The sequence below is a fragment of the Nycticebus coucang genome, chromosome 10 (genome assembly GCF_027406575.1).
Source record: "Nycticebus coucang isolate mNycCou1 chromosome 10, mNycCou1.pri, whole genome shotgun sequence".
In the NCBI taxonomy this organism is placed as follows: domain Eukaryota; kingdom Metazoa; phylum Chordata; class Mammalia; order Primates; family Lorisidae; genus Nycticebus; species Nycticebus coucang.
The window spans coordinates 56,908,578-57,159,519 of record NC_069789.1 but is presented as its reverse complement, the minus strand read 5'-3'; the positions used below and the strand labels follow the sequence as shown (position 1 = coordinate 57,159,519).

At 47.0% G+C, this 250,942-nt stretch overlaps 4 protein-coding genes across 10 annotated transcripts; 1 reads left to right on the top strand and 3 right to left on the bottom strand.

The window, feature by feature from the left end:
* Positions 1–13,537: 13,537 nt before the first annotated feature.
* DSTYK (dual serine/threonine and tyrosine protein kinase) lies at positions 13,538–80,592 on the bottom strand. The gene is made up of 13 exons (XM_053607337.1): positions 80,164–80,592; positions 53,072–53,460; positions 40,428–41,094; positions 33,100–33,332; positions 32,451–32,534; positions 31,307–31,483; positions 29,796–29,925; positions 29,027–29,183; positions 28,340–28,472; positions 25,238–25,351; positions 22,748–22,862; positions 18,448–18,582; positions 13,538–18,044 (listed from the first exon to the last, which is right to left on the bottom strand). The coding sequence occupies exons 1-13, from the start codon at positions 80,426–80,428 to the stop codon at positions 17,857–17,859; spliced, it is 2,787 nt and encodes a 928-aa protein (XP_053463312.1). The 5' UTR covers positions 80,429–80,592; the 3' UTR covers positions 13,538–17,856.
* Positions 80,593–95,144: 14,552 nt separating this feature from the next.
* TMCC2 (transmembrane and coiled-coil domain family 2) lies at positions 95,145–142,785 on the top strand. Of its 7 annotated transcripts, none has more exons than XM_053607247.1 (6): positions 95,145–95,160; positions 95,699–96,001; positions 109,467–109,991; positions 137,733–138,673; positions 140,543–140,678; positions 141,216–142,785. In XM_053607247.1, exons 2-6 carry the CDS (start codon positions 95,795–95,797, stop codon positions 141,525–141,527), a joined length of 2,121 nt encoding a protein of 706 aa, XP_053463222.1. In that variant the 5' UTR covers positions 95,145–95,160; positions 95,699–95,794; the 3' UTR covers positions 141,528–142,785. The 7 variants fall into 7 exon arrangements, with proteins under 7 accessions (XP_053463222.1, XP_053463221.1, XP_053463220.1 ...); XM_053607246.1 differs by lacking the exon at positions 95,145–95,160 and adding an exon at positions 95,263–95,562; XM_053607245.1 differs by lacking the exon at positions 95,145–95,160 and having other exon boundaries at positions 95,263–96,001.
* Positions 142,786–170,708: 27,923 nt separating this feature from the next.
* On the bottom strand, positions 170,709–190,758 carry NUAK2 (NUAK family kinase 2). The gene is made up of 7 exons (XM_053607615.1): positions 190,403–190,758; positions 180,068–180,188; positions 176,562–176,713; positions 176,170–176,235; positions 174,195–174,314; positions 173,557–173,689; positions 170,709–172,911 (listed from the first exon to the last, which is right to left on the bottom strand). Exons 1-7 carry the CDS (start codon positions 190,646–190,648, stop codon positions 171,848–171,850), a joined length of 1,902 nt encoding a protein of 633 aa, XP_053463590.1. The 5' UTR covers positions 190,649–190,758; the 3' UTR covers positions 170,709–171,847.
* Positions 190,759–210,374: 19,616 nt separating this feature from the next.
* On the bottom strand, positions 210,375–217,399 carry KLHDC8A (kelch domain containing 8A). The gene is made up of 6 exons (XM_053606367.1): positions 217,081–217,399; positions 216,147–216,734; positions 213,484–213,648; positions 213,040–213,255; positions 212,032–212,133; positions 210,375–211,102 (listed from the first exon to the last, which is right to left on the bottom strand). Exons 2-6 carry the CDS (start codon positions 216,520–216,522, stop codon positions 210,909–210,911), a joined length of 1,053 nt encoding a protein of 350 aa, XP_053462342.1. The 5' UTR covers positions 216,523–216,734; positions 217,081–217,399; the 3' UTR covers positions 210,375–210,908.
* Between the last annotated feature and the right edge of the window lie 33,543 nt (positions 217,400–250,942).

Genomic DNA, 250,942 nt, shown 5'->3' with positions numbered 1-250,942 from the left:
CCCTGCGTTTTTATTTTACAGGGCCCTGCAAAATTTGTAGCTAGTCCAATCTTTCTCTGCTTGTCAACAAATTTGCAGAAAGAGAAGCTTCATTCACACAGTGCTTTCCTTCTCCTGTCCGTAGCTGATTAGTTTGTGGGTAAACCCCTGACCCCAGCTGAACCCAATTAGATTTCTTTCCCAAGAATTTGAAATGGGAATGAAGTGGCCCCACAATCTGACACATCTATTGAAGAGAATAAAAGTGAAATAAGGCACTATTGTCTCCTAATAAATGGAAACCATGGTAGCTGGCTGCCAGTTGAAAAATAAAGCAGAGGTTCAGAACAAGTCAAAGATAAAATGTTCTGCATCCAGTTGGTTCTCCAAACATGCTGATTAATGTCTGCTCTTCAGTTAAGTACCCTTGAACCTTTATAGTCCTTGCTGTGTGCTATCCCAAAACTTTTTAGTTTATTGGAGTCCTAATTAATTCCACTCTCTGACCTGAAGACTATAGAGAGTGCTCAAAATCCAAGTGTTGAAAGGGGGTTAGGAAGGAAGTATCATTTAAAATTGAAAAAACTATTTTTGTGTGTGTGGTTTTTGGCAGGGGCTAGGTTTGAACCCGCTACCTCCGGCATATGGGACCAGCACCCTACTCCTTGAGCCACAGGTGCCACCCTGAAAAAACTGTTTCTAAAACCAAACCCAACAATTCAAAATTGCTTTAAATGAAGAAAACCCAAAATTGCTTCTCTCCAGAAACAAAGGAAAACATTGCATAAAGGTAATAAAGAAAAATATGTGGAAACAACAGGTTAGTTTCCTCTTAATTCTCTGGCTGTCCAATCCAATATAATCATTTTAACATACTGAACATTAATATAGTCAGGTAGTAAAAATTAAAGTCCTTAAAAATAGTGCTACTTGCATTAAAAAAATAGTGTTACAAAACCCTTGATGGGGGTTTCAGTGTATTTTTCTCCCATTTACTTATTTGGCTTTTTCTACCCCCATACCCTACAGGGACTTTGTTTTTGTTGTTGTTGTTAGACAGAGTCTCAGTTTGTTGCCCTGGGTAGAGTGCTGTGGCATCACAGCTCACAGGAACCTCAAACTCTTGGTTTTAAGCAATCTCTTGCCCCAGGTTCCCAAGTAGCTGGGACTATAAGCACCAGCCACAATTCCCTGCTAGTTTTAGAGATGGGGTCTCGCTCTTGCTCAGGCTGGTCTCAAACTATTGAAGTCAAGCAATCCACTCCCCTCAGCCTCCCAGAGTGCTAAGATTACAGGGGAAAGCCACCATGCCCAGCCTTTCTTTTTTAAAGAAAACTTAGACAGCCAGGCAAGGTGGCTCACTCCTGTAATCCTAGCACTCTGGGAGGCCAAGGCGGGTGGATAGCCTGAGCTCACACGTTCGAGACCAGCCTGAGCCAGAGCCAAACCTCGTCTCTTAAAACAGCTGGGTGTTGTGGTGGGTGCCTGTAGTTCAGCTACTTGGGAGGCTGAGGCAAAAGAATCGCTTAAGCCCAAGAGTTTGAGGTTGCTATGAACTGTGACGTGATGGCACTCTACCAAGGGCAACATAATAAGACTTCATCCAGATCACACAAGGATTGTCGGAATGGGAAAAGTGACCTTAGGGCTGACATGCAAAAGTAAGTGTATGAAAATTAAAAAACAATGTGGCACTATGTATACCCACAATAAGTCGTGTCCCTAGGGTGATCCCAGACTCCCTCCACCCCATTAAAATGCTAGCTGGAGAAAGCTAAAGCCAACTAAAGAATTTACTGTTTGTTCTAACCCATGACTGACAGCAGGCTCCGGACATCTCATTTTTAGAGCGTTTACAAAGGACTTACACTTGGGACTCCTCCCTCTGTCTCTTTGAGATGTATGTCTATCTCTTGCACTTGGGACTTAAACACTTGGGACTCCTCCCTCTGTCTCTTTGAGATGTATATGTATCTCATACAACTCTGCAGTGTCTTCTTTAGGACCTGAAAGCCCTTCTTTTGAAACATAATCCTCAGGAAGGACCTAGCTTCCCAGTCTTTGTGGGATTTACTGCCAGCCAGCAGCCTCAGCTGGCCTGGTTGCCTTCACACAGAACACTCCTTCCCAAGTTTTCACTCTCTGGCTTTGAAAACCAGTTCCTCCTTCGCTTATTCTCCCTTTCAGAGCTGGAATCACCCCTGCTTAAGTTGGAACGATGCACACTGCCCTTTCTCCTTCTTGTCAGTAGTTACTGAATAAAACATTTTCACTACTTTAACTGATGTCCTGCTGTGTTTATCTTTGACCACCTGAAAGGTCAGAGGAGACACAGGAGCTGAACTGGATTCTGCTGGCAGGGAGACCATCTCATGTTAATGATGGGATCTAATGCCAATGATATTAATGATTTTTTTTTTTAATTACGGCAAAGTCTCACTTTGTTACCCTCGGTAGGTGCTGTGGTGTCATAGCTCTCACAGCAACCTCACACTCCTGGGCTCAAGCTATTCTCTTGTCTCAGCCTCCCAAGTAGCTGGGACTACAGATGCCCACCACAACGCCTAGCTATTTTTTATTTGTTTTGTTTAGTAGGCCCAGCCTAGTTTGAACCCAACAGTCCTGAAGCATGTGGCCAGTGCCTTGACCCCCAGGATATGGGGCCCCAGTCATTTTTTTTTTAAACATGGTCTCTCTCTGTGACCTGGGCACCATGATAGCTCAAATCTGGGCTTAAACAATCCTTCTGCCTCAGCATTCCAAGCAGCTGGGACTATATGCGCCTGCCACCATATCCAGCTAATTTTTCTATTTTTGTAGAATTGGGGTCTCACTAAATTGCCCAGGCTGGTCTTGAACTCCTGCCCTGAAGTAATCCTCCCAAAATGTTAATTATTTTTATCTATCACACTAACATCTATTTGTCTCATACTTTTATTTTTCTATTTTTCATGTCTGTCACCCAACAGACCTAAGCTTTGTGTTCCCTGTCTCATTCTGTTCCTCTACTAATTAACCCCTACGGCAGTGATGGGTACACCAGGGTACTGTGAGAAAATCTTAAATGTGCCTCGAAAATTTTTAAAGATCATTAAATTATTTTCGAAAGAAGTTCAAAGCACAGTAAGTATATATATATATATATATTTTTTTTTTTTTTATTCTTTTTTTTTTGGATCAACATAATTATGTGTGCCAGGGAAGTTTATAGGTTCAAATGTGCTATAAGATTAAATGTTGAAAACCCTGTCCTAGGATCTATCATGAATAAACACAAATAATTGTCAAATATTCACACTGGCTATAAAGGACTGGATTTGTTTCCCAGGCTCACAGATGAAGAAAGTGAGGCTCAGTGGTTAAGTATCCTGCGTAAAGTCATACAGTTCACAGGTGGCAAAGTAGACTTGGAACAGAGATACGTGAAAATTTAATTTAATGCTAAAAGGGATGGGAAGTGGCATGGGAGGATGTGACCCCTGAGAGGAAACAAGGTTGGAGGGGGAGGGAGCCAGGAGGGAATGTTTCTTGGGATTTCCACAACCCCCCTTAGTTCTCTCCCTCTGGGATCAGCAGAGCAGATTGTAGGGCAGGCAGTGGCTTTCTGGATGGAGTTCACCTTCTCCAGGATTTGTGGAGGAGCAGATGATGTGGGTGGGGCCCAGGTCCCACCCTGTGACCTCCAAACCCTTAGAAGTAAGATGGGTCCTTCGCTGGGCGTTGTGGTGGGCGCCGGTAGTCCCACCTACTTGGGAGACTGAGGCAAGAGAATCGCTTAAGCCCAAGAGTTTGAGGTTGCAGTGAGCTCTGACCCCATGGCACTCTACCAAAGGTGACATAGTGAGACTGTCTCAAAAAAAAAAAAAAAAAAAAGTGGGTCCCGACGGTGTAATGCTTGCCTTAAAGTCTACTTTCTGGTGGATACATCAGCTTTTTGGTCTTTTCCTATTCACCTTCATGTGGGTTGGTGCTGAATTTTTGTTTTTATACAGTCTTGATTATTTTTATCTTTTAACTGAAAGTTTAGTCTCTTGACATTTGAGATTATAGATATATTTAGATTCATTTCTAATACTATTATTAGTATGTCTTTTTCGGGATGGGGGACAAAGTCTCACTCTGTTGCCCTGCATAGAGTGCCATGGCATCATAGCTAACAGCACCTCTAACTCCTGGATTCCAGTGATCCTCTTGCCTCAACCTCCCAAGTAGCTGGGTCTACAGGCACCTGCCACAACACCCCACTAGTTTTTCTTTTTTTAGGAGAGACAAGGTCTCACTCTTAGGTTGATCTTGAACTCCTGAGTTCAGGAGATCCACCTGCCTCAGCTTCCCAGAGTGCTAGGATTACAGGCATAAGCCACCATGACTGGCCCCTCTTTTTTTATTTTTGAGACCAGAGTCTCATTTTGTTGCCCTTTGTGGAGTACTGTGGCATCATAGCTCACAGGGATTCTCTTGTCTCAGCCTCCCAAGTAGCTGGGTCTACAGGCACCTGCCACAACACCCCACTAGTTTTTCTTTTTTTAGGAGAGACAAGGTCTCACTCTTAGGTTGATCTTGAACTCCTGAGTTCAGGAGATCCACCTGCCTCAGCTTCCCAGAGTGCTAGGATTACAGGCATAAGCCACCATGACTGGCCCCTCTTTTTTTATTTTTGAGACCAGAGTCTCATTTTGTTGCCCTTTGTGGAGTACTGTGGCATCATAGCTCACAGGGATTCTCTTGTCTCAGCCTCCCAACTAGTTGGGTCCACAGGTGCCTGCCACAATGCTCAGCTATTTTTAGAGTCAGGGGTCTCACTCTTGTTCAGGCTGGTCTCCAACTCCTGAGTTAAAGCAATCCACCTGCTTTGGCCTCCAGAGTGCTGGGATTACAGGTATGAGCCACCGCGCCTGGCCTTAATTTTTCTTTTTGTGTGTGTGTGTGTGTGTAGATAGGGTCTCATTCTTAATCAAGATGGTCCCCAACTTCTTGGCCTCAAGCAATCCTCCCATCTCAGCCTCCCAGAGTCCTAGGATTATAGGCACGAGCCAGCGTGCCCAACTTGCATGACTCTGTATGTATCTTTCCCCCCTTTTTTGACTTTTTGGATTTTTTTTTGTTTGTTTTATACTAAAGAAATGAAAACTATGTCCACACAAAACGTACATCTGATTGTTTTATTGCGGTTTTATTTGTAATAGCCACAAATGAAACAACAAAAATGTCCTACAGTAGAGTTAAATAAATTTTGATACATCCATACTTCTCAATAAAAGGAATAAACTATAAATAGATAAAACAATTCAGCTGGATCTCAAAGGCATTATGCTGAGTGAAAAAAGAAGCCAACCTCAAAGGGCATGTATATGGCTTCATTTATTTAACATCTACTAAATGACTATTATATAGAGAGAAAAGAATTAGTGGTTATCAGGAATTAGGGATAGTGGAGAGGAGGATGGCTAGTGTGGCTTTATAGGGGTAGAAAAAGCAGATCTTTGGGTGGCGCCTGTGGCTCAGTGAGTAGGGCGCCGGCCCCATATGCCGAGGGTGGCGGGTTCAAACCCAGCCCCGGCCAAACTGCAACAACAACAAAAAAAAAAAATAGCTGGGCGTTGTGGCGGGCGTCTGTAGTCCCAGCTGCTTGGGAGGCTGAGGCAAGAGAATCTCATAAGCCCAAGAGTTAGAGGTTGCCATGAGCCATGTGACACCAGGGCACTCTACCGAGGGCGGTACAGTGAGACTCTGTCTCTACAAAAAAAACCAAACAAACAAACAAAAAAAAAGCAGATCTTTGTGGTGATGGAATAGCTCTGTACCTTGATTGACGGACTGTACACAAATCAGAGATGTGTGGATGGGATAAAATGACGTAGAGCTATACACACATTGTTCCAATGTTTTACCTTTGATACTGTTATGTAACTATTGGAGGAAACTAGGTGAATAGCACATGGGACCTCTTTTCACCTGTATTTGCAACTTCCTGTGAATCTATAATCATTTTTAAAATAAAAAGTTAAAAAAAAACAAAACAGCAGCACAGTGGTTATAGTGCCGACCACATGCAGCGAGGGTGGCAGGTTCGAATCCGGACCTGGCCGGCTAAACAACAATGACAACTGCAACAAAAAAATAGCAGGGTGTTGTGGCAGGCTCCTGTAGTCCCAGCTACTTGGGAGGCTGAGGCAAGAGAATCGCTTAAGCCCAAGAGTTTGAGTTTGCTGTGAGCTATGACACTACAGCACTCTACCAAGGGCGACAAAGGGAGGCTCTGTCACAAAACAAAACAGCAACCCATCCCTACCACTATTCTCTATTACTTTAGCTTGGCACTTACTATGGTTACACGATTTTGTCAATTCTAAGATGCACATTTTTCTCATTTTAACATCTCAGAAATGCTGTGTCGGGCGGCGCCTATGGCTCAGTGGGCAGGGTGCCGGCCCAATATACCGAGGGTGGCGGGTTCAAACCCAGCCCCGGCCAAACTGCAACAACAACAAAAAAATAGCCAGGCGTTGTGGCAGGCGCCTGTAGTCCCAGCTACTCGGGAGGCTGAGGCAGGAGAATCCCCTAAGCCCAGGAGTTGGAGGTTGCTGTGAGCTGTGTGATGCCATGGCACTCTACCGAGGGCAATAAAGTGAAACTCTGTCTCTACAAAAAAAAAAAAAAAAAAAAATGCTGTGTCTTACAATAAATAATAGTTTTGTTAGGAATAATGTTCACTGATGCTGAGCTCTTTGAGGGCATGGAGGGACATGCTTTATCTAATTGCTTGAGCTATAACCGGGTCCATGAATAAATTTCAAGGACCCCCTATGCTTTTTATAATCCTCTTCCTTAACTACTGGACCTTTTGAGTTGTTTCCCAGAAATGATAGGGTTTTTTGTAAAAAAAAAAAGTTGAGATTCCAAAGGCCCCAGGGAAGACTGCATTCTGACACCATGACTCCTCCCCTCCACCCCCACCTGCCCCAAGGCATGTGGTCCCTCCTTTAAAAAGCACATGATGTCCATTAGTCATAAAGATGAATTTGAGGCAGCTTCTCCCTTTCTCCCAGGAGGGTATCTGTCATTAAAAAGTCCTTTCTTCCTTAGTAGTCCTCCTTTTCTCAATAATTGGATCGTTACACGATAAGCAACTGGCCCTATACCAAAACCCCCTTGAGGTTTTCACAACACAATGCCCAGATTTAGGGTCAGTGTGTGGCAGTTAATAAATATGGAAAGTGAAGAGGTGGATAGTGAGGGGGAAATGAAAAAGTTTCTTCTTTTTGATGGTGACAAAAGTGAATCTACCCTGAAGAAATGAGTAAGGAAAGGCACAAAGATGCTGCAGTGTTAGTCACAAGGGCAAAAGCTTGAAATAGCTTCAGTGGTCTATGCTCAGCAGTCTGCTTTTTAACAAATTCTTTATCTGGTTTTTTTCTTTCTTTCTTTTTTAGAGACAGTCTCACTTTATCGCCCTCCATAGAGTGCTCACAGCAACCTCCAACTCCTGGGCTTAAGCGAGTCTCTTGCCTCAGCCTCCCAAGTAGCTGGGACTACAGGCACCCGCCACAACGCCCGGCTATTTTTTTGTTGCAGTTTGGTCTGGGCCGGGTTCGAACCCACCACCCTCGGTATATGGGGCTGGCACCCTACCCACTGAGCCACAGGGCCCACCCTGTTTGTTTTTTCTTTAACTCAGTGATTTTCAACCAGTGTGCTGTGAAAATTCTTAAAGATAATTAATTAAATTATTTTTGAAAGAAGTTCAAAGCACAGTATGTTCTTTTTTCTTACTCTTTTTATTTTTGATCAACATAATTTTAAGTGTACCATGGAATTTTAACTATAGATTCGAGTGTGCTATGAGATAAAAAGGTCGAAAAACACTGCTCTAACCAAAATCTGATGTGTCCCCTGATGACACAGGGGGATTTTTAAAGTAGAGGAGGATTTAATTCTCATATTCCTAAAGTCGAAAGGTATGGTTGGTCTCCCCAGTGCCTCTTACAGACTGTTTCTTTCTTTCTTTTTTTTTTTTCCAAATTGTTTCTTCTTCCTGAAAGAAACTCCTAATCTACTGAAGGCCCTCCTGTTAAACCACAACACCCTCTATTCCTCCTTGTTGCTGTCATCAACAACTCACCCTCTAGTCCCCCCAATTTGCTGCACAGGTTCATGGTCTTCCTCTCTACTTTATTGTTTTCATTATTTTGGTGACCCCCATGCCCAGGCAGTTTCACCCAACACCTTGGCTTCCCAGTTTCTGTGCCCTCTCACCTATGAGGAACTTTTTCCTCACTCCCCTCCAGCCTCTCACTCCCAAGATCATATGTTTGATACTGTCACATCGCTTACTGTACCACCTTTGAAGTCTCAAATTCAAGCATCTCATTTTCTTTTCTTTTTTTTTTTTTTTTTGTAGAGACAGAGTCTCACTTTATGGCCCTCGGTAGAGTGCCGTGGCCTCGCACAGCTCACAGCAACCTCCAACTCCTGGGCTTAAGCGATTCTCTTGTTTCAGCCTCCCAAGTAGCTGGGACTACAGGTGCCCGCCACAACGCCCGGCTATTTTTTGGTTGCAGTTTGGCCGGGGCCGGGTTTGAACCCGCCACCCTTGGTATATGGGGCCAGTGCCTTACCGACTGAGCCACAGGCGCCGCCCTCAAGCATCTCATTTTCTAAATCCCATGTCTTATTTTTGCAGCTCACTTACTCTAATCTCCCAGTCAAAGATTCTTCAATCTCATCAAGATCTCCCAGACCCTCAATCCAGTGTGGCTGTCCACCAGTCCTCCCTGCCCATCTTACCCAGCTTAGACTCCACGGCCCATTGTATAATTCTTCCTTTACAAACACCCTGTCTCCTATGTTTCTTTCTCCTTCCATTACTTTTCTTCTTTTTTCTAACAATTGTGTTAAACATAAAAATGTTTTGTTTTTTTTTGAGACAGAGTCTCACTCTGTTGTCCTCAGTAGAGTGCTGTGGCATCATCATAGCTCACAGCAACCTCATACTCTTGGGCTCAAGTGAACCTCTTGCCTCAGCCTCCCAAATAGCTGGGACCATGAGGCACTTGGCATCATGCCCTGGCTATTATTTCTATTTTTTTTTCTTTAGTAAAAATGGGGTTTCATTCTTGCTCAAGCTGGTCTTAAGTTCCTGAGCTTAAGCAATCCACCCACCTCGGCCTCCCAGAATGCTTGGAATATAGGCATCTGGGTTCCTGATCACACTCAAGAAAGTTCTCCCAAACTGTAGGTGAAGATATTTATGCACATTCTCTGCTAAAAACAGCAAGGTATAGCAAGTTACTTGCAGAAACAGAGAGGTTCTGAAGCTGCATTTCTTTATTTCTTACATTCAAATTCCAGCTCTGGCATTTACTAGTTACTCATTAGTAAAATGGGGTTGTAAAGATTGAGCTAATATGTAAAGCATTTAGAGTAGTGCGCAGCACATAGTAAATATGCAATGAATGTGCTATTATTTAGGTCCTTTAAAGTTTTTGGGTTTTGTTTTTTTTTAAACAGTGGTAAAGGTTTTATTTTATTTTATTTTTTTGGTGTCACATCTCACAGCAATCTCCAACTCCTGAGCTCAGGGAATTCCCTCCTGAGTAGCTGGGACCACAGGTGCCCGCCACGACGCCTGGCTATTTTTTTTTTTTTTTTTTTTTTGGCCAGGGCTGGGTTTGAACCCGCCACCTCCGGCATATGGGACTGGCGCCCTACTCCTTGAGCCACAGGCGCCGCCCTGGCTATTTTTTCTTATGGTTTGGCCAGGGCCGGGTTTGAACCTGCCACCTCTGGTATGTGGGGCCAGTGCCCTACTCACTGAGCCACAGGCACTGCCCCCAAATTTTTTTTTTCTTTTTTTTTTTTTTTGTTGTTGTTGTTTGGGTTTTTTTTTGAGACAGTATCACTATGTCACCCTTGGTAGATAACCATGGTGTCACAGCTCACAACAACCTCCAAGTCTTAAGTGGGCTTAAGTGATTCTCTTGCCTCAGCCTCCCAAGTAGCTGGGACTACTAGCACCCGCCACAAAGCCCAGCTATTTTTTTGTTGAAGTCGTTGTTGTTTAGCTGGCCTGGGCTGGGTTCAGACCTGCCACCCTTGGTGCATGTGGCTGGTGCTGTAACCAGTGTGCTACGGGCGGCGAGCAGAGTTTGGGTTTTTTTTTTTTACATTTATATATTTACTATAACTGGACTTCTTTTCTTTTTTTTTTTTGCCATCATGATTTAAATATTTTTTTCCTCAGAGGATGCTATGAGTTGAATGCATGTGCCCCTCTAAAATTCATATGTTGGAACTTAAACCCCAAGGTGATGGCATTAAGAGGTGGGGTCTTTGGGAGGTGATCAGGCCATGAGGGGTCAGCCCACATGAATGGGATTAATGCCTTTAAAAAAGAAACCCAGAAAGCTGCGTGGCTCTTCTATCTCTTCTGCCTTATATGGACACAGTGTCAGTCTCCTATGGAGGGAGGACCCAGCAATAAGATGCCACGTTGGAAGCAGAGACCAGCCCTCACCACACTGAACCTGCTGATACCTTGATTTTGGGCTTGGAATAAATTTCTGTAATTACAAGTTACAGTCCGTGGTATTTTGTCACAGCTGCAGGGATGTACTAAGACAAGTAGATACAGCTTGGCGCCCGTAGCACAGTGGTTACGGTGCCAGCCACATACACAGAGGGTGGCGGGTTCGAACCCAGCCCAGGACAGCTAAATAACTGCAACAAAAAAATATCCAGGCGTCGTGGCGGACGCCTGTCATCCTAGCCACTTGGGAGGCTGAGGCAAGAGAATCACTGAAGCCCAGGAGTTTGGGGTTGCTGTGGGCTGTGATACCACAGCACTTTACTGAGGGTGACATAGACAGACACTGTCTCAAAAAAAAAAAGTAGGTAACCAATTTTACCATACCTATTTTTTACACTGACATGAAATACTACCTTTAAAAAGAAACAGCTGGGCGGTGCCTGTGGCTCAAAGGAGTAGGGCGCTGGACCCATTTGCCAGAGGTGGCGGGTTCAAACACAGCTCCGGCCAAAAAAAAAAAAAAAAAAAAAAAGAAACAGCCATCCCTAGAAGGGCACTAGAGGCTTCAGTCAGTATATGGCCACATGTGGTACCTACATTCAAAAGGAGACTATTTAGGGTCGGTACCCATAGCACAGTGGTTATGGTGCCAGCCACATACACCAAGGCTGGTGAGTTCGAACCCGGCCTGGACCAGCTAAACAACAATGACAACTGCAACAAAAAATAGTTGAGCTGTGATACTGGGGCGAGTGCCTGTCGTCCAGCTACTTGGGAGGCTTAGGCAAGAGAACTGCTTAAGCCCAAGAGTTTGAGGTTACTGTGAGCTGTAATGCCATAGCACTCTAGTGAGGGTGGCATAGTGGAGACTGTCTCAAAAATAAATAAAATAAAAACAAAAGGAGGCTATTCACTTAGCCGTGGGAATCCTTGGGATTCTGCTAAAGGGAGAATTTTTCAACTTGAATTTAATAATGTTCAGAAACTTGGTGACCTCTCCCCTCTGACTCCTACCCAAACACAGGACCAGGAAGTTCACCCAAACTGTCCTACTCAGGGACAAGTTTACTGAGGGATATGTTCTTAGAAAAGTATGTGCAATCTATAAATGTATATGCCACAGCTCTTTTTTCCAAAGTAATAATGGAAATGGAGGAGGTTGGGCGGCGCCTGTGGCTCAGTCGGTAAGGCGCCAGCCCCATATGCCAAGGGTGACGGGTTCAAGCCCGGCCCCGGCCAAACTGCAACAAAGAAATAGCTGGGCGTTGTGGCAGGCGCCTGTAGTCCCAGCTACTCGGAAGGCTGAGGCAAGAGAATCTCTTAAGCCCAGGAGTTGGAGGTTGCTGTGGGCTGTGTGAGGCCACAGCACTTTACCGAGGGCCATTAAAAAAAAAAAAAAAAAAAGGAAATGGAGGAGGTTAAGAAAACTCAATCACTCTGAACTTTATACTAGGATATAAGGTATATGCATATAAGCTGGAAGATATTTAAACAGTGTATGTTGCCCTCAGTAGAGTGCCATGGAATTACAGCTCACAGCAACCTCCAACTCTAGGGCTTAAGCCATTCTCTTGCCTCAGCTTCCCGAGTAGCTGGGACAACAGGCACCCGCCACAGTGCTCATCTATTTTTTTGTGTAGTTGTCATTGTTGTTTAGCAGGCCAGGGATGGGTTCAAACCCACCTGCCTTGGTGTACGTGGCTGGTGCCCTAACCATAGATACAGGCACCGAGCCATAAGGTGGAATATATAACTGGAAGGGTAGCTGGGGTGTGTGGAGAGTATCACAGACATCGGAGGCTTACCTTCATTAAATGACTACCATGTAGACCAGGCGCCCTCAAACTTTTTAAACAGGGGGCCAGTCACTGTCCCTCAGACCACTGGAGGGCCGAACTATAGTTTAAAATAAAAAACTATGAACAAACTCCTATGCACACTGCACATATCTTATTTTGAAGTAAAAAAACAAATACGATCACAACGCCTCATGTGGCCCACGGGCCGCAGTTTGAGAACCCCTGATGTAGACATAGGCTGAGGCCCACTGACATTCAACTTTAGCCTTTCCCTCAAGAAGTACAAACACCCTAACTGTTTAAGATGTGCTGCCATCTCCTGGCCAACCTTCTGTTGCAGTCAAATCACAAGCAGTTATAACAAAAAATGACTCATCCACACAAGGCTGACATGATATGGTAACCAAGAACAAACAAAAGGAAACACACCCAGGGGGAGAAGAGGCTTGCTGCGTGCTGACCTTCCCTGGTGACCTCAGTCAGTGCTGCTCTCCTGACAGTGTCTGCCAGGCACTGCTGAGCAAGCATATCTCAACAGTGGGAGTGAGCCTGAAGAGAAAATTCAAAACATCTAAATGCAACATATCTTCAGTTCTCTCATACTATAACAAAGAATAGCTAGGCTTGTATGTTTATATGAACTGAGAATACTGCAAGTTCATGAAGGAAGCTGGAGAAAAGGATGTCACCCCAGGATGGGCTCTGGAAAATCACTTGCTCTGTCATCCTACCTTGTACCCTTCTCTGCTATCCTACCTCCCATTCCCTTGCCACACCCTTTAGTAGTGGTAATTAATGTAAAGTATTGGGAGACCAAGAGCTATCACAGCTAGAGAGGACCCCTGGTGGGAGTAACATGGTTCACCAATCCCAGCTAGCAAGCTGAAAGACCTCCGACTGCAGGTCACAATAGAAATGGAATGAAATAGGGACATTATCTTAACATGGATAGTGAGGTGAGGGAAAGCCAAAGCTAAACAGATGTAAACCTAAAATGTTAACGTGATTTTTATTATACAGCACATGGGGCATTTGTGTATCCCAAGTATATAGAATACTCTGTAAAAGTCAACTATTGAAAATTGCACTAAATAAAGACTTTACCCAGAGTTGCATCTCCTAAAAATACACACAATTAACAAGGTCCTGCTGTAACAAAATTATGGGAAGAGCCAGTTGGCACAAGAAAACAATATGAAGACTGAAGTTTGTGCCAAAGTAATTTTTTTTATTATTGCACTTTTATTCTATACACTTAGTCTGTAACACTTTTATTTAACACTGTAATAAACATTAGTCCTTTAAAACAAACAAAAAACATTATATAAAGACAAAAGACAACAAGTTGTCCAGACCAATTTTCTTTTCAACAATCTGGGCAAGGTGGCCTCCCCCATGCCAGGCATTCTCACACAGTCTCTGCAATCACAATTGGACTGGATGTTAACAAAGCAGATGAAGTTAAAACCCTTTTAAGGACAGTAGTGCTACCTGAAACCTCCAGGAGAGTTTGCAATACAAATCTCAAGGCCACTCTCTCCTTACCCACTTTATCACTGAACCAACTCTACCATCTCCATTCCCTTAATTTGGGTAAATCCTCTTTTCTTTTCTTTTAAAAAGTGGGTTATGTGATCCAGCAAATCCAAAAGGCAAGCTTTGAAAACTCAAAGCAACCACTCCTTCAGCAATGGACTCTTAATCCCACTCTGATGGACTATGGACTATGGAGATTTCCTCATTAGCCAAACGGAATACCAAGCATGCTAAGCATGCTGTCTCTCCAAAGTAAGGCCAGAGGGTGCCTTAATTTCCCAAAGTGCTACTGTATTCACCAATTCCCCTGGGCTTCTCAGTGCTAAATCATAAGCCAAAGCCACAATGTAAACTGTCATTCAGTGCAGTTGTCGCTCACAGCCCTGCAACCCTGAGCCACTTCTCCCATCAGGAAAGACACTTAGTGACCCTTCTTTGGCAGCTCAAGCAAAGATATGAAAATGTACTAGTCGAAAGTTCTACTATTCCCCTATTTCTGTGGTAGGAATGTATCCTTTCTTCCACTGCTTCCTTGAATTTTAGTGTTAAAAATGAGAAGTTTCTGCCTAGGCTGTTCCCTTGAAGCTGATGGGAGTCCATAGTGACTCTCTTTGGTCTGAGGACAACCAGCGAGTCCCCCTTTGGAGAGAAGTGAAGGGCTTGCTCAATTAATAAGCTATTCTGCAGAGGATCAAGGAACTAGGACATGCCTGTGGAAACCTTGCTATACTGAGGCTTCCTCAGCCATGCCAGACTGACCTTGCCACTAGCTCTCTAGGTACAAGGTCAGCCATTTCTTCTGACTGCTCTTCAGGATCACCGCTTGCTTAGTACTGAAACAAAATGAGCGACCAGATTTAAAGCTCATTAAAAACAGCCAAGTCATCATTTTTTTGTGCTTGAGTGAAGTGCCCTAATTAAGTCGATTAGAAGGACAAAACACAGTAAGTGCTATTCTTTCATGCCTCCTTCTTCCCCAGCCACAATCTTACCTCACCACTTGGGGACATGGACAATCTGGAGGTGCAATCTTTGAGGACTTTGGCTACACTGAGCCCTCTACAGCCCAAGTGCCACCAGACTTCTTTGAATACCTAGTGTCTTCCCAACTAATATACAATACAGTACATTTTATGGCATTCCATCACTTTAATAAGAATGGGTGCCAAGGATCAAAGAACCCAAAATTAACTGACAATGTTGTAAAACAAAAGCAAAGTATACACATGCTATACACACGTATTCCTGCACTCAGCCTGCTGAGTATTTAAATAATACCTCTAAATATCCATATGTGGATTTTGGATGGCTTGGAGACTTTCAGGAATATTTTGCACCTTTTCTTGCAATACTTATTTTTTTTAATGAACTATAACACAACTACTCATCTCTTTACTTACATTAGTCCCTCCCTTTCTCTCTTTCCACCAAGCAAAAAACTGGGGAATCTGCTAGAAAACTGGAACCTGGTAGCAGACTAAGCCTTGGGGATAAATGAAAAAGGGACTCTGGATAGGCAAATAAACTAACCTCCCACGTGTGAATGGGGGTATGAGCTAAGACTTGCAAAGAATGTTAGGAGTGTGGTCTCCCTAATGGAAGCACAGACTCCTGAATATAGCAGAGTTAAAAGATAGTCTGGAAAAAAAAAAGGGAACTATATAAAACTTTTCTTGAAATTTCACATAGAAATGACTTAAAGTGATTTTTCAGCCATTAGAAACTACTCACCCTTCCTTTTTTGACACCTGGCTTCCTGGAAGCCCCATTATAGTTCCAAGAAGGGCAACGAATGAACACTGAGCAGAACAGAGTATAACTAAATAGGTGTTAAAAATTCTAATATATCAGCTCGGCTCCATAGCTCAGTGGTAAGAGCACTGGCCACATGCACCGAGGCTGGTGGGTTCGAACCCAGCCTGGGCCTGCTAAACTGCAGCAAAAAAAAATAGCTGGGTATTGTGGTGGGCGCCTGTAGTCCCAGCTGCTTGGGAGGCTGAGGCAAGAGAATCGCTTAAGCCCAAGAGTTTGAGTTTGCTGTAAGCTGTGCTGCCACGGCACTCTACTGAAGGTAACAAAATGAGACTCCGTCTCAAAAAAAAAAAAAAAACCTCTAATATATACTGAATATTCTACTAAAACAATGCTGGAATCTATAGAACCCAAAGACACTGGGTCAGTTACTTTATCATTTGCAAACAAAAAAGGTTTTTAGCACTACATGGAATTTCTGAAAAGCCGCAAGTGTGTAGGAGCTACTATGCTCAACTGTATCTATAATGAGAACCCAGGACAGCCAAAGAGTTAAAAATGAACTTCATAAGTTATATGAAAAACTTATTATAGACTCCATTTATACTGTTAATATTAAGGGATGTTGTTTTGTCACACACAATTCTAGAAAATCCCAGCAGCAAATGCACCACTCATTTTATATAGCCACATGGGGGCCTGTTTCACTTGAGGCTGGACACCGGGGCCAGATCACGAACTAGGGAGATAGAGAGAGCTGTTCACCTTCACTGTCTATTCCTTCATCTACTTGTTGTTCTGAACTAATGGATCAAATTGGCAGAGGAAGGCCTGAAGTCAAAGTCTGAGATGCCCCAATATTTAAATTGTTCCCTTCCTCTGCCTGGAATCAGAGTTACTCTCCTCATGTACACTTTATAAGGAACTCTCCGAAATTCCACCATATCACCTCCCAATTTCAAGGGAGGGGAGCTTCCCATATACTAATACACCAGGGTAAAGTTTACATATACAGAACTACCAGAGGAGTGTTTTCCTTTTTCCATTGGTTCCTTTTTTCTTCTTACAGATCATATGTAAAATAAGGTTAAAAGACAGGGATAAATTGCAGAAGAAATCTTGGTTCAAAAGCTCATTGATAATGTTTTAAAAACATCAGTGTGTTAAGATTCAAACACAAAAAGAAGGATTTCTAATTTGTATAAGTTTTAAAAACAAACTGGTATCCTTTCATTAGGTTTGAATGCAGGCCACAGTTTCCAGATAATTCCCACTTCTCAGGTCCCCGCCAAATATTTCACATTGGGCTGGTTTTGCTCAGATTATTTGCTCTGAAGTACCATGTTATCCAGAGTTTTCCCACCTTGAGACAAAAAGAAAGGGAAAAGGGTGGCACCTGTGGCTCACAGGAGTAGGGTGCCGGCCCCATATACCGGAGGTGGTGGGTTCAAACCCAGCCCCCGCCAAAAACTGCAAAAAAAAAAAAAAAAGGGAAAAAAAAAGACCCAAGGGTACAATAGATTCTGTTTGGGGGTTGGCAGTAACTCAAAATCCAACAGCTTATGTGTGTATACCCACACATACATACACACACATTCTTTCCTTTGTTGTTTCTTGGCCTTTGGTGATATAACACCAGAATCAGGGACTGCCTTCTATATGTAAACACAATGGCACTGGGAACAGCACATAGCTTTCTTTCTACCTCCCTCACCGGGCTTCTGACTGTTACAGCCTGATATCCCTGGTTGCAGACAGCAGGAACCAGACATCTCTAAGTTTTTGTTTGTTTGGTTTTTTTCCCCATGTTCTCATAATCCCAGAACTAAGCTCATATCTTCTAAAGGGTCCTGACCAAACTATTCCTAGCTAGAGCCCCCAAATCAGGAAAATGATAGGTTTTAATATTATTGCCACTGCACTCTCCCACTTGTCTTAGAAACATATACAATGTGTAGACAATGGTAACATTTGCCTCCTTTTCAGCTGTGAGGCCAGAACATCGTATTCCTCAGCTTTTGCGTGTCTTAGACACTCTTTTGCTAACGGGATAGCTTGGAGCTTTAGGGAACTGCTGAATATGCTCAGTCATCCAACTCTTCACTGTCCTGGAGTCATCTCTGTCTGGGAAGGTCTCAAGTTGCCCAGCAAGCACCAATTCCCTTCGGAGCGCCCTATAGTGAATAAATGTCAAATTCTCCCCACGGCCAAAATGTGAGGGAAAGGAAAGAAATAGAGGGTGAAAGAAAAATGTCTTTGCTTTCAAGTAGAATCATCTAGTCCTCTGTTTGGCTGCTCAGAATTTGACTTGCATAGCCGGTCCATGATGCCCTGGAGCATGGGCTGGACAATGCCCAAGAGAGGCCTCTTCGAGGGGTCACCATCCCAACAGGCTTCCATCAACTGCCAGCACTCCTCATCAAACACGGGAAGCCGCTCTGGCCGGGCCCCTAGAGAGAGGAGCATGGAAAGATCACAGTAAGAGGGGCCCAATGAAGAGGAATGGCCAGCTTGAAGGCTCATTACTCAGCTGGGGCTCGGGACACTAAAGAATGTAATGAGCTTTAAGTGCATTTTAGAACTGAATAGTGATAAAAATTTGGAACATATTGGCATAGAAGCTTCGAAAATTAGAAGTTTTAAAGAAGCCTTTTTGAGATAGTTCAATAGAGTACTGCTTGGAAGCAAAGGTTTCACTTAAATGTCTTCTCTGGATTCCATGATTATTTAAACCTGCCCGTGTTCCTGCTGTGGCGTAGCCAGAGAGGAGGACATGAGGCCCCCGTGGCAGTGCCTGGGCTCAATCTGCTCTTGCCAAGGGAGTCAGGATAAAGCAGTGCTCATGGCTCTTACCTCTCCGCACATTGTTCCATAGATGGTCTTTGCTGGCACACCTCTCAAATGCCTCAGGGAGCTTGACAGAGCCTGAGCAGATATACCAGAAAAGAATCCCAAAAGCATAGACATCCACGGAATTATCATACTTCCCTATGGCAAGAAAGGATGAAAAGCAGTGAGCCAGGAAGAGGAGGGCAGCAGCAGCACTGCCACTCATACTGCAGAGGTCTTTAAATTATTTTGTCTAAGGCTTTCAACATTCATTATCTTTCATAACAACCCTGTCAGGTAGGTAAGGCACATCTATAATGCTCATTTTACAATACAATAAACTATGGCATTGCGAGGTAAAGGCAGACAGATATTAAGAGAGCCAGGACTAGAATTTGACAAAGGAGGGGAAAAATAATACCTTTCATTTTAATGGGTTATTCAAAAAATTAACCTGATAGGTCACATTAGGAAAATAAAGCTGGAAAACACAGGTGGGTGGACAAATTGAAATATAAAGTTTTTAAAGTTAGAAGAGTCTGGATTCAGTGCACAGCAGGAAGTTATTTATATTTTAGAGCAGGAGGTGACATAGAGATTCCAACATTTTAGAAAGAGGCCAGGCATAGTGCCTCACTCCAAGCACTCTGGGAGACTGAGGCAGGTAGACTGCTTGCGCTCAGAAGTTCAAGACCAGCCTGGGCAAGAGTGAGACCCCATCTCTACTAAAAACAGAAAAATTATCAGGGCGTGGTGGCTCACACATGTAGTCCGAGCTACTCAGAAGGCTGGGGCAAGAAGATTACTTGAACCTAAGAGTTTGAGATTGCTGTGAGCTATGATGCTATTGCACTCTAACAAAAACAACAACCGAAAAAACATTTTAGAGGCTTGGCACCTGTAACTCAGCAGCTAGGGTGCCACCCACATACACCAGAGCTGGCAGGTTTGAATCCAGCTGGGTTCCAATCCAGCCCAGACCTGCCAAACTACAATGACAACTACAACCAAAAAACAGCCATGAGTCTTGGCGGGTGCTTATAGTCTCAGCTACTTGGGAGGATGAGGCAAGAGAATCGCTTGAGCCCAAGAGTTTGAGGTTGCTGTGAGCTATGATGCCATGGCACTCTACCCAGGACGACAGCTTGAAACTCTGTCTCAAAAAAAAAATTAAAAAAAAAATAAATTTTTTTTAGAAACATGGTTCTGGCCAGGTGCAGTGGCTCATACACGCCTGTAATCCTAGCATTTTGGGAGGCTGAGGCAGAAGGATGCCTTGAGCTCAGGAGTTCCAGACTAGCTCAAGAGAGCAAGATCCACTCTCTACTAAAAATACAAAAATTAGCTGGGTGTTGTGACAGGCGCCTGTAGTCCCACCTACTCAGGAGGCTGAGGCAAGAGCACTGCTTGAACCCAGGAGTCTGAGGTTGCTGTGAGCTAGGCTGATGCCATGGCACTCTAGCCTGGGGCAAGAGAGTGACACTCTGTCTCAAAAAAAAAAAAAAGAAAGAAAAGAAAGAAAATGACAGCAGTAGGGTGGGCTGTAATAGAAACAATCAATGGGCTGGGCACGGTGGCTCACACCTGTACTCCTAGCACTTTGGGAAGCCAAAGGTGGGCGGATTGTTGAGCTCAGGAATTTGAGACCAGCCTGAGCAAAGCGAGACCCCATCCCTATAAGAAATTAAAAACAAAACAAAACAAAACAAAAAAACTGCCGGGTGTGGTGGCTCACACCTGTAATCCTAGCACTCTGGGAGGCTGAGGCGGGTGGATCACTGAGCTCAAGAGTTGAGACTAGGCATGGTGCCCATAGCATAGTGGTTACAGCCCCAGCCACATATACGGAGGCTGGGGGGTTGGAACCTAGCCTGGGCCAGCTAAGCAACAATGACAACTTCAACAGAAAAATAGCTGGGCGTTGTGCGGGGGCCTATAGTCTCAGCTACTTGGAAGTCTATGGCAAGAAAATTGCTTAAGCCCGAGAGTTTGAGGTTGCTGTGAGCTGTGATGCCACAGCACTCTACCTAGGGTGACATAATGAGACTTTTGTCTAAAAAAAGAAAAGACTTGAGACTAGCCTGATTAAGAGTGAGACTCTATCTCTACTAAAAATAAAAAACTGAGGCAACTCAGTGAGCAGGGCGCCGGCCCCATATACCGAGGGTGGCAGGTTCAAACCCGGCCCCGGCCAAACTGCAACAAAAAAATAGCCGGGCATTGTGGCAGGCGCCTGTAGTCCCAGCTACTCGGGAGGCTGAGGCAGGAGAATCCCCTAAGCCCAGGAGTTGGAGGTTGCTGTGAGCTGTGTGACGCCACGGCACTCTACCGAGGGCGATAAAGTGAAACTCTGTCTCTACAAAAAAAAAAAAAAAACCGAGGCAAGAGGATCTCTTAAGCCCAAGAGTTTAAGATTGCTGTGAGCTATGACACCACAGCACACTACCAAGGGTGACAAAGTGAGACTGTCTCAAAAACAAAACAAAATAAAAAAATGAAACAACCAATGGAATTTAAGTATGAAGTAGCTAAAATAGAATAATAGCAGTAGGGAACAGACTTTTTTTTTTTTTAAAGTAAATCTGGAGATAAACAAATGACGACTATCTATTTGATTCAGACATGAGTAGGCTATAGCTCTACCTAATACCTAATACTACGCTATCACTCAGTGAAGAGCTGGGGGAAGACCTGTGTACAAAACAAAAGAACTTCATATATACTGCTAATTTTGACTTGACTCTTACCAATACTAATGACTGAGCTGCTCCTACCTTTCCATCTTCCCTTGCAATGGAACAACTATTCCCCATTCACTTGAGCGTAAACCCTTTTTTTTTTTTTTTGCAGTTTTTGGCCCAGGCTGGGTTTGAACCCACCACCTCCAGCATATGGGGCCGGTGCCCTAGTCCTTTGAGCCACAGGCACCACCCAGCTCAAAACTTTTGAGTCATCTTTTAGTCATTCTTTTCTGTTCACCGTACGTATCAAGTTAATAATAAAATCCATAGCCGGGCCTTGTGGTAGGCGCCTGTAGTCCCAGCTACTTGGGAGGCTGAGGCAAGAGAATAGCTTGAGCCCAAGAGTTTGAGGTTGCTGTGAGCTGTGATGCCACAGCACTCTACCCAGGGCAACAGCCTGAAACTCTGTCTCCCCCCCCAAAAAAAAAATCCAGCACATTCTTTCTCTGATTGATCTCAAATCTGTCACTTTTTTTTCTTTTGTTTTGTTTCATCACTATACCAACCTAATCCTGGAGGCAACCACTACCTATCTGGTCTCTTTACTTTGGTTCTTTCTAATCAAATCCTCTCTACCTACTGCTGCTGAGCTCATCTGCTATGAACATTTTCTCTTGATCTCTCTCCTGCTCAAAAGCTCAATAGCTCCTTAAGTTTTGCACAACAAGCCTTAACTCCTCTGTGGGAATTTCAATCTCAATGTATTTTATCTCCAGCCTTATTTATTAATAGTCTCCAAAAGCTTTTCTTTACTGCCATCCTTATTTTTCTATTCTGTGATACTCCTCATTATTTCCCTTTCTCCAGCCTCCAAACTTTTCTGCCTTTCATGACACATAGTTGGACTCTGAGAGACTTAGATTCCAATGCCAACTCCATTACCTTTTAGCTCAGTGTTTTTGGGTGGTTTTCTTCATCAATCTGGTCTCAAGTTTACTCAACTTTATCCATGAAATGGACATACAAATCCATCAATATCATCACAGAATTGTGAGAATTAAATAAAACAAAATATATAAGAAAAATACCCATACTGCCTAGCTCAAAGTATATACTTAATAAATGAATGAGTTCTCTACCAGATCTGATTCAAGTTCTACCCAAAGTCTCACTTCTACCATAAAACCATCAAACATTTCCTCCTTCATTTGTCCTTTTTCTGAACACCAACAATATATTACATCACACTTAATTTAGGACTTCATCACAAGCTATGTTATGCAGCTTCCTAATTATTTTACTTCTCTTAATATATCTCTATGACAATTTTAAGTTCTTTTAATGATAGAGGACAACTCATACCATTCTTCAATGAATATTTCATGATTAAATGATTGACTATAGCACAAATAGAGAGACATCCAAAAGAACAGGTGGTGGTGCAATTTGGACTTTTTTTTCATTCTTTTACCTCTTTACTTTTCCCCCTACTTATCTTAGGTTTCCCCTATTCTGGTTTCTACACTGCCTGTGCCAGACCTGCTTGTGTTACATACTTGTGGATACCACCTAGCCTAAGGAGTAGCACTCAGGGTTAAAGTAATGAGCGCTGTCCAAACCCACTCCCATCCCTCCAGCCTTACCTGTGAAAAGTTCAGGGGCCATGTGGATTGGCGTCCCCACAATGCTGCCTGACATCATGGCCTCTGGTTTGCAGAATCCTAAGTCAGTGATCTTGGCACGGTTCTGCTTGTCCAGCTGCCAACAAAGTGGGGCAAGAGTCACCCTGTCTCTGATCCTGCACACAGCACTGTCCAAGCTCATGTAGGTACCTCAAAGTAGTATAGTAACATACTACTTAATGATGGGGATTTGTACTGAGAAATGAGTCATTAGATGATTTTGTCCTTCTGCAAAAATCATAGCGCATACTTAAACAACATAGGTGGTACAGCCTACTACGCACCTGGCCTATATGGTACAGCCTATTGCTCCAAAGCTATAAACCTGTACAGCATGTTACTGTACTGAATACCATAGGCAGCTGTAGCACAATGGCTAAGTATTTGTGTATCTAAGCATATTTAAGCATAGAAAAGGTACAGTAAAAATACGGTATAAAAGATAAAAATAGTACACTTGTATAGGGCACTTACCATGAGAGGACCTTGCAAGACTAGAAGTTGTTCCAGGTAGATCAGTGAGTGGTGAGTGAATGTGAAGGTCTAGGACGTTACTTTACTCATACACTACTGTAGAATTTATATATAAACACTACACTTAGGCTACAGTAAATTTATAAAAAATTATCTTTCTTTGGCTCAGCACCCATAACTCAGCTGTTAGGGTGCTGGCGACATTCACTAGAGCTGGCAGATTTGAACCCGGTCCAGGCCTGCTAAATAATAATGACAACTACAACAAAAAAACAGCTCGGTGTTGTGGCAGGTGCCTGTAGTCCCAGCTATTTGGGAGGTTGAGGCAAGAGAATCACTTAAACCCAAGAGTTTGAGGTTTGATGAGTAGTAGTTTGTGAGCTGTGATGCCACGGCACTCTCTATCCAGGGTGACAGTGAGACTGTGTCTCCAAAAAAAAAAAAAAAAAATTAGCCAGGTGTGGTGGTGCATATCTGTAGTCCCACCTACTTGGGAGGCTGAGGAAAAAGGATTGCTTAGCACAGCAACTAGAGGCTGCAATGAGCTATGATTGTCCCACTGCACTCCAGCCTGGGAAACAGAGTGAGACCCTGCCTCTTAAAATAATAATAATAACTCAGATTTAGGAGCATCTTGAATTTTGGAGTTTTGAATTAGGGATATTCAACTACTCAACTTGTACTATCTTCTTCCCAATATTGTAGAACAACCTCATAGCAGGGATTGCCTTTTTCTTTTCTTTTCTTTTGGGGGGGAGGGAGGGAATTGCCTTTTTCATCTTTGCATACCCAGTACTTAACACGGTGCTTGGCACATACAGGGATCCTAATTAATCCTGGAAGAATAAGGAAGAGAAGGTCTAAGGAAGAACACTAAGGAAGGACTTCAGTACCTGACTCCCTTCCTGACCCCAGGGCAGAGAGTTGGCAGTAAGAAAGTTGAGGTCCTCTGGTCAGCTGGGGAGAGTTTCCTGAAGTCCCTACAGTTTCCTCTCTTAAAGACTTTTAGGTTTCAGCTGACAATTTTAGGGAGATCTTTCCCTTTTCCCAAACTGCTATCACCTTTATACATCATTTAAGTGTTGTCAGAAATGCTTTAAAGATACGCCAATATACCTTTCCAAGGAGTATGTCAAAAGATTCTTTATAATTTAGATAACAAGACTAGTGAGTTCACTACTATCTTACCTTTTAAGGTGACTTCACACATCTTAGCCCTCATTCACATTTTTAATCAAACAACCCTAAGCAGTAATAAGACCTAGACTACTCAAAAATACCAAGATCATAAATGCAAAATTAAGGCAGAAAGACTATTCAAGATTAATGGAGAACAGAGAAACATGACAACAAAATATACTATATGATCCTTGGATTGGATCCTGGATTAAACAAACAGGCTGACCCTATCAAACAAACAGGCTGACCCTAGGACAACAGAAAAATGTTAATACAGACTGTATACTGAATAACAGTATTATATCAATGTTAAATTTCTTGGGTGTGATAATAACATTTTAATGATGTAGAAGTATGTCCTTTTCCTTAGGAGATACATGCTTAAAGTATTTAGGAATAAAGTGTTACCTGCAACTTACTTTCATATAGTTTAGTAAAAAATGATGAGTGTGTGTAGACATATGTGTACACAGGAGAGCACATTAGGAGAAAAGAGAGAACATGACTTGGGGTGAAGGGTATATGTGTCGTCACTGTACCACTCTTAGCTTTTTGTAAGTTTAAAATTTTTCAAAACAGTGTAAGGAGAAAAACCTTATGTAACATAAGTTAAGTCTATAATGAAACTGCTCCCTGCGCCTTAAGTTCAAGATGCCATCCACATTGAGTGCTACTAACTTTACTACTTTCCCACTGGACTTCTCTCCTAGGTCCAAACTCCCCTTTACATGTACCTTCCAAAAGATCACTCAGCCCACAGAGGTGGGGTAACACCCCGGGGAAAAAGCTCCTACTTACCAGCACATTTTTCAGTTTGATATCACGATGAACCAGTCCCTGGCTGTGCAGGAAGCGGATTCCCTCCACCACATCTAGGGCTAACTGCAGACGTGTCTCCAGGGTCAGCCCAGCCTGCAGGAGATAAAAGACTTGTCGCAAAGGGCAACTCCTCAACTCGCTTGGACCAAATGATGCTTCCTTTTGTGGGGAACTAAAAGACTGACTGCCCTAGGGCACATAGGCCCAGAAAAATAAATGAAAAAAGGGGGAAGTAGAAAACAGCTAAGAGAGAGAAGTAGAAGGAAAAGCAAGCTATAAAGATTAAATCCTTTGCAGGCTGCCGTTAGGCCAAATGTACAACCCCAACTATGACTAGGAAAGGGATAATCAAACAACTGAAACACAACTTATTTCTATCATCTAAACAGACTCTGGAACTGGGCCAGGTGTAGTGCCACACGTCTGTAATCCCACGGCTTTGGGAAGCTAAGGTGGTGGGCTCACTTGAGGCCAGGAGTTTTGAGAGCAGCCTGGACAACACAGTAAAACCCCATCGCTACAAAAAAATAAGAAAAATTAGCCAGGTATGGTGGTGGGCACCAGTAGTCCCACCAACTTGGGAGGCTAAGGCAGATCACTTAAGCCTGGGAGTTTAAGGTTACGGAGAGCTATTATTGCGCCACCGCATTCCAGTACAGAAGACAGAGCAAGATCCTGTTTCGAAACAAACAAACAAACAAACAAACTCTGAAACTGCCTTTGAGGCTCAAAGTATTTCCAAGTCCCTTGGGCAGATTTACTTCTATTGCTTTGCGGGCCCAGTTAGCTAAGGTTTAGTTTGATGGATTCATATACCAAAGTCACTCATATTACTTCAATTTAGGGTCTTTTTGAATTCTGAAAAATGTCACATCATTCACTCAAAAGCTCAATGAGTTTCTCAAGCCCACTTGCAGAAAAGCATCAGACAATGCTGTGCTTAACTCCTCCGAAATGAAGAGGGAAAACCATGTGGAATCATTTTCTTCATCATATTGATGCTTTTGATTCCTCATGACTCCTAAAAGCACTTCTAAAGTTTCCTCTGCCCTACTTCCAGAAGCCTCCGTGTAAACTGGTACAAGAGGCATTTGTGAGAAGGGACCTATCCCATACTCTGAGGTCAGCTTTTCTCTCCTGCTCAGCTCCAGTGTAGGGAATAGACAAAAGAAAACTTGTTAGCTCCCTTTCAGTAGTTGTTTTAAGTAAGGGAAACTCAACAGCCAACTGAGGGTTTCACCTTTACTCAAAATCCTTCAGTAGTTTCTCAATGTCTATAAAAGAATTTAAATTCTATAGAAATCCTTAACATTTTGGGTCCTGTATAATTTGTTCTGAACATCTTCTTGCACATTATCTTCTTCTATTCCCCAAATCTTCTAATGTTCTAGGCATTATGCTCTTTCCTTCCCCTGTATGGTCTGTTCCTTCCCACTACCCAAATTCTACCCATCAAGATACATGTCAAACTCAAACTCCACATCTTCTTGAACTACTCACTAACTACAATTTATTTATTTATTTATTTTTTTGAGACAGAGTCTCACTCTGTCACCCTGGGTTGAGTGCTGTGTCACCATCATAGCTCACAGCAACCTCAAACTCTATGGCTCAAGCAATCTTCTTCCCTCAGTTTTCCAAGTAGCTGCAACTACAGGTGACCACCACAACACCTGCCTAATTTTTCTATTTTTAGTGCAAATGGGGTCTCACTCTTGCCTAGGCTGGCCTCAAACTCCTGAGCTCAGGCAATCTACCCACCTGGGCCTCCCAAAGTGCTAGGATTACAGGTGTGAGTCACTGCACCCAGCCACAATTCTCTTAAAAGCTCCTAACAATTACACTTTCTGATATTATCTAGTGGGTGCTTTTTTTTTGAGACAAGATTCTCAAACTGCCACCTTAGGTAGAGTGCTGTGGCATCATAGTTCACAGTAACCTCAAGCTCAGGCTCAAGCAATCCACTTGCGTCAGTTTTTCTATTTTTAGTAGAGACCGGGTCTCGATTTTGCTCAGGTTGGTCTTGAACTCGTAAGCTCGAGCAATGCACCTGTCTTGACCTCCCAGAGTGCTAGGATTATAGGTGTGAGCCACTGCGCCCAGCCTCCCAATAGTGCTTAATACAGGACTTTGTACAAAGTAGTCAGTAATAAATATTTGCTGACTAAACAACAAAAACTGGCTTTACCCACTGAGAGAAAAAAAAGAGAGAAGAGCAGAGTTGCAGGAAGCTATTCTGTTTTGTAGAGTGTAGATTTTTTTTTTTTTTTTTTTTGAGACAGAATCTCACTTTGTGGCCCCTGGTAGAGTGCCATGGTGTCACAACTCACAGCAACCTTAGACTCCTGGATTCAAGCGATTCTCTCTTCTATACAGTGTAATTTTTTTGTTGTTTTTTTTGAGACAGAATCTTACTTTGTGGCCCCTGGTAGAGTGCCATAGTATCACAGCTCACAGCAACCTTAAACTCCTGGATTCTAGCGATTCTCTTGCCTCAGCCTCCCGAGTAGCTGGGATTACAGGTGCCTACTACAATGCCCAACTATTTTTAGAGGCGGGGTCTCGCTCTAGTTCAGGCTGGTCTTGAACTCTGTGAGCTCAGGAGATCCGGCTGCATTGGCCTCCCAAGTGCTGGGATTACAGGCATGAGCCACCAGGCCTGGCCAGGAGTGTAGATTTTTTTTTTTTTAAAAACAAATCCTGGTTATGTTTATTTATTTATTTATTTATTTTTTGTGGTTTTTGGCCGGGGCTGGGTTTGAACCCGCCACCTCCGGCATATGGGACCGGCACCCTACTCCTTGAGCCACAGGCGCCACCCAGGAGTAGATTTTTTACCACCACCACCACCACAGGGGATCGAAGTGATAAATGATAGTATTCTGGATATATAATGGGGAAAAAAAAATAGGTTCTGAAACATCTTTACAGTTTTGTGGAAGTAAGTGCAATAAGCCTGATTACTCCAACAGTCTCTTATGAAAGCTAGAAGCTCTGAATAAACAGAAAAGGATGAAACACCAGAAAGAATCTGTGAATCTGGCTCCAGCTAGGTGTTGCCCTTTCCTTGCCTAGCCTCACCTTTAGCCCTGTGTAGAGGTCCCGATGCAGCCGCTCCATAATGAGAAGCACAGCGATGCTGGAGCCACCACCGTAGTTGTAGTCAATGACTGAACCATGGAGATCCACCAAGCGCTCATGCTTGGGCAGAGACCTGGAAAGAAGGAAAGAGTTCTGGGCTCCAACACTTGGACTCTAATCCTGCATGACATGCCAAATGTAGGAAGGAATAACCTTAAGACCATGTTTAGGGTGGCACCTGTGGCTCAAAGGAGTAGGGTGCCGGCCCATATGCCAGAGGTGGTGGGTTCATACCCAGCCCCAGCCAAAAACTGCAAAAAAAAGACCATGTTTAATCCAGGTCCTGACACAATGACCCTGGTGCAGACAGAAAGCAAAAAGAATGGCCTCTCCCAAGGACAAAGCATCATGGGATCAAAAACATTGATAGGCCCAATGACTAGGGAAGAAAGTTAAATGGAATGATGAGTCTAAGAAATCAGGATGGTGAGGCAAGAGCAAGCAAAGACAGTAAAGCCTTATGAAGAGCACATGTCTAGGCAAGACACAGAAATACTAGTCTATAACATTTTGAAACCTAGGAATAGACGGACAGGGCATGCTGTAGCTCTTGGTACAAAACTTATACCAGGCTGCTATCTGCTTCTCTAGATCCTTCCCAGAGAGATGAAAAAGACCAGGACCCACCTCATGTAGTGAAATTCCAAGGCCAGATCATTCCAGTGCTTCTCATCTGGAGGGACAACTGATTTGAGGGCACAGGGAAAGTGTCCCCCCCAGTTATCACACAGGTACACCACACCATACTGGCCCCGGCCCAGCTCCTGTCCCAGTTTAGGTTTACCTGTGAGGTACAGAGATAAGAGATAAGGCAAGACGAGAACTTGATGGGCAACTTCTGTAAGTCTCAGAGATGTGGACCTGCCTAGAGGCTAGGAAGCTATAAGCCTGCCAGGAAATGAAATTCTGGTGTCATTCTCAACCAGCAGAAAGTAACCTAACTGGTTTAATTCAAACAAATTTCCGTCATGTTATTTGAACTATATAAATGGCAGGATCAAATAGGAATTCAAAACCACATCAGTAAGTGTTTTGGCAGCTCTACAAGGAAGCAGTTTCAGAAACTGAGACTTTTTTTTTTTTAATCGCCCTTGGTAGAGTGCCATGGCATTACACAGCTCAGAGCAACCTCTAACTCCTGGGCTTAAGCAATTCTCTTGTCTCAGCCTCCCCAGTAGCTGGGACTACAGGCACCCGCCACAATGCCCGGCTATTTTTTTGTTGCAGTTTGGCCAGGGTCAGGTTTGAACCAGCCACCCTCAGTATATGGGGCAGGCGCCCTACCCACTAAGCCACAGGCGCACCTCCAGAAACTGAGATTCTTTAAGGCTAGACATAAAAACGTCAGCTATACTGAGCCCTCCTCCAATTTACTTGGACTAAAACAAGGACTCACGATGTAGCAAGACATCCTGTAAAGAACGGCTCTCCAGAGAAAGGCGGGCCAGGCGTGGGGCATGATCTTTTCGAACCTTCAGCCATAGATCTTCAGTTTTTTCTAACCGGCCAGAGTGGCCAGCTTCCAGCTGGGAGGAAAACAGGAAAAAATGTATAACTTATCAAGTACCTAGCTTCAGCCTCCTCACCTATTAAACAGAGTTAACAATATCTATCTTGTCTGGGAAATTGTGAGAATTAAATGAGAGAGATGTAACATGTTTCGCACAGAGACTGGCATGTAGTGGACGCTCGATAATTTTTCCACTTGGATGCATAATCACACATATTCACTCCCTGCCCTGACACATGCACACACACCCCAAATAGAAAAGCAGATTGCACATAATTATAAAATAATATGGAAGTTGGAAAGTCAGCTCCTTCTGTCATTCATTCCTAAAATACTATATAAGCTTACATAAAATTCCTATTCCTCTATCTTCTTCCCTCACTCAGTGAAATGGGGAGAAATTCACTGAGCTCCCTCCATTCTCCCTACAGTTAGAAAAATGGCCACGTGAAAAAAAAAAAATTTTTTTTTGAGACAGAGTCTCAGTATGTCATCCTCTGAAGAGTGCTGTGGCATCACAGCTCACAGCAACCTCCAACTCTTGGGCTTAAGCAATTCTCTTGCCTCAACCTCCCAAGTAGCTGGGACTACAGGCACCTGCCACTATGCCTGGCTATTTTTTGTTGCAGTTGTCACTGTTGTTTTAGCTGGCCTGGGCCCGGGTTTGAACCTGCCAGCCTGGGTGTATGTGGCTGGCACCCTAGCTATTAAATTTTTGTAATGTAACAGAACAGAAAGAATATATACTGATGATTTTTAAAAAATTATACGGCCAGGCGCAGTAGCTCATGCCTGTAATTCCAGCACTTGGGAGGCTGAGGTGGGTGGATTGCCTGAGCTCAGGAGTTCGAGACCAGCCCGAGCAAAAGCAAGACCTCATCCCTATTAAAGTAGAAAAAACTGAGGCAAGAGGATTGCTTGAGCCCAAGAGTTGGAGATTGCTGTGAGCTATGACGCCACAGCACTCTACCCAGGACAACAGCTTGAGACTCTGTCTCAAAAAAAATAAATAGGCTCGGCACCCGTAGCTCATGGCTCAGCACCAGTAGCTCAGTGGTTAGGGCACTGGCCACATGCACCAGGGCGGTGGATTCATACCCGGCCAGGGCCTGCTAAACAATGACAACAACAACAACAAAAAAAAAATAGCTGGGCATTGTGGCAGGTGCCTATAGGCCCAGGTACTTGGAAGTCTGAGGCAAAAGAATCGCTTGAGCCCAAGAGTTTGAGATTGCTGTGAGCTGTGACACCACAGCATTCTACCAAGGGCAACATAGTGAGACTGTCTAAAAAATAAATAAATAAAAATTATACGGAGAGCTGAGAGCAAAATGTTCCCCTCCAGACGAGGCTATTCTCTGCTTGATCCAGCTGTATCTCCTTTCCTACATACCAACCTGCCGCAAAGAGGCTGCAAAAGCTTCATGAGAACTGTTGAGCCGAGTACGGAACTGGCTGCAAATGCTCTTGGCCAATTTGGAGGCACTGAGGCTCTCGATGGCTTCCTGCGCCACCTTCCTCTTCCATTCCAGAGTGATAGCAGGTGGGCTCACCCATGTGATGCGCTGGATGATCTGTCAGGATAACAGTGGATCCATTGAGGAACAGAAGACAGAAATAACCATAAAGACCCACTGCCCTAGCTTTCTGGGTTACCCAGTCATTACAGGACGTTCTTAACACAGGAGCTCTCTGAAGTCCAAGGTTCTTCTCCAATTCCTTCTACCTTAAAATTAGGCCTTAGCTTGGAGGAAGGTATCACATAATACATTATCTAGGCTTAGTCGATGTGCTCGCAAACTCTCAGCATATTATTATTTTTTTTTTTTGTAGAGACAGGGTCTCACCTTATGGCCCTGGGTAGAGTGCAGTGGCCTCACACAGCTCACAGCAACCTCCAACTCCTGGGCCCAAGCGATTCTCTTGCCTCAGCCTCCCGAGTAGCTGGGACTACAGGCGCCCGCCACAACATCCGGCTATTTTTTTGGTTGCAGTTTGGCCGGGGCCGGGTTTGAACCCGCCACCCTCGGCATATGGGGCCGACGCCCTACCGACTGAGCCACAGGCGCCGCCCTTCTCAGCATATTATATTCAGTGCCAAGGGGTGCCTGATAAATCTTTTTCTAAAGTCAGTAAGTAACTCAACGTAAGAGTCAGATCAAATTCCAGCACAGGAACTACCATCATGTCCTCTGGCAACAATAAAGCCTGGTTCTTAGAAAATGTTTAAACTGGAAAAAAGAAATAAGAAGAAGCTAGGAAGGTAGAGTCTTACCACTCTACCATAAAATATTGGGTTTTTTTCATTGTCTGCAAAGAACACCCAACATAAAATATCATTTAAACTCAACTCTTAGGAGTTAAAGAGTTAATAATTATTTGAGAATAGGCACAAAGCAGAATTCTCCCAGGTAGGCAAAACAGAACAAATGGCCACCCTTACCTTAACAGAAGATCCTAGACATCTGTTCTCTACTGGAGTGACCAGGGTTCGCTTCAATCAACTAGAGCCTGAAAAACTTTTCTCTAAGCAACCCCTACCTGCTTGATTTGCTCCCATAGCATCCTTGTAACTGAGGACCCTGAGTGAAACGTGACTTCAACATGATAGGCAGCATTTAAGATCTGAAAAAGAACACACAAAAGAAAATATGCCATCAGTAGTGTAGCTATTTCAAAAATGCAATAAATGATATTTACTTCAAGAACCTAGTCCAGGCTAAGGGATTCCAAATTTATCCCTCAATAAATATGCAGGGTCAAGTCAAGTTAATCATCTATTCTGTGACTATTATTAATACTTAGGCCCTTCTACCTCACCTTTAAATTCATCAATTTAAATACAATTTTATAGCTCACCAGCACTTTCCACAAGCAATAGTCATGTGATAGGAAAACAAAGTTCAAATTAGATTGACAAAAAGTTGAAAGGGAAATTCTTGGCTAATTTGAAACTGAGCTTGTATATAAATTGCATTATGTGTTATCTATGACATGGTATCTTTTTTTCTTTTTTTTAAGAGACAAAGTCTTGCTCTGTTACCCAGGCTGGAGTACAGTGGTACAATCAGAACTCACAGCAACCTCAGACTCCTGGGCTTAAGCAATCTTCCTGCCTCAACCTTCCAAGTAGAACTACAGGTGTGTGCCACCACATGATGTGGTGCCTTAACAACTACTCTTTGCATACCTGTTTGAGATAATTACTGGTGATATGAACTGAGACATCTTGGGACTTCTCCAGGCTCTGCAAACATCGTTCCAGTGTTCCAACAAAGCTCTCACGTAGGTAATCTACTGAGCTAATTAGCTTGTTAGCCACTGCCTGATTAAGCCGGGAGATGATGAGTTCCTGGATCTGTCGAATGCAGTATTTGATCTCTCTGGTGCCTACTGGCTCTCCGTTCTCAGGGACAATGACATCTACAAAAGCAGAGACATAAGCCAGTTAGCTATGAGCAGACACAGTAAGTAAAGGCACCTCCCAAATCATAGCCTTGGAACAACAATGATGACAGCTACAAAAAGATATGGTTCATTGACAAACTGATTCTCAGCTTGATCAGGGGCCATATAATCCTCAAATACTTAAAGCAGCTAAGCTCCTGAGAAGGAACAATTAATTCTAGAATGAACCTGCTGATTTTCTCAGCTTTTATGTCACATTTATAGGAGGGGAGGAACATTTATTGAGTGTAAACTATTTGATAGACACTATAATAAACATTTTTTTTTCTTTTTTTTTTGTAGAGACAGAGTCTCACTTTATGGCCCTCTGTAGAGTGCCGTGGCCTCACACAGCTCACAGCAACCTCCAACTCCTGGGCTTAAGCGATTCTCTTGCCTCAGCCTCCCGAGCAGCTGGGACTACAGGTGCCCGCCACAACGCCCAGCTATTTTTTGGTTGCAGTTTGGCCGGGGCTGGGTTTGAACCCGCCACCCTCGGTATATGGGGCTGGCACCTTACCGACTGAGCCACAGGCGCCGCCCTATAATAAACATTTTATATATGTAATCTAAATTCATCTTTACAGTAACTTTGTCAGGTGGGTATTATAAATCAGGAAACAGCCTCATAGAGAGGTCACAGCTAACATCTGAATCCAAAGCTGGCTAATTCACACTGCCCAACATATTAGTGAGAAAAAAACTAAGAGTAAGGAGTTTTATATTAATCAGCTACAAGACAAAATAACAAGTAAAACTCAATTTTTGCCACACTACCTTTCAGGACTAGAAAAATCTATTTTACAAAACAAAGAACAGAAGAGAAATTAAATTACCTGCAAAAAGATCTATTCCTAAAAAGGCACTCTTTAGGTGGAAATTTATTATTTATTTATTGAGACAGAGTCTCATTCAGTCACCCTGGGTAAAGTGCCGTGGCATCATAGCTCATAGCAACATCAAACTCACAGGCTTAAGCAATCCTCTTGCCTCAGCCTCCCCAAGTAGCTGGGACATAGTGCTCAGCTAATTTTCTACCCTTTTTTTTTTTCAGTAGAGACAGGTCTTGCTCTTTCTTAGGCCCATCTCAAATTCCTGAACTCAAGCAATCTACTTGCCTCAGCCTCACAGATGTGAGCCACCACGTCTGGCATGGTGGAAATTTAAATTGGTGCCATTGTTCAGAGGAAATTTGGTGATATTTGTCAAAATTTCAAATCAAACAACCAACCAAGAAAATTCACATATGCTTTTGGCTTAACTATGCATCCTCTACGAATTCTTTTTCTTGAAATATACCCTTACAACTCCCAAAGATGTACATGTACAATGATGATCAATGCAGTACAGTTTATACATCCACAGATTCATAATGGAGTTAACAGAGGCAGAAATTTGATCTACTTATTCCAGTTACCGCCGCATCTGTTTAGCTAACTACTGTATCCAGGCACCAAGCACAAGGAAATAACAATCCAGTATTTCATTGTCTGCGAAACCTAGCTGCCCTACCTCTCTTCATCACATGCATTGTGATGCCAGTATTGATGTGCCAGTGCCTTTTTTTTGTTTTTCATTTTTTGGAGACAGAGTCTCACTCACTCTGTTGCCTCAGCTACAGTGCTGTCATCATAGTTCACAGCAACCTCAAATTCTTGGGCTCAAGTGATCCTCTTGCCTCAGCCTCTCAAATTGCTGGGACTATATAGGCATTGGCTACAACACCTGGCTAATTTTTATATTTTTAGGAGAGACAGGATCTTGATCTTGCTCAGGTTAATAATGTCTAATTCCTGAGTTCAAGTGATCCTTCCACCGCAGCCTCCCAGAGTGCTAGGACTGCAGGCATGAGCCACCTTATCTGGCCTATGAACCAGTGTCTTTAATCAAATATTGAGAAGACATCTAAGTATATCCATTGCAAGTGAGCATTTCTCAGTAACTCCTCCGAGCAGTCAAGAATTCTTCTTTGTTCATCTTTAGAAAGACCTACAAGAAATCGGGCATGCTGTGCTTTTAAAGTTAACTATATTTCCTTTGTATTATAAGTGTGACTTAATTAGATACCATCATTCACAAACTTACTCATTCTCCAAAGATGTATTGTATACACGAATCTATGTTATTATTTTTTTTTTTTTAAGAGACAGAGTCTCACTTTATCGCCCTTTGTAGAGTGCCGCGGTGTCACAGCTCAGAGCAACCTCCAACTTCTAGGCTTAGGCGATTCTCTTGCCTCAGCCTCCCGAGTAGCTGGGACTAAAGGTGCCCGCCACAACACCCGGCTATTTTTTGTTGCAGTTTGGCCAGGGCCAGGTTTGAACCCACCACCCTCGGTATATGGGTCTGGTGCCCTACCTACTGAGCCACAGGTTCACTGCCCACACAAATCTACGTTATTTGCTGCAAGGGATATAATGAGTAAGACTCATATCCTATTTTCCTTAAACTCTAGGATTTTATTTATTTATGAGATAGAGTCTCATTCTGTCACCCTGGGTAGAGTACCATGGCATCACAGCTCACAGCAACCTCAAGCAATCCTGAGCAAGGCTGAGGCTTCCAGAGTAGCTGTGACAACAGGAGCCCACCACAACACCTGGCTAGTTGTAGAGACAGGTCTCACTCTTACTCAGGCTGGTCTGGAACTCCTCAGCTCAGGCAATCCACCTGCCTCAGCCTCCCAGAGTGCTAAGATTACAGGTGTGAGCCCCCATGCCCAGTAAACTCTAGGATTTTAGAACTCTAGAAGGTAGAAAGCGAAAGGCTGGAGATAAGCTACAGATGAAATGCTGTGAGTTCTGATGAGCACAATTGTCATTACCAAAGAAATTTAAAGATTTTGTGAAAAATAGCCTTTGGGAGAGGCCTTGGAGGGTGGTAAGATTTGGAAATTCACAAAAAGGTTTAAGGAAGGGCATGATCAAAGAAAAGGTGAAAGGGCTCAATGCCTGTAGCTCAGCAGCTAGGGCGCCAGCCACATACACCAGAGCTGGCGGGTTCGAACCCGGCCCAGGCCTGCCCAACAACAATGGCAACTACTGCAACAAAATAGCCGGGCACTGTAGCAGCCACCTGTAGTCCCAGCTACTTGGGAGGCTGAGACAAGAGAATCGTTAAGCCCAAAGTTGGAGGTTGCTGTGAGCTGTGACACTACAGCACTCTACTGAGGGCGACATAGTGAGACTCTGTCTCAAAAAAAAAAAAAAAAAAGAAAAGGTAAAAGGAATGTATGGAGGACCACAAGCAATTAGGACCAACCAAAATAGAAGTTATAGGAAGGTGCACAGTGGGAAGGAAATAAGACTGGAAAAGTTGGTCATGGCTAGGCTCTGGAAGTCTTTTTTTTTTTTTTTTTTGCAGTTTTTGGCCAGGGCTGGGTTTGAACCCGCCACCTCTGGCATATGGGGCCAGCGCCCTACCCCTTTGAGCCACAGGTGCCACCCTTTTTTCTTTTTTTTTTTAATTAAATCATAGCTGTGTACATTAACGCGATCATGGGGCACCATACACTGGTTTTATAGACCATTTGACATATTTTCATCACACTGGTTAACATAGCCTTCCTGACATTTTCTTAGTTATTGTGTTAAGACATTTATATTCTACATTTACTAAGTTTCACATGTACCCTTATAAGATGCCTTATAAGGGTAATTGCTTGTGGTCCTCCATACATTCCTTTTACCTTTTCTTTTTTTTTTTTTTTTGAGACAGAGTCTCACTATGTCGCCCTCAGTAGAGTGCTGTAGTGTCACAGCTCACAGCAACCTCCAACTTTGGGCTTAACGATTCTCTTGTCTCAGCCTCCCAAGTAGCTGGGACTACAGGTGGCTGCTACAGTGCCCGGCTATTTTGTTGCAGTAGTTGCCATTGTTGTTGGGCAGGCCTGGGCCGGGTTCGAATTACCTTCCCTCCGCCCATCCTCCCCACTCCTCTCTCCTCCCTTCCCCTTATTCTTAGGTTATAACTGGGTTACAGCTTTACTATGAAAGCCATAAATTAGTTTCATAGTAGGGCTGAGTACATTGGATACTTTTTCTTCCATTCTTGAGATACTTTACTAAGAAGAATATGTTCCAGCTCCATCCATGTAAACATGAAAGAGGTAATGGAAGTCTTTAACACTAGGCACAGCAGTTTAAACTTAATTTGTAATTGACCGCCACAATGGCTCACACACAGTAATCCTAGCACTCTGGGAGGCTGAGGTGGAGACTGACTGCTTGAGCTCAGGAGATCAGCCTGAGCAAGAGAGAGACCCCTTCTCTGACAAAAACACAAAAAATTAACCAGGCATGTGGCAGGCACCTATAGTCCCAGCTACTTAGAGGAGGATTAAGCAAAAGAATCACTTGATCCCAAGAGTATGAAGTTGCTATGAGCCTGGCTAATGTCACAGCACTCTAGCCTGGGCCACAGAATAAAACTGTCTCAAAAAAAAGAGGGCAGCGCCTGTGGCTCAGTGGGTAGGGCACCAGCCCCATATACCCAGGGTGGCAGGTTTGAACCCGGCCCCAGCCAAACTGCAACAAACAATAGACGGGCATTGTGGCAGACGCCTGTAGTCCCAGCTACTCAGGAGGCTGAGGCAAGAGAATCGCCTAAGCCTAGGAGTTTGAGGTTGCTGTGAGCGGTGACTCCACGGCACACTCGGGGCGAGAAAGTGAGACTCTGTCTCTACAAAAAAAAACAAAAAAAAAACCAACTTTAAGGAATAGATAACCAAAAAAGATAAATTGGAGAAAGAAGAAAAAGAAGTCAGGGAGTTTGATTAAGGAACAATCAATTAGACTAAAGAAGAGAGAATAAAAAAGGGGAGGTATAAAACATGAAAGAAAACTTATCAGTACTTGCCAACTGATTAGACAAGAGAAAGAAGACAGTTAAAGACCATGCTGAGGTTTTGAAGCTGAGGAACAACATGGCATCAGTAATCTAGAACAGATTAAGAAACAATAAAGCACAGAAATTAACAGCATGGGCTCAGGAATTAGACTGTCTAGACTCAAATACTACCTCTATTATTTACTATGAGTCCATCATTGGGCAAATTACTTAACCTTCTCCAAGGGTCCTCAAACTGCGGCCCGCGGGCCACATGAGGCAGTGTGATTGTATTTTGTTTTTTTACTTCAAAATAAGATACGTGCAGTGCGCATAGGTATTTGTTCAGTTTTTTTTTTTTTAAACTATAGTCCAGCCCTCCAATGGTCTGAGGGACAGTGAATTGGCCCCCTTAAAAAGTTTAAAAAGTTTGAGGATACCTATTAAGCCTTACTCACTCACCTAGAAAAAGGAAATAAACAGGTTTTTTTTTTTTTTGGAGACAGAGTCTTACTTTGTCACCCTTGGTAGAGTGCCATGGAGTCACATCTCACAGAAACCTCAAACTCTTGGGCTTAAGCATTTCTCTTGCCTCAGCCTCCCAAGTAGCTGGGACTACAGGCACCTGCCACAATACCCAGCTATTTTTATAGAGAAGAGGTCTCATTCTGGCTCAGGCTGGTCTTGAAATTGTGAGCTCAGGCAATCCACCCACTTTGGCCTCCCAGAGTTATGGGACTACACGGGTGAGCCACCGCACTCAGCTAGAGAGGTTATTTTTGAAAAACACTGATGCTGGGTCTCATGTCAGAAACCCTGATTAAGTCTGGAGTGGTCTCTGGTGGTCTTGAGCATCTGTATTTTCAGAAACCCTTCTAGGTGACTTGGATGTATACCCATGATTGAGAATCTAAAGCAGCAGTTCTCAACCTGTGGGTTGCGACCCCTTTGTAACAATGAAAATACATCGCAGCATTAGGAAGATTGAGAACCATTGATCTAAAGGGTAACTTGCAACGTATGTCATTTTAATTAACAGGTAGTAGAGCTGATGTTCTTGTATGGAGATTTATGCAGAAGTGTATATACAAAGCCTAAATCTCAGGCACCGAAAGTTAATTGGGTATTAACTTTTACCCAATCTCATTAACATTCATATGTAAGAATGGCCATATGTAAGAATTGGCTGGGCACAGTGGCTCATGCCTGTAATCCTAGCACTTTGGGAGGCTGAAGAGGGTGAATCTCTTGAGCTCAGGAGTTTGAGACCAGCCTGAGTGAGAGTGAGAATCTGTCTCTACTAAAAATAAAAAACTAGCCAGGTGTGGTGGCCAGCACCTATAGTCCCAGCTACTCAGGAGGCTGAGGCCACAGGATCACTCGAACCCAGGACTTTGAGGTTGCTGTGAGTTAGGACACCACAGCACTCTACCCAGGATGACAGAGTGAGATTCTGTCACAAAACAAAACAAAACAAACAAAAAACCCAATGGCACTGCCAGAAAAGCTAAAAACATTACTTTGGGAAATCTTCCTGAGTTGGGTTTCAGGAGCAGCCTAAAAAGAAAATAAGACTATGAAACAGAAAGGAGAAGAAATAAAGAAGCAAGAGCCATGCTGAAGGAGCAAAGGCTAATGCATGATTCACCAACCTTCGTCCAGCTGCTCTTCTTCAGCTTCATTGGGGACAAGAGCATACAGATAGAAAGTGGAAGTCAGAGAGTTATTAGGATGAATTGCAAAAAACTGGACTAATGTTCTTGAGAAGGAATGACAGAGGAATCTTTCAGAAAGGTCTCTGAGAGCAAGAGAGGCCACCTGGCTAAATGCTTTAAGGTGGGCTTTTGCCGGTAACATGGGGTGGTTTAAATTTCCCTGAACCTCCTTTAACCTTAAGAATGAATGTAGGGCGGTGCCTGTGGCTCAGTGAGTAGGGCGCCGGCCCCATATGCCGAGGGTGGCGGGTTCAAACCCAGCCCCGGCCAAACTGCAACAAAAAAATAGCCGGGCGTTGTGGCGGGCACCTGTAGTCCCAGCTGCTTGGGAGTCTGAGGCAAGAGAATCGCGTAAGCACAAAAGTTAGAGGTTGCTGTGAGCCGTGTGACGCCACGGCACTCTACCCGAGGGCGGTACAGTGACACTGTCTCTACAAAAAAAAAAAAAATGAATGTACTCAATTTCCAGCTAGAAAAGCTTTAGAGGCTCCTGTAGTCCCAGCACCCCAACAAGCTCTCTGAGACCTACCTTTAAACTCCATGTTGGTAGCATCATCTAGAAGTTCCTCCTTCATGGTATTAAGTGTCTCGACAATCATATCCTTCATTTCCTCCTGCTTTCGATTGGCAATATTCATCAACGACTCATACAACTCATTCTCCTTTTTTCGAGTATATTCCAGACGCTTGGGAGTAATCTGCAGGTCCCGCTGCATGTCAAAGGCCTGGTTAATGAAGATGTCAAGGCTGTGGCAGTGTACCAGGTTCAGGGCCTTGGCTGCATCCACCAGGCGAGTCTGTAGCACGTGGTGAGAAAATGTGCTCAAGTGTCTCAGTTTCTCACTTTGTTCCACCAACATACTCTGAGCTTTCGTGTCCTGGCTGGGAGCCCCACAGTTCCAGTGACTGCTGCTTAGGTAGCCCAGGTCAATCAGTTGGTGATAAAGTGGCGATCTTTCGCTCTCTGTTCTCCTGGTAGAGTCTATTATCTCCGAACCCAGCTTCGGCACTTTGAAAAAGAATACAGGAAAGGAGAAATACTTTCGAATTTCCTGAAGCTCTTGCTCATCCTTCTCAGAGAGTTCATCTTTGTGGAGTGCATAAGTTATCACAGGTAAGAAATCATTCGCCAAGTCACCCAGAACATCCACTGTGGGCCGGAGGCCTTGGCACGGTGCTACCACGACGTCCACTTCCTGGAAGGGGAAGGGAGTCACATCAGCACCTCAAGGTCAGAAACAATCCTTGCCTTGCCAAAGTCCTACACTGAGACGAAATCCAGATCTATGATGGAACAATTAGACTTCAATGTGCCCCAATCATTTGTCCACCTCTTTCCCCGTTACCAACATACCCTGGTGCAGCCTATGAAGGCAGGTACTCATCAAAAAAGAGTGGAAAAAAAAAAGTAAGTAGAAAGGATGGCAGTCCCTTTAGCCATTTCAGATTAAAAAAAAAAATTGGTCCCTTCTTTTTTTTTTTTTTGAGACCGAGGCTGGCTTTGTTGCCCTTGGTAGAGTGCCATGGCGTCATAGCTCACAGCAAACTCCTGGGCTTAAGCCTCTTGCCTCAACCTCCCGAGTAACTACAAGCACCCACCACAATGCCTGGCTATTTTTAGAGATGAGGCCTCACTCTGGCTTAGGCTGGTCTTGAACCTGTGAGCTCAGGCAATCTACCCACCTCAGACTCCCAGTGTCCCTAAGAAGTTTTGAAGCACATACAAGCACGTATGTCCATCCACTTCATAGGATGCTCCTCTGTTGCTTTGAAACTGTCCACTTTGCCTGGCATCGCAGATGTAAAGGGTTGATTAGGACTCATGCCTGTATCACCATCATAGATACACAAACTACTGAGATCTTCAGGGGCCTGCAAACTCAGAATCAATCCTCCACAGAACTCTACAGAGTTACAAAACAACTCAACACAAATTTGCTCAAGTTTATGTCCTTAACAGTTATCAGATGTTGAATATTTTATTAGAAATATAATAAAAGATAAGCAATTTTGTTTCTTTCAGACTAAAATTCTGATTTTATTCCTTATTTGAGCATTTTTGCATTTTTGATAAAATATTTAAAAAAATCAAAACCTGGGACCTTTTCCCTTTTTGATCTCCTTCTTTAGATAAGTAAGAAAGGATTGGAAAACGCCAGCCTATTATTATGTCTAGAATCTCTTTTCCGTAGACGCTGACACTTGGTACGTGTTTTATTTCTTAAAGTCTTTTACAACGTCAACAAAACACAAAGTTCTCACCTGCTTTGCTAAAAAAGAACTAAGCTTTATTCTCAGGTAGGTCATATAACTTTCCTTTGCCTAGCCATTTTGAACTCCCTAAAGCTCAAAGTGTTTTTAGCATCTTACCATTGGTAATCTGAGCAAAGACTACACAAATCTACCTACTCTCCACCTAAGCTTAGGCCAAGAAAAAATTTACTCTCTCATCTGTGCCTCAGATTCCTTGGAATGATTTCTGGTTGAAAGACTAGTCTGACTTTCATCTTGCTATTCAAAGCAAACCCCCTTTAATACCCCGAGTCACACATTCTACAGCATGAATTACTTCAGTGAGGAATACCGAAAAGTTGGCAAGTAAGAAATTTGAAGGATTAGAATAAAACATACAATGGCATAAATGCCAACAACATAGTAACATAATTAGATAAAAATTAAAAAGAATTCATGGAAATGAAAACAGTTCTATCATAGTAGAGAATTATAGGGGGAAATATTTTTTATATAGGAAAGCTGCCCTAAATATACACGTTTTAAGGATATAAATCAATCATTCAAACTTACTATAGGAAGAAAGGCGATACCAAAACCAAAGTAAGTATACAAATTCCTGAAGTCTTTGGGGGGTCTGAAAACTCAGTATTTTTTTTTTTTTTTTTTTTTTGTAGAGACAGAGTCTCACCTTATCGCCCTCGGTAGAGTGCCGTGGCATCACACAGCTCACAGCAACCTCCAAATCCTTGGGCTTAGGCGATTCTCTTGACTCAGCCTCCCAAGTAGCTGGGACTACAGGCGCCGGCCACAACGCCTGGCTATATTTTTGTTGCAGTTTGGCCGGGGCTGGGTTCGAACCCGCCACCCTCGGCATATGGGGCTGGCGCCCTACCTGCTGAGCCACAGGCGCTGCCCTGAAAACTCAGTATTATTTAGAAAATTATCGGGATGAATTTTGTTTGCTTATTATTTATTTATTTTGAGACAGAGTCTCACTGAGGGCTGTGCTGTCACAGCTCACAGCAACCTCCAACTCTTGGGCTTAAGTGATTCTCTTGTCTCAGCCTCCCAAGTAGCTGGGACTACAAGCGCCCGCCACAACGTCTGGCTATGTTTGCTTATTTTTCTGATGGATTTTCTTAAAATTCTAAAATAAAATTTCAGGTTTTCCTCCAAAGACCATTTTGTGTAGGCAACAGAACCATCAGCCAAAGCTGCCAAGTGCATTTGTAAAATCAATACCGTTCTTAAGAGACCAGCTGATCTTATTTACCCATAGGTGCAAATTCAGTTAAAAAAAAAAAATGGATTTAGGGCTTTCTAATGGTAGGGTATGGCCTGATATATTGGCACCTAGAAAGAAGATGTCAACTCCTAAATCTGTCTTGTACCCAACAAAAATGGGTAGAAAGCGGGGACCGTGCTCTCTCTTCTCCCTTTTCCAGCTGATTAACTCGTGGATTGATCTCACGCCTCTATCGTGATTGTCAGAAGACAAGCAAAGAGCTGCTGACTGAGAGAGCCTGGCAGCAGTGCAGATTAGTTTGGAATGTGACATGCAATTCTGCAATACTCACGGTTAAAGGATGAGTCATGCCTGACGGTTATAAACAAAAAGGGAAGCCAGCACTGTCTCCTGGAGACAGGGAGTAAAAAAATAATAATTAATGTAAAGAGGATGAGCCAAAGCTATTCTGCGCCCTATTAGGGCCACCTGAAAGGGAAGTCTGAGCTCAGACTGCCAGTTTCACGGAAGAGCATATCCCTTCCTAGCACCCAGAACTGTGACTGGAAGGAAGTAAGCATCCAATAAATAAATATGGAACAAACTAATGAATGATGTAAGTAATGATGACTTTACTACTTGCTCAAGACCACTTTCTTTATATATATATATATATACACTTTTTTTTTTTCAGTTTTTGGCCAGGGCTAGGTTTAAACCCGCCACCTCCGACATATGGGGCTGGCACCCTATTCCTTTGAACCACAGGTGCCAGCTCAAAACCACTTTCAATCAGCATATGTAAAGTTTTCTATCTTTCAACCTGTATCCCACACATTTTATCCCACACATTTATATGGAATTGCCGTTTGTCTCTATTCTAAGAATAAGGCAGTGAGTAAGCATTTTGCTCCTAACTCAATCAAGAAAAAAAGAATCTCAGGGAATCACAACAGTATTCAATAATTTCCATTTGGAATCACAGTGAATTTCTAAAGAGATTTCTCTTGTGGAATGAATTCTGTACAAATCCATGGAATTTACAGAAGCTAATCTGTTATCAATTTTGGAGGCAGGATTAAGAAAAAGGAATAAAAAGGAGCATGCGACTCGGCAAACACCAGAACACACCTCTTTGGTATTGTTTTGATATAAAATAACACTATTCTGACACCTCAGGTTTAAATCACATAGAAAAGTGAACAACTACATAATTGTCCTGCCCTTGCTCAGACATTTACACAGCGTTGACCTCAAACCCTGTTCCCAAATTCTAGCCACCTTTACTCTAATTCTCCTCCCCTGCCATTCTCACAGTGCACTTGAAAGGTTTTTCCTATTTGTTTTTAGACAAGGTGGATTCTTTTCCATGTTTAAATAGTTCCCTCAATTTTTAAATATTTATTATATGTTAAGTAAAATATCCCTATTCTTATTATAGTTTATAAAATACCTTCTTCTGGGCACATATATTCTTCAAGGGAGAGCTGCAACCTAACAGGTTTGTAGGCTATAACATGCCTCATAAGACACTGAGAGTGCAACCCAGAACTTTATCCCCACTGTCAACATAGAATGGACACACGCTCATCTCCCTATCTAGTAAAAGCACCAGTGTGGTCACACAGAGGCCAAACAAGACTTGGAAAAAAAACATAATCACAACCATAGCCCTAAGCTAGATACAGAAGCATAAGACAGGTCAGTCCATTCGGGAATTTTCCCCCCTTTCCAGTAAAAATAGTAAATATGTTACCCCCCTTCCCCCACCACTTAACGTAGATTTGGAAAATTATCATGAAGGGGAAAAATCTCACTAACCCAGGGTGTTCTCCACTTGATAAGGTAAATGTCTTCCTTCTCTAGAGTGTACTGTGCTTTAATAAATTTTGACCTTTTGCTCACTTGTAAAAAAAAAAAAAATAGAAAGCATGAGACCACCAAGCTATTAGAAATATATTTACAACCCCAGACACCCAAAAACAAAGGCATTAGTTCTGCATCTCAACACATAAGCATGAAGACTTTAAGGATCTGAATCATCTTCTCTATATTTTATACAGCAATGAATCAGCTAACAGACAAGTTGATCAGAATGCACTGAATGGGCTCAGCACCTGTAGCTCAGTGGCTAGAAGCTAGGGTACCAGCCATATACACTGGAGCTGGTGGGTTCGAATCCAGCCCGGGCCCACCATACAACAATGAAAACTACAACCAAGGGCGGCGCCTGTGGCTCAAAGGGGTAGAGCACCAGTCCCATATGCCGAAGGTGGTGGGTTCAAACCCAGCCCTGGCCAAAAAAAAAAAAAAGAAAACTACAACCAAAAAATAGCCGGGCGTTGTGGCAGGCACCTGTAGTCCCAGCTACGTGGGAGGCTGAGGCAAGAGAATCGCTTAAGCCCAGGAGTTTGAGGTTGCTGTGAGCTGTGAGGCCATGGCACTTTACCCAGGGCGACAGCTTGAGACTCTGTCTCAAAAAAAAGAATGCACTGAATGGTCTCTATACAATCTACCTTGTAGACAGTCAAACATCCACGTATTCACAGATGCAGGGAAAAAAAGTAGAAATCTGAAGCTCTACTGACTTACCACTTACTAGATTCACTGAGAGAAGGAGACAAAGTAGTAGAATAGAGAAGAGGAAAAGAAAAAGGAGAGAAGACTTTACCTTCCAACTTTCATATATTTCTGTATTACTTACCTTTTTATAATATCTTTCTCCTTTCATTATAAAAATAAGTCATAATGAATTATGAAGAACTTTGTTTCTAATAAGAGCAGAACAGTAACAATAAGCTGAATCAAGTCTTAATGTTGACAAAAAGGAAGCATTCCGATGTGGATGGTTGTCAGGAAAGGAATGGGTGAACAGGAGAGCAGGTAATCTTCTCCAGGACACTGATTTACTCAACCAAAGGGAGGAGGAAACTGATTTACTATGTGCCAGACACCATGGTAAGTGCTTTAAACATACTCTCTTATTTTTGCCTCCTACCAATCCTAAAAGACAGGGATGGCTAGCCCCATTTTACAAATGAGGGAACGGGGTCACACAGCTAAGTGACGAAACCAGGATATCAATCTAGGTGCATTTAACTACAAAAACAATGTTAAAACAGTCACTGGAAGTCCACCATGTGACAAACATAGTCTTATCTGGTGTTTGGGAAGTTCTGAAAGAAGAATAAAGGATGGGCAAGATGCTTTCAGGGATCCTGACAATCCTAGCATTCTATGTTAAAAGTATATGCACTTCTACAAAACAAGATCCTCCAAGGACTGGTTGATATAACAGAAGTCAAAAAGAGTCTGGGCCTGGTGGCTCACGCCTATAATCCCAGCACTTTGGGAGGCTGAAGGAGGACTGCTTGAGCTCAGGAGTTTGAGATCAGCCTAATCAAGAGTGAAATGCCTGTCTCTACTAAAAACAGAAAAACTAGCTAGGTGTTGTGGCGGGTGCCTGTATCCCAGCTTCTCAGGAGGCTGAGACAGGAGGATCACTTAAGCCCAGGAGTTTGAGGTTACTGTGAGCGAGGCTAACTCCACAGGACAATAGGATGAGACTCTGGGCAACAGAGTGAGACTCTGTCCCCAAAAAAAAAAAAAAAAAAGGGAAGAAAAGAAGCCAAAAGGAAAATATTTTTAACTGCCCCAAGAACAGTTTCCATGTGTTGATAATACTTTTCAACCTCTGAGTCTCTGAATCAGGGAAGATTCCCTACCCTCACTTCTCTACTCAGAAGGGAACACAATCTTTGCGGTAGTAAAAATATAAAGGAAGCCATTTGGTGCAGAAAAGAGGTAGACAGAATCCTAGCTAAGGGAGAAGACAAAAGAGGATGATTAAAGCTAGAATCTCTGTTTGTCATACTTTCTCCCCAAGAGTTAACCTTGGAAGGCCAAAGATAAATTACTAATAGTGAATTAAGAAAATACAGCTTCTTGGGCAGCGTCCATAGCTCAGGGGAAAGGGCGCCGGCCACATACACCCAGGCTGGCAGGTTCAAACCCAGCCCAGGCCGGCTGGACAACAATGACAGCTGCAACAAAAAATAGCCAGGTGTTGTGGGCCTGTAGTCCCAGCTACTCAGGAGACTGAAACAAGATAATCGCTTAAGCCCAAGAGTCTGAGGTTGCTATGAGCTGTGATGCTATGGCACTGTACCGAGGGTGAGATAGTGAGACTGCCTCAAAAAAAAAAAAAAAAAAGAAAATACAGTCTCTGCTTCAGGTTGGTCTTTTAAGATATATAAGGTCATTATAGTGAGCATAGGGCTTAAAAAAATTCTTGTCTCTAAATCACACAAACCATTAATAAGCATATTTGTCCTGTAACAGGTATTCTTGGAGTTTTTTAGCAAAGAGCAATGTAAACAGGATGGTTACCTTCCTGATCCTCCTGCCTCAGCCTCCTGAGCAGCTGGGACTACAGGCACCTGCCACAACACCTAGCTAATTTTTCTATTTTTAGTAGGGACAGGGTCTGTCTCTTGTACAGTCTAGTTGTACTTCTGTATCTAGGCTGGGCACAGTTGCTCACGCCTGTAATCCCAGCACTCTGGGAGGCCAAGGTTGAATGGATAGCCTGAGCTCAGGAGTTCAAGATCAGCCTGAGCAAGAGCAAGACCCCATCACTAAAAACTAAATAAATAAGGCTGAGCGCAATGGCTCTCGACCTCTGGGAGGCCGAAGCAGTGGACTGCCCTGAGCTCTCAGGTTTGAGACCAGCCTGACAACAGTGAGACCCCATCTCCAAAAATAGCTGGGCATTGTGACGGGCACCGATAGTATAGCCACTCGGGAGGACGAGGCAAAAGAATCGCTTGAGCCCAAGAGTTTGAGGTTGCTGTGAGCTATGATGCCACGGCACCCTCCCAAGGGCGAGGAAGTGAGACTGCCTCAAAAAGAATTTTTTTTTATTTTAAATAAATAAATTAATAAATACATAAATACCAATTATCTGTGATATTAAAAACAGATAATTTGGTGGCGCCTGCGGCTCAGTGAGTAGGGTGCCGGCCCCATATGCCGAGGGTGGCGGGTTCAAACCCAGCCCCGGCCAAACTGCAACAAAAAAATAGCCGGGCGTTGTGGCGGGCGCCTGTAATCCCAGCTGCTCTGGAGGCTGAGGCAAGAGAATCGCGTAAGCCCAGGAGTTGGAGGTTGCTGTGAGCCGTGTGACGCCACGGCACTCTACCGAGGGCAGTACAGTGAGACTCTGTCTCTACAAAAAAAAAAAAAAAAAAACAGATAATTTGCACTGAAAGCTATTAATAAGGGTCATTAAAAAAAAAAAACTTTACTATTCCAACTTGTTAAGAGTTTAAAATAGTAAAAAATAAATAAGTTTACTTGCAAGTTAATAACCTTGCCTGGAAATATCAGTCTACCTCAGTTCCCTGAAACACACCCCACTGGACATCTCCATGAGCCAATAACCATGTCAATGTGTGGCAGTCTGGCTGCCAAGAGGACATGTACATTTATCCAAAGGGCCAAAAGCAGGCTACTGATGAGAGGACAACTGAAGCTATGTAACTACCACAGCAACTGTAACACTGCTGCCAGGCTGCAGGAATCCCATCTCAGATTGGACAAGTTTAATTACCTCTGCTGCTTTTTATTCCGTTTCTTGACAGATGTTCACAAGGAAAAAAATACGTACACATTTATATCAGATCGAGCAACTCTGAGGCAAATAAGTTTTCTACCAGATTCTTTTTTTTTTTTTTTTTTTTTTTTTGTGGTTTTTGGCCAGGGCTAGGTTTGAACCCGCCACCTCTGGCATATGGGACTGGCGCCCTACTCCTTGAGCCACAGGTGCCGCCCTTCTACCAGATTCTTAAAAATCTTTCTTAAGAAGAAAGAAAACAGAAAAGGAGATGGTAGATGTACGTGCTAGAAAGAGGGGTTGAGAGTGGGGAAGGGGAAGTACTTTTATGTGTAAAGATAGAACTAGTGAACACAGTGAATGGTGAAATACACTGGCAATTGAAAAATGACTATGTTTTAACGCCAAATGAGGTTTCGGATACTAATGGCTTGACAGTGTTCATCTATTATTGAATTATGAACTGAGAATCTCAGGGCATCCAGAACTAAAAAGCCAGGAATACCAAGCTGTGTAGGTCCATGTGAGTTGGCCTATTCTAGAACAAACTGAAAACGGTTAATTTATGAGGACTTACATAACATTAGAAGAATGACCATTGTATAAGAGGGCAGGGGGAAATTCTGCTTTGATTATTTGACAGTTCAAAATGAACACTGCACTTCCCCTAATTCAATCTTGATTTCCCTTAGCTAAATGTTTCCTTTCTTTATTACCCCCTTAATAAATTAAACAGAAGGGCTGTTGAGAGCTAACTCACTGATCCTAAATATAACTGGAGCTAAACAAAAAGATCTTTCTTGCTGCCATGAACCATCTTCCAGGTATCTGTGCAACGCTCCCCACAGTGCACTGGGCATCAGAGATGTACTTAATGTACTTAAGCCTGACTGTGGTGAGAGGGCAGTGCCTGGATTCCACAAAGTCCGCATGGCCCTCTGAGAGTCAGGATCAAAGGATTCTAAACTTAGAACCATGAGGGTCTGTTCCTAGTTCTACATCAAAATCACTGGAGAATAAAGCGGATCCTGAGAAATGTCGGCCAACCCAAGAAAGCCTCATAAGCCACATGAAAAAAAACATGAGAGGCAAGAGAATCCCTCAAAGAATGAAGGGGAAAAAAAAGATATATACACATACATATGTATATCTTTTTTATTTTATTTTTTCCGTGCTGAGAGAAAGCCGATTTGGTATTTCAATGTCCCTCACAAGTAGCCTCCTCAATTGTTCCCTCAGTTTGCATGCTTAGCTGCTTAGCACCTATCAGGGACAGGCACTGGGAGGTCTTAGTGACAAGGTATGTACCACTTGCACTTGGGGAACAACTTGCACTTTTCTTCCTGTGACTTTCTTGTATAACCTCAACTCATGGAACAAAGGAAATGAACATTAGAAATTTAAACCAAGGCCAGCGCCTGTGGCTCAAGGAGTAGGGCGCTGGTTCCATATGCTGGAGGTGGAGGGTTCAAACCCAGCCCCGGCCAAAAAAAAAAAAAAAAAAAAAAAAACAGAAATTTAAACCAATAAAATGAAGGGACAGAAAAACAGCTGACACATTCCAAGATTCTTTTTTTTTTTTGTAGAGACAGAGCCTCACTTTACTGCCCTCGGTAGAGTGCCGTGGCGTCACACGGCTCACAGCAACCTCCAGCTCTTGGGCTTATGTGATTCTCTTGCCTCAGCCTCCCGAGCAGCCAAGATTGTTTTTTTAAAGGCAAGAACGGGGCTCGGCACCTGTAGCACAGGGGTTACGGCGCCAGCCATATACACTGAGGGTGGCAGGTTCGAACCTGGCCCGGGCCAGCTAGACAACAATGACAACTACAACAAAAAATAGGTGGGCATTGTGGTGGGCGCCGGTAGTCCCAGCTACTCAGGAGGCTGAGGCAAGAGAATCGCTTAAGCCCAAGAGTTTGAGCTGTGATGCCACAGCACACTACCAAGGGTGACATAGTGAGACTCTGTCTCTAAATAAATAAATAAAGGCAAGAATGAGAAAAATCACCAATTTAACAGTGCTTTCTAAACGACAGATCCTTATCAGTTCAAACCACTAAAGTGTTAGCGGGTTGCTACCATCATTTTCAAAAATTAAAGTGAGGGCTAGGTGCAGAGGTTCACTCCTGTATGAGACCAAGGCAGTGGATTGCCCTGAGCTCTCAGGTTCGAGACCAGCCTGAGCAAGAGCAAGACATCTCTAAAAAAATAGCCAGGCATTGTGGCGGGTCCCTTTAGTTCCAGCTACTCGGGAGGCTGAGGCAAGAGGATCACTCGAGCCCAAGACTTTGAGGTTGCTGTGAGCTATGATAGGACAGCACTCTACCAAGGGCAACAAATTAAAACTCTGCCTCAAAAAGAAAACAAAACAAAAAAGATTAATAGAGGAAAAAAAAATCAGTATTTTTTACCAGAAAACAAATCAGTATTGTACTACAGAAAGAAAAGAATTATATCATGAAACTTGATTATTTCAAATGTATACATTTATATATTGACTTAGTACTGAAAGAAAATGTATTTCTTACAGTGAAATAAAATCTAAAAAAGTTTGAAAAGCATTGAGCTATCTGAAGCTTTAAGGAACTAGACCAGGACAGTATTCTACATAGAGACTGTGTATGGATCAAGTACCTATGAATTGTGAAGACGTCCATGGGTCAACTAACCAGGCCTCAGTCAATAAACAAGGATTATTGCTAGACTACTGTCAGAGCTATCCAGGAATTCTCACATTACCCTGGAGCTCTAAAAGCACAGGAAACTCACAGCTGAAACTGAGCTCACAGAGAATGGGGGCTTGTTACATAGCCCCCTCTAGCATTTGTTAAGATAAAAGAAATAGGGATTGTGGAAGGAAATAAGACGAGTTTTTACTTCTAGAGTTTCACAGGCCATGGTCACAACCAAAGGACTCATTCACCGACTGAGGGACCACGCCTCTGAGAAGAGGGGTAGATGAGGAGGACAAAAGAAAGAAGAAAACACTCTCCTAGGTCCTACCAAACTAGCCTGTCCTTCCTGGCACAGCTAATTAAGGTAATGAGCTCTCTCCTCTGAGCTTATCAGCATTCTTTCCCACCCATTCCTGACCCCTGACACAGTCACATCCCCAGTTGGTCTAATCAAATAGCCCAGTCCTAGCTACGCAGGAGAGGAAGCCCAGAAAAGTTGTCCTTCCTAAGTGGATGTATGAATACCAGATAAACAATGTGGTCTCTTAGGAGATGCCAAAAGATCTGTGCTCTCTCTAAGAGTTTACTTCATGAGAAAAGTTTAAATTGTCTTCAAATGATGGGGTCTTCGTGTCTCCTTACATCAAGCCAGATCTGTACTCATGTCCCCAGTTCCTTACAGAGTACGAGAAATGATCTGTCCCACTTAGTAAATTAATAGTTTAATCTAAGGAAAAACACACAAAATTCTTCAGCTGGTCTCAATTCTAATAAGAACATTAATTATCCATCACCTTATTGTTCCTTTTAGAAAGAAGTGACTAGAAACAATTCTAGTGGTATCTTTCTGCTAAGAAATGAAAAAGAATTTCTAACTCTGATTATAATTATCCTATAGGCTCAGCGCCCACAGCACAGTGTTTAGGGCACCAGCCACATACACTGAGACTGGCAGGTTCAAACCCGGCCCGGGCCAGCTAAATGACAATGACAACTGCAACAAAAAAAGAGCCAGGCCTTGTGACTGGTGCCTGTAGTCCCAGCTACTTGGGAGGCTGAGGCAAGAGAATTACTTAAGCCCAAGAGTTTGAGGTTGCTGTGAGCTGTGAAGCCACAGCACTCTACCAAGGGACATAGTGAGACTCTGTCTCAAAAAAAAAAAAAAAAAAGAAAAAAAGGAGGATAAGGAGGCAAGAAGAAAAGCCTTACTGTTTACTCAGGGCCTTGCAGCATGGTAAGCTGAAGCGAGGATGGGTATTTCTACAGCTCTGTCTGTTGGTCAACTTCCTAGACTGTTTCTCTGACTCATCAGCTGCTCCTCAGAGACCAGAGCATATATCACCAAATCGCTTTTTGAGAAAGTAAAAATAAAATAAAAGTTGGTATATATGTGTACAATTGGTATATAAGCGTGAGATTGGTACCTGTAAGAGAGCATGGCGCATCGTCACCTCCAATTCAGCTAAAACATGGGCAGCATCCTCACTGTCCTCTTGAACCTCCAGATCCTCCTCAGGGATGGTCTCCCAGTTGCCTTCGTGAGCAACCAGTGTGTGCACTAGTTCATACTTTCCAGGGAGTGCCAGGCTGACCCGAGTCTGAGTCCCATGGGTGAAGCGGAGGCGCCGGAGCTTACAGCTTTCCTCACTGCCCAGCTTGGTGGCGGGAAGCACCTGCACCCCCAATAGCAGGTTCAACAGCTGACATTTGACATTACAGTCCTGGCCGAGGATCAATATGCAAGGGAGGCAGTCCACAATCTGCTGGAGGTACTTTTCTTCGTTAGGTGGAAAGGAAATGCAGCTCAGGTGGCCTGGTTGGGGAAGGAGAGAATGGAGGAGAAAGGAGCAGAGAGAGAAGTGTGAGGAGGGGTAGAGAGAGACTCTCACGGAGACCCCATTAGGATGTCAGGGTCCTAGAGAAGAAATTGTAAGGAAACTATCAGTTAAAGGAGAAACCAAAGGAAAAAATCCCAGCCAGAGAAGGTTCTTCAAATATCAAACAGAATTCCTCTCCCTAGCTCCCCCTAGGGACAAGCTGTTATTTCTACTTCAACAGGATAGCAGTAGGCGATCTTCCCTCCCCTCCCCTCCTTTTTCAGTCAGTGGAGGGACAGCCTAAGGAGTTTACAAGGACTCCTGTCACAAACACGCGATCATTAAGATGACAAAGCCAAAAAAGACTACACTGAGATATGAGTCCAAGGAGAAATATCCCTGAATGTGTAAAAGTAAACCCTTCTTTCTGACAGAAGACCTAAAACTTAAACACATACACACAGTCACATATCACTTAGCAGCTGGCATACAGTCTGAGATAAGCATCATCCAGCAATTTCATCATTGTGCGAAGGGTATAGCCTGTTTCTCCTGGGCTACAAACCTGTACAGCATGTTACTGTACTGCATGCTATAGGCAACTGTAACACAATGGTAGTGTCTATGTATCTAAATGTACCTAAACAAAGAAAAGGTACAGTAAAAATACTATACCTTCATTGACTAAAATGTTATTATATGCCCTCTCCCTAGCTCCTCCCCAGGAAAAACTGTCCAGTCCTTTTAAATTTCTCTACCATGAGCCAGGCAGCAGCCTATTCCCGTAATCCCACCACTTGGGAACCCGAGGCAGGTGGATTGCCTGAGCTCACAGTTTTGAGACCAGCCTGAGCCAGAACAAGACCCCAATCTGTAAAAATAGCTGGGCATTGCGGCAGGGACCTGTAGCCCCAGCTACTTAGGAGACTGAGGCATGAGAATCGCTTAAGCCCAGGGTGGTGCCTGTGGCTCAACAGAGTAGGGCACCAGCTCCATATGCTGGAGGTGGCGGGTTCAAACCTATCTCCGGCCAAAAACTGCAAAAAAAAAAAAAAAAAAAAAAGAATCGCTTAAGCCCAGGAGTTTGAGGTTGCTGTGAGCTACGCCTCCATGGCACTCTATCAAGGGTGACAAAGTGAGACTCTGTCTCAAAAATAAATAAATAAATTTCTCTACCATATACAGTTTTAGCTTATTTTCCTCATTTATGACATACTTTATGGCTCAATGTATGAGGTAATCTGTAAATATACATATGTAGAAATGAAGTGTTATTCAAGTTTGCGTAAGTTCTAGAATTTTTTCCAGGTCATTTCTTTGACAGTAGGTGACAACATCCTAGCTGACAAGTCATCTGTTTTTTTAAAACATCCAGTGCTGGCTCGGTGCCTGTGGCTCAAGCAGCTAAGGCGCCAGCCACATACACCTGAGATGGCAGGTTCGAATACAGCCCAGCCCGCCAAACAACAATGATGGCTACAACCAAAAAATAGCCAGGCATTGTGGCGGGTGCCTGTAGTCCCAGCTACTTGGAGGCGGAGGCAGGAGAATCACTTGAGCCTAGGAGTTGAAGGTTGCTGTGAGCTGTGTTGCCACAGCACTCTACCCAGGGCGACAGCTTGAGGCTCTGTCTCAAAAAAAAAAAAAAATCCAGTGCTTATTAAGATTAATACCTCCTAATCAAATCATATTCCTTCCATTTAGGGATGACAAGATGCTAACAGAAAAGGAAAAGAACTTTAGCAGGATAAAATCCAGGAAGAGATGTGATCGATCTCAAAAACATTCTGCTTGATAGCTATCCTAAATACCCTAATTTGATCATTATACATTGAGCACATGTACTGAAATAACACAATTTAATAAACACGTACCTTTTTTTTTTTTTTTGTAGAGACAGAGTCTCACTTTATGGCCCTCGGTAGAGTGCCATGGCATCACACAGCTCACAGCAACCTTCAACTCCTGGGCTTAAGCGGCGATTCTCTTGCCTCAGCCTTCCGAGTAGCTGGGACTACAGGCGCCCGCCACAACGCCCAGCTATTTTTTTGTTGTTGTTGTTGTTGCAGTTCGGCCGGGGCCGGGTTTGAACCCGCCACCCTTGGTATATGGGGCCGGCGCCTTACCGACTGAGCCACAGGCGCCGCCCGTACCTTTTTTTTTTTGAGACGGAATCTCAGTCACCCTCAGTAGAGCGCTGTGGCATCACAGCTCACAGCAACCTCAAACTCTTGGGCTCATGTGATCCTTTTGCCTCAGTTTTTCATTTTTAGTAGATATGGGATCTCACTGTTACTCAGGCTGGTCTCGAACCCCTGAGCTCTAGCAATCCAATTGCCTTGGCCTCCCAGAATATCACAATTACAGGCATGAGCCACCACACCCAGTCTAACATGTACAATTATTAACTATCAACTTAAAAAAATAAACAAATTCTCCTTTTAGGAGAACTACCAAACCACCACTAAATGGCTAGCTTCTCCCAACAAGTTGAAGTACAGTATTATTTAAGAGAGAACAAAAAGCTTCCTAAAGTGTGAGACCTTCTACTTGGGGATTAAAAAATCAGTTCACCAAAACTCGCAGTCTGAACTACATTACTTCCTTACTTCTTCAGTATCAGTGCTGTCTCAGTGTATGATTCAGGCAACACTTGCATTTGTTCAGAAAGGCATAGACACACAGTTCTCAAGCTGTAAGAAAGGCCAATCTTTGAGCCAAACACATACATCATAATCAAAAATATGGATAGAACTAAATGAAATAGTATTCTCTTTAGGCTCAGCGCCCGTAGCTCAGTGGCTGGGATGCCGGCCACACATACTGGGGCTGGCGCGTCTGAACCCAATCTGGGCCTGCTAAACAACAATGACAACTACAACAAAAAAATAGTCGGGCATTGTGGCAGGTGCCTGTAGTCCCAGCTACCTGGGAGGCTGAGGCCAGAGAATTGCTTAAGCCCAAGAGTTTGAGGTTGCTGTGAGCTATGACACCACAGCACTCTACTGAGGGCGACATAGTGAAGACTCTGGCTCAAAAAAAAAAAAGTATTCTCTTTTTTTATAGTCACTTAACTATAAGTTTCATTAAACTATCTGCAGGCTGTTTATTTTGTTGGTGGAATCGAGGCCTGATTCATTTAAGAGATGATGCTACTTCAGAGTGAACCTACCCTACTGTTTCAAATCCTCAAGCCTCTTTTTCTTCCACAAATGGTACCACCAATGGTACCATCAAGGCCCTTCCTTTCATGTAATCTCTAAGTACATCACCTGGGCCTGCACATACACATCAGCAACAACAGACACAAACACAAGGAAATCTATTTCCTGGGAAAGAGATGGGTTCCTTTGAAAAATCAAAAAGTTGGGGGGGGGGGGGAGGTTGGGTGGAGGGAGGGTGATTGGTGGGATTATACCTGCGGTGCATCTTACAAGGGTATATGTGAAACTTAGTAAATGTAGAATGTAAATGTCTTAACACAATAACCAAGAAAATGCCAGGAAGGCTATGTTAACCAGTATGATGAAAATGTGTCAAACGGTCTATAAAACCAGTGTATGGTGCCCCATGATCGCATTAATGTACACAGCTATGGTTTAATAATAAAATAAATAAATAAAAATTAAAGAAGAAAAAAAAGAGAAGAAAAATCAAAAAGCATTAACTGAGTGCCTAATTCTGCTAATTCTGTGCAAGGCACTCACAATGCACAAGGGAGAAACAGCAGACTGATCTTTGATCTACAATCTAAAAGGAAGGAGACGTAGCCCATTGCTTGTGTGGCCACTTCACAAGTAGCAATAGGCCAGTCCGGAGTCTGATCATAATAGATTCACAATGATACAACACTTACCACTGTTTATTCTAATTATCTGTCTATAACTATCAAAAGCAAGAAGAACCATCCAGTTTCTCTCTGTATTCTCAATACCCAATACGACAACTGACACACATTAAGGCTTAATGTTATGTATTTGTTTATTTAAGGATCCATAGTGAATGATGCCCCATGATATATCAATGTACACAGCTATGATTTAATAAAAAAAAACAAAAAAGGATCCATTTATTTTGGAGAATTGTCTACAGAAAGCTACAAGCAAATCTAAGTACTTCAAAAAGTCCAATATCATGATAAATAGCTTAAGAGCAAACATCATTCCTAAAAACTGCCTTCTTTTATGGATGAATAGTAAGTATTCCATGGTATTGTACATTCCATGAATGGGGCTGAAACACATTCTTCTTTGTTTTTGTTTTTGTTTTTTGAGACAGAGACTCACTATGTCGCCCTGGGTAGAGTGCTGTGGCGTCACAGCTCATAGCAACACCTCAAACTCTTGGCTGAAGCTATTCTCTTGCCTCAGCCTCCCAAGTAGCTGGGACTACAGGCGCCGGCCACAACACCTGGCTTTTTTTTTTTGTCGTTGTTGTTGCAGTTGCCATTGTTTTTTAGCAGGCCCAGGCTGGCTTTCAACCCGTCAGCCTCGGTGTATGTCGCTGGCCACCCTACCCACTGAGCTACAGATGCCGCCCATATTCTTCTTTGTAAAGTATCACAAGAATGTAAAAATAAGTATCCAATGTATTCAATACTAATACGCAGCCAGTAGAAGATCTAATGCACATAAGAGAAAAACTCAATTCAATTCAAGAGGAGGGGAGGGGAAATGAGGGAGCGAGGAGAGGAGAGGAAGGAGAGGGATTGGGGTGCTCCCACTTAATGGGCACAATATAAGGGGATATGGCACAGCTCTTGGGTGCAGGACAGAACTACAAGAGGGATGCGAGCTAACAAATGCAAAGATTGTAACCTAGTGTATATCCTCACATTAACTTGAAATAAAAAAAAAAAAAACTTCCTTCAACTCATCATGGAGAGTAAATATGGTCAAAAGAACAGGACTTCCTCCATTCACTTTGTAAAATTTAACTACCATAGTCTCAGCTTGAGCAGTGACAGTCCAGCTAAACCATCTTCACTCTCTACATTTCCTAGCTTTCCTCTTTTCCAATCTTCCCCAGATTCTCACATTAAGTGTCTAAGTGTAGTTTCCTATTGACAACCTTGCACTGTGGGAGGCTGAGGAGGGAGGATTGCTTGAGCTCAGGAGTTCAAGGCTTGTCTGAGCGAGAGTGAGACCCCGACTCATGGAAAAAAATGGAAAAACCCAGCCGGGCACCGCGGTGAGCGCCTATAAGCCCAGCGGCTTCGGGGGCTGAGGCAGCAGGATGCCCACAGCCGGAGTCTGAGGTTGCAGTGAGCTACGATGCCATTGCCCTCTGCTCAGGACATAAGGTAGAACTCTGTCTCGACAAAAAAAAAAAAAAAACAACAAGACAACCTTTACATTCCTGTAATAAAAAATGTTTCATAATAAAAAACCAACAAACCTAAATGAGCTCTGTTACTACTACTACTACTATTAGGAGAGTTGATAATAGACAAGAAAAACAACCTAAACCATTTTTCAGGACCAGAGGGAAAGGCCTCAACACCTCTGAAACAAAGTATCAACTATAAGACAGCCAATAAAACACTCTGCATCAGCCAAAACCACAGCAGACACACCCCATTATTCATCTGACCCAAATTAACACCTCCCCCTCATCTCTCCTACAAAAACAATCCCACTACAAAACAACCAAAGACCAGTATAATGGGAAAGGGGGTTGAAGTTGAGCCCAGTGTACCCTACTAGGGTTCTATGTGAGACCCACTAGACTAAAGAAAGTTCTTTTTTTTTTGGAGACAGAGTTTCAATATGTCGCCCTCAGTAGAGCGCTATGGCGTCACAGCTCACAGCAACCTCAAACTCCTAGGCTTAAGCGATTCTCTTGCCTCAGCCTCCCAAGTAATTGGGACTATAGGGGCGCACCACAATGCCCAGCTATTTTTTGGTTATAGTTGTCATTGTTGTTTGGCAGGCCTGGGCTGGGTTTAAACCTGCTAGCTCCAGTGTATGTGGCTGGCGCCCTAACCACTGAGCAGAGGCAGTGAGCCTGAAGAAAGGTCTTTAATATGGACATCGTGATCTCTGTTTTTCAATGTATTTCTATTCAGGCCCTTTGCTCTCCCACTAATTTTTAGCCTTTTCATTGATCTCCAACATGTCTACAAGATAGAACAAGGGCACTGAGAGAAATGAAGCCAAAAGTAGGTGGCTTTACTCCTTGATTCTCTGGATGCACTGCTCAGTAATGTGAGCAGCATGGAAGGCAGATTTTCTGACCTCAGCTTTGCTACTGACTAGCTCTGTGACCTTGACAATCCACTTGATCTGAGTCTTGAATTTCTCATCTATAAACTGAGGGAGTTGCATTAGATCACTTTCCAGTTCTAAAATTACCATCAGGTTTTTGTTTTTTTTTTTTTTTTTTGGTAGAGACAGAGTCTCACTTTATGGCCCTCGGTAGAGTGCCATGGCATCACATGGCTCACAGCAACCTCCAACTCCTGGGCTTAAGCGATTCTCTTGCCTCAGCCTCCCGAGTAGCTGGGACTACAGGCGCCCCCCACAACGCCCAGCTATTTTTTGGTTGCAGTTCAGCCGGGGCCGGGGCCGGGTTTGAACCCGCCACCCTCGGTATATGGGGCCGGTGCCTTACCGACTGAGCCACAGGCGCCGCCCAAGGTTTTAACTGTTGAAAAAAATAATGATGTGAGGGAGAATAAGTGGTTGAGTTGGTTGTTTTTATTTTGTTTTAAATTCTATGTGAATTTAATTATGCAAGCTCCTCTGGACTACCATAACTGCAGATCAGAAAGTTGACTGAACTCGCCGGGGACTCTGACGACCCACAGGGCAGTCCTCCCGGTTCTCTACAGAACAGATTAAAAGCCACAGACTGACAGTAGGAGCGAAGAACAAAACCAAAGCAGGAGCAGCTGCCTCACTGACAGTTAAAGGACTTCCGAATTAATCGGGTTTTCTTTTGTAATTAATACAACAGTATCTGCATATGGGCTGCCAGAAGGTAACAGCAAGGCTTCTCAGCTGCTGCCCATTAACCCTGCCAGCTCCGGCTGGAAGAAATCTCATATCAAATTGTCTTTAAGTGCAAACCAAGGCTTTTTCTTTTTCTCTTGGTAGTTGTTCTTAAATACAGATTGGTTTACTTGGTGTTACTTTTAAAGAAAGGTTTTTAAGCTAAGAAGGAAGAGAAGAGCAACTAAAGTTATCAACCCATTTTTGTTTGTTTTAGATAACACTTAACTGACCCCTTTCTATGTATTGATCAGTTTATTTGCCTCACAGGGCACGATGGTTCACACCTGGAATCCTAGCATTCTGGGAGGCTGAGACAGGTGGAGTGCTTTGAGCTCATAAGTTCGAGACCAGCCTGAGCAAAAGTGAGACCCTGTCTCTACTAAAATAGAAAGAAAAAAAAAAAACCTGAGGCAAGAGAACACTTAAGCCCAAGAGTTGGAGGTTGCTGTGAGCTATGACACCAAGCCACTCCACCCAGGGCAACAGCTTGAGATTCTGTCTCAAAAAAACCCCAGAACTTTATTTGCCTCATCTCATTTAATGCTCAAATTCTACCAGACAAGGACCATTATTATCTCCATTTATAGATGAGGAACTGGGGCTAGGCATGGTGGTTCATGCCTGTAATCTCAGCACTTTGGGAGACGGAGGCAGGAGGATCACTTGAGACCAGGAGTTTGAGATCACCTGGGCAAATAGCAACATCCTGTCTCTACAAAAAAATGATAATAAATAAATGATAATATTCAGATAGATAGGAAATGAAGCTCATAAAACCACATCAAACCAAGAAATAGCCCAGGTTTCTCCATTTATCTAAACAGCCAAAATGTGAACCACCGGGCTGTGCAGGAGCTGTATCTAGTTCTCAGGGGGTCAGGTTAATACTCGGTAGCAGACAATGCCCCCTAGACCACACTGTTTCCCAACCTGGGGCCAAATACAATTTAGTAATTGTAAACCAGACTGATGTAGTCTCTATGAAAGTTGCCCCAAACCATGAGGGAAAAAAAAGCCTGGAGAGAAAAATACAGTATTACTATTAGCAGGTGCACACTGTCGAAAAATGTTATGGTTATTCTACCAACTACCTACTTTTTTTTTTTTTGCAGTTTTTGGCCGGGGCCGGGTTTGAACCAGCTACCTCCGGTATATGGGGCCAGCACCCTACTCCTTTGAGCCACCCCTTTAAAGTCTCTTTTCTAAAACAGTAAGTGCTTTTCAGAGATTTCTTAATGCTTCACTTAATAGTCAGTGTGTATTGTCCTTTGGGTTTGAAGTTAAAACTATTCTAAAGAGGGACGATGGGAAGGAAGAAATGCCAATGACCTGTTTATGTGGCTAGTGACCCTTCAGGATGGAAACTTTATTTAAGTTGTTTCTGAAGTAATGGTAATGGATTTGAATCAATACATTTCTCTTGCTTGTTTTCCATCCCAATTTTGAAGCTCAGAAAATGACACCTCAAAGTATGGCACTTTGGCATGCTGAGTACTTTGAACTAAAGGAAATTGGAAGGCCTCAGAAGCAAGGTCTCTCTCTGACCTTCTCTTGCCCTCCTGTCCCTCTCCTCTTTCTCCCCCTTAGCAAGATGCTGAAATCAGAATTGTTCTCCCCTAAGGCAACAGATACCAGAATTTCTCTTCCCCAAAGCTAGCTGTAAAACATAGAAAAGTAACTTGAAGACTCTCGTTCCCTGGGGCCAGAAATAACTTGAGCTGGGTTTCTCAGTCTACTAACAGTAGATCATACCCTTCTGTCCAGTATGTCTATTCTTCATCAAACCTAAGCATAAAAACAGACCGGTTCCCCTGGGTCTTCAGGTCTTCCTTTCTAAAGGCTCCTGTATCACCTAAAACTTTGATTAAATAAATTTGGTATGCTTTTCTCTTGTTAACCTGTCTTATAGGAAGTCTCACCTGTGACCCTTCCAGTGAGTGAGAAAAGCTATCACACTTTTCTGCCCCCACAACAATATATCTACTGAGAGGTGAGTGAAGGCCACAGTAAGGAGCAGTCTATGGCCAGCGTAAGGAAGGCACTACCTGGAGTAAGTGAAATGCAATGTCGTACCTTTGCTTTATTTTACTACCGCAACTCTTAAGGTTGACAAGGGCTTCAAAGTTAATTCAGGTCTCAACAGAGTTACTACTGCAATACTAGTTCCTGGTACCCAAGTATCTCCTTCCTTCATTCAGTATTTTTTAAAATCTTGCTTTTAACATTGAACTTCCCTATATGTAATATATGCTTTATTTCCTTTTTTTTTTTTTGTCGGTGGCCTGGGCTAGAGTGCACTGGTGTCATCATAACTCACTGCAACCTCAAATTCCTGGGCTCAAGCAATCCTCCTGTCTTAGCTTTCTGAGTAGCTAGAAGTATAGGCACACATCACCATGCCTATTTTTTATAGAAACCAAGTCTCACTCTAGGCTCAGACTGATCTTGAACTCCTGGCCTCAAGGGATCCTCACACCTCAGCCTCCTAGAGTGCTAGGATTATAGGCATGAGCCACCATGCCCAGCCATAATATGTGCTTTTATGGCAAGCCTCCTTACGTTTTCTCTAAAAGCAAATGAAATACAAAGGATCTAACAGTTAAGTGAAGCAACCAGCGACACAAATATGCATTTCCACAAATAAGTAATGATGTTTTGTTTCTTATTAACTATATATGCCAAAAGAGAGAAAAGGACAAATCCCAAATTGAAAAAGTAACGTTCCACATCTTCCTACTGCAAGCTTTAATGTACTGAACTACAAAAACCCCAGGAGCTGACAGAAAGAATTCTAGCCAAGAAATATTTCTTTTATTCCCAAACAAGCTCCAACCTTTAGCTAAATTTAAAACACTCTGAATAACACAGGAGGCACCCTCATTTTAAGGAAAACATATGTTTGATGAGTCTGGGTTTCAGAATCTTCAGGACCAAGTGGTATAAGGTATTTTGGTTGAAGGGGATGTTTTCTGGCGATTAGAGTGGGAAACGCACTTATATAGCTAAAGCTCTCGTTAGAACCTAGGAAGTTAAGCTGGCAGAAGTATCTCTAAGTTTTTTTTTTTTGTTTGTTTTTTGCGGTCTTTGGCTGGGGCTGGGTTTGAACTGGCCACCTCTAGCATATGGGGCCAGTGCCCTACTCCTTTGAGCCACGGACACTGCCCTTTTTTTTTTTTTTAATTTTGCTTTCAACTGGCCCTCCAACGGTCTGAGGGACAGTGAACTGGCCCCCTGTTTAAAAAGTTTGAGGACGCCTGCTCTAAGTTATTCTATCTTGTGGCCATATTAAGATCTCTATAACAGTTTTTAAGAATCTGTTAGTACCAGCACCTGAAATGAGGCAGAAAGCCTCCCTTGAGCAGTGTTTTTCAAACTTTTTTTATCTCACAGCACACTTGAACCTATAGTTAAGCTTCTGTGGCACAAATTATGTTGATCAAAAGAAAAAGTAAAAAGAAGAATATAGCTGGGTACAGTGACTCATGCCTATAATCCTAGCACTCTGGAAGGCCAAGGTGGGTAGATTGTCCACACTCAGGAGTTCAAGACCAGCCTAGGCAAGAGTGAGACTCTGTCTCTAAAAATAGCCAGGAATTGTGGTAGGCACCTGTAGTATCAGCTACTTGGGAGGCTGAGACAAGAGAATCACTTGAGCCCAAGAGTTTGAGGTTGCTGTGAGTTATGACGCCACAGCACTCTACTGGGGGTGACAAAGTGAGACTATCTCAAAAAAAAAAAAATATATATATATATATACACTTACTGTGTTTTGAACTTCTTTCAAAAATAATTTTCCAGGGCAGCGCCTGTGGCTCAAAGGAGTAGGGCGCTGGCCCCATATGCCAGAGGTGGCGGGTTCAAACCCAGCCCTGGCCAAAAACTGAAAAAAAATAAAATAAAATAATTTTCCAGGCTTGGTGGCTCATGCCTATAATCCTAGCTCTCTGGCAGGCCAAGGTGGGTGGCCTGCCCAAGCTCAGGAGTTCAAGACCAGCATGTGAAAGAGTGGGATCCCATCTCTAAAGCCAGCCAGGTTTTATGGTGCCTATAATTCTAGCTACTGGGGAGGCTGAGGCAAAAAAACCACTTCAGCCCAAGGGTTTGAGGTTGTTATGAGCTACAACACCACAGCAATATACTGAGGCTGACAAAATAAGATGCTGTCTCAAAAAAAAAATAGTAATAACAATTTAATTAATGATCTTTAAAATTTTTCTTGACACACCTATGATCCTCTCACAGCAACACTGGTTGAAAATTCCTGCCCTAGAGGTTTATACCCCTTGGGGGCCATGTGAAATGAGGGGAACACATCCAGCAGCCTGCTGACAAGTTCCTTTCTGGATGAAAGTGCTCCTGAGACTGGTCGTGCTGCGTTTCTGTTGAGGCTGTAACATATGGAATACGAAGATGCAAGTGGTTCCTTGAAGCCCTGTGCTTCACAGAGGGCTTAGTCTCCATCATTTGGAAGGCAGTACACAATAGTTTATAAGAATTAAGAATGATCCAAAGACAGGAATGTGTTGAAAGGACACAGGAACCAGCTTGAAGGGTGACTCACTGACAAAACTGAGGACAATTTAAGCATAAAAATAAAAAATGATAGCAAGAGAGTCTAATCCATTGAAAAAATTCACAAGTCCACACTGATATAAATAAACAAGCAAAAAGGAAAGCTCTTCTTTACAGCAGAATACCAACTAACAAATACAGAAGGAACAATAGATAAAGAAAACCCAAGGCAGGAGGAATTATTAATGAATGCTAGTTGTATCTAGTGGAAGCAAGTTTTCTTTGAGGGTATCACTGAAATCTCAGAATACCTCCCCACAAAAGACTAATCAATTGCAAACAGAAAAATTGTGAACTTGGGTGGAAAAAACATCTCTAGGGATGGGCTGACATCACATATCCCGTGATAAAAGAAAAAGAAAAAGAGACATTGTTGGGGGCAGTTGGCAAAACTTGAATGGGGTCTGTGGACTAGATGGTAGAATCAATGTTAATTTCCTAATTTGGAGAACTGTATGCTTGAAATGTAGAAGCATAGCCTTGTATGGAAGAAATGTGCACTGGAGTATTTAGAGGAGATGAGAGATGAGACAATCATTTTGCATTCTGCTCTCCAAAGGTTTAGGAGAACTCTAGACATAATACACATGGGGTGGGAGACTGGGTGATAGATCAAATGCATCAAAACATTTTAACAACAGGGATATCTGCATGAAGCAGGTTTGAGATATCTTTGTACTGCTGTGGCAACATGTATGTTTCTTGTATTTCAAACAAAAATTTTTTAATGATCCAAAGGGACACCTAGCAAAACATAACTGACTCTTGATCTCAGAGGAGAGGTCAAGAGCAAGAATTTTACTTGATAAGAAAATACAGCAAGGAAAAAAAAAATACACCAACTACAAGGATAAAAGGATTTGAACAATAACGGTCTCTTCATCGTCCTCATACATGCTCTTCAAATTAGCTACTATCTCATCAGTTTTCCTGTGTTGGTTTTACTGTTGCCCATTCAGAGTCTAAAGAGTTCAAGGCACTAATCTAAGTAAGTAGTTTAGGATGAGATTTATAATCCAAATCTACCAGGCTAAGCAGTATAGACCAACATAAGGGTCCAGTGCAGGACACTCTGATGAAGTTACCTATAACCATCAAGTTCACTAACAAGAAACCACAAGAGGAAGCCTGACTTTACATTGCCCATGTGGCCCCTTCTGTTTGATCAGCAGGGAGAGGTAGACAACGCCCTGCTGTTATCACACACTAACCACATTTATCCTCTACCAGCAAACCACTTTTCCCAAGCTGAGCAGAACTTCTCCATTCCTCTCCATGGAACAAGAACCAGCCCTGAACAGGCCAGTTGTTCAATGAGGGAAAACTGAAATGGGTTTCCCCAGTGGGGTTCTTTTCTGCTAAAAATAAAAATGACTTTTCTCTTACTAGCTGTTCCCGCCACATTCCACTGGCATCTACATATCTCTATAATACTAAAAGCTAAGGCTAGAGTATACTGTATGGAATAGTCCTAAAAGGTAAATTTCATATTGGTTCTGTCACTGTCCCTCTAGAATAGAGAGACCTTTTTTAAAAAAATTTTTTTAGAGACCGCGTCTCACTCTGTCACCCTTGGTAGAGTGCCGTGGCATCACAGGTTACAGCAACCTCCAGCTCTAGGGCTTAGGCGATTCTCTTGCCTCAGCTTCTCGAGTAGCAAGGGACTACAGACGCATGCCACAACACCTGGCTATTTTTTGTTGCAGTTCAAACCCGCCACCCTCGGTATATAGGGCTGGGGCCCTACTAACTGAGCTGCCCTGAATAGAGAGAACTTTTATTCAAACTAGTCTTCCAGCTGCATTTGAGACAGAGCCTTAATCATTGCTCTGGTAAGTTTGGCTTGATTAAAAAAAAAAAAATCCTGGGAAATTCTCACCCCATCATAGAAACTGAAAAAGATTTAAAAAAAAAAAATTGGGGTGGCGCCTATGGCTCAAAGTGGTAGAGCGCCAGTCCCATATGCCAGAGGTGGTGGGTTCAAATCCAGCCCTGGCCAAAAACCCACAAAAAAACCAAAAACAAACAAACAAACAAAATTACATAAAAATAAAAATAAAAAATAAAACAAAAAAAGATTTAAAAAAAATTAAACTGAAATTTGTTCAGCATAAATAAAGCACTTAAAGCTCTTAAACTGATAAGGTTAAATCTATACACTTTAGGAGTAAAGTGCTTTATAAAAAGAAGTATGTATTTTAAAAATCAAAGGCTTTTATTAATACATTACATAACCTAGACATCATTCTTTGTGACAATTCTGATGCATCATTAGACAAGCAAAACAATCCTCAAGTCCTACTTCCCATCTTCCTGCCCAGAGAATACCACTCCAGGGAACGGAAACACGTTATAAAGCCCAATTCCAAAGAAAGTGGTGGTCAAAAGGTTCCCACAGCCATGTGGCACATAGCTGGGGAATACATCCAAACCGGTCACACAGCCTGATAAAAGAAAACAGAAAAATTGCACACATGTGATAGACACTTCAAACCAGGGCCCACAGGGGATACTAGTGACTCCCCATGCTCTGACCAACTTCCCTTCAGAGTTTTGGTTTGGACCTTGGAGAAACATTATGCATAAGGGGCCTTTCTCAGTGAGCCTGATTTATACCTCGAAACAATAAGACACCTATCTCCAACACCGCTGCATCTGTTCTCTGTTCAGGTATCAAGGTTCAGAATCCCACAATTACAAAACATGTAATCTGGCAAGGATCTGAATCAATCACCAAGGATCGGAATCAATCACCAATCAATCACCACTTGGAATGGCCTATACTGAGACTAGACATCCAGGGTACTCTACTCAAGACCTCTGGGAGGTGAGAAAGAAAACCTGTACCTTCCACAAGGACTCACCCTCTGTACTGTTCGTTATGAAGGACACCACTCAGATTCCCCTAGACCACATACAAAGCAAAACCCACCATCCTTAGAGGTTGACTAGTTTCCTATAAGAAGGAGCAAATTAACCCTAGGTCTTACAACTGTTACCAAAAAAAACACATCTGCCCACACCTCTCATACTTTTCCTACTGGTTTCTCTGTGAGGAACTTCTAAGAATGACACGGAAATGAAAGAAGCTCTAACAATATTTATGAATGCATTCTTCATTTGAACCATACAAACAAGATTATAGTAATTCCATCAAAGAGAGAAATAGGCGCACCGCCTGTGGCTCAAAGGAGTAGGGTGCCAGCCCCATATACCAGAGGTGGTGGGTTCAAACCCAGCCCCAGCCAAAAAAAAAAAAAACTGCAAAAAAAAAAGAGAGAGAGAAATAGGACTAATTTTCCTGTACCATGTCACAAAGTAAGCAGTGCATCTCAACTCCTACTTTAACAATGCCATTTAATTTTTTTTTTTTTTTGAGACAGAGTCTCACTTCATCACCCTCAGTAGAGTGCCATGGCATCATAGTTCACAGCAACCTCAAACTCTTGGGCTCAAGTGATGCTCTCGCCTCAGCTTCCTGAGTAGCTAGAACTATAGGTGCCTGGCTGTTTTTAGAACCAGGGGTCTCACTCTCACAATCCACCTGCTTCAGCCTCCCAGAATGCTAGGATTATGGGTGCCACTGTACCCGGCCAATGCCATTTAATCTTACAACTTCCCGGCCAGGCATGCTGGCTCATTCCTGGGAGGCTGAGGTGGGTGGATTGTTGTGCTCAGGAGTTCGAGACCGGCCTAAGCAAGACTGGCCTGAGCAAGAGCCATCCCTACTAGAAATAGAAAAAATTAGCCAGGTGTTGTGGCGGGCACCTGTAGTCCCAGCTACTTGGAAAGCTGAGGTAGGAAGATCACTTGAGCCAGGAGTTGGAGGTTACTATGATCTAGGCTGAAGCCCTAGAACTCTACCCAGGATGACAGAGTGAGACTCTGTCTGAAAAAAAAAAAAAGATCTTACAACTTCCTTTATGTCCTCTCCCTACCCTCTCAAAGAAATGGTTAAGTAGGTAACCAATTTGTAGTAAATCCCCTAGAGGGGACATGATAAAACACTAATCCTTTTTTCCTTCAAAAAATCAATTTGGAATCAATACTCTTCAGTTAGTTGGACAGAATAGTTTATCACTATTCTGTGTCCTGTGCCCAGCATAGTCAGGCATTAAATAAAGATTTGTTAAGTAAAAGAATATTAAGAATTTACTTTCCATATCATGGTGAAGCTCTAGTCTGCTGCTTTGTATGCAACTCATTCAACTACAGCCTAACTCCAGCAGATGTACATCATTCTTCTTTTTCAGGGGCTCAGACAGTAAAATGCGTGTAAATCTATAAAAGTCCTTACCTTCTAGAGGGGAAAAATATTCTTCTGAAGAAAGAATTAAATTTCATTTACTTTCTTTTTTTTTGCAGTTTTTGGCCAGGGCTGGGTTTGAACCCGCCACCTCCGGCATGTGGGGCTGGCGCCCTACTCCTTTGAACCACAGGCGCCACCCTAAATTTCATTTACTTTATAAACATCGTCCCAATATCTACCAGCCATAAAATAATTTAACAGATATTTATTTTGCCATTCATTACATACAAAGCAATACGGCAGGCAATGCAAAGGATACAAAGATGAGTAAAATACAGTCTTTTTTTTTTTCTTGAGACGGAGTCTTACTATGTCCCCCTTGGTAGAGTGCCGTGGCATCACAGCTCACAGCAACCTCAAACTCTTGGGCTTAAGCCATTCTCTTGTCTCAGCCTCCCAAGTAGCTGGGACTACAGGCGCCACCACAACACCTGGCTATTTTTTTTTTTTTGTAGAGACAGAGTCTCACTTTATGGCCCTCGGTAGAGTGCCGTGGCCTCACACAGCTCACAGCAACCTCCAACTCCTGGGCTCAAGCGATTCTCTTGCCTCAGCCTCCCAAGTAGCTGGGACTACAGGCGCCCGCCGCAACGCCCAGCTATTCTTTGGTTGCAGTTCAGCCGGGGCCGGGTTTAAACCCACCACCCTCGGTATATGGGGCCGGCGCCCTACCAACTGAGCCACAGGTGCTGCCCCCTGGCTATTTTTTTTGTTGCAGTTGTCATTGTTGTTTAGCAGGCCCAGGCCAGTTTTGAACCCACCAGCCTCGGTGCATGTGGCCGGCGCTGTATATGGGCGCTGAGCCTAAAATACAGTCTTTACCCTTAGGCATTCATAATCCTTTCAGCATGACAAGAAAAACATACCCATAGCTATAATATAAAAAAGAAAGAAAAAGAAAATAAAAGAAAAAAGGTAAACAAACAAACAAAAAGCATAGGCTTGGCACTCGTAGTACAGTGGTTACGGCACCGGCCACGTACACCAAGGCTGGCAAGTTCGAACCCACCCTGGGCCAGCTAAAAAACAACAATGGCAACTGCAACAACAAAAAAAATAACCAGGCGTTGTGGCAGGTGCCTGTAGTCCCAGCTACTTGGTTGGCTGAGGCAAGAATTGCTTGAGCCCAAGAGTTTAAGGTTGCTGTCAGCTGTGATGCCACGGCTCTCTACCAAGGGTGACATAGTGAGACTCTATCTCAAAAAAGAAAAGCATAATCTGTATGACCAGAGTCTATGGGAACTGGGCAACAAGAATAAGGCAAAATTCATATTCCCCTTTATTTTAATAACATGTTTATGTTTTACCTTCAAAAGATTGTTTTTGAGAAGTACATTTATTGTAGGAAGAGTCCCTGTTCTCTTCATCTAGGAAAACAGAACAGACACAATAAAAAATAAAAAAGTAGAGAAAGCAAAACAAAATTTAAAAATCAGATTGGTTGGGAGGCTGAGGCAGAAGGATGCTGAGTAAAAGAATTGCATGAACCCAGGAGTTTATTTATTTATTTATTTTTGAGAGTCTCAGGCTGTCGCCCTGGGTCGAGTGCCGTGATGTCCCAGCTCACAGCAACCTCAAACTCTTGGGTTCAAGCGATTCTCTTGCCTCAGCCTCCCGAGTAGCTGGGACTACAGGTGCCTGCTACAATGCCCAGCTATGCTTCTGTTGCAGTTGTCATTATTGTCTAGCTACCCTGGGCCAGGTCAAAACTGCCAGCCTTGGTGTATGTGGTTGGCGCCCTACCCACTGAGCCACAGGAGCTACAGGCGCTGCCTGAACCCAGGAGTTTGAGGGTTGTTCTGAGCTAGGCTGATCCCATGGTACTCCAGCCTGGAAAAACAGAGTAAGACTCTGTCTCAAAAAAAAAAAAAAAAAAAAACAGGTTCGAGTTTTACTTAAAGCCATGGTTTCTTTAAAAACTATCTGCAAAGGTGACAAACTAGTTATACTAAAATCAGTAATGACTTTAAACATATTTCAAATGATAATAAGCTTAAAGGCAGTATATTTTTCTTTTAAGAGCAGGCAAAATTTTCCAACTCTTTTTAATACATGTAGCAGGCTACATTGTGACATGAGAAACAGATTATCCCAGGAAAGAAATATTAGGAAAGGGAAAGGCTAAAAAGAGAAAGGGTGGAAAGAGCCCCTATGCTTGAGAAGGTCATTTCCTCCCAGGTGCCTCCCAGGGAGCCTTAGGTTGCAAGCTCAGCAAAGAGGGGCCTGATGCCCTAAACTTCAGGGAGCAGGTACTAGAGTGAGAAGCCTGCGTAGGTAGTGTCCTGTTACAGTCATTTAATTGGATGAAGTCTCCCACTAAAATAAATTTTGGTTCCATGGCAAGCTATGGAGCTATGACTCATTTATAACAAAGTCTCTCTGCTACAGAAGTGCATCTTGTATTTCCATGCCCAGGTCAGAAAAGAACAAAGGAGAGCCAACAGAAGCAGAACTGGACGAGGAGCCTGAAGACCTCAGTCTAAATCCGGCTCAAAACTGTGCTGTCCCACATTCCATCTTTCTGCTCCTCTTATTCTTCCCTCAATCCAGTGTTCCAAGTTTCGAATGCAATGTTCAACCAACTACATACACACACACACACACACACACACACACACTCTCACACTCAAACACCCACATATAGCTAACACTAACTTTATACCTGTGCTTTAATGCTGTAGTCCCTAACGCCTGGGGCAGTGACAGGGTGGGGTGGGGTGGGGTGTACAGCAGAAGATGAGCAGTGGATGAGGGAGCTGAAGCTTCATCTATATTTACAACTGCTCCCCATTAATCACTCCCCAGTTCCCACTGATCATTGACATCACTGCCTGAACTCTGGCTCCGGTCAGATTCCTGCCCCCCCACCCTTCTGTGGAAAAACTGTCTTCCACGAAATTGGTTCCTCGTGCCAAAAATGTGGGGGACTGCTGCTTTAACATATATTGTCTCTAAATGTCACAACTTTGTAAAGTTAGGCATTATCGCTCTCATTCTATGTATTTATTGAGACATAATTCACCCCTTTTAAGTGTCTAATTCAGTGGTTTTTAGTACATTCATGAAGTCATACAACTAACCTCATTATCTAATTCCACAGCATTTTCATCCCCCCAAAAGAAAACACCACACTAACAGTCACTCCTCATTTTCTTCTTCCCATACCCCTAGAAACTACTAATCTACTTGGTATCTCTATAAATGTGCCTATTCTGGATATTTCATATAAATGGAATCATACAATATGTGGCATTATGTATCACTTCCATTTTATATGTGAAGAACCTAAGACTCAAACTGACCAAATAACTTGCCCCAAGTCACACAGTTAATAAGAGGATACAGTAAAATAGGAACCCAGGTCTGATTCAAATGTTTATGCTTACTTTTGAACACTGTATGTTGCTTCCATGTGGGAAGAAAACAGATAGTTTTAGACATTCTTTTTTTTTTTTTGTAGACAGAATCTCACTTTATCACCCTCGGTAGAATGCTGTGGCATCACACAGCTCACAGCAACCTCCGACTCCTGGGCTCAGGCGATTCTCTTGCCTCAGCCTCCCAAGTAGCTGGGACTACACGCACCCACCACAATGCCTGGCTATTTTTTTGTTGCAGTTTGGCCGGGGCCAGGTTTGAACCCACCACCCTTGGTATGTGGGACTGGCACCCTACTCACTGAGCCACAGGCGCCGCCCAGTTTTAGATATTCTTGAAAAACCGTATCTATAGCACACCATCTCTACTAAGCTTATGTTGAAATGCATAGGTAGCTCTTCTAAACAGCTGATGGCAAACCACTAGAAAGCACAGCCATCCCAGTCAACATCCATTGTCACTGTTTGACCCATATACCAAGGGTGGCGGTTCAAACCCGGCCCCCGCCAGACTGCAACAAAAAATAGCCGGGCGTTGTGGTGGGTGCCTGTAGTCCCAGCTACTTGGGAGGCTGAGGCAAGAGAATCGCTTAAGCCCAGGAGTTGGAAGTTGCTGTGAGCTATGATAGTACAGCACTCTACGGAGGGCCATAGAGTGAGACTGTCTCAAAAAAAAAAAAAAAGTCTATTTTAAGTAAGTATAGTAGTACTCTTCCCCTTCTTTTAAATTCTGGTAACCATTTTATACTAGATGTGGAAAAAGGGGAGGGGTAAAGAATGTTGAAGAAACATAGCTCAACAAGCAAAGAGCTATTAAAAACTGAAGAATTAGCTGGGTGTAGTAGCTCACGCCTGTAATCCTAGCACTCTGGGAAGGTGAGGCAGGAGGATTGCTTGAAGTCAGGAGTTTGAGACCAGCCTAAGCAAGAGTAAGACCCCATCACTACTAAAAATAGAAAAATCAGCCAGACATCTTGAGGCACATCCCTGTGGTCTCAGCTAATCCAGAGGCTGAGTGTAGGAGTGTGAGATTGGTAGTGAGCTATGAAGATGCCATGGCGGGCAGCGCCTGTGGCTCAAAGGGGTAGGGCGCTGGCCCCATATGCCAGAGGTGCCAGGTTCAAACCCAGGCCTGGCCAAAAACCGCAAAAAAAAAAAAAAAAGAGAGAGAGAGAGAGAGAAGATGCCATGGCACTCTACCTAGGGCAATAAACTAAGAGTCTGTCTCAAAAAAAAAAAAAGGAAAAGAAAAACTTAAGAATTACTCACATGCAATGCCTTATAACCTAGCCACACTTTACCTTTCTGCTTTGTGTGAGTGTTGCATATATTATATAAATGGAAATGGTTTAGATTAGATTATACCTTTCTAGAGGACTGAGTTCAGGTCTTCCTAGTCTTTTTATCTATCATCCCACATAAACAAATAAGTGCACATTATCAATAATGTTGATAATTATTATTTTTCTTTTATTTTAGATTAGTATGAGGGTACAGACAATTAGGTTACATTGTTTCTATCTGTTAGGTAAAGTCCAAGTTGTAGTTGTGCCCTCCCCCAGGAGGGTGTGCCATGTACCCTTACAATGTACCTGGTAGGTGAGAGCACACTAACCCCCCTCCCACCTCCACTCTCCCCTTTCCCCTATTTATTCTGTCTTAGGAGAAAAGCCTGAATTCCCCCTTTTAGAAGAAAATCAATAGATAGAGGGGCTCTCATCCCCTATAGCTAACTGGAAAAAAAGGCTAATGATTTGGGCAGCCGAGGAAAATTGAATCAAAGAAATTTCACTTTTTTCTTTTTTTTGGAGACACAGTCTCAATATGGGTAGAGTGCCGTAGCATCACAGCTCACAGCAACCTCAAACTCTTAGGCTTAAGCGATTCTCTTGCCTCAGCCTCCCAAGTAGCTGGGACTACAGACACCAGCCACAACACCTGGCTATTTTTGTTGTTTATTTAGCAGGCCTGGGCTGGGTTCGAACCCACCAGCCCTGGTACATGTATCCAGTACCCTAACCACTGTGCTAGAGATGCCTCGCCAAAAAACTTCACTTGGTTTTGGTTTTCTTTGTACAAGGTAAGCTACTCGGAAAAAAAAAAAGAGAGAGAGAGGTCATTTTACAGTTCTATTCCACCTACTTTTAAACCTCTAAAATATCATGTATAGGCTCAGCGGCTAGGGTGCCAGCCACATACAATGAGGCTGGCAGGTTCGAACCCAGGCCAGGCCTGCTAAACAACAATGACAACAACAACAACAAAATAGCCAGGCCTTGAAGCCGGTGCCTGTAGTCCCAGCTACTTGGGAGGCTGAGGCAAGAGAATCGCTTAAATCCAAGAATTTGAGGTTGCTGTGAGCTCAACCCTCACAGCAACCTCAAGATGCCACGGCATTCTACCAAGGGCGACAGTGAGACTCTGTCTAAAAAAATAATAATAAAATAAAATATCATGTATATTATGTATTCTCTGCACTGACTGACCCCAGTGAATACTAAACTATCAAAATCAAAAGAGAAACATTATTTGGGGGTTTCGAACACTTTCTTTTGTGGTTGGAAGTGAAATAAACTTTTTTGGTATTGTGACATTATAAATGGTACAAAAAGAGACAGGAAAATTGTTTAACAATTGTTATCCTTATAGTCCAATAATTTCTTTTTTTTTATTAAATCATAGCTATGTACATTAATGCAATCATGGGGTACCATGTGCTGGTTTTATATACAATTTAAAATATTTTCATCAAACTGGTTAACATAGTCTTCACGGCATTTTCTTAGTTATTGTGTTAAGACATTTATATTCTACATTTAGAAAATTTCACATGTAAGATGCACTGTAGGTGTAGTCCCACCAATAGTCCAATAATTTCTAATGCAGAGTTCCTGATTCCAATTCCTCAAATTCCATACTACATCCAACCTAGAGGCATACTTCTACTCTAAAATGACACCTCCATTCTGAAATGATTAAAAACTCCTAGAGAGGCCTAGAGGACCAGTGGCTCATGGTCAAGGTGAGTAGATTGCTTGAGCTCAGGAGTTTAAGACTAGCTTGAGCAAGAGCAAGACCCTGTCTGTATTAAAAATAGAAAAAGAACTAGTCTGGCATGGTGCCACATGCCTGTAGTCCCAAAGACTTAGGAGGCTGTGGCAAGAGAATTGACTGCTCAAGCCTAAGAATTTGAGTTTGCTGTAAGATATGATGCCATGACACTCTACCAGGGCATCAGAGTGAGACTCCATCTCAACAAACAAACAAACAAACAAATCCTGCTAGAGGTTTGTTCAGGTTAAGAATGGATGGCCAGCCTCAGTGCCCGTAGCACAGTGGTTAAGGTGCCAGCCACATACACAGAGGGTGGCAGGGTCAAACCCAGCCCGGGCCAGCTAATCGACCGCAACAAAAAAAGAGCCAGGTGTTGGGGCGGCGCCTGTGGCTCAGTGAGTAGGGCGCCGGCCCCATATGCTGAGGGTGGCGGGTTCAAACCCAGCCCCAGCCAAACTGCAACAAAAAAATAGCTGGGTGTTGTGGCGGGTGCCTGTAGTCCCAGCTGCTTGGGAGGCTGAGGCAGGAGAATCGCGTAAGCCCAAGAGTTAGAGGTTGCTGTGAGCCGTGTGACGCCACGGCACTCTACCCGAGGGCGGTACAGTGAGACTCTGTCTCTACAAAAAAAAAAAAAAAAAAAGAGCCAGGTGTTGTGGCAGGCAGCTGTAGTCCCAGCTACTTGGGAGGCTGAGACAAGAGAATCACTTAAGCCCAAGAGTTTGGGGTTGCTGTGAGCTGTGACGCCACAGCATTCCACCAAGGGCAACATAGTGAGACTCTGTCTCACAAAAAAAAAAAAAAAAAAAAAAGAATGGATGGCCAGGCATAGTGGCCTGTGCCTATGATCTCAGCTATTTGGGAGGCTGAAGCAGGAATATCGCTTAAAGCCAGGAGTATGAAACCAGGACAACGTAACGAGACCCCCATCTCTAAAGAAAGTAGTTTTAAAATTTTTTTATATGAGGGTGGCGCCTGTGGCTCAAAGGAGTAGGGTGTCAGCCCCATATACGGGAGGTGGCAGGTTCAAACCTGGCCCCGGCCAAAAACTGCAAAAAATAAAAAATATTTCAATGAGATAACATTAAAAAGAAAATAAAATGTTTCTTCCCTTGACATTCCACATTCCTATTAATCAGAAACCCAACATTCAGGCTCGGTGCCTGTAGCTCAGCAGCTAGAGCGCTGTCCACATACACCAGGGCTGGTGGGTAGAACCTGGCCAGGGCCTGCCAAACAATAGTAACAACTACAACAAAAAAATAGCTGGGCGTTGTGGCAGGTGCCTCTAGTCCCAGCCACTTGGGAGGCTGAGGCAAAAGAATCGCTTAAGCCCAAGAGTTTGAGGTTGCTGTGAGCTGTGACGCCACAATACTCTTGTCGAGGGTGACATAGTGAGACTCTGTCTCAAAAAAAGAAAAAAAAAAAACATCAAATCGCTCTAAATCCCACCATCTGCACCAGGTTTTTATTTCGGATAGGCAGACTCCAGAGGGTGAAGAGAGTTAAATACCTACCAATTAGTTCATGATGCTGTCAACTAGAAAAGCCAGAGGCAAAATACAAAGGTATAATTTATATTTCTTAGGTTGGCTTTTAAAGAATAAAAGCAAGAGACAACTAAAATGCCTTGAAAACCTCCACCTCCATTCTCTAATTTTGTTTTTTAGTAGTCATTCTAAAACAGGTTATTTTGAAATCAGGAGAGCAACAGAGGGCCTTTTAAGATAAGCTTCCCCTTCCAAGCAGGGGAAGACACTGGAAAGCACTGTTAAGGGAGAGGGTGAAAGTCCACATTCTGGGGATCATCTCTGAAAATATTAGCCTTTCTCACCAGGTCTTTTCTGATAGCCTCACAGAAATTAGTTCCTTCTATGAATCAATTCCAGAACAGCAAATCTCTGGACATATGATGTCCAAACAACTTCAAAAAAGCTAGTCATGGTGGTGCCTGTGGCTCAGTGAGTAGGGTGTTGGCCCCATATGCCGAGGGCGGTGGGTTCAAACCCGGCCCCAGCCAAACTGCAACAAAAAATAGCCCAGTGTTGTGGCAGACACCTGTGGTCCCAGCTACTCAGGAGGCTGAGGCAAGAGAATTGCCTAAGCCTAGGTGTTGGAGGTTGCTATGTATGAGCTGTGATGCCATGGCACTCTACCGAGGGCCACAAAATGAGACTCTGTCTCTAAAAAAAAAAAAAAAAAAAAGCTAGTCATCCTTCTCCTCCCATTTATCACCTGAGGTAAAATAAAAGTTTTTATTGATATCCAGGCCAACTATCATTTAGGATCCTATTAGAATCTTAGTATCCCATTTTTATTTATTTATTTTTTTTGAGACTTAGTTTCACTATGTCACCCTCAGTAGAGTGCCATTGAGTAACAGCTCACAGCAACCTCTAACTCTTGGGCTTAGGAGATTCTCTTGCCTTAGCTTTCCAAGTAGCTGGGACTGTAGGCGCCCACCACAAGGCCCGGATATTTGTTGTTGTTGTAGTTGTTGTTTAGCTAGGCCTGGGTCGGGTTCAAAACCACTTGCCTGGTGTATGTGGCTGGTACCCTAACCACTGAGCTAAGGGCGCTGAGCCAGTATCCTATTTTTAAACACCTTTTCTGGAGTCTTAGTCAAATTTAGGATATGAAACATAAAACTGAGAATACGGTAAGCCAAGCAAGTTAAAATGTGCACCAGTGTATCAGAAAGGACACTGTTGACTGTTTCTGTTTTCCTGCCTCAGCCTCCAGAGTAGCTGGGACTAGGCGCCCGACACAACGCCCGGCTATTTTTTGGTTGCAGTTCAGCCGGGGCTGGGTTTCAACCCTCCACCCTCGGTATATGGGGCCGGCACCCTACTCACTGAGCCACAGGCGCCACCGACTGTTTCTGTTTTCATAAGTGAAATAATGGACCAAAACACTGTCTGCCTCAAAATTTTTATAGTGACCTATGTACCACACAAACTCAGAACAATTCATTCAGTTCAGAGCCTCATATTCAAATTTGCTATCAGCACCTCAATTTGTGGTTCTGAAAGTACATTAGCAAACCACCTGCATCAGAATCTCCTGGGTTTTTTCATGTTTAGAGTCTTAGGACCTATCCCACACACTCCTACTAAATCTGAATCTAGGGGATACAGTCTGAATGTGGCATTTTTAATATGCCCCTTTAGTCTGACTTTAACACACACTTTAGTCTGAGAATACTAAATTAAACCCACTGACATCTTTGCTATTTTGTTCCCAAGATATGTATCTACATGGGATGTCAATCCCTTCTCCCTTCCAACCTATTTCTTAATTAGATGCAGTAGTTAACAAACCCTCCAGTTCCCTACAAACAGCTCTATAAAAGAAAGCAAGAAAATAAGAAACATTAAAGACCATGCATGATTTTTAGGGTTGGGCGTCCGGAGCTTAGTGTTTTAGGGCACCGGGCAAATGCGCTGGGGCTGGTGGGTTCGAACCTGCCGGCCTGCTAAACAAAAAAATAGTCGGGCGTTGTGGTGGGAGCCTGTAGTCCCAGCTACTAGGGAGGCTGAGGCAAGAGAATCGTTTGAGTCCAAGAGTTTAAGGTTACTGCGAGCTATGACGCTATGGCACCCTATCAAGGGTGACAAAGTGAGACTTTGTCCAAATTAAAAAAAAAAAAAAAAAAAAAAAGACCATGCACGATTGTAAGTGATTTGGGTCTCTGGTACATCCCCAAAATAATCATGTCAAGAAGGGCAGGAGTAGCCAGTTCTCCAATGGCTCAAGAGCAAAAGGACCCCTTTCCTCTCTAACTTCTTCACCACAAACACAGCAATACCTCTGGCAATTCCCTGACACCAACCAGATACGATTTCCTTTGGCGACCCCTAACTCTATTTAGAGTACTTTCCTTACTTCTTCACAGAGCTGCCTCATGATTGTTGTAAAAACGTTTCACAAACATAATCAAATACACACACACAGTCCCACGGTCTCCTTGGAATCCTGAGACATCCTTCCCACTGCCTCTCAATCTCTGAACTCGGGTTCTGACCCACAAATGCCCCCTCCCAACTCAGAGCAACTTTCCCCGCCCTTCGGATAAACCCAAGCCCTCTGCAAACAGAGGCCCTCCCCAGTTCCCGCCGCGCACAGCCTGGTCCCCTGGGTCCTGCTCCTGTAACTGCAGCCCTTGGGCGCCCCTTGCCCCCAGATCCCCTGCCCGAGGCTTCTGCAGCCCCTCTCCTCCTCCCATCAAGACGGATGCCCTCCCAAAGCATCCCAGATTCGAGAGGCCCAGGCCCGGGGTCCCGGAGGTGCAGCCCAACTCCCACTTTTCGCCCGGGTTGTTTTGCAGGGCAGGGGTGCAGTCCACCCTCCAGTTTGCTTCTCTTGCCCTCTCTCCCTCGGAGCTGCCTTTCTTACCCGCCTGCAGCCGGGTTTCGGCGACATCTTCAGCAGGGCTGGGCTCAGTGCAGCCGCCGCCCGTGGGGGAGGAGGGATAACTGTGGTTGTGGGAGCATTTGATGTCGCGGAAGAACTTCTGGGTCTCGCGCAGGTTCTGCCTCAGCCGACCCAGGTAGCGGCGGTAGCGACCGAAGCCCCGGCACAGCTCGCGGATCATTCCGCCTCCTCCGGGGCCGGGACCCGAGACCGGCTCGCTGCCCCACGGCACCCCGTCGCCGTCCATATCTGCTGCTAGCTCTGTCTTTTCGCGGCTCGGTCCCCGGCCGCAGGCCCGGCCTCCCTCCTCCCCGCCCCCCAATGCTTAAGGGAGGAGGAATCCGCCTCCTGACGCCCCCGCCCGCAAGTGGCCTGGCTCCCAAACTCCGTCACTACCGAAGCAAACAAACCAACCCGCAGTGCGCCGCCAACGGAACCTTTCTCTCCACTATCCTCCAGAGTGAGGGAAGAAACGCTGGAGGACGCGGTCACTGCGGAGTCTCCTGGGATTTGTAGTCTGAGCTGGGGCGGAGCGCCAATACCTGAAGGCTGAAGGAGGGGCGGCTGTGGATGGGGCTGCTCCCCTTTTGGTAAAACGCTAATCTGTTCTTGTTCTTACACGCTTTCCTCATTTAAAACTATGTTCCCAAACCCTACATGAGTGCCCCTGAGGAGTGGGAGGAGCTGCAGAATCTGAACTCCAGCAGAAGTGGAGTGCTTTACTGAAATCAGAGGCAAAGATTTTAGAAGCAGAGAAAAGGAAGGAAACATGACCGAGGACAGTAATATCTCCATGCTTACCCTAAATGGCTCACTTTGCGGATACAGCAGATACCGGCGAATTGGCTGAAACGGCTCTGGAAATAGGGAAATCTCTTAGGTTTGTATCCTCCATTTCCGGCTTTCCTTCTCCAGATGTGTGGAAAGGAGGGGTGTGTAAGGTTGATAAGAGCTATTAATAAGCTAAAGTGCAATGAGTTTCTTTTTGTGTGTGGTTTTTTTTTTTTGGCCGGGGCTGAGTTTGAACCCGCCACCTCCGGCATATGGGACTGGCGCCCTACTCCTTGAGCCATAGGCACCGCCCTGCAATGAGTTTCTTAAAGTAGGGCTGATAAGGGGAAGTTGAGGTGTGTAGCCTTCCAAACCATTTCTGATTATCTTAACTCGGCTTCTGCTAATATGCAAAGACTTATATTGGAACAGACTGTCACAGACCCTTGGACACAATTCTAAAGAGTACAAAACTTGACATCACCTCTTTTCCACTTCCTACTTTCTCCTCTGCACCAGGCACAGAGTCCACCTGTGTCTTTTTTTGCGTGGAAAAGCTCCATCTCTATATATCTATCTCTTTTTCAGGTTAATGGGAGGGTACAAACAACTAGTTTACGATGTTTGCATCTGTTAGGTAGAGTCCCTCTTGTAGTTGAGTCCTACACCCAAGAGTGTGCCATGTACCCTTACATTAATGCCCGTATCTTTTTCTCAGTTCAGACCTCCTCTGTGATAGGTTGGATGGTATGGTGTGGTAGTACCTTAACTGAACTTAAGAGATTGGAGTTTGGGTCTGTACCCCAGTGTCTTGGCTTGTGACCTCAAGCAGGACCGACCTTGTTTCATCTATGAAATAAGGGTTTAATATTTCTATTTATTTACTTAGAGACAGGGTCTCAGAACACACATACCTATCCTTTTGTTCCCTCCTAGAACGTCATTAAGGTGACAGTAAGGGAATTTTTAAAAGCATAAAGCCATAGTAATCAAAGGAGCTAGTAGCAAAAGGTAAAGTAGAAGATGGAAAGCCAATGGACAAATGTTAACTAAGTTACCAGTCTGGGGAAATCTGAATCCTAAACCCTAAAAGTTGCCTTTTCCAATGTGCACATTAATCATGTGAGGATCTTTTTTTTCTGGTAAACTTCCATGGAGCCAAGGGACCTGTATAAATTCGGGTGCTGGCCCCATATGCCAGAGGTGGCGGGTTCAAACCCAGCCCTGGCAAAAAAAAAAAAAACTGCAAAAAAATAAAATAAAATAAATACATGTCTAAAAAAAATATACATCTGATTCAGTAAGTCTGGGGTGGTGCTTGAGATTCTACATTTATAACAGGTTCTCAGGTGGTATCATTGCTTCTGGTCCATGGACCACAATTCAGGGAGCAAGGATGTTAGGAGACAGTATAGGAGTCAGCAAAACCTCATGGTTAAGAAAATAGGTCTTGGAGACAGATCCCAGTTCTATCCCTTCCTGTTTGTATGCGCTTGGAAACATTTCTTATTTTCTCTCAGTTGTAGTCCCTCACCTATAAAATGGGGATAATAGTACTTTCTTCAAAGGGTTATTGTGACTATTAAAAGGCCAGTGCCAACATAATCTCAAATTATGTCAAAATAAGCCTTTAAAAAAAAAAAGCAGCATCTGACATATAAGCATTTGATAAATGGCAGCTACTTTTATCATTGTGTTATTATTATAAACCTGAGTTCTACTACTTACTTGCTACTGTATGTATAATCTTGGACATATCATTGGCCCTCCTGAGTCTTGGTTTTCTCTTACATCAAATGGGATCATAATAGTGGCCACTTCTAGGGTATTATGAACATTAAAATGGAAAAAAAAATATTTAAAAAGGTTTAGCATTTGCCAGGTGCAGTGGCCTCTGAGAGGCCGAAGCAGGTGGATTGCTTGAGCTCAGGAGTGCAAAACCAGCCTAAGCAGGAACCAGACCTCATCTCCACTAAAAACAAAAATTAGATGGATGTCGTGGTGCATGCCGGTAGTCCTGGCTACTCAGGAGGCTGAAGTAAGAAGATTGCTCAAGCCCGAGTTCGAAGTTGCTGTGAGCTATGATGCCATAGCACACTACCCAGGAGGACAGAGGCTTAGCACAGATCCTGCACATAGAAGGCACTTAATAAAAGGTAACTAGGCTGATGATAATTATAAACCTAGAGTCTAATCCTGGCTCTGTAACTTCTGTTAAAAAAGACTCCTGGGCGGCGCCTGTGGCTCAGTGAGTAGGGCGCCGGCCCCCTATGCTGAGGGTGGCGGGTTCAAACCCAGCCCCGGCCAAACTGCAACCAAAAAATAGCCGGGCGTTGTGGTGGGCGCCTGTAGTCCCAGCTGCTCGGGAGGCTGAGGCAAGAGAATCGCGTAAGCCCAAGAGTTAGAGGTTGCTGTGAGCCGTGTGACGCCACAGCACTCTACCCCAGGGCCGTACAGTGAGACTCTGTCTCTACAAAAAAAAAAAAAAAAGAGACTCCTGGCCGGGCGAGGTGGCTCACACCTGTAATCCCAGCACTCTGGGAGGCCAAGGCAGGCAGATCGCCTAGCTCACGAGTTCAAGACCAGCCTGAGCAAGAGAGAGATCCTGTCTCTAAAAATAGCCTGGTGTTGTGGCAAGCACCTGTAGTCCTAGCCATGTGGGAGGCTGAGGCTAGAGAATCACTTGAGCCCAAGAGTTTGAGGTTGCTGTGAGCTATGATGCCACAGCACTCAACCCCAGGGTGACTGAGTGAGAGTCTGTCTCAAAAAAAGAAAAACAAGAGACTCCTTCCTGAAATTCCATTACTAGGCATTTAGCCAGAAGAAAAAAAAATCATTTTATCATAAGGACATTTGCACTAGATTGTTTAGTGTGAACCTTTTATTAATCCATTCATGTGTTAGCCATAAATCCATGAATGCATTAATAAACTGTGGCATATGGAATATGTGGCATGGAATACTATTCAGCCATAAAAAGATGGAGACTTTACATCTTTTTATTAACCTGAACAGAATTGAGACACATTCTTCTTTGCAAAGTATCACAAGAATGGAAAAGCAAGTATCCAGTGTACTCAATACTAATATGAAGCCTGCAGATAAACTAACATACATGCACAAAAAAGAAAAACTCAATTCAAGTTGGGGAGGAAGGCGGAGGGATAGGAGCAGAGGGAGGGGGATTGGTGTGCTTTCACCTAATGGGCACAATGTGATGGTATGTGGCACACCTCCTGGATGCAGGACACGACTACAACAGGGACCTTACCTAACAAATGTAAACATTGTAACCTAATCATTTGGACCCTCAATCTGAAATTTTAAAGAAATAACAGTGTAGTTAAAAAAAAGTGAGAATCAGCTTGGCACCTATGGCTCAAGTGGCTAAGGTGCCAGCCACATACACCTGAGCTGGCGGGTTTGAATCCAGCCTGGGCCAAACAACAATGACGGCTGCAACCAAAAAATAGCCAGGTGTTGTGACAGGCGCCTGTAGTCCCAGCTGCTTGGGAAGCTGAGGCAGGAGAATTGCTTGAGCCCAGGAGTTTGAGGTTGCTGTGAGCTGTGATGCCTCAGCACTCTATCCAGGGTGACAGCTTGAGGCTCTGTCTCAAAAAAAAAAAAGAGTGAGAATCTTATGATTATGCTCATCATCAGTGGGTTATTAGGCGGATTCAATGAGCCATAGTAAGTGAAAATACTCTGAAATAGAAATCCTGTAAAAGTTTAGGGAAAAGCAAAGGAATCAGAATTTCACCTGAGTTCCAGTCCTAGCACTGGTGCTTATTCATAATTTTAAGCAAATCATTTAACTTTTTGGAGCCTCTCAAACCCCATCTGTATAGGGGAACTAATAACACCTGCCTCTCAGGGTTTTGAAGATTAAATAATATAATGTATAAAGTACTTATATTTACCCAGCACATAGACATACTTAACAAATGTTTTCTTTCTGTAGTAACTGTTCACATTTAGTCTTATGTATTTTTCTAAGGAGGATGGTATCTCTAAGAATATTTGGTTTTCAAGTTTCTCTACGTGAAGTTTTATTAACTTGAAGATTAAAGGTCTATAAAATTGAACTGCTAAATATATCCTGTTTAATTATACATCAAGTATCATTCCAATGCTGAATATTTCATCAGTGGCATCCCTGGCTGTTAGGATGCAGAGCATGGGGAGGAAAAACAATCAATTAAGGGGAATTTGGTATAACCCCAAACCGAGATCATAGGTGGCGCCTGTAGCTCAAGCAGCCAAGGCACCAGCCACATACACCAGAGCTGGCGGGTTCAAATCTGGCCTGGGCCTGCCAAACAATGACAACTACAACCAAAAAGTAGCTGGGTGTTGTGGCAGGCACCTATAGTCCCAACTACTTGGGAGGCTGAAGCAAGAGAATTGCTTAAGCCCAGGAGTTTGAGGTTGCTGTGAGCTGTGATGCTATGGCACTCTACCCAGGGCGACAGCTTGCGGCTCTATCTCAAAAAAAAAAAACAAAAAACCAAAAAACCAAGATCATCTTTGCTTTTCTGCCAACTAGTGAAAAAAAATAATTTTTTTTTTTGTAACAGTCTCACTCTGTGGCCCTGGGTAGAGTGCATGGCGTCATCATAGCTCATAGCAACCTCCGATTTCTATGTTCTAGTGATCCTCTTGCCTCAGCCTCTTGGGTAGCTGGGACTACAGGCGCCTGCCACAAACTGCATAGATAGTTTTTCTATTTTTAGTAAAGATCGGGTCTTGCTCTTGCTCAGGCTGGTCTTGAGCTTAGGCGATCCACACAGCTCGGCCTCCCAAAGTGCTAGGATGACAGCAGGCACCACTGCACCAGCCCACCAGAAATTTTTTAGAGTAACTCATCCAAAGCTTTTCAGAGCCTTAAACATAGTTTTGCCAATTAATTTTTCATCAGTAACATTAGTCGATTGGTGTTGCTTTTCAAAGCCTAAATGGTTGTGATCTTTTCTCTGTTATGTCACCTGACATAATGGAACCCATTTTTTGTTTATTTCCTTACCTACTAAGAATAAAACCTTATATTTGTAGCCGGGCGTTGTGGCGGGCGCCTGTAGTCCCAGCTACTCGGGAGGCTGAGGCAAGAGAATCGCTTAAGCTCAGGAGTTGGAGGTTGCTGTGAGCTGTGTGAGGCCACGGCACTCTACCAAGGGCCATAAAGTGAGACTCTGTCTCTACAAAACAAACAAACAAACAAAAAAAACCTTATATTTGGGGGCTGATTCTGGATGAAGAGGGATAGATGAAAACTTACCAGTATGCTTTTCCAGGTCAACATTATCTTGATAGAAGATTTCTAGAATATGGGGTAAAGCCTGTGGCTCAGTGAGTAGGGTGCTGGCCCCATATACTGAGGGTGGCGGGTTCAAACCCAGGCCCCGCGAAATGCAACAACAACAACAAAAAGAAGTTTTCTAGAATATTCTGAAGCTTGATTTCACAGATTCCAACTGCCTTAGTCTATTTAAATTCATATGTACCAAACCCCATGCCTGACACAAAAAGCATGCTCTGTATATACTAGCTGAAAGAAAATACTTCATTTTATTCCCCTGCCTGCCCTTCTTTCTCATAAATCAAGCTCTGTAGGGAAGAGGGTTGACAAAGGTGAGGGTTAGGTTTCTGAAGCAAAAGTGGATGAAAAGCATACTGGTTGTGTGGACGTTCTCTATTCCCAGATTTCAAAGGAGAGTGGGACCTAAGAAACTTCACATGCACCGCCAACTGCTTAGAAGACGGTCCCTGGCCCTTAGCTTCTCGCGTGTCTTGCTGAGGAGAAGGGTATCATCATTGTCCTGGAGCTGATTCCAGAAACACTGATCTAAGACCCTTCTTTTTTTTTTTTTTTTTTTTTTTCTTTTTTTTGCAGAGACAGTCTCACTGTACCGCCCTCGGGTAGAGTGCCATGGCATCACACAGCTCACAGCAACCTCCAACTCCTGGGCTTACGCGATTCTCTTGCCTCAGCCTCCGGAGCAGCTGGGACTACAGGCGCCCGCCACAAGCCCGGCTATTGTTTTTTTGTTGCAGTTTGGCCGGGGCTGGGCTTGAACCCGCCACCCTCAGCATATGGGGCCGGTGCCCTGCTCACTGAGCCACAGGCGCCGCCCCTAAGACCCTTCTTAAAATAGGGCATAGTGATTCATTTAAGCAGGTTTCCGGATTACATGCACACACATTTCTTACACAAATATGAAAATGCCTAAGGATATGAAAGAATAAGAAGAAAGAGAAAATATTGAATTAAAAACAACATAAAAATAGATTCATTCAAAGGGAATTTTCAACAGTTCCATATCCTAGCATCAAATTATGAATACTTTTTAGTAGTACTCCCTCTCATAATTTTTTTTCCACATCCAACATATTTGTTTAATTTTTTACTTGTTTGTAGAGACAGAGGTCTCACTATGTTGCCCAGGCTTGTCTTGAACTCCTAGACTCAAGTGATCCTCTCACCTCAGACTACCAAAGTGTTGAGTTTATAGGCATGAGCCACTATGCCCAGCTTTTCCCATCTTTATCCATTATTTATCCTAATTTTATCCAAATAGTTTATATCATCTTTAATTCTTATAACGACCCTGGGTATTTTTATCCCTGTTTGACAGATGAGGAAATTAAGACTAAAGTTAAGTGATTTGTCTAATTCTATATAGCTAATAATGCCAATTTGTTTGACTCTGAAATCCTTCTGTCTCTACAGAATTTTGCATTCTTTTTTTTTTTTTTTTTTGAGAGTCTCAGTATGTCGCCCTCAATAGAGTGTTGTGGCATCACAGTTCACAGCAACCTCAAACTCTTGGGCTTAAGTGATTCTCCTGCCTCAGCCTCCCAAGTAGCTGGGACTACACTCGCCCGCCACAACACCCAGCTATTTTTTGTTGTTGTTGCAGTTGTCTCTGTTGTTTAGCTGGCCCTGGCTGGGTTCAAACCCACCAGCCTTGGTGTATATGGCCAGCGCCATAACCACTGTGCTACGGGCGCCGAGCCTACAATTTTGCATTCTAATCCTTTCATTTTATATTGTTTAAAGCAGGCTTTCAATGTTTCTATATACCTAGATACTTATTTCTTTCAATAGCAGTATAACATTCCGTTTTATTGTGATGTCGTTGTCACCCATTCCCTATTCTTGAGACATTAGGTTGTTTCAGGTTTTTCATTATTTCAAACAATGCTGATACAGACATTTTTTGTAGTTTATGTAGTTTGTTTTCTTCTTTTGAATTATTTCCTGGAGAGAGATTCCCACGAGGGTATTACATATCTACATGTCTGTAGCTATATATTACTAAACTGCCCTCTGATGGAATTATACCATATCATTGCATCTTGAAAGAGAGTACTATCTTCTTTCACCAGCACCCTGTGAGAGATATAAGGCAAGCCTGGGTAAATTCACTAATAAAAACAGCCCTTTGTCTCTGTGTCTACTTGGGTATGCCCCAGGGCCATATAAGACTCCCCCAAAATGATTTATGACATAAATATGCTTATTCTATAATATGATCTCACATGGGATGGTGTAATTCCCCTGCTCACGAGCGGCTTCCTTGATTAAATTGTCTTTTTATCTTTGAAGTCACAAGATCAGCAGAAGGTTTTTCAAGCAACTGACATTTTCTTCTTGATTCAGAGCAGATCTCCATTCCTGTATTGGAAAAAATGTGGTGCCTATTAGGAACGAAGGCTAGAATTTAGTGCATGGCTTGCCATTCCAGACTCGGTGCAAAGGATTGGATAAATTACACCTGGGAAAAGAAGTCCTGACAGAACTGAAAGAGGTTTGGGGAACTGTCAGGAAGAAGTAGAAGTGAGGAAAAGTTGGAACAATAATGTTCCACCTGGTGGAAGATGGAAGGCGATTTTGAGATTATATATCTGTATCTTTCCATCTTAGTTATCATACATGGCAAGACTACTACTTGAGGTGATGGAAAGGTTCCAGGGGTGTTCAGCCAGCAACCTATAGGCCACATATGAAAGACATGAGGATTTTTTTACTTGTCTGCAGTGGCGGATATCATGAAAATTATGTATGGACCTTTTTTTTTTGCTCATCAGCTTTCATTAGTGTTTGTGTATTTAATGTGTGGCTCAAGACAATTCTTCTTCTTCCACTGTGGCTCAGAGAAGCCAAAAAGTTGGATATCCTTTAAACTTATATTATATGGCACATTAATAGGAACTCAAATGATAGCTGTTATTATTAATAAACATGGTATCCATGGAGTAGTCTAGGCAACAGGGCAGTATGCATTGTGGAAAAATATGGGCATTGAAAGCAAGCAGAATTGGTTTGGCTATTTCTTTTTTTTTTTCGCAGTTTTTTTTTTTGTTTGTTTCATCTTTTTTTTTTTTTTTTTTGCAGTTTTGGCCGGGGCTGGGTTTGAACCCGCCACCTCCGGCATATGGAGCTAGCGCCCTATTCCTTTGAGCCACAGGCGCCACCCTGGTTTGGCTATTTCTTTCTAACCAGGTTACCCTGGGCAAGTTTTTAAATTCTCTTTGAGCCTCAATTTCATTATCTGTAAAATAGAAATTATAACACTTACTTACAGAGTTTGTGTTATTGACTAAATGGAAGTATGTATGTGCCAGGCATATAATAAGTGCTCAACTAATTCATAAATCTGTCAATAAATGTTGTCAACCAGGTTTTACCCTACATCAGTAGGTCTTTAACTTCAATATATATCACTTAGGACACTTGTTGAAAGAGCAGATTATTCAGGCTCCACCCCTAGAAATTCTGTTTCTGTCAGTTTAGAATGGAGCCTGGGAATCTGTGTACATGACTAAATTTCAAAGTGATTAGGTTGCTGGTAGTCCATGAGTCACACTTTCAGAAATACTGTTCTACAATTGCAGAAAATAAAATGAGGAAAAAGGCTCAGTGCCCATAGCACAGTGGTTACGGTGCCAGCCACATACGCCAAGGGTGGCAGGTTCGAACCCGGCCCGGGCCAGCTAAACAACAATGACAACTGTAACAAAAAAATAGCCAGGAGTTGTAACTAGTGCCTATAGTCCCAGCTACTTGGGAGGCTGAGGCAAGAGAATCGCTTAAACCGAAGAGTTTGAGGTTGCTGTGAGCTGTGACGCCATGGCACTTGACCAGGGGCAAAAATAATGGGACTGTCTCAAAAAAAAAAGAGGAAAAAAAATTTTTTTGAGAGAGTTTCACGCTCTCCCTAGGCTAGAGCTGTGGCATTACAGCCCTGGTGTATGTGACCAGCTTTGGTGTATGTGTCCGGCACCCTACTCACTGAGCTACGAGCGCCGACCCTCTTCTTCTTTTTCTTTCTTCTTTGAGAGAGAGTCTCACTGGGTCACTCCGGGTAGAGTGTCATGGTGTCAGAATTCACAGCAACTTCAAATTGTGGGGCTCAAGCGATCCTCTTACCTCAGCCTCCCGAGTAGCTGGGACTACAGGTGTGCACCATGATACCTACCTAATTTTTCTATTTTTTAAGTAAAGATGGGGGTCTCACTCTTGCTCAGACTGGTCTTGAACTCCTGAGTTCAGGTGATCCACGAACCTTGGCCTCCCAGAGTGCTAGGATTATAGGTGTGAGCCACTGGGCCTGGCTGATGTTACCATTTCAATCTGGTGTTGAAATTTTACATTTCATTTGTGTCTTATCTCCCCAATTTGACTTTAAGGTGGGAACCAATGTCTTCTATTACTCTGTATCCTCTACAAGCATCTCAAAAGCCTCTGTACCTCGTGTATGTATTTTATAAATATATTTGAATGAATGTGTTATATAAAACTGTAAGCTAATACTAATTGATACATTATTCGTCATTAGAGTTATGCAAAATTAGTTGTGAAAGGGTGAGCTATTAGGCATTTAGGCTTTAGAGTTAGAGTGGAGTGCAGATTTCAGGTCTATGTAAGTGCTGCGACCTCTCTGAGGTGGTTTTCTCATTTATATAGTAGAAATATATTTACCTTGTAGGGTGGCTGTGGGAATTAAGTAAGAGAGTATTGTCTGACACCTGTGGTTCTCGGTAAATGGTAGATGCTTGCGCTTAGTATTATATCTTAAAGTATTGGATGGAATACTAGATAGAAGTGCCATAGACATTTGTCTTCAGATGTAAAATAATAAACAACTGATTCTCTGCAAGCAAACCTAATATTTTTTTCTTTTTAAGGTCTAGAATTTTCAGCTTTAAGTAACAGACTGTGCAGAAGTTTGTATGGATTCCCTATAAAGATGGGAAAGGACACAAAGCAACCATTTTACCAGTCCCAGGCTTTCACACAGAGTAGTACAATCAGGGTTTAAGTTTATGCTTCACAGACCTCCTCTGTTCATGGCCATGTTTATTGTGACTTTTCTGCCATTACTGGTGAAGCAAGAAGCACCCAGAATAAAGAATCTGTATCCTATGTGAAATGAGAAGCAGGAACCTCCAGGTTTTTCATATTACAAATAAATGCTTCCCCAGTCCCAGGGCTAAGACAGACGTTAGGATCTCCCGTGTTAAGTCTTCCAGGTGCTGTGAAAGAAATGATCACAAGGTTGACATTCTGGGTTTGCTTACTCCTTTAAAGCATTGCCAATGTAGTACCAGCGATTCTATGCTTTGAAGGAAACAATGTATACAATTTCTGCATAAATATAATAATTTCAGCTTTATTTCTAAAGGCACAAAATTGAGATAACTAAGTGTCTAAGAATAAAGTGGTTAGTGATTAAACAACCCGTCATATATTCACTTGATAGAATGCTAAGCAATCATTTAAAATGTTTACTGTGACATGGAATAATATGGGAAAATGTAATAACATGGAAAATGCTTCTGAGTACATTTTAAAGTAAAAAAACAGGATAAAATTCAGTATAAGCTCAAGGCTCAGAGCTTTTTCTATTTGGGGAGGTGGGGTGGTGTGCAGACCCTTCCTGGTCCTCCCTGTCTCTTAGAATAGCCAATAAAAAGCCTGCGTTTAGGTGGTGGGTTGTGACATCATCAGTGATCCAGCCAATCTCCCTAAGGAATATTTGCTTAGCTTACTCCTCCTAATACACATAAAACAGAACTCAATTTCAGTTAAGGAGTGCAGTGAGTGGAAGTGGTACTCTGGAACAAAAAGGGAGGAGAATTACATTAATCATATAATATTTTAGTGATATTGGTCTTAAATTATAGTGATCAAAATTATTATATCTAATCCCTCTAGACCATCTTCTAAGCACTCTACTTAGTATGTTAATCGTAAAATAGCTCTCTGACAACCACTTACCCATTTGATGTTTAAATTTTTAAAAAAGTATTTCTACAGAGTAGGAAAGAGAAATTTCTTGAATAATCTGCAAGCCTCTGACTATTGGCAAAAAGAGAAGCCTTTTCTTTCTCAGAACTAACTGCTTTTACAAAAAGAAAAAAACAAAATCCTACTTTACACTTTGTTGATCTTGGCATCTTATAATGAAAGCTTCATCAGTTTATTGAACTAAATGAACGATGCTGACAAGGGAGCAAATTCCATAAGCCTGCTCTTTATCCTCCTTGTTTACATATTTCCCAGTTTAGCAAATTTCATACTAGCTGGAGTGCTCTCTTTCATTAGTTTAACTAGGATTTCTGTTCATGAAAAGCATAAAACTTAGTGGGATCATTCTTCCTTTCTCATATAGCATACAAGGGGCTTGGACAAGTTAATTATTTTTTTACCAAGCACATACCATGGGGTAAACATTTTCACATTTCATATTACCTAGTTTCATCCCCAGAATAACCATGTGAGGATGTATATTAGCATCTACTTACAGATGAGAAAACCAAAGGTGAAAGAGGTTAAGGGATTTGGTTGCCTGTGAACTCACAGGAAGTAACAGAATTACAATCTTATATGGGCCAGGTGCGGTGGCTCACGCCTGTAATCCTAGTACTCTGGGAGGCTGAGGTTGGATCACTTGAGCTCAGGAGTTCGAGACCAGCCTAAGCAAGACCAAGACACCAGTATCTAGGGCCCAGCTCAGTGGCTCACACCTGTAATCCTAGCACTGTGGGAGGCTAAGGCGGATGGAATGCTTGAGCTCACAAGTTCAAGACTAGTCTGAGAAAGAGTGAGACCCCATCTCTAAAACACAGCCCAGCGTTGGGGCGGGCACCCGTAGTCTCAGCTACTCAGGAGGCTGAGGCAAGAAGATTGCTTGAGCCCAAGAGTTTGAGGTTGCCATGAGCTATGATGCCATGGCATTCTACCCAGAGTGATGGAGTAAGACTCTGTCACAAAAGAAAAAAATAAAATGGCCACACCTGTGGCTCAAGGAGTAGGGTGCCGGCCCCATATACTGGAGGTAGCAAGTTCAAACCCGGCCCCGGCCAAAAAAAAAAAAAAGAGTTCTTACATGATTTTTCTGACACCAAGACCAGTGTTTTTTCCACTACCCACTACACCATATTGATTTCTCACCGAATCTTGTTTGGCAGTAGCATGTTTCTTATATAATACGACACTCAGTGAAGTATTAGCTGATTTTACAAAGCACACCGCACACTTTTTTGGTGACCTGCATCACACCTTGCTAGATATGGGCTATAATAGAAAGTTTGGCCAGCATCATGCTGTATGTATATGATACTAAAAAAGTCAAACTTAACTGTAAACATCTATTCAATAAAGAAATGTGACAGAATTCAAAATTATAATGCTCTCTGCTTCCTCGCACTGAATCCCTCTTCTTTTCTTCAGCTTAGAGTCAAAGCTTGAACATGTGTCAAAGTGTGCTCACCATTTGCTGGCTACTGCTTGGTGCCCTAGACCTGCCAGGGGTCTGTGGGTCTTCTCTATTTCTCCGGGCCAAGAAGGCAGGGGGGAGTATATTCCTCTGCCTCATATCTTGCATCATGGGAATCTGCCCCCACTGGTTCTGTCTAGTCCTGCCCACAGTCTACACTGGCATTCTGCCATCCCCTCACCATCAAAAATGCTAAATAAAGGCTTATAGCTTTGTGTTTCCATATTGTGCCTGATACTGTGTAGTGGATGTGGGGGGCGGTTCTACATTCCCAGCCCTTCCTAAATTCCTATCTGCTAAAAATGGAGCTGCTTAGTTTAGAAAGTAGCTGCTTGACTTAAGTAAATTCTTAACAAATTAGTCCCTTCTAGGATACACATTAAAATGAGTGGTTGGAATGGGAAGAAGACAGAACAGAGTCAGGAAACTCACACACTAGTGGGACTGAAGTAAGGCTAGAATGGCATGATGGGTGTGAAAGAGATTGGTAAACTGTCTAATCCTTTAGAGTGCATCACTGTGACTCACAGACTGCTGCGTGGCCCCTGCACTATAATCTAGGCCAATGGTTCTCAAACCTTAATCTGTGTGAGAATTACCTGGAGGACTTGTCAAAGCACAGATTTCTTGGCCCACTACTTCTAATTCTTTAAATCTGGCTGGTGTCCAGGAATTTGCATTTCTATCAAGTTCCCAGGTAACACTCATGCTGCTGATCTGAGGGCCACACTGTGAGAACCACTGTTTGCTGGATGAGCAAAATCCGTTGGTAAGCACAGCAGGCATACAATTGGCATTCACATAGGGGTAATTATTGCTACTTCTCTCCATATCTTAATAACCCCAACATTTGTTCTCCTCTGCCTCCAGATTTACTCTGCGCAGTTTGGCTGAGATTTGTGGCGAGAAAGCACTCTTTTTCTACTATTTTGTATCTATCAACCTCCTGCCACCCCTTCCCCTTAGTGATGGCAGCTGTGAACGGAGGCATAGGTTTGGGACTCAGACAAGCATCCTAGAGGCGATCGGTGTCGCCCTTATGTAAATAATATAATGTGCCAAGTTAGAGCCCAAAAAATCCAGTGGTGATAAGCATCCCTATGGCGCCTCCTTCCTGCCAAATAAGGCGAATAGGTGGGGGAAATCCCCGGAGAGCCTCTCCTGGGAAGGTCCGGACGCTGCCGCTGAAACCGCCTCTCCCACAGCCCACCGCCCCGCCCCTACTCCGCAGCCCGCTCTCCGCAATGCAAAAACACAGCAGCATCGCCCTCCAGCCTTCTCCAGCGGGATGGCACAGTGCAACCAACCCTAAAAAACGTGGCCGCGCGACGCCCCCTCAGTCCCGTGGGCTTCCCATTGGCCGGCTACCGCTGTCACTCCGGCTTTGCCTCGCCTTCCCCCTCCCGGGCGGAGGCAGCCGGGCGGGGTAGGTTGCGCGCTCGCGGCGGGCTCGGGCCGCGGCCGCGGCTTTGCAGCAGGCAGCGCGGCGGGCGGGGAGTGGGGCGCGCGGGCGGGGGAGAGGGCCGGGCGCGCTGCGGGCTCCGCGGCCGGCCCATGCCGGGCTGGGGCCGGCGGCAGGGCCCGGGGCCGCAGCCGGCGCCGAGGGCGGCCGACGAGGATCTGCCCGGCTGGCTGCCCGGTGCCCTGCCTCGCTCAGCATCTCGGCCAGCCGGGAGGGATGCGCTGTGCCGCCCAGCTTTCCTCCGCCCTGCCCATGCCCTGAAGCAGAAAGTTTGGGGGCCGACGGTTGTCCCCCTCCTCCCTCCTCCATTGATGCCCAAGGACTCCCGCTGCTAAGCCTCGACTGTGACCTGCCTTCGCCCTCCAGGTCGTAATGAACTATTCCAAGCTGTAATCAAGGCCCCCCCTCCTCGCCCCTCCCTCATCTTCTTAAAAAAAATTTTTTTTTAACTCAAGAATTTGTGTCTGCCGACTCCCTTTTTTTTTTTTTTTTAATAATTTAGACCCCAAGGCCTCATTTCTGGGTGTAAGAGGGGGTGCGGTCTCCCCCAAGACGGCGCGCTGGAAGGACAGATTCCCCTTGCCGACCCACATACACCATGAAGAGGTGTAAATCGGACGAGCTGCAGCAACAACAGGGCGAGGAGGATGGAGCTGGGCTGGAAGATGCCGCTTGCCACCTGCCGGGCGCGGACCTCCGGCCTGGGGAGGCCACGGGTGCTAACTCCGCTGGAGGGCCAACTTCAGATGCCGGCGCTGCCCTGGCGCCCAACCCAGGTCCCCGAAGCAAGCCTCCTGATTTAAAGGTGAGGGCAGACTATCCCCTGGCAAGCCCAGCCCAGGACTTAGCTTGCACCGCTTGGTGCAGAAGTGATTTAACAGGATAAAAGTGACGGTAGAAGCCAAGCAAAGGTCAGAGAGGATGAGCAGATGTTGGGCTAGAACCCCGGGGTGGGGTTGGAGGGCCGTCGGCTGCCGTTTGTGTCTCTTTCAGCTCTATTCCAGGCCTCTGTGTTTGCTCCCCATTATTCAGCAGACGTTCTAGTGACTCACCCCTCCCAGATTGTTTGAATAATATGTATGGAGTGCTATTCCCAGACAAAGGGCTGGAGAAATCCAAGATGCTAACTAAAAAGTTGACATCACTTTCCCTCCTGTAGGATGGCAGGGGGAGAAAATTGCAGAGTGGGAAGCCTAGCAGGTGACCATTTGCTCATTTAGTCTTCTCCCATTGTGATCCAGATCTGAGCACCTCCCTGTATGAAGCTCAGTTTGTCCATCAGTGAAAGGGGCTGTGGATTTGTTGCCATTAGATGGAGCCAGAGGTTAAGCTAGTGCTTGGAGATCTTTGCTTGATTGCTGAACGAACCCCCAGGGTGGAGAATTGACAGGTGGCTGAGCAGTGTTGGGGCTGGTTTGGGGCCTCGGTTCAAGTTGCACACAAACTGAGCCGGCATAGAACCAGAATGGAGAGGACTGTCCACATGGAGCTGTTTATTTTCCGGCCTGTAGTTGCTGAGACAGTTGGCGAGCTGTATTGGATATATCTCTGTATCAATTAAAACAGCAGCTGGGATAAATAATGCACCTCTGCTGGAGCTGCCCCAGAGACTGTAGGCTCAAGCTTCTGAAGCCAGCTCACAGCCGGACTGAGCGAGATGTCAGCCCTAGGAAGGAACTTAGATGCCTTGGAGATTGATGCCTCAGGTGAATTCTCTCCAGAGAGCCTGCAGGGTCTGGGCTAGGGGAACAGAAAGGACTCCTTTGCGTTAAATAAAGCCTGTATCCTATGGCAGCAGCCACTAAGGAGCTCACCAGAATAAGCCAATGACATTCCTCATTTGGCCTGAGCAGCTCAGAGTCAGGAAGTCAGAGCGCAGGTGAGCGTGTGTGCTCTTAAACCTCTGTATGTTACCTGTCTGTGTTCCTTGGGAAGGGTTAATGGGGGACTTGTGTACCTTTAAAAATTGGTAGTCATCATTTCAAATCTGAGCTCTAGTTCTCTTGCTGTCCTTTTCAGAGGTTCGTGGTTAGCATTATGTCTAAAGAGCAGTAATAGTAGATAGATTCTGGCCAGGAAGCTTGTGTTCTAGTTAGGCCCAAGGAGTCCCTGATGTCTATTAGCTGTCACCCTCAAGTCCACCCCATGTGGTCAGGAGGTGTATGTATGGAGCTCCATGTGGACAGTTCCTGTTTTTAGTGAGATAGTATGGGGAAAGGGGTCCCTTTAATGTTGTTATGAGAGGAGGCAAGCTTTCTGCCACCAAGCTTTCTGCTGCAGACTTCAGCCTCATTCTGAGTCAGTCCAGATGAGCCTGGCCACCAATTCTGACTCTTTGCCCAGATAGGACCCTCACCTGAGTCCATGAGAAGCAGCCTTGGAAACGCCCTCACTTTGTAGCTCAGGCCAGCCGTTGGGACTGCTGGTTGCATTCATTTCTCCCAGTTGCCTTCATAAGGGAAAGTGGGCTGGTTGGGGGGGGTGGGGGCTGCACTGTCTCTGTGTATAAGGCTGCCTTAAGCTCCTTCATTACCACCCTCCTCTGTCATCTTCTCTCCTTTTTGGTAATGCCTTCATTCTGATTGGGCCAGATACAGCACCAACTCTACACTTGATATTCAACTGCTGAACTTCTGAATCAGAATTGAAATCAAGCACAAGACAAGGAGATGCCCCCCCCACAATGTCCCCTAAGAAAACGTACCACTGAGGTCAAACACAGCAATAGGAACCCAGCAAGGAAGAGAAAGCCTAATTGCTGACTACTTGAGGGAGCACAGGAAAAGAAGGAGGGCCTTTTCCTGTTTATCTCTGCTTCATTACAACATGTTTACTATAGAGCAAGGACTTCCTAACCAGACTTGAACTTAGGAGCCAGCATGATATGATTTGCTGTGTGTTCTCAGGCAAATCACTCAACTTTTCTGAGCCTTTTGCTGGAGAAAGGGTTTAGGAATACTGGAGTGTGTCCAGAGTTGTTTTCCTGTGCTGGAAAAGTTGTTTTCCAATGCTTGCCCCATTTTCCAATGATGGAAAAAGTCCATCATGGGCTCTGGTGGTAGAAGCTGACTTGTTTTAGAATGGGTGGTGGTACTAAAAAAGGACAAGTTTAATTTTTAATACCCTCTACTCCAAGACCTGTGTTTGGCCAAGGCCGATAAGGAGTTCTGGCTTGCTTTTGTTTTCATTTTAAACTTTAGAGATAAGAACTTTTGGTCCCTTAGTCCCACTTCTATTTTCTTGTGACAGCTCTAGGCACTGTGATAAATTAAGTGCATTGGAGGAAATCATTTTGAGAAAGGGATAACAATAAGAGACTCTGTCTACACCACCTCCGTAGAGGTTGGGGAGCCAGGGAAGATGAGATGATTTTTGTCTTTGCAGAAGAGATTTGAATGATGCTTAACTAGTGACAGCCAGTGGTTTCAGGGGCTGCTATGGTCTCCCTCTGGTCCTTTAGCACTATGGAGCATCTTACTGTGCACAGTAAATTTCTGCTATGGTGGCCTGGGATCTGTGATTATAGGGTGGGAAGATCCAATGAAAAGAAGAAAAATAGTTAAGCAGAAATTTAAAACCTGTAACTATTACTGGAAAATAACATGAAAATAGACATCGTCCCATCAGAGGCTCATGCAGATACTTTGGGGGGGTCTTCTCAACTGCTCCAAACACCTATATAACCTGCTGGGGGTGATCTCAGCAGACATTTCTGCCACAGGAGTTCAACAGTTCACAGCCACGTTCCCCAGCCATTGTGGCTTGGGTTCCAATTTAACCCCCTGAGTTCATGTCTCTATTCAGTTGTCCTCATTATCCAGTCCTTTGCTCCTACCAGCTTCCCTGCTCATTAGGAGGAGATGCTGAGGTTGCTGGCCACAGTGCTGGCTGACCAAAAGTACACCAGAATTCTCCAGGAGGAAAACCTAGCTCCTGTGAGAATGGAAGGAAAAGGAGCTTAGGGGAAAACTGCAGAAAGAGACATGGAACATACATTCCTTTCAAAAATATAGCATGTGGTAGCATATTTCTGAGGCCCAGGATGAGTGGCCGAGTATAAGAGTGAGCTGATGCTGGCCTGACCTATCGTGGAAGCCTGCAGCAGGGGAGGAAATCACTGACCTCCCCAACATCACTCCCACCCCTTGGGCCTTTCCTGAAAGGAAGGGTCTTGAGATGGGTTGGCCAGGGGCTTTCCCATGAGGTTCTCCTTTGTCTCACAAAATCCCCTGTCAATAATTTCCCTAGATATTTCTATCTTTCCCTGAAGAAAAAGAGCTCCAACTTCCATTATTCCCATCCTGGTTTGAATGAAGCACTTTGGACTCAAGATTCATTTGGATTCCAGCTCATGTTCTTCTTTTCTCACCATACACTGGTCTTCCTGCCCGCTCAGAGGAGTTGGAAAAACAATTAGAAGCCACATATCTGAGAGAAAGTCACCACTGAATCCTATGGTTCTCCCTGCTGGCTCACCACCTTTACTGTCTGTCACAGGTGGTCCAGCCCTCCAGAGTAGCTCGTGTTCCTTCAACACGCCTGTTGACAGCCCACTGGAGAAGGGATCTTGCAGTTAACAGAATACTGCTCACCTTCACAGAATACTGCTCACCTTCAGTGGGAGAGGCGCTGCTGAATTAAATTGTGCAATGTGCATGTGAGAGTGCCTGAAAACCTGTAGGAACAGCTTAAATGACAGTGGCAAAACATACACCTCATCTACCCACTGCCCAAGTCAAGAAAAAGAACGTGACATTACCAGGAAGCCCCTGCTTGTTTTCTGTGCTTTTGTTTGTTTCTAATACTTTTTTAAATAAGGCCCTGATCAAATTTATAGGCCTCTGTTTCTCTATTTAAATAAGGGAGAGGACAAACTACTTGAGGATATGGCTGTGATGAAGGCATGTGTGTACCCTGGGGCCCTGGAGGTGTTCTGATGCAGGATACAGCTATCTGGGGCTTTGCTGTGTTATCACTGGTTCTACTTGAGAAGTGATATGATCAGGCTTAAAGATTACTGCAATCTCGGGTGGGAGCTAGACCCCTGGGATAGCTTTCATCAGAGGAGGTAGACCTTGAAATGAGGAAATGGGAAATTAGTTCTTTGACTATAGACTCAGCCTTCACCTCCAGGGAGAGCTCCCAGGCCAAATAGGATGAAATACTTGCAAGAAAAACTATCTATTAAAGGACACCTAAGTGTAAGGGTGCTTCAAGCATCTTGCAATGGAATCAAACATATGGGGTTAATCAGGAAAGGTGTTCTGGAGGAGATGGGGCAGGGGTCCTCAAACTGCGGCCCACGGGCCACATGAGGCGGTGTGATTGTATTCGTTCCTGTTTTGTTTTTTTACTTCAAAATAAGATGTGTGCAGTGTGCATAGGAATTTGTTCATAGTTTTGTTTTTTTTATGGTTTTTTTTTTGGCCGGGGCTGGGTTTGAACCCGCCACCTCTGGCATATGGGACCGGCGCCCTACTCCTTGAGGAGGCGCCGCCCAATTTTGTTTTTTTTTTTAAACTATAATCCGGCCCTCCAACGGTCTGAGGGATAGTGAACTGGTCCCCTGTTTAAAAAGTTTGAGGACCCCTGGTTTAAAGTGAGTTTTTAAAGAAAGAGTAGAACATCAATTACCAAATAAGCAAAAAGGGCTTTCTAAATGAAGGAAGGGAGCTAGCAAGGGCCTTTTGTAGGCCTTTTGTCCTGTTTGATTGGAATACTCAGGAACAGCAGAGGATGGTGATGAATGCTGAAGTTACTGTTTGCCACTTGCACCTTAAGTGAGGCAGGTGAGCATCCTGAGGCCCAGGATTATCCCCTGCTCCTCAACCTTCAGTAATATTCAGAACAGTTCTCTATATGGGCTCTGGAGGAATTGGTGACTGATGGGAAAGCATGTGGCAAAGGAAGCTCTCTGTTCTCCTGCCACATATTGGTTCTAGATTAATTCCCAGCTGCTCTAGTTGTTCTAGTAGGAACTGTCTTGCAGGCTTAGTATTTACAGAATGTGCTTCTTCTTGTGCATCTAATTGTGTCTTCACCGTCAATCTCATTAACAAGACTCTTCCTCACAAGGAGTTGAAACATCTGATAAGACTGAATTTTGGGTTGAAGTTTTTAAAAGTATGAGGGTCAGGAGCTGGATTAAAAAGACTCACATTTCTCAGTGGTGATCTTAGACGTTAACTCAAAACTCATCTTTGTTTTCATCTCTTCTCTAAGAAACAGCATCTGTCTTTGAACTCCACATAGACTTAGCAAGGTGCATTTTTGGAATGAGGCCATGGCTGGACAGGGTCCACCTTTGTCAGCCAAGCACTTAAGTCTGTCTCCATGTAAGAAGCTAGAACAAAGCTGTTGGGGATAGCAGGTATGTTTTGTGATTGTGTTAGAAAAACAATATTTGACTTTTAAAACCATATGACTAAAGATGTCCTTATTCCAGCCAAGTTAACTTGAGTGATGTCCACTGTGGAAAACAAAGCTATCTGTAAGGACATGAGCCCGCACCCAAGTCCTGCCTAACCATTTGTGAAGACAGCAGACACATTCTGGCTTCTTGGTCTGTGTTCATTTCCTTCCAAGCCTTCCAATCTTGTTACTAAGATAATAGAGTGAGATGAGGGTTCAAACTGCAGCAGGAGGAATCTGAGTTAGACACAGAAAAGGCTGCTTGACAGCATTTTAAATCTTTGGAAATGATGTCTTTGGAAAAGGTAATTATCTAAGGATTAAATCACCTTCATAAGGTGGGTTTGTAGATTTGGATAGTTTCTGCTCAGAAAATAAATGAACAGGGCCAGGTGCATTGGTTCACGCCTATAATCCTAGCCCTCTAGAAGGCCAAGGCACGTGAATTACTTGACCTCAGGAATTCAAGACTAGTCTGTCTGTAGTCTGGAGGCACCAAGACCAGTCTGAGCAAGAGTGGTCAGCAAGAGTGCCTTTATGGCAGGTGCCTATAGTCTGGAGGTTGAGGCAAGAGGATCACTTGAGCCCAAGAATTTGAGGTTTCTGTGAGCTATGATGCCATGGCACTCTATCAAGAGTGACAAAGTGAGACTGTCAAAAAATCTGAGTCAGGGCGGCGCCTGTGGCTCAGTTGGTAAGGCGCCGGCCCCATATACCGAGGGTGGCGGGTTCAAACCTGGCCTCGGCTGAACTGCAACCAAAAAATAGCTGGGTGCTGTGGCGGGCGCCTGTAGTCCAAGCTACTCGGGAGGCTGAGGCAAGAGAATCGCTTAAGCCCAGGAGTTGGAGGTTGCTGTGAGCTGTGTGAGGCCACGGCACTCTACCAAGGGCCATAAAGTGAGACTCTGTCTCTACAAAAAAAAAAAAAATCTGAGTCAGTCTCAAAAAATGAACAAATAATTACGTAGCAGTCACCATGTTTGCATCGAGGTCTCCACCAGGTAATGTTAGGGACACAAAGATGTGCATGATACAGGTCCTCTGTCTACTCATATTCTCATCAAGGTTTCTGTGCATCAGTAGGTGAGAAGTCAGATGACAATTGGAGAGAGCAGTAGAAGCAAGGTCACACGGCAGCGCATAATTAATTACAAAATGAGTGGTGCAGATAATGAGTGCTTATGTGTTCAGAGTGGGGAGAGATCAGTGCAGACTGGTGTGATCCGAGAGGGCTTTATGGAGCAGGGAGGTGGCGAAGGATGGGTAGGATGCAGAGAGGCAGAGAGAGGGCACAACATGCTGAGAACTTTAATAAAAATCTTTTATGCTGGTAGATATTGAGTCAGTTCTGCTTGAAGACCTAGTGGATAAGGTGACCTTTTCCCCCTTGCACTATCTCCAGGCAGAATTCCCTTATGAAGGAGGAATTAAAAAATAGGGATCTCATTTACCCCCAAGTCGAGATATGTTTTTTAATGTCACTTGTGATTTGGGGGAAGAAAAAATGATTCCAAAAGTCTTTCATCACTCTGTTTCCAATAGGAACCCCAAACAGGCCTGCAGCTGCTCAGTCTTGTCTACCATTGTGGTCATCAATCCCAAAGCTGGGGTGATGGGCCCTCTCCTGCTCCTCCCTCAGGCTCCCCATCCAAAGCTGCTGCTTCTTTTTTTTTCCTTAGAGACAGAGTCTTACTTTATTGCTCTTGGTAGAGTGCTGTGGTGTCACAGCTCACAGCAACCTCCAGTTCCTGGGTTTAGGTGATTCTCTTGCCTCAACCTCCCGAGTAGCTGGGACTACAGGGGCCTGGTACAACGCCTGGCTATTTTTTTTTTTTTTTTTGTAGAGACAGAGTCGCACTTTATCGCCCTGGGTAGAGTGCCGTGGCATCACAAAGCTCACAGCAACCTCCAACTCCTAGGGCTTAGGCGATTCTCTTGCCTCAGCCTCCTGAGTAGCTGGGACTACAGGCGCCCGCCACAACGCGTGGCTATATTTTTTTGTTGCAGTTTGGCTGGGGCCGGGCTTGAACCTGCCACCCTTGGTATATGGGGCTGGCGCCCCACTCACTGAGCCACAGGCACTGCCTGCCTAGCTATTTTTTGTTGCAGTTTGACCGGGGCCCAGGTTTGAACCCGCCACCCTTGGTATATGGGGCCTCCCGCCCTACCCACTAAGCCACAGGCACCGCCCCCATCCAAAGCTTCTTTTTTTTTTTTTTTTTTTTTGTAGAGACAGAGTCTCACTTTATCACCCTCAGTAGAGTGCTGTGGCATCACAGCTCACAGCAACCTCCAACTCCTGGGCTTAGGCGATTCTCTTGCCTCAGCCTCCCGAGTAGCTGGGACTACAGGCGCCCGCCACAACACCTGGCTATTTTTTTTGTTGTTGCAGTTTGGCCAGGGCTGGGTTTGAACCCGCCACCCACCATATATGGGGCTGGTGCCCTACCCACTGAGCAACAGGTGCCGCCCCCCCATCCAAAGCTTCTTAAGGGCAATCAGAGACTTCCAAATCCACTTCAGATTCTGAGAGAACTCTGTAGGTTTTTACTGTGATTAGCTCTCTAATGTTGTCCCTGTTTCCATAGAGACCCTATAAATAGAGGAACATTGGCAACCTAGGCTTGCAAAGGCTCAGGGTGACCTGATCACCCCACTGAACCCTCATAACCGTACCTGTGGTGGGGCAGAGGGTGTTTCAGACCCAAGTGGGAGGAAGGACTATGCAGTCAGCTGCCAGGTGGAATCATTAGCCATAGGTTAGTGTGACCTTCTCCGATCCTTTCAGCTTTTCTGGGATTTGTAGAGAACATCAGGACCTGAAGTAATTAGAAACCACGTTTGGCCATTTTTAACCAGATGGTGCCAAAGGCACTGTACCCTGAAGAGTTTGGTTTTGGCTTCATGCAGCTATTTACAGATTTGGGAGCAAACTTCCCCTTTAGGGGACCCACACCCTGGGAGGAAGACAGATGAACTAACTGTCTAGAGACCGCAAACATCTCAGGAAGGATCTTTCGGAAACCATCTAGGCCCCTTTCTTCCTGAAAGGAGGAAGCCTCCTGAGATGGGATCTCCCTTAAAGATAGCTGGGGTGAAGCAGGCCTCCTTTAACCTCCCCAGGTATCAGTCTCATCTGGGGAGCTCACCTCTCTGGCTAACTTCTGGGACAGTGCTTCTTGATCTGTGATTGTGGAGCAGAAGAGTTCTGTTTGTGTCCCAGCTCTAACTCTGAAACATCTCAGCTCTGTTACTAATACATGGCTTCATTTGGCCACCAAAATGGTTCCTGGCAGCGAGGGAAAAGCAAAAGTCAATGTGGAAAAGCAAGTGACATTTAGTAGCTGGAACCTGTTAGTCAGAGCAGGTGGTGCTTTCTGCTGCGTTGGCGGCTAAGTTCCCTTCAGCTAGTCACCATGGTTTTCCTCACTTCTAAAACTTGTAGCTGGTTATGTGTATATGCTGAGTTTTTTTTTTTTTTTTTTTTTTTAAACACTTAGCCTCTCATGTCAAAATTCTTTAACCATCTCCTTCCTGACATTCACATGCAGGTGCAGCCCAGCCCCTGTGTCACCTTGATGTTCTTGCCTGTCACCTTATAAGCGAGGAAAATCCCCTTCACTCAGAACAATCTCCCCCCAATACACACACACAGTTCTTCGACTTCCTTTTTGTTCTTTCCCTCATGCTGACCTTGGACTTTTACACACTCTCCAGTGCTGTTGGGACAAGGTCCTGAGGTCACCTAGTCACCTTCCCCAGCTTTCCTTTACCTGCAGAACAGCTGGGAAGGTGGGAAATGAAGACTTTGGGGTTTAGAGTCTTGCCCAAGTCCTATAATGTGGCATGGGTGGATCAGTGACTATAGTCTGGGGAACCTAATTTGTCCTGACCCAAGCATTTTTGTTTTGTTTTAATCCTGCTTTGGTACTGTTCTGGGACACTTGCAAATATCATCTCTACTTTAGTCTTAGAATCAGTCTTAGGCCTGTGAAGGTAGATTAGTCTGAAATTTGGAGATTTGTATGGCTTGAATGAGCCACTTAGCTGGGCTCTGCCTCAGTTTTTTCATCTGCAAAATGGAGGTGCTGATGCTATCATCCATCACATTCCTAGCTTCTCCTCAGATTAGGCGAGTGTCAGGTTGGAATGAGAGCATAAATCAGAGAGCACTTTGAAAAATGCTTTTGTGGCTTTTGTGGCCACCTATAGCTCAGCGGCTAGGGCGCCAGCTACATACACCAGAGCTGGTGGGTTCGAACCCAGCCTAGGCCTGCCAAACAACAATGACAACTACGACCAAAAAAATAATAATAATAATTAAAAAATAAAATAAAAAAGAAAAGAAAAATGTTGTTGTGTAATTTTTATTTATTTATTTAAGACAGAGTCTCATAATGTTGGCCTTGGTAGAGTGCTGTGGCATCACAGCTCACAGCAACCACAAACTGTTGGGCTTAAGTGATTCTGTTGCCTCAGTCTTCCAAGTAGCTGGGACTACAGGTACCCGCCACAAAGCCTGGCTATTTTTTAAAAATGGCAGGAGGCTGAGGCAAGAGAATCGCTTAAGCCCAGGAGTTGGAGGTTGCTGTGAGCTGTGTGAGGCCATGGCACTCTACCGAGGGCCATAAAGTGAGACTCTGTCTCTACTAAAAAAAAAAAAAAAATGGGTTTGACTCTTGCTCAGGCTAGTCTCAAACACGTGATCTTAGGCAATCCACCCACCTTGGCCTCCCAAGTGCTGGGATTACAGGCATGAGCCACTGCACCTGGCCCTTGTGTAATTTTAAAAATAAATTGACCAGGCTTGGCACCTGTAGCACAGTGGTTATGGCACCAGGCTGGCAGGTTTGAACCCGGCCCGGGCCCACTAAACACTGACAACTGCAGCAAAAAAATAGCAGGGCGTTGTGGGGGGTGCCCAGCTACTTGGGAGGCTGAGGCAAGAGAATCGCTTAAGCCCAAGAGTTTCAGATTGCTGTGAGCTGTGATGCCACAGCACTCTACCGGGGGCGACATAGTGAGACTCAGCCTCAAAAAAAATAAATAAATAAAATAAATTGACCAAAGTGTTTGGGACCCAAGGCAGGGCTGAGGGAGATGAAATGCCTTAGAGCTTCAGGTTCTCAGCTGAAGAATTTTGGGGAAACTTTCTACTTGAGTGGATATAGAAGAGGGACCTCAGTGTTGGAGGCGCCTGTTTAGGAATAAGTAGAGCGAAGGAAGGAACCCAAATAGAATGTGAGAAAGACAATTTGTAATATGTAATGTGACCACTTGGCAGAAGCCGCTGGGCAAATGTCAGAGCCAGCTGGCCCTATCCGTGATGCTTGGAGGAAGGTCTCGTATCAGCTTGGGCCTGAGGAAGAGGAAGGTGTCCTGGCTCATCCCTGGTCTGGAGGTCATAAGATCTGGCCTGTTCCAAGTCCATGAGAGAGATAGAGTGCACCCCACCATCCACTGTGCCTTGAACATCTTGGTCTTCCCTAATACAGATTCAGATGGGCCTCGTGGCCCTGCCTTGGGCTGGCCCTGAGGGGTTGGTAACTCCTATGGGAAAACCTGGCTCTGTGTGACTTAACATCTCTAGGGCTGCCCCAGAATTGAGTTCTTGAGAAGAAATAGTTGTAGACTTAATTTCTTCATCTGTAAATGGAAATGCTGCAGTTTTTCCTTCTGGTAGTATCTGGGGAAATCAAATGAGGTAAGACAGAATAAAAAGCTCCTTGAAAACTATAACCATTAGTTTATGACGAGTTGTGATAATGTAACTTATCTGGCCTCTAAAATGATTAATGTAAGGGCCTCACCTACTTTGAGGATTGTGGGGACATTCAAATCAGGTGAAAAATAAAAATCCTAGGGTGGTACCTGTGTCTCAGTGGGTAGGGCACCGGCCCCATATACCGAGGGTGGCAGGTTCGAACCCAGCCCTGGCCAGCTAAAACAGCAGTGACAACTGCAACAAAAAATAGCCGGGTGTTGTGGCGGGCACCTGTAGTCCCAGCTACTCAGGAGGCTGAGGCAAGAGAATCACCTAAGCCCACAAGTTGGAGGTTGCTGTGAGTTGTGACACCATGGCACTCTACCAAAGGCAACTAAGTGAGACTCTGTCTCCAAAAAAAAATAATAATAAATAATAAAAATCCCCAAATTTTACACAAATACACAGTATTTACATCCACGTATAAGTGCTGCTGCCTGCACAAAACCAGTGTGAAGTGTAAAGTAACGTAAGAGCGAGGTCAGCTTATTCTAAACATGTAGGAGTGTTTGTGCTTGGTTTCTGCGTGGTATTAAGTGTTTTTGCTCTGTAAGTTTGTTTCTAGGGGAAAAAAAAAAAGAAAGGAAATCCAGTGTGTGTAATTCTTCGGAATGTTTTCTAGAATGAAGCTGCCTCATGAGATTGTGGGTTGTTCCTCGTATCTGAAAGCCTGCTATGGCTCATTGAGCCCCAAATGGCTGGGTTCTGAGTTTCTCTCTTAGGATTTACAGAGTGTGGGACCTTCCTTGATGCTCCCAAGTTCTACTCTTCCTCTCAGCAACTCCAGATCTCTTGTAGAGGGCTTGGCCTAGCCAGATAAGCTGTCCCCTGACAGAAGCAGCTGTCTGGAATTATCCCACAGCTGCCTCACCCTGGTGGGCCACCCAGCTGCCTCTCTCTGAGCAGTCTTGCCTGAGGAGCAGCTGGAGAACCTCGAGCATAGCTAAGGGAGAAGGCTGGGGCCAAGGCAGTACTGGGCTCCAGGGCCTCTTTGCTTTGTTCCAGTCTGAAGAGAGAGACACTCATTTGGATGGCTGGTTCCAAATGATATGTATATTAAAGAATAGGTCACAGTATTGGCTATGTGGTATGCTCTTACAAGTAAAATTTATTTTATTCCCAACTATGTCAGGAATGAAATTGGCTACAAATGATAAAAAATCATTCTAGAGTCATGTATAGATTTATTTATTTCATGCAATAAGAACCGCAGCATAGGCATTCATGACTGGTATGGTGGCTCCATAGGCCTGTCCGTTGAGCCTTACTATCTGTGTATAGGCCTTTATTATCAACTGTGTCACCTTGTGGGTGCAGAATAGCTGCTACATTTCCAACCATTGCATTTACATTCCAGATGGAAAGAGTCAGGGTCAGTGCCTTTATTAAGAAAACAAAAATGTTCCCAGAAATCGTCCCTTGTTTTTTCTTGCTAAAACTGTGTCATGTGGCTATTCCTAGCTGCAAGGGAGTCTGATGAAGTAGATATTTTTTAGCAAGGCAAATTAAGCCCTTGTAGTTTGATTAGTAAGAAAGGGAAGTGAGTATTGGGTAGGCAATTAGTAGTGTCTGTTACCACAGTACAACCTGCTTGGATAACCTTCATTTTCACAAAGAGCGCCTCAATGAGACATCCTTGGAATGATTGCCGGGTGGTCCAAGGGCAAGTAGAGCTTGAAGGATGGTCTAACTTATAAGGACGGAAGGAGTAGGGGGTTGTAGAGTGGGGGGGTGGGGATTTGCCTAGGTGTATTTAATCCAGTGAGCCAAGTACTGCCTGTATATGCCACTAAGCCCCAGCCTATAGCCCAGAGGGTATCATTCCTAGAAACCCTGAATCTACATTTTGATTTGGAATGTCCTTCAGGGAACCATGGGGGTGCCTTTCTTTGGGAATGAAAGGATAGTTCTGGGTTACCACCTTTTGCAGGGTGACCTTTAGGCATGACGAGCCATCTATAGGGTTCTTGCCGGTTCAGATAGCTGTAGTAGCTATGCTATTCTCCCAGAGACAGACCCTTTACCTTCCCCCTCACCCAACTAGGCACTCAGGAGCTTTCCACTCACCAGCGTTCTTTATCTCTTCCCCCTTAAGAAAATCCAGCAGCTCTCAGAGGGCTCCATGTTTGGCCACGGCCTGAAGCACCTGTTCCACAGCCGCCGCCGGTCGCGGGAGAGGGAGCACCAGACGCCTCAGGATTCCCAGCAGCAGCAACAGCAGCAGGGCATGTCTGACCATGACTCCCCGGATGAGAAGGAGCGCTCTCCAGAGATGCACCGTGTGTCCTACGCTATGTCCCTGCACGACCTGCCCGCCCGGCCCACCGCCTTCAACCGCGTGCTGCAGCAGATCCGCTCCCGGCCCTCTATCAAGCGGGGGGCCAGCCTGCACAGTAGCAGCGGGGGCAGCAGCCGGCGCACCAAGAGCAGCTCTCTGGAGCCCCAGCGTGGCAGCCCCCACCTGCTGCGCAAGGCCCCCCAGGACAGCAGCCTGACGGCCATCCTGCACCAGCACCAGTGCCGCCCGCGATCTTCCTCCACCACCGACACCACCCTTCTGCTGGCTGACGGTGGCAGCGTGTATCTCCTGGCTGAAGAGGCCGAAGGCCTTGGAGACAAGGTGAGGTGGGCCTTTCAGGCAGGAGGGCAACTCAGGGGTCAGAGCCATTTGCTGAGATCTGGGGAGGAGCTGGGGGCCTCCTTCGTGGCCCTGACACCTTGCCACCTGCAGAGTAATCTGTCCTGGTTAAAGGAGTCAGAGGTATAATGAAGCCCAAAACAAGAGATGATCCCCCAAATGGCTAACTTTTGTTTGTTTAGGAGTTTATTTTTCAAAATTACATTTTGCTCAGGGTGATGTTAATTTTTGTCTTGTTTCCCTTAATCGTACCGTCAAAAGGCAGTAAGTATTGTAGTTTAGAGCACAGACTAGAGCTAGCTGTTTCTGCCACTCAGTAGCTGGATTACTCACTTCTTTGTGTCCCAGTTTCACCAGTTAAAAATGGGGATAATCGTAGAGTTGTTGTAGGATTAAGAGAGTTATATTTATAAAAAATACTTGGAGTAGAAACCTGCCATATTATCATTTTTACTACTACTATCAACCAAAGAAGTTGGGTAGGAATCCATGAAGGATTGTTGTTTGGGAAAGAAGGATAAAAACTCATTTGGCAATTGATGAACTTAGTGTCAAAAGAGTGACGAGGCTGAGAAAGGTTATGAGAGCTTTGAGGGAGAGGGGACTGAGGGGGAGGGGAGCTGGCAAGGATCTGCTGGAAGAAACCATTGAGCTGAATTTTGAAAAAGGAGTATCGTGGGTGGCGCCTGTGGCTCAGTGAGCAGGGTGCCGGCCTCATATACCAAGGGTGGCAGGTTCAAACCTGGCCCCGGCCAAACTGCAAAAAAAAAAAAAAGAAAAAGAAAAAGGAGTATGGTTTAGACAGGGAGGGGTCAGAGGAGGGTAAAGCATTTATAAATGATAGCAAACTGGTGCTCAGGGCTACTAGGGGTCATTGTGACCCCCTACTATTCAGCACTTTGGGGACTGACAAGTAGGCTGAGGCCAAATTATAAAAGCTATTGCCAGGTTGAGATACCAAAGGGTGTTAGGCAGGGCCTCAGTGTAGATAGTAGACTGGGAAGGGAACACAGAATTGGAGTCAAGGAAACCATTTTTGGAACTGGTACAGTAGTCTAGGCTGGAGCAGGGGGGTGGAAAGGAGGAGACAAGTTCAAAAGACAAGTTCAAAAGAATCGGTAATACTAGGTGAGAAAGTGAATACGAGACCAAGAAAGGGGAGTAGACGATGATTCTAAGGTTTCTGGCTTAACAACTTCAGGGATGGGGGAATTTTCTCACTGAGGAATCACGGGAAAGGAGCATGTTTTGGAGTGAAGATGATAAGTTCACTTTTGTACCTGTTGAGTTGCAGGCGCCTTGGGGAGCCGTCCAACTAGCGAGGACCAACTGGCAGTTGGGCTAGTGGGGTAGAGGTATAGGCTAGGGCTAATGCAGAGAGGTTGAAATCGTGGGTGTGGATGAGATCCTCAAAGGGGTGTGTGTTGAGTAAGAAGGAGGACAAGGACAGATCCAACTGACATATAAGGGACAGGCCAAGCACCAGGGGCCTGAGAGGGAGTAGCGGAGGAGGAGGAGGAGGAAGTCATCCTCACAGTGAAGTGTGGCAGAAGCAGCAGATCAGGTCAGGTTTGGAAATGTGCAGTGCATAGGCCATGGCAAGCAGTGGGGGTTATTGGTTCGGGTAGATGCTGGAAGTGGAGGCAGCTTGTGTAGCTTGGCTGGGAAGGGTGAGGACAGGAGGACATCAGGTTAAGACATTTGGTTTTTGCTGAGTTTTCCAAGATGAGAAGGTCTTGAGTCCATTCCCATGTGGGCAGGGGAGAGCCCTATCAGGGAGAGATTGAAGACAGTGGTGATTGAAGACAGTGGTGAGGATGGGCATTCCTTTTTTTTTTTTTTTTTTTGGTAGAGACAGAGTCTCACCTTATTGCCCTCAGTAGAGTGCCATGGCATCACACAGCTCACAGCAACCTCCAAATCCTTGGGCTTAGGCAATTCTCTTGACTCAGCCTCCCAAGTAGCTGGGACTACAGGCGCCCACCACAACGCCCAGCTATTTTTTTGTTGCAGTTTGGCTGGGGCTGGGTTTGAACCTGCCACCCTCAGCATATGGGGCTGGCGCCTACTGGCTGAGCCACAGGCGCCGCCCAAGGAGGATGGGCATTCTTGCTGGGGTGAGATCAGTGAGTAGGTGAGAGGGTATCAGCGTTATCCATGGTCATGAAGCACAGTGCCTCTGGGAGCCAGAAATGAATTCTTACTTGACATTCTTCTCTGTGGGGAAAAAGTCCAAAGGTATGACTTACTTATTGAGAGTAGTGGGGGAGGAGGGAGAGCTGGCTTGAGAGGGGCATAGAGAGCAAGGCTCTGAGTAGGAACACGTGGTGACCTGTCTGGTGCTGCAGCAGCTCACACTTTGCGTTGGCAGCACCCCAGGTGTTGTGGTTTATTTTCCCTCTAATGGTCTAAAGCAACCAGGGTTAGAAACAGAGCTGGAGGGTTCTAAGACTGATCTGGGGTTAGTGGTTGCTGGCAGGGCATCTAAAAGATCAGGGCTGACAAAGGAGTTAGGGGGGTTGGGCCAGAGAATGCCCAAAGGATTGAATTTTTGGCAGACAGAGAAGGAGGTGGTGATAGGAGAAGGCTGATGAATGTGGTGAAAAGGATATGGGGGCTCTTAGGGGATCAGGGCACAGGTGCATTGAGAGCAAAGAGGAGTGAGAGAGACAGGAGAGGGCATTGGAGTTTGAGATTTGGGGGTTAGAGAGGAAGACAAGGGTCAGAGTATACTTACAGAGCATGGCAGGCAAGGGATGAATGGGAAGACAATGCTTTTGAGAGAGCAAGAACTAAGAGGTTAGGCTGTGGGAGGGGATGGCACATGAAAATCCCCCAGGGCGGTGGCCAGGAAGGAGGGCAGCAGGTGGCTTTGATGAGTGCAGGGCCGAGTGGGGAGAGTGCAGCAGCAGGGACCTCAGAGGAGACCAGGCTTGTCCTTGAGGATGAGGAGGGTGAGGGGTGATGCTGCAACACTAAGCCCAACAGAATGCTGGTTCTGCCTCTAAAGTGCATGAGTTGTGGGAGAGGGAGGGAGACTCTCCAGATTAACCAGGGCCCCAGGGGATGCAGACCTGCAGTAAGAGCTTACAGGGGGCCAAGTGCCTGGACTGTGGGCAGGAGACAGCCCGTTTGCCACGGAGGGAAGAGTCTGGAAGGTCTAGTGGAAGGGCAGTAAAAGAGAAGACAGCCTGAGCGAAAGGAAGGGAGAGCAGAAGAGATGATGGATGACCAGACAGTCCTACATTTGGGGGATGTGAGACCTAGTGGGGTTTCTAGCATCAGTTTCCAAGGGAAACAATGGTTTGAAATTGTTTTTGCCATAAATAATCACCAGAGCAGATACCTCTCCACATGCAAGATTTAGAATTGTGCTCCCATCAACACAGACTGTTTCTCCAGTTCTTTTGCATCTTGACATTTGAAAACGTTTGGAGGTTTGTTCATTCAACAAACATTTGTGTGTGTGCTACATGCCTGGCACCGCATAGCAGCTCAGGTTTGGTTTTGCACTTTTCCAGTTAGGAAGTGCATTTGTAGACATCATTTTATGAATTCATTAAAGCGATTCTGTGAGGTAGGTAAGCCAGGTGATGATATCCCAGTTTGGGGGATACAACTTGTCCGAGGGCCCGTAGCTTATAAGTGACAGGGCTGGGCTAGAACCTGGGTTTCCTGACCCCAAGGCTAGTGCTCATTCCCCTGTGCCATGTGGCCGCTGCACGTGCCAACTTGCAGCCGTCATCAGTGATGGAACCCACCTTCCAGTATATTCAACACAGCAACTTCAGACCACGCTTTGACCATAATCATCACTCCAGGGCACGATTTTCCAGTAGTTTCTCACCACTAAATGTTGAATTATTTCATAAATTCCACAATGACCTTGGTTCTAGATTTCTTCAAGAAGAAAGGACTTTGCGCAGGTGATTATGGCCCACCTATTGATAGCAGAGCCTTCCCTGGTCAGTGGCTGCCCTCTTCTGTTCAGCAGCAAATATTTGTGGAGCATCGACTGTATGCCAGGCATTATTCTAGGCATCAGAGACATAGCAGTGAATGCAAGCAAAGCCCCTACCCTCATGGAGCTTATATCCTCGTGGGAGGAGACAAGCCATTAAATAAACAACTACAAAATGAATTTGGTGGTGATGAGTGCTAAGAAGCAAAATAAAAGCAGGCTGAGAGGGCAGAGGGGTGTGGGAATAGGCATGCTCTTTTGTTAGGTTGCTCAGAAAAGGCCTCTCTGATAGTGTGGGGAAGTGAATTGTGGATAGCTAGGGAAGGGCATTTCAGGTTAGCAGACCAGTAAGTGCAAAGGTCCTGATGTAGGAATGTGCTCAGGGTATTCAAGGAACCTACAAGAGCGGAGGTCAGTGTGATTGGAGTGGAGTGAACAAGGTGGAGAGTGTAAAAGAGAATCAGGGCCAGGGATGGAGAGTGGGGCGGGAGTGGGTAGACTGCAGCTCACATAGGGCCTAGGAAGCCAGGAAAAGGAGTTTTGATTTTATTTATCTCTGCTAAGATGAGAAGTCATTAGAAGGTTTTGTATTGGTGAATAATACCTTCTAACAAGATCACTGTGGCTTCTGTGTGGATAGACTGTGAGCCAGGGTGTGAGCTCTAGTTCAGAAGCTGTTGCTACACCCTTGGGTGAGGTGATGGTAGGAGGGCTGGAAGTGGGGAGAAGCTGCTGGATTCCGGATTGGCTTTAAAGATTGAGCCACAGAGATTGCTGATGGATTGGATGCAGGCATGACACAAAGGGAGAAGTTAAAGATGGCTTATAGGTTTTTGGCCCAGCACCTGGGAAGAAAAACTTGACATTAACTGAGTTGAGGACGGTAACAAATAGAACAGGTGTCTGGCAAGAGCTGCTGGGGGCATAAATTAGAGCTAGGTTTTAGGCACATTGAGTTTGAGATGGCTATTAAACCTCCATGCGGGAATGCCAAATAAGCAGTCAGATGTACAAGTCTGGAGTCCCGGGGAGAGATCCAAGCTGGAGGCATAAATCTGGGAGTTGTCAGCATATAGATAGTTTTTAAAATGATGGGACTGGACCATTTGCAAGCCTCGCCTCCACTGAGGAGAAGTCTGTTCTAAGAGTGAGCTCCGGATGCGTTGCCTAAAAGGGTAGTGTGGCTTTGTGCAATCCGGAATTGGAGGAGCCCGGCAGAACGAGCCAGGTTGTTCTGCCCTCAAGGAGCAAGCACTCTGCCTGCAGCAGCAGCCAGGCCCACCTCTTACAGGTGAGTCAGTTAGCACATTTTTAATATCAAATTCGAAAAATTCTATCAAGAGAGGGTCTCTGCTCGGCACCTGTTTTATGAGGAGGGGAAATAACTATGTAGCCTCTGGTTGCCTGGGACTCCCCTAAAGACCTCTGGCCGCCTGAGCCAGAGGGGGTGGGCAACCTTGGAAGCTGGCAAAGGGTTGTCAATGTTTACTGGGTGGGAATGCAGGGACTTTGGGTGTGCAGGGCAGGTGCCTCTGCTGGGGAGCGTCTCTGTGGGGCTTTTCTGTGGGGCTTGCATTTGGTCTTCATGCTGTCCCCGAGATATGTGGAAGGGAAAGGGATTCTTGCTGCCTGTGGAAGGCCTGGCCCAGAGTCTCTTGGGTGTTTTGAGTGGGGGACATTTCCTGGGTTCAGGGTGATAATGAGGGAAATGGTTGTTCTTGTGACTGTTTTATATCTTTATTTTGAACTTTCAGCTTTGAAACGTGTTGCCTGGTTAATCTTAATCTTTTTTTTTTTTTTTGGCCGGGGCTAGGTTTGAACTCGCCACCTTCGGCATATGGGACCAGTGCTCTACCCCTTTGAGCCACAGGCACCGCCCGTTAATCTTAATCTTAATAACATACCTGTGAAGCTGGCACAACAGGTATTATTATCTCCATTTTACAGGTGAATAGACTAAGGCCTCACCATAGGGGTGTCCAACCATTTTTCTTTCCTGCTGCACATTGGAAGAAGAAGAATTGTCTTGGGCTGCCATTAAATACACAAACACTTAACAAACATTGATGTGCATAATTTTCCCAATATCCAACACCACAGATAAGCAAAAAGGCTTCTAATAATCTGCATGCAGCCTGCAGGCCACGATTAGACATCCCTAGTAGAGACATCAACAGACTGCTTACGTGGGGCACCCAGCTAGGTAGTCTCCTTTCTCCATCTAAAGAGGAGACTAGATCCTGTGTTTCTAGTCTGTCCCCAAGACCCAAATTGGATATAATGTCACTGAAATAGCTAGGACCATTTTATGCACACCAGTAGGGAGCTGGTGTGCCTCAGCCCAAGGAGGATGACTTTATCTCTTGGTTGCTATTTCCACTTCAGGTGTATGGTTTTTCTGTCCTGGAGCTGCCCCTCCAGGATGGGAGTGGCCCTGGGGGACCTGTGGAGAGAAGTGCTTCCCTGTCCTAGAGGAAAGGGGTCTTCCATCCATCTGTAAACCCTGCTCTAGCAGCTGACTCCCCCAGGCCACTGGCTGTTGTGAGAAGCCATTGTGGTTCCACCCTGGTCTCTGGGCATGAATAGGCGGTATTCTTTTCTCCCGAGTAAACACAGCCTCACATGTTCTCTCCCAGCTCCCTGGTGATTACTAGCATCTATTTTTAATTCACAAGCCTCCCCCACTCCCCACACCCCTTACCATTGTTTAGCAACTCACCAGCTGGCTCTCAGAGCAGAGTGGTCCTGTGTGGTTGAGTTACTGCAATACCCTGGAGGAAGCTAAAGTTCTCAGGTGTCCTGGAGATGCTCACCCCAGCCCTTCCAAAGAAGGTAGGGGACCTTGAAGCCCCAAAGGGAGCAGAGTATGACAGGGACAGATAGGGTCTCACAGTTTCGGGAAGCAGCTCAGCCTTGGTGCTGGTGGTTTGGCCATCATTAATTCCCTACTGCTTGATCCAGTTAGCTATCTTTGAGGCTGTCCCTTCAATCATTTTCCTGTAAATACAACAATTTGTCACCTCAGCCTTGCCAATCTGCTTTCTACTATGTGTGTGACACTGAGAAAAGTAACCACCTTCTCTGTCTTAACATCTGTGAAGTGGGGGGAAAGTGTTGCCATTTGTTGGTGCACCAGGGCACCAGCAGGTGAATATAGAGTGCAGGGGACATCAGGGTCTCCATCTGTGTGTTGCCATAACTTCCAGGAAACACAAGCCTGGGAGGCTGGAGGAGGAACCACTGGTTGTATGCCCAGTGGAGATGGAATTGGGCTGCTTTGCTCCTCAGAAAGCAGATGGGTCCCCTGCCTTTTTTTTTTTTTTTTCTTTTTTTGCTGAACAACACTTCACGGAAAATGTATGGTCAGAGGTTTGTATTCGCTTTTTCTCATGCCTCCCATGTCTGGTTGGACATCAGTGTTCCTCCTTGGCCTTGCTCAGAACCTCTCCCCAGCTGACCCCATGCTCCCTGCCCACCCTGGCCCACCCTGGTTCACCCTGCGTTTGTGTACCCAGCTGGAGAGTGTCAGGAAGGGGATGGTGCAGGGTGCTGGTTTATAGCCAGCAGCTGGGCTGGCCCCTGCCTCTGCCCCATACATTCCTTCCCCTCCTGTGCAGCAGCATGGGGTAGAGTCAGGAGGGCTCCTGGACAGCCTTAGAAGACTGCATGGCAGTGCTGGGGACAGGACTCTTACTGACAGGCCAGCCTTGCTCTGAGGACAGGGAAGGAGGGAGCCAGGATCTCTGCAGTTGAGCTGCGAGTTAAAGTGGCGAGGCTTGGAGAGATCATGTCCTGACCTGTGGGGGTGTTATCTCCAGGCCCCAGACAGGGAAAGCGGTGGAGTCCAGCTCATCACCTAAACCAGAGTAGACTCTGGACTTCCTCCCCTTCAGATTTATCCAACAACAACATTTCTTTTCCACCCTAGTGTAAACAAGCACCCCTGTTTACTCGGAGGGATGATGAGTGTGGGGCCGCCCTTAGCCCCTGGCTCTTGCCAAGAAGACTGAGATCTTGGCAGCTGCCCAGGGCCCTGGTTTGTTTATGTCTGGGAGTCTGCTGGTTCAGGGGTAGGTGGGGCTGGCTGTACTTAGAGGTTCCCAAACAGGGACTGCTCAGCCACACAGGCCCTGATGTGAGAGGCCAAAAGGGTCCTGCTCCAGAGTCCAGCTGGGTCACTTGGCCTGTTCAAACAAAAGGATCCACGTTCTGAGTGACACAGCCGCTCACCTACCACACAAGTCTCTGCCAGCCTGTCTTCACACTTGGAGCAGGGGAGGGCAGCTGTCTCCTGTGGCCCCCTCATGCACCCACTTGGTCTCCTCTTCCCTTCCCTCTCCTCTCTGCATGGAGAGGGCCTTCAGGCAGAGGGAAAGCCAGAGCAGCAGCTCAGTGACCCCAGAGGAGCCTTCTGAGCTGTGCCCGGGCTGCCAGCCACTTGCCGGGCCAAAGCAGGGATTGATTTGCTGGGAACTGTTGCTCCCTCTCTCAGCAATTAAAAGCTCCTGTTCCCCAGAGGCTTGGAAGCTCCTCCACAGCTGTAGTGTCCCTGGAGAGCATGCAATTTCTTCCTTTGAGTCTTACTTGAATTCCTCATGTTCAGGTGAAACCCCTTGCCCTGTCCAGTTAGGAGAGGGGCCAATAAAATGAGAGCTCTGTTCCTTGTTTAAGGTCTGACACCACGGACATAAACAGCAGCATCCTTTTGACTATTACAGAATGGCAACTGGCCTCCAGGATTAGCCTTTATTCATCTTTTCCTGCTGACACACTCTGGCTCTCTTTCTAGATTGAAAGTATCCACTGCTCTCTAGGTTAGCTTTGGCTTCTGGGAGTACAGAATTTCCCAGGACACAGGGGCTGAAATTGGTAATTTTCAAACTACCTAGCCAAAATCTGAGGTCATGCCCTCTTAAACCCCTTGTCCCTAAGCTCAGGCCAAAACCTTATGGGAGACAAGCTCCCTGTCTGTTGCTCTTTGTAGCCCCTGCCCAGGGGCTGAGATGATGCCAGCCCAGACAGGTGAGACGCCAGCCAGGTCTCTGCCCTTCTCCCTCAGACACGCCACAGCACTGGCCAAGAGGAAGATGTGCTCAAAGGTTGGATGTCAGCCCCCTGTGTTAGAGCAGATAACAGCAGCAGAAGTGCCCTGCCATCAGGTTCCAGACGGTGAGGAGCCAGCGCTGGTGATGTGGGCATGGGTCATGGGAGTTGGCTCAGTTCTCCCCAGGTACTGAGCACATTCTTCCCTGGATCCGCCTCATCCCCGAGATGAGAAATGTGACCCCAGCCTCTTCTGGTGCCACATGAGGCAATGGAAATACATAACATTAACCTGATCCCTGCCTCTGCCTCTTCTTTTCATAGGTGAAGCTTGGGTTCGCTCTGTTTCTACCTCACGGGACAGAGAGGCTCTGAAATAGAAGCAGAGTGAATGCACAGACCCCCTTGCATTCCTTCTAGACGTCTAGGGACTCAGTGGTTCTCCTGAGCTGCAATGGGGGCAGGGGAATGATCACAGTTTCTGGGGACATTAGCCTTCCTTTACCTCCTTTCCCTTTCCAGTGACGGGTGCTGGTGTGTTGCAAGCAGCTTGTCTGGCTATTCTTCCCCCCGACCCCAGTCTCTGTTTCCCAAGTCCTCCAGAGGCCAACTCAGAGCCCATGCTGCTCCCTGCTTCGTTTGTCCTCTTTAACCTTTCCCCAAGTCGGATTCTGGGAGTTCTCACTACATCCCTTTCCTCTTCCTTACCGCTCTCCAGACACCCCACCAGTGGAACCCCAAAGCTGGGCCAGTATCCATGGCTGGTGAATAATTGAGCATGCTCAGCAAAAGCTAAATCAGATCCAGGGTGATACTGTGACCAGGAGGCCTCCTTTGGGCAAATGGAAAGGCGAACCCTGCCCTGGAAAGACAAGTGCTCTGTAATATTAACTTCATTATATAAGGTTTCTTCACAGTCTGAGAAGGCAGCTTCAGACCCAAATATGATCTGGGTCCCGTGCCTGTCTACTGACTTCTCAGGGGCTCAGTTCCATTGTGGGCATGCCCCCCAGAATGGTGCCGGTCGTGTCCCTTTGCAAGCCTCCCTGGCATTGGCAGTCAGCTGAACAGCCTGCTACAGTCTGCAGAATGCTTTCACACACATTGCTTGTTTCATCACATCAGCTCATGGCTAAGCGCTGAGCCCTCGAGTCAGCAGGATCACCCAAGAGTCCTGAGTTTCCATCCTCTGCTTTTGGAAAGGAGTCATTCTAAATTATTCTTGGCAAATTGGATGGAGCAGAGAGGGCACTCTGTTTTCCCTAAAAATTGTCCAAAGAGATAGAGATGCCACTTCTTCTCGGTTCACTTTCTTTTGGGCCTATTCCCAGGATACCCTCCTCAAGGGAAATAAAGTGACTGAAAGCATGGAGTCATCCATCTTTTCTACCTGCCTGGTACAAAGTTTAATTTGCCTACAAGTGACCTACGTAAGTAAGTTGTCTCTACCGCCCAGTATCTTGTTTCCTGTTCATGCCCAAGAAAGACTCCCTAATCAGGGGCGGTGCCTGTGGCTCAGTGAGTAGGGCGCCGGCCCCATATGCCGAGGGTGGCGGGTTCAAACCCAGCCCCGGCCAAACTGCAACAAAAAAATAGCCGGGCGTTGTGGCGGGCGCCTGTAGTCCCAGCTACTCGGGAGGCTGAGGCAAGAGAATCGCTTAAGCCCAAGAGTTAGAGGTTGCTGTGAGCCATGTGACGCCACGGCACTCTACCCGAGGGCGGTACAGTGAGACTCTGTCTCTACAAAAAAAAAAAAAAGAAAGAAAGACTCCCTAATCAGATGTGTCTGTGGGATTAGACCAGTAAAGGACTAGCAAGAGAGAAGGCACCCCGTCTTGCCCTGAAGCAGGAAAGGTGGCACGGGGTGCACCTGCTGCTCCTGCTCTGCGCTGGCTCCCCCTGGCCCTTCCGTCTGCTCATAAGGTTATGCCTCTCGTTGTGCTCCCAGGAAACATGCCCACTGCGTGGCTGCTTCCTCTTGCATTTCCCAGAGGGGAAACATGTGTTTCTAAGAAGATGCACTTTCTGGCTGTGTTTGAAAGTGAGTGTTGGGGGCGGGACCTCCGAATAACGACCACTTCCTAAACCGCCATTTCCAGCTGGCATGGTGGGCAGCAGAGAAGCTGACAGCCTTTCAGGAAGAATCCTTGCTGGGAGATTTTCATAGCACATTTGGGGCTTGAGATTTTTTGAGGCCTCATCTTACATTCCAAGGTACTAAATTTAGTCGGTTTTTTTGGTGTTGTTCTTTTCTCCTAAAGCCTATGACTTCTCAGGTTTCCCACCCTTCAAATGTGTGGTTTGTGCATTGAAGTTGGGAGATTTTAAAAAAGGGGGTAGGAAAGAACTGAAGAATAATAACAAGCAAAGAAAGAGGACAAATTTATAATATTAAAGTTATTTCTATTTGAATCTAATCATTTGTACCCTCATATTGATCTGAAATAAAAAATAATATTAAAGGAGGAAGGGGCTTGACATAAAAGTTAAGGGAAGAGGAAGAAGGGTGAGCGGACCAAACTAAGGGGAACCCAGTAAAAGAGAAGGCTGAGATCTTCTGGACGTGCAGAGAGCAGAGCCTATGTCCAGGAGCTAGGCTTCCTTCCAGTACACCCTTTCAGGGTGACAAGAACCTGTCTGTTGCCAGCAAACTCAGGCTTAACTGGGAAGGGTGGGAAAAGGCTGGAGACCCTCTGCCACAGCTCAGTTGTCTGCCCTGTGCTTTGCCAGTGGTGACTGCCTTCCTCACTGGGATGTGGCCTCATCTCAGCCAGGCCAGAAGGGGGCGGCAGAGAGGGATGGCCAAGATTGATGAGGAAATGCGCATGATGCCGCGTACCCAGTGGCTGCTTTCTTTTGCAGGCCAGTAGCCTCGCAGCCCGTGTCCTTTCAGAGCGCATTGCTTTACTGTCCTTAGCAGCTCTTCTCAGGTGGCCTGCTGCTTTCTCAACTTTGCTCCCTATCGTGGCTACTTTTCTGGCTTTTTCTGTCCCAGGCCAAGCCTTCCGGATACCGTTTGTGTGTGCACGTGCATATACACGTGGTCAGGAAACCTCAAGGCTAGTCACCTATTTTGATAGAACCTAGTGACAGCTATTTGCACTAGGGCCCTGGTCACACATAACCATTTGTAGCCAGGAAAACTGAGGTTCAGCTGCAAAGAATTTCTGAGGCTCGGCCCCATTCAACCTCCCCTCTGTCTCTCAGTGACGCCAGTGTCATTCCCCTGGGCCCCTTCATGTGGGCTGCTGCTTTGCAAGTGCTCCCACCACCTCTTGCAGTTGTGAAGCAGCAATGGCAGGCTAAGGATCTCCACCAGGCGTCCTCAAACTGCGGCCCGCGGGCCACATGAAGCGGTGTGAATTGTATTTGTTCCCGTTTTGTTTTTTACTTCAAAATAAGATATGTGCAGTGTGCATAGGAATTTGTTCATAGTTTTTTTGTTTTTTCTTTTTTGTAGAGACAGAGTCCCACACTATGGCCCTCGGTAGAGTGCCGTGGCCTCACACAGCTCACAGCAACCTCCAACTCATGGGCTTAGGCGATTCTCTTGCCTCAGCCTCCCGAGTAGCTGGGACTACAGGCGCCCACCACAACGCCCGGCTATTTTTTGGTTGCAGTTTGGCCGGGGCTGGGTTTGAACCCGCCACCCTTGGCATATGGGGCCGGCGCCCTACTGACTGAGCCACAGATGCCGCCCCATAGTTTGTTTTTTTTTTAAACTATAGTCCAGCCCTCCAGCGGTCTGAGGGACAGTGAATTGGCCCCCTGTTTAAAAAGTTAAGGATGCCTGATCTAGACCAAGATCTAGCTCTGACTACCCAGCACTCTTTGGGCCACTGCAAGGTTTATCCGGTGCCCTGGGAGCCCAGCTGTGGTGTATCTTCCTGCCAGACACACTCGCCCTCTGTCCCACACTTTTTTTTTTTTTTTTTTTGGCCGGGGCTGGGTTTGAACCCGCTGCCTCTGGTATATGGGGCCAGTGCCCAACTCCTTTGAGCCACAGGCGCCGCCCCCTCTGTCCCACTCTTTACACACTCCTCCCATTGCAACTGTGGAGACAGCCTCAGAGCCTGCAGTGCCTTGACCAAGGCGACAGAACAAGGGTGGACGTGAGTCTCATGCTCAGGGTTCTGTATCACTTTTCCCACATTGCCACTGTGCCTTCAGCTCTCTGTGTCCTTGGCAGATTGGGGAACATGTCTCAAGTATAAAGACAGGAACAGACTAAGAGGAAAAAAAGCTCGCCCTCCCGCTAGCTTCCCTCGCAGACACCCCGCTGGTGATTCCTATTTGTTTCCTTTCTCTTAGCAGACTATTTGCTCATGTCTGAACCCCCCTTTGCCTGCTGTTTAGTTATTGTGCTGATGGGTAAGTTGTTCCTGGTGATGCTTGGGGTTGGGAGCGACTCCTAAGAGTCAGTATGGCCTTGCAGGAACTTCTTTCTCCCACTTCTGAGCCTTCATGATCCCAGAAAGCCTGGGGAGTAAGACCTACTGTGTGTGCACAGGGCCCCTGGGGCTCAGCTCACCCAGGCCCTCTCCACCTACCTCTGCCTTCTGCTGCTACTCTCTTGTCTTTTTTCCTCTTTTTTGCTAATAAGAAAAGGTTAAAAATTTTAGCTTGGGGGTGGCCCCTGTAGCTCAAGCAGCTAAGGCACCAGCCACATACACCAGAGCTGGGGGGTTTGAATCCAACCCGGGCCTGCCAAACAATGACAACTACAACCAAAAAGTAGCCGGGTGTTGTGACGGGCACCTGTGGTCCCAGCTACTCGGGAGACTGAGGCAAGAGAATCACTTAAGCCCAGGAATTGGAGGTTGCTGTGAGCCGTGATGCCATGGCACTCTACCATGGTGATAGCTTGAGGCTCTGTCAACAAAAAAAAAAAAAAAATTTGGTGGGGCCTAGAAAGGAGGGAGCAGAGAAGGGAGGTCTTGAATATGAAAAGACTAAGCTGTCTTTGTTGCTACCTAGGACAGCCCACCAGTGGATGGACTGTCTTTCATTGCAGCTGACTGAGTTAGGTTATTCAGTCATTCTGTAATGTAAATATTGAGGGAAATTCAGTCCTATGCTAGGCACTGTGAAAGGCCCAGATAAATATAAGGGCCCAAATTACAGTTCAATACGACCTATTTACAAATAATTATCATGCATGGTACTGCAGTGTAAAGATTAAGTACCATAGGGGTATAGAAGTGGGGAGCTGCTGAAAGTGTTCTCTGACCCTACAGGTAAGAGCTTGCCCCAGAAATCGGGACCTGTGTCATGTGCCTTTGCCACACTTCTGTCCTCACAAACTCCAAATCATTGGCCCCCACAAATGTTTGTACAGTTTCTATGAGCCCAGGATGTGGGGACTCCTGATCTTGGTGACTTTGGCTGCCAGCCCTGGCACTGGCCCTCAGAGATAGCACTGGGTCCTTATCTCTTCACACCTTCTTGAACTTGGGACTGCCCCATCAGCGTGACCTATGTTGAACCTCAGTATTTAAGCCCTGAGTTCCCTTGCGGACTTAAGCGGGTGCAGAATCCGTATCTTTGAACAGTGTGATTCTGCTGTGGGAAACTGCCATTGGAGAGACCTAGTGGCCCCAGGGCTCTGCCGCCATCGGATCACTCACTGTCCTCAGCTGTGGACCTCTGGCCCCCTCTGCTGGCCACTCACAAGATTTCAAGATTTCCTGCTGGGGCTGTCGAGATGAAGTCCAAGGAGGGAAAGACTGCTGTGAGTTTGTCAGCCGTGTTTTATCCTGGGTGTTTTTGCCTTGCAGTGTTAGGGAGAGAGAGCAGGGAGTGGGAAGTAGAAACTAGTGGAGAATTTGCCACAGTGGTTTCCAGAGCAGATAGTGGATTTCTGGGACAGGACCTTAGGGCTGAGGAATTCCCCGGGTGAGACTGGCTGCGGTCTGCTTCCTCCAGTTGGTTATTCGAGTAGAGAGGCTGCCTTGGAAGTGATGGTGCTTTAAACCAGTGGAGACGGCAGCAGGTGGAAAGGGAGAGGACTCCGAGTAGAGCTGGATATGTTAGGATCTGCTAAGGATTCCTCCTCCAGGCCCTAGTCTTCTTGGCTTTGGACAGGTCCTCCCTATCTTGACTAGGAAGCCTGGCTAGGAGGCCCACTTCCATTGTGAGCTGAAGCAGGGAATTGGTGAGATGGTGCTGTGTGCATGTGACAGGTATTTCTGGACATGTGTGGTGGGAGGGGCAGCGTGAAGCACACGAGTGGGTGAGCAACACGAGTGCACACGTTCTATGTCCCTATATATGCTCCTCCTCTGTTGGTCCGTGTCACACTCGGGCATCCTCATGCATACTGAACTCGCAGTGGCAACAGCTGGACTTGGGCAGGGCACCTCCTCAGAGCTTGGTCCTCCCACTTGGTGATCCTCCCCGTCTCCTGCCAGATGGGAAGGAACAGCCTCTAAGCCCCAGGGGAGGGGGAAATCTCCCAGAGCAATCCACCTCTAATCCCCAGACTGGGGCTCAGGCTGGAGATGGCGGCTGCAGAGCCTGGCAGCTCAGGCACACCTGCTCGCAGGCCCCGGCTTCCTGCAGCCAGCCCAGTGCTGCCCAGGGACTGTGACCCTGGTGGCCTGGCCCAGTCTGCTGACAGCTGGGGGCTTAGAACCCCTGGCACCTCATCGCCAGCACGACTTTGGGAAACTTTGCCGACGCAGGTGAGGCTACCAGTGGGTGGAAGGAAAGAAGTTCACCAGGCAGGGCAGGGTTGGGATTGTGGGATGGGACTGGCCCTTCTTTTCTCTGGTTATAGAGAGCTCTTTGTGGATGGAAGAAGGGGAGAAACTTAGGGTGACAAGTGCTAGGAGAGCACCTGGGGTTGGGTGTGGAGTGCCTGCTGCAAGAGGACAGAGTAATCACCACAGAGACCCCTCCAGAAGCCAGCAGCCATGTGGCACTTCAACTGGGGCCAGGGGAGCTTAACTAGAGGGATGTTTCTGGTATGGAGACACAGATGGAGTGCGAAGGGTGAGGTCTAGTGAACACTGACCTTCAGTGGATCGTGGAGAGTCTAGAGGCAGCAAAGTGTTTGGACACTGAGAGGTGTTGGAGAATTCAGAGGATGGAGAAGGTAGAAGACTCCACGGGGAGAGGGCAGCTCTGGGCCCCGTCCAGGGGTAGCAGGAAGAGAGGGAGAGGACTCTGGGGGGACTGTGGTGTGAGGAGACAAGAGGCCATTTATATGGACAAAAGGGGTTTGTTCTTCACAGGCCAGGGACTGAGGGGAGGGTGCAGCTTTGACCAGAACTAAGGGGAGGCTCAAACAGAAAGGGCCAGAAGCCGAGGGTTAGATGGGAGAATGTCGCTCCATCAGAAGAGAGTTGTCCATAGGGTCAGGGCAGGAGGAAGAACTTGCTGGCTGCTAGAGGGGCAGACTGAAGCCTCTGTGTGGCACCCAGTTGCTGGGACAATGGGCAGCTTAGCTGTACACTACCTCGGGACAAGTAGATCCTGTGTGGAAAGCGGAATGTGTTTCCCCGTTTACCTGTAGTCTGCACCCTGAAATCTCCTTGTAGGAGCGAGAAATGTCTTATAAAGCCACCGAGGGCACGCTCTGCCCCTTGGATCCCCCATATAGTGATTGAGGCCTCGCTGCATAATTCTTTCACCCTACTCAGCCCCAGATGAACCGGCCCAGATGTACGCACTGCTCCTGGTATGCCCCATGGAGTGTCTTAAGCATCTGCTTCCTGCCCTCTGGAGAAAAGCCACTCAGGCTCCCAGGCACCCATGGAACATATTGGTGGGCTGTTCCTCCTCCGCCCCTTTGCCCACCTGGGAGCGCTTGGGTCAGCTGTGATGACACATCCAGAACTACATTGAGCAGCCTGCTGCTGCCCAGATATCCCCTTCAGGAAGGCAGAGAGCCACTGAGAGACTGGGGGCAGCTCCTGACTTCAAGACTGAGAGTTGGAATAATTTCTCCAGCCTGCTCTGGGGAGAATGCCAGGTTCCCTCTCTCCTAGCATCACTGTGGATTTTCCTCTCCATCCTGGTCTAGTTTACCTCCCTTTCCCTCTGGGAACTAGTAGAAAAAGTGACTGTCAGTGTTCTCCATCTAGAGAAGGCCAATGAAGTCAGAGTCACGGGGCAGCAATCAGTAGATTGAAGCATCTCTGCTCAGTCACTGTGGCCTGACAGCCCCACTGGCCTGTGGGGCTCTGACCCACTAGAAGCCCTGACCCTGCTCCCAGGAGCACCAGCCTGCATGGACCTTACCTGCTTGGCCAGGCCCAGAGACGTGTCAGGGCTGACACCTGCTTCTGTTGTTCCCAGGACCACAGGGCTTCCCTAAAGGGAAGCACAGGACCCTAAGCAGCTTTTTCTGTCTTTGTTTTTTCCTTCTAGGAGTGACTTTATGTTGTCTTTCCAACTCCTGAGCAGATGGCTAGGACAGGAAGGTCCCTTCTTTCATGTCAGCCTGCTGTGGGGACTTTTTATAAGTCTGGGAAGGGGCTGTCTGCCTCAGGGTGAGGAGGGCACAATGTGGAGCCTTCTTGTGCACCAGGGACCACAGGAGTGAAGCACACGCTCACTGTAAGTGGTAAATGTTTCCATGGTCCATCTCAGAGAATGTTTAATGCATTTATATTGCTGAAGAAAGAGAACTGTGGTCCACATTTCACAATTTACATAACTAGTACTGCCCAGCCCCTATCCCAGCTTCACTTAAGCCTGGATACTTTGTCCTGACGGTGTCTACTCTGTGCCCCCTGAACGTCAGGGGTCAAGGCTAGTCTAGTGAGCAAGAGGAAGAGCAGGCATCCTTTCCAGGCTGGGTTAATTTGAGGATACCGAGCTCAGGCCCCCGAAGAGGTGGAAGCCCTGGGAAGGCCATGGGAGCCAGGGCTGGGGAGCCCTGATCCGGCAGCTCCTGTAACCTGGCAGACAGCCTAATCCAGCTTCCCTTAGTGTTGCTGGAAAGGGGCCGGGGGTGAGCCCATGGTGCCACCAAGGCCATGTGGAGGGGGTGCACTGACCAAAGGTAGGTGTCGTTGGAACAGGGAGAGGAATAGGGAAAGTTGGGTGCTGGACGCTTAGAAATGTCCTGTCTTTGGCTAATCCAGAACATTCCTCAGTACTTCTTGGACTTCAAAAGAATAAAGCCTGGCCCGGTGGGCTCCCTAAGCAGGCACCACCTGGTGGATGAGTTCATGGAAGAAGCATGACTCTCCCTCCCTCCTCAGTTCTCTTCTTGGTGCTTGCCCAGCCTGTTCATAGGGATTGAGCTGGAGAAAGGGACTGGTGGTGTGGCCAGCCCATCTCAGGCAGGACAGTGGGGTGAGGAGGCCATGGCGCGGGGGCCACAACCTCAGTTGCGGTGCTGGCAGCTGGGCATGGACAGAGAGCTGGGAGGGCAGGGTCTGAGTGAGGCTCTGTGACAGTTTGGAGAGGAGCAGTGGTGCTGTAGCCCATCTGCACCCTGCTCCTAGCTGAGGGGCCCTGGGTGTGTCTGACTGCTGGTGATCGGAAGTTGGGTGATCTGTTTTAGCCCTCCTTTTGGTCATCCAGCCCACCATGGTGAGAAGGGGATTGGGCGTGTGTTAGGAAAAGTGGTCCACGTTAGGCAATGAGGTGAAGACCCAGATGTCCCTCCCCCACCCCCGCAGACCCACTCTGTGATGGGACACTAGTTGGAGCTGTGGCCCACGACAGTGAAGGACCTTGGCCCTCCACACCCAGGCTGCGCACCATCACGTCTGTCTAGTTCCAGAACATTTCATCACCCCAGGGAAACCCCAGACCCATGAAGCAGTCACCCCCCTCTTCTTCTCTATTCCCCGTCACCATGGCAACCACTAATCTGCTTTCTGTCTCTGGGGATTGAACTATTCTGGATATTCCATGTAATGGAATCGTTCAGCGTGCAGCCTTCCGTGTCTGGCTTCTTTCGCTGAGCATGTTTTCAAAGTTCATCCATGTTACAGCATTATCAATACTTCATTCCCTCTATGGCCAAATAATACTCCTGCATATGGAATATTATGTTCTGTCGACCCATTCAGCAGTTAACAGGCATCTGAAGTTGTGTCCAGCTTTGGCTGCTGTGAATAGTACTGCCGTGGACATTTGTGTACAAGTGTTTATTGGAATAGCCATTTTCGATGCTTCTGGGTGTATACCTAGGAGTGGGATTGCTGGGTCATATGGTAGTTCTATGTTTAATGTTGAGGACCTGCCAAACTGTTTTCCTCATGGCTGCTTCATTTACATTCCCACCAGCAATGCACAAGGGTTTCAATTTCTGCACATGCTCACCAACACGTAGTTCCTTACAAAAAGTGATTACAGCCATTCTAAGGGGTATGAAGTGTCTCCTGTCTGTGTATGATGGGACACCTGCTGTATGCTCTCTACTCGGTGTTCATTTCATCCTCCTGATAACCCTTTAAAGTAGGTAGAATGACCCCCCCTTTTCCAATGAGAAAAGTGAGGCTCAGGGAGGATAATGACACGTACATGGGCACACAGTTGGTGACAGAAGCAGGATCTAAATTGGTACCAACTTCAAATTTAGGACCCTTTCTATTGCCTTGCATAGGACCATTGCCTGTCTCATTGTTATTCTTTTTTGGAAAATCTCTTTCTCCTCTTCTCATAGTCCATCCTGTTCCATCACTCCGATCCTGTTCCATCACTCTGAACAGCTTTCTCATCAACTCCCTAGCTCTGTTTACTTCAGTTGCCCCACCCGTCTTCAGTCCTGAAAGGGAGCTGTCACCAGGGGTGTATGGAAGGCAGGCCATGGAGAACTCCCCACTTTCCTCAGCCATGCCACCTCCCTTCATAGGGAAAATGAAGTAGGGAGTTCTGTGATTGCAGATGGACCAGAGGGAGGGGCTGGTATCCTGCTTCAGGACTTCCAGGCCCCTCTGCTGCACCATCAGGCCTGGGAATATCTTCCTCTCTTTTGTGGGGAGTTTGTAGCCAGCTTCAAGTCCACTTTTCCATTTGTAATGAGACAGCTCAGCATTTCAAGGACCTGAATGGTCTAGGTTCCCTCCTGGGATGGGGGTCCATACTAAAGACCCTGGAGAGGAGAGGTAGGGGGGTGTAAGCAGGCTGCAGGCAGGGGTGAGCTCAGTCTCTGTGGTCAGTCCCATAAGTTGGCAGGAGGAGTTACTCAAGGGAGTTAATAATTCAAATGTAAGTGGTTCCTGAGGTGTTTCAGCCTTGAGACCAAAAACCACCAACAGGATCTTGGTATTTCCCACGTGGTGTTTCCCCAGATCCACCCCCCTAACCTCACACACAAAACACCTCCCTCCCTCATTTGATGCTTGCACATATGTGCACACCCCGAAGCTTGAGAGGGGGCTGGGGGCTGTAATAGGTGAGTGAAGCCTTTATGGAGAGCACTAGGATTGGGGTGAGCTCCAGTGAGGAAAGCAGATGTCGCAGTAAGGTCTTCAGAGGTGGCTTTAAATCCTGCAACTACTATCTGGATGTTTGTGGAGAGGGAAAGGTACAGCTGGGCAGAACCCCTTTCTTTCTTTCTTTCTTTTTTTTTTTTTTTTTGTAGAGACAGAGTCTCACTTTATGGCCCTCGGTAGAGTGCCGTGGCCTCACACAGCTCACAGCAACCTCCAACTCCTGGGCTTAAGCGATTCTCTTGCCTCAGCCTCCCAAGTAGCTGGGACTACAGGTGCCTGCCACAACGCCCGGCTATTTTTCTGTTGCAGTTTGTCCAGGGCCGGGTTTGAACCCGTCACCCTCAGTATATGGGGCCGGCGCCTTACCGACTGAGCCACAGGTGCCACCCTTTCTTTTTTTTTTTTTTTTTAAGAATTATTTTATTTTTTTAAATTTTCTGTTGCAGTTTTTTTTTTGGCCGTGGCTGGGTTTGAACCTGCCACCTCCGGCATATGGGGCTGACCCATATGCCGGAGGTGGCATATGGGTTTGAACCTGCCACCTCCGGCATATGGGGCTCACCCCACTCCTTTGAGCCACAGGCACCGCCCTTTCTTTTTCTTTGTTCACAGTTCCAGCTATATGAAATTCTTTTTTTTTTTTTAAGGCAGAGTTTCACTTTCAGTATGCCATGATGTCACATCTCACAGCAACCTCAAACTCTTGGGCTCAAGCAATTCTCTTGCCTCAGCCTCCCAAGTAGCTGGGACTATAGGCACCCGCCTCAACACCCAGCTATTTTTAGAGACGGGTGAGCCTGTAGATCTGCAGGTGCTATCCATGATGGAGTTATGTCCTGAGTTTTGAATCAGACATGATTCAAATTTTAGGTTCTTTACTTAACAGTTGTATAGTCCTGGGCAAGTTACCTAATATCTCTGGGCCTTGGTTTCTTCTTCTGTAAAGTGGAAATAATAGTGCTGCCTACTGGCTCAGAGTCTGTAGCTCAGTGAGTAGGGCGCCGGACACATACACCGAAGCTGGAGGGTTCGAGCCTGGCCTGGGCCTGCAAAACGACAATGACAACTGCAACCAAAAAATAGCTGGGTGTAGTGGTGGGTGCCTATAGTCCCAGCTACTCAGGAGGCTGAGGCAAGAGAATCGCTTAAGCTCAAGAGTTTGAGGTTACTGTGAGCTGTGACTTCACAGCACTCTACTGAGGGTGACATAGTGAGACTGTCTCAAAAAAAATAATAATAATAATGCTGCCTACTTCATGAGGTTGTTACTAGGATTAAATGAATTAATGTGTGTAAAACAGTTAGAGCCATGTCTGGCACATGGCAATCAGTGTTAGTGGTGGTACAGTCATTCCTAGGTATCCAAGGAGGATTGGTTCCAGAACCTCCCTGCCCCATACCAAAATCTGCAGATGCTTAAGTTTGTTATATAAAAATGGCTTGGTATTTGCATATAATCTACACACATCCTCCCATATACTTTAAATCATCTCCAGAGGCCAAGTACAGCGGCTCATGCCTGTAATGCTAGTGATCTGGAGTTACAAGGCAGGAAGACTTCATGAGGTCAGGAGTTTGAGACCAGCCTGAACCAAAGCAAGACCCTTTCTTTACAAAAAATAGAAAAACTAGCCGGATGTTGTGGCATGTATCTATAGTCCTAGCTACTTGGGAGGCTGAGGCAGAAGGATCACTTCAGTCTAAGAATAAGGTTTCAATGAGCTGTGATGATGTCAGGGCACTCTAGCCTGGATGACTAAGAGTCTGTCTCAAAAAAACAAAACAAACAAACAAAAAACTCAAGGCTGGACACAGTGGTTCATGTCTCTGGGAGGCCAAGGCCAGTGAATGGCTTAAGCTCAGGAGTTTGAGACCACCCTAAGAAAGAGCAAGACCCTATCTCTACTAAAAACAGAAAAACTAGGTGGTGCCCATAGCTCAGTGAGTAGGGCACTGGCCACATACACCGAGGCTGGCGGGTTCAAATGTGGCCTGGGCCAGCTAAAACAACAATGACAACTGCGATAACAAAATAATAATAAATAAATGAACAAATAAATAAATAAACTAGCCAGGCATTGTGGCACATGCCTATTGTCCCAGTTGCTTGGAAGGCTGAAGCAAGAAGATTGCCAAGAGAGTTTGAGGTTACTGTGAGCTATGATGTCATAGCACTCTACCTAGGGTAACAGAGTAAGACTTGGTCTCAAAAAAAAAATCTAAGGGCGGCGCCTGTGGCTCAGTTGGTAAGGTGCCGGCCCCATATACCAAGGGTGGCGGGTTCAAACCCAGCCCTGGCCTAACTGCAACCAAAAAATAGCCGGGCGTTGTGGCGGGCGCCTGTAGTCCCAGCTACTCGGGAGGCTGAGGCAAGAGAATCACTTAAGCCCAGGAGTTGGAGGTTGCTGTGAGCTGTGTGAGGCCACGGCACTCTACCGAGGGCCATAAAGTGAGACCCTGTCTCTATAAAAAAAAAAAAAAAAAAAAATCTAAAATACCTAATACAATGTAAATGCTATATAAATTGTTACTTTACTGTGTTGTTTTTTGTTTTTTTTTTTTTTTTTGGTTTTTGGCCGGGGCTGGGTTTGAACCCGCCACCTCCGGCATATGGGACCGGCGCCCTACTCCTTGAGCCATAGGCGCCGCCCTACTGTGTTGTTTTTTAATTTGTATTATTTTTATTGTTACTTTATGTTGGTTTATTTTTATTTTTTATTTTTTGAGAGACAGGGTCTCAAGCTGTCACCTTGGGTAGAGTGCCATGGTGTCACAGCTCATAGCAACCTCAAACTCTTAGGCTCAAGAGATTCTCTTGCCTCAGCCTCCCAAGTAGCCGGGACTACAGGCACCTGGCATAACACCGGGCTATTGTTTTGTTTTGTTTTGTTTTTTTGGTTGCAGTTGTCATTATTGTTTTAGCTGGCGTGGGGCGGATTCTAACCCACCAGCCTCCATATACATGGCTGGCACCCTATCCACTGAGCTATGGGCACCATCTTGTTTTTTTAAAAAAGACTTTCGATCAGCTCGGCGCCTGTGGGTCATGCGGCTAAGGCGCCAGCCCCATACACCTGAGCTGGCGGGTTGGAATCCAGCCCGGGCCCGCCAAACAACAATGACGTCTGCAACCAAAAAATAGCTGGGTATTGTGGCAGGCGCCTGTAGTCCCAGCTACTCTGGAGGTGGAGGCAGGAGACTCACTTGAGCCCTGGAGTTGGAGGTTGCTGTGGGCTATAATGCTATGGCACTCTACCCAGGGCGACAGCTTGAGGCTCTGTCTCAAAAAAAAAAAAAAAAAAAAGACTTTTGATCCATAGTTGGTTGTATCTGCTGATGCAGAACCTGTGGATGAAGAGAGCTGACTATAACTGTTACCTTTATCCTTTGCTCAAGGCATTTAGAACAGTAATTTGAGAGCTCCAGTTGCACAATCAGTTAGCACATGGTACTGATGATGAGAGAACAGTAATTTGAGAAGAGCCAAGAGGCCACAGGGAAAAGATGCTGCCTTCCTAGAAGTTGGTGGAGCTGAGTTCTCCCTGGGGAGGAGGACAGATTGGGGATGTTCTGAGACTGGAGATAGACCAGCTTGATCCAGGCATTGTAGACCGTCACATCACCAAGGAGGTCACCAGGCCTCCATGGAGGGACAGGGAGCAGTTGGTGTGCTGCTGCAGGATTCTCAGGCTTGAGTCTGAGTATAGAAGAGGGGTGAGCAAGGGGGCCAAGACCCCGGCCCAAGCCTTTGTACCCTACCATCAGGCCCCGGCTGTTTTTCTTGGGAGTACCTATTCCCCTGTCATTTGTGGGGCTTTCACATCCAGCTTCACCTCTGCTCTCCATGGGTAAGGCAGACAGATGCCTAATCGAGGGAGGAGAGGGCCAAGTCGTCAAAGAGGCTACGGCAGGTGGAGACTTCATGATTTTATACTCTTTTATGGTCCTAAAGCACTTTTCTCTTTTCACAGCATTTTCACATTTCCATGTTGCATTAGGTCCTCCCACTGTCCCCTGAGTAGGTGGTCTCTCCATTACAGAGACAAACAGCAGTGATGCAGCCAGACGCAAACCCTTTTCCTGGATGTTCTTTCCCCTAGGAGGAGAGTAAAAGAGTCCCTGGAAAGGACAGCAGCTTTTTATTTTTTTTCCTTTTTAGGAGATAGGGTCTCTCCCTGTTGCTCCGTTCTTTCTAGGCTGGAGTGCAGGTGGTGTAATCATAGTTCACTGCAGCATCGAGCTCCTGGGCTCAAATGATTCCCCCACCTCAGCCTCCCAAGTAGCTGGAACTAATAGGTGCTCACCACTGCATCTGGTTAATGTTTTTTATTTTTTGTAGAGACGAGGTCTTACTTTGTTGCCCAGGCTAGTGTCAAACTCCTGGCTTCAAGGGATCTTCCCACCACAACCTCCCAAAGTGCTGGGATTACATGCGTGAGGCATTGGACTCAGCCAGAACAGTGGCTTTATAAGAGATCCATGTTCTTTAATATCAAAGGCCATGTGTTACGTATGACACTTAATTTTATATAGTTCTATCAGTGTGGAATAAATGTGTTCGTATAATACCTGAAATAAATTCAGGCCAGCTGGATTGCCGCTCGATTCTTCCTAAAGGAGAAAAAGGGATTGTGCTGCCCAGATCCAGACGGAGAAAAAGGGATTGTGCTGCCCAGATCCAGACTCAGCATTTAATGAGTGCCTTTTGTCTACCTCACACTATGCTAAGTGCTGGCAGGATATCAACTTGTGTGATCCTCACAAGAGACATGACAGTGGGCGGCGCCTGTGGCTCAGTGAGTAGGGCGCCGGCCCCATATGCCGAGGGTGGTGGGTTCAAACCCAGCCCCGGCCAAACTGCAACAAAAAAATAGCCGGGCGTTGTGGCAGGCGCCTGTAGTCCCAGCTGCTCGGGAGGCTGAGGCAAGAGAATCGCGTAAGCCCAAGAGTTAGAGGTTGCTGTGAGCCGTGTGATGCCACGGCACTCTACCCGAGGGCAGTACAGTGAGACTCTGTCTCTACAAAAAAAAAAAAAAAAAGAAAAGAGACATGACAGTAGCTATGATTTTGCCCGTTCTATAGGCAAGGACACTGAGGACCAGGAAAATCTCAAGATGGGCCATTTGCAGTCATTGTAGGGAATGAGGCTTGAGGGGAGTGTTTAATTGAAAGATAGTTTTAAGGGCGGCGCCTGTGGCTCAGTCGGTAAGGCACCGGCCCCATATACCGAGGGTGGCGGGTTCAAACCCAGCCCCGGCCAAACTGCAACCAAAAAAAATAGCCGGGTGTTGTGGCGGGCGCCTGTAGTCCCAGCTGCTTGGGAGGCTGAGGCAGGAGAATCGCTTAAGCCCAGGAGTTGGAGGTTGCTGTGAGCTGTGTGAGGCCATGGCACTCTACCGAGGGCCATAAAGTGAGACTCTGTCTCTACAAAAAAAAAAAAAAAGAAAGATAGTTTTAAGTCAGACTCTTGTGACTGTTAGACCTCCGGCAGATCATTTGAGGGAGACTGTGGAATTGGCTCCTTGGATATAAAACATCAAGGGTTCTGAGGAGCAAAGTTCTGAACATTAGAGCACCTGGTGGGAGGGCAGGGGGACCTGCGGGGAGACCCAGAGCAACGCAAGAGGAAGAGCCTGACATCAGGAGGGCTGGGCAAGGATCGTCCTGGGCCCCAGCATCTCCAGGGGAACGGTGACCTGAAAAAGCCCCAAGAAAGCCCACAGAGGAACTGCCCTCCTCTGCCTCCTGAGTTTGACAGGCATTTGTTTTCAATAGTGTTTTGCAATAACTTTGCACCTTGGCAGAAATTGAGTCAGAGTGACTCCTGCCTGTAATTGGCATAGGCCTTTTCCGGTTCTGGCGTGGGTGAGTAGGCCACTTTCTTTGTGTTTAACCTCTTCCCCCTTGTACGTCTGACCCCACCCCCAGCCCCTCCTATACATACAAAGAGCGAAGGCTCTGACCCGGCCTTACATGATGTGTGTAAAAATACTGGGGTTGAGCCATTTCCTGCTGCTTCCGTTGTTGCATGGTGATAAGACAAAGGGACTCAGCTGTGGACCAAGATCCTCCAACTGGCTGAGGGGCCAGGCTGCTGGAGAGCTGGGCTGCGGGCTTGCCACTTTCATCCGACCTTGCATTTCCCATCTTTCCTATCTTCTGTGACCTTTCTTTCCTTCTCTCCCTCCTCCTCCCTCTTCTCCTGTCCTTGTCTCCCCAAGTTTTGTGCTACCCTGATGTCCTCAGGAAGCCCGACTGCCCTGTGGGGAGTAAAGGGGGCTGTCATTTCCTTCCTGCACATTCACCCCCTTCAAAGCTGGGTGGGTGACACCCTCAAGCCCCCAGACTGGTCCCTGCTTCCCTTGGGGCTTTAGTCCTCAGGGACCTGGCCGCACAGGTGGGTGCGTGTGCGCCTCTCCCAGTTCTGAGAAACTGGGAAGGGCTGTGTGCTCCTGCCGGCATGAAGCGAAAGAGATTGCTGACTCTGGAGGGCTGGAAGGTAATGAGGGACACTGGAGAGGTGTTAGCCGAGAGGAGATGGCCTGGTGGGCCATGTTAGCGAAAGAAGATGGGGTGGGGAGGGCAGGGAGGCATGGTGCCAAAGTGTAGGCTGTGGTAGGTTTCCAGAGAGATAGTTTGTTGCATTGGTGAGAAATCAGACCTTGAGGTTTCAGTGAGGCCTCACACCTGCTTGGTCCGTGTGCTGGAGCAATGAGAGTTCTGGGCTGGAGGTTCTGTCTTTTCCCAGCTGTGTGTCCTTAAGCAAGCTGTTTGACTTCTCTGTGCCAAAGGAGGATCAGGTCTGCCTGGATTGCATTTGAGGGATTCTGTGGGGATTGTGTAGAGAGCAGAGGTAAGACCCCTTTGTAAGAAGCAAATAGTATACAGCCCTAAGGGAATGCTGCTGTGGTGGTGGTTCTATTCTTTTGAACTTTTTTTTTTTTTTTTTTTTTTTGAGACAGTCTCACTCTGGCACTCTGGGTAGAGTGCTTGCTGTGGCATCATAGCTCACAGCAACCTCAAACTCTCAGGCTCAAGCAATCCTCATGCCTCAGCCTCCCGAGCAGCTGGGACTACAGGTGCCTGCCACAACGCCCGGTTAGTTTTTCTATTTTTAGTAGAGATGGAGTCTCACTCTTGCTGAGGCGATCCATCCCCTTCAGCCTCCCAGAGTGCTGGGATTACAGGTGTGAGCTTCCACACCCAGCTGAACACACTTTCCCTGAAGTTTCTTATTCACCCTGCACCCATTTTCCAGGTAGAAAAACAAAGTACACTTGGGCTTATGATTTTGCTTTCTCTGCTCATCTCTTTCCCCAGGTCGACAAGGGAGACCTCGTGGCCCTGAGCCTTCCCTCTGGACCCGGCCATGGTGACACTGATGGTCCCATCAGCCTGGATGTGCCAGATGGGGCACCGGACCCCCAGCGGACCAAGGCCGCCATCGACCACCTGCACCAGAAGATCCTGAAGATCACAGAGCAGATCAAGATCGAGCAGGAGGCGCGTGATGACAACGTGGCAGAATACCTAAAGCTGGCCAACAACGCGGACAAGCAACAGGTGTCACGCATCAAGCAGGTGTTCGAGAAGAAGAACCAGAAGTCGGCCCAGACTATCGCCCAACTACACAAGAAGCTGGAGCACTACCGCCGGCGCCTGAAGGAGATTGAGCAGAATGGGCCCTCACGGCAGCCCAAGGACGTGCTGCGGGACATGCAGCAGGGTCTAAAGGACGTGGGTGCCAACATGCGTGCCGGCATCAGTGGCTTTGGAGGCGGCGTGGTGGAAGGTGTCAAGGGCAGCCTCTCCGGTCTCTCACAGGCCACCCACACTGCCGTGGTGTCCAAGCCCCGGGAGTTTGCCAGCCTCATCCGCAACAAGTTTGGCAGTGCCGACAACATTGCCCACCTGAAGGACCCTCTGGAGGACGGGCCCCCAGAGGAGGCAGCCCGGGTACTGAGCGGCAGCGCCACGCTTGTGTCCAGTCCCAAGTACGGCAGTGATGACGAGTGTTCCAGTGCCAGCGCCAGCTCAGCCGGGGCGGGCAGCAACTCCGGGGCTGGGCCGGGTGGGGCGCTGGGGAGCCCCAAGTCCAACACACTATATGGCGCCTCTGGAAACCTGGACACTCTGCTGGAGGAGCTGCGGGAGATCAAGGAGGGACAGTCACACCTGGAGGACTCCATGGAAGACCTGAAGACTCAGCTGCAGAGGGACTACACCTACATGACCCAATGCCTACAAGAGGAGCGTTACAGGTAGGTGCTGGCTCCGCCCACCACCCAGCCCTGTGGTGAGGTGAGGAGCACCTGGCTTCCCACTCAGGGTTGGGAAGGCAGACAGAGAAGCATCTAGAAGGGTCCTGGGCTGCTGGAGGGGGCTGGGAGGAGGCCCTGAGGAGCCTTTCTCCACATTGGCCAGAGCAGCTGGAAGAGCACTGTGGGACCTGTGGGAGGAACATGCTGCTTTTCTCTAGATCAGCAGTTTCTCAACCTGTGGGTCACGACCCACAGGAACTGTATGAAAGGGCCATGGCATTGGGAAGATTGAGAACCACTGCTCTAGATGCTTTGAACATCAGGCCTAGATTGGTATATGGTTAGTGTACAGAACGGGAAACTGAGGTAGGGACCAGCTACATGGCCTCTCCTCTGGAGAGACTCTGGAGTCTGATTACTTTGGTTCAAATCTCAGCCCTATTATTGACTTTGTACCTTGAGCAAACTAGTTAATACGCTCTGCACCTGGTTTGCTGTCCATGACGTAGGGATAACATTAATCCCTACCTCACAGGGTTATTGTGAAGATTTAATGAGCCAAACCTATAGAGTCAAATACGTAAATATGTAGCATGGGAAGTTGGAACATCCATTTGAAGCTCCTAAGGTCAGTGGAATGGAGCTGGCATGTCTAGCCCCCTGCCTTCCTCCTTCCCTTGGGCCCTGCCCAGTTGTTTGCTCTGGTCCCCTTTTTTTGTTTTTTTTTTTTTTTTAGATTTGTGGGGTTTTTTTGTTTGTTTTTTTTTGGCCGGGGCTGGGTTTGAACCCGCCACCTCCGGCATATGGGACTGGCGCCCTACTCCTTGAGCCACAGGCGCCGCCCACTCTGGTCCCCTTTTAAGGCACTTGGCACTTGCTCCCAGGGATTTGGGGGCATCTTTTCCTTATGATCTCTTTTTCTTTCTTTTGCTTTTTTTTGAGACAGAGTGTCATTCTGTCACTGTGGGTGGAATGCCGTAGTGTCACAACAGCTCACAGCAACCTCAAACTCTCAGGCTCAAGCAATCCTCCTGTTTCAGCCTCTCAAGTAGCTGGGACTACAGGTGCCCACCACAACACCTGGCTGGTTTTTCTATTTTTAGTAGAGATGGGGTCTCGCTCTTGCTCAGGCTGGTCTTGAACTCCTGAGCTCAAGCGATCCACCCACTTCAGCCTCCCTGAGTACTGGGATTACAGGTGTGAGCCACCACACCCAGCCTTTTTCTTCTTTATACATGTGAAGGAGCCTTGGAAAATTGAGGGGGAAACTCTACCTAAAAACTAACCACTCCTGGGTGGTGCCTGTGGCTCAACGCTGGCTCCATATGCTAGAGGTGTGGCGGGTTCAAACCCAGCCCTGGCCAAAAACTGCAAAAAAAAAACAAAAACTAATCACTCCGACATCCCAGTCATCTTGGGATATTTTGTGCCTTCAGAGCAGGGATTGTATCCTCTACATCCATGTGTTCCCCAGGAGAGCATCTCAGTCCAGGGCTTAAGCAGCCTGGTTGAAATCAGTTGATCTTTAACTGATCCATTCATGAGCTGTGTGACCCCAGGCAGGTCCCTTAACCTGTGTTATTCAGTTGCATCCTGGGGTGGGGGTGGGGGAGCACTAGCACTCACCTCATGGGATCGTGAGGTGGATCCTGTGAGGTAATGTGGCTAAAACCCTTAGCACAGCACCTGGTGTAAGAAGTGCTGTGTGTAAATAGTATCTCCTATTGTTGTTGCTGTTAAAATTAGAACAGGGCTGGACACGCAGGGTGAGTTAAGTCATTGTTTGTGGAGAGAATGAATGAATCAGCTCTGGGGGAGAAGGGTAGCTTGGGGAGCCGGGACCGGTGTCATACCTCCTCCCTGTGCCAGGTATGAGAGGCTGGAGGAGCAGCTCAATGACCTGACGGAGCTCCACCAAAATGAGATGACAAACCTGAAGCAGGAGCTGGCCAGCATGGAGGAGAAGGTGGCCTACCAGTCGTACGAGAGGGCTCGGGACATTCAGGTACTGACCTCGGAAGGCCCGGACATGCTGGGTGAGCTGGCAGTGGGTTAGGGTTCTTATCTCATGGGGGATGATGGGCACAGGCTGGTCCACTGGCAGGGGCAGGTAGGCACATGGATGGAGAAGGCGGCGTGGGAGGGAGTGGAGAAAAGGGCAAGGCAGGCCTGGGGCTGAGAGTGCACTATACAAAGGCCAGGGCAAGGGCCACTGTGTCCCCCTCATCTTTGATGGTAGCCTTGCAAATGAATAATTGGAACGGCCAGGCTCTAGCCTACCCCAAGAGGGAGCTGGGATTGGGCCAGATCTTCTCCTCTCCTATTAATCAAGACTCCCATTTCCTAGTATCCTCCTCAGAGTCATCATTAAAGGACTCTACCCCCAGCTACTGCCTATCAACCTACACCTCCTCTCACCCACTCCTGGCCTTTGGAGCAGGGGACCTTGTGTAATGTCACCTTCTTGGAGGGGCAGGTAGGGCTCAGCCTAGGGGTCCTGCCCATCCTGAGCTCCCATGTGCCAACCCTTCTGCCCCTGCAGGAGGCCGTGGAGTCCTGCCTGACCCGGGTCACCAAGTTGGAGCTGCAGCAGCAACAGCAGCAGGTTGTGCAGCTGGAGGGTGTGGAGAATGCCAATGCGCGGGCACTGCTGGGCAAGTTCATCAACGTGATCCTGGCGCTCATGGCCGTGCTGCTGGTGTTTGTGTCCACCATCGCCAACTTCATCACTCCTCTCATGAAGACACGCCTGCGCATCACCAGCACCGCCCTCCTGGTCCTCATTCTGTTCCTCCTCTGGAAACACTGGGACTCCCTCACCTACCTCCTGGAGCACGTGTTGCTGGCCAGCTGAGTGGCCAGCCCACCCTTACCCTGTGCTCTCCGGTCCCCAGTTGGCCACCTTCTCCAGGAGGGACCCTGGGACTTCTTTGTGTATCCAATTTGGCCTCCTGTCCAAGCTGTCCATTCCAGCAGCTCCTACCAGCTCCTACCCCCTTCTCTGTACTTGCTTCTGTCTGATCCCTTCTCCCTATTGGCCTGAAGGGAGCTTAGAGTGCAGCCTTGCCTGGAAACACAGGGGCACCTGTGGCCAAATGGAGCAAAGGAAGACAGCGGGATTGGATTGTTTTGATTATAGTCACACAGACTTCTCCCAGCTGACCTTGGGATGCCCTGGGTCAGGAAGTTCATTGAGACTAGGAGGGGAGGGCTTTGCCTCAACTTACCTAGGAAGAAGTCTACCCAGGAGGAAGCTGTGATTCCCTCTGGTGGAGATGGTCAGGATGAAGGCAAGAGAGTGAGGGAAGAGGCTCTGCTGGCCCCAGAGAGTACAGGGAGGGAGGGTCCCTAGGCTTCAGGTGCCTCCAGGGCTAGTGAGCAGGCTCTGAGCAACTACTAAGGAGCCCAGCCCCCCACCCCTCTTCCCTCTAGAGCTGGTTTGAGGCTGGCTTCTGGGCCTGGGCCCTTCTGTAATCTGAAGGATACTGGCTCTGGAGGCCAAGTGCAATGTGGCTTTGGACTTGCATTTTCCCTGCTGTTCCTTTTGCCTGTTGCTGGATCTGCTGTTTTCAGGGAAACAGTCCTCAGGGGCCACAAGCCTCAGCCTAAGACCTTAGGCCTCTGGGAGTTTGTTGGGTTTTATTTATTTATTTATTTATTTGTCCCTTACCCTGTCCCGTTGTCTTCCCCGATGAGCTTCAAGGAGAGGTCCTCCCCTCTTTTCTCTGAAGCCAGGACCAACTGTTGTCTCATCAGGCACCTCTATGCCGTTTAGCCTCTAGATAATCCTGGCTGGGAGGAGTGGGACCAAGCCACCCAGCCCCATCCTCCTGAGGTAGCCCCTAGTCGGGATGGGAGGAACGTGGCCTCTGTTTTATACGTCTATTTATTTTGTAAGTGTGAATTTGTGTGTATTTGTTTGTTGCTTTATTTTTTTAAGGCTCTGGAGTGTTGTGTATGGTTTCTTTTCACATCCCAGTCTCCCCATGGGCACTTCCAAGAAGAGAGGTGATTTCTCTGGAGAGAAAAGGAGAATCCCCTGGAGTAGGGAAAACAGTACCTGCCGGCTGTCATAACCCTCCCCAGGAATAAATATCCTCTAAATTTTCAAACCATCCTGTCGAATGTTGGTTGATTAGGTTGTCTCCATAGGAAAACCCAAGTGTCCCCCATAGCCAAACTTTCTGGGCAATGCGGGCTGGACCTCACCTGTTGGCCTGAGGCCTTCTTCCAGGATCCGACATTGAACAAGGCATCGTCCACCCTTCCCACCTTGCTTTGTAAGCCAAAACTCTGGTCTAAGTGATGCTGTAGGAAAGGATGACACCCACTGTATCCAGCTGTCCTGCATGACTTCCAGGTAGAGAGAAGTTGGGGGAAAGACACCCGTAGTGTGGCGCAGCCCCAGGCCTGGACGACAGCAGTCATGCCCAAGTGTGGCCACGGGAGGGCAGCAGAGTCCTTACTCTAAGCTCCTCTCGGAGTTCAGTCCAAAGAAGAGCAGCTGTTGGAGTTAGCTCGGCCTTGCCTGTGCCATCCAGCGGGACAGTGGGGCACCATGAGCATAGGGACAAGGCCCTCAGTGTCTGCTCAGAGGCCGTAGCCCCCACCCCTGGAAATTCCCCCAGAAGGCTACCCGTAAAGGATCTGGATTCCCAGCTGGAACCCCATAGGTTGGGAGAGGCCACCTGAGTCTCCCCACTGGGAGAAGAGGCTGACCTCCAGCCTCACAGGGACAGGAGGGAATGTGGGAAAGCACCCAGCCCAGAGCCAGAGCCCTGGGTCCTGGCCCATAATTTGTGTACCTGCAGCCAGTTTGCATCCTATCTCTGGGCCTCAGTCTCCACATCTGTAATATGGGATGGATGCAGTACCTGCTGATTTCAAGGGGCTCTGACATTGCATGGTTCTGACTGGTCAAAAGTTGCAGCTGTATTTGTGGCCTCAGGCTCAAGGAGACTCCCTAGAGTCAGGGACAGTGCCCTAACCAGATTGGAGTGGATGCTATGCTGGTGCCACAGGTACTGTGGCATTGACCCTGTGACATCTTCACCCTTGGTAAGATGTAGAAGTTTCACAGATGACCTTACTGGTGCCTTTCCTGGATCCTGCACACACCTCCCTTGGGAGCTGCAGGGGGCCTGGAGCCCACATTCCTGGGCCCCAGGAGGTAGTGGGTGGCTGCTCTAGGCTGTAGACATTTCCCACATTCTTCTCCAAGGTCAGGTGCCTTCCCTGAATTAAATGTTTCTGCCAGCCACAGTCCACATTGAGGGAGGAGGAAAGAGGGAGGAAGCATGGGGTCATTCTCAGCTGATCCTGAGGCTGCAATTTAAACTGAGGAAGTAGGGGGAGGTCAGCCCCCACTACACAGAGTCACCTGCTAAAAGCATACAATGTCAGCCGGTGGGCACCTCATCATGGCAGTGTGTCTAGTAAATCCCTGGAGCTCCTAAGGTGGGACGTTGAATCATCATTGCCTGTTTTGCCGTGGACCATCTTTCTTCAGACTGCAGGACCCTTCCCCAAGCATGTCTTACAGATCCCAGCCCCGCACCTGGGAGGCCAGAGGGCTTAGCCAGATCAGTGCACTGACCACCTTCTGTTCTAGGCTGGGTCCATACAGGGTGGAGGCAGCTGAGAATTTGTTTCCACCTGGAGTTGGCACTGGTCTGCTCTGGCAGCACGCAGTAGGCAGGTGGCTGGCTTGGGGCGGGCATGTTTACTGTGCCCGTGCAGAGCTGGCATTCCCTGTCAGCCTTGTCGAAACCATGGAGCTGCAGCAGGTGCAGACATAGCAAACAGAAGCCAGCACAGGCCAGAAGGAGGTGACTTTAACCCCTGCCAGCCCGGGTCCAGAGTGGTTCATTTGACCTGAACTCAAATCCCAGCACTGCCAGTCCCTTAGACGAGGTTCTAGCTGCTCTTAAACCAGTCTCCTTATCTGCCAAGAGGAATAGAAATGGCGGCTCACAGGAGACATGGCATCCTGCATATTCCTGGCCCTGTGGAGTGTTAAAATGCAGAAGGACTGCTCAGAGAAGTCTAAGGCCAATCCAGCAGAGCTGTGCAAGTTGAGAGTGACTGAGTCTTGGCCTCTGACCTCTAATGGCCAGGGACAGGCCCTCACAGCCCCTCTTCCTGGAATCCTGGAGCCTGCTTATTCTCAGCTGCCTCTCCCCTGCCTGGCCTGGTAGACAAAGCCAGCCTAGTCCCAAAGGGCCAAGCCCCAGCTTGAGAGAGGACTGGATTAGGCCTGCCTGGCCCTGGCCTGCTGCCACCACCCTGGTCTCGCAAGTGTATCAGTGTGTGGGCCTCTCCCTCCTCCAGACCGTGGTCCCAGGGGTGGAGTTTAGGAAAGTCAGCAGGAATCAGCATCAAGAGGCCTAGTTTTGAGTAGTCAAGACTGTAAGTCCATCAGCCTCAGTTTCCTCACCTGGAACATGACGATACTGATGCCTATGCTGCCCAACAGGACATGGGCGAGGCTCAGAGATGTCAGGAGTGAGTGCCCGCCCCCCACCACCCCCAGATCTCCCCCTATAGGAGCCACTTGTCAGGATGCTGCCAAGCAGTCTGAAACCCCAGGAGGGGGCTCTGATCTGACCAGAGGCAGGGCTGGGCAGGGCTTGGAGAAGTGACCAGCAGTGACCCCTGGCCTGAAAGCTTGCTGCCAACCTTCAGATGCAGATGGTAAGAGGAAGCTCAGCCCCCACTGGGCCTGCTGGGATGATGTGTGGGGACTGAGGGGAGGCTGGGACTTGTCTTAGCACATTCAGATCTACTGGCAGGTCCTGAGTCACCCAGGCAGCCAGAAGGGCAGTCTTGTGGTGACAACAGCACTGCCTCCCACTACAAGGGGCCTTCCAGGCAGCAGCCCCTGCCTTTGGTCCCCCTAACTCCAAAAGGCTGACTGTCCAGATGGAGTATCCCAGGCCCAGCCATGCCAGTCACCTCAAGCCTTGCCCTTGCCTTCAAGCAGCCATTCCCCAACTTGGCTCTGATTCCAAAAGCACCAGAGGGGATTCCCCGAGCTCTGGGTGCCTGGGTTATGCACCCTGCAAGCCCCCAGCCTGAAGGATTTTTTGTTGCCTTACTTTGGTTATTCTTGCAGCGATTTCAGCTCACTGAAGATATGCAAAAGTAAATGCTTTAGAAAGATCTGAGTTGCTGTGCAATCCTAGCACTCTAGGAGCCTGGGGTGGGAGGATCACTTGAGGTCAAGAGTTTGAGACCAGCCTGAAAGGAAGAGAGATCCCATCTCTACTAAAAATAGAAAAATTAGCTGGGCATGGTGCTGGGTGCCTTCGGTCCCAGTTACTAGGGATCCTGAGGCAGAAGGATCACTTGAGCCCCGTGATCCTGGGCTACGAGCTAAGCTGAGGCCATGGCATTCTAGCTCAGTGAGTAGGGCACCAGTCACATACACCAAAGCTGGCAGGTTTGAGCCCGGCCCGGGCCATAGCTGGGCATTGTGGCAGGTGCCTGTAGTCCCAGCTACTCAGGAGGCTGAGGCAAGAGAATCACTGAAGTCCAAGAGTTTGAGTGAGCTGTGGTGCCATGCCACTCTACCAAGGGTGACAGAATGAGACTCTCTCCAAAAAAAAAAAAAAGAAAGAAAAAGAAATATGAGTTTGAGCTCCGGCTCTATCAGGCACTGAAGACACCCGGATCCTATCCTCCTGGAGCTCACAAACTAGTTGGGACACACACATCTACCTCACTGATACAGAAGCAGGCAGAGATCTATGCTGCTGCAGGGCCTGGGGCCCAGGGAAGTCCAGGAAGAAAAAGCTTCATTTTGATGAGGGGTTAGGGGAAGTTTCTCAGGACACTGGTGTGTGTAAGAGGCAGAAAGAGAGCAGGTGTATGTGGCAGGCTGGCTTTGGTCCGGCCCTGGGGCTGAAGGGGGATAGAGGGTTCCCACGGTGTGAGTGGATCTGAAGGTTTTCCTGGCACTGCCTGGCCCACACATCCCTGAGGGCAGGGTTCCTGAGGAAGGGGCTTTGAAGAAGCAGGAATAAGGACTGCTTTCTTTCTTTCTTTTTTTTTTTTATTTTGGCCAAGGCTGAGTTTGAACCCACCACCTCCAGCATATGGGACTGGCGCCCTATCCCTTTGAGCCACAGGCGCCGCCCAAGGACTGCTTTCTGAGAGGGAAGGGCCCCCACCTCAAAAATTCTGGGGTTTGGGATCTTCAGTGCTGTTGTCTGCACTTGAAGGCAAAAGGGAAGGTGAGGGGAGCTTTGGGTGAGAAGAGAGAGAGCAAGCATTTCCCCGCAGGAATTCTAGGGCTGAGGAGGACTGACCAGAGCGGTCATACCACCACTCTGTGCCTAGTCGTCTCCATCTCCACACAAATGGAGAACTTAGGGCAGAAAGGTTGACAGGGCTGATAAGTAACCAGCCCCTGAGGTCTCTGGAAGGACCCAAAAAGAGTCTCTGCATGAGGCCAACTCAAGGGCAGGCTCCCAGCGTGGTGGAGGGTGGCTTGGGTGAAGGCTGTACTGACCGTGGAGTCAGGGCGGTGGGGGGCAATGAGGGCCTGAGTCCTGTGCTCTGAACATCAGAGGGGTCATTGTTCTTGGATGCTTAGGCCCATGAGCAGCAAGAAATGAGGAGAGATAGCCGGGTGTTGTGGCGCGCGCCTGTAGGCCCAGCTGCTCGGAAGGCTGAGGCAAGAGAATCGCATAAGCCCAGGAGTTAGAGGTTGCTGTGAGCTGTGTGACGCCACGGCACTCTACCTGAGGGCGGTACAGTGAGACTCTGTCTCTACAAAAAAAAATAAAAAGAAATGAGGAGAGAAGTGAGATTTGCGCTCCATTAGGCTCCCCTGGCCTCCCTATCACCCTACCTCAGGGGTGGGGCTACAGGTGAAAGAGATACTTAGGTTCCCCTCTCTGCTTGGCAGCTGCAAGATTAAAAAGGAGGTGGCTTCTGTGCATGGCCACCGTCTACTCTGGTATGATTTGAGGGTGTGGGAAGGCCCCACCCCGGCCCAAAGTCATGGCAATATGAATCCTTTTTCTGTCTAGGACCTTACAGCTAACAAATGCTTTTGTGTGCCCTGATTCATTTTATCCTCACAAGAACCCTGGAGAGTGGCCAGAGAGGTGTCATTAGACTCCATTTTACAGATGAGCAAGCCGTGTCTAGGAGGGAAGACAAGAACTCATTCACGGACACACAGCTGGTGAGAGGTAGACCCAGGAAAAATCCATTGTCAACAATGTCATTGCCCATTGAAAACTGACAAGCCACTGTCAGGTTCAGTTTTGCTTCCTTTACCCTCAGAGAAGGTAAAGTCCACACCACTCTCCTCTTAGTATGAATTAGTTTATCCCATTGAACACTTTCCCTGCTCTGCAGGAGAAAGAAAAAGTTGAAGTTTGGAAAGTTAAGAATAAAAACCACTTTCAAAGAGGCAGAAAGGGAAGACAAAACGTCTATAAATTCTTGGTCAGGTGTTGTGGCGGGCACCTGTAGTCCCAGCTACTTGGGAGGCTGAGGCAAGAGAATTGCTTAAGCCCAAGACTTTGAGGTTGCTGTGAGCTGTGATGCCAAGCACTCTACTAGGGGCAAGAAAATAAATTAAAAAAAAAAGTCTACAAATTCCATTGACTTTCTATTTTTCCCCCAATATAGAAAGTTCTTAGGATTAAGGTTTGGATTCTTTAGCCATGGAATTTCAACCTAACCCCAAAGGGTGGAGGGGTGTCCAGAAGAACCATTCATTCTTCTGTTCATCAAACCTGCCTGAATATCTGCCTCATGTGGGAGATGGGAGATCCACAGGCCATCCAAACAAACTCCTTCTCTTTGAACATCTCAACGTCTATCCCAAAAGACAGAGCTAATAAAATTAGGTAAATGGCAACAGAGCTTGTACCTGCTAGAATGGAGTTGAGATCTGAGGAAAAACACAGGGAGACCAAAGCCACATCCATCCTCACACACTTTTTACTCATTCCAGGGCCTCATCCGCCTTCCAGCCAGAAAGTCCTTTTTGTTACTTCAGTTAAGTTTCCCTTGCCCAGCAGTGCCCAGTATACCTGACCATGGCCAATGAGCCACTGTATGATCTCAGCAACTAGAAGACAAAGGGCTGTGGGGCCCTTATGGAACCTTTGGCTGATACTCCCAAAGGGGAGGTGACCTGTCCACGATCACCACAGCAACAGGTGCAAAGCCTGGGTTCTCAACCACAGGAGATGCTTCCACCATCACATACATACACCTGGAGGGGTTTGATGGAGGAAGAGAGAGGGGTCCCTCCACTCGGAACAGAGGACACTGTGAAGCTGGAGAGGAGAGAGAGGGGAGGGGAGAAAGCGGCCATCAGGAGAGCTCAGGGTGACAAGACAGCAGGCTTACTCCAGCCTCATCATTCACAGTCTGTCTTACTGGTTCTTTTTTTTTTTTTTTTGTAGAGACAGAGTCTCACTTTATGGCCCTCGGTAGAGTGCCGTGGCCTCACACAGCTCACAGCAACCTCCAACTCCTGGGCTCAAGCGATTCTCTTGCCTCAGCCTCCCCAGCAGCTGGGACTACAGGCGCCCACCACAACGCCCGGCTATTTTTTGGTTGCAGTTCTGCCGGGGCCGGGTTTGAACCTGCCACCCTCATTATATGGGGCCGGTTACCGACTGAGCCACAGGCGCCGCCCATGTCTTACTGGTTCTTAAAAGGCAGGGCTATTGAAATTTAAATTAGTCAAAGTTAAAGAAAATTAAAAATGCAGTTCCTCAGCTGCAGAAACCACAAGTCAAGTGGTCAGCAGCCACAGCAGCTAGTGACTATAGTCCAGGGCACTGCAGGCAGAGAACATTCCCAACATGGTAGGATGTTCTGTTCCCGTGGTGCTGCTCTAAACCATTTACAAACATAATTTCATTTAAAAAAATATTTTCCTAAGGCTGGGCATGGTGGCTCACACCTGTAATCCTAGCACTCTGGGAGGCCCAGGCAGGAGGATTGCTTGAGCTCAGGCATTCAAGACCAGCCTGAGCAAGAGCAAGACCCTGTCTCTAAAAATAGCCAGGCATAGTGGCAGGCACCTGTAGTCCCAGCTACTTGGGAGGCTGAGGCAAGAGAATCACTTGAGCCCAACAGTTTGAGCTTGTTGTGAGCTATGATAACACAGCACTCTAGCCTAGGCAGCAGAGTGAGACTGTCTAAAAAAATAAATAAATGAATAAATAAGTAAATAAATATATAAATAGAAAACAATCTCTTCATAAAAAAAAAAAAAGAAGAAGGCTCGGTGCCTGTGGCTCAGCGGCTAGGGTGCCAGCCACTTACACCAGAGCTGGTGGGTTCGAAGCCAGCCCTGGCCTGCCCAACAACAATGACAACTACAACCAAAATAAATAAATAAATAAATAGCTGGGCATTGTGGTGGGCGCCTGTAGTCCCAGCTACTTGGGAGGCTGAGGCAAGAGAATCACTTAAGCCAAGAGTTTGAGGTTGCTTTGAGCTGTGACACCACAGCACTCTACCCAGGGCGACATACTGAGACTCTGTCTCAAAAAAAAAAAAGTGGCAAAACCCACATGTTTATTTAATATGTTGAACAAAGAGTAATGATTGTGGAAAAATAGCTAAAGTGTATGGAGAGGCTAAGCAAGATAAGAGTTACTTTAACGGGGATTGGTTGTAAAGATTTTTCTCAGCTTCAACTCCCTGTCTCTGAATGTTTCTTTTCCCTGATCCAGGGAAAAAGGAGGTCAAAGTGTGTCCCTTTCGTATCGACTGTTTTTCAATGCCTTTCACCAAAGCAGCACATTTTGTCCATCTTTGAAGATGAATGAGAGGATATGTGCAAAACATTTTACACGTGAGATGCTTATTACTGTCATTTTACAAATGAGAAAACTGGGACTCAAGGAGATCTAGGCAACCCTCAAGATCCTGCTGGCAGGAGGTTGAGGAAAGCAGGTGCTAACCTATGTGTGTTTGGCTGCAAAGCCCACGCTGCTGCCCACGCAGGGTGATTGATATTTTCTCACCCTCACCCCTTAAGCCCCAGAACGTCTTTCTTCCTTCAGCCTATGTAGAAATGAAGCAGGCAAGCAGCAGGGGAGCTGAAAGGGGGCCCTAAGTCTCAGACTGTTCCCAAGTTGGAAGCCTGCTGGGGCCTGGGAGCTTAGCAGTCTTTTTCCTTGAAGTCCTCCCCCCGCCACCTGCCACTGCAGACTGGGCACCCGGCTGCATGTGTGTGACCTATGTGGACCTCAGTTTCCCCAAATGTATAACCCTGAATGTCTGTCATTCTGTACTTCTCTGACCCTCACCCCAGAAGACATCAGGGACCCAGACTCAGGCTTGATAGAGAGCAAAACGGAGGCTCTGCCACTTGGACCAGCTCAGGCTCTGGTGGGGAGTGGGGTGGTAGCTGTGGGCCCTGACCTGGAGTTACCCTGCTCTCTTGTCTTTCCTGGGGCCCTCAGGGAGGGTGGGGTGCTCGACAGGCCTGCTAGGTGAGAGCAGGTTTGGAAGGAGGTTTAGGAAGGGTGCGGTGGGGAGGGTGCGCCTCTTAGGCTCAGATGTGATCACTAGAGAGGGGCACGCCTGCCTGCTTGTTCTGTGGTGCCAGACAGGGCAGGGCAATTTCTCCCACAGTCCAGGTCTCTAGGCTCCAGACCACCCCAAACCCCTTTGCAAGGTGTGAGCAGAACTGGACACCCTCCCCTCAACACCCATCCAATGCCAGCTTATCAGCCCTGTCTTACTGGGTGGCAGGCAAAGAGGGCAAGGGACCCAAATCCCAATCCCCCAAAACTGTGAGGACAAGGGTGGGGACCCTGCTCTTACACGCCCAGCTGGCCAGAAGCCTTGTCTCCCCTCCCTTCCACCCTTCCCCAGAGGGAGCAAGAGCAGACAATGGCCACAGGTGACTCACCAATGAGCCATCTTCCTACCCTCTGGCCTGGCCCATAACAGCCCAATTTGTCTACCATGGGAGCTGGAGACCGGTCTTCTGGGGCTGCCACCTTCCTCTCTTCTCACCTAGCCCAGTTACCCACCTGCTTGCAAGACCACATCAGGGGCCATGGAGTGTCATCCAGCAGGAAGGGACCACAGCAGACCCAAGCAGTCAGAGCAGACTCCTTTGGAAAGGCAGACAGAGGCCATAGAGGCCCAAATCTGGCCACTTTCCCCTGCTCTGCCCCATCATGCATCACTCACTGTCCTAAACCATAGGGGAGTGGTCATTGTCATTTCTTCATGCTCTTATTGGACAGTACTTGGATCCTGTCTGCGATTTATTCCCTCATGGAGCAGTGGGGAGTCCCATTTCACTCCAGATAGGCCAGGCCTCATTGTTAGAAAGCATTTCCTTTTGCTAAGCTGTTATCTGCCTCCCTGTAGACTCTACCAGGAGGCACTTCAACAATTTAGTGTCTACTCCCAATCCCCATCTCCCTTATATTTTGGTCTGTGAGCCAAAAACACTAATTTCTTTCAGTTGTTCCTCCCAAAATGTGGTTTCAAGGCCTTTTGATATGTCTTCTGGGAACATTTCCATTTATCCATGTTCTTCCTACAACATAGTGTCTTGTACAGAGTACGGCCCTCCAGCCAAGATCAGGTTAGCATAGAGGGGGGTATTGAAATATCACCTAGGCTCTGGCCCTCGTAGATCTCATGAGCTCCGTTACTTTGCTGGCCTCCACTAAACTTAAGGTCAGAGAAATCCTCCTTGGTGTTTTCGGACCCTTGTGGCCAGGCCCATCTTGAGCAGGTCTGCTTAGGTCACCCCAGCCAGCATAACTACTGTCTCCCTCTGCCTACCCCAGGGCATTTTCTGGCAGACGACCTCCCGTCGAGGTCGCCTCAGGGCTCAGACAGTGGCTCTTCACAGGTTTTCAGTTGTGGATTCCATTGAGAATGTGATAAAAGCTCCTCTTACTTAAAATTCATGCATATGACACTCAGGTTAGGAATCTCCATCTGGAAACTGATGCCCCCCAAATAAACTCTGAGACAGTCATCCTGTTCAAACTATGGGATTCAGGGTAAATTCAAAGTCATAACCTCTTTCACCAGCAGTGTGCTGACACCTCACAACATATGTCCACATGCATCACCTGGAACAGACCCTAAGTCTGGATTATAATTGTACCAATAGGAGGTCAAGGCCCAGAGAGGTCTAGCAACTTGCTCCAGGTCACAGAGCCAGTCTAGGCAGAGTCACCCCAGACTCTCCTACCTACTTAGGGCCTCAGAGAAGCCTAACACAGTCTGCCTACCAGTGGGGAAAATACAAGAAAAGGCTGCACTTGGCAGCTGGGGAGACTGGTCTAGGCTGTGTCTAGCTGGCTGCTGCTGCTCCACAGAGGCACACCCACCATGGTTTTAGCAGCCTTCCTCCTGGCAGAGGCAGAGAAGGGGCCAGGCTGCCAGGCTATGTGATGTGAGAGGGGAGGGAAGAAGGAAGAGGGAAGAAACCGGGCCGGAAGCCCAAACCCCAGGAACCCAGGAAATAGAGAAAGTCCCTGGCCCCTGCCTTGTCACAAGAATGCAGACACCTCACTGGGCAGGAGCATATACCTAGGGAATGGGTGGGTGTCAGGATGGAAAGCTATCGTCTGTGTATGAGGTTTGCACACAGGCACCAGACTCAACCACGTGAGGTCAGTTTTCATTTAATTAATTAAGTAATTTTTTTTTGGAGTCTCACTCTGTTATACCATAGCACTAGGTAGAGTGCTAAAGCGTCATCACAGCTCGCAGCAACCTCGAACTTTTGGGCTCAAATAATCCTCTTGCCTCAGCCTCCCAGGTAGCTAGGACTACAGGTGCCCACTGTGACGCTCAGCTTGTTTTTCTATTTTTATTTTTTTTATTTTATTTTTTATTTTTGTAGAGACAGAGTCTCACTTTACAGCCCTCGGGTAGAGTGCTGTGGCATTACACAGCTCACAGCAACCTCTAGCTCTTGGGCTTACGCGATTCTCTTGCCTCAGCCTCCCGAGCAGCTGGGACTACAGGCGCCCGTCACAATGCCCGGCTATTTTTCTGTTGCAGTTTGGCCGGGGCTGGGTCCGAACCCGCCACCCTCGGCATATGGGGCCGGCGCCCTACTCACTGAGCCACATGCGCCACCCTCTATTTTTATTTTTTATATTTATTAATTTTTGAGATAGAGTCTCAAGCTGTCACCCTGGGTAGAGTGCCATGGCATCACAATTCACAGCCACCTCTGACTTGGGTTCAAGAGATCCTCTTGCCTCCGTTTTTCTATTTTTAGTAGAGACGGGGGTCTCATTTTTGTTCAGGCTGTTCTCAAACTCTTTTTTTTTTTTTTTTTAATTTCAGTGTGCTTGTTCATTCTTCTTTGTTTGAAGTCCTCCTTTTTTGTTCATTTTCTTCTTCCTCTAGCGGTGCTGGCTGTTTTTGATGTTGTTAGTAGAGACGGGGTCTCTCTCTGGCTCACTGCTGTTCATACTGGTCTTGAACCTCTGAGCTCAGACAGTCCACCCACCTCGGCCTCCCACAGCACTGGGACTATAGGCATGAGCCACCACGCCCGGCCCTCAAACTCTTGAGCTCAGGCAATCCACCTGCCTTAGCCTCCCAGAGTGCTAGGATTACAGGTGTGAGCCACTGTGCCTGGCCTTGTTTTTCTTTTTCTTTCTTTTTTTTTTTTTTTTGTGGTTTTTGGCCAGGGCTGGGTTTGAACCCGCCACCTCCGGCATATGGGACCAGTGCCCTACTCCTTGAGCCACAGGCGCCGCCCTGTTTTTCTATTTTTAGTAGAGATGGGTCTCAAGTAGAGATGGTGTCTCGCTCTTGCTCAGGCTGGTCTCAAACTCCTGAGCTCAAGTTATCTACCTGCCTCGGCCTCTGGAAGCACTAAAATTAGAGGTGTGAGCCACCATGCTCAGCCAATGAGGTCAGTTTTTAAATTTCTGAGAAATTCTTGCTTCCTAAAAGCCTTTCTACTTGACCCAGAAAACTGTTCAGCATACAAGGCCCAACTACCTCTCTCCACAAAACTCTCCCATGTGTCCAGTGGCTGAAGGGCTTATTGCCTGCTCAAGGCCCTGTGGACCCTGCTCAGGCACTGTCTAGTCACTATTTGAACTCCTCTAAAGACTGCTCCAGTGGCAGGCTGGAGGCCTGGATTTGACATCTCGCCCCTGCCCCTGGGTAATCGAAGGTGTTTGTTCAATAAACTCCAGACACCAGAAAGGATGAACTGTCTTTTGCCTGCACTTGTTCTATGACTTCAGCTGAGTGTAAAACCTCTGTGGTCAAAGGCAGCCAGGCCCCACCAACCCATTCCCTCCTAGGTGGAAGCCAATAATGGCCCTTAAGGAACTTTCCTGTTGACCAGAGAAGTGACCATCACTGGCTCCTCCTCCATAAGTTCTCTTAGCTGGAGGGAAGGGCCCTTCTCCTCTGGGTTGTGCCTGAGGCCACTTCTTTGTTTCTTTTTTTAGTTTCAGCCCCAGATATGCTTCTTAGGTTTTTCTGAAGTTCCAACTACCCCAACACTATCTCTGCTCTGCCTTACCCAAACCTCAAGATTTGCTACCCAGACCTCAGAAGTTGCTTCCCAGCCTCTGACAACCTTCGACCCTACCACAACCACAACTATTTTCTTTAATTAATTAATTAATTAATTTATTATTATTTTTTTAAGGCAGAGGTTCACTTTGTCACCCTCGGTACAGTGCTCTGGCATCATAGCTCATAGCAACCTCAAACTCTTGGGCTTAAGTGATTCTCTTGCCTCAGCCTCCCAAGTAGCTGGAACTACAGGCGCCCACCACAATGCCTGGCTATTTTTAGAGATGGGGTCTCGTTCTTGCTCAGGCTGCTCTCCAACTTCTGAGCTCAGATAATCCACCCGCCTCAGCCTCCCAGTGTGCTAGGACAACAGGTGTGATTCACTCATCATACCACAACTATTTTTAGCACAGCTTGAGTGAGAGGGGATCTGAATGACCTCCTCCGCTAATGCTTTTGACACCCTTTAGAGACCTGGGGTCCCCTGCCCCCACCCCCACCCCGCCCTTCACCCACCCACTCAGTGTTGTCACTTCTCCCTTTTAATAACAATACTGACACCCTGTTTCACTTCCACCACTTCCTGTGGTTTTTTGCTCAGCCTGTAGCTGCTTGAGTTTCTCGAGGATGGGTGTGTCTTTGGCTCAGCTAGGGGAAGATCCTGCCTCTGACTATAAACTCTAACCCTGGGCGGCGCCTGTGGCTCAGTCGGTAAGGCGCCGGCCCCATATGCCGAGGGTGGCGGGTTCAAACCCAGCCCCGGCCAAACTGCAACAAAAAATAAAAAATAGCCGGGCGTTGTGGCGGGCGCCTGTAGTCCCAGCTGCTCGGGAGGCTGAGGCAAGAGAATCGCTTAAGCCCAGGAGTTGGAGGTTGCTGTGAGCTGTGTGAGGCCACGGCACTCTACCAAGGGCCATAAAGTGAGACTCTGTCTCTACAAAAAAAAAAAATAAATAAACTCTAACCCTAACCTTTTTTTTTTTTTTTTTGAGACAGAGTCTCACTCACTTTGCGGCCTTGCGGTTGAGTGCCTTGGCGTCATCATAGCTCATAGCAACCTCAAAAATCCTGGTCTCAAGTTATCCTCCTGCCTCAGCTTCCCAAGGAGCTGGGACTACAGGCACCAACCACATTGCCCGGCTAATTTTTTTTTTTAAGAGGAGCAGCTTTTTTTTTTTTTTTTTTGCAGTTTTTGGCCAGAGCCTGGGTTTGAACCCGCCACCTCTGGCATATGGGGCCGGCGCCCTACTCCTTGAGCCACAGGTGCAGTCCCTCGGCTAATTTTTTGATTTTTTTTTTTTTTTTTTTTGTAGAGACAGAGTCTCACTTTATGGCCCTCGGTAGAGTGCTGTGGCCTCACACAGCTCACAGCAACCTCCAACACCTGGGCTTAGGCGATTCTCTTGCCTCCGCCTCCCGAGTAGCTGGGACTACAGGCGCCCGCCACAACACCCGGCTATTTTTTTGGTTGTAGTTTGGCCAGGGCCGGGTTTGAACCCACCACCCTCGGTATATGGGGCCGGCGCCTTACCAATTGAGCCACAGGCACCGCCCTAATTTTTTTATTTTAATAGAGATAGGTCTCACTCTTGCTCAGGCTGGTCTCAAACTCCTGAGCTCAAGTTAACCACCTGCCTTGGCCTCCCAGAGTGCTAGGATTACAGGTGTGACTCACTATGCCCAGCCTTGACCCTAAGCATTTAATTCTGTAATGCTGTCCAGAATAAGGAATTCAGCATCCTGTTTTGGGTCAGAATCTCAACATCTGACCAAGTTTATCCTATTATTTGACCTAAATCTCTATTGGTTGTGTGGTTGTTAGAGTTAGCAAATAAAAAAGCAGAAAGTTGAGCTCAGGAGTTTGAGACCAGCCTGAGCAACAGTGAGACCTCACATCTCCACTAAAGATAGAAAAACTATCTGGGTGTTGTAGTGGGCACCTGTAGTCCCAGCCACTCTAGAGGCTGAGGCAAGAGGATTGCTTGAGCCCAAGAGTTTGAGGTTGCTGTGAGTTATGATGCCATAACACTGTACCCAGAGGGAGACTCTGTCTCAAACAAATCAAAAAAATTAATTAATTAATGAAAAAGCAGAGCATCCATTTAAATTTGAATTTTATATAAACGCAAATAATTTTTTAGTCAAGTATGTCCCATGCAACATTATGCTATAAAATTATTCACTTCAGGGTGGTGCCTGTGGCTCAGTAGATAGGGCACTGGCCCCACATACCGAGGGTGGCGGGTTCAAACCTGGCCCCAGCCAAACTGCAACAAAAAAATAGCCAGGCGTTCTGATGGGCACCCGTAGTCTCAGCTACTCAGGAGGCTGAGGCAAGAGAATCACTAAGTCCAGGAGTTGGAGGTTGCTGTGAGCTGTGATGCCACAGAACTCTACCGAGGGCAATAAGTGAGACTCTGTCTCTAAAAAAAAGAAAATTATTCACTTCATTTATCTGAAATTCAAATGTAACTGGACATCCTCTTTTTTAACTGGCAACCCTACCTGCTGTATCCCTTCTCATAAGAGTAGCAGTTTGCAAATGTTTTGATCTCAGGATCCCTTTGCACACTTACAAATTACTGAGGTCACTCAAAGAGCTTCTGTTTATGTGGATCAACGATAGCTACTGACATTTACCATAGCGGAAATTAAAACAGAAGGCAGGCAGGGTGGCTCATGCCTGTAATCCTAGCACTCTGGGAGGCTGAGTCGGGTGGATTGCCTGAGCTCAGAAGTTCAGGACCAGCTTGAGTCAGACACAGACCTCATCTCTAAAGATAGCTGGGCATTATGACAGGCACCTGTAGTCCCAGCTACTTGGGAGGCTGAGGCAAGAGGATCACTTAAGCTCAAGAGTTTGAGGTTGCTGTGAGCTATGACTCCAGAGCACTCTACCAAGGGAGACAAAGTGAGACTCTCAAAACAAACAAACAAACAAAAAAAACCCAGAAATTTTAAAAATAGTTATTAATTTATGTTAGGATAATAGTAATATCTTATTACATGTTTATTTAAAAAACTGTGTTTTCAGGGCGGCACCTGTAGCTCAATTGGCAAGGGTGTCAGCCACATACACCTAGGGTGGCAGGTTCGAACCTGACCCGGGTCTGCATTAAAAAAAGCTGGGTGGCTCGGTGCCTGTGGCTCAAGCGGCTAAGGCGCCAGCCACATAACACCTGAACTGGCGGGTTTGAATCCAGCCTGGGTCCACCAAACAAAAATGATGGCTGCACTCAAAAATAGCCAGGCATTGTGGGGGGTGCCTGTAGTCCCAGCTACTTGGGAGGTGGAGGCAGGAGAATCGCTTGAGCCCAGGAGTTGGAGGTTGCTGGGAGCTCTGATGCTATGGCACTCTACCCAGGGCAACAGCTTGAGGCTCTGTCTCAAAAAAAAAAAAAAAAAATAGCTGGGCATGGGTGGCGCCTGTGGCTCAGTGAGTAGGGCGCTGGCCCCATATACCGAGGGTGGCGGGTTCAAACCAAACTGCAACAAAAAATAGCCGGGGGAAAAAAAAAAAAAATAGCCGGGCTTTGTGGCAGGCACTTGTAGTCCCAGCTACTTGGGAGGCTGAGGCAAGAGAATTGCTTAAGCCCAGGAGTTGGAGGTTGCAGTGAGCTGTGATGCCACAGCACTCTACCCAGGGCGACAAGCTTGAGATTCTTTCTCAAAATAAACAAACAAACAAACAAACAAAATTATATTTTCCAAAACAAAAACAAAAAAATAGTGAGAAGAGTGGCGAGTGGCCACTCACATTTTTTTTCTTCACATTTTTTTAAAGTGAATTTTTTTAATTAACAAATTTTTTTTTTTTTTTGTAGAGACAGAGTCTCACTGTCCCGCCCTCGGGTAGAGTGCCGTGGCGTCACACGGCTCACAGCAACCTCTAACTCTTAGGCTTACGCGATTCTCTTGCCTCAGCCTCCCGAGCAGCTGGGACTACAGGCGTCCGCCACAACGCCCGGCTATTTTTTTGTTGCAGTTTGGCCGGGGCTGGGTTTGAACCCACCACCCTCGGCATATGGGGCTGGCGCCCTACTCACTGAGCCACAGGCGCCGCCCTAATTAACAAATTTTTAATTGTGATAAAAACCATAACATAAAATTTGCCATCTTAACCTTTTTTTTTTTTTTTTTTGAGACAGAGCCTCAAGCTGTCACCCTGGATAGAGTGCTGTGCCATCACAGGTCATAGCAACCTTCAACTCCTGGGCTCAAGCGATTCTCCTGCCTCCATCTCCCAACTAGCTGGGACTACAGGCGCTGGCCACAACACCCGGCTATTTTTGGTTGCAGCCATCATTGTTTGGTGGGCCCGGGCTGGATTTGAACCCGCCAGCTCAGGTGTATGTGGCTGGTGCCTTAGCTGCTTGAGCCACAGGCGCTGAGCCATCTTAACCATTTTTAAGTGAACAGTTCAGTAGTGTTAAGTATATTCACACTGTACTATAGTCTTCGATTTTTTTTTTTTTTTGAGACACTGTTGCCTTGGGAAGAGTACTGTGGCGTGATAACTCACAGCAACCTCTAACCCATGGGCTCAAGCGATCCTCTTGCCTCAGTCTCCCGAGTAGCTGGGACTACAGGTGCCCACCACCATGCCCATCTATTTTGGGGTGTGTGTGCGTGTCTCACTTTTGCTCAGGCTGGTTTGGAACTCAAGAGCTCAAGCAATCCACACAACTCAGCCTCCCAGAGTGCTAGGATTACAGGTGTGAGTCATCTCACCTGGCCAGACTTGGATTCTTATGGCCCCTTTTGCATCAATTCTGCTGTAATACCACACACCATGGAATCCCTGGGAAACTCCACTGTATGTTCATGAGAGAACGACACTGAAAAAGGCAAATGTGGGACAGCGCCTGTGGCTCAGTGAGTAGGGCACCGGCCCCATATACCGAGGGTGGCGGGTTCAAACCTGGCCCCGGCAGAACTCTGAATTGCAACAAAAAAATAGCCAGCTGTTGTGGCAGGTGCCTGTAGTCCCAGCTACTTGGGAGGCTGAGGCAAGAGAATCGCCTAAGCCCGGGAGGTTGCTGTGAGCTGTGTGACGCCATTGCACTCTATCAAGGGTGATAAAGTGAGCCTCTGTCTCTACAAAAAAAAAAAAAGGGTGGCACCTGTGGCTCAAAGGGGTAGGGTGCTGGCCCCATATGCTGGAGGTGGTGGGTTCAAAACCCAACTCCAGCCAAAAACTGCAAAAAAGAAAAAAAAAAGAGCGAGACCCCCCTCCCAAAAAAAGAAAAAGGCAAATGATGTCTTCATGCTATGATTGTGTACCCTCTGAAAAGACTTGGGTGACACACAGGGGTTCCTGGACCACAGTTTGAGACTCAGTGCTCTGGAGCAATGCCAGAGGCTTCACCAGTAATCAGTATCTATTCCTTTGTCCCTGAAGTTAATCTGGGGTGGGGATATGTGATACCACACACATAATTAATATTATTCCGAGTTGGTGCTTTTTCCTGAGATAAGCAGTTGGGGTACAGGGAGGCTGAGAACGTATCTTACCCAAGTATTAGATGGGGAAGTGCAGAAGTGGGGACAGGGAGATGGGACTGCCCTAAGGGGCCTGGGCAGGAGACTCAGGCTGCTCGATGGCCCAAGCTGGCTCGGCTGTGGAAGGGAGAGAACTGCAGTTCTGTCTCTATTTGAGGCTTTAAGAGGCCTCTAGAGAACGTCAGTCCCTGCAGGTGAGCCTGGGTGAGCCTGGCAGCAGCTCCAGCTCCTCGGGAACCATGGTCAATGAGGCAGCCACTTGCTGCCCCACCTTGCCCTGACCATTACTGGTGAGGGAGGGTGCTGACCCGTTCCCCCACTCCTACCTGGCCTAAGTCTGCCCAGTCTGCTTCATGGGCATCTCCTGCCGTGGCTAATGGGGAACAAGGCTGATATTGGTTGTGAGGGGGGACCTGGACTCTCAAATGTCCTCAAGAAGCCCCTGCCTCTTGGCAGGGTTTAGGCCCGGCACCCAGAACCTTACGGTCAGGGGGCTTATTCCTTGGCTGACGGAGCCAGGGATGAAAGAGTAGCCACTGGGCGGCGCCTGTGGCTCAGTCGGTAAGGCGCCGGCCCCATATACCGAGGGTGGCGGGTTCAAACCCCGCCCCGGCTGAACTGCAACCAAAAAATAGCCGGGCGTTGTGGCGGGCACCTGTAGTCCCAGCTACTCGGGAGGCTGAGGCAAGAGAATCGCTTAAGCCCAGGAGTTGGAGGTTGCTGTGAGCCGTGTGATGCCACGGCACTCTACCAAGGGCCATAAAGTGAGACTCTATCTCTACAAAAAAAAAAAAAAAAAAAAAAAAAAAAAAAACAGAAAGAGTAGCCACTGACAATAGCCAGTTTCCAATCTAGCCTGTGTCCACCAGCCCCACTGGGACTGCAGTGGCTTACAACGTGTTTTCTGCACCACACACCCTTAGCACACTCATCTCCGTGCTGTTAATGACCATCTTGTAGGCGTTAGTTTATAGCTCCAACTTTATTATATATAAATTCTTGGAGGGAGGGAAACCCTGCCTTAATTGCTTCTGTGTTTTCCATGGCACCGAGAACAATAGTAAGGTCTCCATAAATATAGATGGGTTTATTAGGGAATGGGTTTTCACTGATTTAACTGTCAGATTCCCTTTTATAAGGGGCTGGGCCAGGAAAGCAGGTGGAGCCTCTTTATGAAGCATGTATTGAGTATCTGTCCTCACTCCTCACTCTGTAGGTTTTCTTTGCTGATGTATTGCTTACAAAGCATGTTAATGTGTTTATTGTCTCATTTAATCCTTGCAGCAACATGACGGGTATGAGGAGACTGTGAAAGTGACTCTCTAAGTCACTGCAATGTGCTCTGTGGAAAGAAAGCATGTGCCAGCCCAGCGAGGTTGTCTTTGTGGTGTCAAGCCTGTGTGTGGGGTGCTCTCCACTGTCCTGAACAGGCCGACCAAGTGTGTCCTGGCAGAGGGCTGGCACCACCACAGAAACCATGCAGCTAGCTCTCTCTGCCTAGCTTCCGTGTTCTTTGAGTAAACTTCCCACTGAACTTTGGCTCCCCCTTGTATGAAATGTCCACTGGCAGTGAATGTGCTCACCAGTGAACCCAAGTATCTGGTTGGTTTAATGCAGTTATGGTTTTCATTATCAATCCATTAATTAGTATTCAAATCCATGCCTCTCCTTAAGTGTCATGAGTTTGCCCCTGAGCCTCCTGGGCCTATTGACAAAGTTTCTGAGCAGCAAATGAGGCCCAGACCCTGAATAGTGAAAAAGTCCCCAGGGTAGGCTGTCCCATGTGAGGCCCTTTTGTCTGGCCAGCCAGCTCTCCCAGCCATCACCCTGTCTCTCTGATGGTTTTCCCATTCACAGAGGACTGGCCACTGGACTGGGAGGCAGGGAAACCCAGGGGTCCCCTGGAAGAGAAGGGATTGCTGTAGTGGCTAGCCTGCTGCCAGCATGAAGCTACTACTAACCAGGGACCCTCCTGCTGGACAAAACAACAGTGCTCAGGGATTGCAGCCAGGGGTCACAAAGATTCACACTCCACAGGCCAGACCCAGAGGCTGATTCATAATCCAGCTGGGGTTGCTTTGGAAGGTCACTGCACTTTTACCCAAGCTTTTAGAGCGTGTTGTCAGTCCCGCTACAATAGCTGAGTGCCCAGCTGGCCAGAGCTTGGGTTATTGCAGCCTGGAGCCTACATTCTGATCTTGGGGAGAGTGGTGAAGAGGAGAGAGGAACTGGTACTTGCTGGGCCTAGAATTCCAAAGACATGGCTGAACACTTCAATTAGGAAATGGGGGTTTTGGCCTCTTGGGCTGGGAAAATCCTAGCCGGCAGTGTCTGTTTATCTGGAAAGCTGAGTCAGACTGAAACCTATCTCCTAAAAAGCTTTGCTATTTCTAGAATTCCATCCGGTCAAATCCAGCCCCAGACTCCTTCCTCTGCTCTGGGGAATTCCTTTGGGAGGGGGGAAGGACAGAGGGGAGAGACTGGCCTTTTCCTAGACACTGAGACCTGAAATCTGAGTTTTTGTCCATTTATGGACTAGAAGCCCCCTCCCCCACCTGAGATGACTCATTCCCCCAGTTTGACCTAAATGCCCCTGGGAGAGAGGAAAGGGTGAAATTGAGAAGGTGGGATTAGCTCAGGGCGGGGTGCTGGAGGCTGGAGACAGAAAGGAAGAGACAATCGAAAAGGATGGGGAATTCCTCTGTGCAGAGAAGGCTAGGGGCGGATTTTAGAGCCCAAAGGAAGCAGAATGAGAAAGAGACAAATTTAACCCAGAGAGAAACTCAATGCCCAGCGGCATAGAATTCCTCCAGAGGCAGCAGCTCCTTAGAGGTAGGCTACTGCCTTAAATTCTTCAGCTTTAGTGTAATCACAGCCACTTGCTGTACTTGCAAAGATGCAGATTCCTGTTCCCTCCCAGGGCTATGCTCAGGTTTCCAGACTCCTTCAGAAAGATTCTGAGGCCAGGCAGACACCGTGGCTCACACCTATAATCCTAGCACTATAGGAGGCCAGGGTGGGTGGATCCCTGAGTTCCGAAGTTCAAGACCAACCTGAGCAAAAAAAGAGACCCCATCTCTACCAAAACTAGAAAAACTAGTCAGGCATCATGGCAGTTGCCTGTAATTCCAGCTACTAAGGAGGCTGAGGCAGGAGGATCACTTAAGCCCAAGAATTTGAGGTTTCTATGAAGTATGATGCCATAGTACTCTACCCAGGGCGACACAGTGAGACTCTGTCTTTAAAAAAAAAAAAAGGAAGAAAGAAAGATTTTGAAACACAGGAAGAGGACTGGGATCACTTTTCCAGCCTGAGGCCTCTGCTGTATACAGCAACCCACAACCCCACTGCAAGGGCTGATGTCAGAGGCAGAGCTCTCACCCAAGGGTGACATCTCTAACGTACTTATAAAAGTGAAAGCCTTTGAAAATGTGCAGCCATGAAGTTTCAGAGCTGGAGTGTCTTGACAAGTGTTTTGTTTTTTTTTATTAAATCGTAACTATACATTGATATGATCATGGGGCATCATACACTCTTGACAAGTGTTTTAATACACCCCTCTCATTGTACAGTGAGTACAGATAAAGAAACTGAGTCTTAGGAAGGTTAAACTATATGAAGGATAATGTCCTCTTTCTCTGCCCCTCCTTTTTTTTTTGTTGTGGTTTTTTTTTTTTTTGGCCGGGGCTGGGTTTGAACCCGCCACCTCAGGCATATGGGACTGGCGCCCTACTCACTGAGCCACAGGTGCCGCCCCCCCCCCTTTTTTTTTTTGTGTGTGTGTGTGTGTGTGTGTTTTTTGGCCAGGGCTGGGTTTGAACCCGCCACCTCTGGCATATGGGACCAGCGCCCTACTCCTTGAGCCACAGGCGCTGACCTTTCTCTGCCTCTCCTAAGAGAAAGCCCCTTGGTCTTCATCAGCAGTAAAAGCCAATCCCAACCAGGCAAAACATGCCTCCCCATTTCAGCACTGCACAACTCCCTCCAAAATCATATGACAAGCCTCCATAAGCAATACATCAGCTTTGGAAATAACTGCTTTCCTATCAATACAATCCTACAATCTTTATAGCATGAAGGGACTTCATAGATCATATGGCCTGATTTTCCACCTGAAGCAGAAATTTCTTCTAGCAACCACTCCCAAAGCTCTGTCTCTAACCCAAAACCCTTAAACTCCAGATTCCTTATACCACTTATCTCTGGAGATCTAACTGCCCTAAGCTCCCCCAACACTTTTTCCATCTGTAAGTCTTCCGCATCCCAACCAGTGTATACCCGCTCCACCAAGGTTTTCATACCAAAAACTTGTTCTCAGTTCCCTTCTTTCTTTCAACTCCACATCTAATCCATATCTTTTGGCTCTACCTTCAAAATATCTCTGAAATCTGACAATTCCTTCTTTCACTGCTGTAACTCCATTCCAAATCCCATCATCTCTTTCCAGATTGGCCTTTAGTAGGTCCCTTTGTTTCCAACTTAGACCCTTCCATGCCTATTCTTGACAAGCAACTAGAGAAATAATAATAAAAAAAATTCTAAGTTAAGCCCGTTGTAGTGGTGTACCTGTAGTTCCAGCTACACCAGGCATCTGGATCTGGGCTACATCTGGATCCCTCTCTCCCTTTTCATTCACCATGCCAGAGGAGGACCCAAGGCAGCTATACCAGGCTGAGGCAGGAGGATCTTCTTAGTCTCTAAAATAGTGCAGTGAACAGCCACTGCACTCCAGCCTGGGCAACAAAGAGAGACCTTGTCTCTAAAAAGCAAAACACAACAAAACAAGCAAATTCTAAGTTAGATCACATCATCACATTGTTCCTTTGATCAAAATCTCCCAATGGCTCCCCACTTCACTCTGAACAAAAGCCATAGCCCATATATTGGCTCCCAAGGCACTATATAATGTACTTTACCACCCCGTTCCCTCTTCTGAACATGTCTTTATTCACTTTGCTCCATTTTCACTGGCTGTTCTAGCACTTGCCTGACCTGCTCCTGCCGTGAGGTCTTTGCACTGGTTGTTCCCACCACCAGAAATGCTGTCCCAGATATCCACATGGGTAGTTCCCTCCACTCCAGGTCTTTGTTCAAAGTGAGGTTTCTCAGCAAGGCCTTCTTTGATCTTTAACCCACCCTTATTTAAATTTTTTATTTTTTTTAAGATACAAGATCACTATGTCACCCTCTGTAGAGTGCCAGGGCATCATACCTCACAGCAACCCTGGGTTCAAGAGATCCTCCTGCCTCAGCGTCACAAGTAGCTGGGACTATAGGCACCCACCACCATGCCTGGCTTATTTTTAGTAGAGACGGGGGGGTCTCATTTTTGCTTTGACTGGTCTCAAACTCCTGAACTCAAGCAATCCATCCATCGTGGCCTCTCAGAGTGCTAGGATTACAGGCTTGAGCCACTGCCTGACCCTTATTTAAAAGTGTATTCTCTGTCCCCTGTATCCCTGAACCCCACCCTAATTATTAGCATTTTCCTAATCCTTATGACCTCTTAATATACTATATACATTGCTATACTTATTGTTTTGCCTGTTTTCCTCCAGTGGAACAGAAATTCTATGTGGGTGGAGATTTTGTCAGTTTTGTTCACAAATGTATCCCCAAAGCCTAGAACAGTCTACTCTGCAAGCATTCGGTAAATAAATACTGAATGAGTGAATGAATGAACATTACGTATGTGATTGCCTTATTAAGCTGAACTCCCATCTTAGTTGCCTCCACCCATCTGTCCTGGCTGTGCTTTCTGAGCCATGGCCTATACATCTGTTCTCTTTTCCAGAAGACCACCCAGTCATCTATTATGTGATTCCCACCCATCCCCCTTCCCCTGCTTTAAAAATGCCCAAGCTCTTCAGCTAATCCTTTGTCCTGGGTCACCCTGGTCCTCCAGACCAGCTCAGGGCTGTCAGTCACTCTTCAGATTCTGACAATGCCCACTAGAAGCTCTGTGGGGTGTGTGCATTGTGCCTTGTGGGGGACTGCTGCTTCTCACACATCTGGATCCCTCTCTCTCCTTTCATTTACTGTGCCAGAGGAGGACCCAAGGCAGCTAGTTGGATGAGATGGAGGGAGAAGTGAAGGGGTCATCATGATGGTGGGGACAGGCTGACATGCCATTGGAGTTTTCCTCCCTCCATGCAGAGAAGCTTTGGTGCTATAGTGGGTCGTTTCCCTTCAAGGGCTGTGTGGACTTGTCCCAGGAAAGGGCTGTGAACAGGGACAGGATTCTGACCAAGACATTTCACGTCACTTCAGAAGGCCCCTTCCTGTTTCCGAAAGCTACCTCCCCCCTTGTTGTCTGGGTTGTCTACATTCCGGAAGCACTGATGTGGCACTAAACATTCCCGCAGCTCCAGCCTCCTCCCCCTGGGGCCCAGCGTCATCTCCCTGAGCCTGCTTTCTGGAATGTTTTCGGTATGAAGCATCCAGCAGGTGAGCGGAAGGGCCCTGCAGGATGGGATCCACAGACCCAGGCCTAGATCTTTTGTGGCCAAGATAAGAGATAGTCTCTTCCCACTCAGCTTCTGGTTTCTCATCAGGCTTCCCCTATATGCACCCCCCCACCCTGCCCACCCTCCCACCTCCTGGCTTAGAAGAGTTTTTCTTTTAATTAAAAAATTTTTTTTGAGATAGAGTCTCACTCTGTTGTCCTCAGTAGAGTGCCATGGTGTCACAGCTCACAGCAACCTCCAGCTCTTGGGCTTAAGCGATTCTCTTGCCTCAGCCACCCAAGTAGCTGGGACTACAGGTGCCCACCACAATGCCTGGCTATTTTTTTGATTGTAGTTGTCATTGTTTTAGCAGGCCCAAGCTAGGTTCGAACCTGCCAGCTGCAGTGTATGTGGCCGGCACCCTAACGACTGAGCTACGGACACTGAGCCTGGCTTAGAAGAGGTTAAGCAAATAGTTCACAGGAGGACAAAGGACCCAACATCTTAGGGCCCAATATCTGTGTGTTCCCTCTGGTTTCCTGAAAGTCCAACCACAGCCCCTGCTGAGATAGTGCTGATGGAAAGGGCTGTGTGCTCCCTTCTCTGCTTCCCTCCATCCCACACCTTGGTTTTTGCCTAGTACAGGCCTTCCCTCCACTGTGACCTCCCCTTCCTTTAGTCCCCCACCTACAGCTTCTCCCTGCTCCCTATCAGACTCATACAGAGGAAGGGAGGGCATGTGGGGTGTTGGCATATTCCTTGTGCCTGGAATAAAGCCTGGCACATAATAGATGCTTAATAAATACTATTTGTCATTCTGTTTACCTCCATTCTTTTTTTTTTTGTAGAGACAGAGTCTCAGTGTACCATCCTCGGGTAGAGTGCCATGACTTCACACGGCTCACAGCAACCTCTAACTCTTGGGCTTACGCGATTCTCTTGCCTCAGCCTCCTGAGCGGCTGGGACTACAGGTGCCCGCCACAACACCCGGCTATTTTTTTGTTGCAGTTTGGCCGGGGCTGGGTTTGAACCCGCCACCCTCGGCATATGGGGCTGGCGCCCTACTCACTGAGCCACAGGCACCGCCCTCCCTTCTTTTATCCAATCCTCCAAACCCCATCTGGTTCAAATGAGTCTCCCCCACACCCCAAGATATGGCATCCACACACCTGGGTTTGAAGTCTAGTTTTCCCATTTGCTAGGAAGGCAAGTTACTTTCCCATTTGCTAGGAAGGCAAGTTACTTAAGGTCTTTGAGTCTCCCTTTCTCCTGTGAAATAAGCATGATGAAAAGAGCACCACACATAGCCGGGTGTTGTGGCGGGCACCTGTAGGCCCAGCTACTAGGGAGGCTGAGGCAAGAGAATCGCTTAAGCCCAGGAGTTGGAGGTTGCTATGAACTGTGACACCACGGCACTCTACGAGGGTGACATAGTGACACCCTGTCTCAAGAAAAGAAAGAAAGGAAAGAAAAGAGTACCACACAAAGTCTTTCTTTCTTTTTTTTTTTTTTTGTAGTTTTTGGCCAGAGTTGGGTTTGAATCTGCCACCTCTGGCATATGGGGCCAGTGCCCTACTCCTTTGAGCCACAGGTACCACCCCACAAAGAAGACTTTCCTCAGCATTAAGTAATACACATAGGTGCCCAATATACAAGCACTTAATAAACAGTGACCCCTAAATAATTAGCTCCCAAATTGCAATTCTTTTTTTTTTTTTAATTAAATCATAGCTGTGTACATTAATGCAATCATGGGGTACAATGTGCTGCTGGTTTTATATACAATTTGAAATATTTTTTTTTTCTTTTTTTTTTTTTTTTTGTGGTTTTTGGCCGGGGCTAGGTTTGAACCCACCACCTCTGGCATATGGGACCGGCGCCCTACTCCTTGAGCCACAGGCGCCACCCTACAATTTGAAATATTTTCACCGAACTGGTTAACATAGCCTTCATGGCATTTTGTTAGTTATTGTGTTCAGACATTTATATCCTGCATTTAGTAAGTTTCACCTGTACTCTTCTAAGATGCACCATAGTTGTGGTCCCACCAATTACCCTCCCTCCACTCAGCCTCCCCCTTCCCCTCTCCTAAGTTGCAATTCTTTCCATCATAATTTCTCACTGAACTCAAGTTATGCAAACTACCTTGCGGTCCCCCCCCAACCCTGGGGCTAAGATCTTATTTGTTACATCAGCGATACAGCAATTAGCTCTGTCTTTGCACAGAGTTTAGCACATGATGGGGCTTGATTCTCTGAGTGGAAGGAATAAATGAGCGCTGCTAACTCCACAACTAAACTAAGTTTGTGAGAGCAGAAGACCTAACCCAGTACTTTTCTGGTGTTAACTGGAATCTAGCAGCAGAGGTGTGGCATAAACTATTTGTTTGCTTCCCATCTTTTTTTTTTTTTTTTCCATTGCTGTAGGTAGAGTGCCCTGGCTCATTAGCTCACAGTAACTTCAAACTCTTGGGCTCAAAGATCCTCTCCCCTAAGCCATCCAAGTAGCTGGGACTAGTGGTGCCCCCCACAACGCCTGGCTTGTTTTTCTGTTTTTGGTAAAAATGGGGTTTCGCTTTTGCTCAGGCAAACTGCTCCAACTCCTGAGCAGTCTACCCACGTGGGCCTCCCGGAGTGCTAGGACTACAGGCGTGAGTCTCCGAGCTAAACCTTGCTGTTCTATCTTGCTATCTTGACTCCGCAGTTGCCTTGCCCTGCCCATCTCTTCCCTGGATTCAGTGACTGTCCTCCAGGTGCGGGGAGGGAAGGTCCAGTGCTCCACCGAGCAGGCACTTATAGGTGACAGAGGACAGGTACACTGTGGAGCGGGTAGCTGGACCTTGAGCGGGCACTGGCCAGAGATTGGGGATGTTTGGAGGTGTGCGAATACCAAAGCGGGCCTGGTGGGGGCAGGAGCCTGCTAGAGGCTGGAGCCACCGGCTGCCTGCGGGTACTTTGTCCTCATCCTCCCTTTCATCTTCAGCCCTCAGAGGCCCAGAGTTTCTCAATGGAGCAGGAGCGCGCGGAATGCTCTGCAGGGGGCTGAGGGGGCTGGTCGGGGCGGGGGTGGACATTCCAGGCATTCTTCCCTTCCTCTAGGAGTCAGGCTGCGGGGGCGGGGCGGGGCGGAGCGGGGAGAAGCAGCCCAGCTCCGGAGAAGAGGGGATTTCTCAGGAGAGAGAATGAAGGCTGCAGGGCCGTCTTCAGGCGCGGGGGGTGGGGGCGGCACCCCCCCACCCAAAGCTGATGGGGGAGGGGATGGGAGAAGCCAGAGAGGGAAGGATGGGGGTGGGACTGGATAATCTGCCAAATCCAGTTCTTCCTTTAGAGCCGAAGGCGGGAAAAGCAAACTGGAACCTTGGGTCCAGGGCTTCCCCGCCTGGGTGCTTAACAGGGTCTAGCCAGAACTACAGATGCGGGTGTAATGAGAAGCCTTGAGAAGCTAGGAGTGAAGGCTTATTTTGTTTCACTGATTAAGCAGTTTCTTGATTTCTCACCCTCCATTCCGCAGCACAGGGAGAATGTATAGTAAGAGAAGATGCAAAGACTTTCGCCCCACCCTCTCCCAAAGAGAACTACAGAGGCTGTTTCCCAATCACCATTCTGCTTTTAATGGGGGATTCTTTCCGGCCTCTGAGGAAGGGAGGAGGATCATCAGGTAGACAGTCAGTGGGGGAGTGAGGGGACCCAGAGGCCCATCTTCAGACAGTTTAATAGAACATGTAGGTTTGTAAATAGATGCCCTCCCCATGACCAGTAGAAACCATTGCAAAAATACCTCTGTACACAAAACTTAGATGTCACAGTGGATTTTACCAGAACAAAGCATTCGCATTATTGAAAACAGCAAGATTCACTTTTCACAAAACAGACTTTTGAGAACATAAAAATAAATATGGACATTCTAGGGTCCTGAAGGCCCAGAGAAATAGACAGATTCATAGTCTAGGGTAGACTTCAGGAGCAGCTTAGAGCAGAAGTTCCGAGTCTCTGAGGTCAAAGGTGGGGTCCAGAGGAGTCTGGGCCCCTTGAGATGAAGTTCATACAGCAGCCTGAGCCTTTTCAAGTCTTTTAGATTCATAGCAGCGATTCCAGGAAGCTTGGGCCAGGCTGGGAGGATGGGAAAGGGGAAAGAGCCTTTGAGGAAACAGAACCTTACACCTAGGATAAGTAAGGAAGGGTTACTCCAGACCATTCCCAGGGCACCCAGGCACCTTAGGGGGGGGAGGGGGCACAATCCAGTTGAAGCAGTTGGTGGGGATGGGAACATGTGTGAAGACAGTCCAGCCCACTTTGGCAGGGAATGGGTAGGGCAGGGGCTGCTCTGAAAGGCACCTTGTATGAAACTTATCCATGGCAATAAAGGACATAGGCACTGATGGAGCACACTTTCCAGGTCTCTGCAGCCCCACCATGTGTACAAAAACAGGCAACCCAGGCTCTGCTGCCAGCCTGCCCCTTCCACTGTTTCTCTATTCCTTTCCCCTCTCTTATCTTCCTGGTTCAACAGGGCTGAAGACGCTGAACCCCTGAAGCACTCCACGTGCCTGCTTCCCACATCCAGCCCAGCCAAGGCTCTACTGCACACCACCTCAGCCTTCTGAGCTGGGATGCTGGGTCCTGGGATGCAGGGGAGAAGCATCTCCCATTAGGGTGCAGACAGCTGCATTTTAGAACCTGCCCAAACCGGGGCAATCTGCCTCCCCACTCAGCTGAGCTTTGAGCAGACCCCCAGTGCCTGTCGGTAGGCCTCAGTCACCTCCTGGCAGTCAGTCAGGGAAAAGCAGCTATCCCCCAGGGGGTCCTGCCGCCAGCGCCTCAGGCAGCTTCCAGGGCCCTCTGAGGGGGGCTCCTCAAGGCCCATGAGGTCGTCCACAGACACACAGCCCCGCAGTGGGGGCTCGGGGAGCCGTTCAGGCAAATCCAGTTGGTCAAAGGACTCAGAGGACAGGATGCTGTCCTCACTCACAGCCCCTGTGGGACGGCCTGCCCGGGTAGGGGGGCGAGGTGAGGCCAGTTCATCCAAGGAGCCGAAGGTAGTAGGGGCTGTAAGCTCCAAGGCTGTTCGGGAGAACTTGCCGTTCAGTTTGAGAATGCCCTTGCGATGGAGGAGCAGCCCTGAGGCTTGAGGGGGCTTCTGTTCCACGGGGTCCCCACTCACAAACACGTCCCCTGCATCCAGGAGTTCCCCAGACTCACTGGGCTCAGGAGAGGAGTAGTAGCCAGACTCACGCTGCCGGGACTTCTTGAGGATACCCTTCTTGGGGGCCAGGGGAGCAGCCTGCCCAGGGATTGTGGGGAGTGGGCTGAGCTCCTGGGGGTCCTCCTTTGCTCCCTCTAAAGAGGTTAATGCCTTCTTCTTGAGAATGCCCTTTGGCAGCTTGAGGTTGCCCTTGCCAGTTCGAGTGGAAGTGTCATCAGCTGGGTCACCATGGAAAGACTGGGCCATGTCATTCTCCCTGCGGGACTTCTTGAGTGAATGCTGGCGCTCCACGCCCGGGGCCATGCCTCCACCACCGGGAGTATGCTGCTTGAAGAAGCTGCATACTTTGGCCCCGTTCTCTAGGAGGGGGCGGGAGGAGCGCCGGAGCCAGTCAGCCATGGAAGCCCGGGCAGAGTCACTGCCAGAGTGCCCACCCTCACGCAGAGCTTCCTGCTCCCCTACACGGGTGGCATAGCCCCAGTTGACCCACCAATGACTGGCCACATCCTCCAGAGTGGCCCGGCGGGTGGGGTTCACCATTAACAGCCACCGGATCAGGCCACAGGCATCTGGAAGACAAAAGGCAGGGGCTTTAGTTTGGCAGTTCCAAGAATGGACACCCCACGGGCCCCCTAACTGGCTTACCCCTGATTTGAGCTAAGACGCCGCTCACCCCTGCGTCAGATATAGCCATTCTGACCTAGGGCTCTACATGCCATGGCCCAGCCAGCTCCCCAGACCAGCTTTCCTGGATTGCCTCTCTGTCCCATGACCCCTCAAGACTGTGACCCTTCACGAGCCCTTATCTGTATGTTAGTGTGTATTCTCTTTGCCTCTGCTGAAATTCCATCCTCTGAGGGTAGAGACTGTGCTCAAGGGTAAACTAAGGCTGTCACACACTTCTTCCTGCCTTCTACCTCATAGTGAAAGTACAAAAAGGTTTCTGAGGATGAGAACAAAAACAACAAGAAATGAGACAACTGTAACAAAGCAGATCTAAGTTGGACCTTAGGCAGCACCTCCCAGATATGACCAAGCCTGCCCATGAGGGAAGGAAGAGACATCCCCTCTTTCCTTAGAGGTCTCAGACATTAGAGAGATGACAGTGGAAGGTCCCCTAATCTTCTGCAGGTCACAATGGAATGTGTTCCCTTCACTGCAGTGCCTGTGTTTACTTCTTCCCCTAGATAAGAACCCACACACCTCCCACTCACCAGAGGGTTTGGGTGGCTCCTGGTAGGCCCCGTTGCTGATTTGTTTCACCAGTGTCTTATGGTCCTGCCCATCAAAGGGCATGGTGCCATGCACCAGGATGTAGAGGAGAACACCCAAGGACCAGCTGTCCACCTGAGAGAGAGGGAGAGATCAGCAAGAATGCCCGTATCCAGACCTAGGGGTGCCAGCCTGACCTTCAACAGCAGGTAAGAAAAGGCACGTGCTGGACAACTCAGAGGTCAGCACACCTGAGGACCGGCCCCCTCTGGTACTGAGGGGGACACTGCACAGGGACTGAGGCTCTTAGGAAGAGATGTAATCACAGCACAAGGGCAATAGTTCTTCTGGGCCAGGGTGGGTGGTTGTGGCAGATACCACCTCTATATCAAGGCTGGATTGGGCACCAGGAATGGTAATGAGAGCAGGAAAGGTGAGGGTGTGAAGAACTAGACTGGGGGCCAGGAGACCTGGGTTCTAGTCCCAGTTTTGCTGCTCCTAGCAAGTCACTACTTTAGGGGGGCCCTGAGTTTTGTGGTCTGAAAAAGGGAATAACTAGAAAATCAGCCCATCTATCTCATGGGATCTGAAGTCCTAGGAAGTAACTAAGGCAGGTTGGCAGTGGAGGGCAGCCACTCACCTCTGGGCCGATGTACGGCTTCCCATTGACAATCTCTGGTGAGGCATAGAGAGGGCTCCCACAGAATGTCTGCAGGAATTTGCCTTGGTGGTACAGGTTGGAGAGGCCGAAGTCAGCGATCTGTAGGATTAGGGCAAATGTGGACACAGCTCAGGCCAAGGCGTGGGTTATTCCATAGTTCTTGACACACTCTTCTTCAGACCCTGGGGAACGCCGGGCCACAACCCCTACCCCACACTGGGCACTGTCCACATAGCTCAAGCCCTGGAAGAGCGAGCACTGAGCAGGTGTGCTGCTTAGAGCACCCAGGCAGAGGTATGTGAGGGCTCCAGTATCCTCATGGCTTCCCAGGCACTTTTGCTCATGCTGTATCTCATCCCAGAGATCCTCTCTCCTGCCTACATCCAGCAAGCCCACCTGCCCTGGGAGGCTTTCTGCTGCCTTGAGATCTCCTCTTCCTACAAAGCCCAACAGTGGCGTATGGCTGCCAGGAGTCCCAGCCCCTCAGTGCTGCTGCCTCCCAGCCAGGCTCTGTACTCCCATGCTGCCCTCCTTGCCCCACCCTTCCTGCAGCTCTAGCCTGGGTGAGACCCTGGATGAGGCTCAGTGGACACTTACTGGCTGAAAGGAGGGTCAGCCAGATTGAAGGGGACAGCCAGCTTCTTATGCCAATGCACAGCCCTCAGGACCACCCACGAACAGAGGTGCTCTCCATAGCAAAAGGCTTATTCCTCTGCCCACACCTGAGCAGGAACTTGGTAGCAGGAACCTAGGGGGGAGGAGGGTTTGGCCTAGAGTAGCTAAGAGTAGTTAAGAAGCCATAGTGAGGGCAGAGCAAGTGCCAGGCCTGGAAGGTAACTTTTCATAGGAAGGTTAACACCCCGGAAGGTAACTTTTCATAGGACTGCCTAACACCAAGGGCCTGAAAGGTCCCACCCATCTTCTTGCTCCCCAGAAAGAGCCTTTCCCAGCTATCTGCACTTAGAGACTAAGGCCAATGACCTACTGCTCCCCACCCCATCAGAGGGTTGTATGTGCCCGGGAAGGGGAGGGGCTGTGTATGAAACTCTGGCTCTTTCATTTATGGTTTTATTGACCTCTTATCAAGCAGTTACCAATAAAGCCCACAGTGAGGCCTATGATTGGTACAGATAGAAAGTCCTGTTTATGTGAGTTTATTGGCTCCTCCGGTCAGCATCAAAGAGAGCCCCACCTGCTCTGGGAATTGGCTGGTAAGGGAATGACTTAGCACTGGGACACCTCAGGGCACAGGTCAGAAGCCACAGGAGGAGACTATGCCCTGGGTTCAGGAAGATTCTGAAGAGGATCAGAGGATAGTCACTCTCCAAGGTGTCTATTAGGGGCTAGCCTCTTCCCTGCCTGAGCCAGCCCTTGCCATGGCCTCCTTCCTGTGGTCTGAGTGTTTCCCATAAACCTGAGCTTCTCCTGACTGACCTAAATTTAACTCTTTAGGAATAGAAATCCAGCAGCAGAGAGAGAAAGCTGGTACTGATGTGCTTGGTCAGTGGGGAAGGGCACCACATGGCCAACCGACTGTAGCAGATTAAAGCGTGCCTCTGCTTGTGCATGCAAGTGTGCACACGTGTAGGTGGGGGAAGAACTCTTGGCCTATACCAAGATTGTGAGCACAGATGAGCCTAGATCTAAACTGTCAGCTGTGTAAGGTCAAAAGACCACCAGTCTGGGAGTCAGAAGACCTTGGTTCTAGCTCAGGCTCAACTACTCACTAGCCGCATGACCTTGTGCAAGTCACCCTTCCTCTTGAGGCCTCAGTTCTCCATCCAGCAAGTGAGGTGTTAGAATGGATGAGGTCCCTACTGGTACTAATATGTAAGTCTGATCTCTGCTTACTCCTTCAGGAACCCACTAAGAGCTTAGAGCTCCATGGCTGGGGATGGTGCAGAAAAGCTAAGGTGGGGCAGGGAAGCTTATGGAAAGGAGAAGGGGGGCTCACCTTGATGTTTCCATTGGCATCTAGGAGGATGTTCTCCAGCTTGAGATCCCGGTGAACAATTCCATTCTAACAGAAGGACAGAATAGAGTCAGGGGAAGGTCACTAGGGAAGGGCCTAGTTTGGAAAGTAGGATAAACTCAAAGGGAGCCAACTGGGGTTCAGCACAAGTAGGCTGGGAATGCCCATCTTTATTGGCACATGGTGCAAGAAATCACAGCCCCTTCCATCCCTGGCCAAGAGATTCAGTAGGAGATGCCAGTGTTTCCTCGTCTGAGAGTCCAGAATCCAGTCTTGCCTCTTGTTTCTGCCTCTGTAGTGATCCTGCACACACTGTGGAATCTCTCTGGTCTAAACCACCCCCTCAGAAGATGGCTGGGGCAGATGGTGCTCACCTGGTGGCAGTAATGCACAGCAGAGACGATTTGCCGGAAGAAATGCCGGGCGTCACGCTCACTGAGCCGCTGCCGCTCGCTTATGTAGTCATACAGGTCTCCTCGGCTGGCGTACTCCATGACGATCACGATTTTGCTGCTGTTCTCAAACACTGAACGGGGCAAGGTGGGGAACGTCAGGCCCTCCCAGAATCTGCTCCCCCTGGCCCCAAACCAGACAGGACCTCCCTCTAGAGATGTCTGCTAATCAGGCTACGGTAAAATGGCCTTTGAAGCTCCTTGCACCTTCAAGGAGGAATGAGGTAAGGCCAAGGACGCTACCTAGCCCTCCCCATCCTTAGAAGGATTCTGAAAATTACTCTGGTTCTGTGGTTAGGGCGCCGGCCACATACACTGGGGCTGGCGGGTTCGGACCTGGCCCGGGCCTGCTAAAAACAACAACAATGACAACTACAACAACAACAAAAATAGCCAGGTGTTGTGGCAGGTGCCTGTAATCCCAGCTACTTGGGAGGCTGAGGCAAGAGAATCGGTTAAGCCCAAGAGTTGGAGGTTGCTGTGAGCTGTGACGCTATGGCACTCTACCCAGGGCAACATAGTGAGACTGTCCCAGAAAAAACAAACAAACAAAAAAACTACCCTGCAAATTACTAGGAAGGCAGAAACATCATGGGCTGAGAATGAAAGGGCAGGCTCTTTGGTTCAGAGCCTAGCACTTTTTCACCTTGCGACCTTGGGCAAATCTCTTCTAGATATGTAAGTAAGAACGTAAGTTTGCTGAGTGGCCTTGGATAGATCATTCAACCACTTTGCCTCAGTTTCCTCACCTGATAAGCAGGATAATAATGGCAGCCTCCCAGGGCTGGGGTAAGACACAGATCAAATGTAAGCAATAGCTTCAGGGCTAGTGAGCAAGCTGGCACAGGGTTTGGCACATAAGCAAGCACTCTATAAATGGTACCCACTGTTATTATAATCAGTATCCTCTTTAATGAATTTGAAAAATATGGCTGGGCACGAGGGCTCACATGTGTCTTTAATCTTAGCACTTCAGGAAGCTGAGGTGGGAAAATCCCTTGACATCAGGAGTTTGAGACCAGCCTGAAGAAAAGCAAGACCTCATCTCTGCTAAAAAGAGGAAAAATAGGTGCGGTGCCTGTGGCTCAGTGAGTAGGGCGCCGGCCCCATATGCCGAGGGTGGTGGGTTCAAACCCAGCCCCGGCCAAACTGCAACAACAAAAAAATAGCTGGGCGTTGTGGCGGGCGCCTGTAGTCCCAGCTGCTTGGGAGGCTGAGGCAAGAGAATCACGTAAGCCCAAGAGCTGGAGGTTGCTGTGAACCGTGTGATGCCACGGCACTCTACCAAGGGCGGTACAGTGAGACTCTGTCTCTAAAAAAAAAAAAAAAAAAAAAAAAAGAGGAAAAATAGCCAGGTGTTGTGGCGGGCACCTCTAGTCCCAGCTACTCCAGAGGCTGAGTCAGTAGGATCCCTTGAACCGGGGAGTTTAAAGTTGCTGTAAGCTAGGCTGACATCACAACATTTTAGCCTGGATGACAGAGTGAGACTCTGTTTCAAGAAAACAAAACAAAACAAAATTTTGAAAAATATGACCAATAATAATACCTTCTTGGAAGAGCAAACGAGGGCTAAAAGTATATGAAAGTGGATTGTGAGCTACACTCATCACCCTCCATCTTTGACTTCTGTCCAGGGTATCTAGGCCAGGGCCTCAGGCCTAAGGCCTTATACACAGAAGCAATCAATACATATTTGGTAATTAATTGAGTGGCTGAGTTCCTGGCAGTCAGCCATCCCAGCTGGCTGAGCTCTATGTGTAGGAGGGGCCTTTGCCACCTCAGGCCTTGTCCTGGCTCCAGCCCCCTGGAAGGGTAAGGAGCTGCGCGTTCACCAAACTGGCCCTTCAGCGGGGTGTCAGCACACGCACGTCCATGACATTGCATCTTTGTGTCAGACGGGTCCTGTGAGTTTGGCTTGCTTGGCCAGCCCCAGAGCTGTTGCCCTCTAGCCTCTGAGAAGGAGCAGAGGGAGGAGGATTCTCCCAAGAGGAATCCCAGCTTCCAGGCAACTGGATACATGGCCAGGAGGACTGTGCCTTTTTCCAGGGGAACATGAGTAAATGTCCCTGATCCAAGAATGCCCAGCTGAGACTTCACCCCTATGGTTCTCAATATCTCTGCAGGGGTGCATGTAACCTTTGTGTCATGAAATTGGGAGTCAAGAGCCAGCCAGGGCACTTTCTGGAGAGAAGCTAGGTCAGAAATCAGTTCCCAGGACTGGAGCCTCCCCCCAGCCCATACTCTCTGGAGCAGGAGGGGGATGCATTTGGGGGATCCCTTCTAGACACATGGCCACTGTCACGTTCTGTGTGTGCTGAAGGTGTAAGAGAAGCCACATCCTGAGCTGGGGCTAAGTTCCCAGACTCAGCTGGGGATACAGGTATGGAGGAGAATTCACACACACACACACACACGTGCACACACACACACACACACGCACACATATGCACACTCTGCCCAGTCACCAAGCTCAGTGTGGCTTAACCAGTCCTTTGTCATCTGCCCACTCTTCCCTAAGGGAAGTATACAGAGATACAATTAGTCTTCTCAGCCACTTGCCTGGGCTCCCCATGAGACAGGCTCAGGTCACAGGGCCACGTTGGTGGCTCTGCTCTTAATCTTCCTGTGAACGAGACCCAAAAGTAAAGACTGCTCCATTGTTTTCTCTACCTGGACTACTCACACAGAGGCACCTTCCCCCTCTCCTGCTGCCCCTGCTCTCCCTGGTTTCCCATCTAACTGATATTATGGAAAGGCCCAAAGCAGACAGGTGTGTGTGGGAGGGTGCTCCCCCTCTTTCCTCATCACCCTCTCTTACTCACTCTGTTGTCTGGGTCACAGGGGAAGAGGACAGCTGGAGTGGCGAAGTCAGCACTGATGTCAGAGAAGAGGAGCCAAGAGAGACAAGAAGAGGGTAGGAGCCAACCCCATGGCAGGAATGATTCAGAGCACAGGGCAGATCTAGGAGGTTTGGCTCTTAGGATGTGTGAAGAATGGCACCCACGCGCCTGAGACAGCTGCACCCCAGCATCCCTTGGCTTGTTAAGGATCTAATTGCATCAGGAAGGTGGTGTTCAGGTAGGAAAAACCTAATCATAACAACAACAACAAAAAAAAAGCCCGCAATTCCTTCAGTACCTCCCATGAGCCCAGCGCTTGTTGACATTATCCAATTTGATCTTTGCAACCACCTTGTGATATAAATGGGGCTGTCCGATTTTACAAATGAGGAACTGAGGCCCAGTCTAAATTAAATGTTGCCCAAAGTCATGCAGCTGGGTTTCAAATCTAGTTTTGCCCAACTCTAAACCCTGTATCTTTTTCACTTCTTTGTGTTGTCTGTTCTGACTTCCTGCTAAACACACAAACACACACTCACACTCAACTCCCAGCTTCAAATGCCGCCCACCCACCCCCCACACACATACCTTCATGGATGGCAATAATGTGAGGGTGGTTGAGGGACGACATGATCTCAATCTCCCGCCGTATGTGCATCAAATCTTGCTCATCTTTGATTCTGTCTTTCCGGATTGACTTGATGGCCACCTGGGGACAGAGATGTAAGGAGAATGAGGAGAAAGGTCTGATAGGTAAAGGCATCCCAAGGACACTCTGGGTGCCCTGGCCCTGCTATCCTGGCTCCAGCTGTGACAAGGGCCACAGGGTACACCCTGAGAAGCCACTCCATCCTTCCTGAGGGTGGGCAGCAGAGTGGCCGGAGAGCACCTTCTCTAGACAGGGTTCTCACTGGGTTGGGTACAGACTGTACAGCAGGAAGGAGTGTGGAGCAATGGCCTCCTTTTTCAGAATCTACAGCTGAACAGGAAGATAACAACTTGCATTCATAAGGCTGATGCTTTATGATTTATGAAACCACCAGCGTGCCCGACTGCACCAAGAGGACAAGGACTAGGCCTGTTTTGCTCACCCTGAATCCCTGATACTGAGCAGAGAACCTGGCACACAGTTGGCACTGAACAACTGTTTCATTAATAGATGAACTGGTCCTCACACAACCCTGGGAGAAACCATTTACATCCCCATTTACAGGTGAGGAAACCAGGACCCCAAGAGGTTAAATGGCCTGCTCAGGCATGGTCACTAGCTGGCACCAAGGAGGTTTAGAGTCCTGGCCCTCTCATTCTGACTTGGTACTTTATTTTTTGTCCCAGGACTCTAACCTGCCTTAAACAACTAATCTTTAGCTAAGAAGTGGAAACAACCCAAATGTCTATCAATAGATGAAGAAATAAACAAAATATGGTATATCTACACATTAGAATATTATTATTCAGCCATAAAAAGGAAATTCTGACGCATGCTAGAACGTGGATGAACCTTGAAAACATTATGCCAAGTAAAATAAGCCAATCACACAATCACACTTATATGAGGTACCTAGAACAGGCAAATTCATAAAGATAGAAAATAGAATGGTAGTTGCCAGAGGCTGGGGGAAGGGAAATGGGAGTTGTTGCTTAACGCCTATAGTTTCACTTTTCCAAGATGAAACGAATTCTGGAGATTGGTTTACAACAATGCAAACACACTTAACACTGTTGTATACTTTAAATCGTTTTATATTTTACTACAATGTTTAAAAAATACTATCCCCTGGGCGGCGCCTGTGGCTCAACGGGTAGGGCGCCGGTCCCATATGCCGGAGGTGGCGGGTTCAAGCCCAGCCCCGGCCAAAAAAAAAAAAAAAAAAAATACTATCCCCCACCCCCAAATTATGGGGAAATAAAACCCCAACATGAATCTTTTATGTCCAGGTAAGGAAATGTTCCTCCCCGGCAACAAACAACTAGGCAGTTAAACAGAGTCCTCAGGACCCTGCCATTAATTTGTACAGGTGGAAAACACCATATAAGGTTTAATCCCTGTGGGGCATGTGTTGCACTTAGGAAGGGTGGGGTGAGGCAGTACGACCCGAGATGCAGTTCAAGCCACCTCTTAGAGACTGAGGTGTTTCCACCCACTCAGCAGCAGCTCCTAGACAATGCCAGAGGTGGGAGCAGGGCCTGAGAGTGAGAGACACCGCCTGAGGAACCAAGGATCTGGGCCCCTATTCTGTTGCTGACCCTGTGGGCAAGTCCCACCCTTTCTTTCTTTCTTTTGTTTTTGTAGAGACAGAGTTTCACTTTGTGGCCCTCGGTAGAGTGCCGCGGCATCACACAGCTCACAGCAACCTCCTACTCCTGGGCTTAAGCGATTCTCTTGCCTCAGCCTCCCGAGTAGCTGGGACTACAGGAGCCCGCCACAACACGCTATTTTTTTGTTGCAGTTCGGCCGGGGCGGGTTTGAACCCGCCACCCTCGGTATATGGGGCCGGAGCCTTAGCCTTACAGACTGAGCCACAGGTACCGCCCCCCACCCTTTCTTAGAGCCTCAGTTTTCTTTTATGTGAAACAAACAAGTTGAACTAAGCTGTCGGAGGGGCTTTCCTGCTCTGGTTCTATGTGATGAGTTGTACAAATGCCACACGGGGCCAGGCCATGGGAGGCTGGCTACATGGCTGGCACTGGGGGCAGGGCGGGAGTGGGGTGGAGGTGGAGTCCCAGAGCCAGCTAGTTCCTGGCAAGTCCTGTCCAAGAATACAGATGGTAAATACAAGACTTCCTCTTCATGAGAGATAGGCAAGTTATGAGAAATCTAAAGATGCAGACTGAGGTAAACAGGCCTCATTGCATTTCCCTGGAGGGTTTGCCTCCCCTCAAGATTCAAAGGGAGACAGAAAAAAGGAAACCTCTGCTTGAGGGGAGGGGCCTCTAATCCGCCCTTTCAAAGGGCTCTGGAGGCAGACAATGGCTTCAGGCTGGCAGGGACAGTGGCCCTGCTGGCCTGTGCTCCCCATCAGGACAAGAATGCGGAACAGCGCTAATCCTGTAAGAGAAGCTACTCACAATGCCCGCCAGTCTGGTCACCCCGGCAACGAGGCAGGGATGGCGTGCCCTCCACCCTGCTCCTCCCTAGAGCTGCATCGGTGAAAGAGGGGAGGCCTAGTGTTAGCGTGGGCCCTCCCTGAGCAAGGCCGGGAGGACAATGGCAGGCAGGAGGAATGGTCACCCTGGAGCCTGCTCCCTGAGACCCTGGAGAGGCCCACGCTGCAGCTGGAGGGGATAGGACTGCCCCCTTTCTGCGCCAAACCATCCATGTCTCCCCAATGAACTAAGCCAAAATAAAAAAACAAAAACCCAAAACAAAAAAACCCAAAATCTCTGGGCTTGGAATTGAGCAGGGCATGGGGAGTAGGGAGAAGAGGCACCTCTCTCTCCTGGAATCAGCCTGGAATCACTAGATTCAGTCATTCCCACTCTCCATACCACTTTCCTCTTCCAGAGAGGAGATTTTTTTCTTTTTTTTGGAAACAGTTTTACTTCGTCACTCCTGGTAGAGTGCCGTGGTGTCACAACTCACAGCAACTTCAAACTCTTGGGCTCAAGTGAGTCTCTTGCCTCAGCCTCCCGAGCAGCTGGGATTACAGGCACCCACCACAACGCCCAGCTATTTTTAGAGACCGGGTCTCAGCTCTTGCTCAGGCTGGTCTCAAACTCCTGAGGTCAAGCAATCCTCCCACCTCAGCCCCCAAGAAGGCTGAGATTACAGGTGTGGGCCACTGAGCCTGGCCTCAGAGAAGAGATTTTATGGACTAGTGCTTTTCTCCCTAAAATTCTTCGTTTCTAAAATCAGAGAATGGATAAAGTTCTATGAGCTCTTTAGAGATACAGGTCCCTTAAAAGTATATTAATAGATAGCAAAATCAGTCACATAAACACAAATCATATATCTAGACAATCAAAAAATTTGAGAATTTAAGATGCACATCTATGCAAAAACTAGGCATATCTTGGTTATACAGTTGTATAGTCACAAATGTATATAATAGTGAGATAAATTACCACAGGTCTGGGGGCAGAATTCTGGAGATGCTAAGGCCTAAGAGAAATGAGCTTCCAAAAAGGTATGTGCATGTGTGGGTCCTTTGAGGTGCTAGAAGGAGTCTCTGCATGGGCAGAGGGTACACAAGTCCAACCCTGAGATCCACCTCTTTCAAATCTGGAAGCCAAAGAGTCTAAATCAGCATTTGTTAATCCTCAGTGAATAGCTCCATTCTCCTGTAGGCTCATGCTCTGGCCACAACAGCAGGTATATTGAGGACCCTCCAGTTATTTACATTAGCTTCTAGCTGATCACAGCCTGGCTGGCCCTTCCCAGGAGAGAAACCAGTTATGTCATAAGGCCTCCATCAGACCCCCCCTGGGGGGGCTGGGCACTGCTCCCCAACCAACCCCAGCCCCACAGGAGAGGCTTCTAGCTATCGGTTGGATAGCTTGTCAGAGTACATTAGATCTAGCAATAGTTCAGGCCTAGATACAGCCCAACATACAGAAAGCATTCAACAGTTGTTTACCGGTGAATGTAATTCACAAATAAAATATTTATTGGTTAAGTCATGTGGCTGATCTTTGAATGATGGGACCAGCACCCAGATAAGATTTTTCTCCCCTTCTTCCTAGGCAAGGGTGGAGTCGACTTTGGTTATAAAGATTAATTTTTTTTTTTTTTAGAGACAGAGTTTCACTTTGTTACCCTTGGTAGAATGCCATGGTGTCATAGCTCACAGTCACCTCCAGCTCTTGGGCTTAGGTGATTCTCTTGCCTCAGCCTCCCGAGTAGCTGGGACAACAGGCGCCCGCCACAATGCTTGGCTATTTTTTTGTTGCAGTTTGGCCAGGGCCGGTTACCTGCTACCCATATACCTGCTACCCTTGGTATATGGGGCCCAGCACCCTACTCACTGAGCTACAGGTGCCACCTCTATGAAGATTAATTTTTTTTTTTTTTTTGTAGAGACAGAGTCTTACTTTATGGCCCTCGGTAGAGTGCCATGGCCTTACACAGCTCACAGCAACCTCCAACTCCTGGGCTTAAGCGATTCTCTTGTCTCAGCCTCCCGAGTGGCTGGGACTACAGGCGCCCGCTACAACGCCCAGCTATTTTTTGGTTGCAGTTTGGTCGGGGCTGGGTTTGAACCCGCCACCCTCAGCATATGGGGCCGGCGCCCTACTGACTGAGCCACAGGCGCCACCCATGAAGATTAATTTTTAAGGACCTTTGTTCTCATCTACAAGACAGGTGAGCAACTATTTTCTAGAATAAAAATAAGATGACTAAACCCAAGGAAGAACATAAGAATTGATCAACAAATCACCCAGAGGAAAGAGGGCCATGAGCTCAGAGATAGTCCTGGTATAATTATTAATATGGCCTCCTTTATTCTCCATACTATCCAAGTTTAGACAATGTGTTAGATGAGCACCCTACTCAGAGGGGGAAGGAAAACCAGGCCCGATGATGGTAATGTAAATGTGAACGTGAACGCGTCATGAGCAGAGGGGGTATTAAGAGCCCAGGTATCAAATCCTCATTTCCCCTATCAAGCTATGCAACTCAAGACAAGCCACTTAAATGATCTGGTTAACTGGCTGGCTAGTTTTTTTTTTTTTTTTTTTTTTTGTAGAGACAGAGTCTCACTTTATGGCCCTCGATAGAGTGCCATGGCCTCACACAGCTCACAGCAACCTCCAACTCCTGGGCTTAAGCGACTCTCCTGCCTCAGCCTCCCGAGTAGCTGGGACCACAGGCGCCCGCCACAATGCCCGGCTATTTTTTTTTTTTTTGGTTGCAGTTTGGCCGGGGCCGGGCTTGAACCCGCCACCCTCGGTATATGGGGCCGGTGCCCTACTGACTGAGCCACAGGCGCCGCCCGTGGCTGGCTAGTTTTAATGTTCTCATCTGAAAAATGAAAGGACAATTAATCTCCCAACATCTGCTAAATGCCTACTATGTTGTGCTTGGCACTATAGATTATAATGTTATAGATTCAGACAAAAATTAGATAATCCCTATGCCAAGGCCTTCAGTACAGTGGGAGGACTGGCAATTAAATGAACTCCAGTCTAGTGTGATAAATGTGGCAGCTGAGGTCCCTGCTTGCAGACTGGCTTCAGGAGCACTGGAGAGCTTTGTTCCCTATAGAAGCAACCCCTGCCCCCCCCGCCCCCCCCCCCACACACACTGAGAGAACTGCTTTAGACCTTGAAGGACGAATGAGGTTTGCTAAGCCAAGGGAGATGGGCTAGGAAGGAGTGAGGGGGCATTTATGCAGATGGAGAGGTTGGAGCAAAGGCCAGCAAGGAAGGAGCCACTCCTGAATTTGCATACCAGGATCTCTAAATTCCCTTCCAAACTCCATTTTGTGCTGAGCTTCTTCAGAAATGGGTCACCTTCTCTCTGCCAGGAAGATGCTAGCCAAGGATTGTTACATGGATTGTTCAGAGGCCCCATACTCTGACTGTGTTAACCTGCCTGAGCATAATTCTTACTGATACCATCCCAGCAATTTTCTTGCCTCACCAGCCATGAACATTGGAAAGGAAGCAGGGCTAATTCCCTATCCTATTTTGCAAATGGCACACTCTGGAGTCCAGAAAGGCTTATTGACTTTTCCAAGGTTTCCCAGCACATCAAGACAGAATAAGGATCTGTCTGCCTGGATGGCGGGGTGCTGCCATCTCAGAAGGGCATGCCCCCCATCTTCCCCTGGATCAGGCTGTGCAGTACTACCAGCCACCTCCATCCCACGTACAGATATATAATCATGTTCCCTCCTCCTTTGCCTGTACCCTGTGGAGGCAGGTTCTGGGGCTCAATGGGTAAACACTGCCTCCCTCCCAGAACTCAGATCAGGAGTGATCTGGATTAAGGAAAGAATGGTGCAGAGGTCTTAGAAATAGAAGGTCCAGAGATGCTGGGTGCAGGTGCAGGGAGAGGGGGTGCCAGCTGGACATCTCTGGTCATAGCTGTCACCTGGAGTTGGAGCTAAGCTCCTTGACTCCTCTGGCCTTTCACAGAACAGCTGCTGTCTGGGAGGCAGGGCAAGGAGCTGGAGGATGACCCATTTAGATAACGGAGGAGAAGTTGGGCTGGGCTGGCCCAGGCCAGAGTAAGGATGGGCCTGGGGGTGGCTTGCCATCCCACCAACCTGCCGGAGAACCAGGCAGAGGTTAGGAATGGGCTCTGAAGAGAGCCTGAGCCACATTCTCTAAGCCCCATACTGCGCTGCTCCTCCTTGCCACCCTCTAGCCCCTCTGCTAGGTTGCTGGGTGAGGAGCTTCCCTGCACAGCCCTCTTGTGTGGTTTGGCCAGAGCCCAAGGACAAGAGTCGCCTGCAGCCTCCCTCCCCGCTGCTGAACAGGCAGGTGCAGGAGGAGCTAGGAGGGCAGTGTCCACGGAACAAGCCTTTGGCAACTGGCCAGGCGGGAGTCCTTCTGTGGAGCTGGGGCTAAAGGAGAGACTAGGACTTTGAACAAAGCAGAGATCAAAGTGGTTTGGCTTAAGGAAGCTGGGCACAATCCATGCTTTTTCCTCAGAGCAGGCCAGACCCAGGATGGTGATTGGGGGGGAGGGTGTCCCAGGAAGGGTAGGTAAGGGGCTTAGTTAAAGCCAGCCTTGCTGGAATAATAACAGTATATATGCCAGATGCTATGCTAAGCACTATCCATACAATATCTTATTAGTCCTAGGAGAATCTCACAAGGTAGGGGTTATTATAATCCCTACTTTGCAGATAAGTAAATTGAGGAATACAGAAGTCATACAGCTGGTAAGTAACAAAGCCATGATTTGAAAACCCCTGCAGTCTTGACTTTGAGCTGGGTAGTCTCCCCAACAAGGTTTAAAAACTGGGAATATAGTATATCACACCCATCCAGGATTTCTTAACACAATCAGTGTATGTGGGGGTAAGGGTTGGGTCCCAGTGACTCTTCCTACCCTAAGCACGCCTGGGGCACTGGGAAAGGCAGCCAATGAGAGCTAGCTGTTAGAATGACACAGAACCCAGAGGCAAGCCGGGTCTCATCTCAAGACCAACTCCCAGTCCAAGACTCAGTACTTGGTCACTCAGAGCCTGGGGTGGTCAAGTCAGGAGCCTTTGTTATAGGCAAGTTGCAGGTATGCCACTAACCAGGCACAGGATAAGTCACTTCCCTTTTTGGCTTCAGTTTTCTCATCTGTCAGTGAAGGAATTGGACCATCTCAGTCACTTTCAAACCTTTGGAAATCCCATGTGGCAATCAATATATAAAAGAGACAGAGGCACCCTTGCCTCAGAGGGTTCCCCATATGGACTCCCCTCATTTCCCTCACAGCATGCCTTAAAAGTAAGATTTCCACACAGATCACCCCAAAGACTCTGGTGGACTCCACCATTCCAGGGGCCCCAGCATATGTTTTTCTTAGGGGGAAGTGGTCAGGGGAGCTGGGGGAATCACAGGAGGAAATGTCATTTGGATGCCAAGATCCAGAGCAAATATTTGTTTTTCCTTTGATGCTCTCTTAGAGCAACCATTAGTACCACCCACCTGCCCTTCCCTCTGCCAATCCCATCTGGCCCCTGATAATCTCATCTAGGTATGTTTGGAGTGGGAAGTATGCTAGAAAGGGGAAGGGAAAATTGGGATAGAAGTCACACAGCAGGCTTTCCTCTCAATCTAGCCCCCACTAACAATCTTAATTCAATTGAAGGGAGGTTTTGGGTAGCTTCCACAAGGCACCAGGTCTCTCTTGGCTCAGGGAGGATAGTCAAGGGGCAGGGTTGAGGGTAGTGTGGGGAAGAGAGCAACGCTCAAGCATTGAGAAACCATTAATACAGCAGGCAGCTGCTCTCAGAAGAAGGGAGACCCAGAGCAAGTTCTCAGCAGCAGTACTGGGTGGTCTAGATCAGGGAGGTTCAGAGACAGCCACATGCCTACTGATTTGGCTCCCTACCTATAGCAAGAGGCATGTGGCCAGGGAGTATCTGCAGAATTCTCTCTGTTCTGATGTAATAAGAGCTGGAATTCCTGCCTACAACCACTGAGGTTTGAAAACTAAAAGCTGGTTTATCTCACTCCAGAATCAAATGAGATCTTTCTCTTTGTCTAACACACACACACACACACACACACACACACACACACACAGTGACACAGGTCAGAAGTCTGATGGGATCTCTTAACTTCAATCTCAGTTTCTCAGCTTCTGGGCCACCCTAGTCCTCATAACCCAGTTCCTCCCAGCCAGCCCCCCGCAGGCACAAGGCATAAGGCACAAGCCATGAGGAGCTGTTTTTTTTTTTTTGGCCGGGGCTGGGTTTGAACCCAGCACCTCCGGCATATGGGACCGGTGCCCTATTCCTTGAGCTACAGGCGCCGCCCCCATGAGGAGCTGTTTTCCAGCTAAACTCCTGACAAAGCCTGGGCCCAGCAGTCTCAAGCCTGGGGCCTCACTGGATCCCCACAACTTTATAAAAAGAGAAAGAAAAGGAAAGCCAGGAAGTACATGATTGCCCAATAACTGTAACCTGGCAGCGGGCAACTGGGGACCGTGCCAGGCATTAGCAGGAAAAACATACTTGGTCCTATTGATGGACCCATAATCCACCCCTTTTCCCAACATCCACTCTCCTTCACCAATGAAATGACTTCTTGTATTTCAAACCAGCTACTGGCTGCAAAAGCAAACACAACCTGGGGAGGCAACCACTGCCATAGCCAATAGGGCAAACCACAGAGACAGACAGACAGACAGACAGACACACACACGCATGCGCAAATGCCTTGCAATCAGCACAAAACATAATCCCTAAACCACTGGTTCTAAAAGACTCATTAAAATATAGATTATATGGCCCCATCCTAGACCTTGAGGATAAGTTCTTCTGGGTGTGGAACCAGAGAATTGAGTATTTTAAACAACATTTCAGGTGATTCTAAAGAACATTTAAAGTGAAATTGGTGAACCACATTCAAACTATGTCAACTAACTTTTGGCAAATTTGTCACCCTTTCTGGGCTGGAAAATTTGTAGTCGTAGTAGTTCTCACTGCAAGTTCTATGTATCAGGAACAATTTAAGTTCACATTTGTATCTTATTCAATCCTTTTAGCAGCTTATGAGGCAAGCTGTGTTTTCTCCATTTTTGCAGAAAGGGAAACAGATTACAGAGATGAAGGAAATTGCCCAAGTTCACACAGATTGCTATTACTACAACAACAACAACGACAACACACACACCAAATTAACAGGGCAAGTTCCTGAAAACGCCCCAAAGGTGTCTTGGGGCACTGTGGACCTGGTATCAGAGCCAGGTTTCACATTTTTCAAAATAAAAGGCTCATCATCATGAAATTTCAACTAAATCTTAGAGCTGTTAAGGACCCAAATGTCAAGCACACCCCTGTGCAGACCTCCATAATATGCTGGGATGACAGATCGTTAGGGTTAAGGAACTTCATACCTCATCCATTCATTCAACCACACACATACTTATCAAATTCCTACTAAGGTCAGGTGCCTTCTATATCCACTCTATTGAACAATCTGTTCCAAGCAAAATTCAACTTAAGTCCCATCTTCTCTGGGGAGCCAGCCATCCCAAGATCAGACAATATTCGTCTTCTGTGCACCCCGAATCCATCACATGAGGGCTGTGCTGCCGACGTCCTCAGGTCTATGACCACTCTCTGCAATCCTGGGCAGACACATCTGCCACAGACACCCTTCCGAACACAAACGCACCCTCAGCGTGGTAAAGACTGCGTGCTGCAACTCCACCGAGCAATGCATGGGCCCCTGGCCCGCCCTCCTTCACTCCCCACCAGCCGCCAAGCCCGCGCCCGCTGGGCAGGCGCGGCGATAGGCAGCAGCACTCACCAGGCGCCCGGAGCTCTCCCGCGCCTTCTTCACCTTCCCGTAGGTGCCTTTGCCGAGTGTCTCCAGGAACTCGTAGCGGTGCCGCAGGTTGTGCTTGTGGTGGTGCCGCTTCACGGCCTGTTTCTTCATCAGGGGTTTGGGTGACTTGATAAGCCCGTCGGCCAGCGGTCGGGTGAGCCCCGCAGCCACAGCGGCGACGGCCGAGGCAGCGGGGCCGGGGCGCTGGGGAAAAGCCAATGACTCCATGGCGAGTGGGAGGGCAGCGAAGGCGATTCGCCGCGCGGGGAGAGATAGAGCCCGCGGTGCTCGTCTTGTCTACACACAGCCCGGACCCCACCGCCGCACCGGAGCGCGCCGGGAAGCGCAGCATTCCAAGTTGTTATAAACACTCCGAGCTCCAGGCCTTGGTCACGCCCCCCAACGCCCATTGGCCAGCTAGCCGGCGGCGCGTGACCGCGGTCTCCCGCATTCGCTCTCCGGCTCTCCCGGCCCCGCCTCTCTCCTCGGCGAGGCTGGGAAAGGTGTCAATGCAGCCCGCCCACCTGGGCCCCGGAGGGCCGGGACTGGGGAATAGTGGCTCTTGCAACTGCTCTTGCTTCTGAGTGGCTGTTGGTCCTGGTAAGAGCCCTTGTTTTTCCTCGGTACTATGTTCTCAGTCGGCAAAGGGCAATCTGAGGGCTCTAGAGGTCACCAAAGTATTTCTCCATCCTGAGTAATTTGTTCAGCCAAAGTCTATTAATATAAAGTTGCTTGGCCACTTCTTTTAAGTCCATAAAGGAGAAAAGGGCATGAGATAGAACAGAGGCAGCATCTAGCCAAGTGAGAGCGCTGATAGAGAACTGTTCTGGAGTTCTGAGTTCACTTGTTTTCAGTTAGATCATCCTTAATTAGATCCTGGAATCCAGTGGTCCTCTTCATCAAAGAGGGCTTCTGAGTGTGAGTGGATCTTTCAAGATGTGGTAGAATTATGAAGTGTTGGTAGAAGATGGAAAGAGCCAAAAGGGAAACATATAGTCATTTAAAAATGTGTATATTACACTCCTACTACTTTGTGTGTATTCCTAAATCTGTAAATAGCTGCCCCACCCAAAGTTTTCTTGTCCCTTATTTTGGAGCCAGGACGACAGGTGGTAGGTCATGAGGTGTGGCTTGGGTTTTGAGGCCTAGAACCACTAGGTCTAGACTCTCCATTCTAAGTGCCCATTTAGAGTGCAATGAGAATGTCCACAGGTTTTACACTAAATAGGGTAAAAGAACATTTCCCCTCTTGATAACCTAATCCTGTGAAATGAGTATCATTCTGGCCAAGCCCAAGCTGCAGAACTGGGCACAGACCCTGGTCTGTAGGAAGGAGAATAGAGGACATTAGACCTTGATCTCCTTTCCTGAGAGAAGTCCTCCTGCAAGCAGACTTAGGGCCCTGATAGGATTCCAGCTGTGCTGGGGGGGGACAGCTTTTACCTCCTGCTCCTGAGGATGATACCTCCAGCTGTGTATTCAGGGTATGCTGAGGATCAAGAAGGACTAGATCCCTAATTGCTAAATTTTTTGTTTAGTGTCTATTCACTTTTCTATTTCCACAGATCCTTTGATCCTTTCTAGAATGAGTTGAGGGGGCTGTGCCTGTGGCTCAGTGGGTAGGGCGCTGGCCCTATATACTGAGGGTGGTGGGTTTGAGCCTGGCCTTGGCCAAACTGCAACAACAACAACAACAACAAAAATAGCTGGGCGTTGTGGCGGGTGCCTGTAGTCCCAGATACTCTGGAGGCTGAGGCAAGAGAATCGCTTAAGCCCAGGAGTTGGAGGTTGCTGTGAGCTGTGATGCCCTGGCACTCTACTATGGGTGATAAAGTGAGACTCTGTCTCTAAAAGAAAGAAAGAAAGAAAGAAAGAAACAATAGTGCTCTTTGTGGCTAAAGAACATCCACCTTAGACAGAAAACCAACTTCCCTCCCCTAAATCTGGAGGGCCATGAGAGGTGGAAGCTGGTTTGGCATTCTTTTTTTTTTTTTTGTGGTTTTTTTTTTTTTTTTTTTTGGCCGGGGCTGGGTTTGAACCCGCCACCTCCGGCATATGGGACCGGCGCCCTACTCACTGAGCCACAGGCGCCGCCCAGGTTTGGCATTCTTTCCTCTGCTGGTCTTTCCTTTCTTTTTTCAGAGACAGAGTCTCACTTTATCACCCTTGGTAGAGTGCTATGACATCACAGCTCACAGCAACCTCCAACTCCTGGGCTTAGGCCGGTGGTTCTCAACCTTCTTAATGCCGCAATGTATTTTCATTGTTAAAAAGGGGTCGCAACCCACAGGTTGAGAACCGCTGGCTTAGGTGATTCTCTTGCCTCACCCTCCTGAGTAGCTGGGACTACAGGTGCCCACCACAATGCCCAGCTATTTTTTGCTTGCAGTTTGGCCTGGGCAGGGTTCAAACCCGCCACCCTCCATATATGGGGCCGGTGCCCTACCCACTGAGCCACAGGCACTGCCCCTTTCCTTTTGTCCCATGTTATCTGTGAAAATAGGATGAATTTCCAGGATACAGCTCCTCCTCCCCCAACCTGCTGTTTTCTTTCCCCTCTGAGATCTGCATCCATTCTTGGGGTTCTATCCAGATTAGGATTCTCAAAAGGAAGCATGGGTAACATAAGAGGAAGCACAGGGCTGTGTGTCAAGAGACCTGAGTTCTAGTCCTGACTCTGACACTAACTAGCTCTGTGGTCTTCTGTTCATTACTTCATTCACTCTACAAATACAGGTGCCCACTAGGTGGTACTACACCAGGGGACAGGATGGTGACAAGGTCTCTGCCTTTGGAGTATTCTCCGTCTAGTGAGAAAAAAGCAAATCCTGTACAAAGGGAGAAGGGTCCATGATGGAGGAAGAATGGAATGCCCTCGGGATGTAGAACAGGATATAGCTCCTAGTCCAAATGGGACGAGGCTGATCAGGGCAGCTTCCTGAAGACACCCCCAGACCCCAAGAGAGAGTCTTGCTCTGTTGCACTAGAGTGCAGTGGTGTCGTTATAGCTCATTGCAACCTCTTGGGCTCAAGTGGTATTCCTTCTTCAGCTTCCCTAGTAGCTGGGACTATGGGCACATGTCCCCGTGCCTGGCTAATTTTTCTATTTTTGGTAGGGATGAGGTCTCAGTCTTGCTCAGGCTGGTTTCTAACTCCTGACTTCCAGCAACCCTCCCACCACAGCCTCCCAAAGCTTTAGGATTACAAGTGTGAGCCACCTTGCCAGCCTTGAAAACAGGGCTTTTTACCCTGAGACCCAAAGGATAAGTGGCAATTAGCCAGCTGAATCAACATTTCTTCATTAGATGAAATTATTATCTAGATGAGCCTAAGACTCACTTTCAGGCTTAGTCTAGATTTCCACAAACTTTTCCATTTCCAACACCCAGTGTGTTGCTGGCATATAAAAGGTGCTCAGTAGATGCCTATGGTAGAGGAATGGATGTGTGATGAAATCTAAAGACTAAAGACGAAAATCTAAAGACTACCTATATGTGACAGATCTCCTGCTATGACCAGCTAACTGGCCATGGCAGTGAGTGCTATCGTGTGCAACTTCTTGGACCTTTCTCACCTCCACTTCGGCTTTGACTATAATCTCAATCCTTATTTAGGTGGCAAGACATGGATGACCAAAGACCACAGTAAGCAAGCAGAGGAGGCAAACAAACAGGCATAGAGCCTGAATAGCGTGTGACTCAAAAATGATGTGAGCTGCTGAAACTCAACACTCAATTTCTTTTCTTTTTTTTTTTTTTTTTGTGGTTTTTTGGCCGGGGCTGGGTTTGAACCCGCCACCTCTGGCATATGGGACCAGCACCCTACTCCTTGAGCCACAGGGGCCGCCCAACACTCAATTTCTTTAAAGAGAGGGTTGGTGGGAGAGGGAGAGTGTCTGGCATGGAATCTATGTAGTCAGGGACTCTGCTACCAGCGGGTCTCAGGGAATTCCTGGGTCCTATTCTTGGATGTGTGGATGTGCTCAGATTGCTCAGGCTGAGCTAAACCATTTTCAGTCCTGTCTGCCCCACTATTCAGTCCTGGGAGGAGGAAACCTCCTCCCCTACCCTTCTCATGCTCCTTTGCTGATCCATATCTGAAGGGTTCTTGGGAGAAACCATTCACCGAGTCTGCTTTGTGCCACACTGGAGAAACAACTGGGAACACACATCTGTTCCTCTGTGTGTGTGTGTGTGTGTGTGTGTCTGTGGGGGACTGGGAGGGTGAGTCCAGATTAGAAAAAGGGCATGCGGCGGCGTCTGTGGCTCAGTGAGTAGGGTGCCAGCCCCATATGCCGAGGGTGGCGGGTTCAAACCCAGCCCCTGCCAAACTGCAATAAAAAAAATAGCTGGGTGTTGTGGCGGGCACCTGTAGTCCCAGCTGCTCGGGAGGCTGAGGCAAGAGAATCATGTAAGCCCAAGAGTTAGAGGTTGCTGTGAGCCGTGTGACGCCATGGCACTCTACCGAGGGCGGTACAGTGAGACTCTGTCTCTACAAAAAAAAAAAAAAAGAGAAAAAGAGGATGCGAAAGCAGCTCAGAGTGAGGACGGTTGTGATGTGTACAGCTGGGTGCAGGCAGGAGCACAGGGGAGGGGCACTAGGGCCATGCTCTGGGGGTGAGGTGGGAGGTGGGAACAGGAAATGCAGGTCTGAGATACATCTGAGTCTTTTTTTTTTTTTTTTTTTGTAGAGACAGAATCTCACTGTACTGCCCTCGGGTAGAGTGCCATGGCGTCACACGGCTCACAGCAACCTCTAACTCTTGGGCTTACGCGATTCTCTTGCCTCAGCCTCCGGAGCAGCTGGGACTACAGGCGCCCGCCACAACGCCCGGCTATTTTTTCTTTTGTTGCAGTTTGGCCGGGGCTGGGTTTGAACCCGCCACCCTCGGCATATGGGGCCGGCGCCCTACTCACTGAGCCACAGGCGCCGCCCTACATCTGAGTCTTGAGGAGTGACTAAGAATTAGCTCTCTATTCTCCGGGAGTTTACAGTTTAGTGACAGAAATACTATACCATCCAAGTCAAAAAATGGTAAGACCTTCCCCCCACGAATAAGGAGGCATAAAATGCCTGTGGGGTTGAAGGATGTGTTTTATTCTGGTTCAGAGGTTGAGGGGGGGCTCATAATTGAGCTTGAAGAGTAGGTGGGATTTGGTTAAGTTATGAGGTCTTATGGGAGGAGATACGGCATGTGTCTTAGGGCTTGGGAGGGAAGAGGGAGGCAGAATACTCATGAGTCATGAGCTATAGGGGGTTTCTGGGGCCTATAGCTTCTTCTCTCTTGGAATCATCTTAGTAAGTGATGCCTGAGTACCTCTTCTTTTCTCTGGGAAAAAGGCTCGATCACTATCCCCTCCCAGCTGGACCTCAGCCATCATATTCCCTTTCCCCAGAGTTCTGAGGATGAGTTACAGTCCTCATTCACAGCCCTCCCACACCTCCTATAGGGGACACTATGGCCTTGAAGGTATTGATCTTCCCCTCTCAGAGGCTAGTGGAACTACCTGGATAGGAGCCTTCATATTAGAACTGGCTCTTCAGGGGTGGTGCCTGTGGCTCAGTGGGTAGGGCACCGACCCCATATACCGAGGGTGGCGGGTTCAAACCCTGCCCTGGCCAAACTCCAACAACAACAAAAAAATAGCCGGGTGTTGTGGCGAGTGCCTAGAGTCCCAACTACTTGGGAGGCTGAGGCAAGAGAATCTCCTAAGCCCAGGAGATGAACATTGCTGTGAGCTGTGATGCCATAACACTCTACCGAGGGTGATAAAGTGAGACTGTCTCTCTAAAAAAAAAAAAAGAACTGGCTCTTCAAACGTGGGAGGTGTAAATCTGAAGAGAGGGATGGAAATCCTTTTAGTTTTTGGCAAATTGAGGTGCCTGGCTCAAAGCTGCCCTCTTCTGACCAAACTGAGCCTAGCAGGTTTTATGGGATGCCCAAAGCTGTGAAGACAAGGCAGGAGATGTGTTCCTCTAAGGATCCATTCATGTGTTCGTTCGTTCACCAATTCAACAAATACAGATTGAGCTATTACAATAGGTATAATAATATCTAACATTTATTGAACCATTATCTCTGGTTCTAAGATTTTAGGTATAATGTTATATCCACGATCACCCAGCTGGGAAGCAGTAGAGCTGGGAGACAAACTCTGACAGGTCAATATCATGCTTTGTGGGAGGGGCCTGTGGCTCAAGGAGTAGGGCGCAGGTCCCATATGCCGGAGGTGGGGAGTTCAAACCCAGCCCCAGCCAAAAACCACACACACACACAAAATATATCATGCTTTGTGCCTCTAACTATTGAATTGTCTCATAGTGCCAGAATGGGTGTTGGAAACACAAGATGCATCTAGTGAACTTCTAACAATCTAAATGTTTTTTGCTTTTTTGAGACAGGGTCTTGCTCTGTTGCCCTAGCCTGAAAGCAGTGGTGTCATCACAGCTCCCTGCAACCTCAAACTCCTGGGCTCAAGTGATCCTCCTGCCTCAGCCTCCCTACTAGCTGGGTTTACAGGTGCACACCATGTCTGGCTAATTTTTTCTATTTTTTTGTAGAGACAGGGTCTTCTTGTTCGAGCTGTTCTTGAACCCCTGACCTCACTTGATCCTCCAGCTTTGGCCTTCCAGAGTGCAGGGATTATAGATGTGAGCCACTACACCTGGACTCAACTTTTATAAGTCTTACCAGGAGTTTAGAAAATTTTCTGCTGCAAACATTGAAAATAGTGTTCTACCTCTCAATTACAATGGGAACTTTAATGTTATTAACAGGCAAGGCCTGGGTCGGGGAGATGTGCCTGAAAGAGAAACTACCTCTTATTCCAAAACCAGAGAGCTAGCCCTGTTTCCTGCCAGAGTGATAGAAAGAGCACACACTCAGAGACAGAAGTCAGGATTCCTGGGTTCTAACTCCACTTGTACCACCAACCTACACTGTGGTCATGGCCATGGACTTTCCCTTTGGGGGATGGCTGGCTCCTTATGTATAAAAAAGGGATTTTTTTTTTGTAGTTTTGGCCAGGGCCAGGCTTGAACCCACCACCCTGGTATATGGGGCTGGTGCCCTACTCCTTGAGCCACAGACGCTGCCCAGGATTTTTTTTTTTTTTTTTTTGTAGAGACAGAGTCTCATCCTGTGGCCCTCGGTAGAGTGCCGTGGCCTCACACAGCTCACAGCAACCTCCAACTCCTGGGCTTAAGTGATTCTCTTGCCTCAGCCTCCCGAGTAGCTGGGACTACAGGCGCCCACCACAACGCCCGGCTATTTTTTGGTTGCATGCAGTCTGGCCGGGGCTGGGCTTGAACCCGCCACTCTCAGTATATGGGGCCGGTGCCCTACGGACTGAGCCACAGGCGCCGCCCCGCTGCCCAGGATTTTTTTTTTTTTTTGAGACACAGCCTCACTTTGTCACCCTTGGTAGAGTACCATGGCATCATAGCTCACAGCAACCTCAAATTCTTGTGCTCAAGTGATCTTCTTACCTCACTTTTTCATTTTTAGTAGAGAGGGAATCTCACTCTTGTCCATGGTGGTCTTGAACTCCTGAGCTCAAGTGATCCACCCACCTCGGCCTCCCAGAGTGCTAGGATTACAGGCATGAGCCACCATGCCCGGCCTAAAAAAGGGATTTGGATAAACCAACTCTGTGTTTCATTTCACATCTTTTGTAACTTTTATGCAATATTGAAGCAGGGAGAAATTATTATAGGAATCTCATGGCAGGGCATGGTGGCATTCTAGCACTCTGGGAAGTGGAGGTAGGTGGATCCCTTGAGTTGAGGAGTTTGAGACCAACCTGAGCAAGAACGAAACTCCATCTCTATTAAAAATAGAAAAACTAGCTGGGCATCGTGGTGGGCATCTATAGTCCCAGCTACTTGGGAGGCTGAGGCAGGAGGAACTCTTGAGCCCAAGAGACTGAGGGGACTGTGAGCTGTGATGACACCATGGCACACTACCCAGGGCAACACAGTGAGACTCTTATCTAAAAAAAAAAAAAGAGGGCAGCGCCTGTGGCTCAGTCGGTAAGGCGCCCGCCCCATATACCGAGGGTGGCGGGTTCAAACCCGGCCCCGGCCAAACTGCAACCAAAAAATAGCCGGGCGTTGTGGCGGGCGCCTGTAGTCCCAGCTGCTCGGAAGGCTGAGGCAAGAGAATTGCTTGAGCCCAGGAGTTGGAGGTTGCTGTGAGCTGTGTGAGGCCACGGCACTCTACCGAGGGCCATAAAGTGAGACTCTGTCTCTACAAAAAAAAAAAAAAAAAAAAAAGAAAGAAAAAGAAAAGAAAAGAAAAAAAGAAATAAAAGAAAAGGAATCTCAGTTAGGGTTAGGGTTGGCCTAATCTTCTTTTGCCTACCTGGTGGTAACTGATTCCCTCAGCTCTGAACATTTAGGAGCCCCATTCCCTCTCTGCCCCCCAGGGTTGGCATAATGATTTTGGCTGAAGAGTCTGGCTCTTGGATACAGGCTCTGCTTTGTGACTAATTGATTGTGATATTCTCATCTCTCTGCCATTATATGTAGATGAATTTATTCTTTAATCTAGCTAACACAATTTGTGCCAGCTGCTATTCCTTTCTGGGGTCCCCAATCCTTGGGCTACAGACCAGTACCAGTCTGCACCCTGTTAGAAGCCAGGATACAGAATTCTGCTTTATTGTCCCTGTCTCCCCTTCCCTCCCTCCGTGGAAAAATTGCCTTCCATGAAACCAATCCCTAGTGCCAAAAAGGTTGGGGACTGCTGCTTTAAATTTCTTGTATTAATAAATTGGATCCTCTTATAGCGGGCACCTATAGTCACAGCTGAGCTCAGAGAGGCAAGAGAATCACTTGAGCCCAAGAGTTTGAGGTTGCCGTGAGCTATGATGTCACAGCGCTATATTGAAGGTGACAAAGTGAGATTCTGTCTCAAAAAAAATAAATAAATAAAGGAGGGCGGCGCCTGTGGCTCAAAGGAGTAGGGTGCTGGCCCCATATGCTGGAGGTGGCGGGTTCAAACCCAGTCCTGGCCAAAAACTGCAAAAAAAAAAAAAAAAGAAAAATTGGATCCTCCCTACAACTCTTATGAAGTATGCACTAGCATATGATTATCCCCATTGCATTGATGAGGAAACTAAGACACAGAGAAATTGAGTATCTACCTACACAGGGTCATAAAACCAGAAAATGGTGGAGCCAGATTGGACACCAGGCAATCTAGCTTCAGAAACAGCCTCTTAGCCATTATATTTTGGCTTAGAAAAGATTAGTGATTTGTTCTATGTCATAATTGACTCATCTGGAATGCACATCTTGACTACCTTCTGGGCTTGCTGTGGGACAAAATGAGATGCAAAGTTATCAGATTGATGGTTTTCTTATTATTCTGCTTGAGGCTCCGCTGGGCCCTGATCCTGCCAAGTCCACTCCCCAATTTTGGCAGAAAACAAGTGGTGGGGGAGCTATACCCCTAAGAGGCTTATCAGATGCCCTGAGTTCCAGCTGATCTGACTGGGGACAGAGGACAGTTAAGATAAGCTCAGAGCTAGGAAGTGGGCCTGGGGGAGCTACCCTCCCTCCCCCCACCAAGGGGCTTATCAGATGCCCTGAGCTCAGGCTGATGTGATTTGGGATAGAGGACAGTTGAGATAAGCTCAGAGCTAGGAAGTGGTCATTGATACTGCCCAAGGCTAGAGCTCTGCTTTAGGGGAGTGAGGAAGGAGCTGACCTGTGCGAGAAGAGGAAGGACTTCCTAACCATTGTCAGGGTTGGACTTTAACACCAGAAAAATGTTGTTCTGTGAGTTGGGAGGTGGACTGGGTGGATATTTGTATAGATTAAAAGTCTAAAGCTTCTAGTCAGTGTTTTGGAACGGGTCTCCTGGTCTCCTTACCCCATTGTTAATGGCAAAGCAAAAAGATCTTCCTCTCTCCTGTCCTTGTCTGGATCTCTGAGGTTGTGTAACTGCCATCGCTGTGGGGTTGGGAAATAGTTGGGGGGCAGGAGAGGGAAGCTATGCTTACAACTAGGGTAAAAGTTTTCAGGGGATTTCTCCACCCCCAGAGTCTCCAAGTACTCCCCACTCACTAATCCTGTTGTGTCATTGTCATGGTCACCTGAGATCCTCGATGGACTGAGATGACATAACCTTCCATCTTTAAAGTTGTGACCATTTTCACATCCATTCTTGTACTGATTTTTCACTGACCCTGTAATATCAGGGCCTTGGGTTAGACCTTGAGGTACAGAGGCTTTGATATAGATGAGGCAAGAGGTTCAGTGAACTTCAGAGTAGAAGTCAGAGGGTGGGGTGTTACACCCTGCACTGCAGCTTGCTGGCCACGTGTCCTAGGGCATGTGACTCAGTTCTCCTAGGTCTCAGTTCCTAATCGGTCAAAGGACACCCTGAACTTGGAGGTGTTTTGTAGATTCCACAGCAGGTGGGGGTTTGTGGCAGTGGGTACTGTGTCTCAGGGCCCTTCAAGGTCACTTTGCACCATTTAAATGCTGCTCCATGAAGTGGGTGTCTTCTTCTTCCTGGCTTCGCCTCTACTTAGGGAGGCACAGGAATGACCAGACAGGGCAGGGCATGGGAGGTGTGCCCAGAAGGGAGGTGGGAGGAAGGTCTGTCCAGTGCCATCTTCCTGCCCTGTGCCTGGCTCTTGCTGGCCACCCTGAGCCCTTGGCCTCCCAAGCTGATCCTGGAATGTAAACCCCAAGCAAAGCACATTCTTTCCCCGGGTCACAGCTCCTGGCCCTTGGTCAGGGAAGATAGGAGCCAGCATTTCTCTCGGCCCCGAATGACACTAGCACAATCTGGTATTAGGGGGCTGTTATTACAAGGCTCGATTAATCAGCTGGCTGTCACCTGCAGCTCATAAAAAGCCTAATCTGACCTATCACTCCTGTTAGAGCCCACAACAAAGGGGAGAGGGAACCTAATTCCTAAGCAGGGATTTGGAACACTGCTTATTTCCTGGGTCTGATTTCTTAGACTCAGGCTGTTGAGATCAGAGGGAAAGGGGACTTTGAGATTCCTCTCAAAATTGGTCCTGCCTTTGGGCTCTGACTTATTCAACTCAGGGAACACTGGGCAGAGGTAAGGAAGGCGGCTGGAAGGGTGGGACTTTGTGAAGGGACTTGAGGGAGGATGTTTAACCTCTGTAAGGATGTGGTTAAATCTATAGACGAGAAAGATTTCTGGAAGGGTACAGGGAATCTAGCAGCCCTGTGGAGGGTGGTCTGGAGGAGAGCTTAGGGCCAGGAACTCGTTAGGAAGCTACTAAGGATGTGGGTATAAGGTAGAGAAGAGTGAAGATAAGGTCACTTGTGACCCTGGGTTGAGTGGCTGCCCTGAGGCCCTGGAGGCCAAGGTCTGAGGTGGAGCAAGGCCAAGTTTGAAGGGCAGCTCCAGTCTAGTCCCTTCTGTAGATGGGCACACCAGCTCTGCAGTGGGGGAGGCTGGGATAGGAATCTGCACATTACTGTTCCCTTATAAATGATTGTTTTTCAGTCTATGAATTGCTAGGCTGTGATTGGGGCCAAGGCACATTTATCTATTGAATGACAGGCAGGGTACTCCAAAGTCCTTGTTTTGTCTTTCAGGGAAGGAGGGCTGGGCCACCTTCTAGAGACATGAATGGGGTGTAGAGGTCCCTATCCCTGCTACTATTTGCAATATCTTCCCTTGTAAGGCTGACCAGAGTAGGACCCCTGGCAGCCCAGTTAGAGCCCTACCAGCCAGAAGACCAGCAACCACCAGCCTGGCATTCCCTCCCACCCCACTCTCCACAGTGTGGGCATGCTGAGGGGAGGAGGATAGATTTCCTCCCAGTGGCCCAGAAAACATGTCAACTCTGACACATCACTTAAGAAAGCAGCTCTGGCCTCCAGCTCATCACCCTGCAGACCCTCCTAGACTTCTGCCAACTACTTCCTCTCTAGAAGAGGGCAGTGGCTGGGAAGTTTTTTTAATGAAAAAATGAACATGTCTCTGGAGCCAGGAGAGTCCAGTCTGCCTAAATTAGGAATGGGGACTGGGGCACGAGGTTCTTTCCAGTTCTTCCCCTCAGGGAACTTCCCCTTCATTTAGTCTACACGTGTTTATCCAGTGCCAGCTTTATGCCAGGCACACTGAGCTGCGAAGTAAGTGAGGAAGAGCTCAGGGGCTCTTGTGGAAGTCATGGGACTCCTTTGGGTCTCAGTTTCCTCACTTGTAAAACATAGATTTCAGTCTTTATGATGGTGCAAAATGTCCCTCTAGCCTTTATGGCAAACTGGGTTAAGGGATTCTGGAGGGAGGGAACTGCAGTGTGAACAGCTCAAAGCAACAGGTGATCCTGCCCTGGTGAGGTCTGAATAATGTTGCAGCAGCTCACTGCTCAGTTTAAAAGGATTCTGGATCTGGGCACCTGCTCTGAGTGTGCATCTGAGAATGTGAGTGTGTGTGAATGTAAGAGCAAAAATATGTGCATGAATGGGTGTGTAGGACGGTGTGGGGTGTATACATGAATGTGCAAAAGTGAAGGGTGTGTGTGAGTGTGAGGTATAAGGGTACTGGGGACAAGCAGGCCCCGGGTGTGGTGGCGGGAGTTGCAGGAAGCTCATCTGGTTTGAAATAGCAGCCGCATAGAAACTGCAGAGAGCTCATTGTCGGAAGGACGAAGGCTTTGCCCTCTGGGTTGCAGGTGGTTGCTATTTGTTGTTCTGCTTCATAGAGTCGGAAACAGGGCTCTGGGGGTCCTGCGAGCCAGCAGGGAAGCGGAAATCAACTGGGATATTTGGGAAACAGCCTGTAGTTTAAACCATCCTCATGCCAGGGGGGAGAATGCAAACTCTATGTCAAGTTAACAGAGGACACCAAAGTCATTTTGCCCTTGCAGCCATCTAGCTCCTGCCACTTTCCCCCAGGGATCATCCTTCCCTCCTCGGTCACTAGTTGCCCTGTGGGTAGAGAGGGCTGAGGTCTGCCCTAAACCCCTCTTCCCACAGCATCAATGCTCCACTCAAGGTTTGCACAGAGGTCACCTTCAACCTCTTTTCACCAAAGGCCCCCCTGCTGCCTGCACTTGGCACCCTAAGTCTCTCTTCCCTGGAAGGGAGGCATGGTCACAATAGTGGGCTCCTGCAGGGAGCCTTCCCAGAGCAGCTCAATTCTTAGGAGGCTCTTGCTCTTCCTGTCTTATTTGTCCATCCATTACGGGTATTGTGAGTTGAACTGTGTCCCCCTGCAAAAGATACCCTGAAGTCCTAACCCTTGAAACTTGTGACTGTGATTTTATTTGGAAATAGAGTCTTTGCATACATGGTCAAGATAAGATGGATAAAAATCCATTCTGGATTAGGGTGGACCTAAAACCAGTGACTAGGGTCTTTTTTTTTTTTTGAGACAGAGTCTCACTTTGTCGTCTTCCATAGAGTGCTGTGGTGTCACAGCTCACAGCAACCTCAAACTCTTGGGTTTAAGCAATTCTCTTGCCTCAGCCTCCCAAGAAGCTGGGACTACAGGCGCCCGCCACAACACCTGGCTATTTTTTTTAGAGTCGAGGTCTCACTCTGGCACAGGCTGGGTGACTGGTGTCCTTATAAAGTCATGTGAAGATGGAGGCAGAAATAGGAGTTACACTGCTAAGAACACCAGGAGTTAGAAACAGGGATTGCCAGTGAACACCAGGAGCTAGGAAGAGGCAAAAGGATTCCTCCTCTTCCCATCCTCACCCTAAGAGCCTTCAGAGAGACAGTGGCCTTTCTGACACCTCCATTTCACACTGCTAGCTCCAGGATAGAGAGGCAATACATTTTTGTTGTTTTAGGTCACCTAGTTTATGGCATTTTTGTTAGGGCAGCCCAAGGAGACTACTACACATGGTAAAGTTTTTATCTGCCCAACTTGCCTGGTTCCTGTCCGTGTGCCCACCTCTTCAGCCCCTGCTCGCATTCTGCCTTGTGCTAGATTTCTGCAGCTGTTTCATCCTGACATGAAGCCCCTACTTATGTAAATGGTTGCTCTCACTCTAGTTGTAGAACTCAAATTCTCTCAAGCTGGAGGCCTTTGGCTCAAGGCTTTGGGCCTGTTCCGTAAGTTTGCTTTTTATTTATTTATTTTTTTGTAGAGACAGAGTCTCACTTTACTGCCCTTGGTAGAGTGCTGTGGCGTCACACAGCTCACAGCAACCTCCAGCTCTGGGCTTAAGCGATTCTCTTGCCTCAGCCTCCCGAGCAGCTGGGACTATAGGCGCCCGCCACAACGCCCAGCTACTTTTTGTTGCAGTTTGGCCGGGGCTGGGTTTGAACCCGCCATCCTCGGTATATGGGGCCGGCGCCCTACTCACTGAGCCACAGGTGCCACCCTGTTCTGTAAGTTTAGAGAGGGCTGGATGGATATGCCGAGCTCCCTTGCTGTTCCCTTACGGTGGAGCTCCGAGACAGCAGTGGGAGTGGGGATGCACACTGAGCTGGGTTAGATTTTCATTCCTATCATTTACTTGCTGTGCTACTTTGGCTAGTCACAGGGTTCCCGGTCCTGTGTTCCTTCTTCATTAAAATGGAGGTTGAAAACCCCACTGCCTGTGCAGGAATTCTGTGGGCCACAAAGTATAATAGAAATATAAGAGATGGTTAGAAAGAAGTCCTGAAGGAAATGAAATGATGGAGGGTTTGAACTGGTCCACTCTCCTGCAGTCCCAAAGACTCTTGGCACTTTCCAATTGCGGGGCAGATAGACTTTCCTCATGAGAAGGCTCGAAAGCATGGTCTGCGTGTTGTACCAGAACTCTACTCCCACTCATGATTCCTTCTGATCTTAGATGGCTTACTGATTTCACTTACTTTATTTTCCTCAGAAGAGGAACTCAGAATATCCCATGCTATAGGGCTACAAATTTGATCAAGGGGCTGGGCACTGTGGCTCACACCAGTAATCCCAGCACTCTAGGAAGGCGAGGTGGGAGGATTGCTTGAGTTCAGGAGTTCCGGACTGGCCTGAACAAGAGCGAGACCCTGTCTCTACTAAAAATGAAAAGCTAGCTGGGTATTGTGGCAAGTGTCTGTAGTCCCCAGCTATTTGGGAGGCTGAGACAAGAGGATCGCTTGAGCCCAAGAGTTTAAGGTTGCTGTCAGCTATGACACTATGAGGTTGCTTTGAGATTCTGTCTCAAAAAAAAGAAAAAGAAAAAAATCAGCTCGGCACCCGTAATTCAGTGGTTAGGGCTCTAGCCACATGCACAGGAGCTTTGTGGGTTTGAACCTGGCCAGGGCCTGCTAAACAACAATGACAACAATAACAAAAAAAAAAAAAAAAGAAAGAAAAACATCTGATCACGCTGTTCTAATACTTAAAACCCTTCATTTGTTCCCAATTTTTCATATGCATAAAGTCCAGACACCTTAGCAAGGCATGTAGGAGGGCCTTTCCTGATCTGCTGCTTGCATCTGCAGCCTTGTCTCCCCACATCCTCCTCCTACATTCTCTACTACACACTGTCCCCCTAATAAGCCAAACCCTTCCCCTCAGTGGGCTTAGGAGCACCTTGACCTCTCCTATAGCAACAAATGAAAATAATAATGCAAGACTGGGTGCAGTGGCTCATGTCTGTAATCCTGGTACTCTGGGAGGCAGAGGCAGAGGATTATGTGAGCTCAGGTGTTCGAGACCAGCCTAAGCTAGAACAAGACTCTGTCTCTACTAAAAACAGAAAACTAGCTGGGGGTAGTGGTGTATGCCTATAGTCCCAACTTTTCAGGAAGCTGAGGCAAGAGGAAAGCCCAAGAGTTTGAGGCTGCTGTGAGTTATGATGCCATGGCACTCTTCCCAGGGGGACAGAGTGAGACTCTGTCTTCAGGAAAAAAAGAAAAGAAAAGAAAGCAAAAAATAGTAGCTACTCACCAAACACACACAAATCATTTTACAGAAAGCAGGTAGCTCTTAGCCTCCTGACAAGTGAGATCTTGTTTTGCCCATTTTTGCAAACTGAGACTCAAGAGAGTTTAGACAATGTAACCAAGATTATTAATACATGACAATCATGATTTGAATCTGTCTCTCCTGCTTCAAATCCTGGGTTCATCCTTCCCAGCCTGGCTGGTCTCTCTCTTCTTTCAAAGTGCTGTTTGAGATTTATTTTCCAAAAACCTGGTTTGGTCCCCTCAATTCATCTCAGCTCTCTGCAGTTCTCCCCCTGGCTCGCATTGACAAAAACTGACATTGCTCAAATAGTACTGCAGACTTGATCCCCTGTCTTCCTCCTAAGACTGCAACTGCTTTAGGGCAGGAATCTCAAGTCTAGCACCACATCAGGCGCAGAATAGGTGTGCCAGGCCTAAAATAGCCAGTGGCATGAACAATAGTGAGACAATGGTTTTGAATAGGCATGAAAAAGTTAGAAGAGAACTTTCTTGGAAATACACATTTAGGACTATTCTCCGCTCATTTCACATTAGGGAGCCCTTTTGACCTTTTCCTGCTAATTTTCTTTCTTTTTTTTTTTTTTCGCAGTTTTTGGCCGGGTTCGGGGTCCGAACCCGCCACCTCTGGCATATGGGGCCGGCGCCCTACCCCTTTGAGCCACAGGCGCCGCCCTCCTTGCTAATTTTCATACTCATTCCTTGAGAAACAACCTCCACCCTTCCGGGTTTGACATTTCTAACTGTACCCTACATGGTACAGGGCAGTTGCTTTTCTAGCCTTTCCTAGTGCTGTTTTATTTGAAGCAATGCAGTGCTGGGGTCATAAGCTTTGAAATCAAACCTGGTTCAGTCACTTACTAGCTTATAACCCTCAATAAGTCATATAACCTCTTTGAGCCCTGGTTTTCTCATCTACAAAATGGGAGGATACTGCCTACCTCAGAGAGTTGATCTGAGGATTGAAGGAGGGGCTTTACCACCGTGTAAGATGGCGCTATCATTGCTTTTGTTTTATAGATTGGGAAATGAAGACAGGAAAAGTGAGTGACCTTCCCTCAGTGAGAAGGAGATGGGAAAGCTTAGGAAGGTGGAGGAACGAGGCCTGGTGTCAGGCCTTTTGACCCCAGATCCCATACTGCCTCTGTGACCCTATGAGTTACAGGACAATGTAGCTTAGCACTGACATTCCGTGTCCCCCTCATTCCTCAGTGAGGCACCCTCAAAATTTTCCTAAAATGGACTTATAAGAAGTGAATCCTCAACAGCTGCTAGCCCCAGTGCTGAGTTCACAGGTTCCAGTAGCTAATTCAACCCTTTGGAGCTGTACCCGTAAGGTTTCCACCACTTAAAAATGCCTCAGTCGGCGGCGCCTGTGGCTCAAGGAGTAGGGCGCCGGTCCCATATGCTGAGGTGGCGGGTTCAAACCTAGCCCCGGCCAAAAACAAAAAAACAAAAACAAAAAATGCCTCAGTCAAGGCTGGATGCGGTGGTTCACAACTGTAATCCTAGCACTCTGGGAGGCCAAGGCGGGTAGATTGCCTGAGTTCACAAGTTCAAGACCAGCCTGACCAAGAGTGAGACCCCCATCTCTACTAAAAATAGAAAAATTAGCCAGGCATGGCGGCAGGTACCTATAGTCCCAGCTACTTGGGAGGCTGAGGCAAGAGGATCGCTTGAGCCCAAGAGCTTGAGGTTGCCGTGAGCTATGATGACACCACAGCACTCTACCCAGGGTGACAGAGTGAGACTCTGTCTCAAAAAAAAGAAGCTTCAATCCCATTCACACCTGTAATTCAAGCAGTTTGGGAGGCTGAGGTGGGAGGATTGCATGAGGCCAGGAGCTCGAGACCAGCTGGATAACATAGCAAGACCCCATTTCTATTTTTTTTTTCTTTTTGCAGTTTTTAGCCTGGGCTGGGTTTGAACCCACCACCTCCGGTATATGGGGCCAGCGCCCTACTCCTTTGAAGTCACAGGCGCTGCCCAAGACCCCATTTCTAAAAATAAAATAAAATACTTCAGTCTCATTCATGTATATGGGGCCTTTTTTTTTGGCCGGGGCTGGGTTTGAACCCGCCAGCTCCGGCATATGGGACTGGCGCCCTACTCCTTGAGCCACAGGCACCACCCTATATGGGGCCTTTTTGTGCACTTGGAAGGGCCTCTCTCTCATAAGGTTTGGCTTACCTATTTGTTTTTTAGTGTTTTTTTTTTTTTTTTTTTTTGCAGTTTTTGGCCGGCCTGGGTTTGAACCCGCCACCTCTGGCATATGGGCCCGGCACCCTACCCCTTTGAGCCACAGGCACTGCCCTGACTTACCTATTTGTAAGCACCTTTCTTGGGTAGAATTAGGCAGTGGTACTGGGGATGGCCTCTGAAAAAGCTTCCCCTAACGTGTGGTTCCATCATCCTTCACAGTCTCTGCAGCTCCTTGAGCTCCTTTTCCTAATGGTTACTTCAAGGGTTAAACTGAAATAGGGGACCCTGAAGCAATAGTGAAGGCCTCTCTGCAGTCTGCTCACTAGGGGGCACCAGTGGCTACAAAAAGCCTCCCAGCTTGCGCGGGAAGGAAATGCCAGGCCAGCAGGTGGCAGTGCCCTTCTGGGACCCAAGTTAGGAAAAAATACAGGTACTTAGAGAAAAGGAGATGAAAAATCCCCATCCGTTAAAGGTCATTTGTCCTTGAAGATCCAGCTGAAGGTGTCACCCCCTTAAGCCTCGCAGGAGTGGTCCCTGACCCCTCAGTTCCAGATAGATGCCCTCCTCTGTTGCTGCCTCTGTGAGAAATCATTATTTTATCATATAAGGGATGTTTCCTGACTCCTCCACAACCTCTTGGGGAAGGTATTTTGTTCACCTGTGCATCTCTGGTCGTGGCACAGCTTTTAAAAATAACTGGGGATCAGAAAGAGGTACTAAAAGAAGGTACGTTCTTCAAGTTTTTTAGAAGTTGGTGAGCATGGGCGGCGCCTATGGCTCAGTCAGTAGGGCGCCGGCCCCATATACCAAGGGTGGCGTGTTCAAACCCGGCCCCATATACCAAGGGTGGCCGGTTCAAACCCAGCCCCGGCCAAACTGCAACCAAAAAATAGCCGGGCATTGTGGCGGGTGCCTGTAGTCCCAGCGACTCGGGAGGCTGAGGCAAGAGAATCGCTTAAGCCCAGGAGTTGGAGGTTGCTGTGAGCTGTGTGAGGCCACGGTACTCTAACGAGGGCCATAAAGTGAGATTCTGTCTCTACAAAAAAAAAAAAAAAAAGAAGTTGGTGAGCAGTTCCCTTTCTACTTTGGATAAGACAAAAATGAGTTTTAGCTGAAAGCACTGAGGCTAGACATGAGGAGTAACCCAAAGAAGAATTCTGAATGGGAGACTAATATGTACGTGAGTCCCAATGCAAGAGAAGGAACATATGCTGTTTTCTTGGGAGTGGCGCAGCTGGTGGTGGTTGTGGGAAGGTGGAACTCTTCAGAGGAAACAGACAAGAATGGGTAGCCACTAGGGGCCTATTTAGCCTGAGAATGCCAGAGGGATTGTTTCATCCTCTACCGGTCAGGATACCCTCCCATCCCACCCCCAGACCAGGATGCCAGAGAAGATAGGAATATAGACTTTAATCATTGTGCTGCTGTTATTAACCAGAGTGCAATCAATCCATCTTTTGTGGATTTTGATGCCACAGTGTAAATAAGAAGGTTTCACACAGAAACACTCTGGGGGGCCTTCAGTGACAAAAGGCCAGGTCTCCATTGGGCAGGGCATGACAGAAGGTGAAATGGAATGAAGAGAGGTGTGGAGAGCAGACCTAGGGCTGAGGAATAGCCTTCCCCATCACTGCACATCCAGCAATGACCCCAAGATGAAGGGGTTCCTTCCTGTCAAGGCTGTTGGCCTGGACTGTCCCTGTAAGCCCAACTTCCCTTCCAATGCAGCTGCCTCTATCTTCTTTTTTTTTTTTTTTTGTTTGTTTGTTTGTTTTTGTGGTTTTTGGCCGGGGCTGGGTTTGAACCCGCCACCTCCGGCATATGGGACTGGTGCCCTACTCCTTGAGCCACAGGCGCCACCCAGCTGCCTCTATCTTCAAGCCCAAATTTCGCTGAGTACATGAGGTCCAGGGCAGGCCCACAGTTGACTACAAAATGGGGAAGAGATGTAGACAAAGGAAGAGAAAAGGGGTTTGGTATCTACCCCGATGCTTCCCCATTGTTCATCCCAAGAGACCCTCAAATAAGTTCAGAGCTGGGGAAAGGACAGCAATCGTGGCTTATCTCTGAGTCAAAACTGCCCTGTCTGCTCCCTGGACATGGGTGGAACTCACAAGAGAGAGAGGCAGGAGAGATTCCTGTGCCCTTCTGTGCCTGTGCGCTAAGTGGGGGGACTCTCCCCAAAGGTCAGCTCCTAACCTGGGGTTGGTGGAGTCATGTGCACTTATAGTTTTCTGGGATGGGCTTTGGAGATAGAAAGAGGTGATTTAGAGCCCCATGGCCTAACTGGCTCTAAGGAGCTGGCATCCTGGGAAGTAGCCCGAACTGTTTTGACAATATCATTCCTCATGTCAGAAGTAGAGTGGTGTGGTCCAGGGCAAAGGTGCTAGGCCAGGGACAGCTAGGAATCAGAGACACACAATGCTTCCACTGCATCGCTCAGACCCTGGTTGACACCCCCCACGGCCAGGAGACAGTTCTTGATGACAATGCTGGAGCAGGCACAGCGAGGTGTGGGCATGGCAGGGAGGATCTCCCATTTGTTCTTCCCTGGGTGGAATGCTTCTGCTGTCTCCAGGACAGTGGGTTGGTTTCCTGAAAGTGCCAAGGGAATCAGACCTTACAAGGGAATCCAACCACCAACCCAGGTTCCACAGTTACCCTACATTCTTCCCTCCCTTGGAAACTCACAAGAAGCAGCTAAGCAGCCACAATGTCCTTGGCTACATGGTCACTGCCTCTTCTCTGAGCTGGGCCAGAGGCTTTTGTCAAACAATCGCTTTACTCCTTTTACCTTTTTCCTGTCTTTTCAGCTCCTTAAGAGGAAGCTTTCTTTCCTCCCTCCTAGCTTTTACCAGAGGTTCTAGAGCAATACAATCAGTCTTCCTCCTGCCTTTTACTAAAAAAGCTACCTACATGGTCTAATTCACATGGTCCTTTCTTGCATGAGTAAAGTGGGAGTGTCTACACCAAGTAAATGTGGGGCACCTGGAAGGCCTGATGGCTGGACCTTTCTTCTAGATGCTGTTGGACTTTTCACCCTTAGAGTCCTTCCTTCAAAATACCAATACTCTCTGGAAGGAGTAATATATCAAATCCTAGATTCATTAGAAGAATTTATTTAGTCAGATTGCTTTCCTATTCCATAATAGAGCTGGGCCCAAAGAGGTGGGTCAGAGAAGGAGGACTAAGCCTAATCCCCTCCATGATTTGTCTCAAGTCCTTCCCAAATAGGGCCTCAGGAATCTGTGCTTAGTAAGCCTGTGCTACGTGGTTCTTGGAATGCCTCTTTTTCTCTCTTGGACTCAGTTTTTCCTGTGTAGGAGGCCAGAATGGCCACATCTGAGGCCCATATATAGATAGGTAATGTTCACGCTGGGAGGGAACATTTTGAATGCTTTGGAATTAAGTGGTAGGACGGTGATAGGCAAGGAGTCAGTACCCTCTCCTGCATGTGCAAAGTGCCAAGGGACCGCTGAGTACCATAACCACAATACATTCCAGCCTGGAAGCTCCATCCTTACCAAGTCCCCCGGCCACTATCACTCGTCCACCCAGACAACCGGCGACAAAGTCTGCTCGCCGTTTCTTGAGGAAGAATGAGCGTTCCATCTTCAGCCATCCCCCTAAGGATCATGGATAAATGGTAGGATATAGAGAATTAGACGCTGGCATCCCCACTAAATACTGCCTGAGTCATAAACAGCTCTCATCCTGGGCAGGGTCTCCCCTCCATTAATCCTTTCTCCTCAGGGAGTAAAGAGCTCCTCCTGCTGGTTGAAATTCTCTGTGGCCACCACTCTCTCCCATGCTTGTAATCTCAGGAATCATAATCCCCTACAACAGACCCTTGTTATGTCTATGTTCACACAGGCTCTAAGCTGGAGAGGAGGCTAACAGAGGCAGCAAGAGTAGGATTCAGGTTCCTTCTGTTTGTCCATCAATAAAAAGCAGGAAAGGGTGGCGCCTGTGGCTCAGTCGGTAAGGCGCTGGCCCCATATACCGAGGGTGGCGGGTTCAAACCCGGCCCCGGCCAAACTGCAACCAAAAAATAGCTGGGCGTTGTGGCGGGCGCCTGTAGTCCCAGCTACTCGGGAGGCTGAGGCAAGAGAATCACTTAAGCCCAGGAGCTGGAGGTTGCTGTGAGCTGTGTGAGGCCACGGCACTCTACCGAGGGCCATAAAGTGAGACTCTGTCTCTACAAAAAAAAAAAAAAAAAGCAGGAAAAATCCCTCCCTGATCTGGACCTGGATGGTTATTGTAAGAAGACACAATAGGTAGAAATGGCTTTGCTACAAATAACCAACCAAACACAAAGGAGCCTTGTACAGATGAATGAATTTGATCCCAAGAGTAGCCTAGAGTGGAGAGGGGTGTTCAGACTTCTGAGAATATTGCCCAGCTGGTGAGCAGCCCTGGGAAGATGGTTGGGATATAGTAAGGTGGGAGAGACCAGCCAAAAGGAAGACAGGCAGCCAGATCTTCCATGGGGGCATTCTGGGAGCAGGGCTAGGGGCTAGCAACTAGCTCACCTTGCTCCATGTCGAACACGTCCATCGTCCTCAGGAACTTGGGCTGCCGGTAGAGCCGACCCTGCCGTAGGCCTCCCAGGCTGTACAGGTGGTTGTCCAGGTTCACAAAGCTGGAGAAGGCCCGCTTACAGGGGATGTTGGGGAACTTGGTCCAGGAGCGAGTCTCAATGTCAAAGACCTCGAAGGCATTGACTGCATACTTGGACTGTCGTCCTCCTGGGGGCCGAAGAACGGTGGAGGTTGGGCAGAAGAGGAGTCTCTAAGGATAGGGACTGGGTTTCCCCTCTGACTGGTACCCAATCATACAGGAAACTCCCTCTAGGTGGGGCAGTGTGATGATCCCCCAGTGCTAAGGAGATGCTTAGCACATAGGCACTGCCTCTTATGGGAACCAACCCAAGGGAGGGAAGGAGGATAGATATGGAACAAGTAACCCATTCTTACCCAGCACATAGATCTTGGAGCCTCGGAGGAAGGAGGTGGCAGCATATCTTGGGGTGGGCATGGGTGCTAGTGACACCCACATGTCCTTGAGCATATCATAGTGTTGGAGGTGGTTGTGTGGACGGAGGTCCAGGCCCATCCCGCCTGCCGCGTATACTCGGTAATCTAAGAAGAAAGGCCGCACACACATCCCTGGCTTAGCTCACAGGCAGCCTACTAACACCCATCCCCTGTATCATGGCCAGGCCAAGTTCCCAACCACTGTTCTGCCTGAGTGAGCCATAACTATGTCATTGTGGTTGATGGCACTGTTCAAAGTGCCTGTCATGACTAAGTCTGGGTCTTTTTAAAGCCATAGCAGGACTGCATGCCTTAGCTTTCCTGGTGTCCAGCCATTGGCTAGACCGAAACACTTAAGTCCTACACAGAGGCAGACAGTGGGAAGCCCATGCCTGGATAACCCTTTGCAAGTCTTGTCCCTTCCCTTGTTCTATTCTCTGGAAGCCAGAGGGGAAGCCAAAGAAGGGGTATTCTTCTCATCCCTCCAATACCGTACCTCAGGCATTCCCAGACCAGAATTCTCTACTCAGAGCAGAGGTCTTGGGAAATGAGGTCAGCTCTGCTGTCAGCCTGTGGGACATTGGACAACTGCTGGTTCTATGTCTGCCACCTCCGTGGGGGAAGGCTATTCTCATTCACAAATTGAGAGGTCTATGGGATCCAAGAAGCACCTGTCCTGAATGGAATAGGGTTAGGGGTGAATGAGAGTGAGGCTTTGGAAAGAGAACTGGCCCCTTTAAGAAACTCTGCTCAGGAAGTGGGCTAGGACACTCTGAAAAGTGAACCCCTTCCCATTTTCTACTGCTCTTGGCTATAGGTGGCCTTTCCAGAGATCTCCCTAGTACATTGCACCAAGGGCAAGGGATCCAGCTTCCCCATATCTCCTGAGCCTGGGCAGGGCTCTCTTTTACTTAGTGACCTGTCCCTGCCTGGGATTCTGTCTCCCAGCAGCCAGCCTTCATGGCTACTGGCTCTAGGAGGCCTTTATTCTTTAAGGTTATTGTAGGGATGAATACTATCTCCTTCTACTTTCCAATACTGAAAAAAAAAAAAAAAATCCCAGTCTTAGCCTAAGGTTGGGAGGTGAGGCCTGATAATGAGGAATTCACCAACTCTACCCTCTTGTTTCTATCTAAGCTGAAACACCTCCTCCTGGAAATCAATCCTCCTACATATTCCATACTAGTATTTCTGTGCCCAATTCTTACTCATTCTTTCAGATTCATCTCAGTGTCCCTAAACTGCAAGACTGGGCTGAGAATACCTGCTCAGTGCCTCCTGAGTGATAACAGCTCTATCATTCTACTTGCCACATGCTAACTGAATAGTCTTTGTCTGTTTTTCTATAATCTGTCTCACAGACCATAGCCTCTTGAGAATTTGATAATCTGTAGCCCCAGCATCTGGCACATAGGCATGTAAATCCTTATTCAACTAATTATTAAATGCATTCAATGCCACAGTTAAGAGCATAGACCTGATCAAGACTTACTAGCTCTGTAACCTTGGGCCAGTGATTCAACCTCTCTGGGCCTTACACTGCTTTTCTCTAAATTGAGAATAATAATAGCACTTACCTCATTGGCCAGTTTGTAAGGATCAAATAGATTGATAGCTACAAAGCACCCACAGTAAGGACTCAATAAATGTTAGTTCTTAATCTTCTGGCACCATTAATGGAGACATGGGATGAAGAGGTACTCTCTTTCATGGACCTCCAGGCCTTCCGCCCTTCTTACTGGGAGGTCAGGGAAGCCCTACTGGCCACCCTGGCCTGGGAGGATTCTGCACTAGAGTTTCTGTCTGGCCACTTTCATTGGTTAGACTCAGGCTCCTGAAGGGAGCTAACAGATCTTCTGCTTCTTTACATCCTCCCTGAGGCCTGGCACTGTGCCGGGAACAGAGCAGGCGCTCAAGAAATACTGACTGGCTCCTGATCTATAGTAGACCTGACAGGCAGCTAGAATGGTTTAGCAGAAGAGGGAAGCAAGGTGAGGAGACAGAGGGGAAGGCTGCATTCCACTGCAAACCTGTGCTGCCCAGCCAAGTGTGCCTGAACTTGGGGTCTCCTAACTCCCATCCAACCATTTCCCATTAACCCTTTGTGGTTTAGCAAAAGAGCTTTTGGAGCCTCCTCTGTGCTCTGGGCTGTACTAGGCCCAAAAAGAATGAGATGAGGAGCTTTGAGAAAGTGAAATGAAAAATGCAATTCCACATAGTCAGCACATATATGCCCTGAGATCTTAAAGAACCTGGGAGAGACACTGCAGAAGTACAACCCTCATAAACATTCTGGTTTCTCCTCAGCACTTCCCAGTCTGGGAGGCAGAGGAGGAGGTTGAAGGTGGATCCTAGAGTCAGGTCCCAAAGCCCTCACAGTAGGGCCTGGTGATGGTACAAGGATAAAATGAACATACTCAGGACCCCAAGTAGATGTGAGGTGGTGGCACCAGCAAAAGAGGTTTCAGGGGCTGAGGTGAGGCAATGGGCAATGTGGTGGTTTAGCTGAACACAGGGGTCTGCAGAGACATTGCACTAAACTTCACAGCCCACACTTCTGGCCCCCATTCTTTCTGCCCACCCTCAGTCCTCGTCCCACTTGCCTTTGGCCGTGACAGAAATGCCCATGGCGGGCTCACGCAGCACGCTCCTTTTCTTCCACTTGCCCTCATCGATGTTGTACATCTCCACGACCTTCAGGGGCAGCTGATTGGTGCCCACACCCCCGACCACCATGATCCGCTTCCCCAGGGCAGTGACGGCCACCCCAGCTCGGGCTGTGGGCAGTGGGGGCAGGGCAGTCCATTGGTCAGCCTCGGGGGAGTAGACCTCGAAGCAGTCCATGGGGACACCATTGTCGTCACATCCCCCGATGGCATAGACCTGTCCCCCGGTCTCCAGCAGGGAGCAGTAGACCCGGCGGCTGGGCAGTGGTGCCAGGCGCTTCCACTGGAAGTCCTTGACGTTAGGCACCTCCATAGCAGCCCCGGGGACCCCGCCCGCCGCACGCTCGCACAGCTCCCGGGTGACTGGGGCTGGCGAGCCCGGGGGTCCGCCGGCTACTCGGTGCCGGCTCCCGCGTCTCCTCGAGCCGCCTCCATCTCGTTCCCGAGCGCAGGCTCCCGCCCGACGCCGGCCAGCGCTTCACCGTCCCTCAAGTCTCAGCGGTCCGGCAGCGTCCACGCCTGGCCCTGCAAGAGGAACCGGGCGAATCCAAGGGCAGCCAGGGCCACGCGCCTCGCGGATGGCGGGCGCACCCAAGGTCTCCGCAGCCCCTCGCCAACTTTAAAGGGAAGACTGAGCGCTGGAGGGCGCCACCCAGCGGCGGCACCGCACCCCGCACCGCTTTGTCCCCGGTCCTCGCCCGCCCACGGTTCGGAAAACGCCCGCGCGCTAGGGGACAGGGGCTTTTGGGGTTCCGGGCGCCCGGCTGCCTCTCGAGGAGAGGAAGGAGTTAACATCTTTCGGTGTCTACGCCTGCCCCCCTTCCCGCGTCCCTCCCCGCAAGCTGGACGCCCACGCCCCCGCAACACTTACACCGCGAGGCCGGAGGAGCGCGGCGGCGAGGCGCAGGCGACGCATTACCGGGGAACTCGGAGCCCCCGCCTGGCGGCGCGGGGAGCAGGGGAGAAGGAGCTCTGTCCTTCCCCAGTCCGCACACCGCTGTCACACATGCAGATGAGGAGAGTAAGTGAGCAGCCGGAAGGGGAAGCGGAGCCGCCGCGGGAGAGGAGGCTGGCGAGTCTAACTCCCTACACTCCGCACCCGCACCGCCACACCTGTGCAGGAATCCGCGTGCGCCCCGCAGCAGAGCGGACAGTGACCTCTTTACATAAGCCCGGGCAGCCGGGCCTCAGGCGGCGGCGGGAGCAGCTCACCTTGCCTACAGGGTTAAGGAGAGCACAGCACCAAGCTAAATACCCAGATGACAGGACCAGACTCCCAGTGTGGGGGCGGGCTTTTGTGTTTGTTTTGGATGAGCAGGCGGAGAGACCAATTACCCAGTCTATCTACAGTACGCAGACCCAGTTCGTGACAGGCTGGCTCGATAGCTTTGCTTTGGGGGAGGTATTATCATGTGGTTAAACCTCATGGAAACAAATTACGTGGGTGTGACCCACGCAGACCTGACACAGGTACATCCAAATACAACGTATACATCAACCTACACAGGTGCATAAACGTACACGTCACCCTTCTTCTCCCTGCCTCCAACTGAAATAGGCATGTGCACGGAGAAACTGACGGACACGCAGATCAGTGGACAAACAACCGCAGACCCCAACACAGATCAACGCATAGGTGGCCTCACACACCAGGATCACCCATCTTCACACACTTTAGGAAACCTGATGACCAAATCTTGGTCCTTGGTACCATTGCACAGGGTTTGACAGATAATGCTTTCAAGCTACTCTCTAATAGCCTTTCAGGACTGTAATCCCTGGTAAGGAAGGTGCCCATGACACCAGAGGACCATCTGGTCCGGTGGACTGCAGGACCTATCCGGTCCTTCTACCTGGTTCCCTCCAATATAACCAAGTCTTGAAATAGCTAGGCTTGGGAAGCTGACAGACCTGGGATGGCATCCTGGCTCTGAAAATTATTTAACTACTCTGAAACCCAGTTTCTTATATGTATATTTTAACTTGACTTTTTAAAATGAATTGTGAATTCATATGCAGTTGTAAGAAAAAATATCTTTTCCTCAGTTTCCCTCAATGGTACAAAACTTATAAAACTATGGTACAACATATATTAAACCAGGGTATTGAAATAGATCAAGGGCGGTGCCTGTGGCTCAAGGAGTAGGGCTCCGGTCCCATATGCCGGAGGTGGCGGGTTCAAACCCAGCCCCGGCCAAAAACCACAAAAAAAAAAAAAAAAAAAAAAAAAAGAAATAGATCAAATACAAAACATTTTTTTTTTGCAGTTTTTGGCGGAGGCTGGGTTTGAACCCACCACCTCCGGCATACGGGCTAGCGCCTTACTCCTTTGAGCCACAGATGCCACCCAAAACATTTCTATCACTACAAGGGTTCAAACCCAGCCCTGGCCAAAAACCACAAAAAAAAAAAAAAAAAAAGAAAGAAATAGATCAAATACAAAACATTTCTTTTTTTTTTTTTGCAGTTTTTGGCGGAGGCTGGGTTTGAACCCACCACCTCCGGCATACAGGGCTGGCGCCTTACTCCTTTGAGCCACAGATGCCACCCAAAACATTTCTATCACTACAAGGGTTCCCTCATGTTGCCCTTTATGCCCACATCCATTTCCCTCTTGCCACTTCCTTCCCAGCCCTGGCAGCACCAATCTGTTCTCCACTTCCATAATATCATCGTTTTATGAATGTTATAGAAATAGAATCATACAGTATATAATCTTTTGGCTTTGGCTTTTCTCCTCACCAGCATAATTCCCTGGAGATTTATCCAAGTTGTTGCGTGTATCAGTAGATCATCCCTTTTTATTTCTGAGTAGCATTCCATGGTATGAATGTATTCTTGTAAGTTTTTGTGAATATTAATCGACATAATATTTGAAAAGTGGTCAGCACACCTTCTAACACATGGCAAGGGCCTCGTCAATCTCTATTAATACCATGACAACTATCAACAAAACCAAGAAAAGGGAAAACTGAGAACAAACACAAACATTTTGTCCTTCACTTAGAAATGACATCCTCTGAGAAACAGAAGGCACGATTCACAGTAGGCTCATGTTGGTATCTTGAGTTCTTGGCTTAAAAATCCCACTGTTTTTTAGTTTGAAATTATCTGTACTTACTAAGTACCACTAGAACCTTCACAGAGGAAGGGTGTGTTCTGTTTTCTCTAGTCAATAAGAATTCATCAATTTCAAAAGAACATGGTCTGAATTAATGACATTTCACAGGAAATAGCAAACACTTCCCTTTCTTGCTAGGGGTCTCTATGTGCCCAGAGGAATAGGGAACCAACCTTTACCTCCACTTGAATTGTCTTCACAAAATCAGAATGCGTGATCAGGAAGACTGAAAGCCATAGATCTTCCTTAAAGCGGCTTGCAGGAGTCTGTTTTCAGCCTTTTTTGCCCACTGAGCTATCTGCCAGAGCAGTGAGGCAAGACTTCTTGTGCCCTCACCCTCCCCAGCAGGGGCAACTTAATAAGCAGATACACAGAGTTCTGCATGACATACTTTATATTTGTGTTACTCACTGAAACAAACAAGCCTTGCTTATTCATTTTCTCGAAATCTTTTTTTTTTTTTTTATATATTTATTTATTCTTTTTTTTTTTTTTTTTTTTTTTTTTTGTAGAGACAGAGTCTCACTTTATGGCCCTCGGTAGAGTGCCGTGGCCTCACACAGCTCACAGCAACCTCCAACTCCTGGGCTTAAGCGATTCTCTTGCCTCAGCCTCCCGAGTAGCTGGGACTACAGGCGCCCGCCACAACGCCCGGCTATCATTTTCTCGAAATCTTAAAACAACCCTGGGAGAGGTTGTCAGGGCAGTTATCAGGATCCACTTTTTATAGACGAGGAATCAGAGACTTGGTGAAATGAAGTGACTTACTCGTGACCATGTAAGCCATTCAGGCTGGGTAGAGGTTATGAATTCCAAATCCAATGCTCTTTCACTTTATGACAATTAAATCACAAATGAATTGTGCATTATTAAGGAAACCAAGCTATTCCACTTGCAACTGGCTTCTGGCTTTTTGTGCAACTTCAGTGAAGAAAGAAGCCCAGACCCTCCGAGGGGATTCCAGCTACTGCCCATGGTGTTTGTGCCGGACAGCTCTGCTAGGGAAGCCCTGGAATACAGCCCCAGAGTAGGCTCTGTTCTACCCTGATGCTTTATTCTGCAGACACCACACTTCACACAGACCATGAGATCTAGGGACGTGGACCCTTGGAAAAGTACTAAGAACAGGATGTCTTCCAGGCTGTGGCCTAATTGCTTGTTCTGGAACTCCTGGCTTTTCTCCATCTCCCCCATCCCTTCCCTCATGGCTTTTCCTCCCAGCCAGGTGACATCCTTTAGTCCGTACATTGAATGCACACTGAGGAAGCTTGTAACCTAGCAACGGCTACTTAAGATTCCCCGAGTCACCCACCGGTTTCCATGACTGGGCTGAGTGCACCAAGCTGGGGCCTTAAGGAGTGCTAAGCAGAAGAGGACAACCCAGTGACTCTTTAGATCCCTCACCACCCTATTTTAGTGTGTATCAATTTTCATGGTCAGGAAGTTCTTCCTCATGTCAAACCTAAACCCTTCTTGCTCTAAGATCTTGCATAGCATTGGAGCTGGGTTTCTCTTCTTTCTTAAAAGTATATGACTTTTTACCTTGTTTGCATGGTTGGGCAGGGAGGGGAGAGAAAGGTCAGAAAGGCCTCTAAAAACTAGGCCTTTGGTACTGTGGAATCTTTATTATTGTGATACTGATATATGAATCAAATTTGGGGATGCTCAGCCCCAGAAAAACTCAGTAAGTTTTTTTTTGTAAGAAATGGGTTGCCTGGGGCAGCACCTGTGGCTCAAAGGGGTAGGACGTTGGCCCCATATGCCGCCGGAGGTGGCAGGTTCAAGTCCAGCCCCTGGCCAAAAACTGCAAAAAAAAAGAAATGGGTTGCCTGGATTTGGATGAGTTTGTAAGAAAGGGGTTGCTTGGATTTGTTGAGGTCCAATTTGCATACAATAAGTGGAGCTTTACTCATTTCCTATTAAGTGTCTGTTAAGTAGTCAGCAGGATCCTACCTTCACTGAACTTTGTGGTAGGTTAGGGGAGAGCTGGAGGTATAGTGAGGAGGTCAGTTTCCCCCCAGGAAACTTGGCAGTCTTAGTGTAGCAAGCTAGGGATGGAATACTGTGGATGGGGTTCCAAGAGCATGCTGGAATTCCTACTTGGAGGATGGGAGAAAGAGGGGTCAATTAATTAGTGGTTGTTGCAGTAGCTCCTTCTCCTGTCCCAGAAATACACTTTGCCCTCCTGTCGGGGGCATCACCTTTTTGGGTACCATGCTGGCCAGGATCACCTTCTTTATGTAGTTTTCTTTCTGCAGTGCCCCACAGATATTAGGGTTGTGGGTGAGTATCTGGACTCTGGAATCAGACAGACCGGGTCTGAATCCTGGCTCTGCTACCTCCGAGCTGTGTGACTATGAATAAGTCACTTATGTCCCTGAATTTCAGTTTCCTCATCTGTGAAAGAGGAAATAAGAAAACTACTTTCTTTTGTTGTTGTTGTTGTTGGTCTTTTTTTTTTTTTTTTTGAGAAAGAATCTTGTTGTGTCACCTGAGCTAGAGTGCAGTGGTGTCATTATAGCTCACAGCAACCTCAAACTCCCGGGCTCAGGTGATCCTCCTGCCTCACCCTCCCAAGTATCTGGGTGCACGTCACCACATCCAGCTAATTCTTCTATTTTTTTGTAGAGACGGGATATCATTCTTGCTCAGGCTGATCTCAAACTCCTGTCCTCAAATAATCCTCCCACCCTGGCATCTCCAAGTATTAGGATAACAGGTGTGAGCCACTGTCCCAGACCAAGAAAACCTACTTTCTAGAATTGTAGGAGGAAGGAGATGCCAGGCAGAGTCCCTGGTACCCTGGTACCCTGTAGAGGACAGTTCTTCTCCTTGTGATGGCAAGTTTCCATTCCTCTAACTTTCTGCATCTTCAGGGTAGTGTCTCCCAACAACAGGTGCCAACCTCACAAGGTAGGCAACATTACCAGAGGCCACACCTCCTCTAGCCAACCATTTCTGGGCCAATTCTTGTATAGGATTTCTTTCCTCCCTGTTAGCTGAAATTTCTTCTGCTGCATCATAAGCTGCATTCTAATCCAGAGAACAGCTGTTGTCCTTACTTTGGATAATCACCTTCTAGTTCCTAACCAGAAGCTTGGTCCATGTTTAGGGAGTGGGGAGTGAGGATGACTCATCCAATTAGGACTGAGGCTGCCCACAGACCAGGAGAAAGGTAGGTTCCTCTCTCAGCATGAGAAAGCCTCATTAGGGCCTCCTCCCATCCAGCCACAACATCAGCCCAGAGGAAGGATTTAAGCTCACGTGGACTTGACGACAGAGAGATGGCGAGACACAGCTGCCAGCAGTCAGAACTCTGACCTGAATTTGTTCAGCAGCAATGCTGCCCTAGGGGTAGATGGCTGGGATCCCAAAGGATGGCCTCAGCTATTCAGGCTCCCTTCCACCCCACAGAGCGTTGGTTAGACTGCTGAGCTAGCCACATTCCTTCAACAATCTGCCCTGCTCTCTCCCCTCCCCCCCACCTCCCCGTAGGTCACACATAGTGTGTGGCCTGGGGCTTAGAGGAACTGGATGGGTCTCAAGAAAAGCATCTTGCCCCTGGGAGCACCTCCCTGCCTATCTAGGTAAAACTGGGACAGAGGAAAGTGGATCCCAGGTATGGGATGATGGGTGGGGGGAAGGGGTCATCATGGTTTCCCCGTTCGGGAGCTGCACAATTTAGGAAACAGAGGACTGGGGCGCTTCACGCTTCTCCACGGTGTAGTGTGCAGGACGACAATGACAGCAGAAAGGGAACCTCTGAGAAACCTTGGCTATTTCCCTGTGTTTATTGAGGAAATTGTAAGAGGAAACAGGGTTTGTAATAAATGCTGAGGATCTGGGTTATGAAGAAGGAAGAATTTCCGGAGCAGCCCGCATCAGAAACTTGAAACACCAGGACGAAGTGAGGTGAGAGGCCTTGGAGCCCCTCCTCTGTTGCTGCCTCTGGCACGTACTAGACATTACATTTGACCTTAGCCTGAAGGCAGAGGAGCGATGGGGCATAGGAGAAATAGGAAAGACACAGGACCCAGAGTCAGGAGGCCTCTGCTCCTGCCTGCGCTTTGTCATAACTGGTCTGTGCAGCTCTGGGCGAGTCATGGCCATTTTGGTGTCTTTAAAATTAGAAGAGGAAGGAGAAGAGAGCAGCTGGAAGCCTCTTTCAGTGGGAGCGTTTTTTTTTTACTCCCAGGGGTACTAAACAGGGTGGAAAGCCATAGAGAAGTGTTTGGCCAGAGTGACAAAGCAGCACATTCCAGAATGCACATGCTCACATTCTTCCAGGTAATGCAATCACAGAGGACTGGCCCTGCCGGCTCCTGTGGGCACTGCTAGCTACCCAAGGTCCAGTCACCAGTGAGGACTTTATCAGGGGCTTCCCCTGGCCTTGTCACTACCACCACTGCCATGTCCCTCCAGTCAGCCCAGGACAGGGGGAGGGGAGCGTGATACCTGCAATTGTGGCTGGTGGGCTGGCTCCTTATAGACCTTGGGCACCCAAGGAAGACTGATTACGTTTCCTGTTGGGTTTTGATCTTTCTGGGTACCTGTTGTCTTCCTACAGCTGGCAGAACCACAGGTAGGGGACTCCAGGGTTTAAATCATCCCAGTTTGGCTTTTTCTCTAAAAGTGTAAAAGTGCCTGCCTATTGCAGGTCACCAGGCTGGGCTGGGCACTGGGACTCTTAGGAGGGCCTTATCCTCACCCCTTCTGATGTAGAGGACAGCCCAGCCTTCATGGGGGCAGCATCGCAGGATGGGGGAGGAAGCAGCAGACCACTCTGACACGGCTCCTTAAGCGCCCATTAGTAGGTTAATATCACCATTTCCAGAGTCAGCAGCATCCTCCATTCTTCTTAATTAAAAAGAGCTTTGCATCCTGGCAGAACTAAGAGGCAGCCCTGAATGATTTACACACCAGCCCTGATGCTTCCAGCTGGGAAATCAGCAAGGAAGATTGATTGGCAGATGGGCTGGCCTGCCTGTTAGGGTGGTGTGTGTGCCTGTGTGCACGTGTGTGTGTGCGCGTGCGTGTGCCTGCGCTGGTGTGGGGGCAGCTGGCTCTCAATGAGCAGGGCCACGACCCCAGGGCCCAGTCCCACAGAACTCTAACTCTGCAGGCCCTGAGGCAGGACGTGCTAAGAATGAAAGTCAAAACAAAAGGCCAGGCCTGCTCTCTCCTGCTCACCCTAGGTCCCTCCTCCTAGCACAAATACCTTATCTGGATGAGGAAAAGCTCATCTATTGTCTGTCTTATTTATACCAGGGGAGAAGGGGGCCATCCCAAGAGATTTCTCTTATTTCCAAGTGGATATTTCTCACCTGCTACATAACATATATTGGACTTCTATTTGATCACTACTGCTTGATTTAAGAAGTGGATTTCTGGCTGGCTGTGGTGGCTCAAGCCTGTAATCCTAGCACTCTGGAAGGCCACAGTGGGTGGATCCCTTGAGCTCAGGAGTTCGAGACCAGCTTGAGCAAGAGTATTTCTAATAATAGAAACACTAGCTGTTTAGAAATAGAAACACCACTAGGTGTGGTGGGCGCCTATAGTCCCAGCTACTCAGGAGGCTGAGGCAAGAGGATGGTCTTGAGCCCCAGAGTTTGAGTTTGCTATGAGCTATGATGCCATGGCACTCTACTCAGGGTGACAGAGTGAGACTCTATCTCAACCCTCCCCCCAAAAAAAACCCCCCCTCAAAACCCAAAGAAGTGGATTTCTCATAGCCCAGCTCTCCTTCCTTGTCTTCTTTCTAGTACCAAATTTTGTCTCAGCTTGATAGCCAGGGCCATCTAAGACCCTAGGTTCCTTTACAAAGTGGGAAGGGAATGGTGAGGCCACAAGTTGGACTGGTGTGAAGTAACCTTCAGCCTGAGCCTCTAGAGAGCAGGCAAGTGACAGCAGCCACTCTCAGAGGTACCAGGCCTCCATTGCCAGGCCTTAGGGCAACCTCCTCCTTCAGCCCATACCCTTGCTCATCTCTGAGAGTCCACCAGCCTCCATGAGGCGCAGCTGGATCTCTGGGGGCAGGATCTATAAGGAGATAGGGGTGGCTTTTGCTCTCTCCTCACCTCTTCCCTTCTCCTCTGGTGTGTCACAGTCCTCTCCCCGCCCCTGACACATGCATGCACGCGCCCCGTCCTCCCCAGAGATTCCAGAGAAAGGACTAGGCAGATGCACATTGAAGAGGAGGGGCCTGGAGAGCAGGCATCGTCAGTCCTCTACTTTAACCCCTGATCCAAAGGGAGACAGGCAATCTGCTGCACAGCAAGGTCACCATCTGGTGTGCTGACCTGTGCCCCTCTGTGCTAGGGACAGAGAGAAGGAGGGGCTGCGTGATGGGCTGGCAAGTGGGTTGTGTATGTGTGGCTAAGAATAGATGAGAGTTCAGAAAGGTGAGAACCAGGTCAAGCTCTGGGTGGCTCAAATGGTATGCCTGTCCTCATCAGCAGGCATTCCCAGGTGGGCAGGTGTGCCCCTGAGGAGGTCTGAGGAGCCCCAGAGAGCCTGCTTTACTTTCCCAGTTGAGGAGTCGGGGGCAGGGCTTGCGCCTTTGAGCACCCTTCTGAATCCTGTCACCAGGAGAATGTGGCTGCCTTCTGGTGCCCAGGAGCCACCAGTCCTTCCCTGGACTGATGTCATGGAGGCATCACAGGCATCATAGGCAAGACGCAGAGTGACACTTTTTTTTTTTTTTTGAGACAGAGTTTCACTATGCTGCCCTCGGTAGAGTGCCCTGGCGTCGCAGCTCACAGCAACCTCCAACTCTTGGGCTTAAGCGATTCTCTTGCCTCAGCCTCCCAAGTAGCTGGGACCACAGGTGCCTGCTATAACGCCCGGCTATTTTTTGGTTGTAGTTGTCATTGTTGTTAGGCTTGCCTGGCTGGGTTCAAGTCTGCCAGTTCCAGTGTATGTGGCTGGCTCACCTAGCCGCTGAGCTACAGGTGCCAGCTGCAGAGTGACATTTTTATTCGTAGCCTGACCTAATGACTGGCACCCCAGGAGGAACCACCACCAGGGCGCCTGGGTGTCCTTTGTTCCTCGAAGTTCTGGCCCAGAAAAGGCTATTTCCTTCCTTGGATGACATCCCTCCCTTGCCTTGCCATCCCAGCCTCAGGAGTTATGTGCGGAGAGATTTCTCGATTACACATTTCCCCCAAATTACAGGTAATACCTTCCTTAGCACAGGAGAGGGCCACATCTGGCCTGCCACCTGTTTTTGTATGGCCTGCGATCTAAGAACAGTTTTCACACTTTTAAATGGTTGGAGGGAAAAAAATCAAAAGAAAAATATTTCGGGATATGCGAAATGATATAAAATTCACATTTCAGCATCTATAAATAAAGTTGTATTGGAACACAGCCACACTCATTCGTTTCCGTGTTGTCTATGGCAGCTTTCCCGTTTCGACAGCAGAGCTGAGTAGCTGCAACAGAGAGTGCCTGGCCCACAGGGTGGAAAATATTTACTATCTGGCCCTTTACAGAAAATGTTGGTGCTCTCCCCTCACCTGAGGCTACTGTAAGGGAGAATGCCACCTTACCCTTGGCAATTCACTCCACACTTACCTTGACACATTAAGTTGGCACCACAATAGCTAGTGGCAATGGAGAGAAACGAACGTTTTGGGACATTTTATGTGTACCAGACACATTTTCTCTGTTTATCACATAATATTTACAACAATCTTGAGAGAAACAAGCACTAATAGCCCTGTTTATGTTATGAAGGCACAGAGGCGATTAAGAAACTGGCCTGAGCTCTTACAGCTAGTTGGAAGGGAATCCTGAGTTAAAACTCAGATCTACCTGACTCCAAAGTCCATACCCCCTCGAGTCCCCTGTGTTTCTAAGACGACCTCCAGAAGCCCCAGTGAGGACCCACTCAAATGGCTGCTGGTTTGGGCACCTCTATGAACAGATGGGGGAGTTGGTATTTAGGCTAGAGGGACCCAGTCCCCACCTCCGGCTCCCTCAGCCTCAGAGCCAGGTCCTCAGCTGAGGGTAGTATAGGCTACAGGCAGAAAATCAACAACGATGACAAAGGTGACAACTCCACATCTGTGCCACCTCCCTCCTCCTGCCTGCTTCCTCATCTTTTGCTATCTATTTTCATCACTTCTTAGCTTTCCTTTGGGAAGATTCAATTTGCATTTAAATAGAAAATCTCCGGAATGACTCTGATATAACATTAAGGTGCTAATTCCAAATTCATTCCTCTTGAAATATTAAGGCATTTCGGTTCATCTCAGGGGTGACGGAAAGCAAGCAGGAAAGCTTGTATTGATGTGTGATGAATATTGAACTGTTTACTGCAAAGCACTTACAACTTCTGACCAGCAGAGGGCAGAGAGGAGCTGTTTTAAGATCTATGTGGGGAATGTGTTGGGAACCTAAAATCAACTAAAAATAAATGTCCAACAGCAATAATCCTTGAGAGAAGCTAGAGGATGACCAGAGAGATGGAAGCTTCTGGGAGTAGGGAGGTGCACCCGAAAGTCCTCTGGTTGCCTGTTTCCTGAGTTGCTTGTAAGAATCTCCAGGCAAGGTGCATGCCTCTTACTCGCCACCCTTCCCCATCACCACGTCCAATGCCTAGCATTCAGTGTGGATTCAGGAATATTTGGTGAATGAATGAACAAATGAACTATTGAATGAGTGAGTCACTTAATCACTATTCATTTAAGTACCATGATGACTCAGGCATTGCACTGGATGACTTACATTGGTCTTGGTTTAACGATTTATTCCTTGCATCTCTCCCAGGACCATGCAGATGACACATGAATTCTCCTTTGTCTTGAAAAACAGTACATTGTACTTACATACTGATTTATAATTTCACATTCATATGCAATATTGAATAATTATAGTAAAATTGTGAGGTAAGTCAAATTTTATTATCCCTGCTTCATAGGTGAGAAACCCCAGAGAAGTGAAGAGATTAGCCTTAGAGCCCTCACTTCAGTTCTGAGGTGAGCTTAACCTCAGACAGGACTTGAACCCTGGTCTTGGGCTCCCAGTCTGGCTCTCTTTTGAATACCATACTCCTTGTTCTAGTGCTGGGGTGGTTCTTCTAGTCTTCACAGTGTCACATCTGAACTTGGCCCTTACCTCAAGGTGCTAAGAGCCCAAAGTCAAGCCCAACCTCTCAGCCAAGTTTAGTGCCTGGGCTCCGGCCAAACCTCTCTGCTAGCTGATGCCCAATAGGCCTTTCAATTCCTGGCTGCCATGACCTTGGCTTTGTGCTTTGTACTTCACCTACTCACCCCTGCTTGTTGAAATCCTAGTCATCCTTCAGTTCTCAGCCTGATGCCACCTCACCAGGACTTGCATGATTCCTGCAGGCAAGAGTGATTTTCCCATGTCTCTACAGTACTTTGCCTATAATTGTTAGCAGTAATGACCACCATGTCTGATGATGACCACCACCAATATTCTCAACACCAGGCCAAATTCTTTACATATTTTGTATCATTTGAACATCATAACAATGATAATAGTTAACAAGTATATGGTGCTTATTGTGTGTCATGAATTGATGGAAGTGTGTTTGTGTGTGTGTGTGTGTGAAAGCATGTGTGCATAATTTAGCCTATAAGGTAGACACTATTTTTTTTTTTTTTTGAGACAGAGTCTTACTCTGTTATCCTGGGTACAGTGCCTTGGCATCATAGCTCACAGCAACTTCAAACTCCTGGGTTGGAGAGATCCTCTTGCTTCAGCCTCCCTTATAGCTGGGACTACAGGCACTCGCCAGTACACCCGGCTAGTTTTTCTATTTTTAGTAGAGATAGGGTCTCACTCTTGCTCAGACTGGTCTTGAGCTCCTGAGCTGAGGCAATTCATCTGTCTTGGCCTTCTAGAGTGCTAGGATTAAAGGTGTTAGCCACTGTGCCCAGCCAAGGTAGGCACTATTATTGTTGTTCTACAGATGAGGAAACTGAGACTTAGAGAAGTCTAAGTCAATGACTTGACCAAGGTCAAACAGCCAGAATGGGATATGAAATTCAGCTTGTCTGATCCCAGAGTCCACATACCCTTCTATGTAGATATTATTTCTTTCTTACCAGATGGTAAGCATTTTGAAGACAGGAACCATGTTACATGTCATTCTTGTCAAAGCACAACCCCTTTAGAGCCAAGCATAGCAACTTGGGCATGGTAGATATTTCGTAAGTTGAGCTAAATTTGGACAAAATACCACAAGTTCTAGATGTTGGTTGTATTTTGGTCAGCCTGTGCCCTGTATAGTGATCTTTGAAGTTAATTAGCTGGGTTAAAACCAGATGGAAAAGAATCTTTAACGTCAAAGCCAGAGAGGCCCTGCCGAGGAGGAAAGGCCTTTAGAGACCCTTGTCCCTCCTTGACCCCTATGCTAGCCTATCTGACTACCAGCAGGCACTCAGAATGCTGAGACGTCATTCTGCATATATGCATTGAAATACAACTTACCTGACCAGAGGGGAAAGAGGACATCCAGTGATCATCTGCAAAAGACCAAAAAGGGGAGGGGGCCAAAGAAGGTGGGCCAGGTGTTGGCTGCGAGGCTGCTCAAGAGCCGAGTAGGCAAGGTCTCCCAGGTCCCTAGGTCTTCCTCCACGATTGATGAGTCCTCAGCTGCTGCCTCCGGCTGATGAACTGGGATGCAGCCAGGCTCCTATGCAGAGGAATGGGGCCAACCCTGCCCGAATGTGCAGAAGCCTGGGGGTCTCTGAGCTCCAGACAGCATGACCCCTCCACCAAGAGGGCCTCCACCAGCTAACCCAAGCCCCAGTGTCTGTCAGTGCCGCTCCCTTTCTGAGTCTCAGCTACAAGGGCCCGCTCTCTGAGGAGAGAGGGTGAGGGGGTGGACCTGCTCTGTGCACACACAGACAATAACTGCCATGGAAACTAACCAACAAAAAGAAGATTTAGGGAGCCGGACTCCTCTGCCAGATGGGAGAGAATGAAGGAAAGAGAGAAAAGGGGCTGTCCTTGTATGGCTGCCAGTTAAGCAAAGGGCAAATGTCTACCTTAGCCCTAATCCGACAATTGCGGATTTTCTCCCTTTTGAGGTGGGGCTATGGGTAAAAGGCAGAGAAGTGGGTTGATCATTTTGTATTAGGGTCCCAAATAGCTACCCTATATCTTCACCCTTCCATACACAGGAGGGGCATCAATGGCTCAGAGAGGCCGCACAATTCCTGAGGAAATGCTCAGCACCTCTGGCAAAACCAGACTAGAAAGCAACGTGTTTTACCAGGTCATGCTGAACCTTTTAGGGCGGTTTGATCGCTTTGCTTGGGGAGATGGCTGGAAAAAGTTTCTCAGATGAAAAGCCCAATATTTCAAGGGATAACCAAACAAAGCAGCTCTTTGAGCCCAATCTTTTCTGTTAACGATGTTAGAGCAGACTGCCCACAGCTTAAATAAAGCAAGGGTGGGTTGGGGGGAGGTCAGCTAACCTAAAGGTGAAACAAGTGGTTTCTCCTTTCCATAGCTTTTAGTTCTATTTGTGGGGGAGGGATTTTCCCTCAGGAGTAAAAGAAAAACTTTTCAGGGATTCTTTTTTTTACTATTGGAGAAAGAAAGTAAACTGATCACTAGAAATCCAGTCCAACTATTTAGCCATGTGACCTAGGGCAAGTTTCTTCATCTGTAAAATGGGACTGATGGGGGTGGTAGAGAGGACTAAATGAGGTACTATGTGTGAAGTACTTAGAACAGTGCCCCGCTCATAGCATTAGCCATTATGATTGATTGCTATTGTTCATCTTTCTGATCTTTCATTTCCTTAGCTATAAAAGTGAGCCAGTAACACTAATCTTTCATGGGGATTAAATATGAGTATTAATTATGCCATTATAACTGATGGAATGGTAGTTATAAAGATGTATACTTCATTAAATGCTATCAAACTGTGGATTTTTATTATGTATAAGTTACACTCCAATTTTTTTTTTTTGCAGTTTTTGGCCAGGGCTGGGTTTGAACCCACCACCTCCGGCATACGGGGCTGGCGCCCTACTCCTTTGAGCCACAGGTGCCGCCTACACTCCAATTTTTAAAAATATGAGTTTATATAACCAGGTAAACCAGCCATGAGTGTCTAGAATACAGAAAACATTCTTCCCTGCTTATTCTCTCTCCCCTGGAAGAGAAGAAAGTGAACACTAGACAGGAAGAGGAGGATTGCATAGGGAAGAGGTGCTTGTATACAGGCCAGATTGATTTTGTAGGTAAAGGGCCACCTGTCGAGATTCAGATATTCTGGATGTTTCCTGAGGCTTGAACATCAGTCTCTCAGCTGCAGAGGCAGCACCTGGGTAACTGAGTTGCCTTTATTAACTCAGCTCCTAATTTCATAATCTGGCATAAGAAAGTGAACTGTTTTCCTGCTCTTTACATTTGTTTCAGAAGCCATTTCATCAGTCTTAACTTGTCCACACAGCTATCCTTTTATCTTCCAGACTCGTGGCTGAGCTGCACTTAGGTTTCTGAACAGGGTGGCACTGTGACCATTGGCTGTAGGTGGTTACACCTAATGAAGCCTTGACCCAGGGAGACAGCTGTCCATCAGAATAGCCCACGGATGAACCAGTGCCACATTAGAGAGGAGAATGGAGGCGAATGCTACAGCCCAATTAAAGAGGAATGTGTGTGTGTGTGTGTGTGTGTGTGTGTGTCAAGGAGATGGAGGATAGGATATAATTAAGAATTAAGTAAAAGTGATCCCTGAAGATGGATTATAGACCACAAGCTGACAGCGTCTTGCCTGAGCCATAGATGCTTGGGTGATGCTGGACATTGGAGGCCCACTGCCAAATGGCCTCAAACCAAAGGAATGCTTGCTGTTGTTCTTTGTCTATGGGGTAATGCTTATAAATAAATAAATAAATAAATAAATTCGACAAGCCATACCTCAAGAATTATTTTATTATTATTTATTTCATGTTTTTTTTAGAGACAGAGTCTCACTTTATCACCCTCAGTAGAGTGCTGTGGCATCACACAGCCCACAGCAACCTCCAGCTCTTGGGTTTAGATGATTCTCTTGCCTCAGCCTCCCGAGTCACTGGGACTACAGGCACCCACCACAATGCCTGGCTATTTTTTTGTTGCAGTTTGGCCGGGGCTAGGTTTGAACCTGCCACCCTCGGTATATGGTATATGGGGCTGGAGCCCTACTCACTGAGCCACAGGCGCTGCCCTATTATTTTTTTTTTTTTAGAGACAGAGTCCTACTCTGTCGCCCTTGGTAGAGTGGCATGGCATCACAGTTCACAACAACCTCCAGCTCTTGGGCTTAGGCGATTCTCTTGCCTCAGCCTCCCGAGTAGCTAGGACTACAGGCACCCACCACAATGCCCAGCTATTTTTTTTTTTTTTTGTAGAGACAGAGTCTCACTTTATGGCCCTTGGTAGAGTGCCGTGGCCTCACACAGCTCACAGCAACCTCCAACTCCTGGGCTTAAGCGATTCTCTTGCCTCAGCCTCCCGAGTAGCTGGGACTACAGGCGCCCGCCACAACGCCTGGCTATTTTTTGGTTGCAGTTTGGCCGAGGCCGGGTTTTAACCCGCCACCCTTGGTATATGGGGCTGGCGCCTTACTGGCTGAGCCACAGGCGCCGCCCAATGCCCAGCTATTTTTTGGTTGTAGTTGTCATTGTTGTTTGGCAGCCCCGGGCCGGACTCAAACCCGCCAGCTCTGGTGTATGTGGCTGGAGCTTTGGCCGCTTAAGCTACAGGTGCTGAGCCCTAGCTATTATTTTGTTGTTGTTATTGTTGTTTAGCAGGCATGGGCCAGGTTAGAACCCACCAGCCCTGGTGTACGTAGCTGGTGCCCTAACCACTGAGCTATGGCCTCAGTTTTTCATTTTTGTAGAGACAGGGGCTCTCTTTTGTTCAGGCTGGTTTCGAACTCCTGAGCTCTAGCAATCTGCCCACCTTGGCCTCCCAGAGTGCTAGGATTACAGGTGTGAGCCAGTGCCCAGCCTAAACTCAATTAAGTGATCCTCTTGCCTCAGCCTCCAAGTAGCTGGGACTACAAGTTGTCCGCCACAATGGCTAGCTAGTTTTTCTATTTTTAGTAGAGATGGGGGTCTCTCTCTTGCTCAGGCTCGTCTCAAACTCCTGAGCTCAAGCAATCTACCTGCCTGGACTTCCAGAGTGCTAGGACTGCAGGCGTGAGCCACCTGCACCGGCAGGTTCTTCTTTTTTGTTTTGTTTGGGGTTTCAAGATCGAATAAGAGGCAAATGCAAAGGTGTTTCAAACGTGAAATTCTTTCAGGATTACTTCCCTCATCGCCAAAGATGTTTGTATCTAGGGCTGGGGAGGAGAAGGTGGTGATTTCAGACTGTGACAAGTAAGAGAGCCGTGAAGACAATTGTAGCCCTAAATTATAATTCTGAATGTGAAATCCTGGTGGTGATGAGATCTAACATTCAGCCCAGAACCTCTCCAATGATGAAAACAAGCAATTCTTTTAGCATTGGTCTATATTAAATGACAAAATAAAGTTTGTTCCAGCTGAAATTAGCAAGCTGAAGTCCAGGTTTAAAGCAAACAAAGGAAGGCAGCCCAGAGTCAGCTGGGATTCTGGGACACAGATAAGTCATAAAGCTGGGTTTATCTGCAGGGGTCAGGATTGATCAGTTCAGCGTATATTTCCAAGGCTCTTCTTAGCCACTCCCTCCCCACTCAAAAAACAAGAGGCCCACGCTGAAATATAAAAAGGTGCTGAATCTGAAATCCTGCCTAATTTAAGCCCTGCTCACAAAGGAGGCCAGAGAGCAGAGGGAGGGGTGGAAATCAAGTAAGTAAATGTCAGCCCTGCAGTTGGGTAGAAGCCATTAGCCGGGCAGAGCATCCAATTAGAAGGCATTGAATCAGAGCAGTGAAAGAGGGGCCTAACATCAGAGGGCGCTTGGGGAGGGCGGCACACGTGGGCAGGAAGGAGCACGGGTGCCATCAATGGAGGATTACTGTAAGATGTGCAAATGGCAGGGCCAGATGCCTTCCAAATGACAGGCCACCTGGTCCAGACACCTTTCATAAAATGCCCACATGGTCCCTTTGTCCTCCCCCAAATCCTGTCTCAGGGAGCCCAGCCATCTCACGGGCTATTTTGGAAAAGATTTCTCCCTTTGCCTTGACCCAGAGACAAAATGGGTAGCTCACAGCCACTCCAGGATTAATGGAAACAGACAAAGAAGGGGAGCAAATCCTTTGGCAAATAGTGCCTGGGAGATTTCATTTTTCTGCTTTTCAGTACAAACCTACTCAAGCAGATGCTGAAAGAAATACATCCGTCTGCCTGAGCACACCAGAAAAGTGATGTTGCCTCACGTGGAGACATTTTCATTTAAAGCCATACTAATTATTTTATTTTGTAACCAATGTTATCAATGCTGAATCTTTTCTTTCCTTTTTAATGAATTCTCATTTCTTTGTCCAGAGAAGGAAAAGATTAACATTTCCCCTTTTCCTTCAAATTGGAAGATTTCAGATTAATCTCTTCAAAGACACATCATTTGCTTGTGATGCCATGTGCCACTGATCCTAGGATTACAGCAGGTAAAATCCACTCTGAAAATGAAAATAGAAAGGAGCTCTGATTTAGGACGGCGAGTCTTATTTACTCATTTAACAAATAGCTAATGGGCACCTCCGGAGTGCAAAGCAAAAGGTAGCAGAGCAGACAGGCCTGGTGCTCAGGAAGCTTTAATGATCAAGCAGGGACAAAGGAAGGAAGCCTATGTTAAGTGATGCACTGTTGGAGTGGAGAGGAAGAAGTCATCATAACTGTCTTGTGAGAAGGGTGGACTTTGAGCCAGGCCGTCAAGGTGGTATTAGGTTTCGGGAAAGGTGAGTGGCAGGCATTCCAAGCAGACACACTAGATGTGGTTTCCAGATTAAATGCAGGATGCCTAGTTAAATTAGAATATTTGTGGTATATTAAAAAATAATTTATTGTTTGAAATTCAGATTTAATTGAGCATCTTGTATTTTTTTTTTTTTTGTTTGTTTTTTTGCAGTTTTTGGTCGGGGCTGGGTTTGAACCCACCACTTCCGGCATATGGGGCTGGCATCCTACTCCTTTGAGCCACAGGTGCCGCCCGAGCATCTTGTATTTTTACTTAATAAATAAGCCCTATGACAAGAGCAAATGACCCCTCTCACACATGGAGGCCCTGCATTACTCCAGGTGCGTACATGTGTCATTCGCAAAATGAGTGTCACCTTTGGGGCTCACGCCTGTAATCCTAGCACTCTAGGAGGCCAAGGTGGGTGGATTGCCTGAGCTCGAGACCAGCCTGAGCAAGAGTGAAACCTTATCTCTAAAAATAGCTGGGCATTGTGGTGGGGGCCTGTAGTGACAACTATTTGGGAGGCTGAGGCAAGAGGATCACTTGAGCCCAAGAGTTTGCTGTGAGCCATGGCACTCTACAAACGGTGACAAAGTGAAACTCTGTCTGAAAAAAATAAAGTGAGTATCAGCCCATTTTACAGCATTTTGTTTTGTTTTTAAGACAGTCTCACTCTGTCACCCAGGCTAGACTGCAGTGACATTATCATAGCTCAGTCCAACCTCAGACTCCTGGGCTCCAGTGATCTTCCTCCCTCAGCCTCCCAGGTAGCTGAGAGTACCACCAAACCCCACTAATTTTTCTATTTTTAGTAGAGGCAGGGTCTTGCTCTTGCTCAGGCTGGTCTTAAACTCCTGTCCTCAAGCAATCCTCCCATCTCAGTCTCCCAGAGTGCTGGGATTATAGGCGTGAGCCCCTGAACCCAGACTGCCATAGGGTTTAAGCAACTTGTGACTCTGAGCCACATAGTAAGTGGCAATGACAGGATTTCACCCTTGGCTTGACCAATTTGAAAGATGCTTTATGAGTTTTGAAAGGTCAGGTAAGGGAAAGACTGGGAGAACTAGAGACAGCCTCTTTTTTTTTATTTTTTTTGGAGACAGAGTATCATGATGTCGCCCTCAGAAGAGTGCTGTGGCATCACAGCTCATAGCAACCTCAAACTCTTGGGCTTAAGAGATTCTCTTGCCTCAGCCTCCCAAGTAGCTGGGACTACAGGCGCCTGCCACAGTGCCTGGCTATTTTTTTTTGTTGCAGTTGTCATTGTTGTTTTAGCAGGCCTGGTCCGGGCTGGACGCCTTACTCACTGAGCTATGGGTGCCGAGCCAAGACAAGACAGCCTTTGTTTGAATCTCATGATCGGAAGTAAGGCTTCTCAGAAGGCAATAGAATCTCTATTCTTGAACAAGTGAGTAAAATGATCAGAGGAGTGTTTGGAGTATCAATCTGGCCACAGATTTGGTTCAGGTGACGGGTTTAGAGATAAGGAAATTGGCTGGGCTCCATAGCACAGTGGTTTCATCGCCAGCCACATACACTGAGGGTAGTGAGTTTGAACCCAGACCGGGCTAGCTAAACAATGACAACTGCAACAGAAAAATAGCTCGGTGTTGTGGTGGGCGCCTGTAGTCCCAGCTACTTGGGAGCCTGAGACAAGAGAATCACTTAAGCCCAAGAGTTTGAGGTTGCTGTGAGCTGTGAGCTGTGATGCCACGACACTCTACCGAGGGTGACATAGCAAGACTCTATTTCAATAAAACAAAAAAATAGAAATAAGAAAACCAAGCACTCTTTCTTTCCACAGTTTTTTTGTGGGGTATCTACTATGTGCCAGGGATAATGCTAAGCATCAAGGGCATGGTGGTGAAAAAGAAAGACACAGTCCCTGACCTTAGTGAAGATTACAGCTGGATATATTAACAAGCAGCTGATTTCAACAAAGGGTGATGACTTTTATGAGTAAGGAACTTGGCCTATTTAGCAGATTATTGAAATAGTCCTGACTGATGCGGAGACAAGCATTTAAATTAGGGTCATGGAAATGGAATGGATAATGCCACTGCAAAGCAAGATTTTTCAATATATTCAGAACATGGACCAAGTAATTTGACTCTTAACTGCAAGAATAGTTGGGACAGGAAAAACACAGATCATTGCTATGCAGAGATAAATTCCAATTAGGCAGTTCATGTTCCTTCCTCATTCATGGATTATGGATGTACTATTCGTATTTTTATCTATTTACACACAAAACAGTACAGCATAGTGATTGAGAGAAAAAGCTTGAAGACCTAAATGTAACGGCTAGAACTATAGAACTCTTATAAGAAAACATAGGCATACATCTTTGTGACCTTGGATTAGGCAGTGGTTTCTTAAATGAAAGTGAAAACACCAAAAGCACAAGCAACAAAAGAAAAAATAGATATGTTGTAGCAGGTATCAGCACCTCATTTCTTTTTATCGCTTAATAATATTTTATTGTAGGAATATACCATATTTTATTTATCCATCCATCAGTTGGCAGAGTTTCTTTTTGGAGTGATGAAAATGTTCTGAAGTTGTGGTGGGGGTTGCACAGATCTGTTTGGCAAAAGCCATTGCATTGTACACTTTAAATGGTTGAATTGTAAGATATGTGAATTATATCTCAATAAAGCTGTTTTTTAGAAAAGAGCAAAGACTTTAGTATCGGTAGATATCCTAGTTCATACCCTAGGTTTCAACTTGACCTTGAATAAATCAACTTTCTGGGTTTTAGTTTCTTCATCTGTAAATCGGGATCCCTATAGTACTTATTTCACAGGGTTGCTGAGAAGATTAAATAGAAAAAATTTATATAAAGTACTTAGTACAATTCCAAGCATATAAGTTTTTAATTAATGTTACTTAATTAAACTTAGTTATAACTTCTAAGGTTAGATGAGTAGCAACTTTTATGTGTGATCACAGACCATCTTTAATTCTAGCACATTAAGTTAGACGAGGGTATTCTCTGAAAATTTCACGGGACTGTGTATGCATTTGTGAAAGTTACAACTGTGTAATCATACATAGCATTTCAAAATCAGGAAATATACCTCTCAATTGTTGAAACATAATCTTCAGATTTATTAAATAAAAACTCAAACCAGAAGACATCCAGAGTTAAATGAATTTTAGTTAAAGGTTTCATAGCTCACCTTAGTAGGGGGAGTATTAATTCATATCCTTTGAATGAATTCCATGAAAATATCTTAGGTAAGTATGTGATTGATTACAAGTATAACTAGGACCAGAGCAGCAAGTAAAAATTCTGCCACAGTTTTCATAGCTTTCCCATGTTTATTTTCTACCTTAAATGTGAACTGTGAAAATTAAATACTTGTATTTACAGGTGCAAGTTATACTGTGAAAGCAACATAAACATATGAAAAGACTTGCTCACTAGTTCAATTGGACAATAATGTAAAAAATATATATATATATATAGCAACGAAATGATCAAGTGGTAACTTTCAGTTTAAATTTCTTTTCTTAATCTTCTTGTCCAAGCTAAATGGGGTAAGGCTTAACAAGAATAGAGAAGAGGCTGGTGGCTCATGCCTGTAATTATGGCTTTGGGAGAGGCCAAGGTGAAGTTGGTAGTTCAAGACCAGCCTGAGAATGAGTGGGATTCTGTTTTGACAGGCATGATGGTGCAAAATTAGCCAGGCATGATGGTGCAAACCTATAGTCCCAGCTACTTGGGAAGCTGAAGCAGGAGAATCGCTTGAGATCCGGAGTTTGATGTTGTTGTGAGCTATGATGACACCAGTGCACGCTAGCCTAGGCCATAGAACAACACTCTGTCTCAAAAAAAAAAAATAAAAAAAGGGAAGAAAATCAATCGAAAGGGTCTAAATCTGGGTAAGGAAGCATCATCTGCATTAATAATAACTGTCAATAACTGCATATCATTATTTGACTATCTACTAAATATAAGGTGTTTTCCACATAGTGTCTACCACACAAAACTTATTCAAGGGAGATATTTTAACCCCCATTTTATAGATGAGAAAAGGGAAGCCCAGAGTTAATTTTTCAAGATCAGGGCAACAGGGGATGGTGTCCTGGGGGAGTACATCACAACACCAGAGCCTGAGCTCCCTCCCACATAGAAGATTCTCTTTTTACTACTCTACCAGGCCGTAGTAATTCTTGGCTTGATTTGCCAGTGAAGAATAATCTTAAAATCATATTCTCTTCCATTGCTTAGCTTAAAGAGTGCAGTCTGGGCATTGGAAAGCACTTGAAAGGTCCCCAGATGATGTAAATGACAGCCAGGCTGAGAGACACAAGATTGGGGAATCTGTGTGGTAATGATGCTGACCCTTTAGTCCAGATCTTCATCATGAAGGCTTGAGAGGAGATGCCCGGCTTCCACTTAGCCTTGGCCAGACCAGATTTGCTCACAAGATGCTGGGCCTTTAAGATAAAATAGGAAAATATTCCCTTACTAGGCCTAAGGCAGCCTCGCTTACTCTTGTATTGTAGGCTAGTTAGATAAGAAGCCCAAACTGGGGCTCTAAGCCAGCAATCCTGGGGTCAGGCAGTTGTTTAACCAGTTTCATTGTGGTGTGAACATAATGTACCACTGCAGCAGTTTCTAGAATTTGATCTCAGAGGGAGGTCTCTTCCCACCCCTGCCTGGTGGCTTGAACAGTAAAGACAGCTGACGAAGCATCCTAGTGCTCTCTCTGCTGGCTCCTGTCTGGCCCTTGGTGAGTAAGGGACAACTAAACTCCAAAGCAGGCTGAGAGAATCTGTGTCATTTCAGGAAATGGACAAGAAAGACATCAAAGCAGAATGACAGGAGTGAGATTAGAAGCTGCAGGAGACAAACACCCACGTGCCTTTTTCCCTTAGGGCTCTTTATTACTAGCAAAAACCATAATATTAAGACACGCTGTCTGTCGTGGGGAAAATGGAAAAGAAAAGCAACATTTTAATATTCAGAGTGTTAGTCCTCATAATAACACGAATCAAAAGGTAAAATCCTCGCTTTTCGCCTTTCAGTATTCACGTATGTATGAATACCTATTTTTATCTCAACTCTACTTACTACGAAGCCTCAACTATCCAGAAATAAAACTCATGGACTTCGACTAATGAAGCATTTAGACCCTCATTTGGAGTCTCTTTATTAATACTTCATTTTTAATCCTTAATAAAATTGCATTCAGGGTGGCGCCTGTGGCTCAGTAGGTAGGGCGCCGGCCCCATATACTGAGGGTGGCGGGTTCAAACCCGGCCCAGGGCAAACTGCAACAACAACAAAAAAAATAAATAAAATTGCATTCAAAATGTATCTCCCCAAAGCACTTATTAGATCCCTGTTATTTGCTGGCACTGGGCTGTGCATTAAAGATTGATCAATGATTAAGACAACGACCTCATGCTCTCAGAGTTCATGATCAACTACACACCTACAACTAACCATGTGACAAGTCAGACTAGGCCAAGAGACTTAATAACAATAAAAAAACCTAATTGATTCTAATAAGACTGGTTAGAGGATTTCCCCAGCCTGTAGGAGATTAGGGCCAGAAAATTCACCTGCAGGGAAAAACTGTTTGAGAAAGCAGACAGCTTGAAAGAAAAGAAACAGACGAATCACCAACTCAGTAAGCACAGCAGTTTGGGGCCATTTAGTGTAAGGGTAATGTTTAACAGGCCTCGATAGCCCCTTGAACATATCCCCATGTTTTGTTTTTTTTATATGGATTTTATTTTGTTTATTTTTTGGCCTATCCCCATGTTAATAAAAATAACATTTGTGATAACAGTGTGATTGATCACCAGACGCTGTGCTATTGCCTCAGTATAGATTATTTAATTTAATCCTCACAACAGCCCTATGCGATAGATATCTCTTCCTCACTCAGCGGGTGAAGAACAGCAGCTCAGCAAGCCCATGCAGTTGGCAAGGACGCTCAGCCATTTGATGTGGGGTCAGAATTTGAACCCAGGTCTGTCTCACTTTCTGCTCCATCCACAAAATGATGTTCATGGTTATAAAGACAAAGACGTGTAAGAGGTGGCAGGGAGATCATCTAATTCAATGTCCTGATTTAACCAAGGAGGCAACTAGAGGGGAAGTCATTAAAAAATATGCAAAATTATATGAGATCTTTCGCTTTAAAAGGCAAAGAAGAGTATAACATTCCAGGAAGATTTCTGTCAGATATTTCCCCTATAACACTGCCATAGTTTGGATTTTCCTAGAAGCAGAGCCTCCAACAGGGATTCGGGCATATTATAATATGTTGCAGTAGTGTTACTGACCAAGGAGCTCCCTTTAAGATGTGCACAGTAGCTAATACCATGGCACTGACTTTTGAGAGAAGAAAAGACTTTATTGTGAGTCGACTGGCAGAGAGACAGCAGGCAACTCTCAAATCTTCCTGATCTAGGGGTGGGTCAAGCTTTTATGGTATTTCTACTAGTTCCAGGTAATGCCAGTGTAGCCAGTCTCCCAGGCTGGTGGTGGTAACAGGAGGTTCCGGCCTTTTCATTGTGTACACCTGGACGATTCTGGCTATGTGTCTCCTATAAGAGCTTCAGCAATGGCAATTGGTTTGAGCTGGTCCTGTGATTATGGTAGTTCTCTTCAGAAAGACCTGTAAGGGTCTGAGGCAGTATATGAAGAGGCCAAAAAGATCTGTGGTCCCAGATGCAGTCTGGTCCTGGCCTTATTCACAGTGGGTGGAGTCCTCTACAGCATAAACTACATTGCAAGGTTGTCCTCTCCCGACCTTGATGCCGAGGGACTGGTCTTTTTTTTTTCATATCAGTCCATCTTTGGCTGTAGGCTGCTCAGGGGTGGGTATAACGGACCAGAAGAGGCAGCCCCCATCAACTGAGGGTAGCTCTTAGGAGAAAAGAGGCACCCATGAGCCTTTAGCAGCCAATTTACACAGCAGAGGGTGGGTGTACTGGCTCAGGGAAGGAGATGTGGGCAGAGCACCAAAGAACCAAAAGGGCATCCATCCAAACACTCTTGACAAGTTACAATCATCTGTTTATGTCTCTGCTTCCCCGACTATTTCATGAGCTTCTTGAGGGAGGGGACGTTGTCTGACTTGTCATTATATATCCCAGCTTCTAGCACAGTGCCTAGCACATAGCAGGCCCTCCACATATGTCAGCAGTATGATACACAGGAAAAGAATCGCCAGAGCTCTTCAAGAGGCCAGCTGTTGTGATCTGGGAAAAAGTGCCAGTCAAATGAGGCATCCCTAGGCATAAGGCCACGCTGGACCACAGGAGTGTTCAAGCAGAAAGACTGAGTACAGTCTATCACCTTCCCGTTACCAGCAGTGTTTGCTGAGAAGGCAGATCTGTTCATCTAGGCAATGCTTCTGCTTCCCCACTCTGGGAGAGCACAGCACATCAAAAAGAACCTTTTGATGGCTTCTTAGAAGGAGGAGACATCTGTGCTGTCACTGAGAATTAACTGTAGAAAGCCTAGTGTAAGGAAATGCCCAAATTTCTCCTTTTTGCTACCAGAGTTGGTATAAGCAGGCAGCAAACTAGCAGATGATTAGCGATGTGTTCCCTACACCTCTCCAAATGGCCTACTTTTGCAAGCATCACTCCACCTTTAAATAAAGCTGCTAGCGAATGCAGAATGCTGCCTATGTTCTTCTGCCAAGTTGCAATATCAGGCTGATAAGTGAAATTCAGTACAGGTGACCTCTAGAATCTGCCTGGCTGCGACTGTTCCAATACGGTAAAATCCCTGTATGCATTGGGATATATTTTCCACACTTGTCAAAATTCAAGAGAGATGCAGGAAACTGTCTGACTTCTGAATGTGGTGATGAGAATGGGTATTAGATGCAGTGAGGAAGCTGACTGGTTTTAAAATAGAAATGGAGAGATCAGAGGCACAGAGAGAGATGGGAGAGTTAAAGACTATTTCACTAGGTAGGTCTCCGTTAAGAAAACTAAGAAAATAATGATAAGAATGAGTGGAATGCTTGAGGTAAAGGTGAATTTGGGGCTAGAAAACACACATAAGTGTCCCAGAGCTCTGATGGGCTCTACTTAAACAACCACAGGGTCGATGCCATTGTACCTACCTGGTTACAGGTGCGTATGCTCTGCCTATTTTGGCACGTTCTGGCTGGGTTCTCATGGGCACACGGTGTAGAGAGTCAAGAGACTTATCCAGGTACAGTTTGTCTTGGCCACAGCCTGTTATAAAGGACAATGTGTGGGCTGGGAGGCCAGCAAAGGAAGAGGAAAAGAAAACTTGATGACACAGATTGGTGATCTACACAGAGGTAGAAAACAGACCCGAAACTGCAGATGTATTTTGTTTGCCCACAGTTTGTTTCTTTTTAAAAATTTTGGATTAGTTGCCAGTTTAATGAATTGAGAGATTTCACATAAATATCAAGAATTTTCACTTCCTCTTGAAAAATCTACCCACATTCCCACATGGCAAATCTTGGCTGTCTGGGAGCTACCGCCTCCTCTGTACACTATGCAAGTCACTGGGCTCACTCATTTATTTACAGAAATTGCCAGGCCCCTTGTGTGCTTGATTGTGAGACTCCTGATTCCCTGAATGAATGTTGTGGATAATTGCTTAGTTAAAAAAAAAATACACACACACAGGGTGACCATACAATTTGTGTGCAATTTAAAATAATGTGCAATTTAAAATTAGAAGTAAATATACACTTTAAATGTACCATTTTAGCTATTTTTAAGTGTACATTTCGGTGGCACTAAGCATACTCACCCTGCTATAATCACCACCAGCCATCTCCAGAACTTCTCTCATCTGCCTGGATTGAAGCTCTGCACCCACTGAGCAATAACTCTCCATGCCCCACGGCCCCCCACCCCAGCCCCTGGCCACCACCTTCCTACTTTCGGTGTCTGTGAATCTGACTGCTCTGAGTAGTCATGTAAGTGGAATTGTACAGTATTTGTTCTTTTGTGACAGGCTTATTTTACTTAGCGTGTCTTCAAGGTTCATTATTGCATAGTTTCTGGCTCAGAGAATTCTAGAGCTCGTTTTACACATGAGACAGCTGAGAGCCCTACGTTCCCTCATGTACTAGGAGCAGAGCCAGGATTAGAACCTGGATCCTGGAGTCTCCGCTCAAGATACCCCCTCCCCCACCTCTTAAACACAATGCCCATCCAGACCAGGTTTCACCTCTCTGGTAGTATAAGTAGGAACAACGTGTCTTCATCGCAGCAAAGCCACCTTGTTCCCACACATTGCAAACTTGCCCATCTCCCTGGGTGCCCATAGGAGGGGGTGCCCAACATTCATCTTGAGAAAGGAAAAGGGGCTGCCCTCCCATCAGAACAGTAATAGATATTAATAACCCATTCTCCTTCTAAGGGGAGAAATAAAACAGGAAAAACACAACAAAACAATCCATTGCAAGTTCCCCCTTCCCCAAAAGACAAACTTGTCCTGGTCCTGTCCCCTCCATAAATTTTTAGCTAATCCTTGAACTCCACAAAGAGGACTTTTAACAGCAGCTCTCTAGGAACTGTAGTTGTCACACCATTCTTCCCTTGGCAGGAAATAAGGAGAGCTATCTTTGTCCTCGGTACCTAGAATAGCCCACTTCTGGCTCATTGACTCATTAGGCGGGATTGTGTTTAGGTGACGCCCACACACGAGGCCATTACAGGAGCCGTGGTTTCTCAGCCAGGGCTGTCCCTTACTGCAGATCCTGTAAGCCTGCTGATGAGCGTGCCGCTGCAACACCAACGCATATTTTTTTTCTGCTCTTCACTCACCTGTTTTGCCAAAATGAGCAGGAAGGAAACTTGACTGGGCTGTGTCCCCAGGCGGCCAGGAAGCCCTGGATGACCCTCTTCCCAGGTGTTTTCTTCTGGAGCAAGCTTGTTAAAAGTCGGCATTGCTTAACACAAGACAATCGGTTTCCTTTTCGTTTTCTTCTGTCCAAGTTTCTGTGGGGTATCTTTCTCAGAACCCAAGGCCAAGTTGGTTAGGCACTTTATCATTTTAGTCTTGAGATAAATTCTTGCTTCAGGAGAGAGCAGTGTTTAGTTTTATACTATTTCAAAGATCAGCCTCTTCTCATGACTCTAATCAACAGGACTTTTCTTGACTGAGGGTTGGCGGGGAGTGGGGACAGGAAAGAAAAGCAGAAAAAACAAACAAGAAGAAAACTTCCCACACACCAATAATCCTTTTTCTTGCACGTAAGGCTATCAGCTACTATAGATATGAATAAGGTAGTCTAGCACTTCTTTATTTATGACTGCAGCAGTGAAAATAACTTGGTACTTAAGTCATTATTTTTAAGAGGAGGTAGCACAGTATTTCTTTGAATGCCAAAGAACAGAAATAGAGCCTTTAAGAATTCTTCCATCTGCCAGCCTGAATATTGGCTGGGTAGAGATTTAAGCAGCATGCATGTGAGAGAATAGGCCTCGCCGCCTCATGTGTAGGACACAAGCCAATGACATCCAGTGACAGCCGGTGATGCCCATGTGACATGCAGTGAGCTGAATCCTGTCTCTGCAGCTGGCACTCCACTCCACTGCACAGTTTGGCAGTTGGTGGAGAGCACCCCTGCTAGGAGGTGGGTCTGACCCTGAAGTACATAGTGGCATTTGCAGGGCTCAGTGTTTCGGATACCTGGGGACTGACAGCCTTTTAGAAGGGTAATCATTATATAATAAGGTTGATCGAGATAGCCTTTCAACAGCAGTTTGCTCATTTTAGGGACTTATCTAAAGGGAGGCAAAATCTGGAATACTGGTTTTGTGGTTTGAAAACTGCTCAAAATGGAAACGGGCTTGTTCTGGAGGAAGCACAGACTCCACTTTGAGAGGAGATCCAGAGATGATTAAGACACTGTCCTTGACCCAAGGAGCTTCAAGATTTGTAGGGGAGGCAGATAAGTCATTGAAATTGGAAAAATAAAACACCTCGCTAGCTGGGAGTTTGCTCCTGACAGGAAGAGAATAAATCTTTTTATTGATTCTCTTCTTATTACTGAGACTGGTGGGGGAGAGAGTCCTGCTTTGGAATTCGATTTGGCCCAAGGTTGAGAAAATCTCAATGTCATGGCCTTCTGCTGGGTCCTTGTAGGACGGGGTGGGTTGATGGCTCTGTTGTTGGGGAAGGCACTGAAATAAGCCCAGTTTCTTATGTACCAGGTCCCCAAGTATGCTTTAGAAGCAGCAGAAACAGAAAAAAAAAAAGCCCAATTTAAAACAAACAAATCTACTATCTACATGGGGAGCAAGAGAACTCTTGGCACGTCACATTGTTTTGGGGAGGGGGGATGTTTCTACTCCTTAACAGATACAGGCAGCATTGTGTCTGAGACCAGTACTGTGCCTGAATCATTGTGTGTCCTGCAGAGGAGTCTCTGGGCAGAGAGTCACTCAGAAGGACTAAAGGTGGGGCTTGGGAAAGAAGGACAAAACCAGGCAGTGCCTGTGGCTCAGTGAGCAGGGCACAGGTCCCATATACCGAGGGTGGTGGGTTCAAACCCAGCCCTGGCCAAACTGCAAGAGAAAATAGCCGGGCGTTGTGGTGGGCACCTGTAGTCCCAGCTACTTGGGAGGCTGAGGCCAGAGAATGGTCTAAGCCCAAGAGCTGGAGGTTGCAGTGAGCTGTGATGCCATGGCATTTTACCAAGGGCAGCAAAGTGAAACTCTGTCTCTAAAAAAAAAAAGGAAGGACAAAACCTGAAACACAGAAGCCAGGCCAGCAGCTTCCCTGCATCTGTGCAGGGAGCCCCTTTGACAGGGTTAGCATTTTCTTTTTCCTAGGATTCTGGAAATGATTCATTTAGCATGCAGTGTTAATGTTCTTTTCTCCCTACATTTTAATTTCCTCTTCTCTCTCTAAAATGTCAGAAAAGCCTGTGACACACAAGGCTTGTGTTTTTTATTGTGGAGAGTTTTAGGGACAATGCAGGAATAGAATTGGCCTTTCCTGCATCAGCCCTCTGCCTGAGGTCGCTTTGATGGCAGTGATCCTGGGATGTCCCTTGGCCCCACTCCTTGTACACACTCTCCCAAGGTTACCAGGGAAAGGTAAGCCTTAAAAAGAGGATCAGGAAATACTTGGGTCATATGAAAAATACAGAATAGGGGGCAGTGCCTGTGGCTCAAGGAGTAGGGTCCTGTGGTTCAAAGAGTAGGGCACCGGCCCCATATGCAGGAGGTGTGGGTTCAAACCCGGCCCTGGCCAAAAACTGCAAAAACCCCAACAACAACAACAAAAAAACAAAATACAGCAAGTGCTTGTTTAGAGTTTTCTAAGCAGACTGTCTTACTCTTCTCTGTCACCCCGTCCTGCTTGCACTGTAACAACTCTCCCAGCTCTCCCATGAAGCTCTCTCAGTCACCCATTTCCTTTTCGCTGCTCCTGCTCTGGTGGCGTTGCTACATTTGCTGTCCGTGTTAAAGGCATCCCCTCGACACTGCGTCCAAGTGTGCCACCTCCCACAAAGGCCGGGCTTCCCGCTCCTGGTGCTCCAGTGTGCTGCCAGGGGACCTGTACCCCAGAGCGCCTTGGCTTGGCCCCTCCTTAGAAGCCTTCCTCTCTCGCTCTCAGGCAGGAGGCTGTAGAAAGTGATACAAGGGCAATCTGGGATGCAGATACTATTAGTTCTGAGAAGAGTTCCTTGTCTTATTTTATTTTATTTTGCAGTTTTTGGCCAGGGCTGGGCTTGAACCCGCCACCTCTGGCATATGGGGCCAGCGCCCTACTCCTTTGAGCCACAGGCGCCGCCCTCCTTCTTATTTCTTTCTAATGGTCCCCAAGACCCTCTGTGATCTGAATCTGCCTTCTTTTCCAGCCATGCCTCTCTCAAGGTTCTCTTTAGTTACCATGTGCTTCCTCACATGCTAATCTTTGTAAATAACTTTTTCCTTCTTCGGACTAAATCCTACTCATCCTGTGGCTTCAGCTGTGTTATCATTCTCTCTATGAAGTTACCCATGTCCATTCCTAACATCTGAGAAGGTTGCTAAAAGGGAAGGGGGTGTCCTTGCAAAAATTGCGAAAATATGTAGTCTTAATCCTGCAATTTCCTAGTAACAGTTAAAGATCAATCCTATGAGTTCTCCCACTAACAGGCACCCCACAGAGTTCTGTTTTGCACAACTTCTGAAAAGAGTTGACCAGACAGAAAAGAGATGTAAAGCTTTCTCTTTCATAATTGTTTCTGAGAATCTGCTTTTATGGAAGTCCCAAGAAACATCTGGAGGAGGAACCACAGACGTCAGCCATATCTGGAGGGCAAAGTTACATCTCCTGTGATAATCCTGTTTCCAAAGAGAGGTAGGGGAGCCAGCTCTTGGACTTTGACATCTTCAGTTTTTGTTATCTACCTGCTGCTGAGAAGAGAGAAAGGAGTGGATGCAGCAGTTTCTGACTGTACCTTGCCATTTTACAACCACCGTAAAAGGCCTCAGTAGGCTGGGCACCATAATCCTAGCACTCTGGGAGGCCGAGGCAGGAGGATCCCTTGAATTCAGGAATTTGAGACCAGCCTGAGCAAGAGTGAGACCCTGCTTCTACTAAAAATGGAAAAATTAGCTGAGCGTTGTGGCAAGTGCCTGTAGTCCCAGCTACTTGGGAAGCTGAAAAAAGAAGATCCCTCGAGCCCAGGAGTTTCTGATGGCTGTGAGCTGGGCTGACGCCAGAGCACTTTAGCCTGGGCCACACGGTGAGACTGTCTAAAAAAACAAAAAAGCCCTAGCTGATTTTCGAGGCCAAAACATTCTTTCTTTTTCTACCTCTGTGCTAGTGCCCCCTTCACGGGAAAGTAAATAAATTTCTTTTTTCTATATTAATCTTTGTGTGGAGAAATTTTCCTGAAAAATCTACATGTAGTAGCTCATACTTTAATGGTTGCCCTTTTCAGTGCTCCCCGGGCACCACCATTAAAAGGATGTCATGTAACACCATAATGTCTGTTGACGTCCCCATCCCCATTATCAGACCATGTATTCTTGAGAACAGGGACCATATCTTACATTGATTTCATTTGTCATTTTATTTCAAGTACATAAGAGGCACATTCATTCATTGTTGAATGAATGAATAGTGACATATTGCCAAGGACCAAACTTCTAGGCCTTGAGTCTCTTCCTTAAAGTTTTTCCCCAAGGGAGACCGGGCGAGGCGGCTCACGCCTATAATCCTAGCACCCTGGGAGGCTGAGGTGGGTGGATTGCCTGAGCTCGAAGGTTCGGGACCAGCCTGAGCCAGAGCGAGCCTCGGCTCTAAAAATAGCTGGACGTTGTGGTGGGCACCTGTAATCCCAGCTACTTGGAGGCTGAGGCAAGAATATCGGTTGAGCCCAAGAGTCTGAGGTTGCTGTGAGGTATGACCCTATGGCACTCTACAGAGAGTGATAAAGTGAGACTGTCTCCAAAGGAAAAAAATCAAAATTTTTCCCCAAGGGGGAACTAGTCCCCACAGCTCATAGCCTCCTAGTGGACTTATGTCCCTAGGTCCTCTGGCCTGAAGCTTAGAACTCTTCCTGCACAACCGCTTTTTTTTTTTGAGACAGAGTCTCACTTTGTCACCCTCAGTAGGGTGCGTGATGTCATAGCTCACAGCAACCTCAAACTCTTGGGCTTAAACGATTCTCTTGCCTCAGCCTCCCAAGCGCCTGCCATACGCCCAGCTATTTTTTGGTTGCAGTTGTCATCATTGGCAGGCCTGTGCTGGGTTTGAATCTTCCAGCTTCGGTATATGCGGCTGGCGTCCTAGCTGCTGAGCTACAGGCGCCAAGCCAACAAACATGTATTTGAGACAGGAAAAAACAGGGTGCTGTTCTTTTACATATCACAACACTTCTGACACCAGGTATGTGGGGATTTTCCCTCCACACCAAGCAATTCTGACACCAAATTCTCTAGTAGACCCTAATTGGTTGTTCTACAATTTCAATTTAATTCTGACATGATCTACCTGGAGATAGCATCAGAGATCACAGGATGAAGGCTCAGTCTCACAAGACTCTCTCTCCACTTCTGATGTTATTCACAAGCCCCTTATTGTGACACCTGTGCTTCTGACTGCCAGCTATAAATCAGGGTTCCCAGGGCCCCCTCCTTGGGTTAGATTAATTTACTAGAGCAGCTCACAAAACCAAGGAGACAGGGCAAGAGTTGTTACAGTAGGACGGGGTGACAGAGAAGAGTAAGACAGTCTGCTTAGAAAACTCTAAGCAAGCACTTGCCGTATTTTGGTGTATTTTTTGTTGTTGTTGGGGTTTTTTGCAGTTTTGGGCCAGGACCAGGTTTGAACCCACACTTATATTTCCTGGTTTATTAATAAAGGACTTAGATATGCAGATGAGTAGCCCAGTGAAGAGATGCCTGGGGCAAGGCCTGTGGGAAGGAGCCCAGGGCTCCACGCCCTCTCTGGGTCCACTACCCCTCAGGCACCTCCACCTGTTCAGCTCGGTAACCTTGTCCTTTTGGGTTTTTACCAAGGCTTCATTGCATAAGCAGGATTAATTAAATCATCTGCCTTTGGCGAGCAACTCAACCTTCAGCTCTCTCCTGTCCCTAGAGGTTGGGAGTTGAATGTTCCAACTCTCTAACCCTGTTGCATCTTTCTGGTGACCAGACCCAAACTGAAGCTATCTAGAGGCCACCAGTCATCTCACATATTACCATACAGAAGACACTCTTATTACTCTGGAGATTCCAAAGGTTTTAGAAGCAACCAGTGAAGCCAGAAAAATGGCTT

What these genes read in the sequence shown, in the direction of transcription:
- DSTYK (XM_053607337.1), bottom strand. Translation starts at nt 80,428, where the DNA reads ATGGACGGCGACGGGGTGCCGTGGGGCAGCGAGCCGGTCTCGGGTCCC. An exon ending in TATGGGAGCAAATCAAGCAG is followed by an intron (nt 31,484 to 32,450) that starts GTAGGGGTTGCT and finishes TTATCCTGACAG; the next exon opens with ATCATCCAGCGCATCACATG. An exon ending in ACCTCTACACAGGGCTAAAG is followed by an intron (nt 25,352 to 28,339) that starts GTGAGGCTAGGC and finishes TATCTCCTGCAG; the next exon opens with GCTGGGCTGACCCTGGAGAC.
- TMCC2 (XM_053607247.1), top strand. Translation starts at nt 95,795, where the DNA reads ATGAAGAGGTGTAAATCGGACGAGCTGCAGCAACAACAGGGCGAGGAG. An exon ending in GCAAGCCTCCTGATTTAAAG is followed by an intron (nt 96,002 to 109,466) that starts GTGAGGGCAGAC and finishes TTCCCCCTTAAG; the next exon opens with AAAATCCAGCAGCTCTCAGA. An exon ending in CCGAAGGCCTTGGAGACAAG is followed by an intron (nt 109,992 to 137,732) that starts GTGAGGTGGGCC and finishes CTCTTTCCCCAG; the next exon opens with GTCGACAAGGGAGACCTCGT.
- NUAK2 (XM_053607615.1), bottom strand. Translation starts at nt 190,648, where the DNA reads ATGGAGTCATTGGCTTTTCCCCAGCGCCCCGGCCCCGCTGCCTCGGCC. An exon ending in CATTATTGCCATCCATGAAG is followed by an intron (nt 176,714 to 180,067) that starts GTATGTGTGTGG and finishes TGCCCCGTTCAG; the next exon opens with TGTTTGAGAACAGCAGCAAA. An exon ending in AGCCGTACATCGGCCCAGAG is followed by an intron (nt 173,690 to 174,194) that starts GTGAGTGGCTGC and finishes CCTCTCTCTCAG; the next exon opens with GTGGACAGCTGGTCCTTGGG.
- KLHDC8A (XM_053606367.1), bottom strand. Translation starts at nt 216,522, where the DNA reads ATGGAGGTGCCTAACGTCAAGGACTTCCAGTGGAAGCGCCTGGCACCA. An exon ending in CATTTCTGTCACGGCCAAAG is followed by an intron (nt 213,649 to 216,146) that starts GCAAGTGGGACG and finishes CTTTCTTCTTAG; the next exon opens with ATTACCGAGTATACGCGGCA. An exon ending in CGTGTTCGACATGGAGCAAG is followed by an intron (nt 212,134 to 213,039) that starts GTGAGCTAGTTG and finishes CATGATCCTTAG; the next exon opens with GGGGATGGCTGAAGATGGAA.